The following is a 288,358-nucleotide window of genomic DNA, read 5'->3' on the forward strand; positions in this document are numbered from 1 at the left end:
CAAGTTCATGTTAACGAGCAAAAACAAGGAAAGCAACAAAAAGGTGGAATTTTTGTTGTTTTGATTTACAAAAAACTCGTTAGGTAGATACTGCACCAAGAATAGATGCTCCTTTGTATTCAGTCTAATCAAGCACGTTCACCCCTTTACACCCACGGTACTTAACTGCATGAAATTCTACTACTACCTAAGTCCACGTTCAATCCTCATTATTTAAAAACAAAAGAAAAGGAAGAAAGAGCTCGTAAAGGTAAACCGCACTTGATGCGGTCACTCCATCGATAAAGAATATCTACGTCATAAGGAGTGCCTTCATAGATTCGTTTTGGTAGTTAGAATAAGCCACTAAAAGCCAACAATCAGTCTACCAAGGGGCATCGGATTGTCCGCGGAGCTGGGTTGATGAGGTCAGATTAGTCAGTCGCTCTGTGTTAAACACCTAGTAATCAGCCTTATTTGGTTGAACTGGAAGTCGACCCCAATATTTTGAGAATAAAAAGAAAGCTAGATAGATGACATTTAAAAACACCTGAAAATTCAAGACCTTAAAATAACATCAAACTATAAAAGCGAAGAATTTTTCAATCACTCTAAGTACAGGGTGACAATTCTGTATCAGAAGTGCAGACAATGCATTGCCTTTGATGTCAAGTCTCGTTACACGTTACTTGACAAATTACAACTAGCGTAGAAAGGGAATGTAATTAATTTAGTTTCTTTCAAAACGTAGGTATCTGCTTTTGAAATATGTAATTTGACAAGTCTGTTGCAGTGGAGAGTTTGTTTATTTTCATTTTCGTGATCCGAATAAGAATAGTGCTTTATTCAGACTGATTAAAGTATTATCCGAGGTGGACAGACGACCTTATAAAGGTCGCGGGAAGACGCTGGATGATGATGATGATGAAAGTATTGAAGAATAATATTTTTATATCCATTTTGTGTAACTTAAGGACTGATTTGCTGCCCTTGAAACATGCGCACAGCAAACTTTTTGTTGGTCGATAGTTTGATCGCTCTAATAAATTAGTGTAAAGAAGTCTTGGTCCGTCGCCCTGGAATACGTAAGCCTTCAGAAGAAACGTAAATGGTTGGGTTTCGGTCTAAGCTAGTCAGAGTCTGACTTCCCTCCGTTGGAGTCTGTTTCACCTACTCTGTAGCACCAACAAAAAAGGTTCGAATAGAATGTAGAAGGCAATAAGCTTGCTTGTATTTACTACGAGTAAGTGACTTCACCTCCACAATAAGACGTGATTGCATCAACCATCCAAACAATGACTGAAGGTCAAACCAAACAAAGAAAATCTTTGAAAGTTTAACATCTGAAATTGTACGTATTGTGTAGTGAATAGTAATAGTCGTGCAGTATCATTATAAGTTTAGTTTACTGGCGTCTGGTCTTTTGAAGCCAATGTCCTGCGTACCAATGCACCGCTAAGCTAAAATATTTAAGATTATATTTTTTTCACGCATCAGTAGCGGTAGACAGTTTTTATACGGCATAAATAATGGATTCCATTTATTGCGTTATTGCTATGCAAAGGGCCTGGATTTTGGTGTCCAAGATATCATATGAAGTTCTTGCCGTATTTTTTTAGTGTTAGCGGGTGGCTGTTATGAGCCAAATGAGTTTGCTTGTGTTCGGAAGTTAGTTACGAGCCGCCATAAAGTTTAACGAGGACTACACCTGTAGTTTAAGGAACAATATTTAATATTCATAAATCAGACAATACCTTTAACCACACAATGAAGCCTAAAAAAAAGAGGCAATTTTTTTAAAAGAAAATCTTAGTTCCAACCAGTGTTTTCAGTCGATTTGATACAGGCTAAATACCTGATCTTTGTTATGTACTTATTACCATTCACATTCATACTGATTTATTAGCCCAAAAGAAACAATTAGATGACTAAAAGATTGCAGTGTTCGGGCAAAACCACGAAGGTAACAATTAGGTAGCAACTCTCTGTATGTATTTCGAGAGGATCGGCGAGGGGTAACAGCGATTCTGACGGTACTCTGAGGCACCACATTTCTGCAGCAACAAAACGCCATTCACAGATACAGTCAATCAACATTTGCGTTACATTACCTTGTCGCGTCAGATCGCATTAGCCGCTCACGTATGACACAAAGCTACCGTCAGTACTGTCAACCGGTCCTCCTAATGTGTGGAGGTTGTAAGTAAAAGCCACCGCAAGGGTCGCTTCACATGACTTGCTGGATTGTCTGGATGGGATGTAAGTGAAAAGCGTAGAGAGGAAGAGTTACTTAGGTTTCGGTTGTGTGTTTTCATCATCCTTCTGTCCTTATCCCATTTGGGATGCATCGTAGGCTGGCAGAAATCTGTTGTAAGCTAATTTAATTCAGCCTTACATTAGATGTTTCGTCTAAGCTGACAATATGACAATGTCTTAAGTGTCGACCTGACGATCAAAAGGTCTTAGATTCGATCTGCACCCATTAATAGTTAAGGTTACTACCTCGTTGGTCTACTAGTGCTATTGGACTATGGGAGTGAAAGAACAGAGAGCGCACCTATGTCTGTGCAAATGCTTGTGTACTATAATGTGCCTGCGCAGCTAGCTGATGTCTGTATAGACAACAGCTGCCGTGGCCGACAAACGGTCTGGACTATTGGCGTTCATTCACTCATAATATATAAACTTATTTAGCTTAGTCGGAGTGGTTTTAAAGTTATATATCAATGCGGTATAGAAAAATAAAACAGTGAATAAACTCGCTACCGCTTACAACTTGGACTTACTATAAAAGCTTGAACGTTCGAAGAGTGGGCGTCCATTTTCAGGCAACGCTCGAATCCCTGTGTTATTTAGAAATTCGCGCAATGATTGTCGATTTTATGTACCAATACCTTCAGCTTCGGGTAGCAACTGTGTATTTCTATAGGTAAAGTAGTGAATCATCATCATCTTCCTGCCCTGTTCCCAAGTCATTTGGGGTCGGCGCAACATGTCTTTTTCTTCCATTCCTCTCTGTCAGACGTCATACTTACATCCACTCCCTTCTGCTTCATGTCCTCTTTCAGGCATTCAATCCATCTTTTCCTCGGTCTACCTCTGCCTCTCCATCCTTCCACATTCATACTTAGCACACTCTCTCTCTCAGGTAAAGTAGTGAATACTATATTCCATTTAATTTTGCTTTTGACCAGTTATTCAATTTTAAATATTTGAGCATCTGATTTTAGTCGATTGAAACATTTTATCGAAATAGCTTGTGAATAGGGCTTTGTAAATACATGGAAATGGTGTTTCCATGGTTTTTCAAATAATATTAAATTATACGAGACCCAATATTGATATAGCGACAGTTTGCTAATTGAGAACACTTCAAGATTTTGATTAATTAAAATTATAAATTAAAAAAAACCCCCGACCCAAAAAAAGTACGCAATTAGTATGACAAAAGGTTAAAAACGCTAAACCCTATAAAAAGCAAAAAATAACTTTTAACACTACGTAAGTACCAACTAAAGCATGTCAGACTAAACTAAATTTTGTCGTGTCGGGGGACCGCTCTAATTTATTAGCCTAACGTTAGAAGTAATTAAGTATATACTACTTATAACTGTGTATATAATTTTGTTTTATACGAATGTTGTAATTAGGTAGGTATCATTTGATTTATGTAAGTGTTTTTGAAGGTAAAAAGCGGTCCCCCGACACGTCAAAATTTAGTTTAGTCTGACATGCTTTAGTTAGTACTTACGTAGTGTTAAAAGTTATTTTTTGCTTTTTATAGGGTTTAGCGTTTTTAACCTTTTGTCATACTAATTGCGTACTTTTTTTGGGTCCGGGGTTTTTTTAAATTTATAATTTAATTTTATTTCATGCTTTTTGAAGGAGCTCCTTAATTTTTTCTTCTTTCAGTTAATTTCTTTTATTTTAAGATGGGGTCGCTCTATGCGATCTCGGACAAAGGATGCTGATTAACAATCCTCATAACATACTGGCTCTGGGAGAATTGCACAGATTGAGGAAACATAAACCTTCGGTCATTCTAGATTTTCAGCGAAGATATAAATCGGTTTATCCGTTTCATTCCGGCATTCCAGGGTTTCATCCGCCACATCCCATTTCCAGTATCAGGTTCTCGTCAATTGAAGAGAACTAGTCAAGACAAATTCAACGAGCCCAAACTCGATGGGTTTACTAAAAGGCAGTTCAGGGTTACGTCTCCTACCTTCGTGCCCTAACAGCAGACCAGCTCGGTGGTTCCAGAAGACATTAGTGTTTCAAATTTCAGATCCCACACATGCTTGCAAGTAAACTGAGCGTGTAACATTCTTCTCACACCTAACAAACGAGCTGATGACCTTGAAGACCTGAACCGATTTCCACCTAACATAGCGATTCTACGATGCCACATACACACACACACACACACACACACACACACACACAGACACGTCAAACTTATAACACCCCGTCGTTTTTGCGTCGGGGGTTCAAAATAATTCGTCAAAATGTGCTGTCTGCTCCCAAACACAGCTTGAATGTATAAAAGATCCAAGGGAGTTCATAAAATATATGTTCTCTATTTATTGAAACACTTTTTTTTTAACGACGTCAAAAATCATCAAATGGGGGTCATTTGATGATTTTTCCCGCTGTTGGTTAGCAGGGGTGAGCGAGTGTCAGACTCTTACTGACTAAAAACCGTCGTGTACCGTCGTGGGCCTTTTATGTACCAGGGCCGCGGTATCTCTTTCGAACAACCCGCAGCCCGACTGAAAGACTTAACTTAAACATAAAACTATCAATCCAAAGATTCATTTTTTTATGTAGCGCAACGAATATATATTCAACATATACTTAGTAATAATTAGGTAATATCAGGTTACGAGGTTACTTTATTATTTCCGTCAGCAAAAATAGTGCTTGCTTCATAAAAACAATATTATGTAGTAAACAATTAAATAAAAATATTTGCTCTATCTACAACTACATGAATTACACTAGTTTACACGGTTTTTATACCCCAGATGAAAGTTGTTGAATTTTATCTATCTATCTATAGGTACTCTAGGAAAAATACTTAAAAAAATCTATCACGTCCACATTTGGAATTATACTTAATTTAAAAAACACGAGAAAACGGACCACAAACAACTAAAAATGATTAATTTTGGACTTCTTTTTGTAGGTTTCGGAATCGGTTTCTCTTAATATAGACCAGGAGTAGTCTCCCAACATATTTTCGTCCCAATAGCCTTGATGACGATCTTCAAAAGCCTTTAAATCCTGGTGAAAATGCTCTCCTTGTTCGTCGCTCATGCTTCCTAAGTTTTCCGGAAAAAATCCAAGTGGGAATGTAGAAAATGAATCATATGACATGTTAACACTCATCTTATGATAATTTTGTAATGAATCACTCGCTATCTCTTTATTGTTTTCATTTTTATTATTGCTTAAAAAGTCTCTAACAACAGTTTTGAATGAATTCCAAGCAACTTTTTCAGTCGTAGATAAAAGAGTATCAAACTTAAAATCACTTATGATTTTGCGTACTTGTGGGACGCCAAACACCCCCTCTTTAAGTGACATATGCATACACAATACCCGACTTAGTTTTCCTATTAAAACCCGAATTCTTAATAAAACAAAAGTAACAGTCATTTTCGTGATTAGTTGGTTCCCTGCACAACATTGGTGTACCAAATGATAGGTGTACGTTTTCGCCGGATGACCATCACAGTAAAGTGATTCTACAGCTCTCACAAAACACATAGTGAGCCCAGTTTTTTTCTTGATTGGCCACAGGAAATCCGAAATAATGAAGATATGCAATTTTCAACGATTCCGTCATATGTCTTTTCTTCTTTATAAATATAAATTGTCCACAAACATAACAAAAGCGATCACAACTATGATTACACTGTCTACGCGACATTTTTTTTTTAAGTTAAACAAAGAATATCTTTTAAACTAAACAAGTGATGCAACACCAAAGATCGAGAGTTAAGAATGATTCCTAAAAACAAATATTTAGGGGTAGAAAAAAAATGTGACGTGATAGAATTTTTATGTTGTTACTTTTAGAATGTACAAAGGTGGCGGAGAGTACTGGTATAGATTTTGCGAGGGGTATATGAAAAAAATAAAAATTTGTAAACTAGTGATTATTGTTCACAAAATATTAAATCAAATAAACAGATCTTTTCAAATTACTTTTGAAATCTGTATCCTTTAAACGTCCCAACATTATTATAACACTTATTAATAAAGCAATATATTTTTTTGGCAAAATTTTATAAAAAAATCTCATTAAAACCAATTTGGTCTCCGACCGTCGAGAAATTTGCACATTAATCATTTTTATACTAAAATGGCAAAACGTCCCTTAAGTATGTTGGGACCTCTACTTTTTCATAATTTTAGCTTTAAGTGTGGCTGCAAAGTATGCGATTTTGGGTGGCGATTGTAAACAACTATTAGTGTTGTCATTTTTACAATATTATTATTCCGTAAACCTCTTTAATCAATAATTTTTAAGAAGTTCATACAATTGTATAGCCGTATAAAAACATATAACGTCTTGATATCACAAAACTTTTGTTTGTAAAATACATAATGTCGAGTGAGTGTTACACTCAAAAGGTTTTATCTTATTGGCCGAATTTGTATACAGAACAAATTTTTGAAAGTTGCTTAGTGTGCAGCGTAACTTATTTGTTCACTATTCATTATAAGGATAGTCGACGACCTCACCAGAGTCACTGACCTCACCTCACCAGAGTTTAGGAATTTATTCATATTTTTAGAATAAAAAGTTTAGAAAACTGGCAAAGAAAATCCTATTAAGAGTATGAAATCCTGCATATTTTTCAATACTATTAAAATTGCAGTCAATTTGCATTTATTTATAAAACAGACCATCACTTCTATTTCAGTATCAATATACCTTGGCCGTTTTGAAAATCGTAATAGTAGGCACTTCGACTCTACAGTTTTGTATGTGACCAAAAACAGTCTAGGTACTAAAATAAGAATGACCACATTTAATGATCCAATTAATCACTTCAATTGTTCATAAAGGTAATCATTTAATTGAACCCAATTTCATTGGTTACGGAAGTAATCAAAAACCTATTAAAATAAGTGTCTTCCTCGTCCCCCATTTGCTTGTAAAATATAATTAGGTAAAATTTATAATGTGATATTAAATATTTTTAACAAAATTATGCTCGGAAGCACCGTTTTATTATGTTCGCGATCATGTTTTAATAAAATGAAAGATGAGGCAGTTTAAACGAGTATAATTACGAAATTATTTTTTGTGAGTGAAACTTGATTGCTTTGCGAAGAAAAATATCTTTAATTTTTGTGAAAAAACTAAATTAGACTTATTTCTTGAGATATCACATGGTAACTTGGTAACTTGTTGATACACCCGAAAAAAAAGTGGCCTTAGCTTTTCTCTGTAATTAATGCGCTCTATTCTACCCTTTTAAAATTGATCCATCATAACAATTGGATCTTTTAAAACCTTCAAGCAAACAATGAGCTTTCGCTCAAAATATAGGCTAAGCAACGCTTGTCTGTAGATTGGTGACCATCTAGGTATGTAATAAGGAGTTCATCCGTGTTTCGGAAGGCACTTTATATTTGTAGGAAGTCAGAAGCACACGTAGTTTAGAAAAGGCTGGGAAAATAATTACACGTTCAATCACAAATCCAAGTTACATCCAAACTAACAGACATACGGAGAAACTTCGATATTCCTTGTAACGAAACTATAAAAAAAGGACAATGGGCACAAATATATGGGACCTGGTATACCCCACCAATAGGAATGTCATATATACCATTGGATAGGTCTTTTTATGTAGAACAATATTTACTATGACAGCTTTGTTGAAATGTTTGTCCGTTCTGAGATATAGATCAAAAACTGTGCAAAAGTTAGAACTAAATAATCTATTGATAACTCAAGTTTTTAAAGGAAAATCTAAGTACTACCAAGTGTAAGTCTTGTAAGTGCTACCTGCTGTGCCCGTTAGGGTCCATAATTGTTACTATTAGGTATGTAGCATTTCAACCTTTTATAACGGACAAACAATAGAACAAAGCTGTCATTGTAAATATTGTTCCAATTAAAAAGACCTATCCAACGATATATATGACTTTGCTATTAGTGCGGTTTCTCATTACGCCCAAAATCCAGTTGATACAATAAAAGGTTGAAATGCTACATAATAGTAACAATTATGGACCCTAACGGGCACAGCAGGTAGCACTTACAAGACTTACACTTGGTAGTACTTAGATTTTCCTTTAAAAACTTGAGTTATCAATAGATTACTTAGTTCTAACTTTTGCACAGTTTTTGATCTATATCTCAGAACGGACAAACATTTCAGCAAAGCTGTCATAGTAAATGTTGTTCTACATAAAAAGGCCTATCCAATGATATATATGACATTGCTATTGGTGGGGTATACCAATCTGCCCATTGTCCTTTGGTTTGAAAACAGACCGCTCTGGATGTAGCAAGAATTTGAGAACTATTCCTATATTGCATTTTCGACCTTGTGCGTTTCCAGAACTTTGTAGAGTTTTCAATTGTTTTGTTGGTACCTAGTTGGTACATAAGGGAGTATATGGGGAGAGTACATAAGGGAGCATATGAGGACAGTACATAAGGGAGTATATGAGGACAGTACATAAGGAAGTATATGAGGACAGTACATAAGGGAGTATATGAGGACAGTACATAAGGGAGTATATGAGGACAGTACATAAGGGAGTATATGAGGACAGTACATAAGGGAGTATATGAGGACAGTACATAAGGGAGTATATGAGGACAGTACATAAGAGAGTATATGAGGACAGTACATAAGGGAGTATATGAGGACAGTACATAAGAGAGTATATGAGGACAGTACATAAGAGAGTATATGAGGACAGAATAAGGGAGTATATGAGGACAGTATATAAGGGTGTATATGAGGACAGTACATAAGGGAGTATATGAGGACAGTACATAAGGTAGTATATGAGGACAGTACATAAGGGAGTATATGAGGACAGTACATAAGGTAGTATATGAGGACAGTACATAAGGTAGTATATGAGGACAGTACATAAGGGAGTATATGAGGACAGTACGTAAGGGAGTATATGAGGACAGTACATAAGGTAGTATATGAGGACAGTGCATAAAAAGGATTACATAAGGGAGTACGTAAGGGCAGTACATAAGAGGAGTACAAAAGGGCAGTACATAAGAGAGAACATAAGAAAGTACATAAGGGAGTACATAAGGGAGTATATGAGATAAGGTCATAAGGGAGTATATAAGGACAGTACATAAGGGAGTATATGAGGACAGTACATAAGGGAGTATATGAGGACAGTACATAAGGGAGTATATGAGGACAGTACATAAGAGAGTATATGAGGACAGTACATAAGGGAGTATATGAGGACAGTACATAAGAGAGTATATGAGGACAGCATAAGGGAGTATATGAGGACAGTATATAAGGGTGTATATGAGGACAGTACATAAGGGAGTATATGGGTTAGTACATAAGGAAGTATATGAGGACAGTACATAAGGGAGTATATGAGGAAAGTACATAAGGAAGTACATAAGGGAGTACATAAGGGAGTATATGAGGACAGTACATAAGGGAGTATATGAGGACAGTACATAAGAGAGTATATGAGGACAGTACATAAGGGAGTATATGAGGACAGCATAAGGGAGTATATGAGGACAGTATATAAGGGTGTATATGAGGACAGTACATAAGGGAGTATATGGGTTAGTACATAAGGAAGTATATGAGGACAGTACATAAGGGAGTATATGAGGAAAGTACATAAGGGAGTATATGAGGACAGTACATAAGAGAGTATATGAGGACAGTACATAAGGGAGTATATGAGGACAGTACATAAGAGAGTATATGAGGACAGCATAAGGGAGTATATGAGGACAGTATATAAGGGTGTATATGAGGACAGTACATAAGGGAGTATATGGGTTAGTACATAAGGAAGTATATGAGGACAGTACATAAGGGTGTATATGAGGACAGTACATAAGGGAGTATATGGGTTAGTACATAAGGAAGTATATGAGGACAGTACATAAGAGAGTATATGAGGACAGTACATAAGGGAGTATATGAGGACAGTACATAAGAGAGTATATGAGGACAGCATAAGGGAGTATATGAGGACAGTATATAAGGGTGTATATGAGGACAGTACATAAGGGAGTATATGAGGACAGCATAAGGGAGTATATGAGGACAGTATATAAGGGTGTATATGAGGACAGTACATAAGGGAGTATATGGCTTAGTACATAAGGAAGTATATGAGGACAGTATATAAGGGTGTATATGAGGACAGTACATAAGGGAGTATATGGGTTAGTACATAAGGAAGTATATGAGGACAGTACATAAGGGAGTATATGAGGACAGCATAAGGGAGTATATGAGGACAGTATATAAGGGTGTATATGAGGACAGTACATAAGGGAGTATATGGGTTAGTACATAAGGAAGTATATGAGGACAGTACATAAGGGAGTATATGAGGAAAGTACATAAGGAAGTACATAAGGGAGTACATAAGGTAGTACATAAGAGATTACATAAGAGGAGTACATAAGGGAGTACATAAGGTAGTACATAAGAGTACATAAGGGCAGTACATAAGGAAGTACATAAGGTACTATATAAGACAGTATATAAGAGGAGTACATAAGGGAGTATATGAGGACAGTACATGAGGAAGTATATGGGTTAGTACATAAGGGAGTACATAAGGTAGTTATATAAGGGCAGTACATAAAGAAGTACATAAGGTACTATATAAGGCAGTACATAAGAGGAGGACATAAGGGAGTACATAAGAGGAGGACATAAGGGAGTACATAAGAGGAGGAGGAGGGAGTATATGTACTCCCTTATGTACTCCCTTATGTACTTTCTTATGTACTCTCTTATGTACTGCCCTTTTGTACTCCTCTTATGTACTGCCCTTACGTACTCCCTTATGTAATCATTTTTATGCACTGTCCTTATGTGTTCTCTTATGTACTCTTATGTACTCTTATGTACTCCTCTTATGTACTCTCTTATGTACTCTCTTATATACTCCCTTATGTACTGTCCTGATCCTCCTTATGTACTCCCTTATGTACTGCCCTTATATACTACCTTATGTACTCCCTTATCTACTCCTCTTATGTACTTCCTTATGTACTTTCCTCATATACTCCCTTATGTACTGTCCTCATTCTCTTTATGTACTCCTCTTATGTACATCTCTTATGTACTGCCCTTATGCACTACCTTATGTACTCTCTTATGTGCTCCTCTTATGTACTCATATCATCTCATATACTCCCTTATGTACTGTCCTCATATACTCCCTTATCTACTGTCCTCATATACTCCCTTATGTACTGTCCTTATATACTCCCTTATGTACTGTCCTTGTATACTCCCTTATGTACTCCTCTTATGTACTGCCCTTTTGTACTCTCTTATGTACTTCCTTATGTACTCCTCTTATGTACTGTCCTCATCCTCTTTATGTACTCTCTTATGTACTACCTTATGTACTCCCTAATGTACTTTCTTATGTACTCTCTTATGTACTGCCCTTTTGTACTCCTCTTATGTACTGCCCTTACGTACTCCCTTATGTAATCCTTTTTATGTACTGTCCTTATGTGTTCTCTTATGTACTCTCTTATATACTCCCTTATGTACTGTCCTGATCCTCCTTATGTACTCCCTTATGTACTCTTCTTATGTACTACCTTATGTACTCTCTTATGTATTCCTCTTATTTACTGCCCTTATGTACTCTCTTATGTACTGCCTTTATATACTCCCTTATGTACTCTCTTATATACTCCCTTTTGTACCCTCTTATGTACTCCCTTATGTACTCCTCTTATGTACTGCCCTTATGTACTCCCTTATGTACTCCTCTTATGTACTCCTCTTATGTACTTCCTTATGTACTCCCTCATGTACTGTCCTCATATACTTCCTTATGTACTGTCCTTATATACTCCCTTATGTACTCTCTTATATACTCCCTTATGTACTCTCTTATGTACTCTCTTATGTACTGCCCTTTTGTACCCTCTTATGTACTCCCTTATGTACTACCTTATGTACTCCCTTATATACTCCCTTATGTACTTCCTTATGTACTGCCCTTATATACTCCCTTATCTACTCCTCTTATGTACTGCCCTTATATACTCCCTTATGTACTGCCCGTACATAAGAGAGTACATAAGGGAGTATATAAGAGAGTACATAAGGGAGTATATAATAAGTACAGTAGATAAGGGAGTAAATGAGATAAGTACATAAGGGAGTATATGAGGACAGTACATAAGGGAGTATATGAGGACAGTACATAAGGGAGCATATGAGGACAGTACATAAGGGAGTATATGAGGACAGTACATAAGGAAGTACATAAGGTAGTACATAAGAGGAGTACATAAGGGAGTACATAAGGTTGTACATAAGAGTACATAAGGGAGTATATAAGGTAGTATATAAGGACAGTACATAAGGAAGTACATAAGGGCAGTACATAAGAGGAGTAGATAAGGGAGTACATAAGGTAGTATATAAGGGAGTATATAAGGGAGTACATAAGGTAGTACATAAGGGCAGTACATAAGAGGAGTACAAAAGGGCAGTACATAAGAGAGTACATAAGGGAGTACATAAGGTAGTTCATAAGAGGAGTACATAAGAGAGTACATAAGGGAGTACATAAAGAGGATGAGGACAGTACATAAGGGAGTACATAAGGTAGTACAAAAGGGCAGTACATAAGAGGAGTACATAAGGGAGTACATAAGAGGGTACAAAAGGGCAGTACATAAGAGAGTACATAAGAGAGTACATAAGGGAGTATATAAGGACAGTACATAAGGGGGCATATAGGGAGAGTACATAAGGAATTATATGAGGACAGTACATGAGGGAGTACATAAGGAAGTACATAAGAGGAGTACATAAGAGGAGTACATAAGGGAGAACATAAGGGCAGTACATAACAGGAGTACATAAGGGAGTACATAAGAGGGTACAAAAGGGCAGTACATAAGAGAGTACATAAGAGAGTACATAAGGGAGTATATAAGAGAGTACATAAGGGAGTATATAAGGACAGTACATAAGGGAGTATATAAGGACAGTACATAAGGGAGTATATAAGGACAGTAGATAAGGGAGTAAATGAGATAAGTACATAAGGGAGTATATGAGGACAGTACATAAGGGAGTATATAAGGACAGTACATAAGGGAGTATATGAGGACAGTACATAAGGGAGTATATGAGGACAGTACATAAGGGTGTATATTAGGACAGTACATAAGGGAGTATATGAGGACAGTACATAAGGGAGTATATGAGGACAGTACATAAGGGAGTATATAAGGACAGTACATAAGGGAGTATATAAGGACAGTACATAAGGGTGTATATTAGGACAGTACATAAGGGAGTATATGAGGACAGTACATAAGGGAGTACATAAGGGCAGTACATAAGAGGAGTACATAAGGGAGTACATAAGAGAGTACAAAAGGGCAGTACATAAGAGGAGTACATAAGGTAGTACATAAGGGGAGTACATAAGGAAGTATATGAGGACAGTACATAAGGGAGTACATAAGAGAGTACAAAAGGGCAGTACATAAGAGGAGTACATAAGGTAGTACATAAGGGGAGTACATAAGGAAGTATATGAGGACAGTACATAAGGGAGTATATGAGATAAGTACATAAGGGAGTATATGAGTTAGGGAGTATATGAGGACTGTACATAAGGGAGTATATGGGGTAAGTACATAAGGAAATCTCCGGAGTAAGTAGTACATATAGTACATAGTACGTGTCACGACATCATTATACTAAGCTGAAATAACGACAGTGCGACAGTGTCAGTCATTTCAACTTGACACATACCTAGGTATTTAAAAAAACATAAACCTCGTAAATAATACTGTCTTATTCAGAATCCAGCAGAAAACTTGAGTCTCCACATTTTAAATTCTACAGACATACTGCAAAGCTAGACTCACATTTGTTGAATATTCTGTCAAAGCAAGTCCACCGCGTTTTGAATATATAAAGTGTGTCAGACAGATGTGTCTGAGATCTGCTCAACAATTATGATACTTTGACTATTTTTGACATTATTTGTTTCGCGTTCACCATCCCTACTAATATTATAAATGCGAAAGTAACTCTGTCTGTCTGTTACGCTTTCACGTTAACCTTGAGAAAGAACATAGGATAGTTTTTATCCCGGACTTTTGAAGAGTTCTCTTGGAAACGCGATACAACCGAACTTGACGCGGGCGAATCCGCTGGCGGCAGCTAGTTTAGATTATATCGCTTACTGCTGCATATGTCAAACAAGCAATGTATTGTGTATTGTTAACGATCCCGAAGGGTCATACACCAGACGCCAATGAATTATTTTCAGTTTCATAAACAGTCTGTTTTCGTGGACTTTAAGTAGACTGAGTAATGAAAACATTATGTTTTTTGTAACACGTACTTTTCAATAGAATAGTGGCATTAAATGACACATTTATTCTTTACGCAAATACAAAAAGAGAAGTGGAGAAACATTTTTTTTTAAGTATCAAAATCAGTATTATTTTTATTAAGTATCAATCCAGATCAAATTCTACCCAGCAGTGTACAAAGAATAAATTCTAGATTCCATTACTAAGTCACAGAAAACCGAAAATCCACCACCTGTCACCAATTTAGTTTCAAAATTTGACATGTGGGCCACCGAGCATACTCGTATATTCTCACAACCCTGAATGATAGCTATTTGCAAATAAAACATCCGATCAGATAAGGTAATGCTAGTAGCACTGGGAGGAAAAGACAAGCGATGTGAAACTATAGAATCCAGTAATGATAGAACTGAACCAACAGCTGACTTCACTATATTTAGTTCTCCATTTTGCTTCTGAAAAATGACAATTTAGATTACGAAAAATATTATATATAATATATAATATTATATATAAATATAATTTATATTTGTTGCTGGGAAGTTTGTTCTTCACCACTTCTTCTTCCCAGCCATAACACTAGGAAGTGGTGAAAGGGGGGCGTTTTGGGGGTGCTGTCATTTTGTATTTTTTGACGTGAAAAAGTGCTAGAATCTAGCCTATTTTCAATAAACGATTTTGACTTTGACTTTGACTATAGTATAGAAATAAACACGAAAATGAGTGCATAGGCAATTTCTAAGATAAAATGTCCCGCTATCATTTCACGAAAAGTACAGCCAATACCAGAATTTGCCTATAGGTACACACCGCTAGTTACACTACATAGAAACTTCAACTTCGTACTACATACACACATAAATGTTTCTTCTGGTCTACTTGCAAGCTATAGCAACTCGCGCCGATGTGTAGGTGCTATTTTTTTGCGCCCATAATCTGTTCGCAGAGAGTTTTAGTGGTAATTCGCTATTAGGTGGGAACATAGACAAAAATAATAGTATATCCTGTAGTGTAGTACGCTCACTAAGCTAGTGTCGGCAGTCGGTCGTCGGATCAAATATTCATGCATTGCGGGTATGCATTGCGACAAGGACAGCGTTTAAAAATAATCCCGTGTAAAATGGACTGCAAATATTTTGTAGTAACTTGCAATTCTTTGGGGAGAAAAATATTCCGATTTTTAGGAATATTCAGGCAAAATTCTCTCTGTCTCCTTCGAGTGTAGAATACGATATTGAAAAGCTACCTATCTGACTACAGAAAAACATCTTGGCTGGCCCCACTGAAGTTTTATCCAAAAAAAAACGCATTTGTATCTGGTCATCTGTATAAGAGCTTCGATGCCACATAATGAACAAAAGAAATCAAACTTACAACACCCTCTTTTTGCGACAGGGGCCATTTATATTATAAAACCATCATATTTATAATATAAAAGGTTGTAGGCACCGCAAAGAAAAGTTATAGGTAACAAACAATAAAAACACAATTTTCAATTAATTCAGTTTGGAGTACAAGCTATGGTTCTGTAACCGAATATAATTTAATTAGTTCATACACGTTTTTAATTAAAGTTCCCGCCGCGCTAGTTGTAAACCGTTTGCGGAACGTAGCTCATTTATTTGTCTATAAATCATGCAGTTATATGGGCTTTGTAAGGCTACTGTAGTTTTCACGGTGTTTTTATAGATTTATAATGCCTAGGTATAAATTTTTGAATGCTTGTTGTTAAAGTTCATGCCCTATATTCTTGGACTAGCTTCCACCCGCGGCTCCTCACACAGTTCAGTGATTTAGATGCGAAAGCGTAACAGACAGACAGACAGACCGAGTTACTTTCGCATTAATAATATTAGCAGGGATTTTATTATTGACTAAATATAACAATTCTTACGTTAACGTACATATAATAATTTAAAAGAAAAGAAGAAGGCAGCCATAATCTGATCTAAATGGGAATTGGACACTTCAAGCACCCGTATCGTATAAAAAGTAGCCTGTAGCCTCGCTCGGTAAATAGGCTATATGACACTTAAAGATTCTTTTAAATCGTTCAAACCAATTCTTCAGCTTTATAATATCAGCATGCATAGATTATGACGATTCTCCGTTATTACTTTTTAGTTAAAAAACAGGTTCGAGCCAATGCAGTTTAATATTGGGTAGATTAAAAACTTTTACATTATTTATTTTTTTGCCAACACTAAGGACATTATACGAATACAACAATAAGAAAACATTCATTACTTTTTTTCTTACATCTTTTATAGAACATGCCAACTCTCTTACGCCTATATCCTCAATTATTCAATCCATAGACACAAATACCAAGGAGTCGATTCATTCCTCAGAAAATTCAGTTGTAATACAAAAGGCCTGCAGTCCATTGTACTTATTGTCAGGCCCTTTCTTGTACGAGTTATAGGGTCATCCCTTTGTTATAAAGGCATTATGAATTCTGGAACTTAGGCCTGTCTGTGGATAATTGTGAAGAAGGAAAAAAAAATTGGCACGAGGATTTATAAGATTTTTTTTGGGTGTGCTATTTTTGAATGTGAAGGATTTTCTTTTTTTAATTTTAAATGGCATTTACACAGTTTCACTGGCAACCCTGTATAGGCTTAAAAAAGTAAAATATAGGTAATTTTATAATTTGTCCTCATACAAGGGAAATGTGGTATTATGTGTTAATTTCTACCTACATATCGATTTATATCAGAATCTATTCAGATCAGAAAAAGTACAAAAATATAGGTAACCAAAATTCTTAAAAGTCGGACACACGGCAGGTATTTGTTACTAGCCCGGCTTTATTTTAAATAAAAAATAAAATACAAAGCTTCACAACCGCTTTAATCTTCGCAAATAATATCTTACACCATCGCGCCTTCTTCCTAAACTTTTTCTACCATCTCATTTTACAGGCGGGTGTCAACCATTTTAATTTTGTTCATTATATTTTATTTTCAATATCCTCTGTTGCTAACGAGGACAATTAATTAAAATCTTATTTATTGCTCCAAGCTGAGCGCTAGCTTTATGGCGAGAATTTGTTATTAATACTTTTTAATTTTATTTTTTAAAAGAAAACGGATCTTTGTGGTGAACCAAGGAGTTTATGAGACATAATTTTGTTGTTGCTTCGTGGTTTCTTTTGTAAACATTAATTACCGTTTCTTTATTAAAACGGTTTCTTATTCCTTATTCCTGTTTACTTGAACGGTTTTATTTTGTACAATTTATTATTGATAGCTGGCTGACGTTACGCGATCCCTCATATTATAGAGGTATGATCACCTGGGTCTAAAGTGGTATAATAGTTTTGTCAAAAGTTTATAAGCTATTAATATGGTTAAGGTTTTATAAGAAATGTAAGCTCGTCCTTTCATGACTTTAATTAACTAAAATGTGACCCTTAGATTGTCAAACCATATTTTTTGTTTGAATGTGAATATTTAATACAAGCTTACTTTGAGCTGTTATTTAGATCACAAACGAAAATCCTTACTTCGAAATTAAACTCCGAATCTTAGCTCAACACACTAACAAAGCTATCAATTGTGAGTGCTGACACAAATTATCATAAATAAGTAATTAGGACCCTTACAGTCTGCATTGAATGGTAGCAAATAATCAATATCATTCAATTCCATCAAACCTAATATCTATTTACTAGCTCCAAAGAAAAGAGGGCCGTTAAGCCTCTATTACACCGTAATGTAATCTTCTGTGGAAACGTTCGTAACATATAAAAATTCCTCGAATTGAATTCCTACAAATATGTAGTAGCTGGATATGCGTTGAGGTCTAAAGCTGAGTCTAAAATTTTAGTGTAATATCAGCCATTTTTCAGCAAACTGTAGGTACACTAAACAAACATACATGGTTACATAAACTTTATGTAAAAACGGTGATGATATGGATATGTTTAAGTATTAAGTGCCTAGATAGCTCACACATTTGGTCAGATAGATAGATTGAGCTTCAATCACTTTCCAACTGCATCGGTGTCAGTTTCTGGTCTATCCGATTGCAGCTAAGTACTACCATCTTACACAGAGCCACTGCCTATTTGATCTCCTCAACCCAGTTACTCGGGAAACCCGATATCCCTTGGTAGGACTGATTGTCCGACTGTCTACCTTCCCGTAACTACTACCTAATACTAAGATGTTCAAAATTACAGCCGGGACCCACCAATTAAATGCCGCTTGAAATACATCAATCAGTCTCTAACAGTCACTTTTTAGTTCCCAGAAAAAAATACACTTGTATGAACGGTGCAACAGCAGCCACGAAGCAAAATATACGCAAGCAAAGATCAGAGATAACGGACAACATAGGGCCATTTTTCTCGCAACCGCCCTAAGGAGAGACCGCCCATCTTTCTACTATATTTATTGGTCCAACCTTTCTTTCTGTGACTTGATTTAGGCCTTTCCCTTATCTTAATTGGTAAACTTCTCTAGGGATGTGATTCTTCAAAGATCTGATTCAAGCGCCTTTTTTTGAGAATCGGATAAGTAAATACTGGGTATTAAAAAAAAAAGGCTCGTCTGTCATTGTAGATCGTTTTAAAGGTTCTTTTTTCTTGAAAAATCATGTGTTATATGGAATGAAATTTATTTTATTTGCTGAAAATGGGGTGGTAAGAACATTTGGTCTCACGGTAAGATTAAAATCAAAATACTAAATTGCTTGAAAATAGTTCAATAAATGGTATTTAATATGAATGAGTTTTATTTGCATAGTATATTATTTAAAGTAGGTAGAATTTAATAAATTATTCAAAATAATAAGTAGGTACCATTTTAATTTCGAAGAAACTTTACCTGAGAATTCAAAGTTGAAAAGCAGTCACTGCTTGATATCTTTAGTTTTGAGAATTAAAATAGATTTAGACATGCTGCGCAAGTTTTTGAGATCGCTCAAATAAAGTAACAATTTAAACGTTAGAAGCACCTTCAAAAAGGATTAACTGGGAATAAATCAAGATCTAACCTGTTTTCTATAAAATAATATTATAATCTAGAAAATATTATTCTTTTTCCGCCCCAGAAAACAGAAATCAAAGTTCATTTCAAAATCCACGTGTATGTAGGTAAACTTAAAGGTGCGATTCCACCAAAAATATTCGTGAACAAAAAAATAATCTATACGCTTCAACGCGAGTCTTCCACGAGCGCCTATAAATGTTCGCGCGCAATTTATTACTGGGTGTAACCACAAATTAGCTTCACTAGCATTGTATAACTTTCTCAGGAATGACTTGTACAGTCAACTTCAGGTCAGTGGTAATAGTTTTATAGGAAAATCGTACTTATTACTATTGAGTAAAGGTGCATGACAGTTACCACTAATGTGCAGTTTACTGTACCTACGTGTCGAAAACTATTGTTAACAATTGCTTTTTTGAAAGAAGTGTCTATGGAGTTTCTGGCCAGATCTACTCTATGAGACCCACTCCTTAGAACCGTGGAACTAGGTCGAAATTTCGAAAGAGTTGTGTGCACCGTGCCACTCACTGATGGTATCTCGCCTTGTTATCCTAAAGTTCTAATCAAAATACAAACAAAAAGTAATCCCACAACATAAACAAAACAAAACAAAGCAGGAAGCTTCATATATTTACTGAAATGGGATTATTCGAACAAGCATAATCCTTGTATGGACAATGAACACATTCTCAATTCATATGTACGGGCGGACGTCCGATAGCTAAGGGTCGTATTACACTTATCTTTGGATACCTTCTTTGCTAACGTTATAATAAAGAGTAGGTAAAAATGTTTTTATTTCTTTGTACCCAAAAGGCTTCGAAACTACTGAACCGATTTGAAAATGTCTTTCATAGTTAGAAGGTTACACTCTTCTCGAATAACATAGGCTATATTGTATCTAGATATAGACGGGACGCGAAATATTGTGAACCAATGTGTATTATTATGTTTACTTTCCATCTTCATCAAAATGTACCAGAAAACAATAGGAACACAGAGTTTGGATCAATATTAAAGACATACATAAAAATTAATGAAAATGACGATTCCAATATCCAAAATTTTAAACAAATGCTCATGACGGTTAAAAAAAATTATGGTCCAAGATATTTGATAAGTGTAATACGACCCTAATCTGCGTTCACATTGGGCCGACTTAATCATTTGGCTGATCCCTAATTGTGTTTTTAATATTAAATGTCGCTTTATTAGGTTGGCCACGATTTTAATGAGGTTTATAGGCCTTCTATGTTTATCCAATTTGGCTGGTTAATAGTTATTGGACAATATCATAATCTGGTTTGCAAATGAAAAGTGTGTTGTATTAGGTATTTGAATTTGGAGTTTCATTGAACGCGTTTAATAATAGTTATTTTTTTTTTGTTTTTTTTTTTAATTTTTTTTTTAATAAATCTAAAAAATACGTCTGAACTATAAGATTACATTACAGTACTCAAGTGAATAAAGTTTAAAATTTAACTTTTTTTAAGCGACTTCCAAACAAAGGATGAGTTTCTCAATTCGAAGATTTATTTTTTCACCCTTTCATTATTCCTTTGTTTCGTCCATTTTTATTTGTCTATTCCGAAATATAAACACTAAACCCGTCACATTTAATTTTATCCACTAACACAGGACCAATATTGTCAAATAATTTCATATTTGAACAAAAATAAATTTCATTATTTGTGTTTATTAACTTAGCACGTGTTATAAAGTTCTGATTGATCACATAAATATAGTTAACGTTTGACTTTAACGGCCAAATTCAATTTATGCTACACAATTCTGAACTTTTTATTCGTTGGTTTAAAGTTTTAAATGCAATTAGTGAATGTTTGATATTATTTTTAATTTTGGGGTCGTTATTTATTTAATTATATTTTGAACTTTTTATTTTGATTTATTATGACGTAACAGGTCACAGGTAAAATTAAATCGCATTGTTATATCTGGTTGTTATACTTAACAAACAATAATGAATTAAACTCGAATAAAACAACAATTTGCAGTTGGTAAGTGTACTTATTTTTCCATTATAAAATACTTAAAATAAAAATTACATTAACATTATGAAAACTAAATAATATCACATATCGTCAACGACAAAACAAACCTAAACATTTTTTTAAAATGTTCAATACTACTTTTTGGTCGATTCGTTTAAAACCAATCACAGACTTAAAATAATCTCCTGTTGTAAGTATTAATTATTGCGACGAAGCAGAGTAAAATGATGAACAATAATAAGTACTATTCGGTAATACAGAAATAGGTTATAGCACAGAAATAGCACAGAAAACTTTATTTTGAAAGGAACTTCTAAAAACAAAAGAAGAATCGTATAAAAAAATGATTTTGTTTAAAATGATGACAGCATTTTCACACCAGCGGATTTTCTGAACGACATACTCGATATGCTCGATACACATGGTTTTACTACGCGCGACAAAAATCCGCTAGTATGAAATCGTTTTAAAGAAAATTCCAAAGACAATTTCACAGATAACTTCAATATTCACTGGTAATGAAAAACAATATTAAATTAGCTCCAATTTTAAAACAAAATATCTTATTTTATACTCGTATACCTTTTTTGTCCGACTGCTGCGAAACATAAAAGAAAGCCTACTCTTGAAAACAGTAAGTTCAGATTTGAACAGGGCAAGACAAAAACGTTGGCATAGTAAATACAATCAACTTCACTAACACTACTGTGGCTGAGACACGACATATACATAATATGTATTATGAAAAGCAATTTTTGAAAAATATATTACTTCAATTGCTTTACTGTATCAACAGTTTAATCAGCTATGTCGTCGTCTTGTCAAAGAAATACCTAAACTAACACTTTACAAGAAATAAATAAAAATCAAGTAAGTACATGTTCCAATAGTTACCGCATACAAATATTCTAAGGAAAATTGCAATTGGACTATTCACATCAACAATCTAGATTATTAACTCTTAAAAATAGACTACGATAACCAATTTAATGACGCTATCAATTTAGTAAATAATATCGCCAATACAGAAGCTTGAACATTAGTACTAGATGATGTACTATTGTTTATAAACACTACAGGCCACCAATGTGATATAGAAATTACATCATCACTCTTTGGTTTCTCAGTAGTAGCATGCTCCAACATATTATCAGGTAAATAGCTTCCACACGTAGGAAAATCTCTTGGTATCGGAGCCATATCTTTGTGTTCACCAACCTTGAATACTAAAGCCATTCCAATTTCAACGTGGAATTCTATATGACAATGGAAGAGCCAGTATCCAGGGTTATCCGCTTTGAACCTGATAACTGTATAACCACCATCGGGTACTGTAACCGTGTCCTTGATTGGAGCGTTCTTTAAATTCCTTTTAAGCAAACCAGCTTTGTCATACGCCTTGATTTCATCTATCGTGATATCCTTAGCCAGTCTTCGAAGTCCGACTACTCTGAAGCTATGTCCATGTAAATGGAAAGGATGGTTGGCATCAAAAGTGACTCCTTCATCAACGATGATAATTTCGACTACTGAGTTCAGTTTGACTGCTAAGACGTGGGAACATTCGCAGTAGCCTTCAGTACAAGCTTCGTCAATGCTTGAAGAGTTGCAGAAATTGTCCGTTGATGGTCTGGCGGTGAGGAGAGGACTTGAGGGCAGCTTCATACTTATGTGGTTCAACTGTGGTGTGTATAGACGATTTTCTTTCTTTGGGACTGTGGAAAGAAATAAGATGTTTATTTTAAAGTACTTAAATCATCATTGAGGAGATTCACCTATGTACATGTAATGCTATCGTTTCCCTTCGTTGACAAAACCTAGCAAAAGTGAATTTATATTCTCAGTTCTTGGAATCGAATTTGGTCTATTTAATTCGTCATTTGTACAAATACCGTTAATTAGCAACACCTTCACGTATAAAATGAAAGCTATTCATAGACGTGAATTAATGAATGGTTGGTTTAATTTAGCCTTTTAAATCACATAATTACATCAATCATTCTTTGTTTAAGATTACAAAAGTTAATTTTAATTGCGTATCTTTTCTCTTCTCTTTTTCATTGTCTTTATTTAGCCGTTCTCTTTTGATTATAAATACATATTTTTCTTACTGACTTCTTTTCCTCTGAATTTTAGTTATATCTTGACCTTTCATATAAATCAGTTTTTTGATTTTCGAGTAGGTATTTGACAAATTCATTTTCTAAAGTCCAGAAGAACGTTATTCAAACTCACCCTGGTAATATCCATAATAAGGTGACCTATGGAAGTGGGAGTTGTTCTTCGCATAGAAGTCGTAAGCCACGTAGAACTGGTAATCAGCCACTTCCTTTAGACTGTCGTCGTAGCCCTCCAGAGACCTCATCTCAGCAACGCTTATGGTTTCTTCATCTTCCTCACCTTTATTCAGGGCGTTTAGTTGCTGTGGAAGAAATTGATTGTTTAGTCGGGTAAAGTCGGTCTGAGAAGCTAGTCTTCTAAAAAGTCAGCATCGGGATGATAATTAAAATAATAAAATAGATCTCAGTGGCGTGCACTTGGAGAGGCCTATGTCCAGCAGTGGACTGCGATAGGCTGATGATGATGATGATGATGATGGGATAATAATTTACGCAGGTAAAATAATTGCTGACAAGGTTTGTGAAAACATTATTAACTAATGATGACTGTTCATTCGATTACCAAAAGTCGCTATCCAATTAACCAATAATGCACTAGGTAGTCATTTTACTTTGTGCTACAAACTGAATAAGTAATCAGCAAGGGAAAAAAAATAATTTAAAAATTTCTTTATAATTTACCTTTATCTATAGGTTCTTTTGGAAAGTCACAAACTAGTTGCAGAGTTCCAAAAATAAATGGCTCATCACTATCGAAAAACTTTTCATTCCTTACTCCATTAATTTTCAAGTAAACATCAGAAACCACCTACAAATACCCACATCAAACAAAAATCTTCCGCACTCGTAATACTCCAGCGACATTCACTAAGGAGCTTACCCAACTAGAACTGAACGAGGTTAATGCTTCGTTCACGACGTACTCCACTTTTATAGTACCATAGCAATGTAGCTTAGTCCATATCAGACGGTATTGATCATAATGTTAGGGTATTAGAACGATATTATAAGTTTTTAAGAGGATCCTTGCGATATAGCCTGTGGGAATTCTAATTAATTATATAAACTTGCTCATAATTATTGCAAAATTGCAATTGGCAAAAATCCTTGAAGACGAATTTGCAGGGTACCTACATCAAACCAACTCAAGAAAAAGCAAAATATTTGTAAAACGTCTCATTAATCTCCAGAATTTCCAAAGCATACCATTAATTTAAATTACTCGTAGCCCACACAATAATTCTGACTTAACCCAACCAAAAACATTTCTCAACGAAGAATCCAGGCCAAACGCATTACCGCAATCGATCTTCCAAAGAACTCAGATAGTAACTCCAGCATATTTTACTAGGAACCAGTACATTATTCTAATCGTTCCATGCAAAGCCTCCGAGATAGTATCTATCTGGCAGTATGCCAACTCCGTCGTTACGACGAAGGGATAATTTTACCGCATCTGCAGACTATTTGATTTTGTGACCTGCCTAATATCCTCATTGTACAGATAAGGGAATAATCTTATAGTTTTTTCTAGCATTAAGAGCTGGTGTGCCGAAATTGATTGTGGGTTGGGACGGGTAAGAATTTGTGTGAGGCATTTTTCTTGGGTGGGATTTTATCGGGTAAGTAAACATTGGCGAAAAGCTTGTTACAGAGAGTGATTTTGGTAGACTAATCTTGTAGCTTTGGCATATAAGTAATTTGAGAAATGGCATTTAACCTTCATATTATTCAAAAATGACGCACTAAAACTGAATTAAAATAACAATGGCGCCTAAAAATAAATCAACCGGAGATAATTCATTGCTCATAAAATTGAGTCTAAAATCCCGCGTAATACTATCCCTCACTTCTCGCCTTCTTGGAATTAGTATCAGTTGGTCTCTGAATTGAAAATCATCGCACCTAAAATACTTAAACCTTTTTTGCACAAATGCAGACCATTTTAAACAGAACGCTTTCTTTTTTTAACCGCCTCTTCAAAAATGGAATGTCACTGTCAAATCAAAATCCTAACACAGCGCCTTCTTTATTCAAACCTCATACATGTCATAAGACAAAGGAGATTATAACACGTCGTCACATTAACAGTCGCAGTGAAAATCAGTTTTAGCAAACCGTTGCGGTTGACAGCCGGTAGTCAGGCCGTGCAAACGGGAATTCCGGCCGGAATTTCAAAATATCAGGAATATGCACGCTTACTAATGAGCACACTGACATCTACGTTTAAACGGAGCTGCTATGAGACTGGGAATATGGTCTTTAGTTAGAAATGGTTGTGTTGGCTCTGATATTTCTTATTTTCATTACCCTTGTTAGAATGTGTCGTGCTTTTGGGTTTGTTTTTCGCAGTAAGTATGAAGGTGTGGAATAGAGATAACAGTAATGTTGCTCTAGTTAAAAATAAATTATATCTGGAGCATTTTTTCTGGCAAATAAAACGAGACTTATCAAAAATTGTGCATAAATAAATATAATTGACGCTACTGACTAACGTTAACCCTTTATTGAAATAACAACTTTATAACAAAAAGTCCTAAGAACCTACAGGCTAGCAAGTTTGACTCGTGCAAGCGTGGTCATTATTCTCTCTTCCCTATATGAGAAGTCACGCTGACTCATTATTAAGATAATGATGACAAAAGATAGGTTTCAATTATATTATGAAGAAGTGAACCAAAGATAAGTTACACCCTATAATTCAGTCAGCATTCCGCTGAAATATGATTCCCGAAGAGTCGATCCGTATACAATTTCAGAATGCGTTTTGCTAAACCTACCCGTTACGGAGCTATTTGGAGAATATCTTAGAATTGGAGAAGATGCAAGTCGGTCCGAATATTCGTCTTACAATCGATGTTAGAATTTCGTCTTACATTTCTGCGATTCTGTGGTATTAGATCGAGGGACGGGACTCTAAGATGGAATAATCCAGTTTCATAATTAACAGTTGACTGCTTTGGTAAACAGTAAAATGATTGCTGTAATTGAGGTGGTGGAAAACAAAATAACTATAAAGGGGGTTATCAGATTCGATACCCGGGTCGGGTTGAAAATGCTTTGTCGATTTTCATTACAAAGTCTAGCCGGAATAAACTTATAAATTATCTTTTATATATGATTTTCTTTCAAGGTCATTTTATATTTTTCCTTAACACTTAAATCTCTTCCACTTCGGGTTAAAATGACAAGTTACCACAATTAATTACAAAGTTTCATCTGTGTTCTATTTCTTTTAAAACTTTGAACAAAAGTCGACAAAAACTCTGACCTTGGAAAAGGTTAATGAATGAGATAATACGGGTTGGGTAAGAGCGCGTAATTTAGGGTTAACACTTCGAAATAATAATTATTTTAATGTTGTCTTTCGTGGTTGGAAATTATATTCGTTTTTATGTTTTTCACGAGTACATTAGAGTAAAAGTTAGAAATAAAAACTTTATATTTTTCGCAATAAATTTCACTACCTACCTATTTGAGTTTTCTGAACATAAAAATCTTAAACTTTAACAACAAGACGCTTGACTACCACTAATTGGGCTTTTTATTTTGCTCAATATTACTTAAAAAAAGTCGTGGTGGCCTAGTGGGTAAAGAACCAACCTCTCGAGTATGAGGGTGTGGGTTCAATTCCAGGTCAGGCAAGTACAAATGCAACTTTTCTAAGTTTGTATGTACTTTGCAAGTATATCTTAGACACCAATAGCTGATAAAAAGGCGAAGGAAAACATCTTGAGGAAACCTGGACTATAAAGTCTGAAATCACCAACCCGCATTGAGCAAGCGCATTGGCCTGTACCCAGCAGTGGGACGTTTAAAAAAACACTCTAACAATATTACTTAAAACATTGACATCCTAAAGTTTTACTACCAGCCTCTTCCCCTACATATTATAACCAAAAAAATGCCATAAAAGAAAAAAAAAACAAGAAAGCCAGTAGATACACTCCCCTATTCAATTCGCCATAAAAACTTGGATCCCCTAAACAAGTATCCGAACCACAAAACAGATGGCTATAAATATAGCTTTATTATGCGAATCTTTGATAACCGAGGAAGCTGTCATATCAAGATAAAGTAGACCCCACTATCCTTAACTTTTTACGATACTTTTGGGAGCAAACATCGATGTATAGAAAGTGTACCCTCAACACTTTTATAGGGTTAAAGCCAAAGGTTAAAGCACATATTCACCAAGTTCCAAGGTCGCTTATATCGGGTGTGTAGTTCACAATCACATTAAATGAAATGCGTTAATATACTGGTTAATATAAATATGTCGATTAACACAAAGAAAAAATAAAAATACGTAAAAATAAAAAAAAGAATTTTTCAAACAAAGTAAATAGAATAAAAATGTGCGAAAATTAGAACGCCAATATAAAAGTCAGTCATGACAAACAACTGAAATTCTCCCTTGAAAATTGACAGCTGTCAACCGATCAAAACATTCGATACTCCTAACTTCATCTCTGCTTTACACCATGATGTTGTAAATTATAAAAACGAAAAATGTCTCCTGCAGTTAAGTCACTGAATGGATTAGGTTATTTTTTTTCCAATTAGCCATAGAATATCATAAAGTATATGCGATAGGATTTAATGTGATTGTGAACGACACACCCTGTATAGCGTAAATGACCTTGGAAGTTGTTGAATATGCAATGATATGGCTCTTAAGGAATTTATTATTTAAATATTTGCATGGGAGGGTAGTTCAGGTGTTAAATGAAGGGTTGGGGTAATGTGTCCCTTTTTGGGAAGGTATTTACCTTTTTGTGAGGTAATATTACCTATGTGTTTTATTTCTCTGTTTTTGTTTAGGACTGAGGGCAAAAACTTGGCAGTTGAATTGTTTGAGTTTTGGTTTACGATACAAATATTGCCAATTAGATTATTGAATTTAAGACCTTTCTTTTAAGTAGCTGTTTTTATGCTTTATAGTCAATACTTAAATGCGTACCATAATGTTTACAGATGTTGGTTTAGGTACAGGTAATTTACGCTAAGATCAGTTATGGATGAAACCTAAATTACACAAAAGTCAACAATATTTCCCTCTTGCCTTACACAATGATTGATCCTGGATGCAAAGTTAAGACTTACAAATTACATCAGCAGTCTTTAGAATTATTTGAAATTCCATGTACAGTCAACTTCAGGTCAGTGGTAACAGTTTTATAGGAAAATCGTACTTATTACTATTGAGTAAAGGTGCACGACAGTTACCACTGATGTGCAGTCTACCGTACATAGCATTAAAATTTTATTTTTTTGTATTATTTTCAAATTATGTTAACGGTAACAAGGACCTCTGTTTTTTGTAAACCTGTATGATTAAACTATTAGATCATTGTATAAACTTACCAATCCCTCATTATGCAGCTCCTCCCATGTCGGGTCACCGGGTGGTTCCAGATCCATAGCACCTTCGTAGTGCAGGACACCGACCTGCTTCGCCTTTGTGAATCTGTGGTCAAACATCATTTCATTAGAATATAGTACAGGTAAAGGTAAAGTCGTGGTGGCCTAGTGGGTAAAGAACCAACCTCTCGAGTATGAAGGCGTGGGTTCGATTCCAGGTCAGGCAAGTACCAATGCAACTTTTCTAAGTTTGTATAAAGTCGTGGTGGCCTAGTGGGTAAAGAACCAACCTCTCGAGTATGAAGGCGTGGGTTCGATTCCAGGTCAGGCAAGTACCAATGCAACTTTTCTAAGTTTGTATGTACTTTCTAAGTATATCTTAGACACCAATGGCTGATATAAAGGTGAAGGAAAACATCTTGAGGAAACCTGGACTATAAAGTCTGTAATCACCAACCCGCATTGAGCAAGCGTGGTGATTAATGCTCAATCCTTCTCCATGTGAGAGGAGGCCTGTGCCCAGCAGTGGGACGATAAAAAGGCTGTAACAGTAATAGTACAGGTATGTGAAGAAGTGTCGGATTTCTTAGTTAAATCCATTTATCATTTTTGGAAAATATAATCTGCTGAGTATTTAAATTAATAATACAATAAGCGCAGTGCCTTTATGGGGAACGAGAAAAAAGCTATTCCACACACATTTTGTGGTAAAAACGTCTGACATTAGGTATCTGAAAGATCACCTTTATCACACAAATAATAAACAGATTCATTAACCTTAGATATTTCTAAAGCTAATTTACAATCGACACGAGAGTGTCCAAAGCTTGTAGCACTATTTCAGACGTTTGCTATAACCTACTACTAACATTATCCATCAACATTCCTAAAAAAGATACGTAGGTGTATTATACCTTCTTCTTGAAAGACAATACTTACTCAACAAAAACATAAAATAGCTACTCACACTTCGTCACAATCCATAAGGCCGCGATATCTTATCCAGTAGTTGTCTATCTCATTGTTGGCTTCCAATATGAAGTCGTAACGCTCTCCTGCGTACGTTACTAGCGATGTAGCTGTAACAAAAATGTAGGGATTAAATATAGAACTGTAGGTAGGCTTTTGTTTTTGGTTTCAGGAGAAATAGTTGTAAATGAGCGGTTTTCAAGAAAGTGGATAAAAGTTGATGAAGAATTTCTTCTTGATATTGCTGTAAATCTATATGTCGCAGGGATATGATAAAAACGGGGATATGATCAATTCCCTAAGAGATTTGATCAAATCACGGAGGATGTTAAAATAACAACACGATTTTATCTTTTCTCCAAACAAATCTAGTGAATTGAACAAATCCCTAAATTGGTTCAGTGAAATGACAAAAAAATTGTCAGTTCTTGTTTGGGTCGCGCTTGCAAACACTAGGCAAGCCGTAGGTGTCATAGATGTGCCTGTAAGAAAAATAATGTTTTATGTTATTCACGATGCCTCAAATCAGCTTCATGTTTTAATAAGTGATTATTACAAATAGGCATATCATACGCAACTAAAATATTTTTTAAAGAAATTTTTGTTGATTCTTTCAAAAATTAAAATATTGTTCTGAGTAATGGTGATTTTTTATATCAATATTTCCTTGTATTGCATACACCTGATTATCATAATTATGTAGGTATATCTTACCAAATAAACCTTTAAAATATCAAAGCAAAATTATTTTTGTCATTTCACTGAACCAATCTAGTGATTTGTTCAATTCACTAGATTTGTTTAGGGAAAAGATAAAATCGTGTTGTTATTTTAACATCCTCCGTGATTTGATCAAATCCCTTAGGGAATTGATCATATCCCCGTTTTTATCATATCCCTGCGACATATATATATATAAAAGAAAGTCGTGTTAGTTACTCCACTTATAACTCAAGAACGGCTGAACCGATTTAGCTGAAAACTGGCAGGGAGGTAGTTTAGAGCCAGGAGAAGGACATAGGATACTTACAAAAAATAAATAATACAATTTATTCTGGACATACAACACCATCTATTGTTCAAACCAAAAATCTGCCGGATGCCACTATTCCACGCGAACGAAGTCGCGGGCAAAAGCTAGTTAAAAATAAGTGACAAGAGACATAGCCAAAATATTGAATGCAAAAACCTACTCAAAAAGTATATATGCTAAAAATATTATATTTCTACTTCTAATCACAATATGGTATGTTTTTCTTTTTGTAGGTATTTTTTTCTATTTGGAATCAAGTTCATACAACAAAACATCAAGCCCGTTTTTACGCTCACTCTAAAATAATTTGAATGCAGGTCAGTCAGGAAACAAACTAACCCCAAACATTAATATCCCCTAAACTATAGCAGCAGCATTACCCTCTATCCGACCCCAAGACGTTTGTATAATCTAAAACCATTAACAATAAGACTAAAGCCAGCTCAAATCTCAACTAATTGAACTGGACAAGACAGCAAGAACTGGCAGAATGGCCGCCATTTTACACTGGACACTGTTATAGATGTCCCACGACGGACACGGACACGGAGGAAGATGAGCAGAGATGTCAAAATGTAGGTAGGTCAGGCACCTTCTTGTAGGTCAAATTCGTATAGTTATCGGCACGAATCTGGAGCTCTGACCTACATCTGCGCAGAAGTGATTTATTAGCAAAGAGCCAATCCCAAGTGACGGCTATGACGCGATGCACTGCGGGCCAATCACCGCTTTAGCCCGCCTCACTTCATACCACAAAAGGGACCCAATAAATTACTTCTGCGCAGGTGAAGGTCAGAGCTCAAGATTCGTGCCGATAACTATACTATAGACATGACCAAAACGATCGGTTACAAGGCGTTCGGGTACTTTTAGACATCTCTCAACGATCTAATGAGGCGTTCGTGTTATTTCAGACATCTGCCAACTATTTCTGCTATTACATAAATTGGTCGGTTCCAAAGATGGCGTATAAGGACGAAAACAGTAATGTTCCTCATCCCTCTCTCTCCCGCGTTTTGGCGCGCTACTTTCTTAGGAGATTTTCCGTTATGGCACCTCCGCTAGTCATTTTGTTCTCCACTCCGGTAACGGATTACAGGTGCTTGTATTTCTGGAATTAAGCTGGATTGGGTAGGATTGAGTAAGATTGCGCTACGTTCGAATTGAATGTTACGCTTATCTGGAATCTAATGTAACGGGGCTGTTGTGTAAGATGACCTAGGTTTTGTTGAGCTAGCCTCTACAAACATTAAAGTTAGCAATGTGCTTCACTGCTTAAGAAAATGAAAATTATGCGTAGAAGAGTTTTTGATGTTAATGAATATTTTAATGTTAAATAGAGCTTCGTAGATATAGATATATGTTTGAATCAAATCTCGCTTCTTCATATTTGAATATAATGCTTCACACGAGCTTAAATAACTATTATCAATCTTTATTTGCTAAGTTCAAATGTTATATGGAATGTCTCATTAAAACGTACCATGTTCAAATATCAGTATGGAATGTCTTTTGAATATTGTTTCTAAATCTCTTTAAAAAAAAGAAAACAAGGATAAAACTGGGTTTCCTTTCTGTAGTGAATACATAAGATTTCTCTTTTAAGGAATACACAAACGCCTACACACGAATCGAAAAAACTTCGCGGAAATCACAATTTTTCCGCTTTTCCTTTTTGCAAATAAGATTTCAGCACACAAGTGGCTGGTGAAGTGAATAAAAACCGCTCAGGATTTTGAATACGATACAAAATGTTACGAATATTTTCAAAAAAAGAAATGAAAGAAGAAGAAAAACAAAAGAAAGTTGGTGATTATTCAAATATTTATTATAGTTGACATGATGTGTCAATAATGAATGCCATTAGCTCATATTTTTGTATATCAAAATTCTGTTTTTTTATTTTTGGACAAGCTTTTTGTTAAACAAACAGAGAAAATCCATAAAGCTTCCTATTTAATTAAAAATTGTGGGTACATATAACAAAAAAGAACACCCATAAACACAATATAAACCCAATTTGGAAAAATCCATTTGTCAAAACAAATAATGGCGTGTGTTCGAGATTTTTAATTAAACCCTATCGATTGGCGAACTAATCAAAAAGCCAGCCAATTTGCGATTTCCCGCCAATTAAAGGGTTAAAAAACTTTGATGGGTCTGTCCTTTCATATTCGTTTGCCGTTTAATTTCGATTCGATATAAGTTCGAGTCATGCTCCACTGACTCTTCAAATATGGCGGAATTTCATAGAAGTTCAAGGAAAAGTTTGTCAGGAATTATTGTGAGCTACGTTTGAACTGCGTTCCTAACTTTCTGAAGTGAGGTTATTATTTTAAATGGTATTTCCTCTGGTGTTATCTTATTTCTTTACCTTGAGTTCGGCTTAAGCTTAGTTGGAACTGTTCGGAGTTTGAGCTTGGCGGTTTCTTTTCAATCTGTTCAATCGATTGAATTCTTAATACTTTGGCACTTTTTCTCACTTGGATATTTTATTGGTAGATTGATTTCTAATTTATATTCCACACATTCCAGTCTTCAAAACATTAGAAAGTTTTTTTTAAATAGACAAACTAATCTTCGTATACGAGTCTTCGTTTATGAAATGAAAAGCCTCGCCAAAAATCCGATTGCAAAAATTCAAATTCTCAAACCGACGAAATGAAACCGACAACATCCATCTTTTTAAAATGTTTTCACTAAAACCTTTGACATCTGCGTATATTTCATTTCCTCATGCATTCCCTCGGGTAAATTGAATTGCGGTAAACTCACAACCTAGGTAGGAGGTGAGCCACGGAGGAAGGAAAGAGATCGGAGAAGCAATAAGGCAGGTAGGTCAGGCGCCTGGTAGGCCAAATAACGTACGTCAGACGTAATCAGTTACTAGAACTAACAAGGCGTTTGGGTTCCTTGTCAAATCAAGACGAATCTGTCAACGATTATTCTTGATTAATTGATGATTTGGTTCTCATAAAAATGGGCGGATGCTAAAGAAAGCGTACAGGGACGCACACCCGCATTTTGGCGCGCTACTGATTTTGCTTTATGACATCTCCGCTAGTCATTTCGTTCTCCGTGGAGGTGAGCTTACAAACTTTGTATCGAGATGTTTACCTGAAGAAGCTAATGTTATGAATGTGGAGTAAATATATACGGCTAATCTTGTAATGGAGTAAGATGCCTTTGGTGCAGCAAATGGAGTAAGTAAAAGACTAGATACAGATGATATTTGGTAAGTAAATTCAGCTAAGCAGCGTAATACGAAGAATGTTGAAACACAGCGTGTGTTTACTGAGTTTTAGAAAATAGTTTATACCTAAAATATTGACGAAATAGCTTAGATGTTTTTATTTATTTACAACAAAAATATGTACAGAGTTATTTACACTAAAACTAACTTAAAAAAAACGTCAAAAAACTTCACAAAATAATAAGCAATAACTGAAATAATTCTCCACATTACAGTATTTTATACCCAAAAAAATATCTCTCATTTATCTAACATAGTTCAGATGTTCAACGAAACGCTTTTTAATTACCATTCGCTAAGTCTTCATCAAACATTAATTAATATTCTCTCGAACCAAATAAATTCACTCTCTCCATGTTAGCAACTGAATGGAAAACCGCCACACTAAAATTCCATTTACAGTAACAATGTAATTATTTCACTAGACTAGGCTAATACGTTACCACAAGCACTTATTGTTGTCGCAAATAAGAAGGATTCGAAATTAATTAATTCTTAATTCTCTTCTCACTTTATTTATGTTAAGAAAATAAATTCTGTACAAAGAATTCATTTAGGACGAATAGTGATGGATGAGCCATCACTATTCGTCCTAAATCAATTCTTCCTTTGCGGAGGCCGAAACTTTTTGCTACAAGTCCAAAATTAATTCGAAACATATTTACTAGGAAAATACTAGGAAATACTAGGAAAATAAATGATGGTAAATAGAATAACTCTGTAGTTGAAATCTACATAAATATAGCTCTTTCATATTTATCATTAAACCTGCGTTCATAACGCAAAGATTATGTTTGTGTTCGTATGTAATTTTTTATTTTCAGCTAGAACATTGGTTTCCCTTTTATAAAAGTCGTTAATACAGAAGATTAAAATTTACAGAAACCGAGTATATCATTTCGAATTTAACTTCAATCCTTACTTGAATTATGTCTGACTATCATTCTTTAAAAAAAATCTGTTACTGTAGCTTAAAATGTTATAATTTTGTTGATAACAATAAATAACTTGTCAAAACAACTTCCCCAATCATAAAACACAATAAAATATCCCACTTGTTTTCTTGTACACTAATTGCTTAATCCTTTTATATGCAGCCCCAATAAACAAATCCTTTTAGCCGAAAAATAGCCGAATCGTCATGTTCTCGATACTTAATTTCGGCGAAAGGTCCATCACTAGTATCCAGATAATCTTTTGAAGATAACACGTTCTTTGCACGAGTTTCTTTTAGCACTGATTTGATTGTTTTCTTTGTGATAGATAGAAGATGATATCTTTACTACGCAGTATGAAGAAGTTTGGTGTAGTATGAAAGTAGGAATTTGTTCCAAGACAATTGTGTCGTATAAAGTTGGTTGTTTCAAGATGTTGTTTTGTTTTTTCGTGTGAAGTAGCTTTTGTATTATTGGTTAATTGGTACACTACATATGTGTATATGACTAGTCATACAACAAGTATGTATTATGTCTCTTAATAAAATATTGTCCACAATTTTTTTGCCACAAAGATACTCCTTTTTATAAACGAAGCTACAACTGTTCATAAATCACACAAAACATAAATAAACAAAACAAAAAAAATCTTCGCAAAAGAAGCCAGCCACTTAATCACAACTTAATACAGAAAATATTTTCCCCGACTCGAAGTTTTTCAAGTCAATCGTTCCACGCTCACTAATGTCCAGATAACTTGAATTTTCCAATAAGCATTTCAAAATATCCTATCTGGTAGATTGGAAAAAGTTGGACTGTGAAACGGAACGGGGAAGTAACTACATATGTAGATGTTAGTCCGTCTGTCTGTAGAGAAATAGAGGGAATTCAAACTAAATGCGGTTGGAATTTATTCAATCTACTGAGTCTGTTTACTTCTGGCTTCGGGTGTGTGGTTTTTCCTACAAATAGATCGGTCACTCATTTATTGAGAGCTTTGTGAGTTCATTTTGTAATATTCTGTGGGTTTTATTAGGTGGTCGTTATATTGATCAAACGTCTACACTAGATGGTGAAAACTTCCATGAGTATAGGAAAGACAGAAAATAATGTTTTAGAAAACTATGAACACATCACATGAGAGGAAAGCACATGAGAGAGTAAAGGAGTTACAGATTTACAAACTACATTTGATGTCACAATGCCATGACCTACATGCAATGCCCTAATAGCCAGATCTTTTCCCCAATTGAATCATCTTGGTCTTACACACCTCTCGGGATAGTACACAAGAACCGAAATAAACCCAGTAAATGCACTCCACACATATTTGCATACAAACGTTAACCCAACATCCTCCATCAAACACCAATTACTCATAGAAACCAGTCAAAAAAACTGGACAAACATCGCAAAGGAAATTAAAATCCTATATTTGCTCACTACCCGACTACCCCGAACTAATATTAGAATTAAAATCAACATTAAATTCTAGTAGCAGCCGTTTAGTTGGACGGCTTTGCTCATCCCCTTTTGAAATTTACATATTCAAATGTGGAAGCTGGATCAAAGAGGCTGAGATGTTACATAGACGTCGAATACGTTAGCCGGCCCAACGAAATTGGCAGCTAGTGTAAAAATGTTTGATAGCCACGATACTAACGGCTTATTTGAGATATCGCTGCTTGGATTTTTTAAGATGGATTTTGTCTATATTGGCTTTTTACTCGTAAGTGTGTTTAAAGTTGAGTTTGAGTTATTTTGTCGGCTTTATGGTATCGAATTTCTTTCTGGTGTATAACTTATAATAACAACTCATTCTCTGCTGCTTTAGGTATAGGTAAGTATGTAATCTTAAGATTTAGTCTGGGTATTCCTCTGCATATTATATCTATTTATGTACATATTTACAAAAATATACAAGCATATTCAACAGTTACCTATCTAGTAGCCGTAGAACAAGCTCCACTTAGTTTATGACTATATGACTTTGTCTGAACGTGTGAGAAATAATTTTAAATGGAGCGGTTGCACAAAAATCCTTCAAGAGAGACGTACGCTATTCCCACAGTTGCCAGGCAAATCACATGTGTGTACAAACAAACACACATGACAAAATAGAGCGAAAATCCGAAAAAATATTCAGCCTTTTTCGTATATTTGACCTCTGATTACTTTCGTTAGCCTATTTGTTTACCCCCGGGATGATTCACCTTTTGACCTAGACCGTTTAACCCAAGGTGTCACGGGGATATAACTAAACGTAAAATTTACCGTAACGAGAGCCCAAGTGCAATAACAAGTGCACTCATGAAAGCTATTTAGGTTAATTTTAAGATATATAATTAAGAGGCTAATTATTTGAAAGCCAACGTCATTTTTGTGTCAATAAAGTGAGATCTTAACCCTAGAAGCCTAATCTACGCCTGCGAGACGTACACGCATTCGAATATCGTTTGTTTTTTTCTGACGGTTGAGGCTAGCGTGTGGTGCTCTTCTGTTACCTCCGTGGCCGACGGGAGCTAGAGGATGGTGCCCGTATCGTTGAGGTAAGTCCCGCCATTTTTGATTTATCGAAGTGTTGCACGCCTGCGAGACGTATGTTTAGGCTTTCTGTAACTTTTAACTGAGATTGAGTGATTTTACTATTGTTTGTTTTTCGTATATTTTATATCTTTTTTCGGTATTGTTTCAGGTATAAATATGTCACGGTGTAATATATTAGACGAAGACGATATTTTTGCAATTTTGAACGAGGAAGACAATCCTTGTCAGGAAGATTCAGATTCCGAAGTTGAGGATAACCAGATTATCGACAACGTTCAAAGCGAGGACGAAAATAATGAAGTGTCTGAGTACGTTTCATCTTTACAACAATCTGGAGCCTCTGAAGAAACCGACCCCACCATTGTTGCAGAAGCTGGTCCATCATCTGGCGCAGACCGTGTTTTACCACCTACCAACTCGGAGCGGATTTATCGTGTTCGTAATCGAACTCAGAATGGACATATTTGGTAAACTGTTAAAGCTCAAATCTGATTAATTGTAATGTTTGCTCTAAGAATAGATATTAGCGTAAAAACAATATTTGGTATTCAAAAAAAATATATATGTTTTAGCTGATTTTGAAGAAGTTATTTTTTTTGTTCCAATTTATGCATATTGTTTTTGTTGTTGTAATAAATAACTGTAATTATAGTTATAATTAATAACAGTGTTGTTTTATTTTTTGGTTTATATTCCAAATTAAAATGTCTGCTCAACAATAAAAATAATAATTAAATAATGTACCTAAAATCGGGGCTTTTATATGTGTACGCCTCTGAGACGTATGTTAAGGCTTTGTGTACGTTCGAAATAGATTAGGCTTCTAGGGTTAAGAAATAAAACAAAATACGGCCAAATAAAACAACCAAACCTAAATTCTACTGCCATTATAATCAAAAACCCTAGCTCTGATGCCTTCACTATTCTAAATTAAATTACCATAACTACTTCACTTGGTAAATGGGGCGCGCTATTAAAAGCCTAAACTCGCACTGAAATGGAATCAATCTAAATTCGTTGTTTGTAGTTCAATCTCAAAATAGAACCAGTCAAATGTTTGATTCGGCCTCCGCTTTTCACAAAATTAAAGCTAAGCATCCAAAACAATTGGCAATCTACACAATTCCATTATATGCACCACAAAAACTCCGGAGCCAGTCACACGAGAAATTCTGCAACAATTTATTTCTAACGAACAGTACAGCTCCACATATTTCCGAGCACAATAATAATAAAATAAAGAGCGCGTCATGTAATTCGCCGCATAACACCGACCATTCTAGTGGTGAACGCCATCTACAACAGTCGTTATTTTAAAAATCCTCTGCAACTACACGGAAATATAAAATTTTGGATGTTACGTAAACAAATTATAGTTTTTATATTGCTTGGAAATTCTACACTTGCTTTGTACGGGCTTGTATGGTTTGAAATATTACACACGTCTTGTTTCTCGCATGTGAGAAAATCAAGGCAAATGGAGTTACTGTTGCGTACATAGAAGATGAGCTGCCAAGTTACTACAATACTACAGCTTACGTAAAATTTCATAGATATAATCTCAAAGGAGAGTTTTGCAACAAAATAATAAAATAATAGAGTAGCTATTGGATTAAGAAAATAATATACGGTGTATACGGTTCATACACAAAGGACTTTACTAGAAGTTACAGCGAGATTTTCTTCAAGTAGTAGAAAACGTAGTATGTACAGGTAAAATAATAAAAGACTAATCAAATCTTTTAAATTAAAAATACACGAGCAAACCTCAGCAGACATGTTTTAATCTAAAAATCTGGATTAAAAAGTCTAATTCATTATTAAATTTTCAAGAGAAATAAAATACAAAGAAAAGTTTCAAGGGAAAGCTAAGCAAACGAGACGTCAGTAGTGAATAATCAATGAATGTTTGATCTGATTTTCCTCAAGTAGGTGTTAGAGTTATTTGATAAAGCAAAAGTGGACCGCTCTTAAATGAAAATAGGGTTGCGCTTCGCTAAATGCAAATGGCTAAAGTAATAGATATTGCAGCAGCTTGAATTTCGGATATTGGAGGGAAATATCTTTACGGTCAGACAACATTGAAAGCAATTTTGGGATTAATCTGAACTCCTATCTAATTGCAGACACTTTACACTTAATTGTTAATGAAACGTTTAAACGGAATGATATAATCTGAAACACGGAAGATGATTACGGCTACTTATTTAGTAATATTTTAGAAGATTAGCAGTATTTAGCCTTTTAAGCCTAATCACATAGAGTCGTTTATGAAAATAAAGTCTCACGACTTTTTCAAAAACTTTCAAAAAAATCTAAAATTCACCAACCCTTGCAAGTTTGTCTGGATAGTCAACGAATGAATATATTTTGCATTTAATAACGAGACGACAAGAGTTTCAATTTAACTTTTTTTACTATTTTTCCCTTTTCAGCTTTTGTTAACTAGATGCATGCATTTTTCCAGTTTCTGTGTTCCCGACAATTTGTTCTACGGCCCTTGACCGAACTTACATTTTCAGTTTGCAGTTTTCGATTCGCTGTTTTCCTATTAGCCGACTGGTTTGGTCCGTCGATTGTATTATTTTAAATTTTTGATTGTGCCCCGAACGGATTATTGGAAAATGTTTTGGCGTTCAGCAAATTTTCAATTATTGAAAGTTTTTATTTGGAATGGCAATTCTGAAGGATTAAGAGCAGAAAAATATTACGCAGAAATGAAAATACAAAATGCAGCTTTGGATACTAACAAACTCTAAATATGTACATACGATGAACAGGTAATGGTTTTTGGCAGTGTTACTTTTATGATCTTCAGTAACTAATTACCTTATCACTTACTTCTCAAATCGATAATGCTAATACTTCGCATAGTATTAACACTGGTTCACAATATAATAATCAGTATTTGACCAAGAATCTCTCAGCTTAAAGCTACACGTACAAGTTTCTAGAACGTATGTACGCAAACGATGCGATAACGTATCCGGCACTGCACTAATGCGCGCGCAAATTATTCTATCTCTTGGAGTTTTGCTAGTTATGGTTACATTACATGTGAAGGATGCAGTTGATTTAACTGAGTTGGAATTTAACTTTGGATTTGCTATTGAGTAATTTATGCGTATAATGGTGTCAGTAGAAGATATATTTTGCAGATATGTAAAGCTAATCTACTTAATGGTTTGCTTCCTATCAAATAAGTCTACTTAAAGTCGCATCTGAACTGCACACATACTTTCAAATGAAATGTCGAGCATTATATTTTACATAAAACCTCATACTTGGTAACTCGATCGTGACATCTAAACTAAAGTACCTATCAAATGTATAAGTTCCAAAGCTAAATTGATATATTCGTAAATCACTCTGCCAATAATCAATAAGCACTTAAAACACGATTTAAGCCAGCATTTCACAATCCCGTCAGCCTAAATCTACTCCGAATATATCTAAGCTAGACGTCAAGCACGAAACGTTGTTAAATCCGGTAAATTTGCACAAACGATTAAAAAGCAGTATTACTGGTACACTGGCTCGAACAAAGCCTAGGGCTATCGCCGCCACAATGATGAGTCATGATGAAGATGAATTCAGCAGGCCAGTTAAAATTATTGGGAGTTTTATTAAATTGCATGTTGTGGTGAATAAACGGGCTAATGACAGAAATGGTGTTGAAATATTTATGACAACGCTGTCATATTTTTTGTAGATTTTATTTCAGTTGCACTTCTTTTTTTTTTCAAACGCAAAATGATTACGTTCCTTATATCATTCTTCATTCCAACAAAATGCTCCGAGAGTCATCAATAGCAATGACACAATATTCTTATCATGTAATCGTAATTATAATGATATATGGCTTATGATAATGCCCCGAAAAACTCAGAATAATAAATACAAAAGATAAAGGACCCCAGACTCCCGATACGCGACGGCAAAATTTGTTGTCCCACAATTTAATTCTCATCAGTTCCAAACTTTTCTTGGATTTTCGAACGAAACTTTTGAAAGAATTTACATAGTGGCAACACCAAGAATGGAGATAGGCGGGTAATGAGGAAAAAATAGCGTAGACGACCCCGGGCCGAGCGACAAAAGAAACCTCAGATTTGAATGTAAATGAACACAAAAATGAAAAATATCAAAGCGAGAGTCCTGGAGGTTTTTTGTGCCTCCTAATGGACGTTTCAATTCATTATGTTTGATATGGCCTGTGATCGTGGGATTTCTTTAATGTTCTATGCTTTTATGTGTGAGCTGCAATGACTTTGTATTTTTTTCTAATTTCATATATTATTCTGTGGAAGATGTTTGTTTGAGGTTGTGTTTGATGTTTGAAGATTAAGGGCCTTCTCTATTCTTTCCTTTGTGTACTTAATTCCAATTATTTCACTATTTTTGTACCTTATACATACATGTATTGCTAAGAAAAATGGCAATAAATCACCAGAGATTCGTATGCGTTACTAAGGAAGCAAAATCATATTACAAGTTTGATAGTATTAACCCAATACACTGTCTCACTCAACACCTAATACAGCTCACAAAACGAACATCAATTCTCTCAATATTCCCGATCCAAGCCCATTCATTTCAGCTGCACCTATTACAATAACTGTTACAATGATCACTTACTTGTAATAGGCTGCAAGTCGTAACCATCTGAAGCAATCACCGTGATATTATGACCATCCACAGACAGCTCTATAGGGCAGTTCAGGAACTCAGCATTGATCACGCGGAAACGATACTTGTAGCCCTGGAAATAAGGTCCGTTTTAAATTGCAGGTCTGTAAGGCTGGGAGTGATTGCTTTGAAGGCATTGCTTGAGTATTCGAGTTAAGTGATAAAGATTTGGTTGATGAACTGGAAGGTTTAATTTGAAATTAATCTGTTGATAGAAGTCTCGGATAAAATAAAATGGTAAGAAAACTTTGGAGATTCATTTTTTTAGTTTTTGTGATAGAAACTGACACTGTAGCGGAATCAAAGAGGCATAATAATTGGGTTGATTTGACATAAGGTTTAGCAATTCCTTTGACTGACAATATAACACAAAATTATATTTTGAGTGATTTTAGAGTTTTCTGCAAAATGTGCAAAAATAGGTCTCCTTATTAATGGTATAAGATTCTACCTTAGTTTTTACACATCGTTAGCATAATACAGTCAAGAAATTATCATAATAAGTCTTACCTGTTCAACATTAAACCTAGCAGCTGGCATATAAACAGGCTTAGCTGTATCATTGAAGAGCTTGAACCTTCCAACTCCATTGATGAGCAGCGTCGGAGGTTTGTTGTCTCCAGTAGAGTGATGGTGATCAGTGAACATGCCGATAGCCAGGTCGTGGATCCAGTCGGTCACCAGCATAACGTGCTCAGATCTGCGAAGAAAAATGAGTTGTATTTGGTGGGTTATAAGGTTTGAAATTAAGTGTCTTGAAAATATTTTATGGTATGATTGAAATAAGATGAAAAATATATGTAGAGGTATAAACTATGTGTAAAATTAAGGATCAACATTTTTTATCACTCGTTTTACAAACAATTGTTTACTTTTACTTCTTGCGGATGCTTAAAAATCTTAAGCCTCCTTTGCACACCGATAAGGGAAGTCAGGATTTTATGAATACTTCCAAAAATATACATTACATAACAAAATACTCCAATATTAAAATTTAATTTTCTTATTACTCCAATTTGACGACTGAAGACCACTATTACGTTAATAGTCCTAATACCACTGGACATAATCCTCCTAACTCAGCAACGAAACCGGTAACCAACTAAATAGCCAAACAAGTAAAACCAACACCGACTTTTCCAGTACATTCACCAACTGTTTGTTTGTCCGCACCTTTCCGTACACTCTCAATATTGACACAAGCGGATCCAGGGGCCGGAGCTCCTAGCTAATACAATTTGCTCACTAAAAGATACACCCTTTACGACAAACTATTGATTGTGTTATAGAACCCTTTGAGATATTGCTGGATTTTAAATGGGTTAAAATGTAGTTAGATTACTGGTTTAGTGCCAAGGTACTGTTTAAATAAATTTATAATTTTATTAACTATTTTATTAATTTTATTACTACGTGACAAATTCTAACCAAATTATAGATTTTTATAGATGAGATTGAAGTGCAGGTTTGCAGGTTCCCATGCAACGTTACTATGGTTGCACGGTTCCAAAAAATTGGTCTCATGAAAAGGAACCGGTAAGAAACTCCAAGATATGACGCGTTATAAATTCGGCGTGTCATCACTTAGGTACTCACACGTAAGCCTATGTACACATAGCATAAGAAGTAAGAACGCTTCTTATTTTTAAATTAATCAGGACATCCAAACAAAATATTGCAATGGCCCTAATAATCCTACTAGTACATTTGTGGTCTTCTTACTCACCTGTCATAATCATACAGTCTTCCATGTGGATCCTGTGACTTGGGCTTCCTGACGATGAAGACGCCTGCAGCACCATCAGCTCGCTGCATGCCAGAGTGGGAGTGCCAGAAGTGAGTGCCTGCGTGGGTAGCGTTGAACTGGTACCTGGAGTAGAAGAAAAAGGACTAATAAATTTTCAAGATTGAAAAGAAACAGAGGAATAAGAAGAAGAATGGGTGTTATAACGGACACAAAATCAATGTGTGTGATAAGTTTGAGTAAATAAGAATGAAAAGAAACTAAAGGAAGAAGAAGAACAAAGATTTGACAACGGGTAAAAAAGAAAGGGTTGTGAGGAGTTTAACTAAAGTATATCTTTGTGGCATCATAATTTCCGAATTGATCAAACATTTTAATGTGGTTCTATCGATTTTAAACAGTCCCAGGAGGAAAATTCAAGGATAAGAACAAAAAGATGCTTCCCTTTTTGGGAAGTCGGTTAAAAATTATTCAAAAGCTTAGCCATTTGTTAAGACATATTGTCTTAACTAAACTATAAAAATCCTAGGAACAAACAAAAATCCTTACCTGAATGTAGTCTCAGGTAATATAGGGCACTGAGTCACGTATGGCGTTCCATCCATGTAAGGAGTTCCTCTCTGGTGCTGACCGTGCCAATGTACCGTAGTACCTTCCGTCATCAGGTCATTCTCCACGTCTACTATCACACGGTCATGTTGGCATACCTGGAATTTAATGGAAAGGTTTTTGAAGATCCTTTCTTGTATTGTAGAAAATAATTTGATAGATATTATGCCAGTTCCGTGCTAATTGTTAACTTCAAATAACTTTTAAAATTTTCCTTTTAGACATTTTTAAATATAACAAAAGCTAAATCACTGTAGAGCTACATATTTTAATTCGGTTTATAAACTTGACAAAATTGGTCCCATTTCGCTACCCACTAAAATATTTAGTAAAATCTCTCTGAGCCAATAAAGTAATAAACAAAACACTACCATAAAACCAGACGACAATTCCAAAGTGTTAACTAACAATAGCTTTGCCATACTTTTATTTAACGAGGGCCAATTAAAACGAGCTCACAATTTCACCTAAAATTAAAACTACCACACTAATTGTCACAGTATGGTTTGCAGTCTGAAATTGGTCCAACAATATTTTCATGAAACGGAATGACATTTTTTTACTCTAAAAGTTAAAAAATGTTGCAATATTTTATGCTCACCTCTACTGCGGGTCCTGGCATTTTTCTATTAACAACGTTCAAAGGTCTGTTCATTCCATCAGCTGGGATGCAGTCAGGGCGGGAACAATCCGTCACGTTGTACGGACAATCGTAACAAGCTTTACTCATCGTCTGATACCATTCAAGCACAAAGTGATAGTAGCAAATCATTGGTTCCTCTCCTTCCCTACATTCTCTATGACACGGGTGATCTCCATTCATCAGTTCTCCAGTAACTTCGTCGTATCTTACATGTGCCCTTATTTTTGCATCTTTCACATTTCTGCTAATGGATGGTTCTCCACGCTCTTGCAGCATTCTAATTGGATGTTTCGCTGGTACATTTGGAACTGTTTTCAGATTTGAATCCACGTTTAATTGGTTGGTGTTATTCGGTTTGGGAGCAACCAGCACTCTGGAAGCGCTTTGAGGTGCATCGTGCGTAAAATCTTCTGAAATTTTGACTTCCTGTCCGTTCTGGTTGGCTATTTCTACAAACTGGTCCGTGGTCTGTGGTCTGTAGTCGGGTTCTGTGTTTTGTGTGAAGTTGTAGTCTAATGTTGTTGTTTCATATGCCTGTGCTGTCTCAACTTGTGTATTAATCCCGTGGATATCTGTAAATAAAAAATGAACATATTTATAAAGATACAATGCAAAATAATCAGTTACTGTTGGTCAAAACCTGTTTTTACTAAACGATTCAAAGTTCAGTAACCTTTCACTGATGTAACAATAATTCCTATTATTTTACAAAATTGAATAAAAACCTTAATTTCCTAAAAACACACGAATATTTCCACTGTCTTTTATTTCTCCAGGCTGCCCAAAAAAAATGGTATCTCAATTTCAACGTTGCCAAAACGAAATCGGCTCCATTAACGCGATTCACATTTTACATGATCCCAAAAATCACTCGTCAAAGACGCAGATAAAATCCCCAACCGATCACCGATCATTATAGAAGCATTTGCATTGTAAATCTGGTACCACCCAATTGACTTAACCCGTCCGTAACTCCATTAAACATTTAGCAGGTCTTTAGAAAACGATTTTGTTTTTAACCCTACAAAAGAACGGATTATGTTAATTTAGTGCTTAGGGTTTGGGGGACATTTAATCATATAAAGTACTTTAGGTGATTCACTTTTTCTGGTATGTCGAATTCATCTATGTGCCGGAATTTTGAGGATTTTATTTGACATGTACCTTTATATGTTGTGACCGATTATTTCACCGATTTTTATGAGACTTTCAACATAGCATTTGTCACATTTAAAAGAAGGTTTCAGGTTTTATTTTTTTGTAAAAGGTTTTTGTAAGCAGACTAATAGTTAAGTTTCGACATAATTAATTAGGTCTTATTGTATGATATTGATAGATGATTCAAAGCATCATTGTATACAGGTCAATTTTATACATAAATTCTAATTCTAAACCAAAATTATGTTCATACAAAATCGATTTCAATAATTGAACAGACATTATTCGGTAGCGTTTTCGATTCAACACCAATTTTCCAGTATCGATATTATGAAATCCTTATTTATTGGTCTGTATTTTGTTGTAAACAAGCTTATTTATCGATAGTACAGACATTTAGGAAATGAAACGTATGAACGGAATATTTACAATATCTGTTTTAGATGCTTTATTTTATAACGACTTGTTAATATTTATATTTAAAGTATATGGGGTAGTAAAAATAATTATTATTTAGACCTACCTACACCACTAGGCAAAAATTAGAATACCTAAATGGAGCCAGAATTCTGAGCATGTATACCGTACACGCTCCTTCATTGGCCTTTCTTGTATTTTAAATTAGGTACCTAAGTCATTTCATGTGAGAGATATACCTACTAGGTATGTTTAGGTTTGACCCATATATTGAAAATAAAAAGTAAAGAAAAACATTGCAACTATTATAGAAGGTTATTTATAACTTCTAAACCCAATGTTTCGGAACGCATTCCTCAGTCGAGCATTCCCAAAAGATTCCAAAACTCGAAGTTATAAAACTTTTTCAGACGACTTAAACGGCCGGAAATTTTGTTTCGGGAAATTTTAATTAAATAATCCCGCTTTCGACTGTTGATTAAGTTTTAAAAGTTGTACAAACATCTTAGGTGAGTTTGTTGATCGGCACTCGTGGAGTCTCGACTTCAAATGCTCAACTTTTCTTAGTCGTATCTTCATACCGGAATTGAGCTATAATTGCTGAACACGAATCCGTTTGAGCAAAATAATGTTCTTTGAAGATTTCGTTTGAACTTGATTGTGAGTTTGTGTTAATTAAATTGTTTTTAAAACTTTAATGGTGATATTAAGACAAATAATAGGTAAATAATTATTAAATAATCAGCATTTGCAAAATTAAACTCGTATTAGTAAATCTTACTAGCAACCCTGACCAAAAAGGTGATGCAATCGTTCAAATGCAATTGATTGCAGCAATATTTTCTATAGGCGTTAAAAACTCGCTCGTTTTAACAAATAAGTTTTTATAATACTAATTTATATTTTATGCTTAATCTAAATAATATTCAAACGCATTATTTAATTTATTCAAAACAGATGCATCTATAATGTAAAAGAATAAAGTGGTTATACATATTTAAGTAAGTAAGTAGGCACTTAGATGAAATGGGGTTTGCAAAATATCTTAAACAATGAATTTAGTATCTCTGCTTCAATCTGAACGGTGATTTTATATTTGAATAATAATAATCATATTGTCTTTGTTTTGTTACTATGATTATTTTGTCAATTCGCTGATGATTTACTCTAGATATGAAGGCTGCTGATTTAAAATTTTCTCACTGACTGTTTCTCTGAGGCAGCAGTGGGGTAAAAATTGCTGAACTCGATGAGATCCAGCCTATTACTGCCATACATATCGTCCAAATCTGTTTAGCTGCATAAAATGTAGCAAACATATTCACTTTCCGACTACATATATCGTAATCTGTCTTTACAAATCGACTCCATCCAAAGGTGTCTGTAAGAGATGGCTTTAAGTTAAGCGATAAGACCGACTATTGTACTCACACATATTTGTTTGTTAATATGTCCTTAACCATGTTTGGTGTACAATTAAGAATATTCTATACATCCCTGTGGTATCACCCTCATCCCGCAATCGGATAGCCTATCGCCTTCCTCAATAAATAGGCTATTTCACATTGAAATATTTTTTTCTTATCGGCCTATTATTTCCTAAGGTCCAGGAGCGTCCGGGAGTGCATCCAAAGAAACAAACCCTTCCGCTTATAGTATAAATATTATCGCACAGCTTTCAATAGTCCGCCGACCTAACAATATAAAAGTTACCAAAGTCAACGGCTCATCTTCAAATCCAGTTTTTGCAATGACGTCATTCTTTTATAGTCACGTGTTTGGCAGTATGGTTTTTTGGCTCGGGGAATTTATTAAGTTATGTAAAAATTATAATATTTATGATGTTGTAGCTTTGTGGTCAGTAACAAACGGACCGACCTATTCATATAGGTTTAGCTTGGGTAAACTCGGTAATTCTATGGGTGGCTGTTAATCTATTTCATAGCTTTATAGGGTATTTGAAAGTAAGCTGAGCAATTCTAGGAATATAATAATAATAGCTGTGATGCTGATTTCTGAAAAGTGTGTATAACTAAACTGCAGCGGTGGTAAGTTCCCTGTATTGTTATGCATGTAACTTTGCTTTTTTAAACGAGCTAATCTTAAAAAGTAGTTAGTGTTAGATAGTCTATGGGTCGAGGAAGGCAAACTTTAAAAAAAATGACAAAAATGAGGACCAAACCGTGGGCGGAAGCCAGTATGTAAATTAATTAAGAAAAAAAAATAACTTCTTGTGATTTACCATTAACAGGTTTTCAGTTACTCACGTGAATCAAAACGTGATACCAATAAAATAGGATTGCCATAATTTTATTTAAAAACAGCGGCTCATTAAAATTATGGGCTTGTCAATACAAAAAATATAACACGTTTCCGATGTCTAATTCTTTAAAAAAGTTCAATTCTTGGAAAACGAATTGTGTTCTGTTAACCTGTTCAACAGTTTCGAAAAAAAACTTTGGTATTTTATTTATTAAGAGGAAAGACTGCTTCGGTTATTAAAAAAATAAAAAAAATATGTTTGTCATTTGTTTATTTATTAAACAAACAAATAAAATGCTTTCAAATGTTGTTCTCCATTTTGTAAGTGCCAAAACATACGTTCCTGAACATACGTTAGGAAAAGAACGTTGCGAAAAGATTACACAAAAATGTTTTTTCACTAAGAATTTTCTTTCAGCTGACTGCATACTTAACAGATGCCAAAATCAGACTCCTAAAGTTCATTGACCTATGCACATTTACAAACATCCAAAACAAAAGAATCTCAAATACGCTACAATATCCCAAATAATACGAGTGAATGAGGCTCAAATATCGTATATTCCAGTTACACATAATATTATAATGACCTTCAAAATTGCCACTTCGCTTGACCGTTTAAAACAAACAGGTATTGATGGTACTTGGTACTTCCCCTAAAGAATTCCTTTTTGAGTTCTCAACTTATTTACACATTTTATTCGATACTAAAGAAGATATCTGTGAATCATATCTCCATAATCAGACATTTTGTTTGCGAGAGAATAAATCAAATATTTATTTGGTACATACTTACATAGTAAGATTGTTTCAGTATTATTCTGCCAATTAAAAATGTAAAGCGTGCAAAAGAATTGATAATAAGCAATACTTAGAAACAGCAGTATAGATCGACTTGTCTTCTAATTAATTCCCATATTTCATACAATATACCTAATTCATAGGATATTTTTGCCCTAATCCACTCTGAAATAAAAGGCACGCTAGTTTCGTTAGTAGCCAAACAAACCACGATTTACTGCATTTAGTCGCCACTCAATCGCACGACAGTCGCGCGACTATCGTCCCCTACCAATCAAGGTTGTACCGACTCTCGAAGTAATCGCTCCATTCATCTCCGATCCGATAGTCAGATCAAACAGTTTTGATACTTGCGATCAAATGTGAAGGATTTTATGGGTTTTATTTCGTCATAATGATAGTAGTAGATTAATTTTGTGCAATCATTAAAGGTCGTATCTGTTGAGTATGTTTTTAAGTTTATATATTATTAGTTTTCGTCCGCGGCTTCGCCCGCGTAGAGTTCGGTTAAATTGCGTTTCCAAGAGAATTCTTCAAAAGTCCGGGATAAAAACTATCCTATATTCTTTCTCAAAGTCAACTCTATCTCTGTACCAAATTTTATTAAAATCAGTTCAGTGGTTTAGACGTGGAAGCGTAACAGACAGACAGAGTTATTAGTTACGCATTTATAATATTAGTAGGAATAATGATAATGGTAGATTAGTTTTGTGCAATCATCAAAGGTCGTATCTGATGAGTAAGTATGTTTTTTAGTTTTAAAATTATAAACAAGAAGTTTTCTTTGTTATAGTTCGGCCATTCAGAGAATGCGTTCCTGACACGTCGCGATTGAACTGACGACGTAACTTTGCAATGGCGTTGCAGTTACGATAAAAATATTTTTGCTGGTTGTTTACCGTTTTAACAATTGAGGAGCATTAAAACAACATTATTATATCAATAATCAATGAATGTTATTACGTCGTCAGTTCAATCGCGACGTGTCAGGAACGCATTCTCTGAATGGCCGAACTATAGTGAAGATGTTAATTGACGTCTATTGGTAAAGTAAATATTGGAATATAATAAAGGATGTTTGCTTATTTAATTTTCTGTGCATTCTGCAGTAATTCTTGCTTTTTTATTTTTTGCTTGTGTCTTTCGTGGCAATGTTTCCTCAAACTTCTGTTAAGTGGTTTATCGAAATCGCAAAACATATTACGCTTTTATGCAGGTATCATCAGGATACTAATATTTTATGTCTGTAATTACTTTTACGACCAATAATAAATAAATATATGACGTGCTTTGTAAATAATGCTTATGTAGTATAAATTACTTACAAGTATGTAGGGGAATTACAAATGATCCTTATAAATAATTTAATGAGAATTTGAAGTGCATAATTTTAATTATATTTACCAAGGACTTGCACGGCTTTACAGTTTGACACAAAGTAATAGAAAATCAGCAACAACTTAATAAAATACAGGATGCTTCGATAAGAAATTGATAATTTCGTTTGGCTATACTATAGTTCGGCCATTCAGAGAATGCGTTCCTGACACGTCGCGATTGAACTGACGACGTAACTTTGCAATGGCGTTGCAGTTACGATAAAAATATTTTTGCTGGTTGTTTACCGTTTTAACAATTGAGGAGCATTAAAACAACATTATTATATCAATAATCAATGAATGTAGTTACGTCGTCAGTTCAATCGCGACGTGTCAGGAACGCATTCTCTGAATGGCCGAACTATAGTACAAAATCAAAATCGTTTATTCAAACTTGGCTGCAAAATACTACTTTTTTAAATACAAAATTTACAAAATACAGACCCCAAAACATCCACCTTTCACTACTTCCTATATGTTTTATGACATATCACCTTGCGCCTATATATATGTAATTTACATTACCTGCCCTAATTGAAAGTATCAAGACTACATAACCGTCGTACATAGATTCCGCAATACATTGAGAGTCTCCCGCGGTGTCCGACCGAAACGACTCCTCGGGATCTCACGTGTTTTGGTATCGGTACAGCCTAGTGTGTTTAGTAGACTCTCATTAGGAAACTGATTAACTGAGTAGTAGTAGAGGTTTTTGTAAATGAGCTTTTCTAAAGGAAACACGACAAACACGTAAGGGCTTGTATGTGACAAAGAAAATTGATCAGGCTTTTAACTATATGGTCATAATTGTGGTGCTTTTATAATAATTCATAATATATTTGATTTTTGCATACTTATTAGCCTTTCAATTTAGTTAACTAAACAGGAATGTCGTTTTTACAGGGAATATTTAGTTGGGTTTGATGGCAGTTTGATCAGAAGAGTCGTCTGCAAATGGTCTCGACTACTTAATTGATCCAAAAATTAATTAAAATTAAAACCCAATTCCAAGGATTATGAGCACACTATAAGCGCTAATCTTGCTAACTTACTATCAACTTCTGGATCATAAAGCTTTGATTACAGTCACTAACTTAAACACTGACACCTATATGCGTAGTAGATACCTTTGCATAGATCAAATTCATGTGAATACATTGGCAATTAAGCTGCTAGCAATCTAGTCTTCCAGAATTGAATTTCACACTATTCTCGGGTGAGCTAAAGGAATTTGAGACTTAGTGTTAATAATAATAGAAGTTAATTTATATAACGTGTGTTACAAGCAGCAAGCATTTGTTTTTGATATAATGGAGGCTGCAGGATTGTTAAAAAGAGTTACGGCGGCACTGGTACATAGAGGACTTAAAAGGAACATGGTGGGTTTTAGTCAGTAAGAGTCTGCTACTCCCTCACGCTGCACCCACAGCGGGAAGGGCCATTTAATGATTTCTGATAAAACAAATTGTTGAACGAACCTACGTCATCATACTTTTATTGTTAAACGCTTGAAATACCTGGCTTCTCAATATTAAAAAAAAAAAAACAAGGTTAAAGGAATTCTTTTCAAACAACTAGCGGCCTGAAAAATACCAAAAAAATTACGATAATTTATTGTAACCAACAAATTCTTAAGCTGAGCCCACACTGACATTTTAAGCTAATTTTTCGCTGAGTACCCACGTATTTGAATGGAGAATTTCTCAATATAAGTGGGGTCGAACACTTAACCCCAGCTTTAAGGAGATTTTCATAATAATTTGAGAGGCCGATACTGTGTACATTTTTTTGTATTTTTTTTCCGTTAAGGAAAATTCGGGTGAATTGTCAAATTGGGTACCATTTTCCGTTTTGTTTCCATTTAATTTAATGGGTCAACAGTATTTTTGTTTGAGTACGTTTCCCAAATTTGTGGAGGCTTTTAGTCAAAATTATTTCAACTTATTGTTTTGGAAATAAATAGTCTATGCTATTAGAGCACGTGTAATTCCGAAATTGTACCATTTCTTTTTGATATTATTACGAAAATAGCCACGTTTAAACAAAATAAAACTACAGCACATGTATAAGTGGGAGGTATATTCTTGACTTGTTTAAGAAAAGTTAGGCCTTAGTGTACCTCATTACTAGCCAATATATGGATATCATAATGGCAAAGACTTACAATCAAAAGTTGTTTTAAGAATTTTTTATTATGATTAAATCTAGACGTCAAAAAAACTTCATAAAAATTACTGCACGGTTTAATCTTTAGACATTGCAATAAATAATATTTTCGTATAAATCATTAGCGAAAGCGAACGAAAGTAATGTTGAGTTTCTATAAATTATACTCTGATCTGCGACTGGATTATTTTTAAAATATGAGGATGTGTAAAAATAGTATCTATACAAATTTTATAGAGCTGAAGAGTTTTATTGTTTGTTTGCTTGAACCTTAGGAACTACTGGTACGATAAAAAAAATATTTAATTGTTACATGTCACATCGGACTAGCAAGCGCAGCGTAGAACGTCCACCAACAAGATGGACAGACGATCTTATAAAAGGTCGCCGGAAGACGCTGGATGCAGGTCGCTTCCAACCGGTATCTGAGGAGATCTAAGGGGGAGACCTATGTTCAGCAGTGGACGTCCTATGGCTGAGATGATGATGATGATGATGATGATGATGATGATGATGATGATGATGATGATGATATGTCCCATTTTTCGAAGAATCTAACCTACATTTTATCCGGGTTCGTGCAGAAGATCCCACGGGATGCGGGTGAAACCGCTGGCAGAAGCTAGTATTAAAATAAAATATTGAGCTTTTCAGTATTCTAGGAAAAGTGAAATAAGCAGCTTATGGATTTGTGCTTTTACTATTACAGTTGTTATTTTGAACGCAAATACCAGTCGAGTGGTTGTAAATCCCCCATATTTTATTTTTTGTAATTGTTCCACGAAACTTGACTTTGGAATATATGTCGGTTTTGAAACAAATTATGAATTATGTTTGTAGGTTATGCTCGGAGCACAAAACTAAGTATAAAAAACTTTTTCAAAACATGAAACTGATTTCAATAACATACCTATAACCTTCTTCTAAGATTGATAAATACTACGCTGAAGACTGCATCAAGATCGTTTCAGTACCTCCTTTATTGAAGTCGGTCAACCAAATATGAGAAGATACCTACCTAATGCACATTGCTGTATGAATTCATATAAAATGTAATAATAGATACCTTTTTGGGTCATCAATAATTACAGCCAATTAAATATGATAGATCCATGCGACCATTATTTGATTTCAATAATTCTGAACATAGTAATATTTAATTTAGGTTAACACGATACCTCATTAGGTGCGAGTTTCAATTAACATAATAATTATTCACAACACTTTCCATAAACGCCCGCTGGTAACATGGTTACATGACAGTTTTTAAATGGAGTGACTACAAATTATAATTTCGAAATTGAGTTTTTTTTTTCATAGGGTTATAATTTCATTATTACTATTCAAAACGTTTGCTTTCGGTGTGTATGCTTAACTAAGAAAATTATGGAACCGGGGTGATTTTATTCGGTGATTGTGTACAAGATTTTGTATATTATAAAAGAGGTATTAAAAAAAATCCTCATAGCTGATGACCGGGAATTTATATTATTTTAGTTAATGTAGACTTAAGTTTAATGACTGACAGTAGCCCATCAAGTCACTTTTTTTCAACGTATTTTATACTTTCATATTGGTCCTTCTATTTAAATCACTTAACTTTATAACCGAGGCTCAAAAGACCACAAAAATTTTAGACTTTGAACACAATAGCATTTTATTTAACAAATCAAGGTAAACTAAGATGAATCATATTGTTAAAAAAATAAAGCTATTTTTAGAATGACCCGAATGACCTCTTACTCATGAACTCTGTACATGTACTTTAGGAACAAGGCTGTGTTTAGATAATTATCACTACGTTGCATCAATTTGCGTGGTCACTTCACGTTATGTGAATTTCATGGCATTGTGTAATGTTGACTGTCATAGAACTGTTTTATCACGTATGCATTACTGCGACTATTAGAAAACATCGTTTTTAGGATTCCGTACCGAAAGGATAAAACGGGACCCTAAGACTAAGATTTACTCTCGTCCACCTGGCAGTCTGTTCGTCGTCTGGCACCAGACCGTTTGACGAGCCGTTATAGCTAGACAGTTGACATTTTATTATGTATTATTGTTGCAGCTATTTATAACAACAAATATTGACATAAAACTTTTCCATAAAAACGTGATTTTTCATGGAAAATGGTAAGGAACCTTTTTTTCGCGAGTCTTACTCACATTTTGCCGGTTTTTTATAACTAATTAGACCATTCCTAGAAGTTCTTTAACGAATAGAAAGTATACCTATGTAATTATGAATACGCTCACGCACGCTCATTCACTCATTCGAAAAGACTTAAGCCTAAGATTACTTATTTGTTTCTTATTGAAAAATCTTCAGAATAAAGATAACATTACTTACTTATAAGCGCAATAAAGAGAATCGTGGAGATGAACTGGCTAAAGCTCCGTTGATTCATCTTGGCGGATCTGAAACAAAGATACACATTCATTATTGGATGCTGCGTCTAAACCTTAGGGATTAGAGAGGGGGAAGAAAATGTGAGTTGGTAAAGTATCTATAGGTTCTTAGTTATGTATGAATATCTACATGAATATAATAAAGAGGAAATACTTTTTCGTAGGCTATTTACTATTAACATTTGCTTAAATTGTGTTTTCGTAGGCTATATTTTATCCCACTACGGGCAGTAGTTCCCATGGGACAAGGGTGAAGCCGCGGGAAATCGGCTAGTCGTAAATACAGAAGATTATTTTAAGTGTAAGATCTGCAATTACTTGTGACCGAATAGATCGATATAAACTTTTGAACGGGAGATTCAAGAAATAATAATAATCTTCTTTTTAAAAGTACATACTTACGTGGGAAAAACAAGGTTATTGCAAACTGTTTTTCTATGGTATTCAGTGAGCAGATTAGTTCTATGAATTATCGTTTCCAGGATTTCCAGATTAAACATTTTATATCAATCTTTAGAGCCATTTTCTATTTCATGTGTCACAAATTATTAATTTTATTTGAACAAAAATTATATCACAGATTTGGGAGACGTTTTGTGTAAGTAATTCTGAATATTAAGAACCAATATCAGATAAATGTCGGTCATAAGATAACTAATATTTTCCCAGACACGAACTTTAAGCTCCATTAAATAGAGCTGAAATAATAGTGAATAATTTGGAATTTCGTAGGCAGTAAACCAACCATTATTTTAATATTGAACTATATTAATTAGTCTGGGATAAAGTAAGATATAAAATCACCTAAAATAAGTCTCCATTAATTAATCATTTTTTTTATATAAATCACTGATATTAATATCCAGTGATTACATCAGCGTCCTGTAGAAGCTACTCTGCGCACCCGGACGAAATGAAGTCTTCCTCGATAAAATTGCTATCTTACACTGAAAGTTTCCGAATTCGCGTGTTCAACAGAACAAACAGAACAAAATATTAAGTAAGTTTAGATACGTTGGCAAGACTATAGTGCAACTCTTGCTTCGTATAGCAACAATCAAAAATATTAATAACAATTTCGAAATTTGGTCAAACCAGTTACAGGGGATTTACCAAAAAAATAACCAAAAACAGAGTTCAAAGACCCCATTAACATTTTGTCCTGTCCTGAGCCAAAGTTTACGGTATTTCACATTGCCGAACCAAAGAGGAAAAACGCTAAAATCGTAAGAATGATAAATGATAATTATTCAAGCAATTTGAAGATCTGGCTATTAGGTGTGGTCGTAAAAAAGGGTAATGAGTTTGAGATATTATGTTTATTGTAGTATAAATTACATTGGAAGCTTCTTATCGCTTTTACAGCTGTGCACAGGTTTCAAATACTTGGGTTTGTAATTTTTGGGACTAAAATCTATTTTTGAGGTAAATAAAATATATTGTGTATTATATCCACGATTATATCATAATATCAAACATTATTTTTTAGAAAAGGAACACCTATGTAATCAATATTATTAGTTACTAGCTGTTTCACATGGGAAAAATGGAAGCGGAGGACATATTGCGTGGACCCCAAATAAAATTGGGAACAGGGCAGGAGAAAGAAGAAGAAGACTAGCTGTTTCACACGCTACCTTGGGAAAATTCTAGTCTCTTATATCTTGTGTTACTGTGGACAGGCATAGCTTTCCAACAGTGAAATAAGTTTTCCAATCAGTTCAATAGTTTTTCATTACAAACACGAAAAAATAACAAATCTTTCCTTTTAAAAATATAAGTGTTGCCAAATAAAGAAAACCATGCCAAGTAGCAACCATGACCTAACACAACATTCCGTCCACTCAATTCTGTATCCCTATAGCAACAAAAAACACATAAAAACCATTAGTATTCCGTATGTCACAATACATTAACTAATAAAAAAAACCGTGTGTTTTCCTATTCTGTATCCGTTTTGTTAAAATAATCGAATCGTGATCTCGTTAACATAATATGAGTAATCCCACGTACATTGGTATAATAGCAAATTATTTATGTGACGTATTTCTTATTGTTATAAGATTGGCTTATGTGCGATGTATTTTGTTTGTCATAAAACGTATATTTTTCGTCATTAAGGTAGTAGGTATAACTTACCGTCGGAAGTAGGTATAACTAACCGTCGGAAGTAGGTATAACTTACCAACTCCTTTAGAAAATAATGTGGTCCTTTCATACGAATCAATTTTTGTATGAATCATATGATTTTTTTTTTTTGTCGAAAGGACCAAAATTGTATTAATATTATACACGCGAAAGTCTGTAGGTATGTTTAGTCCTATTTCACGCAAAAACTACTGAAATAATTTTGCTGAAATTAGGGAGTAATCAATTGCACATCACGGGTTTGCTACGTTAAAACGTCAGTGACTTGATATAATTTGAACCTATTGTGACCTTTACAAACAGGACCTCAAATATTCAATTTGAATTTAACCAAAACATGCATACCTTCACAAATTTAACACGTGATTCGTAAGGAAAACAAGTGAGAAAATGTGAAGCAAGATGATTGATTAAACTGTTTTTTTCCTTCCCATTATCAAGGCTTTTGTAATCTATATAGCACGTAGGTACCTATTTCGTCCTTATAATAGTAGATAGCTAGCTTATGCCAGTAGTTTCGGTGGGAACTACTTTCTACGCCCAGTTAAAACAGCTCACATAAATGGGTTATCTAACAACCAATTATACAAATCGGAGCTACATTACCCAAGATTGCTCGTTCAACCAAACCAACTTTTCAGCTTTATAATGATGAGCTATAGGAAATATAGTTCAGGTAGTTTCTGCAACCGAACTAAGCCATACCTACTTATATTTCAGTTCAGAGCGTGCCCCTTAATTTATTCAGGAGTTATACAAATCTTTCTATAATTTAATTTATATCACACATCATAAATCAACAAACCCAAAAACAGTACTCGTATTTACTAATCGCCTTGCATAAGTGCCAAAATTAATCTGTAACATTTTGACATAATCTTTGAAGGCAATGTTTAACTGCGCATTGCGACAACCTACCTATCTTTTGTTTTGCGAGTCAAGATTGAAACTTTAATATAATAAACAGGAATCATTTTCTGTTTGTTTGTCACCTAGCTCCAAATCCACTGAACTGATTTGGAAAATTCTTTCACTGTTAGAAAGCTACACTCTTCCTAAATAACATAGACTATATTTTATCCCAGTACGGACTATAGTTCCTACGGGACGCGGGTGAATCCGCGGCTATTATTTTCTATGGAGCTAAAGTCAACATTCAATCTCTAATCTCAAATCAACGATAGATTATAGAAACCGCAGTTAAACACACATCAAATAACAGCCGACCGCAATTAGGTAACGCATTATAAGTTTATGTCATTTGCTTATGGTTTACTTTGAACTGGTTTAGTTTGTTTCTAGTTAAGCAATTATAGATAGGTGTTAGATTTTGTTAATGTTCGTTAACAATCCACGAAATCGATATAGGTATTTAAGGTTCATGTAGTTCAATATTATTTTTTATTACTTAGTTATATTTTATGCATGGCATTGCAATTTAATACAATTGTGAATAGACTTATTGGGGTACACATTTTAGGTACCCACTTTCAGATTTGCGGCTATTTTAGTAACGGCCTTGTATTTTTCATTATTGACCAAAGTTTACAAAAAGACGTCATGCTATTTGATACTTTAATCTATTGGTCTTAATATTATGCAAATATCAGTCATAAGTCCCAAATTACAAATTAAATCACATCTGTAATAAGCAAAAAAACTCTTCCTAGAGCCAAGATTTATTTTTTGTTCTTACAAATTGCACCACATTATTAAATAAAATAGTCATTAAACAACCAATTCATCTTTAGCTTTGGTAAATAGATTTTATTTAGCAATTTTAAATATTAAGAAGGCCAAGCGATGTTAGTGACTCAATAACCTTCAATTATGAAATGGAAAAATATTTGATGAATCGCATTCATTTTTATGCCGCATATTGAAATATTTTATCAAATGTGTTTAAGTAAATAAATCATCATAAATATTTTTTTGGCCCTTTTTCCACATTCTAATTTAACTGGCTCCTAAAAAGTGGCCTTCTACAGTACAGTACTTCTAGTGTAGCTTTCCAACAGTGAAATAATTTTTAAAATCGATTCAGTATTTTCGCAGTCTCCTCGGTGTAAACAAACAAACAATTTTTTTTCCTATTATTACATTAGAGTGAAGTAAACATAGAGTATAGATGTAGTATGGTTTTTACATCAAATATACTACCTACTCCACTATCCGTATGTGTAAAAAATTATCTGCTTATTACATACTAGCTTCTGCCAGCGGTTTCACCCGCATCCCGTGGGAACTACTTCCCGTACGGAGATAAAAAGTAGCCTATAGCGTTCCTCGATAAATGGGCTATCTAACACTGAAAGAAATTTTCAAATCGAACCAGTAGTTCCTGAGATTAGCGCGTTCAAACAAACAAACAAACAAACTCTTCAGCTTTATAATATTAGTGTAGATACTATTTATGAATCTATCTACTCTACGACGGTCAAAAAACCTTCACCTAAATCACTCGCCACAATCCCATGAATGATGACTAATAAATGACAGTGACGAATTCTCATTACACATAATTTATAATCAAAAGTGCATAACGATGTATTATTTGACGCTTCGCCGCGTTGAATGACCTTTGTGCGTATTCTGTAGTGTGGTTTAAGCATTTGCCTAGCCTTTTCCTATCTATTTTGGGGTCAGATGCAGTTAAGCACCAATCTCTTACATGGAACTACTGCTTATCTGACTTCCTCAACTCAGTTACCTGGACAACAAAATACTTAAAAGATTGATTGGTTGTCACATTTTCCCTTCTTGCCATCATCTTCCGAGCCTTTTGGGGTCGGATTCCAGTTTGACCAGATGCAACTAAGAACCAGTGTTTAACATGGAGTACCTGCCTATCTAACCTTGTTAATGTGCCTGAGCAAGCTGGTCTGGTTTCTGACTTCCCACTGTCAAAGGTGCTCAAATGATAGCCGGGACCCACAACTGCACATTTCTTCCAAAACACAGGACTCAACATGATGTAAATGGTCACCCAACCAAGGACCAACCTAGTTACTTAGCCACGATCTCCTCTCAGTATGCTTTAAAAAACAATTAATTAAAATATCCGTGGTATGCGGAGGTCCAGTACGAATAGATAAACTATACACTTCCTGTGACTATCGTAAGTGGCAGCTAAGGGGTCATAAAAAAGGATGGACACATTCAAATGCTGGTCACACAAACAATATTGATCGAAGACTGTAAGAATGGTGAGATTCATCCGGATATAACGACCAATGTTTTTGGTCCTTTGATCCCTACTAATATTATAAATGCGAAAGTAACTCTGAATGTCTGTCTGTCTGTTACGCTTTGACGTCTAAACCGCTGAACTGATTTTAATAAAATTTGGTACAGAGATCGAGTTGACCTTGAGAAAGAACATAGGATAGTTTTTGTCCCGAACTTTTGAAGAATTCTCTTGGAAACGCGATATAACCGAACTCTACGCGAGCGAAGCCGCGGGCGGAAGCTAGTTATTTATATAAAAAACAAAGCAAATAGTTTAATCTCATGTGAATTAATTTTTAAGGTTTCGAAGGCCACTATTATTTCTTATGTGTAATAAGAACTGCCAAGACCTTTTGGTCACGAAAAATAATCAAATGATCCAACTATAATTGTGATCGTCCATGCCTATAACTACTACTATTATTGATACTAAAAGAAATATAAGTAATTGCTCAAACATTAAAACCGAAGATAATCTTCATCAATGTAAAATAAGTTATAAAATAAATTAATTTGAATATTAAAATTGATATCTTTCAATGTTCAATGCTATTTCTAGGACTCATGCATTTTCATTTCTTTATGATTTACCTACTCTAAATCGCGTTATTCAGAGAATTTATTGAATAAAATAAGTTTTAATAAATTATTGTAAAAACTCATCATTAACATTCGTTTTTGAACTTCAAAAATACTAAATAATACTTCGAATACTTCGACGCCTGATCGATGCTTTTTTATATTTTATGTTTTATGTTTATATATATTTTGTATATAGTATTTTATTTTTAGTTTTGTATAAAGATAAGTAGTATAAGTTAGTTGTATGTTGTATATGTATATTTATTATTAAGATATTGTAAAAAGTTATTTGTTTTTTGAACTAGAAAACATAATTTTGGTTTCTTCGAATTGTTTGTTCCAAATCATGAAAATATGAATGTTATAATATATTTCAAGAGTAATGTGTATATTTAGAAGGTTATTATGCATGAGCTTCGTACACATTAGGATAAATCCCTTTTTTCTAGAATAAACTGCAATAATCTTTATACATAATTAGATTGCCATCCCATCGGGCTATGAGAGTGAAGGAATAGTTAGTGAGTGCACCTGTGTCGGCGCAAATGCTTGTGCACTATAATAATGTCCTGCGCAGTTGGCTAATCTCTTACATGAGAACAGCCGCCGTAGCCGATAATCAGCTAGGAGGACATCAACATCATCACATAACTAGAATAAGAGCTATTATTATTATGGCTAAAAGCCTACCTATAAAACCTCATGTCAAACATATTCAACTAATCTTTGAGCCGGTTTTAGCCATTTAAACATTTGAATTCATTTTTTTATTCATTATTTTGAAAAAAGATAGATACAAAATTCCATCTGCACTCAAAACGTCATTGCTATAACATCGTCACTAGAATCCAGAATACAGTCACATCGGAATTACGTCAAACAAATGTATGTCGATGACGTTTCCAACGAGTTACTGTTTTGTCAATCGTCAAACAATGTATTATGCAGAAGGTGCATCCTGACTATTTATCTAATAATTGACAGATGCAAGGTTTAAGGTCTTTATTGCATATTGTAAGGTAAATAACTCATCATTTAGGCAAAATAGCAAATGGATAAGATATACCAATGTTGTGGTTTTGCATTAATCAATACCAAACTAAAAGCTAAGGCCAAATTACCTAATCTTTTAGGCATGTAGTACGATAGTCGACAATATAATTCTTATATTCATAACACGGTCTACTCAAAAGTAATTAGGAACCTACAAATGAATAAATAAGAAAGAAAATATATAATAAATTATTCTTATTCTTAAGAAAAAAAAATATATCTGGTCCTTATAGTCGGAAACAAAACACTACATTATTTGAACTAGACCTTTGAATAATCCCACAGTCATTTAAACTGGACCTTCGTACATACACTTGTTCAACAACACAACAACACTACTCTGATATACAATAGAAAGTGATTCATTTTGACATTGAACTGATGGGCAGAGATTACTCGTGTAACGGCGGCTCCCAATACCTTATCTATCTATTGTTTTGCTTACTGGAGATAGGAATTTAACATGAAACAAATGACATCAACACATCTCGAGGAACCTGGACTATAGTCTGAAATCACCAACCCTCATTGAGCAAGCGTGGTGATTAACGCTCATTCCTTCTCCGTGTGTGAGGAGGCCTGTGCCCAGCAGTGGGACGATACAAAGGCTGTTACAGTAACAGTACCTAATGTCAGAATTCTATCTTTAGTAATCGAAAAAACAGATAGATTGAATATGGGAAGCGGGTGTTAGTGTGTAAAGCCTACTGCGTGTCAATGAAGCACGTGAGATGTTTTGGAATCACGCTTCAATGAAGTTATTTTTAGATCAACGTTTTAAGGAAAGGATAATACGGTTATGATGCTGATGTAAATATGAGGTTGCATCCTTGTAGTATTATGTCACGTAGAAATTTAGTGGAAGTAGGTTTGTAAGTCGAAATAAGTTTGAACATTTTGGTCTTTTGGTACTAAAGTTATTTTATTCAGAGAAGTTTATTACCTAATATGCGATTTGCTTTGCCTTCATAATTAATTCGGTTAGTTATCGTTTTAATTATTTAATAACTAGTTTCCGCCCGCGGTTTCACCCGCGTCGTGAGATAACTGCTTCTCGTACCCGAATGGTGACAAAAATCCTATGTCCTTCTCCTGGCTCTAAACTACCTCCCTGCCAGTTTTCAGCTAAATCAGTTTAGCCGTTCTTGAGTTATAAGTGGTGTAACTAACACGACTTTCTTTTATATATATAGATTAGCAAAGATTACATTTTTTTTGGTTTGAAATAAACAGAAAAATTGCTAAGCTTATTAGGGTCGAAATAAATATGAAGACGGCTGACATAGCAGTTTTGACCCAATTCAAATCATGAAGAAAATCCCCTTCGAAAACAAATATAACCACGATAAGCAAAGATAAATTAATGCAGATCATCGTAACGACGGAAGAAACGCTAAACCAAGATAAGAAACAAATAAATCTCAAAGGAAATTAATGGGTTAATAAAAGCAGAAAACAAAGAAAATATATATCTATCTACCTATCTTTACGTTTCCGTGATAATAAAATTGAAAAGCAAATCATTATAATAGATCAGTTGTTTAATATCCCGTGTCTTCCGTTAAACCGGGATTTTGTTTAGCAGGTATATTTATTTCCAACTTATCTATATATCTTTAAACAAAACTAAAAATAAAATACTATATACAAAATATATATAAACATAAAATATAAAAGAATACTTCGACGCCTGATCGATGCTCTTTTATATTTTATGTTTATATATATTTTGTATATAGTATTTTATTTTTAGTTTTGTTTAAAGATAAGTAGTTTAAGTTTGTATATATGTATAGTGTGTACATTGTAGAAATAGATTATAAAAATAAACCACAACTCCCACTTATCTATAATAAGTTATTATTATTTATGATGCACATTAAAGCAAAACAGTAAAATTTTCTTTAATTGTTTGATTTCTATGTCTATCTGTGCAAGCCATTATTTAAATACATAATTTAGCATTAAGTATTTTTTGTCATTGTCGGGGCGGATTACGAAACCGACATAATTCCTATATGTATTAGTTATGTTACGACAGTGCATTAAAGGCATTCAGCTCGTACTGACGTATATTATTGACAAGCATACTCCCCGTAGCTATTCTCCCTGACATTCTGACATCTTCTTGAGTGGGTTACGTGAGGCTCGCACACTATCTTTGGTACGTATTTATAACTCATACCATCATCCTCAGAGCCTTTTTCCCAACTATGTTGGAGTCGGCTTCCAGTCTTATTGGATGTAGCTGAGTACCAGTGCTTTACAAGGAGCGACTGCCCTATCTGACCCCCGCAACCCAGTTAATCGGGTACGTATAACTCATGCCGATAACTCAAAATAGTACTCTTGTATTTTTAAAGAATATCATTCAAATCTCTCGACTCGTAATCCCTATATTATCTCTTTCAGTTATAATCTCTTCAAGTTCATTTAATAAAGTGAAATTATTTGCCCCCGAAGGACTTTGAAGCAGTTCATAAAAGTGATTTTTAATTACACATACCTACATCCAATTTTGTGTAAAAGGATCAGCAATTGTCATTCCATTTGTCACAACTCGAAAGCACTAGACTCGACTAAAGTATCGTATTGTCATTTTAATTTTAAATGGCCAATTCTATGGAAAATTATAGCCAACATCTTTCAGTGCATTGGTCACGTATGTTTCAGTCCTTAATGCCTTTACGTGCTTCATATAAAAGAATATTAAAGTATTGTCTAAGAGCCTTTTAGTTATTTCACAGCTATTGAAGATCTTGGAGTCGTTAATTTATATCTCTTTCAGGTGGTTAAGATTAACAATACAGTTTAATATAGCGTGTGTGTAAAAGCAAGCGTTTTATGATAGTTTTTCTTGAATAGTTCTAGGGTGTTTCTTGACATTGTTTACTTTTGTCTGTTCATTGTTTGAACACAGACAAATCATGGTTGTTATAGTAGTACCTATTTTTAATTTCAATAAAAGTTTAAAGGTGTCGCAATCCCTGTATTTGTATGTATCTATAGACTAAAATTTGAAAGGTCTGGTGATTTTAGTAGGAAAAATTCGATCAAGATCCAATCTTAAATAATGTCCACCTTTAAATCTATTTTTTTCCTTTTTTGGTATCAAATTCAAAGTCGAATGTTTTATTACAAATAGACTTCTTTGCAAGCTCTTATGAAACGTCATACTATTTGCACGGTTCCATCAGTTGGTTTCATGGAGAAGATTCTGCAACTCTTTGAAATATATCTTTTGCATAAATAGGTTTACTTTAAGAAAACACCCTATTCACTTTTATGGCTTATCATATCTCTTAACTTCAGTCACGGCAATCAACTTAACTTCGTCCTAAACGTTTGTATGCTTCAATTACCTCGGTGCATGAGCATACATAAAATTAGACACGTTTGAGAAATTACTCGGCGTTTTCCTTTTGTTTTACTTGTTTATTTAAATATAATAATTGTTGCTAAAATTAGCCTGTGTATGAAAGTTTTTGAAAACGTCTACGTCATTTGTTGACTGCAGTTTCGTAGGTTCTTTGTTACTTTGTAAATAGAATCTTTTGACTGCCTTTTTGACGGTAGCATCGTCATAAACTATTTACTAAATTAAAGAATGAGTTCCTTGAGATATCTTTACTAATATGTGAAAGTTGAAGAGGTTGTCAGTGTATTTTCTTAAGCGTGCAAATCTCAGGAACTGGTCATATGTTACCTACTGATAGATTTATTGAGGAACACTTTTTATCCATGTGCGCAGAGTAGGTCCCAAGGTAGGTCCCAGGATGCGAAAGAACTCGCGGGACGAAACTATTTATTTGAATAAATTTTTAATTACCCATAATAATGTGAATAGTCATTACCAAGAAGATGAGACCAAGAAAATAGGAAAAAAAACATAGGCATTTTTACGATATGCTAATTATTATCTCATAAGGAAGTTTTCATTATACCACTCAATGTCAGACATAGTAACAATGGCTTAGGTTTTCAGATGCTATCTAAGCTAGTAATGGCAGAATGTTAATTTTGTAAGAAAATATTATCTACACAAATTGTTTTAACTTAAGCCTTGGCAATGGCATAAAAGAGACCTCTATAATATTCAAAAGTATTTTTCGAAAATCCTTGTGGGACGCCGAATTTATTTTGACTATCAGTGGGCTTTCCTTTGAGAAGCAATGGAGGAAAAGATTCAAGGTTGAGACCTTGTCATAGACATTGGTAAAAGGAATGAGCGATCACGCGTAACGGTCATTGTTTTAAATTGTGAATGACTGTATCGAAGGCCTGTCTAAAATCTAAAATTACGTAAAGGTCGCATTAATGTTTTGTTTAAGTCTTATCAATCTTGTATCAAAGTCAAAGTCAAAGTCAAAATCATTTATTAAAGTAGGCTAATACGATTAGCACTTTTTAACGTCAAAATTTTACAAGAATGACAGCACCCCCAAAACGCCGCCCTTTCACCACTTCCACGCCAAGCGGTGAAGGACAAACTTCCCAGCAACACAGCTGTCTATTACAATTTAATTATAATTAATTTATTTTACAATTATACAATTCAATTTCATCAATTATTAATTTAAAACACCGAAAAATACAAAATAAAATAAAGCACTTTTGTTCCACTTCTTCACTCGTATCATTTACTTAAGTTTATAAGAAGTGATATTTAAGAACCTGTGCTTAAATAAAGCAAATAAAAAAATAAGCCCAAATAAGAAAATCAGTTGATTGAGGAAAATATTAGACACTATGATCGTAAGACCATTTTTACCACAAGAACTATTTTTACCATGAGATTTGATGTCAATTGTAATAAATGCAAACTCATCCTACCAATAAAAAACTACTTCATAAAATCGAAGGTCTATTTTATTCCACCACAGTAATTTCGTAAACAAATGCATTAGATATTTGTTTAACACTTTAACGAAGATGGCTCAACGCTTCAATGGAGCCGACTCGAGGTTAAGGTCACTTGGTTATTGGTACCATTTGGTGCCATATTAACGTGAGACAATCATTGCAAGGGTTTGGAAATCTTCCTTAGACTTCCTGCGATAGGGGAACTGCGAACTGTAATACCTATCTATACTAATATTATAAAGCTGAAGAGTTTGTTTGTTTGTTTGAACGCGCTAATCTCAAGAACTACTGGACCGATTTGAAAAATTCTTTCAGTGTTAGATAGCCCATTTATTGAGGAAGGTTATAGGCTACTTTTTATCCGGGTTCGTGCCGTGGTTCCTACGGGATGCTGGTGAAACCGCTGACAGAAGCTAGTTATTATTAAAAAGAGTGACCATGCAGTTTCTTGCCCGTTCTTCTCCATAGGAAGCTACTTGTGGAGTGGGCATGTAGTATCAAACTTATATATATTTTTGATGTTTATAAGTGCTTGTAAAGGCCTAAATGAAATAAAATGATTTGACTTTGACTTGGTTTAATACGGCATAAAATAGAGGGATTTGTTCAGTTTGTTACTATCTCGAATAAGAGGAATATTAACATAAACACAAACAAAGTAAGATATGAAGTTCTACTTGAACATTTCATTTGGTTTAGCAATAAATTACCATAACGATTGTTTAGATAAAATACACAATTAGGATAGAAGTTATTGTCAAAACAGCACTTTAAAACAATGTAAACAATTTGTTTTTCTTGCAAAACTGATTTGAAAGACAAAATGTCAGTTTTTTACTAGGATAGTTTTCATTTTTATTGTAATTATTTTAGTTATGTGTGTAAATAAAATTTTACACATATAAAAAACATACAATAAACTAAGAAAATTCCGTTAATGTTCAAGACCGTTGATTTCTTAAAACATTGAAAGCATTAGCGAGTAACAAGATGCATCTATCAATTGCTATGCAGCTCTCCTCACCCAAGACCGAACCTAACTGTGCCCAGTGGGCCGATCACACACGTGTGTAGAAAAAATAATATAAAAAATTACACAGCACTGCACACTGCACAGTCTGCTGACGACTAACTGTTATAATTAATCAAGTTGAAGGCTGATTGCCGGGGCTGCGGGATTGTTCGAAAGAGTTACCGCGGCCCTGGTACATAAAAGGCCTACGACGGAACATGACGGTTTTTAGTCAGAAGAGTCTGACTCCCTCACCGCTGCTAACCCACAGCGGGATTTTTTTACAGCTCATTGTGATTATTTTTTTGTCTAGAAAACACGATGACTGTTTCATTGGGTATTTTGAGAGGATATTGGATTTAATGATGACGCTAATAATTATTGGGAAGTATCTATTTGGTTTGGTTAATTAGTTTTTTTTTTGAAAACACTAATACAATGACGTAGTTTTAACATTGTAAATTCGATGCTATTTAGAATTGTGATTAAGACGTTTATTTGAAGTTCTATCTTATAGTGAAACTGCTTTAAATAAATCAGTTGATGTTAAACTCTCTGTAATAAGAAAATCATCCAGGAGTAAGACCCGCAGAACTGTTTCCCACGGCATTTTAAATTGGTTCACCATAAAAAAGAAACAGGAAAATCATAAAATCATTAAAATAATAGAATAACGAGGTGTGAGACCAAAGTTTACTTATAACGCCTTAATTACAATTAGAGGCCAATTATAAAGCAATCGAGATGATTTTTTGTAACCAAACTACCAAGATCGCGCAATTGATAAAATTAATCCCACCAAAAACATTAAATGTAAATAAAAAACTTTTTACAAAAAAATAAAACCGACTCCCAAAAACACTGAAAAGCAAAAAAAAACTATTCTTAGGTGCATCGGCCTAGAAGTCGGTGTCTAATGGATGTAACTAAGTTTATAACGCCACCGACTTCTAGGCCGATGCACCTAAGAATAGTTTTTTTTTGCTTTTCAGTGTTTTTGGGAGTCGGTTTTATTTTTTTGTAAAAAGTTTTTTATTTTTAGCTTTTCAGTGACAAGCATAGTTGTCACTATCCGCATGTCATATCCGCAGTGGAAAGTTCTCATCAATACGAACAATATAAGCCCAAGCACGAGGTAGTTTACATATTCAATTGTCGAGTTCCCTCGACCTTCGCTGGTCTCCATCATCAGGTCAGCTTCAAACCTTCACTGTTGCAAAGGTCTCGTCAATACGAACAAAATAAGCCCAAACACGAGGTAGTTTTTTACACATTCATTGTTCAAGTTCCCTCGACCTTCTCTGGTCTTCATCATCAGGTCAGCTCCAAGCCTTCACCATTGCATAGTGTTATCAGACATGCGCCTTAGTGTCAAGTTTTTACCCTACGTATGCCTACGATTTTCGAAAGTTGCCCTCGATTTCTCAGGGTTTCCATCATCAGATCCTGACCTGGTGACTATGGGACCACCTGGGAGGTAAACCCTATCAAACAAAAAAAAAATTTTGCAAATCGGTCGAAGCGTCTCTGAGTAATCGGTGAACATACATAAAAAATAAAAAAAAAAAAAAAAAGATCCCGACGAATTGAGAACCTCCTCCTTTTTGGGAAGTCGGTTAAAAAAGCCAATCCTCTACGCAATTCCTCCACCGTAAAAAGTTTTGAGATCGCATAGAAGCCAAGTCCTGTTCAACTTTATTTGTAATAATAAATCAATATTTTGTGACTCTATCAATAGTTTCGTTCACTTTACAATAATATTGACTTGGCCATGAGCACAATAAACTACAAATATAATACAGCATATCTTGGAGAGGTGAAAGTCAAACATGAAGTTTAATATCACAGAATTAAATACTTTTAATTTATTCAATTGTTACTAAATGAACTGCACATGTACTATGGCGCATGTTTAGTCCATGGTGATCTCAAATTCCAATCAGTCCATAATCAGTCCAATCGTAAAATCATGTCCATATAGAATTTATCAATCCAATGGTATTTACACATTATTACGAGGAGCGACTTTTAACTTGTGCTCATGGCCAAGACAATATTATTGTAATGTGAACAAAACTACTGATATAGTCACAAAATATTGATTTATTATTACAAATAAAGTTGAACAGGACTTGGCTTCTATGCGATCTCAAAACTTTTTACGGTGGAGGAATTGCGTAGAGGATTGGTTTTTTTTACATTTAATGTTTTGGTGGGATCTAATTTATTTTTTGTAGGTATCTTTCTTCTCTAAGTATGTAACAAATTAAATTAACTTACATGCAACTAACTAAATATATAACAAACTAAATATGTACACCTCTAAAGTAGCACGTAAACAACATTTTTTTTAAATAAAGTAAAAAATTTCGAAATTGACGAATTTTTGAATCGAATATCTTTAAGAATAAAAGAGATTTATTTCAGAGGTAGATGGCGCAATCACATGAAATTATTAGTTTTTTTTAAGTACTACTTATACTAAGCTATGTAACGAAACCATAGCGCGATTTAGACCAGGACAACGCCATCTATCGAGCGAGCATGGAGTATTTATCGCACTGCATTAATATGAAAGATTTTATCATTATTCATTTCATTTTAACCTAGCTTTTTTATTCATATGTATGTATATTTAATACATAATAACAATATACTACACTACGTAACAATAAAACAAATAGTAACATTTTGTACATAAATAAATAACAAAGTTATCAATGCAGTCAAAATTCATACACAATGTTCTTGAAAAACCGCAAATATAAATTTGTTTCCTATTTTTTTATTAAGTTTTAAGGTTTTTATAATTTTCCCTTTATATGTAGCTAATAACCTATCTTGGTGCCAAATTTGAAGGTTCTAAGTTTGCTAGAAGTACCTTAGACTTTTGATGATCGGTCAGTGAGTCAGTGACAAAATGGTGTAACTTTGATCGCTCATAACTCGTAAACTATTTATTCAAATGTCTTGTAATTTGGAGACTGAGCTTGTTCTAATACTTACTCTTGGTCATCGAAAACCTAAACTCCTAGCTTTGTTCACATGGAAGATACAGGAGACTGAAATAGCCGCGAAACGCTTCGAGAAAAGATGGTACGGCCGTGCCCGCTTTGCTCGAGTCTTGGCTGGGGCACTGCCGTGCCCTCAGATAATCATGCTACATCTGAGATTTATTTATTTAATTTGATAACACCAAAAAACTGTCAATGAAGTTACGCGTATTTTGACAAAAAATCATACTTAATGATAATTTAATTATAGTTATTTTATTACTGTGAAATAATAGTTAACAATACTTTGTGCTAAAACATAGGTACTCAAAATATTTTAAGACTACAAACTGGTCTTTCATTTCTCGGAAAAAAGGACTAACTTTTAGTACATAAGGACCAAATTTCCGCATTCATAAACTAGTCAGACAACAAAATTCATACGACGCGGCGGCGACGTCTACTAAGACTGGTTCAAAAAGTCGTTTTGTCTTCAATTAAGATGCTCTCACAGGGACTTTCCTTCGCTAAGGGGAATTCAAAATACAAGGAAAATTAACGTTTTGTACAAATGTCGTGTATTCTCGGCTTTTTTCGTCTTTTTTCCCCGTTTTTTTCTGGTTTGTAAGACGAATGTTAAGGTTGAGAGCGCACAATTAAATCAAGCACTTTGCGTGTTTTTTTCTCAGATCAAATAATAAGAACGTTTGGTTTCGTAAAAGAAAAGGGCCCTTTACAATAACTCTCAATTTACATATACATTACGTTTTATAAACCGCTTTTGTTTTTGTTACGTGTGTGAATATCTGATACTTTGTTATAGTAAATATTGTCATAGAAATGTTTAGTATAAGTTACGTAAAGTACTTATTTATTTGGTTTATTAAATAAGTATAATTGTGTTATTGGTATTAATGAATATTCCCAGTATATGAAGTCCTAGTAAGAACAAAAATTGCACTCTAAACTTTACCTACACGGAAGCTGTTGGTAAACCCTTTAACAAATCCCTACTAATATTATAAATGCGAAAGTAACTCTGTCTGTCTGTCTGTTACGCTTTCACGTCTAAACCACTGAACCGATTTTAATAAAATTTGTTACAGAGATAGAGTTGACCTTGAGAAAGCACATAAGATAGTTTTTATCCCGGATTTTTAAAGAATTCTGTTGAAAATGCGCTGTAACCGAACACTACGCGGGCGAAGCCGCTTGCAGAAGCTAGTAAATAATAATACATGAAATGAATTAGGTTCTTAAAAAAATAAGACGATATATGAATTGCTACATAAATTAACAATAAACAATTGTATTAACTTAGAAGCTAGAACCGTGAGATTTTTTCAGCTACCAAGTAATTGACGTTTAACGAGAATAACACTTAATTATTATCTCGACACTACCCGATAATCGATTGTAATAGAATCGATACTACACGCAATCGAGTGTTATCTGTTGATCACTGTTTTGTAATTACACTCGAATGCAAAGAATCCGGGTTAGTAACAAAGTGCTAACGTCATATTTCTTTTTATAAAAAAGTATCAGACAAAAAGGTTTGTATTGCGTTAAGTTTTTTTGCTTATTTCCAAGTATATAAGACTTAGGCACAATTCGTTAAAATAAATAGCGTTTTAGATAAATTACTAAAGAGGTAACTGAGTTCAACTACATTCCATTATGTATTACTAACACAATGGTAATCTTCATTACATTACAAAATACAACAGGTTTATTACATAAATCTTTATCTGGTATCATCAAAGAAAAACGTAATAAAAAAAAACGTGCTCAAAAAAATGCAGGACAGTGCTTAAGGTCAGTATGTTAGCCATAGTGTACCCGAATTATATTACGTCATTCATACCAAATTATTGAATTTGCGGTTGCTAATGCTAGCCTTATTACGAGAAGATTGTAATGATTAAAAATGTTAAAAGGTGAGGAGGTAAATACGAAATTAATCTATTCTATTTTATATCCTCCGAGCCTTTTCCCAATCATGTTGGGGTCGGCTTCCAGTCTAACCGGATTCAGCTGAGTACCAGTGCTTTACAAGAAGCGACTGCCTATCTGACCTCCTCAACCCAGTAACCCGGGCAACCCGATACCCCTTGGTTAGACTGGTGTCAGACTTTCTGGCTTCTGACTACCCGTAACGACTGCCAAGGATGTTCACTGACAGCCGGGACCTACAGTTTAACGTGCCATCCGAAACACAGTCAATGGTGTCTAAGATATACTTAGAAAGTACATACAAACTTAGAAAAGTTGCATTGGTACTTGCCTGACCTGGGATCGAACCCGTGCCCTCATACTTGAGGTTGGTCCTTTACCCACTAAGCCACCACGACTTCTATCCTATTCTATTTTAAAAGAATCTATTCTATTTTAAGAAATAAATATTAATAATTTAATTTTACTAGTTGCATTTCTTTGCACTGAAGTGTAATTAAATGTCTATAACAAACTTGTTAGAAAAGTACTTAACTAAAAAACTATCAGTAAAGTAAGTAGTTGTGTCATTTTAACGTTCCGTTTAAAAACGTGAGAATAATTAATCATAAAAACAAGAGATCAGATGAAAACCACACATTTATAATAAACACTTTGTAATAAATCCGTTCTTCGATCCGAATCTTTGTAATAAAGCCGTTGCTTCAACAACCTGTGCAGGCAGCATGATTTCGATCCATTTATAACCAGTGTTGTGTCGGCGAGAAGGTGTCTAAGCCGTAGCTTCTTCAAAAGTTAGATTAGTTTTTCTATATTTTGTTTTTGTTCCTACCATTGTTCTTGTATTATTTTTAATTTTTTTACTTTATGTTACTTTATTTTATTTTAGTCTGGTTATTTGACTGGTTGGCAATAAGTTACATATTTTATTTTTATAAAACCTGTGCATGCTCAGTTTGCTCATTTTTTTTACAATTGTTACACTATTGCTATAAGTGAAGACTTGTCATTGGCTCCCTGTTAACTAAACTTGTGTTATTTCTAGTTATTTTAGCTGTAAGTCTTCCATGTTACATAAATAAATAAATAAATAAATAAATAAATCATCATAGGTAGAAACGAGATGGTAAAACCTTATTACTCTAAGAAAACCACAAAAATAACCCCAGGTAATTCACTTTTTACAAGAAGATGACTAACTATTATAATACCTATAGTTTTCAATCACACGGAAACTACGCTAGGTACTTATTTGGATACCTATAGATAATACCTAAATATAGAATCTGTATTGCTATGATAGAACTGACGTTTGTTTGTTTGATTGAACGCGCTAATCTTGAAAACTACTGGACCGATCGTAAAAAATCTTTCAGTGTTAGTTATCGAGGAATTACAGGATATACTTTTTATTAGTGCGCAGAATAGTTACCACAGGGAGATTGATCATTTGGTTGTAAAAGCTAATCTCAGGAACCACTCAACCGATTTGATAAAATATAATTTCAGTGTTAGAAACTTCATCTACGGAGAAAGATTATAAGCTACTTTTTATTTAGTTGCGCGAAGAAGTTCCCACGAAACGTGACCAAAACCATAGATAGACACGAGTATCCAAATACAGGATACAATAATAATATCCTCGTCAGATAACGCCCGCATTTCCGAGACAAATAAATGCGTTTGAAACTATTCTAGTCAAATTACTACAAAGTCTTTGTTGTGATAGGATGGGCACGTCTAGCTTCATCATCATCCTCCGAGCCTTTTTCCCAACTATGTTGGGGTCGGCTTCCAGTCTAACCGGATTCAAAAGAGTACCAGTGCCTTAAAAGAAGCGACTAAGTACCTATCTGACCTCCTCAACCCAGTTTGCCCGGGCAACCCAATACCACTTGGTTAGACTGGTGTCAGACTTACTGGCTTCTGACTACCCGTAACGATTGCCAAGGATATTCAATGACAGCCGGGACCAACAGTTTAACGGGCTCGTCTAGCCTATTGAATATATTACTAGGACGAGCCGCCATCTTGACCTTGACAGCCCAATTACAAAAAAATAACCATATCCTGAACTTGGTCGTTAGATCAACCGAATCATGATTGGTAGAAAAAATCTACTGCCATACCATTAAGTTTTTACAATGGTAGAAAATTCCCAATAGATTTAATTTATAAGTATAAGTAAGTATAAACAACCATGGTTTTGTTATTTAATTCTATGCCGTAATACTTACTTAATATTAAATGACACACAGTAATTCACAGCAGATACCTAGTAGTAGTTTCACACTGTAGACAGTTAAACTGTCTATCTATAACACACCGTCTTAGTTAAGCAAAGGAACAGATTCAGTCGAATTTTAAGGACATAAATAAATTGAAATGATAATTATGGAATTTAATTCACACCCTAATCTAAAGATTTACAAACATGAGCACAAAACTTACCATTTTCAATTGATCCTGCGATCCGGAACAACTTTAATACCTACTACTAAAGCCAATTTGATGATGAATGATATCATTACAACATACCGATATAATTCTCACGTGAGTAACATTTTAATACTGCATACTAATCATCTAAAGCGGATCCTGGGAAAACACGACATATATACCAGATACACATACCATATAGGCTATAGGTACCAGGATATAAGGACACCAAGCATTGGTATCACGCCGATCGAATGTAGGTTGCTCTGGCATTTTAATTTGCAAACGGATCTCGGATTGAAGACGTTTTTGAAGGCTACTACAGTTTTATGATTGCCTGGTAACGCGGATTTTAGGACCAACTTTTATGGTCGGGTTTGACCTCTCGCAGGACAATGTTTTTTGTATTTTTTTATATCTCATAACCAAGTATAGTGAATTCGAAGTGATCCCATTATAATATTACATCGCTTGATATATCAATCTATCCTAGTCATATAGCATATATTTCCTCGTGCTTGAGCTTATGTCAAAATTCATCCCTATTCAGAAATCAAGGGTTAGATATTAAACCACCGTTAGTCATACAATTTAAGACATAATGCTTATTAGTAGAACTATAAACAATATTTTGACGCAAGCATTTTTTTGTCGCAAGACCTATCAGAGGCAGTGCATATAATGTTATGTTTTTGTTTTGCAACTAATTTATGCGAGCCAGGTGTTATATTAGAAATATCTTTTGGAACACAATATTATATTGTTGTTTTATTTATGAACGTTTTTAAGATTTCATATTTATGGCATCACAACAAACGGTTTTTTGTTGGACTCATTTGAAATCAGCCTAGATGGTCATATTTCTAAATTATTTCTTTTAAAATGTATTGTTTTCGAAGTTCTCTACGATATTTCTCTTTTACTAACTATGGAGGTTCTTTTAAAATACATACCCTAAATCAGAAATCATTAAGCCTAAAATTAAGTTTCTTTTATGTAAACATTTTAAAGGAAGAACAAGAATGAGCTTGACTTACGCACTTGAAAATTATCGTGATGTAACGCATTCCTGTAACAACTGATAAACTAATAATTGACTGATTAATAAATTGCAACACTTATGTAAATAAAATTCTTATTGTAATTGCTTTATTTCCAGTGGAATATTTTTTATGTATCACATCACACTAACATTAATTATTACAAAGGAAAAAGTTTGTGACTGCTTAAGTATTTTTGTCACTTCTTCACGCGCAAACGGCTGAACTTATTTCTATGAAATATAGGTAGATCAGAATATACACGACAATAGGTGTACTAGGCAATTTTTTATCCGGTTGCAGGATGTAGTTTTTTTTAAGTTTATCTACAACAACCGAATTTAAAACCGTTATTAGGCTCAAAAACATACGAAACAACCGAGTATACCCCACAAAATTCGCAAATCTCAATCAAGACTAATAAAAAGCAGACGATCTTTATACAGAGCGATGAATCAAAAGGAAGTTCGCACTCTGCGTAGGTTCCGTAATCACGTATTAAAATTTATTGAGGCGATGGCTTAAACTGAATATTATCATGTGCCTAGTCTTTTCCTAAGTTGGAGTCAGCTTCCATTCTAACTGGATGCAGCTGAGTACCACTGCTTTACAAGGAGCGACTGCTTTTCCCAACTATGTTAGGGTCGGTTTCTAGTCTAACTGAATGCAGCTGAGTGCCAGTGCTTTACAAGGAGCGACTGCCCTATCTGACCTCCTACCCAGTTACCCGGGCGATCCTTAGGTAAGACTGGTTGTCAGACTTACTGGCTTCTGCCTACCAAAGATGTTCAAATGACAGTCGAAACCTACAGTTTATCATGTCATCCGAAACACTATAATATGTACAAAATCAAAATCAAAATTCGTAAACTTGGCTACAAAACAACACTTTTCGAACGTCAGAAATTTACAAAAGACAGCCCCCAAAACGCCCACCCTTCCCCACTTCCTATGTGTTTTTGCTGGGAAGAAGAAGTGGCGCAACAAACTCCCTAGCAACACATGTCTGTCTGTAGGTTAGAAGAACCAGAATTTATACAAATTCAATTTATACATGTCAAACTTACTGGCTTCTGCCTACCAAAGATGTTCAAATGACAGTCGAAACCTACAGTTTATCATGTCATCCGAAACACTATATTTATACATACATAAACTAAACATTAAAGCGGCTAAGAATTAGTTGCAACCCGCTTAACCTGGTTCATATACGGTCAAGGTAATATGTATTGAGCAAGCTAGTTACCGCTTAGAATATTTGGACGGAAGGACCAGTATATCTGTGTAGATAGAATGTGTGTAATTTGTGTGTTTTTTGTACCAGTATAAAGTGTCAAATTATAATGGACTGTTTGTAAGATGGTTTAGTTAATTGTAAAAGTGAGAGTAAATTATATTGTTGTTGTTATCACGAATATCGCGTATTTGTTTGGTACCTATATTTTTTGCATTTTTTATGTTTATATTTTTTAAGTTTACAAAGTTGGGAAATATTTAGTTTTGACTAGTCATAAAATCGTCTTCAAAATATTTTTCAAATAATTCAATAATATTTCAATTTCAAAATATTTATCTTAGTTTGTAAGGATTTTTTTTAATCATATTTATTTTTTAAACAACGTAAGAATATTGAATAAAATAAATCGACAAAAGTAATTTCTACTTAAAAACTAGCTCACTTATTACATCCCTAATTAAAACTAAAAAAATAAAGAAATAAAACTTACAAAAAAATATCTCCAAAACAACTAAAGAAAAAATCACAAAAAAACAATCACTCACATTTGCAACAGCAAAATTAAAACAAAAATGACACTAATCAAATTCCAAATTCAAATAAATTGGAACGTTTATTTATTTTTTATTTTCGCAACCGCCACTAGAACACTTTGAATTTCAAACCGCGTTCGCGAACGCTACATATGGTTGGTAGTCGGTAAATGACCATTGAGTCGTTCCATATCACCTGTTGAGGCTAGGGTTGGCACTGGCAGGCTAATATATAAAGACTGCCCAACAAACATGTTTACGCACTACTTTTGAGAGGACGGTTTATGATGTGACGAATCCGTGACGTGAATCGTAATGACGTATGACCGCAACGATTCATTGCTAAGGGCATGCGGGTGGGAAATTATTGCTTTCCCGTTTTAATTGCGTTGGTACTGTAATTTGCGTTAAGTAAACATAACTACGTGAGAGTAAGGACCAAATTATTTTATGGTGTTTTATACTCTTAAGTCTGGTTTGTATCGATGTCTGATTGGTATCGGCTTCCAATGAACTGTTAATTGGAAGCAGTTGGGAAAAGGCTAGGGAGATGATGACGCAGACGAAGAAGGGGTGGAAGACGGCGAACACAACGTCCGTCCCCATCCGCCCCGGGGGGTGATCAGCGGGCGACAGGCGCGGGGGTACCACCGCCTGCATTACAAGGATCGCCCCTTGTGCTCCGGCCATCATAGGGACCCCTCCCCACTGGGGGAGGCATGAGGGGCCTGCCGTGAGGCGGGCGATCGCCGGTGGGGGACTGAATGCACTAGATTCCCAGACCCCCTCCACTCAGGCGAGGTCGGAGTGCCGCTGGGCCTTTTTAGTGGGTATACCGGGAACGTCGTTACCGGGGAGTCCCACATACCCCACTCCCGTCCCCCGACGGGAAGGGCATGCGTAATAGCAGTTTTTACCCAGCGACAACAAAAAAAAAAAAAAAAAAAAAAAAGGGAGATGATGATTGTTAATCAACTTCAAAGAAGGGAGGTTCTCAGTTCGGCCTGTATGTATGTATTTTGATAACATTATTCAGACTTAGGATATGGTTTTTGGTACCTACATTTTTGTAGTTGGTTTCATTTTTTTTGTAAAAAGTTTTTTAGGTTGATTATTTAGGAGTACGTAAGTGGGATTAAAATTAAAAATATTTTAGGTTCATTAACACTGAAATTAACAACCAATAAATATTTTTTTTAATTCTTTCAACCTATTCCTTAAATTTATGGGCTCTGTAGCATCCCCTGTTTTGAAAACTGGTTTAGGCTTTGCACTTATGTGAAGTGTAAGGTCAGGAACAATAGATACTAAAATCTATTTTTGTTCACGTAACAGGTCATCGCCATTTTGTTTTGGTCACCAAACGATTGTTTATGATAACGTAGGTGTAATTAAAAGTATATATCGTAGTTTATTAACATCTTTTTCTATTTAGTACTTCATTTTTTGAAAATATTGGACTTGCAGTGAACAGAAAGTAAAATTTGTGGAAGATTTTTCGTTCTCAAATTAAGTCCTTGGAATAATTAGATAAGTCGTGTATAAATTTGGATGCATTCAAATGAGTTTGGTGTCTAATTAAATTAAAGAGAAAGTACCTAAAATAAAAATTGACAAAGAAGTAAAAATGTTTATTTTCTGTAGGTCAGGGGAGCATAATATATTCAATACCTACATTTGCCGGAGTTGCAATTATCGAAAAAGTTACCGTAGTGGTACACAAAAGGCTAAACAAGGAACATGGTGGGTTTTAGTCAGTAAGTAATGACCTTACTACAAAAATGACCATATTTCAACGTCATAATCTATCACTTTTTTGACAAGTAGTGTTCAACAGACGTTTAAAAGTTTTTGTGGTACGACGGTAAAAGTCTCATACTCTTTCCCTTCCCGCACCCACAGAGGGATCATCCTATATACATATATAACTCCAAAATTTACACTAAGTAATAAAATTAACTATTTATTACTTGATATGGGTAATTAAATCTCGTCTTTACTCTGGTAACCCTAACCATAGTGCATCTCCGTTTAAGCCGCGCGTACACTCGCGACCTTGCGGCGTGAGAGGCGATTTTTGGCGTCAACTACAGCTTGCATCTAGCACGTGTGTACTTAGCCATCTGATACTGGTTTGAATAGTACCTACCAAGGGCATGTCTATGTTGGTCAGTGAAGATACTATTTTGTAGCTTTGTGAACGGAGGCTTCACTAATGAGGGCTCGCTTTATGTACAGTCAGCACCAAAAGTCGATGAACAGAATCAACATGACAAAACACCTGTTCACAATAAAATGCCATAAGTTATAGTCGCAACTGGGAAACAAAATAGACTGTACACCAGAAACTTACAAAAGTCGTTAAACACGAGTATTTCAAAAGTATCTGTGCACTAGTATTTCTAAAGTCGCTGTACACCATCAATCCAAATGTCGCTGAACATCATTGTATCAAAAGTCACTAAACAGCAGTAAATACAAAATTAGGTTAACAAAGTATATTTTTAATGTTGCCGTGTGTTAATCTACTTTTGACGCTTATGTTGTTCAGCTACTTTTGGGACAGTACTTGCATGACCTTAATAATGTATGTTAACACGTTAGTATCTATTTCAATAATTTTAATAATTATTTTGGAAATACACTCTTTTGCAAAAAAAGCCAGTGCCGATCGCACGTGGCACGTAACACGTGGGGACAATATTTAAACAGTAGAACGCTTTACACTAAAATACCGAAACTCTTAACATTGCCATCAATCATCAGTATAGCCCATTTAGAGCAGGTGAAAATTTTATCAAATACGCATAGTTTTTCAAAAATGTTTTATCTAACAAAAAGGTACATTAATCATTAATTAAAACTGCATTATCAGTTTTCTGAAAATCACTTCAAAAACTTTTCAAAACACCGATGAACTTTCTGCCAGCAATTAGTCCAAAACAAGGTTTAACCAATTTCTTAGCAATTGTACAAAATTCAAATTTAGAATACACTCTCACGCATGCTTGGCTAACCCTTTTGATGCTAGAAACATACTACAATCATTAGAACCCTTTAAAATACACGTAAAGTCCTTAAAACTAAGATTTCGCAACTAGGTGCCCGCTTTTTTTGCAAAAGAGTGTATTTCCAAAATAATTATTAAAATTATTGAAATAGATGCTAACGTGTTAACATACATTATTAAGGTCATGCAAGTACTGTCCCAAAAGTAGCTGAACAACATAAGCGTCAAAAGTACATTAACACACGGCAACATTAAAAATATACTTTGTTAACCTAATTTTGTATTTACTGCTGTTTAGTGACTTTTGATACAATGATGTTCAGCGACATTTGGATTGATGGTGTACAGCGACTTCAGAAATACTAGTGCACAGATACTTTTGAAATACTCGTGTTTAACGACTTTTGTAAGTTTCTGGTGTACAGTCTATTTTGTTTCCTAGTTGCGACTATAACTTATGGCATTTTATTGTGAACAGGTGTTTTGTCATGTTGATTCTGTTCATCGACTTTTGGTGCTGACTGTACAAAGAAAATCATTTAAAACATGTTAAGATTGGAACTATTAGAAAAAGGTATTTTCAATGGCAAAACTTGTATACTTGCACTGCTGGGAAAAAATCCCCATCTCTTGCAACCACACTTTCCAATCCTTTGAACTTTGAACAAGGCCACCAATCTCGAAGGTAAAAAAAATCAAAATAATTGAGTATATCTTGGACACCAACACCCGGCTGTCATTGAAAATCTTTACAGGAGCAGGCATGGAGGTCAGATAGACAGTCGCTGGTAAGACTATTAGCCGACCCCAACATAAGTCGTTGGGAAAAAGGCTCGGGAGATGATAAAAAGGTAAAGGAAACTGGACTATAAGGTCTGAAATCACCAACCCGTATTGAGCAAGCGTGGTGATTAATGCTCAATCCTTCTCCGTGTGAGACGAGGCCTGTGCCCAGCAGTGAGACCATAAAAAGGCTGTAACAGTAACAGATAATAACAAGGAATCCAAAAAAACGATTTATGGTTTGTTTCTTTTAGAAAGTTTTATAGTATGATTCTCGGATCAAACCAATTCTTCTTATTGTTGCCAAATAGGCTTTTGTAGACACGTTATGTCATTGCCTCACACAAGTAAATCTTCGAAACCAATAATTTAAACAAGACTCCAATAAACAACACTTTCTTTATAATAATGTTCATCTAATTTACATAATTCGTACATAAGTCGTGGTGGCCTAGTGGGCAAAGAACCAACCTCTCGAGTATGAGGGCGCGGGTTCGATTCCAGGTCAGGCAAGTACCAATGCAACTTTTCTAAGTTTGTATGTACTTTCTAAGTATGTCTTAGACACCAATGACTGTGTTTCGGATGGCACGTTAAACTTTAGGTCCCGGCTGTCATTGAACATCCTTGGCAGTCGTTACGGGTAGTCAGAAGCCAGTAAGTCTGACACCAGTCTAACCAAGGGGTATCGGGTTGCCCGGGTATCTGGGTTGAGGAGGTCAGATAGGCAGTCGCTTCTTGTAAAGCACTGGTACTCAGCTGAATCCGGTTAGACTGGAAGCTGACCCCAACATAGTTTGGGAAAAAGGCTCGGAGGATGATGATAATTTACATAATTAGGTAACGATGGATAAATTACTATTTGTTTTAAAATGCCAAACACGCCGAAATAGTAAAAAAGCATTTCAAACCTCGCCATTCATTTACTTAATTCATGAATTACTATGCAAGTTCGCATTGCAAAAACATTTTTATTTCGTGTAAGTTCCCGGGCATAGTGGGGCATGGCGGGTATAGTGCACGTGTTGCACTCTTTACTACGTCAATTTTCCTATCTCTAAATGCCTCTCACCAAATTGTTTGTATGTCAACCTAAGACAACTATGTGCCAAATCTTTATTATACAATGGCCATTATCAATATTCTATATGTTCATTGATTTATACGAGAGAGCACGTAAATGTCGGTCCTGCGCCTGATCTCTCTCCAATCATCGAGCTATGAGAGTGAAGGAATAGGGAGTGCACCTGTGTCTCCGCAAATGCTTGTGCACTATAATATGTCCTGCGCAGCTGGCTAATCTCCTTACATGAGAACAGCCGCCGTAGCCGATAATCGGCTAGGAGGACATCATCAATGTCAAAGTCCTATTCATACTATTTGAAGCAAATCAACATATATCTACATAGAATTATGGGAACACCTGTTAGTGGGTTATGCAATAAACATATGAGCATGTCCATGCCAAATTATTTGCAGGTAAAAGAGAAATTTACCTGAACAAACCCGAACTGTTTCAGAACTTTACCTGAACAAACCCGAACTGTTTCAGAACTTTACCTGAACAAACCCGAATTGTTTCAGAACTTTACCTGAACAAACCCGAACTGTTTCAGAACTTTACCTGAACAAACCCGAACTGTTTCAGAACTTTACCTGAACAAACCCGAACTGTTTCAGAACTAAGTAGGTTATGCAGTAACGGCATTAGCATTTTATTGAATTTTCACAGACCTGGCACCGAAATTAGAATTGAACTAGTTTATCTAAAGACGTATTAGATGTGATAGTCCAAATTCAGGAGCATAAACAAACTTCAGTGTAATCAATTTATGAAATAATGTTTTTCATCTTTCAAGACATTGTGTATACAATATCAACTTGGACAACGTGGATATCATTTTTAAAAAGCAATTTTTCCTTCTACTATTGTTGCTAAGGATAAATAAACTAACTTTACCCTAATAAATTACGACCAAATAGGTAATCTTAAAGTAAAAGGAAAAACATCTTCTTATAGCATTTATTTCTTTTATAGTTTTCTCACGTCATTGTATTCTTTTTCGTTTTAAATGATAATGTCATGTCTTGATCTTGATTTTTATAACGCACCACTCTAGTCTAACATGACTCCTAATAGTTGTCATATTAAAATTTATTCTATTGTATGGCCAAAGATGATTTTCTGCCGAATTCAGATCAGTTTTACAGCCATCAAGCTAAACGTCAAAATGTTGAATTTCTAAGGAACTGGTATTGGTAGTCATCTTCATGTATAATTCATCCACGTCCATTCCCAAACCCTACGTAGGTACTAATAAAAAGGTATTTTGTATAGACTGCAACCTGCATTGCAATTGATTAAGCAACGTTTATCTATAACTACATCTAAGGATCATACCACTATATTTAATTAACTACAAAGGGTAAGCAAAGACGTCAGCTTAATACAGTTTTACGGCCCACATTTCATGTAAAATTGTGAAATTCTTTAAGTACCTAGTTTACCTTTTAGCTTTACCTACGTCATATCTTTTATTTTCCAAGTACAATTTTCCTCTTATTTCTTATCGTAAGTATTTATTTGTATGAAGACTAGATAATTATTTTCCTTAAAAATTAGCCCTCTGAAGTTGGCAATTTGACACTCCTTGCGCGTGCACAGAAGCATTTGGTTCGTTTTCGTGAAATGAATAGCTATAGATGTTTTATTTCACAAAAGCGATTTTTCTTGTATTTGTCAATACACCTACTGGCACCCTATCTTTATATGCGTTATCTCACGAGCGCTCAGTAGTATTTTTACATTATTGCATGTTTTCTTCTACCATATCCTCTTCTATCTGCAATCATCTTACAAAGAACATTATTTCTAACCATATCCGCTTTCTCACAATTTATCCATTGTCCTTTTGGTCGTCTTCTTCCCTAAATCCACATTCATGCTCATCACCTTTTTCACAACATGACTCCCATTCCTCCACATCACAGGCCCAACCAATTACTTCAAATTATTTAACTAATATTGACAAACTCTTAGTATCTTCAAAGAAAGTAAAAGTAATAAAGAAATCTGAACACACTGTGAGTCTAGACATTGAGAAATAATCCGCAGTAACAATAGCTAGGCCTTGACTCTGAGACAGTAGTTAACAAGGAGTTAAATTAAACAGTAACCTATCACGACCCTACTAAGTTACTTCACATTTCATAACTATGGAGTAAGATTATCTTCTAAGATCACAAATGATAATAAATAGGAATGTCTTCGGCACCTATTGCTTCAAATGCATAGCCTTATTTTATTAAGCTATTGCATAGCTTCTATCGCAGGCCTTGAGCGCGGGGACCAAATCTAGAAATTCCGTAACGAAAAAACCTCACGCTCGGAGATGTGGCTTGAAGGCCGTGCATAGTCTAACGTCGCGTCGTGTCAGTTCGGCAGTCTTCGACACGGCGCTGTGTGTCGTGCGATTAGACGTATTGTACGACTTTACGGAACTCGCCCGAATCGAGACGAGCTGCTCCGAAATCGGACGAATACATAATCAGCTGTTTGTGAGAAAGTATATAGGTGTATAAGTATTTATCGAATCGAGACGAGATAATTATTTATATAGTATTTAAAGAAAAAGAAATACTGTATGAATAAAATAAAAAATAAAAAAAAATAAATAATTATAATTGCATAAGTTGATACAGAATGCTATGCAATAGCTTTACCGCGGCAGTCCCCGAGTGCCACACGTATTTTTTTTTTCAAACTGATTCAGTACTTTCGGCCTTGTACTAACAAACAAAAAAAAACCGGCCAAGTGCGAGTCGGACTCGCGCACGAAAGATTCCGTACCAAAGCAAAATCAGCAAAAAAATGGCGTTTACTGTATGGGGGCCCCCCAAAAGATTTAATTTATTCTAGTTTTTAGTATTTGTTGTTATAGCGGCAACAGAAATACATCATCTGTGAAAATTTCAACTCTCTAACTATCACGGTTCATGAGATACAGCCTGGTGACAGACGGACGGACAGAGGAACGAAAACAATAGGGTCCCGTTTTACCCTTTGGGTACGGAACCCTAAAAAAATATTCCTCTTCATTTTATTAGTCTGGATTATGTTCCTATCTTTCTTAAGTCCTAGAAACTATTCACAAAACAGTCATGATGCTGAAACACTAACATATCAGTTACGAAATCGCTACGTCTCGGCGCCGGATTTAATTAAAACAAGTTTAGCTGCAAGTACATACAGAGTTTACGAAACAGGTCACATTCTTGAAGTATTTATTACACGCTATATCTGGTACTTTACATGTAAATATTTAATGTATATTGTCGTTTTAAATTGGCTTATTTAAATCGCTCCAAAAAGTGTGCAAGTGTGTCCAAAAAAAAATATGCATGTACGGTAGACCGCACATCAGTGGTAATTGTCATGCACCTTAACTCAATAGTAATAAGTACGATTTTCCTATAAAACTGTTACCACTGACCTGAAGTTGACTGTACATTGTAAACACACAAGCACGGTTCACGCAAGATATAAAACCCTAGGTTTCTCGATACACCTCGAAGTCAAAAGTCAAAGTCAAATGTATTTTTTTTTTTCAAATACGCCTTTGCAGGCTCCTATGAAACATCACACTAGTTGCACGGTTCCAAAAAGTTGGTCTCATGGAGAAGAGCCGGCAAGAAACTCCATAACCCCGTAAGATTGGTCATTAAACTTCCTTTGGTAAAAGTGTTAAGGTTTTAGACTCGTTGGTTTGTGAGTACCCTTAACTATTACCAAGGGTGTTCAAAAAACAGGAAATTAACATGACTTCCGAAAACTTTGTGGTGTTTGTATGAGAACAATTTTCTCAGTGGGATCATATGTTGACGATGATGTCCTCCTAGCCGATTACCCTAGGCTGTTCTCATAACAGGAGATCAGCCAGCTGCGCAGGACATATTATAGTGCACCAGCATTTGCGCAGATAAAGGTGCACTCTCTATTCCTTCTCTCACATAGCCCTTTGATCATAGACTTATATGCTGTGACAAACCTACTATATATGCCTACAATGATACATATTTTCTAAAACCACAAAAAAACAACTAGTTGCCTAATTAGTTTAAAGTAAAGATGAGGGTGACATCGATTTATCCTTTTTAGGTAAACGTTATTCACTCCAATAGTATCTAGGTAATTATTAGGATTTTCAAAACAATACGCGTACCCATATGTATTACCAAGTGCGCAAATCTATTATAAAAATAAGCAGAAATCACTTTTATGATTACCTAAATATTTTTTCCCAATTAATCATAGTACGGTAGACTGCACATCAGTGGTAACTGTCATGCACCTTAACTCAATAGTAATAAGTATGATTTTCCTATAAAACTGTTACCACTGACCTGAAGTTGACTGTACTTACCTATAATTTAACAATATTTAAAATACATTGACGTGATCACAATGGTTTTTCTCATAACGTAATGATATCAAACTGTATGCATAAACCTACATTGCTTGACGCATAAATAAATAAAATTAGTTACTTTCCTTAAAATAAATACATTTTATCGTAATTTACTTCTATTTGTATTTATTTAGTGTAATTTAAATAAGTCAAATGCACTTTATTCTCGGTATAGATAACTATGCACATAATTGTAATTTCGCATATGTATTAATAGCTAATGGAAATTACTAATATTTATTCACACTACCTACGTTCCACAAAGTTATTGATTTTACAAAATCGTTATATTTCAGACTTGCCGTTTTCCGGTGGTTTTCCGAGGAAACTACTGCCCTTACCGGGATAATATAGCTTATGTTACTCGGGAACAGTATAGCATTCCAACAGTAAAAAAATGCAAATCGGATCAGTAGTTTCGGAGCCTTTAGCGTAGGTACTGTAACGTAGTTAGAAACTTTTTCATTTGTAAGGTATTATTCGTTAGATATTTTTGATACTGACCGGGCAATCATTTCAAATGTATTCGATTTGTTCCATAGAATAAGTTTTTTATATTGAAGTGTGTCACTTCACCTCTCGAGCCCAAGCAATAAACGTCGTGATATCGCTCAGTTTTTCATTTTGAGCAAGATAATAATTCCTGGTACTACAGTACCTACAATTGTAATGAAACAAAGAAACAAAAATATTGTATCCTCTTTATTATATTCGGATAGAAGTACCTATACCTAGATAAAATGATTATCAAATATAAATAAACTAAAACAAAACAGTATAATCTTCTCAGATAAATCACATATTAAAATTAATGGTATCCATACAAAGAGCGCTATGGTATTTCCTATGATTTCATAAGGATAAAATACGGTAAAAAACTTACTATGACTTCACCGCGTGTGATCGTCGAGATGTTTTGTAATAAAGAAATGATGAGCACTTATTAATGTGTGCGGCTAATGTACTGAGCTTCTTAACAAAGTAATCATGTTAATACCTACAATATAGTATTTTATATATGGATATATTACAATTTATTGTATTGTGCTTCGAGTAGAGAAACAATGTTCTTTACCTTAAAATTATTGGATACTAGCTTTTGACCTTTTTGACGGGATAACTACTCCCATTGCCCAGTTATAAACTTGTTTCCGTATCCCGGGTACAACTTATCTCCATGCCAAACACCAGAATCACATTTGTATTTAATTTAATTAGCTATGTATGTTCAATAGTTTGTATTGTTTTTTATATGTATTTACATTATATGTATTTAAATTAAGTTATATTTAACTTACTGCTAATGGACTGGGTATATCCCGTAATGATAGCTGATCGAAGCAATAACTTAGTAAGTAGGTAAGGTACATTCCACTAACTAATCCTAGTAATCAAACATTTAATTAATGAACATTGTTTTCAACAAATATTACGTCATAAAAATCTTCGACCAACAGACTCAATGAGTTTGTCCATTACAAGAGGAAAATAGTAAAAAGAAAAACAATGGAGTCATATGAATTTCGTAATTGGTAAAGTATTCTATCATTTCATTGTTCAGTAATATACCTTCCAATTAATACCAAAATGTGAGTAAGTCTGTGAAACCACGTCTTAAATATGAATGACATGTACCTTGATAACTTACTATGTACCTAAGTTAAAGTCATCCTAACTAAACAAAATAATCCAAACAAAATTGTTTTTTCCTTAAAAATGATGAAACATGAATAGTAGCATTATATGTATAATTCAGATGTCGATATTCAAGTGAAAAAGGTTTTACTAGTGACCAGTACAAATATTTTATCTATCAACTGAATTCATCTAGCTATTGGTCAAAATCGAACATTCATTCATAACTTTTTAATTTTATCGCGAACATAATAGAATAGGCGCAGGCTTTTGTTTCTAATAAGTAGCTAATGTGTTCTTCATATCCCTAAATGTATCTCACAGATTTAAACTGATTATGCCACGGAAATAAAAAAAAAGCCATCATCTAGTAGAAAAGTAATAAAAACAATAGTTATATTAACCTCTACCTCATTAATAGACATATAAAATAACAGACTTACCACTATATCTTTATTTCAGGAAATGACAAAACAGACTTAAGGCTTTGACCAGAGCATTGTCACATGTAGGCGCACGCGTGTACAATGTACTGTATCTCGCATTATTAGACTTTTAAATGTTTGCCGTTAGCTCTTTTAGTTAAGGGAAAGTATCTTCGAAAGATTTTGCAAAAAAATATAACAATAGTAGGTATTGCTGTTTGGTACCACTGACTAGCAAGCGCAGCGTAGGACGTCCACCAACAAGGTGGACAGACGACCTTATAAAAGTCGCCGGAATACGCTGGATGCAGGTCGCCTCCAACAGGTATCTGTGGAGATCTAAGGGGAGGCCTATGTTCAGCAGTGGACGTACTATGGCTGAGATGATGATTATGATGACCAACTTAAGTGGGAAATCTTTTAATGACCTCCTAAAAAACTCTACCTTAGTGTCAAGAAAAAAAAAACAAAGTAATATTTTTGGTTAAAAGGACCATTTTTTCGGATTGATCGAAATTGGATGAGTCAGACTTTAAATGAATAATCACATTTACAGTTCTTCTGAGGCCCTTTTCATTATATGACCGTGGTAACTCTTTTTAATAGTCCTACACGTGCAAAAATTTGCTAATATAATAGTCTAATAATAGACGTACCTACTATATCTTTATCCTTAAATAATTATAGACGGGAAATAACTTGATTTCGAATTATGTCAAATCAACAGGTAATAGCAACAATACAGCTATTATTTAAATATTTGTTACACAAAAGGTTAATCCAATTAAAATCACGTAGTTTCCAACGGGGTTGTGTCATTAAGGAAAGCCAAAAATAGTATCGAAATATGTAGTACAAGAACTTCCCTACGTACGTCAGAAAACTATGCTTTTAGGGAAAATAGATCATTTTAACTTGATTTGTTTGACAAAAACTATTAGTACGCTTCCGTAGTTAATTATTGCATTGCGTAAATGGAATTAATTGGTTTGAAGAAGACGTCATCTTTAGGTTATATTCAAGGCCATTTTTTTTTACGAATAATATAATTATATTATAAGTAAATGTTAGTATACCGCATTGTTTAGGCAGATTAAGAATAGCCACCTTTTGAATTCACAAGAAAACAAATAGTTTTATTTTCATGTAAAAAGGAATTAATCTGATATTAAGTATAAAGCTGAATTTGTTTGACTCAACTCGCTTATCCCAGTAAGATCTGGTCCGACTTTAAAAAGATCTTTCCGTATTAGACAGCCCATTTATCAAGGAAGGCTATAGATAGAGACTACACATACTAGAGGTAGTTCCCTCAGGAATCTATTATAACAGCCGGTGGAAGCCAATTTTTTTTGATATTCCACAATTCATATTTTAAGTCAAATGCCTAGAGAATAATTTCTAAAAACATAGAAAAGTCAATACGAAATAATATACTCCTTAACACTTAGCAAAAGAGCGTAACTCTAAAACACAAAAATCTATCACGCTCATTAGACGAGCTTGCTAACAATGCAGTTAAAGTCTTAACTAATTTGACACGTGATTTTACGGATAGAACAGGGATACAAAATGTGTTTTTTTTTTTGCAAAGAAAATTTGATTCGCATACATTTTTTTGGGTATTTTTTGTATGAAATAAGTTAGGAATTTTGATGTATGGAATGTAGGAATTTTAATGTGTGTCTCGTAGAACACTGGTACAGCTACATCCATTTAGAGAACACGTTAACTGCAAACTTTTAGTCGGCTAGTAGTTTAATTGAGCTCAGAAATCAGTATGAAGATGCAGTTATATTTTATAGCCTGTTTGTATTATTATTTTATGGCGAAAGATTTAAGCCAATTGGTGTTCAAAAATGTTCTCCAGATGATCAACATATGCAGTAAGTAAAAGGTGACACAAGAGGAAAGGAAAATTTTAGCTCATGATTAATGCTGAAAATAATCATGTAATACATATATGTAAGTATAAAGTTCGGTTAGTGGTTAGGTTCGGATTTTGTTAAACTAATACTGCTGAAGTTTGCGGTTAAGAGACATGATTTTAATTATGAATCATATCACCACTACTTACTACTATAGTTTTCTAAACCTGAAAGTAACATAGCAAAAGAAACTAGTCTCTTTATTAAATGCGGATTTCCATATCCGATCTGTCCTTTATTAGGCGATTAGGGATGACAAGATATAATATCATATGGACACATTAGTTATGTGCTTCTTTTTCTAAGTTATAAAATAAATGATAGACATGAGGAAACTCATGGTGGATAGAACGAAGTGGACCAAAATCGAAAAAAACACAATCTAACCACTATGTGAGACACATAGAGGTATAGCAGGAAAAGAAATCGAGAACAAATTAATGACCTCATCATCATCATCTCCTGAGCCTTTTCCCAACTATGTTGGGGTCGGCTTCTAGTCTAACCGGATGCAGTACTCAGCCAGTGTTTTACAAGGAGCAACTACCTATCTGACCTCCTCAACCCAGTTACCTGGGCAACCCAATACCCCTTGGTTAGACTGGTTCCAGAATTACTGGCTTCTGACTACCCGTAACGACTGCCAAGGATGTTCAATGATAGCCGCGACCTACAGAAAACACAGTTCGAAGCTCAGTCATCGGTGCCCAAAATGTACTAAGAAAAAACTGAACTTCAAGTTCACAAGACCCTGTCATTGACATCCAACTACCTACAATACAATAAACAAACGTGATACATAAAATATTTCTAACGATTCACCTCGGTGCGGCATTGTGTCCCAATCAGAATAGCAGGCAATTGGCTTATTGTCGACAGACGTAGCCGTGCAAATGTCTAGCTGACAGGAAGGTAGCTTTGTTAACTCAGGTGATAGTTCGAGTCGGAGAATTGATTTTGTGATGGTTTTAATCTGTGTAAAATAGTTATAGGTGAGACTTCGAATAAATAGGTTTAGTGTGAATTCTAATTAAGAGTGGCTAAGATCATTTTATCTCAAGACACTATCTCAGATAGTTATCTCAAGAAGTAATAGTCATTCATGATGAAAATTTCCTTTTACGTTCTTAAGATAATTTGAATCTTTGGTAATGTAGCTTTTGCCAGCACTTCTGGGACGCAAGTTGCGTACCACGGGAACTTCTTCACGCGCGCAGACAAAGGGTAACCTATTGACTGCTTTATTAAATGAGCTAACACTTCAGCACTGAAAGATTTTTTCAAATCGGAGCAGTAGTTCCTGAGATTAGTTCGTTCAATCAAAGAAACACACTCATCAGCCTCATAATATTCGTATTTTTAGTACCGATTATATAGACAATTATTACATTATCAGTTCTAACTATTTGACACAGGTCAAACAATGTGTCTAACAGTATCACAAATAAAAACCTTGTTAACAAAATGAATGTAGAGTAATTACATACAAATGCAAATAAGCATCATTACATTAACATATGTACCTAAACAAGTGAGTATGATAATGTTTTTTCTTCTCTAAACACATGTTAATGTCACGTGCTGAAGTTTTTACACCCGTCGAGACCGGACGTCCCATAGGTATATTGTTTTATTTCCATTGACACTTCGTATGAATTCAACAGACTGGGGAACGCCAGTCAGTTGTTTGTATGTTAATGTTAATATAAGAACTTTTATATGTACATCCCAGTTTATAGGTAAGTACTTCTACCTACATGTAGTAATTGACGTCAGTGCTTGACAACAACTGATTTATTCATATAAAAACTCATTACACAACAACTCCCCTTTTAAGAACATAACACACATACCGAGATGATATCAGAATTTTACTTGAGAAGTTCGATAGTTTTTTTGTTTCAAAATTTATTATAAAATACGTATTTTGGTGCAATTTTATCGACAAAAATAATGGAACACGCTCGCCCACCATCCGAGTTGAGTTTGGACGGCGGTCCTGCAAGCCGCGCAGAGGCGTGGAAACGGTGGCGACAACAACCCATGTAGTAATTGACGTCAGTGCTTGACAACAACTGATTTATTCATATAAAAACTCATTACACAACAACTCCCCTTTTAAGAACATAACACACATACACTTCCCCCCTTAAAATAACATAAATCTTTAAATAACATAAATCTTAAAATTCTCAGGGAACAAAAACCTAATACAATTAATTGAAAGAAAATTAAAATGAAACAAGACTCTAAAATAAAGATTCAATACTAGTAAATAGTTTAGCTTTTGCCCTAGTCAATGGACCAGGCGGGATTCCGCTCGAGGTTACTGAAGGACCTGCTGCATCTTTCTCATTAGGTTGAATACCTCTTTCCTGATCAGAGGAAGCAGGTGCCACATCGATTGCCACCGGGATTGGCTCACATTTTATCAAATGTCGTCGGTTGCGCCTTACTTTATTGCCACAGCTTGTCTCAACAAAATAAGAACGAGGAAATCCCGCTTGCCCTATAACTTTACATCTTGTTCTTTTATTTTTCCCATTTAAACAAATAGCTTCGTCTCCACATTTTAGTTCCGGAAGAACTTTAGTGTTTCTATCGAACCACCTTTTAGAAATAATTTGCTTCTGCAACATTGTTTCATGTTCCTCAACTACTTTTGGTTTTAACATATTAACACTAACTGGTAACTTACATCTTAACTGACGGCTCATTAGTAACTGTGATGGGGAACTAAGACCATCTCTTGGAGTATTCCTATAATTAAGTAAGGCCAGCTGAAAGTCACTGTTATCTCTTAAACATTTAATCAGCATTGACTTGACAGTCTGAACTGCGCGCTCACTTTTCCCATTTGATTGGGGATAGTTAGGAGATGATGTTATGTGAGTAAACCCCCACTCCCGTGCAAATCGTCTAAACTCGCGACTGCAGTACTGTGTGCCATTATCTGTGACAAGTAGTTCAGGAATGCCATGCCTCGCAAATATTTGCTTAATTTCTTTTATAATGCTTGCCGACGTTATATTCGGTAACTCACAAACTTCCACATAGCTAGAATAATAATCCACAATCAAAAGAAAATACTTTCTCTTCCATTCAAAAATATCAGATGCAACTTTATTCCACGGAATCGATGGAATCTCCACAGGTAATAATGGTTCCTTGGCAGGCGAATTTAAACATTCCTGGCATATAGAACAACGTTTAACAAATAACTCAATGTCACGAGAAATGTTTGGCCAAAATATTGCTTGGCGCGCTCGGCGCTTACAGCGGTCTATACCCTGGTGGCCCTCATGAACGACCCGTAACATTTCACCCCGTAACGAAGAAGGTATTAAAATTCTATCGTTTTTAAACACCACACCATCAACTTCATACAACTCATCTTTCATCGACCAAAAGGGCTTAACAACCTCCTCTACTTTACATTTGTGCTCCGGCCAACCCGAGTTAATGCACTTGATAAGCTCGCTTATTTCTCTATCATCGCGAGATGCCTTTTTTATTTCACATAGTTTATTGCATGAAATAGGAATGTTATTAACAATCATCGCTACCTGATACATTATATTTTTACTCATTATATTATCCTCATATAAATCAGGCAACGGTGCACGCGACAGTGTATCGGGAATAAACATGTACTTTCCCGGTTTATAGCTCACAATTAAATCATACCCTTGTATTCTTAACATCATTCTTTGTAAGCGTGCTGGAACGGACATCAACGGCTTTTTAAAAATACTCTCCAACGGCTTATGATCGGATTCAACAACAACACGTTTCTTCCCAAAAATATATTGATGGAACCTCTCACATGCAAACACAATGGCAAGGAGCTCCTTCTCAACCTGCGCGTACCGGCGCTGCGTGTCGGTGAGCGTGCGTGACGCGAACTCGACGGGGCGGGCCTGCATGAGCACTGCGCCCAGCGCGTGCGCGCTCGCGTCCACCGACACCAGCACCGGCGCGCTCACGTCGTACAGCGCCAGCACCGGCGCGCTGCTCACCGCTCGACACAAACTCTGAAATGCACTGCGCTCAGCGCACTCCCACAACCACTCCGTGTCTTTACGAAGGAGGTTAGTTAGTGGTAATGCCAATTCAGAATATTTTGGTATAAACTTAGACAAGTAATTGACGGCACCCAAAAACCGTTCTAAACTTTTTCTGTCCGTAGGCTCTGGCATTTCCGTTATAGCCTTTACTTTATTGGAATCCGGCCTCATGCCGTTCCGATCAAATATATGCCCTAAATATGTTACCTCCCGAACTCCTATCTTACACTTAGCTTTATTAAATTTTAAATTTATCTCACGAGCCCTATTTAATAAAGCATCAAGTCTTCTGTCGTGCTCCTCTTTATCTTTTCCCCAGACTATAATATCATCAATAAAACTGTCAACGCCCTCCAAATCTTCTAGAAGCTGGCGTATCTTACCATGAAACACTTCCGAAGCGCAATTTATTCCGAATGGTAAGCGTAAGAACTGGTACCTCCCGAATGGGCTGATAAACGTGCATAAGTCAGCACTCTCCTGATCAAGCTGCACCGCCCAGAAACCGGAGTTAGCGTCCAGCACGGAGAAGTGCGTGGCGCCGTGCAGGCGTGCCGCCAGCTCGGTCACGGTGGGCAGCTGAAAGTGTGCGCGCCGAACTGCGCGATTCAGCTCCCGCGGGTCTAGACAAACACGAATGGTATTATTTTTCTTAGCGACTATGACCAAAGGATGCACCCAGTCAGTTGGATGTGTGACCTTTCTGATCACCCCATATCTTTCCATTCGCTTGAGCTCTTCCGCCAACTGGTCCCGTAAACTCAGTGGTATTTTCCTCGCTGCTGAGATGATAGGCCGTACTGACTTATCTATCACAATGTGATATTTACCAGGTAAACATCCTATACCATCGAACAAGTCATCATATTGAGACAAATTTAATGAATGAATCCGCTTAATCAAATTCAATTGTATGCACGATATCCGTCCCAACACACTCTGACATTTCATATCGGCTATAGCAAATTTCAGTTCATATTGTTTACCTTTATAAACACAAGCTATATAGCACGTTCCCTTTACCGGTATTACATCGCCACTGTAAGATTGTAACTTTATAACTTTATTACATTTCAAAATGCTAACATCTAAACCTAATTCTAAAAATCTCTCAAATGACATAACATTTATGTCGGCACCAGTGTCAAGTTTGAACTTCTCGGTACCACTGCCACACGATAATATTTCAAACCACTCACCTAGTCGTTTGTTTCCCTCAATCATGGAAATAAAAAATGAATCACCATCATCCGACTCTGACTCACTTCGGTGTTTAATGTCGCATACGCGCGCTGTACCACCACCTTTATAAAACGCATTCGCTTTGCACACCTTCGCAAAGTGACCACGGTTTCCACACAAGAAACACGTGCATTGATTCGCTGGACAATTTCCAGCCTGACAGCGCGGTGACAGGCCCCCGCAGCGAGCACATAGATGCGGGCTGGGCGCTGCGCCCCTGCGCGCGCCTCGCCGGCCGCCACCGGCACTCCCGCGACCTCGTCGCCGCTGCGCGCCAACCACGTCCACCTGCGCCACTCCCGAACTCGTGCCAACAGCATCCATCTGCTGCTCGGATTCCCTGGATATTTCCTCGGCTTGGCATAGTTTTACAGCTTTGTCGAGATTCAGATCCTCACATCTCAACAGCCGATCTCTCACCCTTAAACTTCGAATGCCACACACAATTCTATCTTTGATCAATTCGTCCTCAAGCTCTTTGAAGTTGCAATTTTTCGAAAGGAGGCGTAACGCAGTAACATACAACATTTGAAACAAAAAAACTATCGAACTTCTCAAGTAAAATTCTGATATCATCTCGATCCTCCTCCTTATCGAACGTAAATGTTTGGTATATGTCAAAACCTTCCGGACCAATTAAATTTACCAGTAGACTCGCCTGAACCCCAGCAGTCTCTGTATAGGCACCCGAAGCTTTCAGGAACAGCGTGAGTTGTTGTCGCCACCGTTTCCACGCCTCTGCGCGGCTTGCAGGACCGCCGTCCAAACTCAACTCGGATGGTGGGCGAGCGTGTTCCATTATTTTTGTCGATAATATTGCACCAAAATACGTATTTTATAATAAATTTTGAAAAAATTTTCATCACCGCTGTCACCATGTAGTAATTGACGTCAGTGCTTGACAACAACTGATTTATTCATATAAAAACTCATTACACAACACTACATATAGAACTAGGTACGTAACTTAGTGAACATTTTATATATACTTAAAATGTTTTGGTCCTTTGATCCGCTGATTAATTCTATAAGGATTTTTCTCATATATTACTAGCTTCCGCTCGCGGCTTCGCCCGCGTGGTGTATTGGTAAAAAGTAGCCTATGTGTTAATCCAGGGTATCATCTATCTACATACAAAATTTCAATAAAATCGGTCTAGCCGTTTTTGCGTGAAAGAATAAGAAACATACATCCGTACATTAGTAGGATATCATTTCAGATCTATTTGTCTATAATAATAGTGGACTTTTTTCAGCTATGAAAAAAAAAAAATTTTTACCAGTTGTTTCCCTCGGTACCCTCGCACCTTTATTCATTTAGGTACAGTCGTACCCAATCATAACCAGCTTGTCCTTTAGTCCTGTTTGATTTTCACTTGACTTTCAAAATTAATTTCCTTAAACCTATATTATTAATTTTGGTTTTCCCTTTTACCTATTACTCGTCATACATCAACAGTTTAGTAAGATAATCATCCTTTAGTTATTGACACGAATGGGTAAACTTCATAGTAATTTTTCCTTGTAGGTATATTATATGATTGAATACACTCACGACTCACTGTTCTTACTTGATTAGTTTCTGAGAATAAGGATGTGAGATATAACGGTTAATATCATAAACTGTAGTTTGCTTTATCTTTTTTCCGTTCATTCAGATTGTTGTGACATATAGCTCTACGTAGACTCACTATAAATAACTTTTGTGGGTGCATCAAGGGTGATTTCATCCCAACCTAGGAGGAGCACTTTCCACAACCGGCGAAAGCTCGACCTCGATATAAACCAAAACAAAGTTACTATTTAAAATATTAGTAAGGATGTTCATATACACGTATAGCCATCGAGTATATTTTTATTCGAAGCAAAAAAACTCACGTTGCATTTGTACGGGGAATCACGCGAGAAGTTAAACGTATAATAAAACATTTAACATTCGATGAGATATTGTATTATGATGATTTGTTGTTGTATTATGTTATGAGTGTCTTAATTATTTTACAAGTCATATCTATTTCTGGAGATATACTTCTTGATATGTTTTACCAGTGATAAAAGAATTTTGATCCACCAATGACTATGTTTCGGATGGCACGTTAAACTGTAGGTCCCGGCTGTCATTGAACATCCTTGGCAGTCGTTATGGGTAGTCAGAAGCCAGTAAATTTGACACCAGTCTAACCAATCGGTATTGGGTTGCCCGGGTAACTGGGTTGAGGGGGTCAGATAGGGAAGTCGCTCCTTGTAAAGCACTGGTACTCAGCTACATCTGGTTAGACTGGAAGCCGACCCCAACATACATATATGTAGTTGGGAAAAAGGATCGGAGGATGAAAAGAGTTTTGATCATATTTCGAATCAGCTGTTCAAAGCGGTTTCAAGTTAGTCCCGAGCAAATTACTTTTCGCATTAATAAAGGTAGCGTATAGCTAGTTTTTTCTGATATATGATTCTGATGCAGTTTGCATGTGATAGAATAATAAATTACCTATTATAATGAGATGAACTTTTCAACAGTCCTTGATAACATCAACCTTTGCACTTTGATCCTATACATGTTCATACGAAGTAAGACTATAACTTAAGTTCTGCGAAAAAGCCCAAGTTCCGGAATGATAAACGCATCGTCATCTTAGATACATTAAGAGTCGTCACACACTGCAAACTTTAAGTCAGCCGATAGTTTGAGCGGGCTCTGAAAATTATTTAGTGCGTACTTTACAACAATCGGTTAATAGGTAACCGTCTGGTATTATTGACAAGAGAAATGGTATAATGATTACCCTCCTAATTATGCAACTAAACACCTGAAATAACGTGTCTCTGATCATCATCATCAGCCTTTTTATTGATCCATTATTCACAGGTACATATTTGGCACAGGTCTCCTCTCGCACAGAGAAGGACGCTCAATTCTTCGAAGCCTGTGTGTCTTCCAAATAAACTGTCAGCTTAAAATATCGAGTAAACTATCGGCCGACTAAAAGTTTGCATTGTGCATGAGTTCTTAGCTTAACACGCAGGAACTCAACTTATTTTTTTTGTAACTAACGCAAGAGCTTTTTGCTCATCTAAGCTATAAGTATTTATTTAATGAATTAAGTATTTTATTTTTTTGGAAGTTTATGTAGCCTTGTTGTTGCACCTTGGACCTTTGGTGAGTGGTAAATAAATTAAAAAAGCTAAAGTAACGAAAAATTTAAAATAATCTATTTTTAAATTCTATGTGTTATAGTTCGGCCATTCAGAGAATGCGTTCCTGACACGTCGCGATTGAACTGACGACGTAACTTTGCAATGGCGTTGCAGTTACGATAAAAATATTTTTGCTGGTTGTTTACCGTTTTAACAATTGAGGAGCATTAAAACAACATTATTATATCAATAATCAATGAATGTTATTACGTCGTCAGTTCAATCGCGACGTGTCAGGAACGCATTCTCTGAATGGCCGAACTATAGTCCTGTGTGATTAAACTATCTATATGTATAAGTCCATATCTTCTCCGTTCATTAGAAAATCCTTGGTTTTCAGTGTGCATGAGCTCATTTTCCCCGTACAACTAATCTACGGATACCTACGATACCCGGAATTAATCCGCGCACTCGGAGATAAAAAGTAGCCCATAGCCTTTCTCGATAAATGAACTATCTGACACTCTATTCAAATGAATCCAGTCAGTAGTTCCTGATATTAGCTCTTCAGCGTTATCTTGTTCGGTAAATATTTTGAGTCATCTTGTTGTCCGCAATTAATACTTTTCTTAACCTTTATTATGTGGTTGGGTAATTAGCAAGTTCCGTTTTCCCCAAACCCTTACTCATAATCCATTTGATCATCGGTATTTCTCAAACATCAATTATTGTGTTCCTCTTAATCACGACTGTTTCGTCCTTCCTCATCACGTACTCAGTTAGGTAAATGAGACGTAATAGTAAGTAGAACAGACTATCCTTTCACCTTCATAATGATTGAACAAAAGATGAACTATATTATATTTACCTACATACCTGATTGAATGTACGAATATAATAATTTCTTTCTGCCTTGTCCGCTATCACTTTACAATGATCCCCACACTGTCGTTCTCAATCCCTACTCCCTACTAATATTATAAATGCGAAAGTAACTCTGCCTATCTGTCTGTCTGTTACGCTTTCACGTCTAAACCACTGAAATGATTTTAATAAAAGGACAATGGGCACTTTGTATGGGATTTGGTACCCGCTCCAACAGTAACGTATGATATATCATTAGAAAGGTATTTACGTGAAGAATAATAAAAACTATGGGGCTTGCCTCAATTAGCTGTCTAATCCGAGTAATGATAAAAATTGAATCGACATAGCAACAAGTATGTCATCCATATATGCAAATTCATTAAGAGGCATATGTTGTCAGTGTAACAATTTTAAACTCAGTTAACAGACATCTTACATTGTTTGAGATACACTCTGTTATAATCTAAAGGTTGTAATAGTCTATGGAGTCATACTACGGAAACACAATCGTCATCTGATTTGACAAAAGTTCAAAACATTTCTATTCATCTTTTTTTAAGCAGAAATTCATAATTATCTCAGCAACTCTTGAGGAGCAAGATTGAGTAGTAGTATGTACTATATAAACATCGTCTCCTGACTTTTCAACTTTTTGATTGTAGATACTGAAAGACTTTCATCAAATACATAAGCTAGTTCTGCGTGAACTGCAAAGGTTTGCTAGGTCCTTTTTTTAAAGCAGTCGGCAGGCAAACATTCTAAGAAGGCCAAATTCCTGTTTTTTTGTTACTATACCATACCATGTTTATTCAATACAGTTGGATTTAAGAACTACATCTACGTTGATGATTTTTGAACATTACAGTCTATTAGTCGATGTCACGCGAAATGGACAAGGATTTGGGACTAGTCGTCATAGTAAACATTTTTTGCCTTGCCAAGACCTACGCAATGGTACTAGAATCAACACTGTTGGACAGGGTACCAAAACGCCCATCGTCCTTTGGTACAGAGATATGTTGTCCTTGAGAACGAACATAGGATAGTTTTTATCCCGGACTTTTGAAGAGTTCTCTTGGAAACGCGATAAGTATAACCGAACTCGACGCGGGCGGAAGCTAGTATTCTATATATCAGTTAATTTGCTTACGAAATATAGGAATTTGACATTACTTCTATGGGGCTAATGTTAAACTACTCTCTCGAGTACAAAAATCCACAAATAAATAGGGTATTGAAGCCCACAGTAAGCTTTGATGTAGATAGAATTTTATATGAAGATAGATCGATAGCTAGAGAAGGTAATAGGACAGTAATTTTAATCAGGGTTCACAAACTCTTTCTTTGAGCACATAAGCCAAACCGCGGTAAACTATGACTTACCTTTACTTTCCTTATTTGCCTTACTAACAGCCAGTTTCTTCATCAAAAGTAAAAGCCAAAGTAATATCATAAAGTAAAAGTAACGGTCAAATTCGTTTTTTCAAGGCTAAATTAACAGCAAAACTAATAGAGGAAACTAATTTGACCGTTACTTTTACTATATGACATTACTTTGGCTTTTACTTTTGATGAAGAAATTGGCTGTTACTGTTAGTAATATTGAAAGTACCTATCTAACTGTGTATGCCTATCTATCGGGTTTTCAGTACAAAACTACTAACCCTGTGTACACAAGTAATAAGAAGCCTGAAAAAGGACATGGGCTACTTTTTACCCGATTTTAGAGAATATTTTTACCGGGACGCGGATGTAAAGCACTGGTACTCAGCTACATCCGGTTAGACTGGAAACCGACCCCAACTTAGTTGGGAAAAAAGGCTCGGAGGATGATGATTTTGCCGGTACGTGGATGAAACTACGGGGAAAAGCTAGTTAAACATACACTACAAATGGGAGGATATTAATAAATTATTCACACACTCAAAGGCAAATATGGCTTCAATTAAGTAATTACTGATAACTATAATAATAGGATCCTATCAGGACATCAGATCTACACGCGATTAGCATAATCCGATAACATTACAAGCTAATTACAAACACTTAATGATATATTATTCCCACGCTGATTTGTGGACCGAATACCTATGTTGTGCATATACCTAGTATTTACTGTTTTGCCATTTAGATAACAGATAACTATTATCTAGGTGGTTAATTATCCTGTTTGGCTGCGGGATTGGTCGAAAGAGTTAGGTACCGCGGCCCTGGGCTCAAGAAGGAAAAAAGGTACCAAAATTTCCAATTCGTCCTCTTAAGTGATCATTAAATGTCTCTGAGTGCGTCCATTATTCCCAGATCTTCTAATGATTTTTACCTAAAAAAATAGCTAGTTCATTGTGAAAAAGATGTCAACCTTATTATCCTTAAAGACGTATCTTAAGTCTACATCAATTTTCAATTGAGCAACAAACAACCCGATCAAAACAAGCAAACACACGCAGACTTACTCTCAGCAAAATTGATATCTTTGGTAAAAATTTCTAGGCCCCTTTTTTACTCTGACATATCAAATACTAGCTGTTTTTCGGACACGTTTTCCCGTATTCGGTGAAAATAGTAATAGCCTTTCACCAGGGATAGTGTAGCTTCCTAACAGTGCAAGAATTTTTCGGTAAAATAGTTTCTGGGCCTGGATAAATAATCCAAAAAACAACCCTTTATAATATTAGTTAATATGGCTTACTAAACAAAAGTATGGCCTGTAAGACGCCTGGCCGTTTTTTAATAACACTTTTACAAATGGGCAATGAAGTTCAGTTACTATTCTTATTTTAATAGGTACTTTTGAAATGTCTTCGCTTTTATTCAGGTAGCGAATTCAACGAGTATTTTTTACTATAGAATTATGTTCCAAAAATGGTTTAGTAAATGAATATAAAACCAATATAATCGTTGAATGCCGAAAACATTTCACAAAACTCCACAACTTCGATAAATGGAAACAATTGAAAATGTAACTTTCGATCGCATACTTTTCAATGCATATGAAATTGAAAAAGTATTCGCTATGTTATGCAAGTTAAATTATAGGTAAAAATCGGACCAATATAGTCTTGAAAGCTAACTCGGAAAGTTCTAACTTTATAATTGAAAAAACCTTCAGAATTAAAAAAGAAGTCAAAAATTACTTTTATCTGTTGCTAACGCATTTTTGAAAGCTAACTTAGATAGGTAAAGAAAACTCCAATATTTTCCCTAAACATGTCACCTTTTCCTTAGCAATGAAAACATGACTATTTATATTTTTAGTACTTTAAAAGATTAAATGTATTATTGACATGAACCACGAGGCTTTCAAACTATATCTATAAATGTCTATAGTAAATGATAACTCTGTTATCAGATTCCTCGAGTGTTGTCATTAGAGAAATTATCATATTATCTGTAAAAACATGTTATTTATAAGTGTTTGTAAAGTACCGAAAAAGTTTATTATCGTTTTCCTTGTAAACTTATTCTAATTTAGAAAGCTACAATATTTTGATTATAATATTCAGTAAAGTAAGGTTTCATAAAAAATAATATGAAATGTTTTTTTTTTTTCTTTATAGCATTTTATCTATTCTGTGTAAGTCTGCGAAAGAAATTGACAGAGAAGTGATGATAAAAATTAATACCTTTAAATAAATGGTAACAAAGCAGGGCTTAGAAAACTTAACTCAAAGTTAATTCACCTTATCACGACGTCAACTAATTAGATACAAGTTACTACTTGTATCAGGCAAAAGACAAATTGGCGTAAAGACAAGATTTTCTAGTCTCATTTTGTTCACGAACAAACAATGTTTGGTGCTAGCCCTAGCCATACTATACTGGCTCACAAAGGTTGCTAATTCGCGGACATTTTAGAAATGTTCGCAGGCAATTTTTTAACAAAGTATTTAAGATACGAGTAGACCAGAAGAAATATTTTCTGTCCGTCGCAGTAGACCGGTGGAATCGCACGTTAATATCTAAAAGATACTAGCATCCGCCCGCGTTTCCGCATCCCGTGGGAACTGCTTTTGGCATTCGGATGAAAAGAAGCCTTCCTCCATAGTTATTATATGATCTAACTGCCTCGTTGGTCTAGCTGTCGCAAGTGCGGCTGCTGAGCACGAGGATCGATTCCCGAGTCTGGCCGAAATCGCTTTGTGGGTTTTAGAAGACTTTCACAAAGCAGCCCGGAGCCTGGAAGTTGGTGATTGATACACCCGTGCATCGGAGAGCACGTAAATGTCGGTCCTGCGCCTGATCTCTCTCCGGTCGTGTCCGATTACCGTCCCATCGGGCTATGAGAGTTAAGGAATAGTGAGTGCACCTGTGTCTGCGCAAATGCTCGTGCACTATAATATGTCCTGCGTAGTTGGCTAATCTCCTTACGTGAGAACAGCCGTCGTAGCCGATAATCGGCTAGGAGGACATCATCATCATATGATCTTACTGAAATATATTTTCAAATAGGACGTAGTTCTGTTTGACCGCCATTGACCTGGTGGTCAAACATCGAAAGAGACCTTAAGAAAGCCCAATTGCCAAAACTGACAACCCAGGATAGACCAACCTGGCGCCGTAGTGTGAGGAGACCCGACCCGAGATAACGGGAACATGGACGGAAGAAGAAGAGAAATAGGACGTAGTTATATGCAAGAAAAAACACTACAGCTTCGTAACTTTAAATTATGAACTCTACTTACTTAATATATAGGCAAATGGACAACGGATATGGGTAGCAAGTTAATCATTCAAATATAGGTACCCAGGAAGTAATCTTTCTCTTCCTTTAAGGCGTGGCTTTCAGTAGTTCTTGTCATACCCGTCTGTGTACCTAAACCAACTACTGAAACGCAATTTTGTGTCTGATGTTCTTATCGATCTAAGAATTACCGTATTTCATTCATTGTCATAGGTCTTTTTATTCATTATTTGTTGTCTCTATTTCGTTATAGGAGTGCATGATAATTAACATTCTCCTTAAAACAAAAGTAATAAATAACATGAAAATGCTTACAACATGTTACAATAAATAAATAAATAAATAAATGTTCCAAAAATAGGCAAAAGAAAAGGATATTCATAAATTTTCTTATCTTAAGAATAGTTAGATAATAAAAAATATTACCTTCAAATAAAAACTCCGAAAACAAGAAGTCGTCGTCGTGAAATCTTCTAACTTTTCTAGTCAGTAAATTTCAAAAACTCTAAACGTAACTCGAAGCTATCGAAAAACGCAGCTTCTTTTTGAAAATTTTCATTTTTCTCTTCACAAATGGATCCACTGTGACAATCTTCAGAATGTTCAACCGAATTATTAAAATAAAAAGTTCACTGAATAAAACCTTTTTAGAAAAAAAGTCACTGGCTGAAGTCGCGACCCGCGCCAATCGATGAAGCCATTAGATTGAACTTTCGCGGCAAAATTCAAAAATAGTACCGAACACGCGTCACTTAACAAAAATGGCGGCGACTACCGTACGGAAATAATTAAGTGGTAGCTATTTTGACCGTTCCTCTGCTGTACATTATTTATTTCTATTGGAAAATTAGTCTTTAATGGTGTGATTGGTGCGTAGCATATCGTAGAGCATCTGTGCCCACGCGGGATTCGTGAACGACTGAGGCCCATACGTCTGAGTCGACAAATATTCAGTTTAATAATTTAAGACCAGTGTATATAATATGGGATTCTGTACATTGCGTTCTCGTATGACACTTGAGTACATGTGTGACGCACTGAGAATTATACTGAGGGGATGAAACGTCCCTGAATTTTAATTTTCTCCACTGCGAAAATTATGTCCAGTATTAAAAACTCATTGGTAGTAGATAGAGGGTATTTCTTTATAAGCAAAGGCAAAAATCAATGATCAGTATTACAATTGAAGAGCCACAGACTCCACAGAGATTGGGCCCACGAAGTGAATTACAGTCCATTCCTTGTCACTAAAAGAAATCCTTAGTCCCGCGAGGAAAATTATAGACTCACCGTACATAAATTCACACCTTTATTAAGAGAAAAGAATGGCTTATTTAGAAAAACTGCGTAGGCCCAGGTTCCTTTTATTCTCGTTTTCTCCGTGTGCGGTTATACATATATCTTGTCCTGCGGGCCTCTTCTAGTGAAACTATATATCAGGGATGTCAAATTGGACTCCATGACAAATGTCCTTACTATCGTAGTCATAGTTCAATGACTGCGGATATTATATAATTTCGTTTCATGTGGTGCGGTTAGCCTATTGCTCTATTTTAGTCTATTGAGTAGAACTAAGCTGAGGAACTATCCTTAGGCATAGACTAAAACCTCATTCATAATTTCTAGATAAATGTGGAAGACGATGACCTATGATGCTAACTCAAGATGATTGACAATATTACAAGGTATGATTACACTGTAGAAATCAGTAAGACTTACCCTCTATAAGGCTTGCATCAATATCCGGCAGGGTAGGGACCTAATACAGATTTATTCCTTGATTGACCAAAAATTAACCAAAACTAGACCTTATTACAAAGAATGAAGATGAGTAGATACAGCTAAGAAACTTAAATAACCTTCGTAGTAGTCCAAAACAGTGAAAACCCGACAATATTAAAGATTTCCTCTATTTACATCATATTACATGAGAATATTATCAGAAAGATAATAAAGAATATCTTATCCGGAATTGAAACTCATACATACAGACTTTTTATTGCATAAGTCTGTAAATAAACTACGTAGTAAGATGTTGAGATAAAATTCGGTTTGTTTTATGTCAAGGGTAATGTTACACCTATTGAGATAACTGAACATAGTTCTTGCAAACCTTGATAGTGGTTCGCAGCTAAATTCTGATCACTACACAACTGCATTTGACCCATATCTGATACCTAGAAATGGATCCCGCGCACAACTCGCGCTATGTTCAAGATGACAAAAAGTTTGACTCTACGAGGTATCAGAGTCAGAGAGTGCATTAATTTTCTTTCATATTTCAGCAGAAACCAGTAGGACTTTGCTTGTAGCCTTTTCAAGAGAGAGTGAAACACAACACACTCGTGCTCTGCCTTTACAAATTTGAGACAGCTTTGAGATATTCTTATTCTCTCTTTCTCCTGCTTCAAATATCTGGTTGCCGAAAATAAACTAAACTGCTTAGCAACATATACCTAATCAGCTGTTGCAACTTTCCAAAGATTTTCTCCTCTGAACTTGACATTCCCTAATCTTTTAACTCCCCGACAGTGGCATGACTACTTATTTTTATATCCAATCTTATCGTGTTGTACTGCTATTAATTTCATTTCAGTCTTTTTGACAGACGGTACCTAAAGATAGGAAAGCCACACTGAGAGACAGATTTGGGTATTCACGCATTTTGTGCCTCGTCATTGAGTTCTTATTCCACACACAGCTCAAAGAGATGTCAACCATAATCAAAGGGGTACCCCTTGGTCCCCTTGGTACTCGAGCCTGCTGGGGCTGCGGGATTGTTCGAAAGAGTTACTGCGGCCCTGGTACTCAAAGTACTGCAAGAGGAACATTTGAGATAGTCAATAAAAGTCTGACAGTCTCTTTTGCTTTACCCACAGCAGGGAAAGGCCAAAAGGTGATTGTCAAAACAAAAGAAGCTCGCTTTTTGTTGCTTAGGTTCTAATCTACCAATGTTCCTACGACATAGTATGTAGGTAAGTACTCACATCTTTCGATACAAACAGTGCGAGATATGCATCTTATCAGATACGTATCACCCCCTGTATTTTGACAGGTTGAAGAATACCTCTAGATAGGGGGGTATTTATAATTGATGAGGCCTTGTTAATAACAATGAATGAAAAGCTAGAGAAAAAGATTGATTGATTGCAAGGGGATCATATCAGTAAAATGGGCGTCGGTTTCCTGACCATTAAAGAGGGGAAGAATTTAAAAAAATATACAAAAAAGCTGTATAATGATATTTGCAATTCCATTTTCTGCTCATATAATTAAAGAAGATTTTGTTACTGTTACTGTTACAGCCTTTTTATCGTCCCACTGCTGGGCACAGGCCTCGTCTCACACGGAGAAGGATTGAGCATTTATCACCACGCTTGCTCAATGCAGGTTGGTGATTTCAGACTTAATAGTTCAGGTTTCCTCAAGATGTTTTCAAGAAGATTTTAGAAGAAATTATAATCAGAGGTGGTTACAATTACTCTATACCATATTAACAAGAGCCTTGTTTCAATAATTTTATTGTACTTAGAACGAGCGACGCCTACGGGGTACGCCTTAGAATGTAGCGTCGGCAGAACAGATGTGTACTGTCAACAATACAGACGAAGATAAACCGACGATTAAACATTACAAAGAAGATTAACGTCAGGTACTGTTGGCAAAAAGGGGAGATAAATTTTGGGAATTCAAAGAGTAGATTATGAAGTGCACTTTGAGTTGGTTAATCTTTATAAATACGTGATGGGCCATAACGAAATCTTTCACAGTAACCACCTTTGTCCTATCCATCTGCTATATCTAATTCTATCCAAACGAAAATAATCAAGAAACCGTTAATTGAGACCTTTCTTGACTTACCGCGGCCCTGGTACACAAAAGGCCTAGGTACGACGGAACACGACGGTTTTTAGTCAGTAAGAGTCTAACCCACAGCGGGAGGGGTCATTTGATGATTTTTAGCGTCGTTAAAAAAAACAGCAACAAAAAAGACCACCTTTCTTCCGAGTCAGACCAGACTTACAATAATCTATCATAATACACTTTTCACGCACACACATACACTATAGAAGACACTACTCAAATCCCAGACGTTCCACTCACACAAGCACACATCATGACGTCACATTGAATGAACCCGGCCCGTGACGTCACCGTCTCAATGTCGTTAGCGGACATTCTGTAGAAGGGACGTTGAATGCTTGTCAGTCACAATCAGGATATTTTTAAATGGATTAACATGTGAATCAGTGTGGCATGCTTTTGTTCTGCGTTAGAAATGTAGTTTGTTTGTTCCAGGAAGGGAGTCTAGGACCCTTGGATGTTTCCTCTTTGTATCTAATGGATACACTCAGAGACATTACTTAAGCCTTTCTTTAGTGCAGAATTTCTTTGAAAATCTGTCGCTAAGGAGTGATTTAAGTAATCATTAAATGTCTTTGAGTGCGGGGGTAAAAGATCTAGGAATTTGTTGAGACTTCATTCGAGTCTAATCAGCCCAGTATTAATTAAGAGATCACTTATTTACATCTAGACTAATTTACAAAACTGAAGAGTTTATCGGTTTTTTTGAACGCACTACGCTCAGGAAACCTGTTCGAAAAAATCTTTCAGTGTTAGTTTCCTCATTAAATAATTGATAAAAGATACCTACGGGCTCCTTCTTATCCGGGTGCATAGAGTAGAACCCACAGGATGCTGATGAAACCATTGATAAAAGGATGTTACATAATTTCTGACCTTCGTACTTAAATAATCTTACGTAATGATTTCTTGCAAAAATTCACCATTTGTGAAACTGACTGTTACCCATATCGAAACATCGTTTTGAAGATTTCCCACTCAAATATCCTAACCGACTGATATAGAACTTCATACACAAATAGTTCACACGGTACTAAAGGCTTTAAAGAAGAAAAAAAATACTTTTTCCTTCATCTCTTTCATCCACTAGCATGCATAAACTTCACCCTTTACTAAGAGCATCATTTGTCGGCGTTTCAAAGGCCTACATATGCGATTGTACCAATGCGCTTTCGATACGCATGAACGAACTCACAGACATATCACATGTTACACAGTTTATAGTTTCCCAGAATTACGCCTTTCATGTACCTATAACATTAAACGGTAATACTGAAGCTTAGTTAAAGTTTTTGAGAAGGATATTAGAGTGAAGCCTGATTTCGCCAGTTTGAGTTATAAATAAGCTTAATTTTGCCAGTTTGGGTAAAATAATAGGAAGTTAAACCCCTCATTGAGGCAAGACTCCAAATTCTGGAATAAAACTAGGACGACCGACGTTATAAAATTTTCGTCAACTGGACTAGATAGCCTCAAAAGTTGTGTTGCAGATTGCTAAAAGAAACAAGAATACATAAAAAGATCCATCGTTTACCTAGACTTTTCTAATAATGTTTAAGCTGACCTCCCTCCAGATTTATCGGTAGCTGCTGAATACTCAACCATGTCCATCGGTAAGTTATCAAAATTTAGCGTACCTAGTTATTCTACCCCGTAACGACTGACCGATCTCCAAATGACAGATTCAAAATAATCTCTTCCAGCTAAACTGCTTTCAAGACCTCGTAAAGCACACAACATTACCACCACACTATCTTAGCCATTAAACCACTATCTCCCCTCCCCTCCCCCCTTTGTGGCCCTCCGTAGGGTGTTACCCCTTATCACGATAACCTCCCCAGTTTTTACTGAGCCATAATATGCAAACAGTATATGAGTATTCGCGATAGCACCATAAACGGATCTAATACCTTAAAAGTGAACACTGGATTTTTATGCCGAAACTTTTGGAGAATAGTTTGGAGCTATTTTTGCTGAAATTGCATGTCGTTAGTCTGGTAACCAGTTTTAGGTGGAAATTCATAAATTAGGTAGGTATATACCTAACATATATTTGTCTTCATGGCACTAAAATTACATGCATACTTATTAGATTCGGGTCTACCAACAGTGGGATGGTTTGTTTGGTTTTCTTTGGGGGAGGCCTACCTACATCCTACAGTGGATGGTAATGGAATAATAATGACGACGTATAGATATTGACGTTGCCTTGTATACATATACTTAAAAGATTTTTATAAATTTTACTTCTAGAAAGATAGGTAAGTCGATGCCTTCTTAGAACGATCTGAAATTGGCTATGGTCTAGATTTTCCAAGATGCAGATTGAAACCACAAATATCAAAATCCAAGAACTATAAATCAAACCGCGAAGAAAGTCCAAACCCTTAACTACCCAATTAATTTCTCTAAACCGCTCTCAGTTTTGGCAACAAATCACAATATTGATCTTGCCTGGTCCATTTCCTCTCAACATCAAAACAAGCTACGAAAATAATTCTCATTAAGAATCAGTTTACTAACTTAAAATTTTATTGTGGGAACTCAGGAAAGCTGTTAAAGACATTTCAATGTGCCATTTTATGGTTCGCGAGGCTGAAATGGCTATATCATAGGGATAATTTGAAGGGTGACGTCATTTTATAGCCTCGTTAATTATACGGCCTCTTTTTGACGGGGTGCGAAGAAATAATAAAGGAATTGGTGGTCCGAAGTGCTATTAATGGGTCCTGAAGTTTTATCGGAGTTTCAAATGTTCTGGTGTCATATTTTTGGGAATTTTATTTTTGATCTTGTTCGTGTATGAAAAAGTCGTCTTAAAGTACTTCATGTGACAGGTTTTCAAAGCGTGGCTATGTACCAGCTCATAGACTGACCAATCAAAATACCTACATATGATATGATGAGACTACTTGCATTGGTTATTCGAAAACTGTTTTTCTTCAAATTACCACTGGTATAGACGCTTTCATGTTCATACTTGTTGATGATAAATAAATTATTGTTTTCCTGAATTAAAATTGTTACCGTCTGCCTAACCTAATGAAAAAATCCAATATTAGAAAAGGGCACTCACCTCAAGTCCAAAACACTCAAAAAAACGTAATTTCACTAACAAATTAATTTAGCAAAGTCAAAGTCACTACAACATTAACATATGTAAACGGCAACACAGGTTATACTGAAACTAAACATCTAGATTATGTTTGAGTTTCTTAGATAAGATAGGATGAATCTTGTCATATACATCGATATGTCTTGATCATGACTTTGTACATAACACTTGAGGAAATACTTCAAGGGGCTTATTTTCTCTTAGATATATCAATAATCAATAACCTAGTACAATGATGACTCATTTTTTGGTCACTACGTCATATTTTAGCAACCAAAAGTCCTACGCAACCTAAATCTTTGAGTTTCTAAATTATTACCATGATCTTGTTACAGCCTGGTCAGCTGGTTAGTGACACTCCAATGGTCCACATGGGGAGCGGAACCTAGGCAGCAGAGGTGGTTACAGCAGAAAAGACTGTCCTGCTAATACTGTAACCACTCCCGCTGCCTACGTCAAGCTCCCCACGAGAACCATGATAGTGTCACTAACGACCTGACCATCATCATCATCATCAATGGCCTTTTAACATCTATAAAAGATGAATTAAGCTTCATCCGTGTCAAGTTGCTTCGTTTTGGTACTTGCGCTGATGGCTAACAAGGCTATCTAACTATAGGTACTCATCATCATCATCATCATCATCAGCCTATCGCAGTGCACTGCTGGACATAGGCCTCTCCAAGTGCACGCCACTGAGATCTATTTTCGGCTTCTCGCATCCAGCTCCTGCCAGCCGTCTTGCGCAAGTCATCACTCCACCGTGCCTGAGGTACTAACTATACTAAACCGTTGGTGTAGTGGTCGTCAGAATTCTAGTTTCGATTCCGGGCTAAAAGTTTATGGGAACAAACACATCGAAGAAAAAATCCAAAATTCTAGGGAGTCAAAACTGGAAGGATAGGTACCTATTTTCAAAAAGACTGGACAACTTTTCTTAATAAAGGTCAATAAACTCTTTGTAGGTTGAAGTTGTACGACTGTTCTGATTCATAAATGGAGAGGTCAGACAAACGTTCTAATCAAATACTACACTTAGGTAAATTAAAAAATAAATATAATATGAATAAGGAAAAGTGGCTATTATAGTTACCGGCACGGATATTGAGCTCTCGGCGGAAGAGTGGGGATCGCTTTGCGCACTGTAGGTACACATAAGGCAATAAACCAATAAATCGCTTCTGCGCAGGTGAAGGTCGGGGCTCAATATCCGTGCCGATAACTATACGTAAGTAATTTGATAAGTATGGCGAAGATGAATGAAAAAGTATTGTGAACGACTTTCGACTCTAATTTGTTAAAATTTAAATGGTCGCTATACCGACTTGCTTCTAACTCTGACCACTCATTGAAAGCATGATTTATATAAAGTAGCGAGTGTTCTAATTCTTGTCAATCAAGTTGTAATTTCATCTTCCAGGATTTGTCTCTACGGCCCAGTCAGGGGCTCGATTCTCCTAAGTTAATAATGTCACAATCGAATAGAAATCGGGCATTCTGCTACTAATATAAGACCAATCGTATTCCAACGACATTCGATTAGTTTGCGATTGGTCTGCTATTTTGGTGATTTTGGTCTATACGGTAGTTTGCTCTACAATCATATTGCAATAGTTAAACAAAATGATTCATTATTGAAAGACAGAAAAGGATAAAAACGTTTATTTCAAAGAAAAAATAGCGGAATGCCACATACGTTTCAATCGTAATCGAGTCGGGATTGGATCGCAGTCGAACGTGAATCGTATGTTGCTTAAGTAAAATTAGGAGAATCGGGCCCCAGTAGGTAGGTATTGTTCATACATAGTTTCATCATAATTTGTAATGTGTGTGTAACATAGGGTGCGCCTTCTCAGTTTTATTCAGTTTGAGTTACGTAGCATACCTAACATTTTTTTTAAATAATCTGTAGTTTGGCATAACAACACAAGGAAAATGTTGATGGAGAGTAATTTGTGCAGAATCATTCTAATTCATAGACCAACACAAATGGCGTCTCAGGACTTACATAAAACCTTGATTAATATCCTCGTTGCGTGCGAGTTTTGATTAGGTGTTCGCGGTTTGCGCAATCGTCCAATAAGTGACATATAATTTTTAAATACAGGCATACATTACCTATCATGCCTTCGCCACATGCAATGCTCCTCATTCTCATTAATTTTTATTACAATTAAAATCCAAGGCCTTTTCCATAATAGATCACGTATTTCAAATAAAGATAATGCTAACGATTTTACTGTTAATACCCACGTAACTAAGTACATAGAAAAGTAATAATTTAGGTAACTGCTACAGTTTACCAGCTGAGAACCTCTAAAACGTGTCTAGAACCTAGTATTATTTTTGTCATATGAATGCACCGTGCTAACCAGAGTACAAGTGCAACCTGCCTTGTTTTTAAATCCATATTATTCGAAACATTGCAACGGCTAATAATTAATTTTACAACTCTACGAAAGGATCTTTCCCTTAGGTAGATAAATCTACAATGTAATCAAATGTTTACGAAAATACATAATTATTAAAACACTTTCTAAAAATAAATAAATCAATATTGCCTTTATCAACTTGGCAACACTACACTCACCCGCTGCATCTGTCAAATGTGTCAAAGAAAAGTGACATGCGGTTCGTAGATTTCAGTATGAACTATTTTATTTTTCAAATTATTTGTGTTTAAACATTAAAATTTCATATGTAATGTCGTTATTCGATAACGCTGTTTTCAATTCCACCCTTTACGAGGCTCTGTATCTTCAAATAGGGGATACTTTGTCGTTCGCAAGGGATTTCTTTGATTCGTGCGTATCATCGTTGACGATTGAAAGTATTCCTAAATCTATCGTTAATTTCACTGAACTATCGTTCTACGACGAGCTAGCGGAGGTATTTTACTTCAACGAGTTCCAATTTCTGTTGTTAAAGACGTTTTTCCTGATTCTATTGTTTACATTGTTATTGATTTTTATTTCGTGGCGAGTGTACGGGAATCGTATCTCCGAAAGGTTCATGAAACCAGGTGAGTCATTTTTATCACTTGTTTTTGTCATCCGTCATATTCTTTATAGTTTACGTAATGCACAAAAGGTGTATAAACCTCCTGCAGCTTGTAAATACAGAAACTGCATTGTTTTTAAGGTGACCTACCTTCTTGCTAATAGTTTGTGTTATCTGTGCAAATGATTATTTAAGTGTTGATTATTAAAGTGAGAAAGCCTTTATCTTTTAGTCTATTAGTGCATTTTGTAAATACTAAACAAGAAACAGTAAGTTATCCTCTGCTTACATCATAGTGGAGACAAATTAGTAGGTTTGTGTCTATTGTTTTCCTTGTTATTTGTACTTAAAACATAGCTAATGTGGCTTTATGTTGTAAAAAATACTGGTCCCCGAATTTCCTCTGATATACTTGTCTGTATAATATTTAATACTAGCTTTTGCCCGCGGCTTCGCTCCCGTCAACTGACTTCTCTACTTTACCCAATTTTTTTTTCATAAGAACCTTCTCCTGACAATAACAAACACAACAAAAAAAGAATTAGCCAAATTGGTCCAGGCGTTGTTGAGTTATGCGCTTACCAACACATTTTGCGATTCATTTTTATATTATAGATTGGGATGTTTTATGCCCACCTACAGATTAACAAAATAAGTTTTACATCATATTTTTACAGTTAATATCTCTATAATAACATAGTAAATGGCATGTCTTAAACAACAAACATTTTATTATTGTATGTTCCGACAAATATCAATAGGTAACCTAGATCAAATTATTGAGTACTTACCATTGTTGCCTGAAAGTGTCGTAGAATGATGTCATTTACAGGCGAGTCATAAACAATTAACTACAGAATTACATTAAAACTACAGCCTATTACGTTATTGTATAAATGCAAAATGTGGAAATAACTGTTAAAATTACACCTGTACAGTCTCTAAAAAAACTTAAATAAAATAAAAAAATCTCTTTTTGTATAAGTTACTCATCACATTACTATTGTTTTTAACCGACTTCCGAAAAAGGAGGAGGTTCTTAATTCGGCCGGTATGTTTTTTTTTGTTTTTTCTATGTATGTACATCGATTACGCCGAGGTTTTTTGGGCCGATTTACGTGATTCTTTTTTTGATCGACGCGGAATAGCTGCCTGTTGGTCCCATAGTCGTCATGTCAGGATCTGATGATGGAAACCCTGAGAAATCGAGGGCAACCTTCGAAAGTTGTAGGCATATATAGGGTAAAAATTTGACACTCAGGTGTATGCCTAAAAGCACTATACAACAGTGAAGGTTTGGAGCTGACCTGATGATGGAGACCAGAGAGGGTCGAAGGAACTCGACAACTGAATATGTAAACTACCTCGTGTTTGGGCTTATATTATTTGTATTGACGAGACCTTTGAAACAGTGAAGGTTTGGAGCTGACCTGATAATGGAGACCAGAGAAGGTTGAGGGAACTCGACAACTTAATATGTAAAATACCTCGTATTTGGTCTTATATTCTGTGTATTGATGAGAACTTTCCACTTATATAGATAGTGACAACTATTCGTATCACTGAAAAGCTGTAAATAAAAAACTTTTTTACAAAAAAAATTAACCATCTTCCAAAAACACTAAAAAGCAAAAAATAATAATAATAATTTTAGGTGCATCGGCCTAGAAGTCAGTGCCAAAATTAACTTAGTTACATCCATTAGACACCGACTTTAGTTTTTTTTTTTTTTAGTGTTTTAAGAAGTTGGTGTTTAATTTTTAGAATATATAGTTAGAATTTATTAAGCTTCTAGTGAATAATGCCCCATGTCCCATAATTCTAAAAGCTATTTTTTTCTACAGCAACATCAGCCACAATAGAGCAACTGAAAGAAAGTGTGTCCAAACTAAAACTTCCTAAAGAGCACACTCCAAGAATCTAAACAAGATGGCCGATCGAATAAAGAAATTCTTTCAAAAAAAGAAGGTTGATGCCAAATTCAAAATGGCGGGGCCTGGCCATAAATTGAGCGAGTCTACATTAAGTAGTCAGAGTTCTAATGTGTCCAAGAAGGATGCACCTGTAAAGAGGTCGGGATTGTCGGAAGAAAGTAAGGTGGCTGCGGAAGCTGCTTTGCAGAGGTTGCAGTCGAAGAGGGAAAATCCATCTTTTAATACTTCTTTGGCTGCTATACAGGTAGGTTTGAGGTATAAATAGCAATATCATGTTTCATTTGCTCACTGCTGGACGAAATCTTGTAAAGCGGGCTTTGTCAAGTCAGTTTTAATATTTTTCTCCTGATGTTTCATTTTATAGAAGTTGTTTTAAAACAACATAAATGAAGCATTTTCATGGATGTATTAACATCAAGAAATTGGAAATCATGATGAATAAAATTGCATCACACATAATGCAAAAGAAAGTTTTAAACTGAGATAAAAGTGTATACCTACAGTTCTTAATACATTGATTGATTTATCTACTTCTAGATAATAGGTACCCATGATAACATAACCTTACAAATTCCTTGCATTAAAAAAATATTACATAATTTACTACATTTTCAGGCACAAGTAAAGAAGGAGTTAGAAAACGAGCGAGCCAACGAGGCGGCTGCAGCGTCGGCTTCGAAAGCACCACCATCAGAACAACCGAGACGGGAGACGGTTGAAGACTTGCCTAGGAACTATGCAGCCAGTGGGGTTTATTTCAAGTAAGCTTTGAGTTCTTTGAGCATAGTCATTAAATTCTTTATGTTGTAAAAGAAACAATATTCACAGTCATGATCACCATGAGCTAATACAATCTACTTCTGATATAATGCCAGGGCCGCCAGATATCCCTAATAAAACCTTTCCATAGGTTAAAGTAAGCTTGGAGTATCATCAAACATATTCATATTTACATTTTGAATAGGCTCTCCGATATAAATTACTGAGTGAGCAAAGAGGCAATGAACGAAGTTACTTTATGAAAAACAGGTTTAATTAGTGAGAAAATAATATGTGATGTGTTGCGGGCCAGGCCATAAAGTGTTACAATAATAATACAGTTTAACCATTTGACTTTTTAGTTCCTCAATGTGCTTTATGTAGGCATGTCATGCCCCACATTCACAAAATACGAAATGCCGATAAACAAGTGTCGATATCGTGTTTTCTATGTGAATATTAAGTCTTACACTAAACAATCTTATTTCAGATGTCCACTCATAAGCAACGATATACTCCCCCGGGACGAATGGAAGAAGAATATCAAAACGTTTCTGTATGAGCAGCTTGAAGAAGAGAGGGGGCTTACCGCCTGTCTTATCATACAGTCCTGTAACAACAATAGGGAAAAGGTATGAGTCACAAATTATTAAGGGTTAGTAGAACAGAGGTTGCAATTTCGCTAATAATTTATAACTTTCACGTTTCCGAACAGTAACAATTTGTTACTGTTTGGTAGGCCGAGGAGACCAGAAGAAACATTTATGTACTAGTTGAAACTCGCTTTTACAGTTTTGAAAAAAAAATAATTCGAGCCCATTATACATATCCTAGGGCCTTGCAATCAAGTATTTTTTTAATTTAATGAATATAAAATACATATTTATTAAAAAGCTCCACTAGAAAATATTATTTTCATAGCAGTGATTTGTTTTTTAAAGTTACCTATTAATTTTGTTTCCAGATTGACACGTGTGTAGAAACACTGTGCAAGTACTTAGAGAACATTATAACACATCCCGAGGATGAGAAGTTTCAGAAAATTAGGATGAGCAATAGGTAAATAATCCTTATTCATTTCATATATGCTAGTTTGTTTGTTACTACGCTGTCTTAATCAGATAAAACAGCTGAACCGAAAAAGATGAAATTTGAAATAAATGTTAGAAATGACAGGATGGTGAACTAGAGACAGAAATAAGCGACATTTTATAATTGACATGTTGCCTATTTCTGTCATTCCCCTGGATCCCCTATTGTGTGTCCCATGTCGTCTGGGCCGTGCCTGAAACCGCGGGCGAAAGCAACTAGTACTTACTCAATAATTATGAAACTAACAATATTACAAATGTACATTGTTATAGTTAACGGCACGGATAATGAGCTCTTGGCGGAAGAGTGGGGATCGCTTTGCGCACAGTACACTTAAGGCAATAAACCAATAAATCACTTCTGTGCAGGTGAAGGTCAGGGCTCAATATCCTTGCCGATGATATACTTCACGACAAAAAGTTTGACAGCTAACTATACAACATAATAAATAATTTTCAGAGCATTCACAGAGCGCGTACAACCTATAGAAGGATCAATGGAGTTGCTGATAGCGGCCGGCTTCGAACAACAGAGAGTGACCAACGCAGACGGAGTGGAGGAGGACTTCCTAGTATTCCAGAAGGAAAATGTGCCTACCGTTGAGAGTTTGGTGGTGTGTGTTATTTTTATATCTGATTTTATATTAGGAGGTTAAATGTAGACACGGATTGGTTGTAAGGTTAAGTTCTTGGTGTGGTCGGTTCGTGGATGAGTAGCCATATTGTTGTGACTGGTTCCTCATTCTTTGATCTGAGCACTAGTGTTTTATTTACATGGAACGACTATCTGATCTCATCAACCCAGTGACCATAAAACTCTAATCCTAAATGCGTTGTTAATAATAGTTGTCAGACTTTCTGGCTTCTGACTACCCGTAAAGATTACCAAAAGTGCTCGAAAGACATCCAGGACTAAACAACCTTCCGAAATATGAAAGAAGTCGTACATAAAGGGACCCACCGCACAAAGCGGTTTGACCAATATCATCGATCAATCCTTACAGCTATTTATTCATATTCAAGAATCAATAAATTTGCTAAGAATTTATATACTTTATTTGCATTCCGCAATGTACAGTAAATATTACAATATGGCTCAGAGCTATTTAGCCATGAGCTCCTAAATTATTCCCGTCTTACCACAAAAACTTTTAAACGCCTGTTGAACACTTGTCAAAAAAAAATGACAGATTATGACGTTGAAATAAGGTCCCGTTTTGCAGCCATTGTTATTTTAGACAAGTGTTCAACAGATGTTTAAGTTTTTGTAGTAAGGCCATTCATGTTTACAGGTAATTTAAACCCAATATTTGTTCACAGAATCTAATAGAAGCGCTTCGCACAGCAGAACCGATACAATTAGAATTGGATAGGAACCTGCAAGTGTTGCTGCCTTCACAAGCGGCTAATAAGGTCCAACTGCCGCCCTCGTTCTATGCGTTATCCCCCGAGGAGATTAAGAGGGAACAACAGTTAAGGTATGTTGTAATAATAATAATTCAGTTATTTGAGACCTAGTCCAGATACATTCACATAAGAGATATTTCAATTTCGGCCCGAATAATCGAGAAAAATCCAAGGACCCGAAAATAATTGTTTTTTTTTTTAAAACATCATCCTCCGAGCCTTTTTCCCAATCATGTTGGGTTCGGCTTCCAGTCTAACCGGATTCAGCTGAGTACCAGTGCTTTACAAGAAGCGACTGCCTATCTGACCTCCTCAACCCAGTTACCCGGGCAACCCGATACCCCTTGGTTAGACTGGTGTCAGACTTACTGGCTTCTGACTACCCGTAACGACTGCCAAGGATGTTCAATGACAGCCGGGACCTACAGTTTAACGTGCCATCCGAAACACAGATCGTATTTAAGCTATATCGGGTTCTTGTTATGTGTTACAATTTCAAATGTATGTTTTTGTGTTTTAACAGCCAAACAAATTCAAATTAAAGGACAATGAGCGTTTTGGTCTACCTCTCCTCTAGCATTAAGTGTTACATCAATATAAAGCTTGAGTTATGTAGAGTATTTTCTTGTATGGCGGCGATTGTCATTTGTTAGTATTTAGGGAGTTAGACCGTGCTTAGTGAAATAATAACTATGTCTAAAATCTGCTGTAGCTTCTAAAGTACTGACAATTTGTTAGAGGTATTTTAGTAAGAAATGTTCTATTTAAAAATGCCTTTCCAGTGAAATATAATTCATTACTAAAGAAGGAATCTAAGAACTTGAAACTAACTATCGATAATATAATCTAAAATAAGCTCTAACTTCTAAAGTACTAAGAATTGGTAAGTAGTATGTTAATACAAAATGTAACGCTTGAAAAGACCTTTCAAATGATGTATGACTCATTACTAGAGGGGGAGTAGACCAACATCCAAACATTTCGCCCATTGTCCTTTATTGGATCATTGAAAACTGTTTTAATTATTGTCCCCCATTTTTGCGTGTGGTGTACAAAGAGTGGGTCGGGGCTCCATACATAAAAAAAACAAAAGTCATTTATTCAAAAAGAATTTGAGACATCTCCTTTAAAACTCCACATTTACCAAACTATTCAAATTTTTATATTGTTTCCTTATTCACAGAACTGAAGCCATAGAAAGGAGTCAGATGCTTAGAACTAAGGCTATGAGAGAGAAGGATGAGATCAGAGAGATGCGCAAATACAAGTTCGCTATCATCAGGGTACGCTTCCCCGATGGGATTCTGTTGCAGGTAAACTATATAATTATAGACTATTATTAACTTTATGAAAAGCGTAGAAGAAATATTGGGCAAGCGCACGCACGGGATAGATGCAAAAATAAATAAAAAATACATTAAAAGGAGATAGTATGTTGGTCGTAAAATACATATCTATACTAATATTATAAAGAGGAAAACTTTGTTTGTTTGTTTGGTTGTAATGAATAGGCTCAAAAACTACTGGACAGTTTTTGAAAATTCTTTCACCATTCGAAAGCTACATTATCCACGAGTAACATAGGCTATATTTTATCCCGGTACGGGCAGTAGTTACCACGGGACGCGGGTGAAACCGCGGAAAAACGGCTAGTAATTCATAAATTAAGAAATGTAACTAGAGATTTTATGTAGAAAAGTAAATATTAAGATTTGATATTTTCTTATATGAATACATATAAGTCATTCATTTTTATTTAGTTACTTAAATATATTGTGTATTTTCATCAGCCTGTCGTTATTAATTTAGATTTAAGTTAAAATTTTAAATTATTTTCTACTTCCAATTTTCAGGGAACATTCTCAGTGTACGAACGTTACACGGAGATACACGAGTTCGTCCGAGAGAACCTCGAACACGACCTACCCTTCGTGCTCAACACTCCCACAGGTCATAAGCTAATACCCGACGAAGACGCAAATAAGACCCTTATTGACCTACGAATCGTACCAGCCACAATACTCACTTTCGCTTGGCACTCTTCTGTCGCCGAACAAATACACAACAGCCCGAATAAAGATGTCTTTTTGAAGCCAGAAGTCATGGTTTTGGTGCAAGAAGTGTAAGGTATATTGTTATTGATGATCCAAGGCTTTGGGACAAAATGGCCCCTTTGGTCGTCACAGATTGGGTAACTAACGGAGATCTCAAATGTATGAATCGAAACAAACTTTAAAAATGTGTAACTATGAAATTACTAACTTTTTAATCTTTATTAACTGCTGGGCCATTTTGTACTAGAGCCTTTTTGTTGTATGCAAAGAGTTTAAGTACCCCTAATAAAACGACTGTTGACTTATTGATGTTTAAAACTTGTAGTTCTACGGCAGACTATTTGGCTTAAAGTCAATGTTGAGAGTAATTAACAAATGAATTATCGGTGTTACAAAAGTAGTTTTTTTTGTCTTTATAAACATATTCGGTGCTCAAAAAGTAACTTTCTGGTCAATTTACAATCATCATTTCATTTAGGCAAATGTATACAATATCTTATTCTGCCATGGTATGTGCTTAGACATAGGTGCTCTCTTTCAGTCAGATACATAATTTATTTTGGCAATTTATTCAAATGGATGGACAAAGCTTATGGAAATCGAACTAAAATTACAAATACCACTAACCTATACAACCAATGTGGGCCGTCGGATTCTTGTCTAGCTAATACTTCATTTGTTAATTACTCCATGTCACAAGCCATAGAACTATGGAGTAGGTCCACTTCTGTATGAAGCATTATATCCTAGATTCGAGTTAGTGAGAGTATTGGTAATGTACATTGCATTTGCATCATTAGTTCTATATGATAACATGCTGACTTTTGAGAAAAAAATAATTTGAATGATTAAATTTTTTAAGCAACTACATACTGCAAAAATACAGAAATACAGTTTTAGTACATTATTCTTTAAAAGTCAGTATGTATATCAGATTATGTCGCACTATATCCAGACATATTCTTGAAAAAAGCCTGATTCGATGTGAAACTTGTGATAAGCGAACTGAAAGTTGCATATTTATGTATGTGTATGTAATTGAAAATTATTTAAATAAATGTATTGTAAATTATGGAATATGTTTAGATATTTTATTTAGGTGTTCACCTTTAGATTTAATTGTGCTAAAAGAAAAAATATCGACTTTTATTTTCTGCACTTAAGGTCTAAAATTGCATAATATAGATTATAAAATAATAAAAAAAGATTAAAATAAAAAAATGCACGAAAACGCCTAGAAGGCATGGTTTGTCAAAAACTCAGTCTGATATGAATGGCTTCCATAGTGCATTTAAATGTTATAAAACGTACATTCTAATATCTTTAAAATTTTATTAAGCATTTTCTCCTTATCCTTCCATTTTCTATGCACTTTATCTTTTTACACTATTAATCTCCAAATCTAAGTAGCAATAAAAAAATATATTTTGGTCACAAGCAAAGACGATTGTTCTTATTTGAAATTACCAGATATTAAAAACATCACCTATGTTGTTAAAAATATAGGTATAGGAAAGGACAGGGTATGTATGTATATTATGTGACCAAACCAAAAAAGTGACGCGAACAAGAGCTCTAAACATGGATAGCAAAATAACTAGCGGAGATGTCATAACGCAAAGTCTCCTAAGAAAGTAGCGCGACAAAATGCGGGTGTTCAGAGGACGAGGAGCGTTACTAGCCCCGCCAATCTATCAAGAGCAATGTGTGGGACCCTAAGGCCGGCAATACACGGACCGCTTGAAGAAGTCAGGGGCGACAGCTTCAAGCTGTCGACCACCCGTATCAGTTGCAACTGCTCGAGCGGTTCGTGTATGTGCGTCCATAGAACTATGCAGTCAACAGCTTGAAGCTGTAGCCCCTGATTGCTTTAAGCGGTCCTTGTATTGCCGGCCTAAGGGTCCGTTCACACAGATCGGCTCGGAGAGCATCGGCGCGCCTTTTTCTTTTCACTCAAACCGGAATCGGCTCCGATCGGCTGAAAGAGTATGCACTCGGAGCCAAACGTCTGCAAGACCGAGAAATAGTACGCTATCGGAGTCGGTAAGCTCCTCTTGTTTCACACCAAGCGCCTTTCGAGCATTCTTAATTACAAAAGCAGTGCACATGGAAAAATAAACCTTACTACAAATATTAAGTACCTACTCCATCTTTAACGTATTAAAAATTTGCTCTCCTCTCGGAGCCGGTCTGTTTGAACGGACCCTAAGGCAGTATCCTGCGACAGGGGCGCGTTGTGTTCAGCGCTGAGGTCGCTGTGGACACACGGCGCGGCGCGGTGCGGCGGCGCGAGGCTGCTCGCGCTACAAGCGACGCTCGCTTGTCTCACTGAGTTATATCACTTATGTTAGCACAACGACGTTACTGACGTGTTCTGTATCAATAAATTATGATAACTATGTTGATTTTGTGTTTTATTTCGACTTGACTTAAACTTTCGGATAAAATAAAGCCACAAGCATGAGGCGCCATTGAGTACAAAATAACTAGTGGAGGTGCCATAACAGAAAATCCTAAGTAGCGCGCCAAAATGGGAGTGTGCAAGTCTTCGCCTTTATACGCCTTCTTTGAACCTGACGAAAAAAATCGTTAGTTCACTAGTAACTGATCGTTTTGGTCATGCCCATCCTACGAATTTGACCTAGAAGAAGGCGCCTGACATACCTGCATTATGGCATCGTATTATTTCTTCGTGCCCATGACCCCTGGTACCGTGACCTTCTTTATGGCATCTCCTCTATCTTTCCTTATAATGTTGGTTTTGTGTTTTATTTTACTTCAAACAACTACAACCTCAAACCGGATAAAAATTAGACCATGTTAGCGCAGGATATCTTTTTCCCCCGAAGTGGTCGGTACGTATTTGCCAAACATTTTCGATATTTGGCCGATATTGTTCCGACAGATCAACTATCCTATTGCAGATATATTGCAACACACGGCTCAGCCGTAGATTGCTCTAACGACAGTGTTCATAAAACATTTTTATAATGGCCATGTAAATTTTTGCCAACCACGTGTAACACCATTTTTCACACAAATTAAGAACGAAGAAGAAAAACACACATTTGCAATTATTTATCCTATTTATTAGTCACCATATTCTATACAGATCTACCCTACCATTAATCACATATTCCATAGAAATTAAAATGAACCTTATTCTTATACGATTAAACTGCAATATCATTTGGCAATGGATCAGGAATCTTGTTCTCAATAGTAACAGATTTGGTACAATCTTCGGTCTTGTAAATGCCGACGAGACGGTTGGATACTTCAAACATGTTGTATCGAAGTGAGATTATAATGAACTGGGCGTTTTTGGTGCGTTCCTGTAAATAGAAAAGGTAGGTATATTTTAGTATGATATGAAACAGTAAAATGTTTGTTCTTAATAAAACTTAAGATTTTATGAAGGATGTTTTCACGTGTTTAGGAAGGCACGTTAAATTGGTGGGTCTCGTTCGGCTGTATTTAGAATATCTTTGGTCGTCGTTACGGGTAGTCAGAAACCAGAAAGTCTGATGACCAGTCTTACTAAAGTGTATGGGGTAATCAGTCGCTCCTTGTAAAACTGGATTTCAGCTGACTACAATTAGATGGGAGGCCGATCTTGACATAGTTGAGAAAAGTAAGTTGCATCCAGTTAGACTAGAAGCCAACCCCAACACAGTTTGAGAAAAAGGCTAAGCAGATGTTTCTTTTAATTAAAACTTAACCAATTTATAATTCATATTTCAGCTATTTTAACGGCAGGAAGATGACAATGATTAAGGTGAGTTTTACTACCTTAATATAATTAGCGACAATAGACACGTTTTTGAAGTCCAAAGCCGCGTCGATTTCATCCATAACGTATAGCGGTGTAGGTTTGTAGTAATGTAACGCGAATACGAGAGCTAAGGATGATAGTGTCTTCTCACCGCCAGAGAGGTTTGATATGTTCTTCCAAGATTTATTTGGGGGACGGACACTGGGGAAGAAATGGTATATTGAAATATATGGTTTGTGTTATTTTAAAAATAGCTTCTATGATGTCATGAAACATAACTTTTATGTCATAAAGCTTTTTTATACAAGGCATGGCATATGAAGGCAAATCATTGCAGTAGGAATAGGTACTGCATTGCGGGAATTGCGAATTAAATTGTTTAATAAGATCGAATTGCCAATTTCCTCCTTTTTTGAAGTCAGTTAAAAATATGAGCACAACGAGGTTATAACAACCAAAGAAAAGGGATAAATTTATAGCGAAGCTTTTTTGATCATTTGTGAAGTATAAAATTACCTGAAAACAATACCCTCTGTGAAAGGATCTAAGGAATCAACTAGTTCTAATTCGGCGTCACCTCCCAATGTGATCATTTGATACATTTCCTTTAATTTCGCCGTGATTGTGTTGAACCCTGTAACAATACATACAATTAATCAATGACTTACATATATACCGTCTCTGTCTTATTACATGGCATCTCTGATTGGTTTAATTTTCTAAGGCCCAAGTTCACTGCCAACTCAAGAACGTTTATCGTTAGTTTAAAACAACTGTTCGCTATGAATTTTCACATTCAATTTTCAAAGTGTTGTTTTAAGAAAAACAGTTGTTCAATGCTGAACTGCCTGAGATTTACAGACAAACAAACAATTTAAACTAGGAGTTTGAGGTCAAACAATCATTATATTGATACAGTTAACAATATCTTTGAAAGGGCATAAGAGGCCACTACAGGAAATTCAATGCAGCGTATAACATACTTATTAAATGATTAGCTTCCGCCCGCGGGACCCGCGTCCGGAGATAACTGCTTCCCCTAGCCGGATGGTAACAAAAAATCCCATGTCCTTCTGCCGGGTCTAAGCTACCTATCTAATTTTCAGCCTAATTGGTCCAGCCGTTCATACATGATGGCGTGACCAAGGGATATAAGGATTTATTTTTAGAGGTAGGTACATACGTATAATTATTTTGTTCATAATTAATTTGAAACATACCACGCAAGAAATCGGTAGTCCTCTTCTTTCTGAGTTCATCGTAAAGCGCTCGCATTTCATTTCGTCTCGTCGTTATCTCGTCTAATTCTGCCGCTCTGCGTAGATACAGTTCTTCTTTAGCTTTGTAATCCTGAAAGAAAAAAAAAAATTAGCCCCGCAGCAAATCGAAAAGTTTTGTTTATTTTGATGAAACGAAGCATTTCTTCGATTGTTAGCGGGAAATTCATGAATAAAATGGTTTTTTGAAGGCTTTACCGAAATTACCATTAGATAAAAAGCGTGATCTAATGATTAGCGTAACATTATGCTTCATAGTATTTTTTAATGTCTTGTTAAAGTAATGTTTAACTCTGAAAGTTCTTACATTTTAAAAGTAATCAGAAATACTATATTTTTCATTAAAAAACTCACTGGGTTATCAAATAACATTAAATACCACCACCACCAGTTGTTGTTTTAAAAATATGGAAACAAATATGGCCCCTGTTCGCAAACCAAAGTTAGTTTTTTCTTATTTTATAGAGGAGCGCTTATTTACTTTATTACCTGTATAGCCTGTAAATTAGGCTTCTTATCCCCGATCCTGTTCTTCTGCGCAGTCAGCCTATTTCTCAACTCTTCCACCTCAGCGTCTTCCAACTCCTCAGGAGTGTGGCGTTTCAGAGGAACTATCGGTTCAATGCCTGGTATACCTTCTATGCCTGGGTCTTCGAGCTTTAAGGATTTTAACTGTGGGGAAAAATGTTTTGGAAATTTTATTTATTCTTTTCATAGCTAAACATGTTGTGCTATAATTTGTATCCAATACCATTTTATACCAAGCTACAAAGATGTTCTTTTATAATTCACTGGTAGTTTCACCTGCGTCCCATGCTATTACTACATAATAGTAGCCTTATAGGTGCCGTAATAAAGAGGCGTATCTGATAAAGGAAATCAGACTAGTTCCTGAGATTAGCATGGCAAACGATCTCTTGAATTTTATAATATTGTAAGTATGTATAGTTATCGGCACGGATATTGAGCTCTGACCTTCACCTGCGCAGAAGCGATTTATTGGATTATTGCTTTATGTGTACAGTGCGCAAAGCGATCCCCACTCTTCCGCCGAGAGCTCAATATCCGTGCTGGTAACTATATTAGTCTAGATTTAATAGTTTTATTATATTATCAGCATATAAGGGTGCGTCCACATCTGGCGAATGTGCAGCTCGCGAGCTGCCCGCGAGCTGCCCGCGAGCTGCGCGCGTGCATTTTTGTTCGATGGCCGCTTCTGCGCCGCTCGCGCGCAGCTCGCGTTAACTAAAATTAAAATAATCACCATCACCAAGTCATCATGTTAAAATAATATTACCTCCTTTTCCCACATAGGGGTTTTACCCTGACAGTCATGAATGGTCTTTTCCATTTTGGTAACTAAATTGTTAGACTCTAAGCGCTCAGCCTTAACTTTGTTCTCTTTACTTTGTAGCTTCTGAATTTCTTGTTTTAGCTCCGAAAATTCATCTGTACCTTCGCTTATTTGCTCGTCTACCTGAAAAGCGAAACAAAAAATGTTTTTAGCGTTAAGTTAATATACTTCATAGCACGTTTTGAACTGGGTTTAATCCTTAGGGAATCCACGCAGAGGTCCCTCTGGACCTTCCCTGTGGTTCCACCTGCTTACATAGTCTAGGGATAAGAAGTCAGTCCCATCCTGTGTCCTTCCGCAGGGTCTTGGCTACCTCTCCACCAATTTTCAGCCTAATCGGTTCAGCCGTTCTTGTCATATTCATTCAATGTTAAAACACATAACTAAGCCGTAAGGTGTAATTTGTGTATTCAATACGTGGTTAAGGCAGTTTTTTATTTATTTCTTCCTTGAGTAATTTAATTAAATGTCTTATATACAGAATAGCACGACTTACTTCTTCTAAATCCTTCTGCAGCTGTGAGCTCTCCAAGGTGAGTTGTTTCTTCTGGTTGTTCAGCGTTTCCAAATTCTTTTCAGTCTCTTTTAAGTCTGCTTCCATTTGCTGGATTTTGTCTTTCGATTTCTTCGCATTTCTATTTCAAAGAGAAAGAGATTAAATGCCGACAAAACAGTGGGACTTTATATGAATGATATTCAAATGAGTGTTGTTCAGTGGAATGGTATTGAAAATAAATTAATGGTTGAAAAACACTCACAAAACACGTTTTTATAAATACATACTAATCGTGGTCAAAGTTGATTACAAGAATTTTCTAACAAATCCAAACACAGTTTTGATAGGACATTCCATCATGAAAAGTTCTAGTTCATATAATTCCAGCTCCATCATCAGATCCGATTGATGACACCACATTATTGTATTGTCATCAGAACTACATACAGCTGACATTTTTTTTGACGCTGCGATCCTTGGAAGATGGTTAAATTAGTTACCTTAAATTCAATTACAAAATTATTTACATACAGGTTGACCTAATAAAAGCTATCTGCTGATAATGAAGCCGGAAGATATGAACTGGAACTTTTTTTGGTCTTTACGTGCATTTATAAAAGCAAGTTTTTCTAGTGCTATTTCAATTATATTTTTTTTTCATAAACAATTATATAAGAGTATTCAACTTGCAATGTGAAAAAAATACGAACCTTTTGCTAGTATTAATAGCGACCTTAAGCTTAGTGATCTCAGAGTTAATTTTGTCTATTTTCTTGATAAGCTCATTGACAGTTTTCTGTAAATCTTTCACTTTTCCGCCTGCGACCGCCGATATTTGATTGTCGACCTCTTGAACTTGCTCTTCTACCTGTTAATAGTAATTATTAAATAAATAATTTTCTTTAAATTACTGGGTATGCTACTTAAATAATATTTGGAAAAGTTGGTATGAAATGTAAACCAAAAAGTGATTTATTAACGAGGTATCAGATATACGAATCAAAAATACGAGACTATATACAAGATTTCAAAATGGATCGTCATTTTTATATTAACCTGATTACAATATGAGCTTATTCTAATAAACAGTTGAGTTCAACAATGTATTTCTCTATGTATTTGTGCAATATTGATTTTGACCAATTATTTATTATGATTCACACTTAGAATTTATATCACACACACACACACACTTAGAACACACTTAGAAGTCGTGGTGGCCTAGTGGGTAAAGGACCAACCTCTCAAGTATGAGGGTGCGGGTTCGATCCCAGGTCAGGCAAGTACCAATGCAACTTTTCTAAGTTTGTATGTCTTTTCTAAGTATATCTTAGACACCATTGACTGTGTTTCGGATGGCACGTTAAGCTGTAGGTCCCGGCTGGCATTGTATATCCTTGGCAGTCGTTACGGGTAGTCAGAAGCCAGTAAGTCTGTCACCAGTCTAACCAAGGGGTATTGGGTTGCCCGGGTAACTGGGTTGAGGAGGTCAGATAGGCAGTCGCTTCTTGTAAAGCACTGGTACTCAGTTGAATCCGGTTAGACTGGAAGCCGACCCCAACATGATTGGGAAAAAGGTTCGGAGGATGATGACTTATAATTTATATGTTGTATCTAAGGCCTCCCCTACATTAGGCAGCAAAACGCGACGCTCACGCAGCGCGCTCGCGACGCACGCGCGGCGCCCGCGCTACTCACACGCCCGAGGATCGCGAGTAGGGGAGGCCTAAAATAAACAAGTAGAGATTGTACTTACTTCACCAGCATCTTCTTTAGCCTTGTTAAGTTTCTCAGTGGCAGCCCCGACAGTAGCTTCTAAGTTAGCTTTCTGTTGCGGGTCCACTCTACTAGACGCCACTTTAGCTTCTTGCTGCTTTATTTGATTCTGTTGAGTATTCATTATTTTAAGTTAAATGTACATAATAATAATGTACCAGGTGAATAATGGGATGAAATATCAACTACATACAAATACACAATATTCAATTATATTATTAAACTTTGCTTGTTTCTGCTCCCAGATAAAATTACCATATCAGAAATCCGAATCATATACTATGTCAAAAACTGTTCACGGTGATAGTTGGCATATGATTCGTATAAAAAATAAGGTTATTACTAGCTTCCGCCAGCGGTGTCATTCGCGTCCCGTGGGAACTGATTCGGGCACCCAGATAAAGCTAGCCTATAGCCTCTCTCGATAAATATTTCTTTATTCACCACCGAAATATTTTTCCAAATCTAACTTTTAGTTCCTGGGACTACAGTCTTCCTAATTATAATACGTATAAATATAGATAAACACGCCGTAGTAATAGTTACCTTCATAACGGGCACTTGTTCGATCAAACTCTTGAGTTCTATATTCAGTTTGTTGAGCGTAGTTTTCCCTTCGCGCACTGTACGCTGTAACGATGACAATGTCTCTTCTAGCTCCGATTGCTCGTTACGGATCTCTACTAACCTGGAAAGTTATTGTAATAATATTTAGTTAGGGGTAGTTGAAATTAGTTTTTTTAACGAATATTTGTTTTTTATAGCCTTCGGCGTGACTTCAAATGACCAAACAAAAAAATGTTGAAAAATAATCGAATTGAGATTTGTATCAGACATACCAACATTGCTTTAAAATATCATGCAAAAATACTGAACATAGTAATATCTCTTTCTAGAATACATCTAGTCGCGTCGCTTTTTGACATGTCCTTTGTGTCACTATAAGGTTAACCATTTGAGCAAAAACATCTTCAGACAAAAACAAAATTCGTAAGCTATGTTCGAGTGAAACCTCAAAACCTCTTTATTTACTACTAGCTTCCGCCCGCGGCTTCGCCCGCCTAGATTTCGGTTATATCGCGTTTCCAAGAGAATTCTTCAAAAGTCCGGGATAAAAATCCTATGTTCTTTCTCAAGGTCAACTCTATCTCTGTACCAAATTTCATTAAAATGAGTTCAGTGGTTTAGACGTGAAAGCGTAACAGACAGACATAGTTACTTTTGCATTGATAATATTAGTAAGGATTTCATTATTACACAATCCTTTAACAGTAGTACAGCATGTTTAAAATTAAATTCACTCACCTTCGTTCCAACCTCGCAAGTTTCTCCTCATTAGCTTGCATGACCCTTGGGTCTTGTTCACTGGTGTCCTGTTGTACTGAGCTGGACATACGGCCTCGCATAGTGGTCTTACCACCACCGGACATTGTACCTGAAAATATTAAAGTTGCCATTGAAATCTGTGAACACAAAATAAATAAGGTTCATGACGTTTTATCAGATCTTTGTTACGGAATCACGCTATGCATTGTAATTCTCATTTTCTCCCATTATCAATTCCTCTTTCAATAACAAAAGCTTCAAACCTTTACCTTTAAACCAAATTACATAAATTAATTTTGCAATAAAACCCAAGGCCTATCCCAAATTGCAACTACCTACCGAAATAACTTGACGAGTCTAAAAACAGCTGATTGCCACGCAGTAGATATTATACCCTTATCCCAATTTTGTTTGTGGACGGTTAAGCATGTCTTCAACTTCCATACTCTGCTATCTGCTATCACGTCACAAGTAACAGTCTTTCAAGCCATATATTCTTTCAGACCATCAACCGTGTCCAAGACATCTAAAGCGTTATTCTTACCGGCGATCTCAATGACATCTCCCTTGAGCGTGACGACCCTGTACCGCGTGTGTCCGTACGCGATGCGGGACGCTTGCTCCAGGTCGTTGGCGACCAGTGTGTCGCGTAACGCGTAGTAGAACGCCGGGAGAACTCGCTGGTCCTTCACGTTTACTAGGTCGAAGAGACGGGGGGCATTTTCTGGGCTGCAATTAAGATTAAATATGTGTGCCGAAAATCGATCTCAGTGGCGTGCACTTGGAGAGGCCTATGTCCAGCAGTGGACTGCGATAGGCTGATGATGATGATGATGATGTGTTTTCATCAAAAAAAAATGGTAGGAAATAGTATATGAGGCTTCGTGCAAAGAAATTAGAAACTGAAATACTTAGTATAAGATGCTCCTAAGGTAGATATCATAAAACGAAATTGAAACCTGCATTTATTTTGATGATGACAATCAGAACTTTGGGTAAAAGTACCTATTTATATAATATTGCTTACTGAGTACACTATTAACTTAATGAAATAGAGCAAAATAGAGCAAAAAATCGAGAATTCGGTAACATTATTAATTTAGTTCGAAATCGTTGAAATTACGCCATAATTACTTTGAAACTTAGCACTAATTTGAATTTAAAATTGAAAACAGATTGTTTTTAATCCATCTTAAAACACAGTTTATTCATCATCTAAAAGCTTATAAGTCGGTGTTTAATCCTGACACATATTGATATTAGATATTAAATCAATAAAAATACTCACAACTGCAGCCTCCTCTCATAAGTCTGTTTCAAATGCTCCTGCTTATCCAAAGCGATGAACGTAGCGCGTCCTATATCGTGTTGCTTCAAATGTTCCACACAAGCTTGGGCTGTTTCTACCGTATCGACTACTATGTTATCTAATGCACCGCAACATGTAGATATTGCGACGTCGTATTTATTGTCTATGCCGCCGAGATCGCCCTAGGAAGGAAAGAAATTGGTAAATATGGTACAAGGAATATTTGCGCAGTTTTGCGCAAACATAAATAAACTTTGCGCAGATTTGCGTAAGGCGCGAATAATATTTGTGCAGTTAATCGTAATTATTGTTTGTACAGCTTATAATAAATAACACATAGACATTGGTTTTTAAAATAACCCATAAAGTCTATTCGATTGGACAGAGTTGTGTCTGTTATACTATACTAACATATTTTAGTGTTCTTGAGATTACCCTAGAAGGTAATACTAAGATGCAAGTTTTATTTCAATTGATTTGAGATGTAAATGTCACAAAAAATATTACATGATATTGCCTAAAAGTCTAACCTAGTTATAAGTAAGTTATATACTTACCAATCGTCCAAATATACCAGGCATTCTGCCTTGTCTCTTTTCATTCATGAGCGCATTGAGCACTCTGTCACGCGAAGTGTTCGCGCTCATCGCTTGACGAGATTCTTCTAATTGTGCTCTGACAAAGAAGACAATTTTAATTACTATCATTGGTTAATTTGTTTATCAAACCATTCGAATTCGGTTCAATAAGAAACCAACCCCCAAGACGTTAAAAAAAAGGGTCGATGATGGTTCATAATGGAAAGACTACTATCAAATAAAAAATAAATGAATCCTTACGTGTATAAAATGATCCTATATTGACATCAATCAGGGAGAGATGTACTAGTGCATTTATTTATCTTACAACATTATTATTGGGGGTGAATAAATAGCTATAAATAGGTTTATGACTTACCTCAATGGTCTGACTTCACTTATAATCTGTCCCTCTTCTTTCTTCAATCTCTGCAGCTTAGTGTTAATTTCGTTCAGCCTACCTTCGTTCTCTGGTACAGTTCGCGACAACTCGTCTTGTAAACTGAAATCATATACATATTTAATAAAATATATACCTACACACCGAAAATATTTTTACTTTTGTACAACAGACATATAAAAATTAAATATTTTGAATGATTGAAAGTATGTTATATCATATTGAGTTTATAATTTCGCATTACACCAGTTTTACGTGTCTGTTGCTAGTATTTAAGGGGATTTTTATAATTTAGGAAAATTACAATCAGTTAGTTTAAATTGTTTTTTTTTCTCATTCATATAGAAATGACAACTTAATGCCTGTAGCACACCTCCGCTGCGAAACCCAAAGGGCGAAACCGCCATAGTTTCGCTGTGAGTTGTGAGTTGTTGGGCGGCGAAACAATACCGAAATTCCCTGCTCTAACGTACAAAACTGACTATGACGTTGTCTCTTTCTAACATGATTTCGCTCATTTGCTTAGGCGCCGTCTCTACATCTCCGCTATGGCGGACAACTGGCGGACAACGGGCGGAGATGTAGACGGCGCCTAAGCAAATGAGCGAAATCATGTTAGAAAGAGACAACGTCATAGTCAGTTTTGTACGTTAGAGCAGGGAATTTCGGTATTGTTTCGCCGCCCAACAACTCACAACTCACAGCGAAACTATGGCGGTTTCGCCCTTTGGGTTTCGCAGCGGAGGTGTGCTACAGGCATAACAAACTAAAAAGATCCCGACGAATTGAGATTTAGATATTTCAAGATTCCTCCTTTTTGGGAAGTCTGTTAAAAAATAAAAGACAGTATTATATCTAGATTTTTTATATACTCACGGTTTCTTCTCATCCAAAGCCGCAGAAGCTTTATCAAAAGCTTCTTTCATGTTCTTCAATTTCTCAATTTCCTTCTGTTCTGTACTCAAGTATATCTTGAGTTCAGACTCAGCTAGCTTGCACTTATTGTTGGCTTCGTCTACTATTTTCTTTAAACCTATTAGCTTGGATTGGAGACGGTCTTTTGTTTCTTGTAGACCTTGGGTTTTTGTTCTGTTAGGTGGAAGATAGTTTTGGTAAGAAACACAAAATAACTAAAATAACTTTGGCTTTAATGGGACATTATCATTATGTATACTTCTCAAACCATAAGTTTAATTATGAACTTTAATTGAGAGTATAAGATTAGAATTGCTGTATAAATATAAAAGGTGTTGAACTATAAGTAGTAGAATTTTTTAAGGCTGTTTGATTTCATTATACTCATACGTACTTACAAAAATTATATGTAAGCCCGAAAAGGCGCATTTAAAATGAATTTAGATCTCAACAAATAAAGAACCAGCATAAATATTTGTTGAAACATAATAAATTACTCTGGATTAAGAAAAACCTGTGATTTCTGATTTATAATTAGACATACCTGACACTAGCGACAGCCGTTTGTAATTCTTCTTCAGCTTTAGCTTTCTGCTCTGTGTGTCTGACAAGGAGGTTCTCGCAGTCCGCTATTTCTCTCTCGTTCTTTTCTGGTATCTGTTGGAGTTAAAGTTATTTTTGATTATTTATATTGATGTTCATCATTATCTGCCTAGACTTTTACTAAAATATGTTGGTAAGCTTCCAGTCTCAAAATGAGCTGAGTACCAGTGTTTTATATGGAGCCACTATCTGACCTTCTCAACGAAAGAAGTCCGGTAACTGACTTCCGAAATACGGAGGAACTGGTTATGACCGATCACGCCAAGGAAGTGGTGAAAGGTGGGCGTTTTTGTGGACTTTCTTATGTAATTTTAACGTTAGAAAAGTGCTGTTTTTTCAGCCTACATTGAATAAATGCTTTATGATTTTGATTGATTGACCCATACCTACAGCTGTAACTTAGCTGCAGTATAAAAATATCCTTAAAAAAAAAACTCACAAGTTCCAAATCAATAAGCTTTCCTTTCTCCTGTTCAACTAATTGGTCTAGATTCTTCTTTTTCTTATTACTCTGCGTTAAATCGGCTTGCGTCGTCACGGTCTTGCGTTTGCAAGCTTGCAGCTTTTCTGTTATCTCCTCTTTCTTCTTTTGTAGGACGTCGTATTTTCTAGAAGGAAAATAAATTGTTTGAATTGATCAAAATCGTAACTTGATAAGGGGGCATGAGTTAATATAGGCGATCAATTAGCCGGATTTAAATTGACTTTATTTCTTACTATTAACTTTAGTCACTAAAAAAACGTTTTCAATGGTTTAGTTAGATCAATCATTTATCCAGGATGGCTATAGCATACTTTTATTTGTGTGCATGGAGCAATTGCCAAGGTACGCGGGGGAAACGGCTGCCGGAAGCCAGTTGATATAGGTAACGAGTCAGTTACCTTTATAATATCAACGTTTTCAGTTTATTTGCTTTAACGTTCTGATCGCTGAAACTGCTGAACCGATTTACGTCTTTCTTTCAATGTTAGATAACGTATTTATTGAGAGAGGATATAGGCTTTTTATCCGATTGTGCAAAGTAGTTACTCTTACCTGGAAGTTGTTTAGTCCCTATGAAAAATATAAAAAAATACAACAAAATACTTACTGAGTACCAGCTTTAAGAACGCCAGTTTTTTCCTGTAGCTCATCTTGAATTTTTTTCAGTTTTGCATCTACGGCCGCCAAATTCTCTTTCAAATCTTGTAAGTCTTGCTCTTTCGTTTCTATTATTTTGTGTGTTTCATGGCTGAAAAGAAAATATTAGAAATCAGAGTCTGGAATAATAGAGTACCACTATATCTTGATTTAAAGACTGTGACCTTTGAGCTTGTTTCGGTATTTCTTTTCAAGGTAGGAAACCGGCCTTATCTAGGCCCAAAAATTGACGCGTAAAAGCGTTGATTTCAATTTATTTGCTAGAAAAATAACATTTTCAATAGAACGCTAAAAACATTTTGAGAGTATGTATTAAGCTACTGATCTGATTTGAAAAAAACAAAAAATGTTTTAGATAGTCCGCATTTATCAAGAACGTTCCTTCTATCCAGTAGTGTGGTATAGTTACCACGAGACACGGTAGATGATAACAGGTGAAACCACTAGCAGAATTTCAAAATATATAGTAACATACAAATAATATTACTTACATATACTTTTGCAGCAGCATATTCCTAGTCCGTAAAGTAGTGTTAGTCAAGTTCATGAGATCCACCGCCTCTCTCATTGGCTGTTCCAGTTTGATCTTCTCTTGTTCAACCAGACGAACTCTGTTGAGTTTCTCTTTGCGCATCTCTGTGTATTCTTCTACTTTTATTGCTAGTTTGTCTATGGGCTCCTGTGGAGAAAGAGTTTAGGATTTGAGTTTATGAATAATTTTGCTAAGTGCATAATAATATGTCTAATATATAAGATTTACTTGAATACTATCCAATATACGTAACTGTTCACATTATGTAATAAATAAATAAACCAAAATAATAAGAAAATTAGTAATTCGCTGAAGTTTAACTTTTGATGTCAAAAACTAGGACCAGGTGAGATAGGTTGCAAATAATACACTGTTATTCAGTAAGCTTGTTAAAAATAGAAATTTTCATATATGCAGAAAGACTAGTGACTTTACGAGCACAAGGATTGGAGCTAAGAATTTAAGGTTCATTTTAGAAAAACATAAATAAACAAACATTTACCTTATATCTGGATGTGCCAATAATATCTTCTAAATACTCCAACATGCCTCCTTCATGTTCATTCACTGCTTTTGGTTTCATCATTGCAATTTGTTCTACTTCACCCTAAAAAACAACAATACAAAATAGCATAGAAAAATACCCTTATTATTGTAATTAAATTTAGAGCTATTTTTTGATTGAATGTGATAATCAAAGGAAATACTGGTCTGATTTAGAAAATTATGTTAGTGATTCATAGGCCATGTACTGAGAAAGGCCATAGGCTACTTTTTATCTGGGTACATGAAGTAGTTTATATGGGAACTGTGAGCAAGATAGCCAGTTTAGGAATTCGATAATAAATAATCTTTAAGTAAGTTTTAACAAGAAATAAGTAGTTTTATATGTATTTCCGATCACAAATTAAATATCATTTATATTTTATAAATCATAAAAATTCATCAGCTACATAGTTTACCTGTAAAATCAAGAACCGATTGTGAGTCAAATCAATGCCATGGAAACTCAACATCTTAGCAACCTCTTTGAACTGCACCCTCTTTCCATTCAGGGTGTAATATGAGGAGCTGTCTCTGAAGGCTGTTCTAGAAACTACTATTTCACTGTCTGGTACTATTGTGTAATCTTCACCTTCCTAGAAAGAAGAAGAAGAAGAAAGAAGTTATTGTGTTGTTATTGTTATCTGCTGTAAGAGATTTCTAACAAAATAAGCAGTGTTTTTGTCCTTGTATGTTCTTTGTATACTTGAACTATTATACTGTTATCATCATTTTGGTCTGTTATCACAATTTCGATATAATGTATTTTGCCTGGGTGACTGGGTTGAGGTTGTCAGATAGGGCAGTCATTCCTTGTTAAACACTGGTACTCAGCTGTATCCAGTTAGACTGGAAGCCGACCTCAACATAGTTGGAAAAAGGCTCAGGAGATTGAATTTCAATCCAATTTGTAGCATTAAAATGTACACAAAGTAATTTAAATGCCTATAGAATTACAAAAACTTTAATTAATGTAGGATTGTCACAGGATAGGTAACATAGTCCATTTAACACAATTGTATTCTGAAAAAAATTTACAAAATAAAAAGCATACCCCATCAATTATCCGACAGAAGTGAACCGCAACAGATGCACTGGATATATTAGGGTACTTGCTGGAAGAGTGGATGAGTACGGAAATCTTCTTAGATCTGATCTTCGTAGCTCGGTACCCAAACACAAACAGCATAGAGTCTATGACGTTGCTCTTTCCACTGCCGTTCGGTCCAATGATTGCTGTGAAACTCTGTTAAGATATTTTTTATTAGTTAGCATTATAAAAAAATATATAAGTGAGGGAATAGGGGAAAAAAAGTCTAAAAAAATAAAGATTTGTAAAAAGAATTGCCCAGAAAAGTATATTTTTTCATGTTGTTGATTATACTTCATATTTAAACAATAGCAATAAGTACTTTGAAGTTATCTCAATTGCAGCTAAGTTTTCTACTTTATAAACTTACTAGCTTTTGCCCGCGACTTTGTTCGCGTGGAATAGTGACTTCCGGCAGATTTGTGTGTAATGACACCATTGCGCGATTAACGCCATCTATCTACGGAGCATAGGAACAGCTCGACATTTGACCAATAGATGGCACTGTATGTCCGTAATAAATTTTATTTTTTATTTTTATTTTTTGTAATAAAAACTATCCTATGTCCTTTCTCAAGTTTCAAACTATGTCTGTACCAAATTTCACACAAATCGGTTCAGTAGTTTAGGCGTGAAGAAAAGACAGACAGACAGACAGACAGACAGAGTTACTTTCGCATTTATAATATTAGTTTGTAAGTTTGGATTCTACAGCAGATATAAGCAATTTCAAGGCTATACTTATTCTATAGCAAATATGACCACTGTTAAAACTATATTATAGATAATTTTCATACTAAATGCTCTCCTTACCTTATGAAAAGGTCCCAAGGTCTGAACACCCGCGTAACTCTTGAAGTTTTCATTGACTATGTGTGTTATAATAAGCCTTGGGCCTGTAGTGTCAAAAGTAAGTGCGGGTTTCGGCGCAGGCGGTATATAGATGTCCCCAATACGTATACCACCTTCTTCGTCGTCCGATATATGGTCTATATCACCTTCTAATAAGTGATTTTCGTCTGAAGTCGAGGGCCCGCCATTTGGCTCCTCTTCGATATCCATCGCTTCCTCCTCTCCTCTACGCTTTTTGGTCTTCTGCATCTTATTGGAAAACACTACGTGTTTATCGTTATGAAATAAATCACTTTTTCCCTAAAATTCAGGGAAAACAAACAAAACAACGGTTTAGAACTAAAAGCGCGCTTGCTTACGGCGTTATTTGGTTTAATTTTGACACTATTGACAGTTGCTTATTTTTGTGTCAAATTCGAACAGAAATGTTGCCAGAACTGATATTGGGTGTAGTTTATCGTGAAATTAGGAAGTATACAGAGGGAAAACGTGAGTGTATGGGGGAGTAAATACAAGTTGAGAATAAGGGGGGAGGACATGAAGGAAGTAACGGGTGGAGTACAAATAAAGAGGAAATCTATATGTGACCTCGCAGACCTCGTAGATCCACCAATTTAACTGCCTCGTTGGTCTAGTTGTCGCAAGTGTGGCTGCTGAGCACGAGGTCTCGGGTTCGATTCCCGAGTCGGGCCGAAATCGCTTTGTGGGTTTTAGAAGACTTTCACAAAGCAGCCCGAAGCCTGGAGGTTGGTGATTGATTCACCCGTGCATCGGAGAGCACGTAAATGTCGGTCCTGCGCCTGATCTCTTTCCGGTCGTGTCGGATTGCCGTCCCATCGGGCTATGAGAGTGAAGGAATAGGGAGTGCACCTGTGTCTGCGCAAATGCTCGTGCACTATAATATGTCCTGCGCAGTTGGCTGATCTCCTTACATGAGAACAGCCGCCGTAGCCGATAATCGGCTAGGAGGACATCATCATCATCATCAGATCCACCAATAAGTTCGTGCTCTGAGTTAATAATGTCAAAATCGAATAGAAATCGAATCGCAATATGATCGCAATAGCAGTTTTAGGCAGTTGTCCCACCAACGACGAGAAAACGACTAACTATCGGCTATTTCCTCGCTCAAGAAACGTACAATAGATATACTTTCCAAGTGAACAAAAGAGATGCATATACAAATAGTTGATCGCTGACTGTTCACACTGCCGGCGAGCACTCGCTTCACTAGTTTGTCGCTGAGCGACAAAAGCTATGAAAGATAACACTCGCTCGGCGACAGTCGCCAAGCGATTAGAACTCACGCCGAGTGAGCAACCAGTGGTCATTTCTCTACAGTGCCATTCTAAAAGTACACGGTTTTTTTATTTACTATGAATATCGAAAAATCATTTGAATTATCGTTGTTATCTAGTTCAGACGACGATGATGATGAATTCTGCGAGTAATCGCCCGCCTCACTCGCACACTCGCTTATAGCCGAGCTACACAAATATCGGAACTACGCACTCGCTCCCCGCGTCTCGCTAACTCGTTTCTAGTTCTAGCTCCACTCGTTACTCGTTAATCGTTGCCGGTGAGACAAGTGCCTTAACCGTATCGGGCATTCTGCTACTAATAAAAGACCAAACTTATTCGATTGACATTTGATTGGTGTGCGATTGGTCTGCTATTTTGGTGATTTTGGTCTATACGGTAGTTTGCTGTACAACCATTTTGCAATCGAAATAAATCATTTGCAGACAAAATGATTCATTATTGAATGACAGAAAAGGATAAAAACGTTTATTTCAAAGAAAAAATAGCGGAATGCCACATACGCTTCAATCGTAATCGAGTCGGGATTGGATCTCAGTCGAATCGAGTCGAACGTGAATCGTATGTCGCTTAAGTAAAATTAGGAGAATCGGGCCCCTGTCCGCTCTCATAACACCACACGTCCACACATTCGATCCATGACGATCGAGGTCCCACGAGCGTGAGACCTCTGTCAGGAAATTATTCATTTCTACGGTAAAGCTATACGAAGGCACTCAGTTTTCAGGTTTGAAATGTGGCTCTTAGATGCGTCATTGGCCTCAATAAAGTCATATAATATCTACTATCGGCAGTTAGGAGCCACGAGTTGAGCAGTTTCTTTTCGTTTTTTTTTTCTTTTCAAACGTCTAACTTCTATTCTATTTTTATTTCTCGCAGTGTTTTCGAAATGTTTGCGACGATTCTGCAAGAGGCAAGAGAGCAAAACTTCACCTTATGAAAAAAAAGGTGACTTGTCAAACAATCCAATCTGTCACTTTCACTTCAGTTCTGTCACAACAAAAATGGCGAACCGCACGGTAAAAGATGCGAAGTCAATACGAGGCACAAATCCCCAATATTTGATAGAAAAGATTATCAGATCGCGTATATACGACTCCAAATACTGGAAGGAAGAATGTTTCGCTTTAACTGCAGAATTGCTAGTCGACAAAGCCATGGAATTACGATACGTCGGAGGCGTGCACGGCGGTTTCATTTATCCGACGCCGTTTTTGTGTTTAGTTTTAAAAATGTTACAGATCCAGCCTGAAAAGGATATTGTGGTTGAGTTCATAAAGAACGAGGAGTTCAAATATGTGCGTGCATTGGGAGCATTTTACATGAGGCTTACAGGATCTTCGGTAGATTGTTACAAGTATTTGGAACCTCTTTACAACGACAATAGGAAGTTGAGGCGGCAAAACCGGGAAGGTCAGTTCGAGATTGTGCACGTAGATGAGTTTATAGACGAACTTCTTCGTGAGGAACGTCTGTGCGACGTGATACTGCCAAGAATACAGAAGCGCCACTTCTTAGAAGAGAATAATGAATTGGAGCCCAAAGTTTCGGCCCTTGATGACGATTTGGACGAAGAAATGCCGTCTGATGAAGAAAATGTTGACACTGAAGTAAAAGAAAACAAAAGAGAAAAGGAGCGAAGAGGGGACAGAGATAGAAGGAGGGACAGGTTCGTATTTTTATTTCTAAGCAGTTTTGAATTGTGTATAGAGGTTTTAACCTAACAGTACGATGTAATAAAAGCCATCCATGGATTAACCATTTAATAAACTATCCTTTCCAACTGCTGCTATTCCTAGTTATTGTAAAAACATAAGTATGGCATGTAAAGCACTGTTCCCTGTTTAATATTTCTTGTGTATAATTTGATATAACCTAGATAGACTTGTGCCATAACACAAATTTTACTCTATCTTTCAGGTCAAGGGAAAGAGACAGACGTGAAAAGGACCGTAAAAGGGACAGATCTCGCAGCAGAGACCGTGACCGCAGAAGAGAAAGGGAACGTGAACGCGAAAGGGAAAAGGAGAGGGAGAAAGAAAGAGAAAAGGACAGGTCTAGGGAACAGAGGGAGAGAGAGAAGGATAGAAGGGACAGAGATAGACACGATGTTGATAGAAGAAGAGATAGAGGTAGATACTGATAAGAATAAATGTTTGAAGTACATGATGGTAGTTTTATTATGGTACAGATAAATCACATATTATCATTTAGTTAGTTGATAGGTAACTAAACTGTATTGTCAAGTTCATAATTTTCTACACACAGTTTTATGAGATTCTATAGAAATAGGATATTTGGTCAGTAGACCTCTGAGACTAAATAATTATGTTAGGTATGCGTGTAATATTTTATTCTCGACTAAGGAGGATTCTGAACAAAGCAAAATAAATGGATATACCAATGAATTGACATGTATATTTAAAAAAAAGTTATGATAACAATATCATAAAAATAATTCTCTGTAAAGTAAACATTTCATTTACAAGTACAATCATTTTGTATTATGTACATTTTAATTTCTATGTGGCTAAACTATTAGCGGACATAAGCTCATATAATGATAAATTCAATTACATTATGAGAATGAGATGAATCTATATGCAAAGTATAGCACCACCTCATTTTTGCACTTAAATTTGAATGATTATAATTTGCCATAAATAAAAGCACTACTTATATAACAGAAAAGCTGAATAAAAAGTTCGTTACATATTGATATGAGATTGTTAACAAAAAATATATGTAATTTGATGAAGGAATATAGGTAGACAACTTCTTATTGAATACATAATTATAGAAAAATCATCATGCCTTCCGACAGTCATATTTTAAACTGAAATCTAACAAGTTTGAAAATCTAATAGGAAGAACAATTCATACTATAAAATATGAGCATATTCATTTTTATTTCACTATCTACATAATGTACACAACATAGACAAGGAGGAGACTAATATTCTTTTAAATTTTTTGAGTCCAGTTTTCCTGAAAAATATCTATAACTTCATAGTTGGTAAGTCATGCATGATTTTTGCCATTCTCCTTGTCTATGCATAAAACCCCCAAGTTCATATTGTTTTTTCTTTTAACATCTATCTAACAATTTATAAACACTATATTAATGCTAAATGCATTTCAATAATTTCATTTGCAATCAATAAATTAGTCTAATTTGATTTCTCAATGTAGGTACCTATATTTTCATTAATTTATTTTATTTTTTACAATTCACTAGCACTAATTTCATAAATAATACGTTATATTATTGTTCATGTGACTACAATATGTACCTACAGTTCACGCCAACTAAGATTGCTATTCCGAAGATAGTCATTTCCATATTATAGGCTTCATTATAGTGAATTTATCAACATAACTACTTCAGAAATGAAAACATAATTGGCGTGAATTGCATAGATAATTTTAGTCTATTTTATAATTGAGGCTAAAGAGATAGGCTCAGCAGTTTTCTTAAACAGCAGAGTTACGGCTGAAATATAATAAGGATTATATGACTGCGTACTAAGTAATAGAGAGATAATTAAACTCATCTGTATACAGTTGGTAGCACATAAATAAAATATAGAGCAGGTATGATAAATTAAGATTTTGGATGTGTTGTAAGAAAAATAATTTAAACACTAGAAAAACAATTTAACATATTTAAAAAGAATGCAAAAAATATCACCTGTGGCACATTCGGGAGATACCTACTAATTCGAATATCAAAAGCACGTTTTTATTTTTCAATGCATAATCGAATGAGCATAACTTGAAAAAATGAACAGTGATTGAAACTCTTGATTTCCTACATTCAAAATACATAAAGCGTAGCGTTGAATTCGTTCGTCATATATTTGCTGCCTGATTTTGCAATTTGAAATACGAATACCTAATTATCCAATCATTAAATAATATCCTTCTATGCCTGTGCCCAGCAGTGGGTCGATAAAAAGGAATAGATAATTTCGCGGGTAATCTGAAAGTACCCAGTCCTAATCAATTGTTTGTTTTTCCTTCTATTTTTTGCTAATATAATTTTCCCTGACCATGTAGCCATTAAGAAGAAAAAGAAGTAAAAAAAAAAATCATAGGCACTCCTCAGAACTAGAGTTGCGATTCAAAGAGTTTTTAATCATGCCACTGAGTGAAGGCACACTGAATTTTAGCTAGAAGGTCGGCGCGTGCATTATGAAAATCCTTTGTTCTTCTTTCTTGATCCATTTGAGTAGACGGTCTACTGCTTTGATGGCTTGGTCTTTTTCCATTAGGGGGTCGAATGTTACATAGAGTTCAAAGCCGTTTGTTACCTGAAAATAAAATAGTTACAGGTACAATTTCAAGCGTGCTACAATATTAAATCATTATATATATAATCATTATTGGGGGTTCGAGAGCTATGAGCAAAGTTGTTGGTCTTGGTTTACCAACGTTAGTGTTTAACGGGGTTAACATTCCTTACAGCTGCACTGTGAAAAATCTTGGCCTACACCTTGACTCCACGCTGAATTGGCAATCACAGGTTGCAGCTGTTAGTCAGAAAGTGACCAGCACGCTGCGGTTCCTCTATCGCTTGAAAAATTTTCTCCCAGTTAACGTGAAGGCGACGCTTATGCAAACTTTAATCTTTCCCATAATCGACTATGGTGATGTTTGCTACTATGACCTGAATGCAGATCTGCTCAATAAACTTGACCGGCTTCTCAACAATTGCATTCGATTCGTTTTTAATCTCCGCAAGTACGATCATGTGTCAGCCTATCGAGCGCAACTTAAATGGCTACCGATAAGACAACGTCGTGTGATGAGGGCATTAACTACTCTTTTCTCTATTCTACACTCTCCCTGTACGCCTTCTTATTTAACTCCTCACTTCCAATATATATGTTCTCAACATAGCAAAAATCTCCGCTCCTCTAATAATCGTCTTCTTCACTGCCCTGCTCACCGGTCAGATATCATTCACTCTTCCTTCTTTGTTAAATCTATTCTTCTCTGGAATGAGCTACCTCTGGAAGTCAGGATGGTTAACAGTCGTTATACATTCAAAAAGAAATTACGCGACCACATCCATAGGAAATTGGCAGAATCGCTACCGTAGATTGTTTTTTTTTTTATCTATTTCTTTATCTCTCCTGGCAATTATATGTATGTATGTATATTATGTATTATTATCTATATATATATTGTATACTTTTAAACTAACTATCCAAACAAAAACCTTGCACCTACCACTGCTATTTCTCCACCACCTAAAGGTAGACTGGGAGAAAACGCCTAAGGCGTTAAGTCCGCCATTGTACGAAATGTGCATGAAGTATAAATAAATAAATAAATAAATATTGGGTTCCCAACTTCTAGCCTGTAAAGATATTTTTATGTTTGGAGTGAATACATAATGTTTTCATGAATAAATGTGGTTTTTTGAGATATATTCTTGGGATTATTACAACACAACAAGTACAAACGACAAGTATTTTTCGGCATAGTCTGTAGCTTCAAATTATACATTTATTACTTAGTATTCATTTGACGGCAACATAACAGTTTTACATAGAATTAAGATATTATGTATTAACTGCCTTACTTATAAATGTGAATTAAATATAAGTAATACTTAAGGGCTGTTTAAGAAAATTCTTACTTATAAATGTTGCTTAAGTATGTCTTAACTAACATTAATCACTACTTAAAACTTTAAGTAGTGATTAGTTAAAATGTTGCTTAGAAAGTGATTAGAGATTTTATAAGTAAGGCTGTTAAACATGACGGGGGATTATATAGCCATTACAATAAATAATCATACACAAAATACACTTACCCAAGCCAAAACGGTGTCACTAGAATTCGACCGAAATATCAGCTTAGCTGGCGTCGAAGTACAATGTATAGAACTGCAAAACCTTCTATAATTCCTCACATAGTCTATATCAGACAGCCTTTCCGCCTTTTTCACCATAATATCACCTCCTACTTTATGCCTCATTCTATAATCCTGTAGTTTATCTAAACTTATAGGATCTGACGTAAATAATTGGGCAGTAGATTTACACTTGTACATAAAATGTCTGATTTCAGGTATTCCTATGTGTTTTAGAGGGTTTGTTGTAGGTAATTCTTCGTTCCTGTTTAAAGCGTCGTTGATGGCTACGAGACAGTTTGAACGGCGAAGTTTTTCGGCGATTGTGTGTTTAGCTTGGGAGAGAGGGAAGAATGCGTCGCGTTGTACTGTTAGAAGGAGGAGGCAGGCTTGGCAGTCTTCTGAGATGTAGGATACGTGGCCGTGGAGGAAGCCGCTGCAAATAAAAATATGAACATTAAACTTATGTTTTAAATACTTTAGAATATATCGACAAAATAATGTAAGTATGTACTACTAAAACGCTCTCATCATCCTCCGAGCCTTTTCCCAAACTATGTTGGGGTCGGCTTCCAGTCTAACCAGATTCAGCTGGGTACCAGTGCTTTACAAGAAGCGACTGCCTATCTGACCTCCTCAACCCAGTTACCTGGGCAACCCGATACCCCTTGGTTAGACTGGTGTCAGACTTACTGGCTTCTGACTACCCGTAACGACTGCCAAGGATGTTCAATGACAGCCGGGACCTACAGTTTCACGTGCCATCCGAAACACAGTCATTGGTGTCTAAGATATACTTAGAAAGTACATACAAACTTAGAAAAGTTGCATTGGTACTTGTCTGACCTGGAATCGGACCCGCGCCCTCATACTCGAGAGGTTGGTTCTTTGCCCACTAGGCCACCACGACCTACTAAAACACTCTATAGGTAATTAATGTTGATATCACATCTCCTAATTTTTATGATCGGAAAATATTTTTAGGTTATATCATAATTATTTGTCTGAACGCTCTAATCGTAGGAAAAACTAGGCTGGTCTGATTTGAAATCTTTTTTTGTTCTTTTACTTTCGTTGTTACTTTATAGCCGGATGCGCGAAGTAGTTCCCTCGGGACGTGGGTGAAACCGCTGAGGGTGCGTTATATAATGCAGTGCAGTTATAAATCTATATACTTACGTTGAATCAAACTTCGGCAAACAAATCGGGGTCCAGCTCTCCGCCGTCTTAAAAGATTCAGAGCTCCGAACCAAATTAAACAACAAATGTATATCAGAGGGATGTAATGTGTACTTCTTCATTCGTACTAGGGTAATCAGTTGGTTGCCAGCCAGCATTATAGCGAAGACCAAATCTCTTATTTTGTTGCAAGTAGTTTGTATAGCGTTTGTTATGTTCTCTCTGGCTTTCTCGGGGAGCGGTAGACAGCGGACTGCGCCTGTGAATTAGAAAGTTAGAATATTAGGTATAGTAATTTGTATTTAGCATTAAAAACCTCTTTGAAAAATAAAAGAAAATCGACTTTTAAAACACTAAACATCTGAAAACAATACTGTAAGGTTCGCTGCATTCGATTTTAAAAGCTAAAAGTATTTTTGTTGTTCCTAGAAGTTGGTGGCGAAATAAACACAGGTCGTAGGTACGTCTTGACACAGACTTGAGTCATGTACCATCCTGTATTTAGATTTTTAGTGATTTGCCTTAAGTATTGTTTAAATTCTCTTAAGATATCGTCGATTTTCGTCATTCATAAACTTACCCAGTAAAAATGCGGGATCCTTTTCCATAAATATAAGTAAGTGATCTATAAGTCGCTCGGCCCCCGACAACAGTCTTCGCAGATCATAGTTCCTTCTTTGTTCAAATATTCTGTTCAGCTGTGTTAGAGTAAGTACTGACACTATTTGATTAAATGCATACCTGAAATTTAGGGATATATTTTTAGGCTCTTACTTAACGAATTATTTTACTGTTGGGAAGCTACATTATGCAGTAACACAGTGTATACTTTGTACAGGAAGAAGTTCCCTTGGTAGGGGGGAAAACGCGCGGGAGATAGACAGTAAGTAAATATCTCCATAGTAAACGCCACTCTAGAAGCCTAGCGAGATATGTATATTATTATAATGTTTTATTTTAGGCTTTGTCTGTGGCAGCAGTTCTGTCTCATAGAAGGATAATGAAAAGAAGATCCACTGCTTTCCAAACAATATTTTTTGACTGTTCTCTTCTATAATGTGTATTAATCTACACATTAAATGACAGTATAATTCATATTTAACCACAAGAACATATAAATAATAGATTCTTAATAGCTTAGCACATTACCGAACTTACGTTAACTGTAGAACAAGTTGTGTTTCACTCTCATTAGACTTTGATACCACAACTAATATCAAAGGTCCCTTCACTAAGAACACAGCCTTACAATCCTTTGTGGTGATAGATCTCAATATATCCTGGTTTTGTTCCTCTACTACGCTGACTAGCGCTTGGATGACCCCGCAGAGGCCTGCCAACTTGTCTTCGTTACCATATCTGAAAGAAATTATTACAAGTTTTATTGTACAGTAAATCTTTCTCAACTTAAAATATTGTGAATAAAAATAAAATGAGGTCTTAAGTTGGATTCATAGGTATAACAAGTTATTACTATTCCATATGATTTCTCAGCTGCAGCCCAGATGCTGGATATTTATGAGTTTACAACAACATAACAGGCTTGTAAGTATTGTCAAGGGCTTAAATAAACCAAGATCGACATACTTGGCCTATCCCAAAAATCTTGCTTGAACGGAAGATGATGATGATTATTACAATAACTACTACAATATTGAAAAAAATATCAAATTATATAAAAAAAATATCATACTTGCCTAGAATAAATAGGTTTACCAGCAGAACTGAGTATGAACACATGTTTTTCTTTGTTCACTAGTTCTGGTGATTGAAGATAATCATCTTTCTCATTGTCTGTCTCATCACCATTCTGTTCCACTAAGTTGGAGTGGCTCGTTGACGCTGATATTGATTCCTGGAAATAATATTAATTTTTTTCTTAGTGAGTACATTAGTACATTGGAATATCCATTCTATATAGTTGGCTTCATGATTCTTTATAAGATGTTTATGGTGTTTAATTCGGTCCACATTGCTGATAGCACCAATTACCATTTATGAATAATGATGAAAGCCTTCAGCAGCCTTCAGGTGGTTGCCGTGGTTGGTTAGTTATTATATGGTTGCTAACAGAAGAGAACAAATTGTAACCTTGTATTAGAGCTCTCTGGTTTCAGATGGTGATTACTGGTTCCTGCAATGACTAACTTAATACAAAAACCTTTATTCTTGATGTAGTATTAATGACCTAATACCACTGATATCATCTTGTTTCCATTAAAATAACATTGCACAGTAATTAGTAAGAAATCGGTTAAAAAACTTACATCTTTAGTTTGTAAGTCGTCACTAGACTTCGTCGCTTTCATCTGAGCAGAACTCTCACCAATAATTTCACTTTGAATCTCACTTATAGTACTGTTTTTGGTTGCCAATGATATATTTCTTTCTTGTAAACTCGAGCTCATCTCCGAAGCGAACTCCTCGAACGAATCTGTCGGATTTAGGATGCTGTCGTAGCATGCACCGGGTTCCAAATCATCAGGAGGATTATCCTGAATGACAGCCGCAGGAACGTCTTTAGATGTGGAAGCCATAACGAGTAATTTTCAAATAAATTATAAATTATTATAAGATATTTTACAACTGCAAAACGGCATCAATAATGTTATAGATGTTGCGTTCCATTTTAAAGTTGTTATAAAACAATTAGTCATACGATTTCTCTTTTACTCTCGTACGTATATTATCGGCTATCTCACTCTGATGCTGCGAAATTAGGTTTAGGTATGGAATGCGGGAATATGGGGTGTTTTGTCACGATGACATAACATTGACATTGCGTTGGCGTTGACATGTTTAACATTGATAGAAGCTTTAAATGTTGCCGTTTTATTACGAAAAAAATATATAAAAAGTGCACAACTTTTTTCAGCAATCCAAATGGATCAATGTACTCAAAGAATTTAGCAATGAACTTAGGAATGAGGAAGCAGAGCACAGCATTCTGATTGGCGCTACCAAGGTCTTTACAACTTATGTAACAAAGGTAATAGCGAGGTTGATGCCCTGGGTTCGCTGACTGTAGGTACTTTCTAAACGCTCTAAATAAATACACCGATTATGCATCGTCTAGAGAAGTGGTTTATATTGTTCACTCTAATAAAAAAATAAATGAAAACAAACATTTTGACGATCACACACGTAAATATCGTTTCTTAATATTACGTAGATTGTAGGTGCCTACTAATACCTACAATCTACGGTTGGTTGGTTGAAGAAGCTAATCTTTTCATGCGGTTCGCAAAATTGTTTTCACGCGGTTTAGGCTATTTATCGTTGAAGACATTTTATCAGGGACGTGTATAAAACCGTGATTGGAAACAAATGAATTAGAAGAGGTTTCAACAATTTCCTACGCCAAACAAAGCATAGGTATTCTATGTTCGTTACGGTGGACGGTAGTGACTATTTATCGTAGAAGACATTTTATCAGGGACGTGCATAATACCGTGATTGGAAGCAAATGAATTAGAACAGGTTTCAAAAAATTTCCTACGCCAAACAAAGCATATTCAACGTTCGTTACGGTGGACGGTAGGTAGTGACCTACTTATTGGACTCCTATTTTTAACAAAAGATAAAATAAAGCTTTAATTAACGTTGATAATTACAATGGCCATTAATAATTTAGTACGCACCGTAGTGCCCGCGCCTAGTAGAACTAATTTCGTCCTGAATAAATTATTTCTTAAGCGTTTGTACAAAGACTTACACATTTAAGTTTAATTACACACCTTTCAACCTACGTAGAACCTATTTTCTTTGGTATATTTGGGTCGGTCTAGGTGTTTTTTGTTGTTGCTGAAAAACACTTAGAGTTATGCGTTTGAGCATCATTAAGTTACAGGTCGAACCAAAATTTTTCGATAATACCTAATCTTTCCAAACAACAGACCCTTGAAACACTTAAACCTCCAAACCCCTTATCTCCAACAAAAGTATCTGAAAGTGGAAACGTGGCAAGGAATTCAAGTAGAATAATGTAACAAATTGTCGACGATTGGACACAGGGGTTCACGAGCGATGCCTCAAGGCCGACCATGCGGAAGGCACTGATAACTCCTCTCTTGGAGGTCCTATGCCAGCTAGTACCTACTCATAATATAAACGAGCTACCAGTAATGTCTTGTGAGAAAATATTGGATGAATTCTTGTAGGTTTAATCGGAGTTATTTGGTGGTGGGCATCAGTGTTAATAATGGTTTGATGACCATCGTGTAAGGACCTAGCTATCAGACTACAGTGAGGTACTTTTGACAAATGAAGACTACGCATGCCGTCAGCAGCAATAGTGTACACTCAGTGAAGAAGAGTTCGTCGTGAGCCCCTGTTAAGAGAGATTATCACACATTATTTTATTCATTATCTACAAAACGGCCAAAAAATATTTCTTTCATGTATATTCTAGTTTTCAAATAGTAGATATCAAAATTCAGTAATCATATAGGTAACGAAGCCACATTGATGACAATTGCAACTCAACAGAACCCCTGACATCCAATTCTCTTTACATCAAAACAAGTCAACAAATACCTGTACCTAATTCTATTCTCTTACTTTAATAGGGGTGTCTCGCTTTATATTGCGCCCTTACACTGCACCCTTGTTTAAATAAACGTCTTATTTGTCCCCCATCCCTAATAGGTACGTGAGATGCAAGTAAATTCGGGGCAGGAAAGTTTTTTTCTCGTAAAAACCCTCGAGTGTAGAAAGAACGATACACAATTTGTTTGGATGCATATATTTTTTGGGCTAGAGGGTTTTTTAAGTACGTGGAAGGATATTATTGTAACAATATAAAACACTAAAATTGTTAACTAGTACATAGATAGATGCTCCTACTTTTAGAAGTCATTTTCAGTCAATTGAAAATCTAGCAGACAAGCTTGATCTGATTTATGACATCTGAAAAATGAGAACTTTATAGTTCAGTCCGCGATTGAGAAAATGCCACATTCCTTGATCTACATCTCTGACCTCCCTTCTATGATCCTTGAGAACAACTCCCAGTATCTAATTTATTCGGCCTCCACAAGAATTATTGTCATTCATGAATATGAAATGCTTTGTTTAAACTGATCAAATTTTTTATTAAACCTCGAAGCTGTGACCTCAAAATGTTTCTCGAGAGTTTTTATCGAAGACTCCGGGGATTTGCTTTATCTTTATTTTTGAAAATTGTGAGGAGTTCCTTAGATCGTTCTTATGCGTCACCCCAAGTTATTGTACTTGTTTTGTACCAGAATCTTCTTATAAAGGTCAAGGTATCAAAGCCTCATTCAGGAGGAATGTTAATTTCTTCTAGATACCAATAATGGCAATAATTTGCTCAAGTAGTGAGTATTTTAGGTACATCCTAATTCCACTGGATTTTCCCTCAGTTTTTTTCCGAGCAGATTGTAATGATAGGCTTCTGCATACAATTGACAAGTTTCAGTTCATACCATGGAGAAAAAACGAACACACGTGAAACTGCATGACAGGTTTTTTGTCACATAGAATGCATCCCGATATTAACGTCTATTCAAGTAGTTGCCCATCAAGGCAATATAAAGGAATTTATTTTTAGAACAAAAGCCACTCCACATGTATCCTGTCCGAATTCATCCCATTAATATATTGAAACTCATTTCTATTGATTTAATTATAATAAATTGCGTTCTTTATAAAATATTTGATTACATTTTGTAGTACTTCAATGTGTTGCGGTGTAGCAATTATTTTCGTGTTGGTTAGATTATATGGGTAAAATGCCTATTTATACCAGTTATATTACAAAAGGTTCAATAGGTTTGTTTGATAACAGTTGTTTTCTGCGGATTCACTTGCACTACTTTTCAGGGTATTTTTAAAAGAGGTTGACTTACAATATCGATCTATGTTCAACTGGTTTCTTTTTTGCAGTGCAGGTGTCAAATCAGGCCAGAAAACCCACACACAGCCTGAATACTCCAATCCTTTTGTCACCCTACCCTCATACTTTGTACCCACGTAAAGTAGTATCATTTCTTTCCTCTAATATATACCTGCCATTAATAATAACAATGGTACATTACAAATGCGAATCACAAACTTATTTGTTACCAACTGTATGTATGACATAACTAAAGACATCACGTCCCTCAAATTTGTCTTCTGGCAACTTTTTAGACGGTGTTGCCACCAGTAAAAAAGTGGTGGCAATAAAACAAGCATTTGTAAGAGTTCACGACTTGTGAGAGTGAAGTTTGTGAATTCTGTGATCCACGTATAAAAGCCCCTACTATTTGTGTACGCTGTTGATAATATCATGATTTATGAGTGATTTTATTATGAAGAAATAGTCATTTCATAGGATTTTGATAAATGGTTATAATAATTTATATCAAAGTATAGACAAAAACTTCGATGTAGACCCAAGAATTATTAAGTTCACAAAGGAAAATGCCGCCAAAATGATTTCAAATCTCTATGCCTATAGCAAACTTAAAAAAAAATGTTTTACCGCGTACTAAAAAGATTGATTAACAATATCAACTTCGTAACAAAGATCAGCAACAAAATCGTAAACGCTCGTAGCCGGACATCGTAGCCGCTACGTCGCAGCACAATTTTATACCTCCCCTAAAATTTTAGCAAAATAAACCCATTACCGTCTTCAAGGTATGGTTCCCCATTAGATTTTATTAAAGTGGGATGAACGTGGGATTCTTTTAGTATATCGAAAAGGGGTGTAATCAAACGGTTAACGGACCTGAGTTCGATAGTGTAGTTTCAGACCTTAATGTCTTACTTTTAGGAGAGTGAACTGGAAGTTTTGAAGACGTGGTTTTATTGCTATGGAAGTCGTAGGATGACTATGGCATTTTTCTGTGTGGATTTTTGCAGAAGCAATTTATGGAGAAGGATTTATGTCGGGTGTAACTTTACACATTTACATACACATTCTATAAAGATAAATTCGGGCAATAATACAAATGGGAAAATTTTGCTGAGAATTTAAGTGTACCTTTGCCTACTTTTTTGGGTAAATAAAGGTTTCTTTTATACATGCAGAAGCTGGTAGTTTTCTTACTTATATGCATACAGAACTTACCTACACTATCTTTCCATAAAATATATCCCTCATTTCAAAGGGGATCCTTTGACAAACCCGTACCTATTATTTAGCAATTAATATCCCCTTTGCATCTTAGTAGGGGTTTGAGAGTGACAACTTATGAGTCAGTGAGTGAGTTTTGAAGAGTTCGGAGACGGAGTTAGAAGCTTGTCTTGTTGTGCGTGACGGCTTGTGATTAAGTGTCGGTCTAATAACTCCAAAGCTACAATGCTTTATGTTCTTTTGTTTGCGAAGTTTGAAGGGGATATTATTTTTTGTGTTGTAGCTGGAATTTCCATGTAAAATGTTGGAACTCTGCTGCACCCAGTTAGAATGGATGTCGACCCCAATATAGTTGGGAAAAGGCTAGTTAGATTATGAGATCTGAAAGTTACTGTGGTAGGCTTTCAAAGACTAATGGCTGTGCCGATTGGAGTAAAAAGGGCTATAAAGGTCGTAAATATGGAAGATAAATGTTTAAGATAGCGAATTATTGCTGCTGGCTGTTTCATTTATGTAATACCTTAGACGGCTGTCATAACCATTTCCTTGCAAAACAAAGCCTTAGGTAAATCTATTCACGAAAGAAGAAGAAAATATTCAGGACAATTTGCTGACATCGCCGTCGTATCAAGAACTAATATTAGTAGGGGAGCTAAATTGGAACCAAATAGGCCAATCTGTTGGATGTAGATGAACCGAAAATAGCTTACACCAGTCCCTTTTTACATTTACGGAAAGTTATTCGGAAGAAAAATGATTTTCTTACGAAATTGGTTAGTGTTGTTTGCTTAGCAGACAGCAAAAACAGCTATTGCAGTTTATTTGTCCTTCGTTAGTTTCTACTGATACCATACTTCACCAAAATACACTCAAGAAAAAAGGAAAGATTTGATTGCTTGATTGAATTGAGTAAGACTTACTTACCTACTAGACTATCGGGACAGTAACTGCTGAACTGATACTAAAACTTATTCCACAATTAGGAAGCTTCGTTTGTCATAAGAAATCTCCAGGGACGAGAGTGAAACCGCAAGAAACTGCTATCAAAAAATAAAACGAACTCAAGCAGACAAACGTCTAACAAATTATAAGAACCTGAACCAAAATAATAAAGGCATTATAAATTACCTCTTAAGGGTACAATAATAAGGGTTATTTCGGATCGCCTCCCTCGCATTTCGCCCAAAATATAAAGCATTGTAACAAATTGTCTGTGACAAAAATCTCGCATATAGGTACGCAAGCCGATGGATATTACCTCAGGATGAGCTACATAATTTTGTTAAAATATATTCGTGTCTGACTAGGAAAGACGGGAAAAACATATTACTTGATATTTGTAGCTGGATTTTGTTGGTTTCGTAATAACATTTTCTGTTGAGTTGCTTCGGAGTGGTGCAAGAGATATTTTTAATTGTCTGAGATTTTGAGAGAAATTCACTGCAGCATTTTTAAATATTTTTTGAATTTGTGCATCTGTGTGCTACACAGATTAAATTTCTACAACACTATAAATTGAATATTCTGCTTTAATTTTTATAATAAGCATTGTTGGTTTGTAAAAATCAAGACCAAAATAAAATAACAGCTATGTACGTAGACATTATTCAGTTTGTTGCCTATACATAGATTGTTCAGAATCAAAGTAGGTCTCCTATCTTGTCGCTTTATTTAGGGATCAAAGTCTAAATCAAAATCATTGATTCAAAGTAGGCTAATTAAATCAACATTTTTTCACGTTAAAATAACAAACGGACAGCACCCCAAAATCTTTCACCTTCCTAGCGGAAAGAAAAAGTGGTAAAGAACAAACTTCCCAGCAAGATATAAGATCATGCCTTTAGAATCACATTTATTTTGCTTACGTGTTCTTAAGATACCGTAATATACTCTAGTATATTTCCACCTTTTTCGAGCATTTCACAAGCACCTCGAGCATCGTATGAAGATGACAGTTTTACAACTCAGAACGCATTTCCTAGCAAATACTGCTAGGGAATATTAAAGAAATTTTATTACTAGTTTTATTTGAAACTAACTGTTTATGCGTTTTTGTACAGTTTTTGTTTAGAACTTCAACTTTCTAATTAAAATTAAACAGAGGTTGTTTATATACGAAACTAATAGTTTTATTTTAAAAATCAGGTCTGTCAGGAAAAAAGAGTCATTTAGTTTTATATCTTGTCTTTATTAATTTCAATGATTTTAATTACATTCCACAAAAGCTTTATAATTACACGTCAATATGGTTTGATCCCAATACAAAGTTGCGGGACACTTAAATTCTTTAGGTATCAAGTTACCTTCTAAATCTTTCAAGCAATAGAGGAACGATGTACAATCCCCTGGCTTTCCTATATACCCTTCTTCTGAACACGCTGTACTTGGTGCAACTGTTGACTCCGTAGAACTTTCAATAGTAGTAGACTCCGTGGTACTTGAAGCAACAGTAGTAGAAGATTCAGTATTACTTGAAGCAATAGTTGTTACAGATTCAGTCGTTGTAGTTGTAGTGTCATTAGATTGGATACCTAGTGCAGTGTTGATAGCAGTAAGTAAAGGATTGGCCCCATTACCGCAGACGTTATGGAAATCATCAGTCTCAATGCTCCAAATCATGATCTTAGTGATGCCCAAAGATTTGGCGAACTCGACTTTGGCGGTTATAGAATTGACATCGTCGTAGGAAACCCAGTTTGTGTCTTTGAAGGCATATGGGACTTTGGCGAGGGAGTCGAAGCTTTGCGTCCATTCTTCTGTTTGGAGGATGTTGCAGAACTGAAAGTAAAAAAAAGAAATTTGTGTAGCGATATATGGTTTCAAGCTAAATACTTACATCAAAATTATCTCAGAACTATATTTAATTGTAAACATGATTGAATAAAGCTTTCATTTTGTCGATAGGTAATTACTTAATTAAAGACGTAAATGCATTTTGCAGTTTGCACGAACTCAAGAAGAGCATTATCACAGAATAATCTTGATTGCTCAACAAAGGTAATACTCCTTGTGAAACGAAATACCAAAATTTAATTTATGCCATCTGCAGCTCCGAAGTCGTTGGGGAAACTTGGAAACTTGACTGTCAGTTGTTCTTAAAGGATAACTTAGATATGAGTTGAGTGTTGCCTAGCTTTCTTCTGTGTAGTTAAATGGTGGGACCGCATCATGTTTCAGTTGTGTGAGCTGCAAATGTACTTGGGTATTGTTTTGATGTTCATCCACATATGTGTGATGAGTTGGCTTACTTTGGTTCCAAGTTACAAGAGGAAAGTTTGTTTGCGGTTTAAGTTTTTGAGTGCTGGTTTTAAGGGATTGGTTTTTATTTTGAGTTCAGGGTTTTTAATCTGAAGTCACGTAATTTGTAACAAATCCACATAATATATGTAGTTTATAATGTTTTAGATTCGATCGATTTTATTTTTTATTTAAGAGGGCACAAAACAGTGCTTATCTACCAAGTTAGCATCTACTTATAAACGAGTACTTTGGTAGTTTTTCATACTAACCTCATTATAACCTACACAGCCGTCTTGGCCTATACCTGCTCCCGACGCCGGGGCTCTCACTCCCGTCTCGTGAGCATTCGTTAATGTAAACGTCCTGCCGTAAAATGGAATACCTACAGCTATTTTTTCTGGCGGGCAACCTGAAAACAAGAAATAATTAAAATAGGTTTAATCAGTACCAATTACTGCTACGCTGCCGTTTTACGGTAATTATATTTTTTATAGACCTACGTTTGTGCATGGTTGTTATCTACACTCAATATATGAAAGAGAGTTTTCATCACAGCCTAAAAATCGTCCACTACTAGAGAAAAACTGCTTCCCAACCTGTGAGGATTTGCCCACATTTGCCGCTCTGTTCTGCTACGTACAATTTAAATAACTTATAGGTAGTACGACACTCAAACTATTAACTAGAAATTGCACCTTGCACTTACTGATAGTTCCTACAGGGTTTTTTTACCTTCGCTAATCCAATAGTATAACGCTTGATCCACAGTAAACAGATCCTCTAGTACTGCGTCTTCATCGCCTTCTCCTTTATGAAGCGGAGCATTGGGACCAGTTACCGAGTCCCACGCACCGTACATGTCAAATGCCATTATATTTACTTACCTTCACTAATCCAGTAGTATAACGCTTGATCTACAGTATTCAGATCCTCAGCTACTGCATTCTTATCGCCTTCTCCTTTATGCAGAGGAGCGTTGTGACCGGTGACCGAGTCCCAAACACCGTGCATGTCATATGTCATTACGTTTATTATGTCCAAGTATCTGTTGAAGAGAAATTGAACTATATTCGATGTATATGTACCTAACCTTAATGCTTAGCGAAGAAAGCAAGAATTAATATAAATGGAATTCTAATTGATTAAGGTATGGTTGTTTTTACAACCATTGTTGACTGTCTTCACGAGTTTCATTCTTATACGATTATTTTGGGCAGTTCTAGTCCCTTAATTAACACATTGTTGCGTATTTACTCGTTTATTCAGTACTTAATTTAAGGTTCCGTAAGACATTCAGGCTCATGCGATTTTTTTTCTATGATTTCATCCTATCATATACCATTTGTTGGATCAATGATGTCATTATGAAACGACGCAAAACACACTTACTCCGAAATAGCCTTGACATTATAAGACTGTGAAGCCGAAGCTCTCACAGACGACACCGCAGCAGTTAACAAAAGTCCTTTCTTATCAAAAACTTCTCTGATTTCCTTCAACAATGTAGTAAAGTTCTCTATGTCTGCTTTCCCATGGACTGTATCTCTTCGGTTAGGGTATTCCCAGTCGATGTCCAGGCCATCGAAACCATGTGTTGTGATCATCTTTAGAGCACTGTCTATGAAGTTCTGTCTTAGCCTGGAGTTAGCTGCCATCTGTAAAATTGTCGTTGGTCAATGTTTTTTTTCTGTTTTCTATTATAATCATGTAAAGCAGTTATATATGGATGTTTTTCGCATGAAAGCGTTTGACCCATACTTGCGTTTGTACTGTAAAATACATGCAAATTGTCTTTGCATGTGTAAGTTTTGGAGCAATCAGTACCTAGTGGCCAAGTTGCCGAGTCATACAAAGATACTGTGCATGTACATTTACATACACACATAAAATATTCTCTCGGTTAATAATACATTTGTCGAAGCACATTGCACATGCAACAATAACTTACAAACAAAGAACAAAATAACCTGCAAGCAACATAAAAGATAGCAACCTTAAAGCAACCAACAATACTGAAAGTCTTCCAGCTAAAGAAATTAAAGTATAAAATATTAAAACTCTCGGTGATCAGAAAAAAGAACTTGATCAAACTTAAAGTCATTATTGGAAAAGTAAACTTACGACGGAGTACTTAGCGGACCCTTCGTTCCATCCGCCAACCGCCACAAGTGTTTTTAAACTGGGATTTTGCTGTTTCAGAGCGTTGAATTTTCCGAAGTTATCTTAAACATAGACAGACATACATAACACTATTATGACCTTGAGTTTCATAATGCTTTAAGTGAAAAACTCTCCTAAGACCGAATTTAATGGTTTTAGAAATTAAAATATGGTTCTTTAGGAAGATACAACAGAACTTCTATTGTGAGTGTAAAGAAATAAAGAACTCCTATTATAGGTATAAAAGTTACAAGACAGCGAGTTTTTTTTAAGAAGATTGGTTTAGTAATGACACATGATGGTGATGAAGTGATGTGCTGATGTAAATTAAGATTCACATATTCATGATGCTTTATATAGAACTGGCAAAGGCCTACATACCTTTATAAATTTAACACAACAAAAAATGGAGAAGAAAATCTTAAGGAATCAGGCCCTGTTTGTATAGAAAAACAGTAGGTACACCAAGTTATAAAAACTTACCTCTACCATAATCATTAGGCAGATCCAAGTAAGGATCCAAGGAGATAATGTTTCCTTCGGAGTCGATACCGACGAAAGCATAGACCAAATGTGTGCAGAGGTTAGGATTGATATCCGTGACGTCATACTTGCGGAGTCCAGTCCTGTAAGTCGCCCATGTGCTGTAGTAACATACTACTGCATCTGTGAAGTATAATATTCCTTGTTTTATTACGTAAAAACCGAATTGTCAACTTTCTCCTTTTGGGGAAGGCGGTTAAAGGAATAATAGCTCCTAAAATTTTGATGTGTAGAGAGACCGCCTACCCACAACGCGTTTGGACGTTAACACCAGATACACTTTGAGAAAATATTTTAGTGAGACGAATATTAATGTTTAACCGACTTCCCACGCAAACGCGATAAGGTTATTAATATCGTTGTTTCTATTTTTTATTAACAATCGACTTTTATCACTTTCTTTCTTTCTGCTCTTTACAAGGTACGAAACAAAAAATCTTTCTTCTACTCACTTTCGCTAGCCACAATATGGCTTAAAGCAAGCACGAACAACACACACACATTGACAGCCAACATTTCACTTATTGCCACCGCACTGTTTATTTCTCGTACTAAATACTTCCTTTATAAACTATTCCTTATCTAAAGAATATTTTTCTTTTACTAGCTGAACAATTGTTCATATGTCTGGTTGTATGTGCTCAAATAAAAAATAAAAATCTAAAATTTTAAAATCGATCTCAGTGGCGTGCACTTGGAGAGGCCTATGTCCAGCAGTGGACTTCGATAGGCTGATGATAATGATGATGTATGTGCTCATCTAAGGACCTATGTACTCGTCCGATAAAAAATCTTTCAGTGTAGGGAAGCCCATTTGTCGAATAAGACTACTTTTTGCTTGGGAGCGCGAAGTAGCTTTCTCTGGACGCGAGCGAAACCGTGAAAAACACATATATTTGATAGCAAAAAAAAACTATCGCAATTATTTTATAGTCATTAATTTTCTCATCTAATTCGTCATAACTATTTTAGACGCGTAGAAATTTTTGATAGCGTATGTTAAACCCTTCAGAAAACCGTCAGTGGCGTCTTTTATCCGTTAATTTATGATATAATTTAACTATTAATCTCGTTGCTAAGCTTAGCGATTAATTTACATTTAATAATATTTATTATGATTAATTTACATTTTATAATTACCCTTTATGACCGTTTGTCGTGAATATAATTAGGTACATTTCTTTCTTTCTATTTAAAGAACACTACAAACTTTTAGTCGGCCGATAGTTTGTTTGGGCTCATAAATCAGTATGAAGATGGATGTTAGCAAGCAGCGATTAGATATTTGTTCGGCTTCAGCCCGGCTGAAAACTTTGAATCGATTTAAGATTTTCCTTAAAAAATATTACACCCGTCGGGTCGACTGTTAACTCTACAAAGAAGGCTTAAGTCCGCAAAGAAGGCTTGGGAATCTAAACTATTCTTTATTGAAATATGAAAACAAAAGAAAGATGTACTTACGGTTATAATGCAATAGGTGTCGAAGCACTATTATCAGTAACGATGAATGAACGAATGATGATCCTTTATTCATAATCAAAGAAATGTATTAAGAAATATTGTTACACAATTTTATTCATTTCTTATCAACAATATATCATTTCCCTAAACAAAACATAGTGATTTATTGTGCGATTACAATGCTATGAAAAAATACATGACCAGTGAATTACTTGTAATTACAATCATCAATTAACTTATCTATAAACACTTGAGATATGATGATGTGGAATCATTATTTCTTCACAATAGAAATGAGTTGCCAATGAATCAATGATGATGATACTGAAATATTGTCAGATTTTTTTTTGCAAGGTTTGCACACTGCAAAAACAGCTATTGCAGTTTATTCGTCCTTCGTTATACCATACATCACCAATATACTTAATTCAAGAACAAAGGAATGATTTGATCGCTAGATGGAATTGAGTACCTACTGGACACTAATATTGGGATCCAAACTGCTGAACCGATTGGACAACTTATTCCACAATTAGGAAGCTCCGTTTGTCATAAGACATCTCCTGGGACGAGAGTGAAACCGCAAGAAACTGCTATCAAAAAATAAAACGAACTCAAGCAGACAAACGTCTAACAAATTATAAGAACCTGAACCAAAATAATAAAGGCAATATAAATGCATTATAAAGGCATTTTGACGACCTCTGTGGTGCAAAGGTCACCAAGCCGGACTGCGGAATCTGAGGTCCCGGGTTCGATTCCCGGTTCGATCGACATTTGTGTGATGAGCATGCTTGTTGGTCGTGGTCTGGGTGTTACAATATGTATTTATAAATATGTATATATGTAGCTATATGTACTTTATCAGTTGTGTTAGCACCCATAACACAAGTTAATTAATAACTTACCATGGGGCTAACCAACCGTGTGTGAAAAGGTGTCCCGACATTATGTGTCCCGACATTATAAATTACCTCTTAAGGGTACAATAATAAGGGTTATTTCGGATCGCCTCCCTCGCATTTCGCCCAAAATATAAAGCATTGTAACAAATTGTCTGTGACAAAAATCTCGCATATAGGTACGCAAGCCGATGGTTATTACCTTAGAATGAGCTACATAATTTTGCTAAAATATATTCGTGTCTGACTAGGAAAGGCGGGAAAACATATTACTTGATATTTGTAGCTGGATTTTGGTGGTTTCGTAATAACATTTTCTGTTGAGTTGTGCTTCGGAGTGGTGCAAGAAATATTTTTAATTGACTGAGATTTTGAGAGAAATTCACTGCAGCATTTTAAAATATTTTTTGAATTTGTACATCACATCACACAACATGTGCTGCACAGATTAAACTACAACACTATAAATTGAATATTCTGCCTTCATTTTTATAACATGCATTGTTAGTTTGTTAAAATCAAGACCAAAATAAAATAGCAGCTTTATATGTAGACATTATTCAGTTTGTTGCCAATACATATGTAAAAGGTCTCCTATCTTGTCCCTTTATTTTGGGATCAAAGTCTACGTCAAAATCATTTATTGAAAGTAGGCTAATTAGATCAGCACTTTTTCACGTCAAAATAACAAACGGACAGCACCCCAAAAACGTTCACCTTCTTAGCGGAAAGAAAAAGTGGTAAAGAACAAAGTTCCCAGCAAGATATAAGATCATGCCTTTAGAATCACATTTATTTTGCTTAAGTGTTCTTAAGATACCGTAATATACTCTAGTATATTTCCACCTTTTTCGAGCATTTCACAAGCACCTCGAGCATCGTATGAAGATGACAGTTTTACAACTCAGGACGCATTTCCTAGCAAATACTGCTAGGGAATATTAAAGAAAATTTATTACTAGTTTTATGTGAAACTAACCATTTGAGAGTTTTTTAACGGTTTTTATTTATAATGGCAACTTTTTGACACAATTATGAACATTAATTACGTTTATTCTTCACTCCGATTCATAATAATATACGAAACTTATAGTACTTTTGGAAAAATCATCTCTGTCAAGACAGAGAAAAAATTAGTTATTTAGTTTTATATTTTGTCTTTATTAAATTCAATGATTTTAATTACATTCAACAAAAGCTTGATAATTACACGCCAATATAGTTTGATCCCAATACAAAGTTGCTGGACACTTAAATTCTTTAGGTACCAAGTTACCACTAACGTCCTTCAAGCAATAGAGGAACGATGAGCAATCTCCTGGCTTTTGTATGTACCCTTCTACCGTACACGCACTACTTGGTGCAACTGTTGACTCCGTAGAACTTTCAATAGTAGTAGACTCCGTGGTACTTGAAGCAACAGTAGTTGTAGATTCAGTGGTACTTGAAGCAACAGTAGTAGAAGATTCAGTGGTACTTGAAGCAACAGTTGCATCTGACACAGTCGTTGTAGTTATATTGTCATCAGATTCGGTACCCAGTGCAGTGTTGATAGCAGTAAGTAAAGGATTCGCCCCATTGCCGCAAACGTTATGGAAATCATCAGTCTCAATGCTCCACATCATGATCTTAGTGATGCCCAAAGATTTGGCGAACTCGACTTTGGCCGTTATAGAATTGACGTTGTCGTAGGAAACCCAGTTAGTGTCTTTAAAGGCGTATGGGACTTTGGCGAGGGAGTCGAAGTTTTGCGTCCATTCTTCGGTTTGTAGGATGTTGCAGAACTGAAAGTCAAAAATAATTTTGAATTTTAGTATATGGATATAAGATTTCAAAATTATCTCGGAACTATATTTAATTGTAAACATGCTTATACATATAAAGCTTGCAATTTGTCGTTAGGTAATTATTTAATTACGTAAATGTAGTTTTGCAGTTTGCACGAACTCAAGAAGAGCATTATCACAGAATAATCTTGATTGCTCAACAAAGGTAATACTTCTTGTGAAACGAAATACCAAAATTTAATTTATGCCATCTGCAGCTCCGAAGTCGTTGGGGAAACTTGGAAACTTGACTGTCAGTTGTTCTTAAAGGATAACTTAGATATGAGTTGAGTGTTGCCTAGCTTTCTTCTGTGTAGTTAAATGGTGGGACCGCATCATGTTTCAGTTGTGTGAGCTGCAAATGTACTTGGGTATTGTTTTGATGTTCATCCACATATGTGTGATGAGTTGGCTTACTTTGGTTCGAAGTTACAAGAGGAAAGTTTGTTTGTGGTTTAAGTTTTTGAGTGCTGGTTTTAAGGGATTGGATTTTAGGTTTTGTTTTTATTTTGAGTTGAGGATTTTTAATCTGAAGTCACATAATTTAAAATAAATCTACATAGTTCAGAAGGTTTTAGATTCTGTCGATAGTATTTTCAATTCAATTAAGATTTTTGTACTTTGTTCGGTTTTTTACTATCTATTATTTATTTATTTACTTGTTGATCAAAAAGGTATATTTTAAGTACTACTAACCTCATTATATCCTACGAAGCCTTCTGTAGCAGTATATGGCCCAGCTATGCCTGCACCAGACGCTGGGGCTCTCACACCAGTCTCGTTAGCACTCGTCAATGTAAAGGTCCTGCCGTAAAATGGAACACCTACAGCTATTTTCTCTGGAGGACAACCTGGAGAAAGAAACAAAAGTAAGATAAATAAGAAATTTAGAACCAAGTAGTCGCCACTCAAGAAGTGAGTTTCTTAAATATCTTTCGAACTTTTTTATTGCTTTAAATAAATAAATGGGATATCTAGCACTGAAAGAGATTTTTTACTGGTCGATTAGTTCCTCAGCTTAACGCGTTAAAGCAATAAGACAAACGAACAAAACATTCAACTCTTCAGCTTTAGATGCCATAAAACTCATTTTTGGCTTTGCATATTTTTATAGGTATTTCATATTTTTAACAAGTATTTTTTACTTACCTTCGCTAATCCAATAATACAAAGCTTGGTCTACAGTATACAGATCCTCAGCTACTGCATCCTCATCGCCTTCTCCTTTATGAAGAGGAGCGTTGTGACCGGTGACTGAGTCCCACGCGCCGTACATATCGTAAGTCATTATGTTTACTATGTCCAGGTACCTGTTGAAGAATGAATGTAAAGTATTAGAATGGATGACTATTTTATTTCAATGTGCAGTGAAGAAATAAAAAAAATATTTTAGTCTAAACGAATCTTGTTGATTAAGGTTGTAGATGTAGAGGATACCATGCCATCATGCCTGATTGCATCCTAACGAGCTCCTATCTTTCCCAGAAAGATGCTTATGTTTTTCTAAGATGCGTAGATATGCATCATCTATTCAACATTTAATTCAGGTTTAGAAAGTTCTGATACAACATTTAGGATTATGAGAATATTTTGCTGGAATTTTATTAAGTATGTGTACCTACTTAAGCGCATAACTATTATTGATTCGTATACTTTTCTATGAAACTACTCCAAATATACTTACTCAGAAATAGCCTTAACATCATAAGACTGTGAAGCAGAAGCTCTCACAGACGAAACCGCAGCAGTTAACAAAAGCCCTTTCTTATCAAACACTTCTCTGATTTCCTTCAACAATGTAGTAAAGTTCTCTATGTCTGCTTCCCCATAGACTGTGTCTCTTCGGTTAGGGTATTCCCAGTCGATGTCCAGGCCATCGAAACCATGTGTTGTGATCATTTTTAGAGCACTGTCTATGAAGTTCTGTCTTAGCGTAGAATTATTTGCCATCTGTAATGGAAAGTATTGCTAGATTATTGTTGGTTAACTATTTAAAAGTTCGAAAAGGTTAGATTTTCATTCGTATGTTTTCTATATTAGCTAGATGCTACATTTCATGAAAACGGGAGCCATACTTGGGTGTGTAAATGTACCTACATGCATATTGTCTTTGAAATCAGAAACTCAACAGCGTTCAGTAGTGACCGAGTCAAACAAAGACAATGTGGTTGAACATTTACAGCCAGTTTCTACATCAAAAGTTAAAGCCAAGGTAAAAGTCAAAGTAATGTCTAAAGTAAAAGTAACGGTCAAATTCAATTTTTCTATTAGTTTTGCTGTCACTCTAGCCTTGAAAAAACGTATTTGACCGTTACTTTTACTTTAGACATTAGCATTAACTTTTGATGAAGAAACTGGCCGTTAGACACATAGGTACATACCTTTGTGTCTAACGGCCTTGCTTGCAATGCAATGTACTTGCCTTGATTAATAATAACAAAAGGAAGGTACACCATATTGCACGTGCAACAGATAATTTATTAACAAAGAACGAAAAAACTGCAAGTAAAATTAAAGACAAGAACCTAAAACAACCAACAAATACTGAAAGTCTTCCAGCTAAAGAAATTAAAGTATAAAATATTAAAACTCTCGGTGATCAGAAAAAAGAACTTGATCAAACTTAAAGTCATTATTGGAAAAGTAAACTTACGACGGAGTACTTAGCGGACCCTTCGTTCCATCCGCCAACGGCCACAAGTGTTTTTAAACTGGGATTTTGCTGTTTCAAGGCGTTGAATTTCCCGAAGTTATCTAAAACATATACATATAAAACATGATCAAAATATAGGTATTTTAGGAAATATAATTAACTATTGGGTACTTTCGAAAGATAAAAATGAATTTCTATTGCAAACTAAGGTAAAGGCAGAAACACACTTACGTGTCGTGTGATGCGCCAGAAGCATAAGTATCGGTTTAATACATTTAATATGGTGAGACATATATGTCATGTCGTATCGTGTCGCAGCACGTGTGTTTAAATGGATGAACCGGTGGGTTCTGGTGCATCACGTCACGACACGACACGTAAGTGTGTTTTTGCCTTTAGTCAAGAGATCACGTGAAATAAATTAGAATCCTTGTTCGAGACCTGGCAAAATCATTTTTTTAAAGTTGGACAACAAACGGAGAAGACCATCTTAAGGAATCAGAGCTCTAAGTACCTATAGCAGTACTGCATGTAATATAAAACTTACCTCTGCCATAATCATCAGGCAGGTCCAAGTAAGGGTCCAAGGAGATGATGTTTCCTTCAGAGTCGATCCCCACGAAAGCGTAGATCAAATGTGTGCAGAGGTTAGGATTGATATCCGTGACGTCATACTTGCCGAGTCCAGTTCTGTAAGTCGCCCACGTGCCGTAGTAACATATTACTGCATCTGTGAAGTAAATATTGTTTAATTATGTATGTAAGGAGTTTTTTTATGTCCTGTAGCGAGGTGACTTGGTTTCTGCCCAATCCAAGATATCCTGATAGTGATCTCGAATACGGTACTCATTTTCGCGTTACGTTCTTTGCTCTACCATGTTTAATGATTTACAAGTTCTTATATGCCAATTATAAAAAATACAAACATCAGAATTGAGAACTTTCTCCTTTTTAGGAAGGCTTTTAAAAGGAGTAATAGCTACTCAAAGTTTCATGGTAAGAGACTATGTACCCACAACGCGGACGGACGTTAACACCATAGAATCTTTGAGAACTTATTTAGTGAAATGAAAATAGGTACATATTTTGTATATTTTAACCGACTTCTCAAAAAGGAGGGGTCATCAACTTGGATAATTCTATTTTTTATTTTAACAGCAAACATATTAACAATCGTTATTTATTACTTTCTGCTCATTACAAGGCTTGAAACAAAAGAACTTTCGTCCACTTACTTTCACTAGCCACAATATGGCTTAAAGCAAGCACGAACAACACACACACATTGACAGCCAACATTTCACTTATTGCCACCGGACTGTTTATTTCTTGTATCTACCAAAGACTTCCTTTATAAACTATTCCTTATCTAAAGTATCTTTATCTTTGCTAATATTATAAAGCTGAATTGTCCGTTTGTCTGGTAGAATACACTCATCTAAAGACCTAGGTAGTCGATTGATAAAAAATCTGTGTTCCAGTGAGACTAGAGGCTAATTTTTACCCGGGTGGGCGACGTAGGTACCTCTAGATGCGGGCACATCCATGATAAATAAATAGTACCTATTAAACTTTGTTCATTTGATAGCAAAAACTATCGTAATTATTTTATAGTCATTATTTTTATCTTCTAATTCGTCATAACTATTTTAGACGCGTGGGGATTTTTGATAACGTATCTTAAACCCTTCAGAAAACCGTCAGTGGCGTCTTTTATCCGTTAATTTATGACATAATTTAACTATTAATCTCGTTGCTAAGCTTAGCGATTAATTTACATTTTATAATCACTCTTTGTGACTGTTTGTCGTGAATATAATGACATTTAGAGTGCCCACACTACAAACTTTTAGTTGGCCGATAGTTTGTTTGGATTCATAAATTTATGAGTATGGAGAGTTAGAAAGCATATTACAACGATCAGATATACAAGGTGTTGATTTGCATTTGTGCCATAGTTCAGGAGGAGGTCCTAAAATACGTAAATAATTGATTAGAATTAAGGTAGACGGGAAATAGCTAATATGCACTGGTTTTTTTTGTCATTGTTATGTCGTAGTATTTCAGAAGTAATCCAATTTTATGAATGAAAATTATGAATGATCGTTGCGTATGCTTTGTGTTTGCGTTTGTGTGAGGGCGCATAGCGTTAGCATAATTACGTCCTTTAATATGGCAGGGATGCAAATCAACAGCTTGTATAGTAGGCTTCAGCCCGACTGAAAACTTTGGATAGATTCAAGATTTTCCTTAAAAAAAATTACATTCATCTGGTCGACTGTTAAAGGGCTTATTACATTTGACTAAATTCAGTCGTCTAAATAGGTTTGTCTAGTTAGGTTTCTAAATGATTTAATGAAAACTACCTTCCTAAATGCGATTACATTTGACTGAATTTAGTGACTGAATCATTTAGACGACTGAATTTAGTCAAGTGTAATAAGCCCTTTTATTGAAATATGAAAACAAAAGAATGATGTGAGTACTTGTACTTATAATGCAATATGTGTCAAAGCACTTTTATCATTAACGAAGAATGAACTTGATCCTTTATTCATAATCAAAGAAATGTATTAAGAAATATTGTTGCACAATTTTATTCATTTCTTATCAGCAATAAATCATTTCCCTAAACAAAACACAGTGATTTATTGTGCGATTACAATGGTATGAAAGAATACATGACCAGTGAATTACTTGTAATTACAATCATCAATTAACTTATCTATAAACACTTGAGATATGATGATGTGGAATCATTACTTCTTCACAATAGAAATGAGTTGAAAGGAAATTAGGTCATTAATGTTTATGAAATTACTATATTATGAGCCAATGAATCGACAATGATGATGATACTGAAATATTGCCAGATTTTTATTTCTGCAAGGTCTTTAATGCAAGGATTAGGTACCACAGTAATCACAGGTCTTTTCAATACTGAAAACATTAACTTGCACTCCGATAACTTTTTCGAAAAATCCCACTGGTTTGGATTAGTTCGTTTCGTTTAATTTCTCCAAAGATTTATAATCTTCTACTTTCATAAAAATATATCTTATATACCTTATCAGCTTAAACTAATTATTGAGTTTCCGTAGCAACAAATTACGTGCAATTTTAACAATAAACTTAAGATCTAATTTAATGATTACGAAAGTAGCAATAAAATTGTTAAGTAGGTACAGTCAGCACCAAAAGTCGATGAACAGAATCAACATAACAAAACACCTGTTCACAATAAAATGCCATAAGTTATAGTCGCAACTAGGAAACAAAATAGACTGTACACCAGAAATTTACAAAAGTCGTTAAACACTAGTATTTCAAAAGTATCTGTGCACTAGTATTCCTAAAGTCGCTGTACACCATCAATCCCAATGTCGCTGAACATCATTGTATCAAAAGTCACTAAACAGCAGTAAATACAAAATTAGGTTAACAAAGTATATTTTTAATGTTGCCGTGTGTAATATACTTTTGACGCGTAGTAGTTAGGTACCTTACTACTTACCTATATGTGGTTGGACAGTCTACTTGCACAGTATATAGTTAATAGCATACTAATGGAAAAGTGTTTAAGAAGGAAAACAACAAAATCCTCTCAGTGAAAACTTTACTATCGTCACTCTCAATTTATAAACAGAAAAAGCTGTAAAAATTAAACGGAGCCTGCATACAGACGGCACATTTTCTTAAAACCTGATAAAAAATAGAAACAAATGCCAACTTAAAGTGCAATAAACAACAAAAGGCACGCCTCGTATTTCTCCTTGCAGCGAGAGAAAACAAAAAATACCAGTCCAAGAGAACTACATTTTTAAATTCTCATTAGTTCGCTTACTTGAAGGGAACAATTTCAGTACGCGCCCAAACCTGATTGTTTACAAGCATCCACCATGAAATTGATTACTGAAAATCCAAACTGGCTGGAAACACGCGAGAGAAAATTGAATTTTTAAAACCATACAGGGCTTTTATGCTAGAGTATGGTCTAGTTTTATTTCGAAAAACATTGCAGTAATAATTTAGCTAGGCCGACGGCTAGCTGCTCAAATAAAAGTCGAAAAAATGTCTCTACGGCCACATGCGCTTTTTCGGCCTATGTGGGTTGTCCATGTATTTTCTATCTACGAACACTGGGCCCAGCTAAATGGATTCCGTGTGGGTTTCAGAGGTCTTTGTCCCAATATTGACTTTCAAGTGTTCGGGAGTGTTTTTTTGCCAATTTCTACTTTATCTATTGCCTTTGTTGTGTTTGTGGTGTTGCATCGTAATTTTAGGGATTTGTTAGTACTATTTATTTGGGTTTTAAGAAGCTTTAAGAAATAGAAAAGTGTTTTGATTTATTGTTTTTAAACATTGCTAATTAAAATTATGGTAAAGTTGAACCTATCCCGTTTAATTTTGCAATTAAAAGCATAACTATCACATTTTTAAATCGAGCTCTACAATTTGTAGACTATATTTTAGATCCTTCCTTCGAAATTATCATATATCGAAATAAATAGTCAAGAACTAAATAAGTACTAGTAGGTAGGCATAATATTATCGCTATTGGTCCTAATCAGTATTATCAGATTACAGCCCAATTAATTCAAGTGTACATAATTAATTATTAATTAGATCTATCACTATTGTATCGCTAGCTAACAAGGTGACGATTATTATATTACGTCTGATTTTAATTAAAAGTTTGTCGTGCCAAATCTGTATGTATGAACTCAGAAAATGCTGCACGGATTTTCATGCAGTTTTCATCGGGGATAGATTGATTAATTTCCCGTGTCACAGGATGGTTCCCAGTTATGACCACTTCAATGAGACTTAAACACACAATTAACGAAGATAGTTTGGTCAGAGGCCTGCACACACAAGAGGTATACACCCACCTTCTCTATCTATCCATTTATATTGAATTCTACATACCCAGAAAAAAAATAGCAATACTTTTTTTACCTCTCGGACATCGATCACAGAACCTCAAGCCTAGCAAACTCACCACCGTACAGGACTATTATTCCAGTCAATATTACAATCCAATATTTTTACACGGCCAACATAACAATCGCAATCATCGCACATTGTGGCTCTGTGTAAGGCTACGTCCTGCGTCCTGCCGGGGCTGCGGGATTGTTCCAAAGAGTTACCGCGGTCCTGGTACTCAAAGGGCTTAAGGAACATGATGGGTTTTAGTCAGTAAGAGTCTGACACTCACTCACGCTGCTAACCCACAGCGAGAGGGATCATTCGTTTCGACGTGAACACGAATGCTAAGCGATATGAAGCGACTTGAAGGATGTAAGCCATATAGCGCTTCGTCACGTGGGCTACTTCAAAAGCAGTCGACTGTATTTTGTTTTCGCTACGTGTTCGCATCCAGATAGGACGTAGTTCACGTAGGACATACAGTAAAATATCAGTAATCATGCAGTGATCTGGAACGCGACAGTTAGACGTTCATGCTCGCTACACTTCAATCGATGCTAACAAACTGTTCTACTATGTTTTGTCGATTGAATGTTGATATTTTATAATAAAGTTGCGACGTAAAACTTAGAGGGGTTATAAAGAGTAACTATGCTAAAAATATTGTAAAAAAAATATTGTATAAAAAAATCACAATACTTACGACTGTATGATGACCGCCAGAGGTTTCACCCGCTTGCCATATGAACTATGTACTTAACGCATCTGGACAAAAAGTAGTCCTTCCTCGATCGATTAGTTTTCTATTACCAACTCAAATCATTTTTTCAAATCGGACCAGGAGTTCCTGAGGTTTCCGCGTCTAAGCAAACTCTTCAGCTTTTTATTCATATAGATACACCTTAGGCGCTACTATTTCCATGCTGAAATTCAGAAAATCTTACTTCTTTAAAAAGTACCTACCTTTGTAACAGTTCCACGAAGGATTTAATTCACAAGAATACAAAAGGATTTTTTATAGTGAGTTCTTCGGGTTCCTCTTTTAACAAGGCAAAGAAAAGTCTTTTACCAACGTAACGAAATTGGTCCGAACTGTACGTGCTCAAAGCATAGGGTTGGATTGATTGGTGCATTTTACAGGAAAGCCTAAAATTCCCTTTAGGTTCGTCACGAAAATGACAAGTTTCTAGTTGCGGTTTTGCGTTCTCGAAAAAAATGTTTGAAGTTCTAATTGGTTGTGGATTGGATGGACAGATTTTTTGGATTTCATTCAATTGCGTTAAAGCATTAGACTCAATATTTCACAAAATAAAATAACAGTTTCGTCGCTTTGTTTCGACTTCGTCGGCCGTCTTGCATCCTAATAAGAAGTATGGATATCTTCATGTCCAGCAATCAATCTTTGAAGCCTGAAAATGTAACAAATAAACCTACAAGTATATAATTGATAAGGATTTGTATACAAGCGCATTTTAGTAAATAGCGGACTCTCACCTTCTTTTGTTTAAACTTAGAGTAATTTGACTCCCTGTTTGAAAATAACCAGGCGAATGTTTGTTACCAATTAGTATACAAAATTCATACATAATCTGTAATTCTAAGAACAGTTTCTATTCTATTTAATTCTTGCAAAACCTAACTAGAAATACCATAAACATTTTGATGGTATCGTAAAACCATGGTACTCCACAACGCCATTGAATATTGAATTTGTTTTGCGAAAGCCCTAACGAACAGTTTTGATATTTATTTGCCGCGTAAATTTTTATATTTCGTTTTGGTTTTTGATATCGTTTTTAGTTGGATTTAGAACATAATTTCTGGTGGCGTGACGTGCAAAAAATATTGATGTGTTGATATGAAAATGTTAATCCTGCACCGTAGTATTATTTTGAAGTTTAGTTTTATTCATGTTAGTTTTTTTTTTTTAATATTTATTCACTGTTACTAGTTGTTGCCAACGGTTTCATCTGCGTCCCGAACGATTTAATTCTCTCATCCGGATAATAGTAGTCTTATTTTCATTCTTAGGCTTTTGGTTTCAATAGCAAATCACGGTCTAATTTCGTATTGAACCGTTGAAAAATTATTATTAACTCGGTCAAACCTTACAGACGTTTGTTATTACCTCGCTGTCTTCTCGACTCAAGAAAACGAATAAGTTACAAGAATTCATCAGTCATTTGCAATAACATTAAACAACATCCAAATGGCCTTCTTTAAAAAAATAAACACACAAAACATTTGAATACCAAAAAAAATGTGACAGAAACAAAACCGTCCTGAAATATTATTCGTATACGTGCTTCAATATCTGAGACAATCACAAAACTCGACACACAGGTGCTTATCAAAGTAATATGTTACAAAGGGAAACATTTTGCTGACTTGAGAAACATTTATTAATCCATTACTGAAAACAGAGGGCGTTATATTTTACAATCGTCAGAAGCTTGGTGTAAGGCTGGCTATTCTCTGTACGATATTTTTAACCCGACTGCGATTGACAAAGGAGGGTTATGTGTTTATCAGGTATGTGGGTAAGTAGCTTTGTGTCGCTATTCGGACAAGAACGAGCCGATTTTGATAAATGACGAAAATACCTTAGAAAGCCTAGCAAGAGAAAAAATATTTCCAATTACGGACGTCAATGTGAAAAAGAAATGTGTCATTTAACACCTTTGTTTGCCATTTAATTGTTCATACATTTTGAAATTAATATAGCTACAAGACTTCAGAGCGGCAACTTTATTTGCAGAAAGCTCTAAACGATTATACTTCGGCCGTTCAGAGAATGCGTTCCTGACACCTATCAGTTAGTCACGACTAGTGATGGGCACAACATAACACTAAGTTCGTTACCGTTCCTCCAAAATGAACCGCCGCATTATTTTAAGATTATTTTCGTTTTAAATTGGCGGAATCATATAAAATTTATATTTTAGTTATTTAAGTGGAAACCAAAAGAAAGGTAATATTCATATAATAAAATTGTTTTAATTATTCTCTGTTACAAAGTTACAAACTGTATTTCTATGCAATAAAGTAAGTACATTGAATTGAATGTGCGTACAGAATATTAATCAGACTCCGATTCGCTTGAGGAGGTGGTGTCTCATCATCATCTTCGCCTACATGTATAATTATATTATTATCAATAACAGAATCAATCCTGATATCTCGGTCAAAATGTTCCAAAATCAGGTTTTTAGTCTTCCCAACAACCTTTGCCCAGTCATCTCTTGTAACTTCCCCGCAGGCTTCTTTTAATAGGGTCATCATCTTTTTCGTCCTGAATGGCAGGGAAGTATTGTGGCGGGCGGCGTAACCTTTTATTTGAGCCCAGATTAGCCCGATCGCGTTATATTGGCAATGATACGGTAGAATTCTTAGAACGCGATGACCGTACTCCAGAGCCAGTTCATCGATTTGGCGGCCCATAACGCCATTGGGGTTACCATTTTCAACCTAAATATAAAAATGCTATTTTCTTTCGCGCGTTCGGTTTGGTCATAGTTTTATTTTTATATTTCATAAAAGTTATTTATAGTCCTTTATTTTAAAAAGAAAAACAAAATGTATTATTAAGTAAGTAAGTATAACTGTATAAGAACAGATTACGATACTTGCCTGTTATTTTTAGCACAGCACTACAAAATATAAAGCGCTGACATAACCTTGTAATAGCGCAGTATACATTTAGAAAAATATTGTTTACCAAGTTATTTGACACTCAGTTTGGCACAAAATTATAACATTCATTGATTATTGATATAATAATGTTGTTTTAATGCTCATCAATTGAAAAAACGGTAAACAACCAGCAAAAATATTTTTATCGTAACTGCAACGCCATTACAAAGTTACGTCGTCAGTTCAATCACGACGTGTCAGGAACGCATTCTCTGAACGGCCGAACTATAACAGAATAACACTGAGATAATAAAGAAATACAATATCTATAAATCAACACAAACTCAAAACTGCATACAGATAAAAAGAGTAATTAAGTAATAAGAATGCAAGCGCAACCTAATTAACAGTGTATCTATTATTAAATAAACATTTGTCTTCCTCGATTGTGCAGCAAATAGACATATTATAATCGCATAAGCTATAGCGAGCCTTTTTCTATTTGCCAAACAAGAGCCATGTTTGTTTCGGGACGTGAGCGTTTGAAAACACTTTATATGCTTTGTCGTAAAGATTTATACGGATATTATGAGTCATTTTATAAAGTTTGTAAATATTTGGCGTTTATTTTAAGTCGACAGTTTATTCAAAAGGTTCAGTGTCAGTCATCTTTTTCCGCTCGGTTGCCGCGTATATGAGCGACAGAAAACAATTGACAACTATAACTGGTCCAACGATGTTGCTTGGAAGGGCGCAACACATTTTTTTCACTCGCCAAATGTAGAGCTAATACGCGTGAAAGTGCTAGTAAACTGGGTGGCCATAAGTTTGATAAGTTTCTATGATAATTTGCTGTTTTTAAATGATTGAAGTGGGACTTCTACTTCTGCAAGCTTGTACTTTCAGAATACTTCTTACAAAAGTATTGAAACAATGAGGACCTATGGGTATATTTAAACTGTTGTTATGTATGCTTTTGCTATTGAATATAATTGTTTATGTGTAATACAAATAAAGCTCAATATGAGTTCTATGTATTCTGTGTTTCTGTTTTAATGAAGAATAGGTTTTTAACTTAATTATTTCATGTTTACTAATAGGTTAGGTAGACAACATAGATCTTACAAAATTTCACGGAATTGACGGCATACAATTTTGTTCTAAAAATATAGCCTTTGCTAGACTCCAGACTATGTGGATTTGTGGCACCCATTTTCTTCCTTTTGGTTAGAGATTTAAAGGCAAGTTCGAGGCAAAAATTGACGTTATATAACAATATATGTAGTGGTAAAATATAAGATGGAGGGCCAAGAATCCAAATGCGATGAAGAGGTTAGAGCGAAGTTTCAAGTAAATAATCGGTTACATAGGAAGGTATAGAAAGAGGTACATGAGTAGGTAAGCACATAAATAAGTGGGAACCACACATATATGGGAGCACATAATGTAGTATATAAGGAAGGACATAATGAGATATGTATATAAGAAAGGCTTGTGTTTAAACACCACCCAAAAAAGTACCTATTTTACAACCAAAAAAATTCTAAACGGTTACCAAAATGGATAAATGGTCACCAAATAACGTTTCCAAAAATATTATTAGATAAAACCATTTTTTCATATTATTGACTACTAAAAAAATATATGGACGCCTTTAAAATACACTTTAGACCAAATATTATATATTGTCACTACTTAGATGTTACCAATTATGTAATACCATGACTCCTAATTTGGTCATTTTTGTTAGACTAAAAAAGCTAACGATCGCTAGAATATTTCCCAAATACCAATTAATATACTAGGGTTCCCAAATGTACGTCGCTTATTTATTGTTATATGAATTTGTGTGTAACTCAGTGCGTTTAAAATGTAAGCACGCAACATGCAGCAAGCATGGCTTCTGTCACGGCTCCGGCGCTGCAGGGCTCCGGCGGTCCCATGCGAGCTTATCGTCGCAGATGGTTTTCACGCTCACCACCGCAGCTTCGGCTTGCTGGCCGGCTCCGCCGGCCAGCCTCAGCCGCAGTGGCGAGCCTTAAAACTACCTGCGCCTCAGCTCGCAGGCCGCCTCGCCCCTCCGCGCCTACGCGGTTTCGAATTGCACTCTAGGGGTAGGGCAGACAAGACTACGTGGAGTCGGTTTTGCAGCGATTCGTTTTCGTCACTAACTTTGATTTTTGGTGGTAATATTAATCTTTTAGTTGGGTAGAATTTGGTGACCATTAATCCATTTTGGGAACCAAAAATAATATGAGTGCGAGATTTGCGATTTTTCTGATTTTATTTTATTTTTTTTGGATCATAATATTATACACTTTAGTGCCCTTTTAATAAAGTCAATTTATTTTTTTTGGAGTTGTTTATTTTATTTGGTGCTTCAGCTTAGAGTCTTAAAAATATTTTTGGTGACCGCCTAAATTATACCCTATAAGAAAGTTTTCACCGAAGACAATAGGATACAAACAAGTCTGGTTACACCTAGCTTTTGACGGCTAGAATCAGGTGTACAATGTCAGGTCACACATCGGGCTGTAGTCATAAGATATAGGTACATAAATGATAATACGCGCATATAACGAAGTAAATTCAACTTCACAACAATGAATGCAGTGAAAAGAATTTGCATACCAACGCTTGGCAATCATCAGCATTGGAAAAATTCCATTGATTCCTTTAACTATGGAAATTGGGCTTTTCACTTCAACATTCCGAATTGAATGAGGATAAAAAGAGTTTAACAAGGTTTCTGAATGGGTTTAATTTTTTTCGGAAATTGGGGTTATGATTTAAGCGTTGTGAAAAATTAACGGTCTTATGGACCATAAGACCGTTAATTTTTAAACTGTTCATTTATGAACAAAGTAGTCTCGTAAAATGTGAGTCGAAATCTCGTAAGTTCTTATGTGCTTTAGATTCTTATAGCCAGCTTCACCGGATACTGATAAAGTCTCTTATAAAATTATCTGACAGATGAACAATAACTTTAGGTTTCACAGTTCTTTCTTCAATATCTGGCAGAAAATATAAGCAGCCTTTATGTGGCAGATAGATTTAACTATTGGATAACTAAGAGAGACTTTATCGGTAAACAGTGAAACCGGGTCTTAAATTCACTACGGGTAGGATAAAAGAATGATGTCACCTGCCCATCTTACATCTACTACACATATACCATTATAATTGAAAAAAAAAAGAAACAAATTGCAAAAAGATTCTTTATTTAAAATCTAATCAAAAATGTGCTGCCAGCATAGCAGCGAAAGTAATAGAGTATATAACAAAGAGGATTCTATCTACAAACTCAGCTAAATCCTTCTTGTCACCTAGCATTCTTTGGCTTTCAGACTCCATTTCTTCTATGTCCCTGGTTATAGGAATTGGTTGAGGGTCTTCATCTTCTTGAAGAGAGTAGCCGCCATTTCTGTCTGATGATGTCTGGAATTAAATAGAAATATTTAATAGGTGATTTTTACTTGGAATATAAATCCGAAGCTAAAATTCGATGGAAATTTTGAAACTGATCCTGTTTACCTTCAATTATTGGTTCTAAGTATAAATGTCTTAATTGAATTCGGAAGAAATTGTATAAGAACTTGACTGGAAAATGCTTAGTGTTAACTTTCTGTCAAAAAGATCTTACATGTAATTGAAATAAATTAAATTATATACTTACTAAATAACCAGGCATACAAAATATAGTTCGTAAAATGTTAACGTTCATAACTTTCTGCACTGTTTCAGTTGTTCGAATGCTTTCCATTTCTGGGGTCATCAGACACACTTGTATTAGTATGGCCAGCAATACTCCTGCTAAAACCGTAGTGTAGAGTACCACTAGAAAAGAGAAATATAATAAAAGTAATTGGTAATGAAATAGAAGAGAAAGTATTTTGTAGGGGAATTGTAGCTGTATATTGCCAAATTACTTTACCACTCTCAAACTATCAACTTCGAATAACACTGCTCATGCAAGGCATCAAATGGTTGATTTTAGAGCGGAATTTTAATAATTTGACTAGAGGTGTAGCTAGTAATGTCATTATTGTCTTAATAGACCGACAGAAGAATCGTTTACTTTCATACCATTATACCTCTACATATACCTGTTCGGAATTCAATAGTCAGACATATACTTACAAATAGAAGGCGTGGTATGAGAAGGTATCAAATAGTCGATGTAACAGAGTCCCATACAAATAACAATGGTGCACGAAGTAAGGAACCAAATTCTGTTCATGGTCAGAGGCTCGCTCCAGAAAGACATCAGCACAAACCACATTAGTACTGAAAAGATGGTAATACGGACAACACTCATCTTGTGAAGCTAAGTTTATTATGAAGTATCGTACATGTATTTTTTTGGCACGATTATGTAGGCTGTATTTATAAATACCTGATTAATATGTTTTTAACATAATATACAATAATGCAAAACGCTAACAGATCGGTAGCATAAAAATATTATGATCAAAACTGTAAAGAGTTGCTCAAGGGGCTATATTAGGACCATTGCGTTTTTCAAATTAGTTAATTATTTTCAAGTTATTCAAAACACAACTTACCAACCAAAGGCGTATAAAAGACAATATTATAAGCCTCTGCTCTCCTCTTGACTTGAACGTTGATGATCATACGGTCACTCTGATGCGTCTCATTATCGTCAGTGATATAAACTTTGTTCCATATTGTAGGCCCTATCACTATTTGCTTAGTAGTCATTTCCCATTCATTATTTATTACTTCATCTATGTCTGAAAACTAAAAATATACACAAGTAAAACTTACTTTCCAGACTTGTTACTCGATGTATAAAATCTTAATAATTATAAAGATTAGACGTTTCAATTTACGCGCTTCAGTTACGCTACACACATTTGAATGCGCGGTAAGGTAAGAGTCATATGCTCAAATGTTAGACTGAAGTATCGTTCTCATGGAGGCGTAATCAACTATGCTTCAATTGGACACTCTGGCTGTACAAAGCTTTAAGTTCCTTTGTAAATCAATGAGGAATTTAAACCAAGATTAATAGTGATATAAAGAGTGGTGTGGATACTTACAATATGCATTTTAGCGTCTTTAGGGTCTATGGGATCAATAAAAATTTTTTCATGAGCCTCCCAAGGCTGAATTACTATGGAGCACATGTATTCGTCGTGGGGCCATCTATAATATAGATAATGCAAATTAAAATTAAAAAAAACTTCGTCACGAACAATATTTAAAAAGAAATTGCTGACATCTTTGATCAACCGAATGTTGGTCTAGCTTTTATTGGCCAGAAATTCTCCAGTTGCTCATAAAAAGAAAATACGTGCTATTTTGCCAGACTGAAGTAATTATGTTTGGCTAAATTATAAAACTGTTTAAAACCAATCTTCTACAGTATGTATTACTATTCAAAACACTTTTTTTTTCATGGTTGTACTTCTAGAAAACAGCTAGTCTATATTGAATGGCAAACTTACTTGCTCAAGCCCGGTGGGGAATCAACACACCATGTGTAAACCTTAGTCTGAAAATGGAAAGTCGCCTCGCCATTGTACGACATTGATATTAGATCCGAGTTTCTTGCGTCGAATATGCCTTCGTTGTCTGAACTGGAAGAATGCAGGTTTTTATTTTAACTCTTATTTTATTTATTTATTTAGTATTAAGGCACATCAACATCATAAACACAAACATTTATAACACACACGAAACAGAGACATATAGCTAGCATATTTTGTGATGTTAGTGTGCTCCGCAAATGAAGGTAAGCTTTGGAGCCGAACTAACAAGTTAAAGCAATGGATGAAAGATTATTTACAGACTATGTAGTTGTTAAACCACGGCATTGAGAGACGCTGTGCGGAAACCAATTTAATGCCACTAACTACAGAAGGTACACAGTTTGTTTACATACATACAATCAGTGGATGAAGGAGTGTTAGATGTTTGGATAGAGCGGGCAACGTAGGAGCGAGAGAAGAAGAGGATAATGAGTATAGTTGAGTTCGGAAATAAGTTATCAGCTCCCATCAAGTTTACAAAAAACTTTAATAATAAGAGTTTCTGAAAATTTAGAGTTTTTAATTCAAAGTTGTCAAGAAGAAGCTCTTGATCTGAGAGAAGAAGAATCCTATTTTTAAAAACTTGTTCCTGTCCGCAATTTTTTTAATTTAAAACATTCTTTGATGGCTGTATAGTAGGTACTTTTCTTAGGTTAATCTATAAATGCCAACCAAGGTTAAAGTAACTTTAACCCTACATTTGATCCTAAGAACCTGAGAAGCCGATAAGACGCTAACGTTACCAATTCGAAGTCCCAACAAGACGGGTAGGTTAAAGAATTATTTATTCATAGTATATTCATGAGGCGGTGATAGCTTTGAGCTACGGGCTATATCAGGCATACCGATGTCTTAATCAAATATAAGAACTTCAAACGGGTGGAGTAGAGAATTAACTTGTGTTGTTTATGTGATGATGATGTGATATGTAAGATGGCGTTTAGTTTTTTCTACCTCCCATAAGTATACTTAGTATCAATTCATTTATATAATTCCTGTTTTACTGACTGGTAATTGGGGACCGATAGTAATAGTATATCTTAGACAGCAATGACTGTGTTTCGGATGGCACGTTAAACTGTAGGTCCCGGCTGTCATTGAACATCCTTGACAGTCGTTGCGGGTAGTCAGAAGCCAGTAAGTCTGACACCAGTCTAACCAAGGGGTATCGGGTTGCCCGGGTAATTGGGTTGAGGAGGTCAGATAGGCAGTCGCTTCTTGTAAAGCACTGGTACTCAGCTGAATCCGGTTAGACTGGAAGCCGACCCCAACATGATTGGGAAAAGGCTCGGAGGATGATGAATTGGTGACCGATACTTGACAAACCACTTTCCCAAAGAAACTTTTCTTTTTTTACTAATTGGTGTAATAATATCTACTTATTAGCGAATCAGTTATCTGAAACTCAACTTAGGCTCACGTCTTCTCCGGATGATAATAATAAAAAAGTTTCTTTGGGAATGCTGTTTGTAATCATGAGTAAACAGTTTTTCTATATCAACCCTTTTCGTAGTTTACGTACAAGAGCATAAATAAACACCTTCAAAATAGTGTAATCTTTGTGTTATATTGTAGGAATAGTGGATCAAAGTCGGTAATTTGTAAATAATATTGAGTTTTACACGTGGCAGCAACTCCACGTTTTAGAAGGGTTTAGGAGTAAAGCTTAACTGGATAAACACCGTGATTAAGACGGATCGCACGTTACCAGAGTAATTAGGGGTATATACACGTGCTTGAAATATCGCATGGTCACGTCCTATAGTTGGTGACCGATTTATTGAAGGGCAAAAATAGAACACATTGATAGCAATAGTGCAACGTATACGTCATACAAAATTTCGGTCATAAAATCCTACAAAAAATTGGTCCAAATTATCTGTCCTACAAAGTCTAAGCAATAGAAAAGTTCCATGTGCATGGTAGCATTCAGGAAAGAAGAGTACAGAAGTTTAACTGTAGCTTCGCAGGGATTCTGTCAAACATCATGCATTATTCCCGACTATTCTAGAGAGTTGAAAAAATATATATATCAGGTTCTTACTTAAAAACGTGGAACTTCGGTCTCCAGATTTGTCCCTGTCTGAATTTAAGGCTGAGTGTATTATTGAATTTTCCTGGAAACCACGCCATGCTCTCGTCTGTCCAACTCTGGAAATATTTACAAAGGATTTAATTATTATTATTAACAGTAATTAAAATGATTTTATTCTATACCAATGGCGTCCAGACCGATTGTCGGCCACGGCCGCTGTTCTCTTTAAAAAGATCAGTCAGTTGCGCAGGAAATATAAAACAGTGGACCATCTTTGTATGTTAGGTAAGTTTTCGTGGTAAAAGGCCTGACCAATTTAAAGTGAATAATTAGGGTCTTGATCATGATTCAAGCCAAGATTTTATCCAGGTGCATTAATGCTGGTACATAAAATATGAAGAACTTACAATAACAACGGACATTGCAGTAACCAGTTTCGATTTGAAGGCATCATATTTCACATTAGTAACTTTGATGCCTAACCTCACATCCATTTGTGGTTTTGGCGGTATCCATGGCAACCGGTATAACAAGCGGGATCTCTTTAACTCATCAGATATTGAAAGGGGTGGTTCAATCTCTTTTGAGTCTGGTGACGCTGGAAAAACAGTAGAACATAGAAAATATTTGAGGTCTTATGAAAACATCTTTTGTATATAGCTCATTCTTTAGTTAGACAAACACATTATGAAGGTTAAAGTTTGTAAATGCGTGTGTATATTTGTTACTTCATCACTTGCAAACGGCTGAATGGATTTTGATGAAATTTGGCAAAAATATAGATTATACATCAGATCAACAGATAAGTTGTTTATTATAACTGCTTTGCAAATCTTTTGTATACCTATAATACATCTTTATATTTATCTAATTCAAATAGAGGTAGAAGATTATCAAAATTTTAATTCAGAATTGAAATTATATCGTTCTCCAAGCAGATATGAAAATTTTTCGCTGACTTCCAACTATTACAATACTGTACATGCACCATAAAATAAAGTACCTAATACAATGACATCGTAACACTTACGTTCGGTCCCATTCCCACTAGGTATTGGACAGTCATACAGGAATTTAGCTTCGACTCCCGTCCACGCTGCGAAGCTAAAATATTTAATTTCAAGAGGATCCACATCTATGTAGCTGAGCAGGGGTAGTGCTGATCCTTCCTTGCCAAATTCAATAATACCATCTGTAATTCAATATTGGAAAATGTTAAGGTTAAACTCGGAAACAGCTGACAATCGCAAGTGTTAGAATGGATCTTCATGTTCTGATAAAGTCTCTGATGGCTATATATGGCAGAAATTATAAACAGCCTTTATTTAGCATTAACTATCGGATAGCAATGTAACTGACACTTTATCGGTTACCAATGAAACTAGGCCATAGTGTTCGAGAATGTTTTTTCATTTTGGAGTTTTTTTGCAGTCTTGTGTATGTTTTCATACTGAAGTAATAAATTATTAATTGGTTTCCAGTAGCTGAAGCGAATTAAAAAAAAATATAAAGTGTTCTGAACTTTAAGCTGTTATACACGGCAAAGTAGTTGCAAAACATACATCGAACGAAGAATTTTAGTAAAGTGGTGCTGTATTGTATCAAAAAGCTACTTTAAAAATCAATTAAAACAATTTATCGAACAATAGAGAACTGCAATATCGAATAAGCATTATTTTATGCGTTACAAATTGTCTGTTTCCAATCAATTCAAAATGCATATATATTTCAAAATCCACCTGAACTCGTAAAATAATCCGACGATCCCGTAACTTCCAATCTATTTTATAAAAAATCATGTTCAGCACTAAAATTTTATGCTCTTATTTGTTTTCATATTTTGTAGTAAAACTAAAACGCATAAAACATTTTTATATGCTGCATAGAAATGTGTCATTTCTGCATTTTTTATGGGATGCTAGACCATTGATCAATAGCATCGATTTTGGTCGGTTGAATCACTTCATCTAAATCGTCATTAACAAAATGGTTTTGGCGACGAGTTTATAAAGGATTGATAAAAGTTTAGAAGAGTAGTTCACGAAGAAAATATGTTTATAGATCACGACACTTTTGGTCAAAAAAATATGTATATACGCGGTCAAATTGAGAAGTCGGTTTAAAATAAGAAGTAATAAGGTGTGCTAAATCTATACTTCATATATACCATTTTGTAGTCGGATAAACTTTCAAAAAACTTTTTTGCGCACTACAATCCCTTTTTTCACTTATCTTGCATCCAGAACGACCACTAAAACGATTAAGAGCTTCTAGAATGTTCTGAACACACTGTTAATATGAAACGAACATTACAATCTGATGTATTCGCATCACGTGCACAAGTAGTTCATGCTCGATGCACCAGGTGGCGCTGTTAAGCTATTATCATGAAACAGAACATACATGCTACAGCGAGAAATAAACATCACAACTAATGGTACAAAAATAGAAAATGTCAAAGAATTCACATTATTAGGAGTAACTATAGATACAAACTTAAACTGGAAGACGCACGTAAAAAACATTCGATCAAAATTATCTAGATTCGCCTACGCTCTCCGGGAAATCAAAAAGATCACCGACTTTCATACAGCTTTAACCACTTATTATGCCTACGCATACGCATGGCTTAGCTACGGAATAATATTGTGGGGTAATAGCACAGACACACCTTCCCTTTTCACTCTTCAAAAGAAACTAATCCGTATCCTAACTAACATAGACCAAATGGACAGTTGCCAACCCTATTTCAAAAAACACCAAATACTTACCTTACCATGTATATACATTTTAGAAATATGTAAATTTGTGAGAAACAACCTTACTTTCTTTACCAAACGTGGAGACAAGCATACAAACAGATCTCTAAGACATAGAAACAGATTAATGTTACCTACTTCAAACATGACCCTACATTCAAATAGTCCATATGTCATGTCAATAAAAATATATAATAAGATTCCAGAAACCCTAAAAAAAGTAACTAGTAATATATTATTTATTAAAAAGTTAAAACAAATACTCATAAATAAAGCATACTATAATATTAACGAGTACATGAATGATAAAAACTTAAAATAAATAAATAAACAATATATTTGGATATATATGTATATATAAAATAATAATAATTTCAAAACCCCTAATATAAAACTATACAAGTACTATAATATAATAAACACATCTATTCTCTTTAGGTATAATAAAAACAATAAATAATATATAAAATAAGCATCACTCTAACTAAATTACTTAAATAAGTACAACCAGAATGAAATAAGCAATAAAAATTTTAACTCATACATTCCGTCTAATATAAAAATAAAATAGTACAATAATAACATTTATAAAACTAGCTTCCTCCTCTCTTCTACGTTGCCGTGCCCGACGGGGTCCATAATGTAACAAAACAACATAATTATGTAACACCATCACGAAACTTATGGAGTGCAATAAAGTATTGAAGTATTGAAGTGAAGAAGGAAATGAGAACTAGTGCAATTTCGGCCTTGAACCACAAATAGTACTTAGTAATAGTCCCTAATATTTTTTTACCGACTTCGAAAAACGCGGTTTTCAGGTTCACCTGCATGTATGTATACTTGTGCACGATTATCTCACGTTTGGCAGAACCGATTTTGATGCGGTTTGAAATAGAGTATTTGACTGACAGACTTACTAGGGCATCTTAGGTGTATTGATTGTAGTCAGTTTTAAAAAGCCCGTTGTAGTTAATGTAATTCTACTGACATCAAAACCAATTACAGCCGCAATAGTATTCACACTGCACTAGACACCTAAATAGTTGCCAATTTAATTTTATGCTATATTAAGTTCTGAATGCAGCACCGGCTGCATTTTATGGTCACTAAACTTAGTTTTAGTATTCAAAGATTTTGTAGCTTATTGTGATAATGAAACAAGTTCAGCAGTTTCAGAGGTTAGGTTACCAAAATGAGAGTAATGCCAACTCGTAGTTCTTTACTCACGTTACGATGATTTCAGATATGATTATATGAATGGTAATACAAATATAGATGGCAAAACAGTATCTAACATTCCTCCTTACACCTCACAGCAACTCGTTTCGTTTTAAGACGATTGAATAACACAAATAACATCTTTATTAAATCCAAAAATGAAAGGTATTGCACACGAAAAACCGTGGTCCTCCTAAAACTGTCAGATGTATCGCAATTCGAAGAAATTATTAAAAACTGTAACGCAAACATCAGAATCTTACCTTGCGTAATCTTAATATAGAATCCCCTGACTTCGAAACTGGATAATATTCTTGGTGTTTTGACAGAACTGCGGGCGTTCCTCTTCAAGTTGCGCCGTAGTTCCGTGAATTGGTTGCCTCCGCCGCCGACCACTGACAAACAATTTGATTAGAAGACATTTAGTTACACCGTGGAGAACAAAATGAATAGCGGAGATGCTATATGAGATGCAAAATCTCCTAAAAAAGTAGCGCGCTCAAATGCGGGGGACGACGTTACTCGTGCTCACACGCATGCTACGGAATCCGCCCATTATTTTCAAAATAAAATGCACCAATTAATAAATACCAATCTTTGACAGATTGGTTTTGCGAGGATCCCGAACACCTCGTTAGTTCTAGTAACCGATCACGTCTTCCGTGTGACCTACCTTCCTTATGGCATCTCCGCTATCTTTCCGTCCCCCGTAAGTTACACTAATATTGTTGTGAATAACGGTGATTGTCGCTTGTTTCAGACTGATTCTGAAGTGGTTAGACTTGCTTATAATGTTGTTGTGGAAATAGATGGTTAAAAAATGAATTTCCAAAAAGTTAACCAGCTTATGAAAGAGCTGTAGTCTTAGAAACAGAAGAATTAATAATTCAAAAAGATCAAAGAATCCACAAAGGTGTTATCACAGATTACTTTAATAGTTAAGTACGTGTTATCTTCAAGACTGCTGAGGTAATAAACATATTTTGGCGGAAACCAAAACTGCACAACTGGTTAAAAGGTACATAACACACCATTGATACATAAGTACGTCATTATTACAAACTATTCAAATTCTATTACCAACTTACCAATCTCATAAACAGGATCCTTATAACCAGGTTTATAAATCGGCGACAGTAAGATATGTCCATTGCTCCCTGCTTGTATGCCGATATGCATTTCGAAAGCCGTGTCAGCATCTTTGGCGACCGCCTTCAAGTTGTCACTGTCTACACTGTAGAACGTTTTGTAACTGTACCCATCGCGGCATATGTGTTCTTTGCATTGCTGGGCCACTGAGGAAGAAAGGGAGAAAGAAATAAGTAGTAGCCTTTTTAATATTGATGTTGATAGATTATGTTGGTATACATGTTAAACTAAGGGCAATATATTTGCCTTTAGAATAATCATCATTGTCAAGCCTTATCCAATTATACTGAGATCGGCTTCAGTTTGAAACAGATCGGGGGATAGTACCACTATTTGACATGGAGCTACTGCCTATCTGATCAACTTACTCTTATCTCTATCTCTATCTTATTACTCAGGCATATCAATAGGTAAGTCTGTTTGGCGGACTTTCCGGCTTGACTATCCGTAACGACTGCCAAATATGTTCAAATGATAGCCATATCCTCTCAACTTAACGAGCCTTCCGAAACAAGGATATGATATTAATTTTTTGGATAGTATATTCTATCCAAAGATGTCTTTTTAACCAGTATAATAATATATCTTCATTTAAAAAACTCACTTTTTGGCGTCAAAACGAATGTGTCGTTGTCGGCCATCACATGTTTTAAAAACAAACAAAATACAACACACAAACTTGTCCTTAACATTTTTACTTTGAAAATAGAACTTCTTTTTTTAAACCAACAGATTTTTGAATTTAGAACATCAGTCTGATGTTTGCGATATGGCGGCAAACCCACTACTGTTATAATTGTTGTAAAATGCATTTTATCTTCTATCGTTTCCTGCGTCCGAGATAAATTTAAAAAATAGTCTATGTTTGTGTTCGCAATATAGAATGCTTGGACCAGGATATAATTATCCACAGAAAAATATGAGCTTTTTATTGAAATTAAATTACAATGTTTTTTTATTTCAAGATGAGTTCCTATATCGATACTTTTATATTTCTTTACTAGCTTCCGCCAGCGGCTTCGCCCGCGTGTTGTGTTGATAAAAAGTAGCCTATGTATTAATCCAGGGTATCACCTATCTACATACCAAATTTCAATCAAATCGGTCCAGCCGTTTTTGCGTGATTGTATAACAAACATACATCCATACATTCTCACAAACTTTCACATTTATAATACAAGTAGGATGTCTTGATTTTAAGAAGGTACTCAGGTTTCTAAATCCGTAAATTAATTAAAAATAACGTCTAGTGTTATCGTAGTTAGTAAGTTGATACTATAAGCTCAGGCTCACCATTTTATATTTTGTAGTGCACGAATTACAATGACCAGGTATCAGGCCAATATCAGACTGACTACCGAGTTAGGTTGGATATACCATTACCTTGCAAAATAATCTAAACCACCGAGCCGACAGTCTGGTCTGTAGTATATTGACTCCGCTTACCATTGATCGAATATCAGCAAATAGCAATGTAAGGCCGGTATCAAACGAGGCAGATCATGGAGGAAGCGACATGCTCTTATCAGCCGGACGCCTGATATAACTGCAATATTATAACTGACGACTAAAATACCGGTCGATGTTATAGTTTGAATACAGATTATCCTTTAATTTGTTAACGCAGTTATTTCTAATGAGGATAAGAAACTTGTGGCTAGGTAACTATACAGTCGCACGGGTCTATCAAATCAATCATAAGGTAACGCCTGGCGCGGTCGGCCCGTGAGTGACCATCTGTGCTATGACGAGTTTTCCTACGTTTCAGGAGCCACGTTAAAATGGTGGGTCCAGCAGTCATTTACACATCTTTCTCAGTCTTTCAGGATAGTCAGAAGTCAAAAAATATTTAACTAATGAACTACAAAACATCCAATGTAGTTAACATAGAATGTGGGTATTTTGTACAGATTTGGTTAAACAGATCAAAAGTTCAAATAAGGCGTTAAGTCCGCCATTGTACGAAATGTGCATGAAGTATAAATAAATAAATAAATAAATAAATAAATAAATAAAATACATAAAAGGTATGACGAAAGGCACTCCTAAAGCCCTTACCACAAAAATTACCCACAAACCTAGCAAAAACGTTATAAAGAACAAAATTTACCTTCAGACTATTACAAAGCCCCGATTGATCTCCCTCCACAAGTATAAAGGCGACTACAGACTGCAATTTGGAATTCAATCAGCTTTTTCTTTCAGTCGCCGTCTCTTGAAACTGTGTAAATTTATACCCATTTTATTAATGCTATTCCATTATTTTACCGTTAATATTCTGTTCGTGTAAGGCAGTGAAGACTGAGAGGCGCGCAGCGGTAAAATTTTTTATGAGACAATAGAAAAGCAGCTCTAAAAATATCGAAATAAAGTGCATAGATATAACAATATGCTTGAGTCTGAAATAAATGCTTGCACATCTGAGAGCATACGAGAGAGAGCCTGCGTTACTCCCTAGGTGTATACAAAAATCAAAATCAAAATCTTTTCATTTCACATAGGCCTTTGCAGGCACCTATGAAACGTCACATTAGTTGCACGGTTCCAAAAAGTTGGTCTCATGGAGAAGAGCCGGCAAGAAACTCCATAGACACTCTTTTTAAAAAGTAATATAGTCACAGTACAAACAGTCTATTACATAACAATAGTAAGCTCACAGAATTATACAATGCAAGAAAGTTAAACTGTAAATCTATACAATGCAAAGGGAGAAGAAAAGTGTGGCTTCCCTGGCAATTAAGCGATAATTGCCAGGGAAGCCACACATGGAGAGATGAGTTATCGCCATATAATATCTTTATCGTCAACAAAGTCTTGAATTTTATAATAAGCTTTTTTAATTAGGGTGGATTTTAAAGTGTTCTTAAATATATCCGTGAGATCGGTTATACACTTAGGCAGCTTGTTGTAAAAACGGACCCAATTCCCTAAAAACGATTTATTTGATTTCGTTAATCTGAATCTCAGAACTGTATAGCTATGTTACTCGGGCATAGTCTAGCTTTTCAATATTGAAATAATTTTACAAATCGGTTTAGTTTCATCTTCCTCATGTTTCTTCTTTATTATAGTACAACAGGTGATAAAGTGTAGTATCATCCTCCGAGCCTTTTCCCAAACTATGTTGGGGTCGGCTTCCAGTCTAACCGGATTCAGCTGAGTACCAGTGCTTTACAAGAAGCGACTGCCTATCTGACCTCCTCAACCCAGTTACCCGGGCAACCCGATACCCCTTGGTTAGACTGGTGTCAGACTTACTGGCTTCTGACTACCCGTAACGACTGCCAAGGATGTTCTATGACAGCCGGGACCTACAGTTTAACGTGCCATCCGAAACACAGTCATTGGTGTCTAAGATATACTTAGAAAGTACATACAAACTTAGAAAAGTTGCATTGGTACTTGCCTGACCTGGAATCGAACCCGCGCCCTCATACTCGAGAGGTTGGTTCTTTGCCCACTAGGCCACCACGACTTATCTATTATTATTATTATTTATATTTATTAAAGTGTAGTATGTGTATACCAATAGAATATAGATAATTTAAAACATGATTTTCGAGTGCCATATAAAAATCCTTTCCGCTGCGCTCATCTCTGTCTACGTAGGGTCTAAAACGAATTCTTACGAACGTTTTTCTATCAAGTTCTAAATTTGAATTTTCTCTTTTCATGCTCCAAAATATAATGCTAGTTTTGTATTGGAAACGTGGCTCATGAAAAAGTGCGGTTGCTAAAATAAAAGTTTTTTTTTGATTTTGGAAACTGTTTTTTTTAGGGTCTGGGGAATATCGCGTAATAAATAAAAAAAGTAGGTCCTAATCCGTGATGATTTCTACCAGTCAACTACAAGTACAAATTTTCTCACTCTAAAAACTAACATTAATGACCCATTTACCTAAATCTATAGCATCACGACTTCATTTCGAACACTCCTCACAATTAAGTCGTCGTCAGTCCAACTGGCGAACAAATCCGTCGTTAAGTGAGTGCAGCAATTAACGTCAATCGTAAAGCTGTGGTAAGCCCTCACCACGGAGGAAGGAAAGGTGAACGGAGATGCTATAAGGTAGGTAGGTCTGACGCCTTCTTATTGGTCAAGTTACGTGAAGCTACTTGTCTAAAAAATTACAGATTATGACGATGAAATAGGGTCCGTTTTGAAGCCATACTTTTTTAAGACAAGTGTTCAACTGATGTTTAAATTTTTGTAGTAAGGCTGTCAGTTACTACTAAACTAATGAGGCGTTTAAGTTCCTTGACAGATCTGTCAAAGATTGGTTTTGATTGGCGATTTTGTTTTATAAAAATGGGCGGGTTCTAAAGAATGCGTATAAGAGCTGAGTTAGTAAAGTTCCTCATCTCCCGAACACCCGCATTTTGGCACGTCTTCCTTATGAGATTTTTCGTTATGACATCTCCGCTAGTCATTTTGTTCTCCATGGCTCTCACCGTCTTCAACCAGTACTTATAGTGTGACGACTTCAGATTAAGCCCTACAGGGAATTTTAGGTCGAGTTGACTATGAAATTGAGGACTGAAACTTTATTTGTTGAAAGTTTCTAATGTTATTTAGTCTATTTGAATTGAATGTAAATTGAGTTTTAGTTTTTGAGTCACTTAAGTTTTAAACTTTTGAAGTCAATTTAATTTGACACAAAGATAAGTACTTTTTAAATGCTATATAATAGATCTCGTATTTTTGGCTACTTTTTTAAGTTTGTATGTACTGTCTAAGTATATCTTAGACACCAATGACTGTATTTCGGATGGCAAGTTAAACTGTAGGTCCCGGCTATCATTGAACATCCTTGGCAGTCGTTACGGGTAGTCAGAAGCCAGTAAGTCTGACACCAGTCTAACCAAGGGGTATCGGGTTACCCGGGTAACTGGGTTGAGGAGGTCAGATAGGCAGTCGCTTCTTGTAAAGCCTGGTACTCAGCTGAATCCGGTTAGACTGGAAGCCGACCCCAACATAGTTGGGAAAAGGCTCGGAGGATGGATGTATTTTTGGCCACTAAGCAGAATAAAACTCAAAGTTTCCTCTAATATGAGTATATGGCAACCAAGAAACAAAAAAAAGTTCGCAACCTCTTTTCAACCTCCAGACAAAAACGGCATTAAAAAGCGTTCCAAAATCAAATCCACGAATGCGGTACATGTCCCATCGTGTAAGCCTAACCGTGACATGTTCAAACAACTCGTTAATGAGGGTACGACAGTCATTGGCTTAAAATCTTTGTAGGATTTCGACTGTGAATTAGGCTGCAGCTAATTGTAAAGTGGGCATCCATCTTGTGTCGGCCGTAACTGATAGTGATTGCTTTGAGTGTCGTTGTAGACAAATAGGCGAACAGAAATAGGCGCAGTTAAATATTGTGTAGATAAGTTAAAAAAGGTAACGTTTATTAGAAACACTGGCCTTGTTCAAATGTTACCTTTTAACACATTAAAAAACATATTAGTTGTAATTTTTTATCTTATTCCAAGACAGAGCAGTTCATATTTAGTCTGTTTTTATATATTTTTATGTCTATTGTTAAAGATTCGTTTTGAATATTAAAAGTGTCAGAAGAATAGTTTAGTATTAGTGAAAATGTTGCGATGAATGACTCAATAATTAAGCGTTTTTCACCCTAAAAATCTCTCAAATTAACCAAAAAAATCCTCCTCCTTATTCCCCAAACCGGCTCAATTGCATTCCCCGCTTAATCCAACTTACACGTTGTCATAAATTATGTCATTTAACACCGCAACACACCACATCGCCGACATACGATGTTTACAAGCAATTAAATATCAATTTTGTAAACATTAATCATTCTACGAATTGTTATAAATGTGGCAAGCGTTCGGAAGCTGTAAACAGGTCGTGACATAAGAGCGTGGAGATCGGGCAACTTCGGCAATGTTCGGAGGTGATCGGGTATTGGTGTCGATGGCTTGGTTTTATGAGTCGTCGTGTTATAGTGAAGTTGTATGTATTTTTGTATGTACATATTATGTCTAAGCAGATATTTTTGTACGTATGTATGTGAATTATTGGATTTTAATAATATTCAAGCCCGGCTATGACTTAAGGTTCAAAGTGATTTTCTTCGCTTTTAAAAATATACCTAAAAATGGATAAAAAATTCTTCAACGTCGTGTTTGTAAAATATTTTTGTTGTGTCCATCATCATATCCGTGCGACCGTCCATGTTTCTGGTGACCCAACCATATTTTAACCTCAGCAAGAGCAGCTTAACTTCCCGCTTTAATGTGCTATCGTATCTCATCCTAAACAGAAGTTTGTGAGACATTCTAATCACCAATGTGTCACAATGTCTATCCCTTAAGGAGTACTTGTTTTAAGCATTCAAGTTGATTGATGGCACATCATAATGTAACGCTTTACGTAACACAATTAACGCTCCTATTAATAAGCACATCGGATTTTATAATACTAGGTGTTTTTTCACGGTTTTACTCTCGTCTTTTTCAAGCAAAGGGATAAAAAAAAAAACAATTTTTTAAAGATTATTAGAAGAGGAAGCAGGAGGTGGCCGAGGAACCAGTGTTTTCAATAGAGTGTCTGCCTGTCTGAATTCCACAACGGAGTTTTCTGGGCAACCCGATAACTTCTGGCATATTTTCTGTCTTCTGACTACCCGTAACGACTGCCAGAGATGACATAAATTGATACAAGATACAATGCGTCAAGCATTGCTTAACTTTTTGATCGAATTATTTATGAGGCTGCTACTTAGCCATAAGAATTTAAAGACTTGGAAATACATACAAGCTCCGACGAAAATAACCCATCATTGTTACATATATGTTTAGGGAAATCGCGAGTCTACATTATACCCACTATCTAAGGAATAATTCTAGTCCTAATACTAAATTTATTAAGGGAGGACCCAGCAATTCTACTTTATTACCACCATATATCTCTATTAGGTTTAATCGTTTATCCTATTTCAAGCCAAATGTTTGTTACGATTTGTAACTACTATTTTATTACGATTAAGGGGTTCCCTACTATTCCGTAGCAAGTATGAACAAGTATACTATAAATTCTAATTTTTAAGAATATTCTACATATTTTTATTGACGGAATACATATATAAAACATGTAACGAAAAAGGAACTCTATTGTAAAGTAATGTAAGTTCGATATTCCATAATCATCATTCGTCTTTCAATGCACAATTTTTATTTCTAACTTTATGTCTCTCAAAGCTACATTACCCAGAAAGTACCTCTTTAACCAATAAGACGTGATTAAAAATCGAACCTTTATTACTATCCGCCATATTCCTAATTAAGGCCGCCTTTGCTTCTTACAGTTTTTAATTAAAAACTGTATTGAGCTAAACTGTTCGTACTCGCAGCGGTCGCAGGCAATTTTGGGCTTTCCACTTTGTGCGAAACGGATCAAACAAATTAAACGCTCCCCTTTTGTTCTTTAATTTATTTGACCTGTACCGATAAATAGCGTTTTTTTGTTTGTTTTTATTTATCGACGGCTTATTGCGAATGTTTCCAGAAATGATTTATTTGAGTTTTGGGACTTTTTTCATATTGGTTGCAAGGGTATGTTCGGAGTGGTTGCGTTAATACAAATAAGAATGTTTTCAATTATGTTCGGTTCCTATTTGTGGTTTCGGACCGTTTTTGATACGATTGGATTGCTCTTCATTGTGGCAATATCCAGTTGATTGTATTTGTGCATATTAGTTTTAGGTTTGTAATATACTTCAGTAGATGGAAAATTACAACTCTGGATATCGAATTTTAAATGGTTGCTAGTGGCAGGCATAACGAACGTCGGTGTCGATCTTGAGAGTTTCGTCTCGTCGATAGGCTATATCCAGCTTCTGAAAGTAAATCACGGAGAATAATTATGGAAGAGGCCCAACTTGAGGGTTCTTTTAGATAAAACAAACAAAGTTCTAGTGCTAGAATAGGAGTATTATTTTCGTATCAAATATTTTAATGTGGCAAAAATGTCATTCATTTGTATTATTAGTTTGAACTGACTCATATAGTGGAACAATAAGATAATTTCCTATACTAAAATCTTTGCAGAATCTTCTCGGCTTAATAAATCAATATTTCAATCCAATAACGACGTAGCATTTCAATACAATTAATCCAATTTATACCTCCATAACATTGACAAAGCACTTACTAATTTAAATAAAGACATATTGCATCTGTATTGTGGCAAAGCAAAGCATTCCAGGAGCGCGATTCTGCTATTTTACTCAAGTGACATACGATTCACATCCGACTGAGATCCAATCACGACTCAATTATGATTGAATTACATTTGTGGCATTCCGCATTTTTTTCTTCTAAATAAATATTTTTATCTGTTTCTGTATTTCAATAATTAAACATATTGTCTACAAACGATTTGCGATTGCAATATGATTGTAGAGCAGACTACCCTATAGACCAAAACGCAGACGAATGTCATTGGAATACGATTGGTCTTATAATAGTGGCAGAACGCTCGCTAAGGTTAAAACTGCTATTGCGATTCAATTTTTATTCAATTTTGACATTATTAACTTAGCAGAATCGGGCCTGCGTTTGAACTTCATTTCATACAATTGTACGTACAAACATACAAATGCATTGTTATTGCTTATACCTTGTAATTAAATTCTATGTGTAATTAGATGTTATTGCGTCTTTGTATTGTAAGTTGTGGGGCTCGTAGAACAGCGGTTCCTATAAGTAAGGAAGTATTATTTTTATTGTCATTTTTTTTTAATTCAGATTCTGATAAAATTAAGGGGCTATTCATGTTTTTGGTGTGTTTGGTGAAACTGTTTTTAATTATTAAATGTATATGAGTACGCGCTTCTCAAAGAGATGGCTGCGGGAATGTTCGTAAGAGTCACCGCGGCCCTGGTACATAAAAGGCCTACCACGGAACACGATGGATTTTTAGGGTAAAAATACGACACACCCTCACCGCTGCTAACCCACAGCGGGAGTAATGTAATGATTTTTGCTATCATTAAAAAAATGTGTATGAGTGCTTTCAGACTAGCAGGATTCCCCGTGGCAATGCAAATTACCCTTTCAAACCATGCGACAGATTTTTTGCCACATTGAGCCGCGGTTAAATAAGCCGAGCCTATGCGTGACAAAAGAGTAAGAGTAAGAGGACTTAAGATCATGAAATAGGTTATAAGATTTCGTGAAATTAAACCTTACTTGCTGATGAGGAATATTTTGAAGCATTGTTAATTTAATCACATATAGTTTGATTTATCAATAGGCATTTATTGTAGAACTTTAATCTTTCGCTTAGTCAAATACGCAAAGACTGACTTTTGTTGCCGTCAGTTTAGTGGCCTTCCCTTACTAAGATGGAGAAATAGAGACGCGCCTAGACGATTATCGACTTCGTATCTTGACAGATCCCTTAATGGGATCGGAGGGCGCACCACTCAATTATCCAGGAGAGCTTATTGCCAATATTCCTACAGAGCTAGGTGCTCCTTCATATAGAGGCTTTGGGGGACAGAGGGTAACTTTTTTTTTATCGATTGGGTGGTATCGATTAATATGCAAAAATAGATAGCATATATGAAAAATAGATAATATATTTTATTATAATAAAGTAGTTACGTATCTTTTTAAGGAAAAATACATTCCTAAAAACATTAAACTTTACCAGGAATTTTCAAAATTGAATATGTTTTTTTTTGTGTTTGTACACGTACAAGGAAATGCAATGTTCCTCATTTTGTTTTCCCTTTCCAAGAAAATGTTCTGTTAATTATATGAAGTATGTAAAAATTATAGAGAGTTTTATTCAAAGAGACAGAGATGTTATAGTTATCGTATCTTTAGGAAATAATGGGTCCCAGGGAACACAAACTCAGGGAGGAAATTCCACTTCTCAGTATACAAGTATTTGACGACAACTGTACTAACTAAACTATTCTGTAAAGTCCAATAATACAATCCAGGACATTCCCAACAACTCAAAACCTTTGGCCAATACATTGCTTCGTATGCCAGTTTCAACCTCAATCAAGTTTATCGTAATGTTACCTTTGCGAACCGTAATGGATATGCTCCCGAACACAATGGCTTCTATCTCTATTTAACTTATACGAGTTCCTCTAGACTGTAGACTAAACAGTCGGCCGACAGTTGGCCGATGGTTGGTTTCCTTTAATGAATGTTGTGAATTTGAACAAACAGATTGAAAACAACACTTTTACATGACAAACTCAATCAAAGTTTTAGTCGGTCTGATATCGGCGGAAAACCTGGTGGTTGTTATGTGCATACTTTGTGCGCACGATGAACTATAGGGTAGGTCCCGGCTGTCATTTGAACATCTTTGGCAGTCGTTACGGTTAGTCTGAAGCCAGTAACGGCCAGTTTCTTCATCAAAAGTTAAAGTTAAAGTTATGGCTAAAATAATGTCTAAAGTAAAAGTAACGGTTAAATTAAATTTTTCTATTAGTTTTGCTGTCACTTTAGCCTTGAAAAAACGAATTTGACCGTTACTTTTACTTTAGACATTACTTTAACTTTAACTTTTGATGAAGAAACTGGCCGAGTCTGACAACTTATCTTACCTATGGGGTATTAGGGTATTGGGTAACTAGGTCTCGCCTTGTAAAACACTGGTACTCAGCTGCATCTGGTTTGACTGGAAGTCGACCTCAACATAGTTGGGAAAAGACTAGGCAGATGATGATGTTATTTGGCGTACCACCATTCATCTTTATAGTGATTTATGAGCCACCAACCATCAGCCGACCAAAAGTTTGCAGTCTGCGGATACTCTTAGAGATGAATAGGCCTTTGTAGAATGTTCGATATCCATTGCTTGCTTTGTTCTGTTACTTGGTATGGCTTTTGTGTTTAAAGAGAGATGTTTTAATAACATTATCTGGTTGTAGTGTCATTGAGAGATAATGTTGAAAGATGTCAGTGTATCGTGCATAGAAAAGAGTAGGGAATACTCTATTGAGTTTTAAATATTTATTGCATTTTTTCCAACACTTATAAGTAATTATTCTCTTCGTCTAGTATGGATTTTGAGGCCCAGCTAAGTTACTTGCTGGACTGCCACCGTGGGATCTGGAGGCGAGGGTCTTCTTGCGCCTGTACGACTGGCGCGAGGAGGCTCAGCGCCGGGGAGAAACCCCGTTGCCGCGGCAAGTTGTCGCGCAGCGGGCGGAGCTCCGGCGCGATCTCATGGTGGCCTGGAGGGAGCGACTGTCGCAACCCAGTGCAGGGCACGCCACCATCGTGGCGGTAAGTCCCCTCTTTGAGGAGTGGCTCGGGAGGAGTCACGGCGCCCTCACGTACCGCATGACGCAGGTTCTCACCGGACACGGTTGTTTCGGGAGGTACCTGCACCGCATCGGTCGTGAGGAGGCGCCCGGGTGTCACCATTGTGCGGACAGCCCCGAGGACACGGTGGATCACACAGTCCAGGTGTGCCCCGCATGGGAAGGGCACCGCCGGGTCCTCGTCGAGGCTTTGGGCGGCGGCGACCTCTCGCGTCCGGCCCTGGTTCAGGCCATGGTCCGGGGCGAGAGGGAATGGGATGCCGTCGCCTCCTTCTGCGAAGCGGTCATGCTCGAGAAGGAGGAGGCGGAACGCCAGAGAGTTCGCACCTCTCATCCCGGCCGCCGCGCTGGACCAGGTAGACACCATGGGCGCCGGGTGTCGCGAGATGACTTCCGGCCACCGTAGGCGTGGGTCTGTGGGCGGTGAGTTCGGGTGGCTCATCGTCCCTCTGTCTACTTAGACGACAGACCCGTGTCGATGGCGCGCGTTGTTCCACGCGCTCCTCAAAGAGATGTCAGCAACCCCAGCGGGGCCCAGCAGGGCCAAGGCCTGCCGGGGCTGCGGGTTGTTCGAAAGAGATACCGCGGCCCTGGTACATAAAAGGCCTATGACGGAACACGACGGTTTTTAGAGGGGTCATTTGATGATTTTTGACGTCGGAAAAAAAAAAGGCCCAGCTAAGTTATATTTTATATTTAGTTTTGTTCTTCAAGTTACTTTTTGGAAGAACTTGTAGCTAAGTATAAATATCTGGGTTAAGCTCGTCTTTGTATATAAACTTTCTGAAATATGTACGCAAAAGTATATGTAGGTATGGAATAAATAAAATAAAAATAAATAACTGAAATGCACACGGATATACCCGTGTCGATCATAAAGTTAAGCAACGCTTGGCGCGGTAAGTCTTTGGATGGATAACCGATTTCGGCACCAGAGTACACAGCAAGGTTAAAAAAGGTCGATTTAATTATTTCGTGTACCAAAAAATATACATATTTTACAGTACATACGCAACCAGCCGCCAAATACTCATTCCCTTTCGACACGCCATCATAATGAAATTTAACGAATCGAGTTTCGGTTTTCACGTAACATTTTTCAGTGACATCCGACACTGTTTCACGGGTTACAATTATATTCGATAAACTCCTCTCACAGACAAGACCATGGAGAACCATACTAGGAGCGGAGATGTCATAACGGAAAATCTTCTAAGACAGTTGCGTCGCCTAAATACGGGTGTTTACGGGACCAGGTACGTTACCGTCTCAGCCCTTAAATATGCCTTTTTTGGAACCCGGCCATTAAAAAAAAAAACAAATACCAAATCACCAACCAGTCAAGACCAATATTTGACAATGTCTCAAGAAACCGGAGCGTCTCGTTAATAATTCACTGGTTCACACCTACATACTAGTTAGCTTAGAAGAAGGTTCCCGACCTACCTGCCTTATGGCATCTCCGCTCATTTTTCCTTCCTCCGTGGGCAAGACCAACAACGAATATATTATTTGTCCAATTAGAATGGTGCTCTGTGATTGGTCAACGGAGATTTCAGTCTCAGGCCAATCATGAAGATAGATTATTGTGGATTATATTTTTGAATTAAATATTGTAAGCTTTCACAAAATTACTGAAACAATTGAGATGAAACTTATATTGAGGTAGGTGTGATCCCAAAAATTGTAAAAATACAAAAAAAAAATACTTCAGGTTTTTTCTGCATACTAGTAGATATATTCTAGCAACCATGAGTGGAACGTAATAACTAACAACAATATAAATTAAGCAAAATTATATTGAAATTGACTAAAGTGTAAACTTATGTTTTGTCATTAAGCTAAGATATATAAGAGATAGGTATTAATTTTCCATTTTAGTCTGTAGTCTGTAAGTGTCTGATGTGATAGACTTTAATCAAACTTGAGACTTGAGTAACAGACGCTCAAATCCGAGCTTATATTATATTATAAATGTGGAAGTTTGCTCTTTGTAAAAGGGTTACACTTTATTGAGAAGTGGGTGTAGTAATTATTTAAACAAATAAATGTTAAACAGATGAACTATTGCTTAAAAGTGTATCAAGATTTTTTTCATATTTAGGTAAGTTCCAACTCAAATGGAATACAATGAGGTACTTCAGAAGAATAAAAAAAAACTATTTACGACATCCACCATGAATAAAAAAACTTTGCCAAAACCAAGTCATATCCACATTATGCTCGCCCCATCTTCGGCCCATTACACACATTCGTGTAATCCTGACGTGACACCCAATGCATTGTAATGCGACATTATTCGCTCCAGTAGTTTTATCTCGGTCGGACAGTGTGAACGAGGCTTTAGGGACTCCCTGTGGCCTAAATGTAGGATCGTGTGTACAGGGAAGGTAAAAAGTATGGTTTTGTATTTCCAGATTTGTAGAGCAAGTTTGATTTGGTTCAATGATTTTTAGGTGAGAGGGAAAAGGGAAAAAACTGACTGAACTTTTTTTCTTTAAGGGTTAGGCCTTGAGGCGTTTTCTTAATGGAATTTTGAAGATCCTTAAGTGGAGTACTAAAGAACTTGATGAGGACTATTTTATTCTAGAAAAATATGAAGAAATCTTGTAAATAATACCTACAATTAATTTGAATTAAGAGATGACTGATACCATGCGTTGATACCATATATGTTAATTTTTAAAACATAACTAAAGATTGCTTGGGACTCCTTACGTCCTTTAACTCTGTTCTGAAGTGTCCCTATCTTCGAAAGTCTTATATTTATTACCCTATATAAAATAACCTCAAAATTAACAGACAACAGCAAACGCAGCACACCACGAAATACAAAACTTTATCAATTAAGAGACAATAATGTGGGAATCAGCAAGAAATCTCAAATGAAACCAATAAAGGCGAAGAGATTGACAAATGGGGGTTACACTGTCTTCCTTCTATTATTCCGCTAACAATGTAATGGTCGGTCACTTCCTAATTATTGTCGTATCGGCGTTTCTTTTGTATTGAATCCCTTTTACTGAAACGGCTTTTTTGGTCTTACATTTTCTTTACTGAGAATTTTATTTGAATATTTTTGGTGAACGATGACAATAAAAGTATGATTTCGGAGTAATGTTTTAAGAAATTACATACAAAGTCGTACTACTTACTATTAGAACTGAAAGATAGCCTATAAAATTTACGTACGCGTATAAGCTAACTTCTTATTCAGGAAATGCAAAGCTATGTTTGGGAAGTCCTTTCATTCACACAAAAAATACACTATCACTTACCTACAAGATACCCTGTACCTTCAAGTCCTTACAAAGGAACCTTTACAGAATTACCATGGACCAATAAAACTATTTTATACAGCACTTAAGAAATAAAGGATTGAGACTCCAGGCTTTCAAAAGCAAAGGACCCAAAATTCAGGCTTCAATAGCAAATTCAATTGCCATTGAATAATGAGCTTTAAAAAAACGATAAAAAACTCCTAAAATCACTTGGGACTTTTACATCGAAAGAGATATTTATTTTGAAGGAGATCCAAGAGTCTATATTCGGGGAAATTAAGTTCGGGTTCACTCGGAGATTGTCGGGTAAATTCGTGGTTATGGAGTGGAAAATGTTGTTATGATTGTGCTTACAGTAAATATAGATGTTGATGTACTGTAATGTTTTGGAAATTGAGAATTTGGGGTTATGATTGATGTGATAGATGATATTGAAACTCGTTATCTGAAACTGCTTGGTTTTTTAGTCGTATTTGAAGGGTGGGGCAAGGTTGAAGGGGTAACCTCTTAGTAAATAGTTGATTTCTCAGTTCAATTAAGTGGTGAATATCAACAATCTAAATACGAAATACCTAAGTTCGAATTCTTCATATTATTTTACAATTATGCAAATAAAAATGCATGCAAACGCAAAGACATATTGGTCTTTAGCAGACATTTCAATTTCACCCCATACGGGAATAGGTGCAATATCTCACGTAACATTCAATTTCTTAGAGGTGAGAAGTCTAATTTATTACGTACGGTACGCGGAACCATTTCTAGTAACGATACAAATAAAACTTCTAGTGTGGCTGCCCGATTTTATATTTTTGGTCATGAATATGGTTCAGATCAGAACATTGGCATAAATAATTATTTTAAGCATGGCAATAAGGTAACAGCGTTTTGGACTCTTAGTCTAGGTCCAAAGGGACTTTTTGATCCCATAAACATCTTTGGCAGTCGTCACGGGTAGTCAGAATCCAGTAAGTCTGAGGACCAGTCTCACCAAGATGTATTGGGTTGTCCGGGTAACGAGGTTGAGGAGGTCAGATTGAGAGGCTCCGGAACTCAGCTGCACGTGGCAAGCCTGGAAGCCAACCCCAATACAGTTGAGAAAAGGCTAGGCAGATGATAATGATATTAGATCTCATAAACTAATGTTATCTACTTTTAGGGAAGAAAGTGGACAAGCGTACTGACAGGGAGGTATTCAGAAATGACCGTGTAAAATTGCTGATACATCATTCTTGATATTGACAACGTAAAGGTGGTGTTTAACTACGGCTTATACTGCGACTTGGTTTGCCAATAGTGTTTATATAAACTTTAGGTCTTCAAAATAATCATCTTATATGAAATAGTACCGGACTTGATGATATTTGACTTTTATTATGACTTTTCTGTCAAATACTTGAAAGAGAAGAAATAGACCAACATAGCAGACATTGTTATTATATTACAAATTCACGCAGTAATGGAACGGCCCCTTTATTGAACAAAAAGTGTCGCGTCACTTTTCGTAATGAATTTTTGGGCCCGTCTCTTTGAAGTGGCAAGTTGTGTCGTTATTTTGTTATATTTAGTTATTCATCGGGTCTGAAGGAAAAAGCCACTAAAGTTGACGTCTCAGTACTTTAATATTTGGTAGATACGTTGAAAATAGCAGGCTTAAAAAGTATCTAAAATAGAAGACTTCATTTAAAAGAGGATTTCGTAAGATTTGCTTACATAAGTCCTAAAGTTGTAGGAGTAGGAAAATTATATGGGGTATCGTTTTTTTGACTTAGGGCCATAATCATCATTTTTACTTCCTTGTTACTATCAATTCATCTTGTTAACCAATTTCCTAAAAAGGAGGAGGTTCTCAATTCGGCAGGTATTTTTTACAAAAATAAGTACCATGTACGATATCGGGGTGCTGAAACATTGTTGAAAAAAAATCCCGCATCAGAAAAATAGACTATCCCAATTTGCTCTACAGGTGTCTTTAAGCTGAAAGCAACCAAGGGATCTCAGCGATACGAAACCTCATCTACCTTTACATTGATAACATGATACGCCAAAATCCTGATTTCCCTCCGGACAACGTTTTCTGGAACCAAAAACTCGCCATTTGTTATATCACTGCTCATTTATTATGAGCAAAGCTAAGGAGTGGAATTTGTTTTCGGAATTTGTATTTCAAAAATATCTTTTAAGCTGGAAATAGTAACGCGAAAATGTACGAAGAGTTTCCTTTATGCAATTTTGTTAAAATGTTTGTTTACAGGGAGCTGTCTACGGGGAGGAGTTCATATTTTAATTTGCAGAATATATTTTTTTATTTATTTATTTTATTTAACAATTTATGTACACACACACAGAATACAGAGAAGAAGAAAAATAGAAAAGATAGTACAAAGGCACAGCTTATTTCATTAGAAATCTCTTCCAGCTGGCCCGTTTTTTGTTTATTATTTTAATACCTTACATCATATTATGAGAAAGAATTACCTACAATCACATCATTAACATTTTATGTTGTTTAAGAACAGTCAATCATAACTAAATACATATTTAAATGTAAATGGTATTGAAAATTCATCGCGGTTCTTAATAGCTTGAGCTTTTTTTAAAAAAAATTACGAATTGGAAACTATTTTTTTGCACCCTAAATGCTCCAAAACTTCTGAACTGATTTTCAAAATTCTTTCACTGTTAGAAAATTTCATTATCCGTGGGCAACTTGGGTTATACTTTATCCAACTGCGGTAAGAAAGAATGAGAGAAAATGCGGGAAACAGCAAGTACCTAGTCATTCAATTTAGACTATTGGTACTTTTAACACCGTAAACTTAGTAATACGCACTATCGTAACTTTAGTACAGTTTACTACGTTCAGTACCTAGGTAATTAAACTAAACATTGCATTGTAACTTTACTACTGTCTCGGAGATTATTATCAACGTAACAAGAGTACTAATTTTGCAAATTGAGTTGTTCAAACTTGGTAGCCGTACTATGTGATCTCGATTCTTTTTTATCTCAGTTGACTTCTCACTCACTGATTTAGTTAATTTTTGATTACCAGGTATTGTCTAAAGCCCGAATGTGTAAACTACATAATAAAGTAAGTATGTCATGGCGGTTGATGTAAAAACCTACAGTTCCTCAAAATGTTTGATTCCATAATAAAATGATCGTTTTTGTCAGCCAAAGTAGCCTTTATTTATAGTCTGTGAAAACTTACACCTTAATCTTACCACCAGAGAAGCAAGGACTGTCCTGTCAACTTTTTTATCCACGTAGATCAACGAAGTATGGTCCCGTCTGTTAACATTAATTTATTAAGTAAATACCTAGTAGTGCGAAAGGAGCCTCTTATTCTAGACGTAATTCTTTATTTAGTATAACCACACTATAAGTCGCTATCACTTATCTCAAACACTCTTCTATTCTTTCATGTAACTTGTATCAATACATGTCTACTTATCTTCCTTGTAAATTATTGGAATTCCCTACAACCCGCGACAATTTTTTTGAACCACATCACCAACATCTTACACCCCTAGTAATCTCAGGTGTAAGTATCTCAAAGACAGCAATACATTAAGTGAAGTGACTTTAGCATTGTCTGCCTCGCTACAACAGTTTCCAAGTGACCTGGTTGCATTGGGCTGGAGTTGTGTTTTGTCTGATATACGGTACACGGAGTAAAACTGACCCTAGTTTCAGAAGAGGAGTGACTGACAAAGACTATACAAATAATGCGATATGACAAACGTTGTTTATCTTTTAATTACGGTGATTAATCAATGGATGCGATATGGATCCAGGGTGCCGAAGTAGTTCTATATGAGCGTATGCTGAACACTAGCTTCCATCAACGTTTTCATCCACGTCCCTTGGAAACTAACTGCGCAAACAGTCTGCAATAAATGGGCTTTCTAAAACTAACAGATTTTTTCAAATCGCTCAAGTAGTTTATGAGATAAGCGCGTCAAACTACTCATTTTATAATAGGTTTTGTTATAGATTCGGAGAGGGTCGATAAAAGGCGTAAATACTTAAAAGGCTAAGTTGTTAATTGGGGTACAAACCGTTTCTGTACGAAGGACATAGTCTGCTAAAAATGGGCTCAAAAGTTATATAAAAAAGTCTCCTAACTTTAAAAAATATTCAAGCCACAAAATATAAATCATATTATCAAGAACTTTTATTAAAATAAACACGCAATCTTAATTTGAATAACAAATTCTGACACTGAAAGTCGAAATTCATAGACAGCCAGGTATTGAAACTAATTTCGAATTTACCCGGGTTGACATAAAAAAACACGGTCCAAAACTCCCAAAGTCGATAACAGGCATTCTATAAACTTCGGAATAATCCTAATCCAGCAGATAAGCTCCCGGTTTATCTGAAAATTTTGAATTTGAAACACGAGTTCTCTTCTAAGGTCAGGAACAGGCGAATCTCTTTTTGCAACCGATTTTTTGTCCAATATCGGACTATCCGATTGAAGCCGATCATCGAGGTATCCTTACCGCATGTTATTTATTTATTGTTATCACAAAATCCACAGCTCTCAACATTTGCTTAACATAGGTACTTAAAATCAACCTTACAGCCAATTACGGATTTACAATTTTATAACTTTACATATAATTGCTACAGAACAGATTGCTTTATATGCTAGTATCATCTTTGCATAGCGTTGCGAGTTTTATAGTTGTAGGTATAAATGTTAAAGGAGTGTACATGAGAAGTATTGAATGAATTTGTGTGTGCGTGCGTGTGTGTGTGTGTATGTGTACAGTGACTACCTATATATGCCTTCTGTTAATTTGTTTCTATTTGTAATCATTAGTCAGTTCGTCAAGTACAGAGGATACAAGTAGCTTCCTGAACATACCTTTTGTGTAGTAAAATACATCAAGATGAGAGAATTTTTTGTTGTAATTTCTTAAAATCCTACCAATGACCAAGTTCTGCGCGTAGTTTGTACTATTTTGTGGTACACTGAAAAACTGTGTGTGCCTAGTCCGTCGAGACGGAGTGCTCAGTCTAAGAACTAAGTTACTTAGAGCAACGCAATCTATGTTCCCATTACAAACGTTATATAGAAATACCATGTCCAAAATCGATCGCCTGTCCTGCAATGAAAGTATGTTATGATGTTTGCATGACAGAAGGTAATCTTTTTGTCTGAAACCCGTGCGATAGTTAAGATATTTAATGAACTTAGATTGTATGGATTCTATCTGCTGTATGTATACTAGGTAGTGTGGATTCCATATGCTGCTACAGTATTCTAATATACTGCGTATATACGCAAAGTATAGGATTTTGATACAATCTGTATCGGTAAACACTTTACATATTCGCATAATGAATCCAAGAATTTTGTATGCTTTACCAACGATATAGGACACATGTTCCGAAAACAGAAGTTTTGAGTCAAGGACGACACCAAGATCCCTGATAACATTACAGCGTACAATACTGCCACCACTAATATTATAAGTGTATTGAATCGTATTTCGCTTCCTAGTAAATGTTACAGTCTGGCATTTGTTAACATTTACATTTATTCTATTGGTATTACAATAGTCTGTTAGTCTATTTAAATCTTCTTGTAGCTTGTCACAATCATCTTTATTTTGAATAGTCATAAAAATCTTGGTGTCGTCAGCATACATCAGAAACCTTGCGTTAAGCACACGTGCGCCTATATCGTATAGGTACGCTGAATAAAGCAATGGAGCTAAAATTGAGCCCTGGGGCACACCAGATGGCACTTTTACGCAGTCAGACCTTACTCCACCCAATGTAACAATTTGAGATCGATTTTTAAGGTATGACTCAAACCACCTGAGCAAGTTACCATGAATTCCAAGCTCTTGTAGCTTACGCAGAAGGATGATGTGATCCACGCGGTCAAAAGCTTTCTCAAAATCCGTGTAGATCACGTCAACCTGTCCACCACCATCCATATCTCGAGCAACATTTTCAATAAATACAGCTAAATTAGTGTTAGTAGACCGACCTTTGATAAACCCGTGTTGTTCTTGTGGAATTAATTTTGATAACGTTGGATAAATATAGTTATGAACAATTTTTTCCATAATTTTTCCTAAAACATTTAATATTGAAATGGGACGATAGTTTTCTATATGTGTTTTGCAACCTTTTTTATATACGGGCACAATATGGGCCGTTTTCCATACAGATGGACAGTATCCCTCACTGAAACACCTGTTGAAAATATATGTGATTGGTAAGAATAGGGATTGAGCGCATTTAACGAAGAAAAGAGGTGGTATGCAGTCACTTCCTGAACCCTTTAAGGTATCCAAGTTCTGCAACAGTTTCAGAATAATCGCGCTGTCAATAGTTAGATTATGTAATGTGTCACCAGATGTTTCATTATCAGGCGAGAAGGGGGTATAGGTCCCACGCTTACAGCTGAAATTTTTGTAAAAATAATCATTAAAAGCAGTTACATATTTCGGTCTCACTAGTTAATAGGTTCGTATCATATGTCATGTATTTCGGATAACTATTTTTATTCTTTTTCCTAGCTTTAACATATGCCCAGAATAGGCATGATGACAGTAATTAAAAATCATTAAAATATTATACTTATTAAATTAAAGTTGAAGCTTGGAATATAAAACGCGCATTGTTTTCTTTTATAATAATGTCATTAATATTTATTTTTATAAAATAAAACTAAAATATGGCAATCCGCCATGATATCTTGAACACCAATCAGAGCACGTGACGTCACCTTTTGGTCGACGCATTAAAAACTCGCACAAACGTCACATTTCGTATTGTAAACTTCCTCTGCGAATCTCTGTGTTTTCATTAATTAATTGTTTATAACGAGTACTATTTGAATGTAAATGTTATTAAAATCGAATATAAAATAACACGAATCATGAAGCAAGGATTGATTAGGCAAACAACGCTAATTTGCCTAGAATCGATATGTGCTAGGAGAGTTTTTGGCATCAAATAAAGATATCTTTAGGATGCAAAAAAGATGTATTATGTCTATGTGTAAACTAAAAGTAACAGACAGTTGTGCACCTTTTTAGGGTTCCGTACCCAAAAGGTACAACGGGACCCTATTGTTTTCGCTCCTCTGTCCGTCCGTCCATCCGTCCGTCCATCCGTCCGTCCGTCCGTCCGTCCATGTTGGATTTTTCACAGATGATATATTTCTGTTGCCGTTATAACAACAAATACTGAAAATTTGAATAAAATAAATAATTTGGGTGGCTCCCATACAACAAACGTGATTTTTTTTATGGTACGGAACCCTTCGTGGGTAAGTCCGAGTCGCACTTGGCCGGTTTTTTACCATTTAGACCTCGTACAAAACCTATATTATACTAGAATCTAGAAAACTATGTAAAAACTTACATCAAAATGATCTTCACAAAAATAATGGTGTGGGTAAAAAATACTGGGCAATATTGGTTTTGAATCTCGCCTTGCAAGTTTAAGCCACTTTTTTCGTATTTTTTAATGTGAGAAACCAGAGAAACGTACACAAAAAACTTAAAATGAATTGTTATGGATGTGTTCTTACACTGGGGGACCCCACACCACTTATACACTTTCGAATTCCTATTTAATAATACAAAAAAACTTAATTATTGAACGAGCGTTGTTTACTTGCATCTTGTCAACCCAAGGCGTGACGTCACAAGTGACGGCATGACACTGACAAGCGTTTTCGCGCCGGATTCAAAGTGGACAGAGAAAAATGCAATTATTTGACAAAAAAACTTCGCATTTTTTTTAAATTAATGATTTTCCGTATAAAATAGACGTATACCTACATCATACAAAGGAATTTAAAAATTTGTCATCATGCCTATTGTTTGGGTGAGTTTTTTATGTTCTCCTGTGATCTATTTATCCCACCCAAAACAAAAATGTGAAAGACTGCCAAGTTCGATAATATGGGAATGCTTCGCCTATAAAAGAAGTGAGATCTGAATAAGTACCAAGTTCCATACACATACCTCAGTTAAAAATAGTTACTTTTTTAATGATGTTACTTGGCAAGTTTTCATACACCTTGTTATAAACCTACTAAGCGCAATGAATCAAGTATTTAATTTTCTATTAAAACTTGCCAAGTAATCATCATTAAAAAGTAACTATTTTTAACTGAGGTATGTGTATGGAACTTGGTACTTATTCAGATCTCACTTCTTTTATAGGCGAAGCATTCCCATATTATCGAACTTGGCAGTCTTTCACATTTTTGTTTTGGGTGGGATTTCATTTATTTTTGTAAGGTTGTTTATTTTATTTTTTTCTTATGATGAAGTTAGTTAAAGAAATGTCTCATTTATACTATTTTTTAGATTTTTTAATATGCACTATGTTTCTTACAAAGAAATGAACTAGATTAACTAAATGGACTAGATTTACCAACTGACTGACATGACATGTTATCATATATTATGTTCGTGGATCAAAGTTACACATTCGTTATTTTCGAAAGTAATTCACACTTGGCCGTTTTCAGATTTTTACTTTACTTTGACTAAATACAAACCTTTGTACCATTCGAAGATATATTATATAAATATAGATAAATTTAGTTCGTTTTAGTTCCTTAGGGGAATAAATTTACACCGGGTATAAAACACCTTCATTATTTTGAAACCGACTCACACTTGGCCATTTTCAGATTTTTCCCTTTAACTTGACATAAAGACCTACCTCCATGCCAAATTTCAAGTCAATACGACCATTGGAAGTGGTCTAGGTTTTTGATGAGTGAGTCAGTGAATAAGTGAATAAGTGTATAGTAAAAATAGCGATTTTCTGACGTCAATATCTCAAGACCTACAATAGGTAGGGGGCCCATTCCGTAACTATTGCTGTAATACTTTCTTCTAGCTAGAGGTATAATAGGTGTGGATTGCATCGACTTACTATAATCATAACTGGAGATTTTGACAATCAATAATCAGCCGTAGCGGCTTCATCAGCGAACGCCGAGCTCACGATCTACCAAAGTATAAAGATATGCTTTGCCATAAGTAGGATTTCAGAGGGCCCCACGTTTTTATTTTAGTCTAATATGACCGGGACCACCTACGTAGGTTTATAGGTAAGTAACTGTTTTTTATTTTTTATTTTTCAGTGCACATAAGATATAAAACCGTTTAACTTAAAAGTTTTTTTACCGATTTTTTATTATCTAGTTTTTAGTATTTAATGAAAATGCCTACCGAATATTCTTCATTCTATACATGGGTCAGCAGCGGTGAGGGAGTGCCAGACTCTTACTGACTAAAAACCGTTCTTTTTCGTCGTAGGCCTTTTATGTACCACGACCACGGTAACTCTTTAGGACAATCCCGCAGCCCAGGCAGGCCTTGGCCCTGTTGGGCCCCGTTGGGGTTGCTGACAGTATTCTACTTGAGTAGCCCTTTCATTTGATACCCATATTGAGGGGGTTGTGGAAAAATATGTAATCCGCCATTTTGTACCGGCGGCCATCTTGGATTTACAATGTTATTGATATTACTATATTGTATTGTCATCGGAATTAAAGGTGTGTACCAAATTTCAGATCAATCTGACAACAGGAAGGCACTGAAATTTCAATTTCTAAATTTGACCCAAAAAAGAATGAATAAATAATAAAACAAACGGGGTGAGCTAAATAAAACCGTTTAAAAATAACGATTTTCTGACGTCAATATCTCAAGACCTACAATAGGTATATTAATGAAATTTTGTATTTTAGATAAGTGAGGGGGTCTCAACAGATACTAGAAATTTGATATGCGTAAATAAAATAGATTTTGAGTTACAGGGGGGTCGAATTTGGCCCGAAATGGTTCGTGTAATATAACCCACGGCCGGTGTGTCGCTTTTTTGCTCGAACTTGGCGGACACACTGCCGTGTGTCTAGATAAAACTTTTATGACACTCCTTTTGCATCTTTTTTTGTCGATCTCTTAAAAGCGCAAAAGTCGCGTAATCATGGGGATTCGAGTATTTCTTCCATAAGCGGTGAGCCTTAGACTTTTCCTTAATTACATTTATCAATGCCCGACTGTACCAGACAGGGTAACTGTAAGCACCGCCGACTGTACTTTTTGGAACATATTTATCAATAACTGAGTTAATCACAGAGTAGAACATTTCTATCACGCGGTCAAGTCCAGAGCCACTATCACAAACCAATCCCCAATCATACTCAAGCAACTCGCTATTAATACGTTCATAATTACCTCTGCCAAAAAAATGCTTTTGAAATGACTTCAATTTCAAAGGAGGAATTAAAATATCTACAGCTTGAACTACAATTGCAGGGTGAAACGTGTCTTCGGGTACTAAAGGACAGCTTGATCTCATAGTGGTGTTAGAAAAATTTGCAAATATTAAGTCAAGTGTATGATTATGAGAATTAGTTAAAAAGTTATATTGATTCAAACCGCAACACCGCGTTGTGTTAATAAGGTGAGATGCGGAGTTCTGTATCTCAACAGCACCCCTCTTCAGCAGCACTGGGTGTCCACTTGTCCATTCAACACCCGGCAAGTTAAAATCGCCCGATATAAGTAAATAATCATTTGGGTTCTGGTCGATAACCTCAGTGATTATCTGCGATAGCAATTCAATACGTACCGGGAGCGCGCGGTCAGGCGGCAGGTAAACAGTTGCGACGTGCAAATTGCGACTCACGCCAAGCACTCGAGCTGGAACAGTTATCCAGATGCATTCGAGATCAGGACGGTCCCACTCGGTGCGCGCGCGCGCTTGTAGCCGCGAAGCACAGGCAATCATAACCCCACCGCCCAACGAGCCGCGATCACGTCTAATAAATAAATCATAAACGTCATTACATAGCTCTGAGTCCGAGATGCCATCATGTAGCCATGTCTCAGTAAACATTAAAATGTCGCTTTCTGATGATAAAATGTTCTCATAAAAAATATTGGTTTTAGTGCGTAAGCCCCGCACATTTTGATAAAAGAATTGTAAATAGTTAATATTACGCTTGGCCATCGCTAATGAATAGGTGTTTACCATGATGATTCATTAGATAACATAGCGACACCCGTGCCGCGCGCCAGTCACCTGTACAACTCAGTATCTTGTGATGTATACCTATACTAATAAGACATATCCTAAACATATTAGGTGAATTTTTGAAGAGCTTAATACAATCTACGATTGTTTCCTTCTTTTAATAAACGGAGACATCCATTAGAGAGATAAATAAAAGAGTGCTTTAACCAATTTTTATAGGACCAACTTATTATCGGTCGTCTGTAATAACTCTTAAAGTTGAAGCGCTGTAGGCCGATGCCCTTGGATTTGAAGGACTTAAATGAATGATTGATGAATTCTCTTCGTAATGATTGATGCCATTAAAAGTGTCTGTAGCTACTTCTTTAATTACGTCATAAGTTAGGTCTGATCTTTATTCCTTGAAAGTATTTCTTACAATTTTATTTTATGTGAAATATCTGGCCTAAAATTGAACTAAAGCCTATTTGTGAATGTTTATTTTTGGGTAGAGGCTTCCCACTAGATGGACGGACGACCTGACCAAGGTTGCTGGGAAGCAGTGGATGCAGGTTACTGAAGATCGAGCAAAGTGGCGTTGTCTAGCCGTGAGTTCAAACGTCTTTCGGCTGTAACGCCGAATATTTAAAAATCTATTCGAAAACTACCTCTTTTGAAATCTAACACAATATCGCGACGTCATCCAAAATCTCTTAAAGGACAAAAGTATAAGCGTTCACAAACCCCCTATTTTGATAGCAGCAACATGTTTTAGCCGACACGTTGAGTCTTATTTGTGAAACAGCACAGGTAACGTGGGCAGACGTGCGTAGGAACCGCCGGGGAGTTTTGTTACTGACTAAAAACTGATCTGGATAAAACAGTGCTCAAGTTGTAGATTTGAGGAAAAAGTAGACATGAAAGTTTTAGGTTTTTGTTCGAGACATGGTAGCTTTAAACGTGAGATATATAGTTTTTGTCTGTCTATCTATGATTTGAGGAATAAAATGTTTAAAGACCTTGTTCGATATATTGATTTTCAGAATGTTGTCATTTTAAATGTAGCCCAACTTGATAGGTCAAAAATTATGTCTTAAATCTTTTTGATAAAGGATTAGACTTGAGCCGTTTATAAGAGTGTTACATATAAATTATAATCAATAGTATCTATGTGTAGATTAATAACTTTACTTGTTAGGGTAGTTTGATTTACATTCTTTATGATTTATCTTAGTCTTTCTTTCATAAAATAATACGACTACACAAACATCAAACAACTTTCTATGAAACTTAAACTTAGGTCACAGTTTATACGACTTTCAAAATTACTTGAAGAACTTTGATTAGTAAAAACTTATGATGTATGAGCTAACGAGTTCTTAGTAATTTGTTTTGTTTTATTGATTTAAACACTTAACGGGTGTTCTTAGAATAAATTGACTCAAAAGTTATGATGAAGTTTCAGTGTATTTAATTAAGTAGATGAAGTTATGTCTGACTATACACATTACTATATACTTACATTCAGCCTATTTGAGTTCTGTACGCATTTGTTAGCTAAAATGTTCGTTAATTTATTTGAACACAGTTTCATTGTCATTTATTAAAACTAACAGTTCTAGAGGTATCAAGAGATTACGAAAAGAAGACATCAATTTTTCATCGTAACTTTTTGGTCCTTAAATCTGAGGCCTGGTTTTGTTTCCACCGCATCATTTGCTCGTTACTTAATACAAGATTATAAAACTGCCTGCACTTAATTCCTTATCAAAGTTTTCATACCTAATGACTAATCTTTCAAAATAAGCAAAGAATCTCTAGAACCAATCCTTCAGAAAAACAAGGCTAACGAGTGACATGAAAATATAAGCAGAACATTGTTGTACAAGAAATCAGCGGCAACGATCCTAGCTACAAAATAAACAGAAGTCACGAAGGCGCAGAATAAAAATAACCACACTGTGACACTGGTACATATGATTGTCGCGAGAATAGCGAAAGGTATGGGAGCAGGTGAAGAAATATTTTTTGTGGATATTGAAAATAATTTTTAGGTCAGCAATTGATAGGACAGTTCTGAAAGATTAAACAACGATGAAATGATACTGGTAAAATGATGCTTAATAGGAGTATGGAAGACGATATGCTGCGTGAATCCCAAACAAAATTGGAATCGAAGGAGGTTGATTGTGGTGGGAAAAGACAGAGGCTTAATTACTTTAAAAAAATGGTATGCTAAAATATTAAAAGATATAGTAAGTAAATAGATAATATGTGGTTTTGAAATTATTAAGGTTTAGGTATGGAAACTTTCCAATATCGCTTTAAGTCTGATATGTCTCGAATCATACCTATGTCATAATATAAGGTAAGACTTTAAAGGTAGGTAACCTAGGACATTAAAAACCCTACTCCACGCGACCCCCTATTCTATAATCCAAGAGTTGGAGAGCGAACACCTCTAGAAATATTTTCTGCGGCGAATATTGGAAAATGTTTGCCTGCCTTACCGATTGATTTGATTTGTGCCCGCCCGCCAAAGGTTGGCAACGGTTGTAGTCGGAATCAACACCTTGAATTCGGCCTCTAACAAATGTGCATAAATATGACGCGGTGGTGCGATGTTTTACATGTTGTAGGGAAATGTTGAAGTGTTATATGTTGGAATATGAAATAAATCTATAGGTATATATGTAAAAGAATAACTCTACTTATAGAGTAACTAATGATTTTCTTTCCGCTAGAAAGACTGAACTGATTTGGCCGAAAAATGGTGTGGAAGTAGCTTAGACTGGGGAACAGCTTAGAAGCGGTAACTACTAAACTATTGTAAATTATAACAATTTAATAAAAAAATACAGTATTAAAGAATTATATTTTTTTTTTAGTTTAAATTCCATTTATCACATTGTATTAAAATGTCTCTAACAATACTATAATTTTAAACAGAATATTACTCACCAAGCAATCAACATATCCAAATCCCAATACTATCACTTCATCCCCCACAAAATACAAATACAAATAAGAAACAAAACTTGCATGTCGTATAAAAGGACCAAAGTTTTTGGACCTTCGAGTTGACCCTTAAACTTAGTGGTACGTTAGTTTGGCAATAAATCGTTCAGTACATTGACAATCGGGATCCAACCGTCGCCGTCGACCACTAGGAATTATTTAGATCGTGTCTGACGTGAAGTTTCGGGGTTAGATTTCGTATTGGAAATATATATGGCAATATTGTGGTTTTGGAGTTTAAAGTAATAGAAAATTAATATGGAATAGTTATCTGATCTAAATACATAATTTAATTAGGATTTCGGTCATATTTAATGAACTTTTAAAAAGTACATACTTTGTCAGTTTATTTCATAAATATTGCCTTATTTTTATCGTTGAGGGAAATACCTCCTTCCAACGTGTGTACAAAAAAGTAGTATATAATATAAGGAAGATATGCAGTTAATACTTACGTACCTATTAATGTTTTTGTCCACACTTAATACGCCTAACAGCCAGTTTCTTCATCAAAAGTTAAAGCCAAAGTAAAAGTCAAAGTAATGTCTAAAGTAAAAGTAACGGTCAAATTAAATTTTTCTATTAGTTTTGCAGTCACTTTAGCCTTGAAAAAACGAATTTGACCGTTACTTTTACTTTAGACATTACTTTAACTTTAACTTTTGATGAAGAAACTGGCCGTTAGTAAAATTCCGTAACTTAACAAAATTCAAAATGACACCTCACCACTTAACAATCCATGTTCAAACACCCCTAACAACGAAAAGAATTGCATTGCAACTGCAAAAGAAAAGAAAATGTATGCAAAACTAGTTTCAATTTTATCAAGACAGCATCCATTTCCTTGAAGTATTTCCACCGTTTACGTCTTAAAACGGGGGCAAAAGATAAAATGAATTAACGGTACTGTGATGCAAATAAGATCTCTTAGTTTGCGGAGTGCCAACACGGCTGAGCGAAGCTTAATTCGATAGGAGACCCTATTCTAATTTGTGTTAACCAGATTTCTGGGCCGGCCAAAAGACGTGATGCATGGTTTATTTGAATTTAGAATGACGTCATCACGGTAGTAAGTAGTTTATAGAACTATAGAAAAGACACAATTGCCCGTCTCGCGTGGATACAAGGGGTTAAGGTGGATTTAGAATAGAATGGAGTGTGGTAAAGTTACATATACATTGATCGATTCTATATAATTACCATCCTGATCTCTTTCTGGTCGTGTCGGATTGCCGTCCCATTGGGTTATGAGAGTGAAGGAATAGGGAGTGCACCTCTGTCTGAGCGAATGCTCGTGCACTATAATAGGTCCTGCGCAGCTGGCTGATCTCCTTAAATGAGAACAGCCGCCGTAGCTGATAATCGGCCATGGACGCCATTATCATTACCATATACATTTTCGATGTCAAGTTTATTTTTTATGTGAAACTAACTTCCGCCAGCAATTTCAACGGTGTACCATTGGAACTACTTCGCAAATCTGGTTTACATAGCATATGGCCTTCCTCGCCAAATGACCTATCTAAGATGGAAATCATTAAACGGTTTTATTTAGCTTACCCCGTTTGTTTTATTTATTATTTATTCATTCTTGGGTCAAATTTAGTAATTCAAATTTCACCCTCTTCCTGTCAACCGATTAATCTGAAATTTTGTATACACCTTTAAATCCGATGACAATACAATATAGTAATATCAATAACATTGTAAATCCAATATGGCCGCCGGCACAAAATGGCGGATAACGTATATTTTATCAATCCCATCAATATGGGTATCAAATGAAAGGGCTCAACAAGCAGAATACAATATACTATAAAAAATTGAAATCCAAGATGGCGGCCGCTACAAAATGGCGGATAACGTAGGTTTTATCAATCCCATCAATATGGGTATCAAATGAAAGTTCTCAACCAGTAGAATACAATGTACTATATAAAATTAAAATCCAAGATGGCGGCCTCTACAAAATGGCGGATAACTTAGGTTTTATAAATCCCATCAACATGGGTATCAAATGAAAGGACTCAACAAGTAGAATACAATTTACTATAAAAAATGAAATCCAAGATGGCGGCCGCTACAAAATGGCGGATAACGTAGGTTTTATCAATCCCATCAATATGGGTATCAAATGAAAGTTCTCAACCAGTAGAATACAATGTACTATATAAAATTAAAATCCAAGATGGCGGCCTCTACAAAATGGCGGATAACTTAAGTTTTATAAATCCCATCAACATGGGTATCAAATGAAAGGTCTCAACAAGTAGAATACAATTTACTATGCAAAATTGAAATCTAAGATGGCGGATAACGTAGGTTTTATCAATCCCATCAATATGGGTATCAAATGAAAGGGCTCAACAAACAGAATACAATATACTATAAAAAATTAAATCCAAGATGGCGGCCGCTATAAAATGGCGGATAACGTAGGTTTTATCAATCCCATCAACATGGGTATCAAATGAAAGGTCTCAACAAGTAGAATACAATTTACTATGCAAAATTGAAATCTAAGATGGCCGCCGCTACCAAATGGCTGATAACAATTTTTTATCAATCCCACCAATACGGGTATCAAATGAAAGGGCTTCACAAGTAGAAAACTGTCAGTAACTCCAGCGGGGCCCAACAGGGCCAAGGCCTGCCTGGGCTGCGAGATTGTTCGAAAGAGTTACCGCGGCCCTGGTACATAAAAGGCCTACGACGGAACAAAACGGTTTCTAGTCAAGAGTCTGACACTCCCTCACCGCTGCTGACCCACAGCAGGAGAGGTCATGTGATGATTTCTGGGGTTGTTAAAAAAAAAAGTATCTGGAAGGGCTATGTATTGAGGAATTAGATTGTAATAAATTGTCAGGTAAGAGACCGTGTAATAATGATACACTAAATGAATTAGATAGAATGAGGAATATTCGGTACGCATTTTCATTAAATACTAAAAACTAGAAAATAAAAAATCGGTAAAAAAACTTTTAAGTTAAACGGTTTTATCTTATGTGCACTGAAAACTAGAAAATAAAAAAATAGTTACTTACCTGTCAACCTACGTAGGTGGTCCCGGTCATATTAAACTAAAATAAAAACGTGGGGCCCCTGTGAAATCCTACCTATGGCAAAGCATATCTTTATACTTTGGTAGATCATGAGCTCGGCGTTCGCTGGTGAAGCCGCTACGGCTGATTATTGATTGTCAAAATCTCCAGTTACGATTAGAGTAAGTCGATGCAATCCACACCTATTATACCTCTAGAAGAAAGTACTACAGCAATAGTTAATGGGCCCCACGTTTTTATTTTAGTTTAATATGACCGGGACCACCTACGTAGGTTGACAGGTAAGTAACTATTTTTTTATTTTCTAGTTTTCAGTGCACATAAGATAAAACCGTTTAACTTAAAAGTTTTTTTACCGATTTTTTATTTTTCATATGAGTTCAGTATTTCCTGATATTAGCGCGGTCGAACAAAGAAACTTTTTTCAACAAGCTTTAAAACATAAGTAATAGAGGTAACAAGTTGAATAGATATTTCAGGAAATTCTATAAAGCTTTCCTTACTGTCCTAAGTACTTCATAAATCTTTTCTCTCGAACCAACCATATGAGATATTACCATTGAAATTGATGATCGGATCAGGTCATTGCTATAAGTCAGCTCCGGATTTGAGCTGTCCACGTCCCTAATGCGACGAAATTTACTATCTCATGGAATTATGGGGAAAAGGATATCTGAACGAGTTGTTTTTAGGTACCATTTTCAGTTTTCATGGATATCATTTTCATAGGTATTATAATAGTGCTGGTTCTTGCCATAATTATGAGTTATGTTTAATCATTGGACACTGAAAATTTAGAAAGTTGTTACTGCGGCAGCAGAAATATGTAAATTATCTGTGAATATTTTAGCTTGCGAGTTATCATGGTTCATGAGACCTGCCTGGTGTCAGACGGACGGACGGACAGATGGACAGCGTCTTAGGGTCCCATTTTAACATTATTTGGATACGTGACCCAAAAAAATAGATTTTCCATTCCAGTTCAGCAGATTCAAATTCATAATTAAGATATGTCATTTATTCTCTGTGCTACATCTCTTTATTTACTCGTTGGTAAATAAATTCACAACAAATAGTTTCACTACACAAGCCTAAAAAACACGTCCTAAACGTCAGTTAGTTCCAAAACCGTAATCCATACAGCAATTTGCCATCTGTAACAATTTCTCACGAGCTTTTCAGACCGTCTTTTCACATCTACACATTTCACAATAGAATGACGACACAGCATTTTTATTTCCCTGTAAATATCTCTGGGGTGCTTAATATTCGTCTTATAAGGCATGAGTCGGAACGTGGTATGTTACGTATATAAGGACCAATGATGTTTGGTAGATGGAAAAGGTCGAGAAAGTTGGTCTTTTTTTTAGTTTGTGTTAATATGCGATGGGAGGTTTTTAGATGTAATTTTGTTGTATGAATATGTGTTTGGTAAATTTGAAGTAAAAAAAACGCAATTACTTTTGTCAAGTGAAGATTCAATGCATATGATTAGTGTTATTGGTCAAGATGAGGCGATGAACAATATGCATAGTACTAACAATATTGTTGTCATAGTTATTTATCTATTTTTAATTATTATTTTTTAATGATGAGTTTAATGGGTGCAGAATAGTTGTCATTATTTTATGAATACCCAAGTTATCCTCATTTTAAAACATCTCTATAATATTCAATGCACAGATCATTTTGTTTTCTTTAGTAGCATTAACTTTACCAAATGGAAAGCGTTGAGTAAAACTGTAAGGCCGTAAAAAAGGACCAGTAGTTTTTCTCATTCTATCATAAAACGTTGGGTCAGGAGTAATGATATTACTGTACATTTGTGTACATTTTTAGGAGTGGGAGTAGTGTGGGCTGTTATATTTATGTACCAGTATTATATGATGATCATGATATTAAAAAAAAAAAACTATTTGTCTTGTTAGATATATTTTCAAATATTAGAGAAATAAATCTATGTATATGTAATGTCTTTTTAAATAAGTAATGTCGACGAAAATATATAAGTTTACGTAACAAAACCTACGCGAAAGGTTTTCCATATTATGTAGGTCCCTAAATATAGGTACAGCGAGACATACTTATTTCTTCATATATACAATTTCTAACGAATACTCGTATATATCGTTAATTCTGTAGATGTCTTGTAAATTCCCAGGAGATAGTAATGGCGTCGATATAGGTACATTTGTAAACGGAAAAGAGTACATTTTCTAATATTTATATATAAAAAAAAAAAACTGTAACTCGTTGGTCTCGTAATTGATATTGGAACACCTTCATTTCTTTTTATTTCACTGATTAGTTAGTCCATGATGGCAATATAAGCCTCGAGAATTTATTACTTATACAGTATAAATACAAGTCAACTTCAATCGACTTTACAATTTTGAGCAACTGTGATGAACTATTGATACCTACTTAACCTAGCTCAAACAATAAATTAAAGAATTTCACAGAGAACTGTGCTTAAACGTCGATCTCATCATCATCATCATCCTCCGAGCATATTTCCCAACTATGTTGGGGTCGGCTTCCAGTCTAACCGGATGTAGCTGAGTACCAGTGCTTTACAAGAAGCGACTGCCCTATCTGACCCCCTCAACCCAGTTACCCGGGCAACCCAATACCCCTTGGTTAGACTAGTGTCAGACTTACTGGCTTCTGACTACCAGTAATGACTGCCAAGGATGTTCAATGACTTAAACGTCTACCTCAATGCCACGTAGGTATATTATAAGATAGAAGATATGTGACCTTCATAAATTCGCTGGCCACTTCCAGAGAACCTTACACATATGCATAAGTATGGTACGGAGAATATAAGGCGAAATGCGGTTAATCAAAATACTAATGTCGTGTTATATGCCTTATTATTTGCCACTAGCACAAAATGACGGTTATAATGAACATATTATATTTAATAATCTTCAATATTATACAGTTTTATTACTATGAGGGCTTTTGTTGACTATCAAAAGCATTTCGTTTCAATTCATGTTTATTCTCCGAACTCATATTGTATTGTTAAGTAGGTATTTAACAAAGATAATTATGAAATAAGCATATTTATAAATTTAAGAATTAATAAATGAAATTTTAAAGTACTTACCTATAATCCACAAAAGCAGAAAATGTTCATTGTTTAATACCTAAAATTGACTTTAATAAAGTTTAGTATGTTTTTGCCGCTCGACTGTAGTCCAATATAGGTATGTCATCATATATTTTTCACACGGAGAATCTAGTTAGGTATATTAAACACAAGCATTAAAAATAAAAAATAAAACGGTCGAATCGAGAATCTCCGCTTTTTGGCAAGTCAGTTACAAAACATATATTTTTGATGTTTCGCTGACTGCATAGTAAAGATTGCCCCAACTTTCTGCTCTGCTACATCCGACCACTACACCAACAGCACACAAAACCAGCATAATTAATAATCCTGAACTCCAATCAAATATGTCATGAAAGCCAATCTCTTCAGCTACTCACACCAATTGGCAATAACTCCACAAATCAAACAGAAACCTACTCTAACCTATTCGCGATTAAACGTTGATAACTCAATTTCAATATTGATAAGCCGTGAGCACACAGTGGAAGGTGTATCGGTAAGTCTTCGCACACACTGGCGACTAAACTGTTGGGCGACTGTTGTAGAAGCATTTCTGTTTTAGAAATGCGTGGATCATTTCTCGACGTTGGAGCAATGGTCACCATGCCGGACTGCCGAACTGATGATCCGGGGTTCGATTCCTGGTACGGTCAATATTTATCATCATCATCATCATCATCATCATCTCAGCCATAGGACGTCCACTGCTGAGCATAGGCCTCCCCCTTAGATCTCCACAGATACCTGTTGGAGGCGACCTGCATCCAGTGTCTTCCGGCGACCTTTATCTATACTAATATTATAAAGAGGAAAACTTTGTTCGTTTGTTTGTTTGGTTGTAATGGATAACTCAAAAACTACTGGACCGATTTTAAATATTCTTTCACCACTAGAAAGCTATATTATCTGCGAGTAACACAGGTTATATTTTATCCCGGTGCGGGCAGTAGCTTCCATGGGACGCGGGTGAAACCGCGGAAAAACGGCTAGTAAGGTATATTTATGTGATGAGCATATTTGTTGGCTGTGGTCTGGGTGTTACAATATGTATGTTCTCATGAATGTATGTATATGTAAGTTTAAGTAGTTTATCAGTTGTGTTAGCATCCATAACACAAGTAAATCAATCCATGGGGTTAACCGACTGTTATTAAAAGTGTCTCGATATTAAAAAAAAAAAAACAGGTTCATAGTCCGTCTCGTATCCCAAACTACCTATCGGCCGACTAAAAGTTTGTAGTGTGCTCGTGTTCTAATGAATCAACATTCGTATTTGTAATTTAACGTGTCTTATTTGAGTTGTGCAAATTGTATTTGTTGAATAGTGATTGTGTTCTGTCTGTCTTCGTTGTGTCTATAGCCTTAGTTTGCAGTCGAAGAAGTTGCTTTTATTTGGTCGGTGTACAACGGGTTTGCCTTGAGGATCTCATGAATTTTGTCATGAAAAGATATGCAGTTAGTTACATTTATGAAAGTCCTCTGATATTGTTTATTTATTTATTTTTTTTATTTATTTTATTTATTTATTCCTTTAATTCAGGCAACTAGGGCCCATAGAAAATATAATACACAAATAACATTAAAATAATTATAAACTAATACATACAAAAATAAAAAACAATCATCAATTCTATTTGTTTACACGAATAGGCGGTGTCGTGTTGCACTGCGTGGTGTCGCGTAGCCTCCCGCGGAATCGCCGGAAAACGACACCTTTCGGCCAAAACTGTTCCTGGAACATGTCGAGATGTTGAGTCGGCACACGTACCACAAACGACTTGAAATTAGTATTGTGTCTCGGCTCCAACTTCTCGACTCTTAAGGTCCAGTTCGTCTTGACTCGTATATACTCCACGATCTCCTCGACCTTCGTGGAGTGATGTAAACGCGAAACATACAGCTGCGTCGTCGGTATTGCGGGGCGCAGCAGCATGTTCGGACCAGTCAACGCAGTTCCGCATTGATTTCGGCTAGATGGCTTCTTCTTCCTTCTCTCCACCTTGACGAAACCATCTGCATCAGCTTTCCCTTTACATGGTACAGATTGTACCGTGCCTCGGGTTCCTTCGGGCTGATGCAAATAAGATCTCTTAGTTTGCGGAGTGCCAACACGGCTGAGCGAAGCTTAATTCGATAGGAGACCCTATTCTAATTTGTGTTAACCAGATTTCTGGGTCGGCCAAAAGACGTGATGCATGGTTTATTTGAATTTAGAATGATGTCATCACGGTAGTAGTTAGTTTTGGATTTAGAATAGAATGGAGTGTGGTAAAGTTACATATAAACACATTGATGGATTCTATATAATTACCATCCTGATCTCTTTACGGTCGTATTAAGAGAGTGAAGGAAAAGGGAGTGCACCTGTATCTGCGCGAATGCTTGTGCACTATAATAGGTCCTGCACAGCTGGCTGATCTCCTTAAATGAGAACAGCCGCCGTAGCTGATAATCGGCCATGGACGCCATTATCATTACCATATACATTTTCGATGTCAAGTTTATTTTTTATGTGAAACTAACTTCCGCCAGCAATTTCAACGGTGTACCATTGGAACTACTTCGCAAATCTGGTTTACATAGCATATGGCCTTCCTCGCCAAATGACCTATCTAAGATGGAAATCATTTTTCATATGAGTTCAGTATTTCCTGATATTAGCGCGGTCGAACAAATAAACTTTTTTCAACAAGCTTTAAAACATAAGTAATAGAGGTAACAAGTTGAATAGATATTTCAGAAAATTCTATAAAGCTTTCCTTACTGTCCTAAGTACTTCATAAATCTTTTCTCTCGAACCAACCATATGAAATATTACCATTGAAATTGATGATTGGATCAGGTCATTGCTATAAGTCAGCTCCGGATTTGAGCTGTCCACGTCCCTAATGCGACGAAATTTACTATCTCATGGAATTATGGGGAAAAGGATATCTGAACGAGTTGTTTTTGAGGTACCATTTTCAGTTTTCATGGATATCATTTTCATAGGTAGTATAATAGTGCTGGTTTTTGCCATAATTATGAGTTATGTTTAATCATTGGACACTGAAAATTTAGAAAGTTGTTACTGCGGCAGCAGAAATATGTAAATTATCTGTGAATATTTTAGCTTGCGAGTTATCATGGTTCATGAGACCTGCCTGGTGTCAGACGGACGGACGGACAGATGGACAGCGTCTTAGGGTCCCATTTTAACATTATTTGGATACGTGACCCAAAAAAATAGATTTTCCGTTCCAGTTCAGCAGATTCAAATTCATAATTAAGATATGTCATTTATTCTCTGTGCTACATCTCTTTATTTACTCGTTGGTAAATAAATTCACAACAAATAGTTTCACTACACAAGCCTAAAAAACACGTCCTAAACGTCAGTTAGTTCCAAAACCGTAATCCATACAGCAATTTGCCATCTGTAACAATTTCTCACGAGCTTTTCAGACCGTCTTTTCACATCTACACATTTCACAATAGAATGACGACACAGCATTTTTATTTCCCCGTAAATATCTCTGGGGTGCTTAATATTCGTCTTATAAGGCATGAGTCGGAACGTGGTATGTTACGTATATAAGGACCAATGATGTTTGGTAGATGGAAAAGGCCGAGAAAGTTGGTATTTTTTTAGATTTTATGTTAATGTGGTTGAATGATATGAGTGAATAGAGGTAATTTTATGGAGTTAGGGTGTTCGAATTTTATAAATAAGAGTAGAAATTGTGAAAGTTTTAAATAGTTTTAGTGGTGAGGTTACGTGAATAATGTTGTTAAGTAAATAATATATACAATAAGCCCCGCAGGGCATCTGAGGCGGATGACGGGGAGTAGCGACCCCACGGGGCTATATATCCGAGTGCTCCAGGGAGAGTATACTGTCCCCCATCTCCGGCCTGCCGGAGTGAAGCATGACGGGGGATAGGTCTCCCGCCTCTTGGCTTGCCTTCATCGGCCGGTCAGAGTGGAGTCGCTAGAGCAGGGTTAGCAGCCCACTCGGAGGGTAGGTGCCTTGTGGTAAGTGGCGAGTGGGCCGGTGATGCTGGACCCACAGGGAGCGCGTGATCTGCGTTTAAAGTCCGCCGAGGTATCCTCACCCTTCAGCCCCTCATGTACCTGTTGCCCCCTTGTTGCGATTTAGCGACTGATTCCCGGGGGCCCAGTAAGTGAGGTGGCGAGTCTCCACCTGCCATTTTTACATGTATTTAATACATTGTCATCGGTAGGTGCCATAGTTCCCGTAGTTTACCCATTCCTAGTCCATTAGCATCCCATCACAATAGCCCAAGTAGTTTTTCATCCACAGTTAGCAATAGTTTAGCACAGGACCGGGGATTGTCCTTGGGTACATTTCTATAGTGTATACAGGGGTAATCGAAGGTTTTGTGTCGCCATTTCATTAAAGTTGTCTCAAAAGGGCTTCAGCGTGTTGGCTTCGACCCCACGTTCGCCTTCCAAAAACCCGGGACTCTGTAGTCCCGTGGTCGGTTAGAGATATACAATAATAAATAGAACTTAAAGAAGAGGGAACAAGAATTTGGAGACAAGATAAAGTATACGTAGTACCAATAGTCGTCTCCACCACAGGTGTCATACCCAATCACCTCCACCACAGCCTCAAACTAATAGACCTTAAAGACTCCACACCTACATTTTACTACAAAAAGCCGTAATCCTCAACACATGTCGCATAGTACGAAAGTTCATGCAATTGGACGAACATGGCATAACACCTCAACACACACATACACACTACACGCTACATTTACTTGGCACCCGCCCGTAAAAATGTAGTCAAAACTAGCCAAAAGGCTAAGAAGCAGAAATGTTTACCCCAAAATACAATAATGATCAGTATCAGTGATGATAAGGTAACGAACCAACTTAGAATATTTATATAGATCATACTATGGATAAAAAATATATATTTTTATGTGTGAATGGTTCTCATTAATTATGAAGACTACAAAGTAATGTATAGACCATCTCTACAATATTCAATGCACAGGTCATTTTGTTTTCTTTAAAAGCATTAACTTAAGCAAATGGATAGCGTTGAGAAAAACTGTAAGGCCGTAAAAAAGGGCCAGTAGTTTTTCTCATTCTATCATAAAACGCTGGGTCAGGAGTAATGATATTACTGTACATTTTCAAGAGTGGGAGCTGTAATATTTATGTACCTATATTAATGTTGCTTATAGCATTGTTAAAAAAATACATTATTTGTACCTATTGTTAGATATCTTTTCACATATTAGAGAAACAAATCATTTATGAATCTATATTTATCTTTTTAAATAAGTAATGTCGACGAAAATATATAAGTTTACCTAACAAATCCTACGCAAAAAATATCTAGAGTGAGACTATATTACGTACCTAAATATAAAGCGAGACATACATACTTCTTATTAGATACTCGTATTTACTTAAAGAATACTCGTATATATCGTTAGTTCTGTAGATGTCTTGTAAATTCCCAGGAGATAGTAATGACGTCGATATATGTAAGTACCATATACTTTTGTAAACGGAAAAGAGTATATTTTCTAATATTTTATTCTGAAAAAAAAATGTCGTAACTCGTTGGTCTTGTAATTGATATTGGTATGACTTGAATTTCATATATTTTTGTTTCATTTTATAGAATAGCTGGTTTGCGGGAATCCACGATGGTTTTGCAAGCATTGATTTTTCATTGTTACAAGTCAACTTTGGTTGACTTTATAATTTGTGAAACTGTGATGAACTTTCATACTATATAGAATGTTTAAAGGAAACAAACTAGAATTTTATAGTAAATAGATGACAAAGATCTCTTATTAGTGAAAAAATAAGTGACCTTCACAAATAAAAATTTCTAGCCACTTCCAGAGAACTTTACACATATGCATAAGTTTTGTACGCAGAATATAAGGCGAAATGCGGTTAATCAAAATACTAATGTCGTGTTATATGCCTTATTATTTGCCACTAGCACAAAATGACGGTTATAATGAACATATTATATTTAATAATCTTCAATATTATACAGTTTTATTACTATGCGCGCTTTTGTTGACTATCAAAAAGCATCTCGTTTCGGTTCATGTTTATTCTCCAAACTCATTATTGTTCTGTATCGTATATTGTATTGTTAAGTAGGTATTTAACAAAGATAATTATGAAATAAGCATCCCACCAAAAACATTAAATGTAAAAAAAAGCCAATCCTCTACGCAATCCCTCCACCGTAAAAAGTTTTGAGATCGCATAGAAGCCAAGTCCTGTTCAACTTTATTTGTAATAATAAATCAATATTTTGTGACTACATCTATAGTTTCGTTCACTTTACAATAATATTGACTTGGCCATGAGCACAATAAACTACAAATATAATACAGCATATCTTGGAGAGATGAAAATCAAACATGAAGTTTAATATCACAGAATTAAATACTTTTAGTTTATTCAATTGTTACTAAATGACCGACAGTCAGTATCATCCAACATCAATGAACTGCACATGTACTATGGCGCATGTTTAGTATATAGTTATTAGTATATAGATATGGGTGAACTTGCCTGAAATAAATGACATTTTATTTATTTATAACTAACCAACCAATAACCACTAAAAAACCAGCCAACTATAGAACCACTAAGTCACAAACAAAAAAGGATTACTACAAACAGCTTAAGTCTTTGGTAGTAAGTTCTTTGTGGAGCGAAAAGGTGGCATATTTTAAATATAATATTAATAATAAAATTAAAAATCCAACTCTATTGTGGAAGAATTTAAAATCTACAGTTACAACGGCTAAAGAGAGACAAGACCTTCCGTCTCATTTCAATAACCCGGATAGTATTAATCGTCATTTTTTGAATGTTCCTGGAGATCCGGTGGCTAGCAATCTAAAACTTGCGTTTTATAGGGCTAATAGGTATAGCGAAGCAACTTTCACCCTGTGTCCGGTTTCAGAGCTGGAAATCTCACATATAATACGGAAATTAAAATCGAACGCTCAAGGTCATGATAATATAACTTTAACGATGTTGAATTTAACCCTTCCAGAAACCTTATCAGCGATAACTAACATCTTAAATTCTTCTATCTCATCTTCCACCTTCCCTGATGCATGGAAAATTGCCCTCGTTAAGCCCCTACCCAAGAATACAAACCCAGCTGACGTTAAAGATTTACGGCCCATCAGTATATTGCCCTGTCTGTCTAAAGTCCTGGAAAAAGTAGTTTGTCGGAAACTAACAAATTTTTTGGAAGCCAATCACATTTTACCTGATTTACAGTCCGGTTTTCGTAAACAGCGCGGTACAGCTACAGCTTTATTAGATGTAACAGACAATATTCTAGCCGCTCAAGATAAAGGAATGTGTACAGTATTGGTTCTATTGGACTTCTCCCGGGCATTTGATTCAATAAACATTTCGCTACTTCTCTCAAAATTAAAATTCTATGGGTTCGATGACGCTGCCACAAAATGGTTCGAAAGCTACCTCACTAACAGAAGGCAGCAAGTACGGCTTAGCCAAAGCGATGGAACCATCTTGACGTCTGCCCTTACTTCGGTCGATAGAGGGGTGCCTCAGGGATCAATATTGGGCCCTGTTCTTTTCATTCTATACTGTGCCGATATTGTAAATTGCCTCCGAAAATGTAAATATCATATATATGCCGATGATGTTCAGTTATACTTGTCTTTTGAACCAGATGACTATAAAACATCCATAACTGACCTTAATGAAGACCTTCACAGAATAGCCGTCTGGTCAAAAGAAAATTGTTTGGCTCTTAATCCGGCCAAAACAAAATATATGGTGTTTGGCACTAAGCAGCAATTGAAAAGACTTCCGCCAACACTCAATCTTCAACTAATGGGTGAACCCATTGAGCGAGTAGACGAGGCGCGTAATCTGGGTTTAAATATGGACAATAATTTAAGATTCGAAAAACACGTGGCTTCTTCGGTACAGAACTGTTTCTATCGTCTGAAAATACTGTACAAAATCAGACCTTTTCTATCAGAGACAATTCGTGAACAACTCGTTGAATCACTTGTTCTGTCTAAATTAAACTACGTCGACACAGTCTACGGGCCACGTCTATTAGCTCGCACCGACCGACTCATACAGAGAGTGCAAAATGCCTGTGCGCGTTTCTGTTACTCGATTCCCCGACGAGGTCACGTCACGCCATTCCTCAACAAAAACGCCATGCTAAAAATGAAGTCAAGACGTAAGCTGCATTTAGCATGTCTTCTCTTTGGAGTCATTAAATACCAACAGCCAGCTTACTTATATGGCAAGCTGAATTGGATTAATGACAGCCGCACATGCGCTAGAAGACAATGCTCGAAACAACTTTGCATCCAGCCACATAGAACCACGGCGTTTAGAGGGAGTTTCCGATATGCAGCAGCGAAAGTGTGGAACAATATTCCACCACCTATTAGAGTTATGAACACAGTCTATAGTTTTAAGAGACGTTTACGGCAGTACATGGTAGATGCGCAACGGAAGCTCGATATGACGAAGGCAAATATTTCTATTATCTAAATTTTAAATTATATCAATAAGAAACGGATATAAATCTTATTTATATCGCCCACTTAGCATACTACTGTAGTTTTATGACAATGCGTGAGGCTAATGTGTATGTAATGTGTGTAGTGTATTCTCACAGCTTAAATTGAGTATTCCTGGTCTCTCTTGGGTCACCGGCCATGATGCGTTATGGGTGCGCCATGTCTGGAGGCCTGAAAGTAACAAATACCCGTCATAATATTGCAAATTGCAGCACATGTGCTTTATGCGTATAGCAGCGGTACTTACCTTGTGGGTATGGCCTTCTGGCAATAGGTGCACCCTACGGCGTGTACATGGTGCACGGTGATCATTTTTGTACAGGGAAGTGAACTTTGCACTTGCAAACGTCTTATGTACCTTCGCCTGAATGATATGATTACTTAATATGCATTTTTTTTTCTTCTCAAGAACATAGGGTAGGTAACTGAAATGTAAAATTAATATATAATAAAACATATTGTATGCACGTATACGGGAAAAAAAAATACTGTAAAATATACTCACTCAATGTGGACTGCTGGCAACTAACAGCTATGTAAAAATTGTATTTTACGAGTTTGCACAACTTATAATTGCTTATTTTGCACTAATATACATGACGTATGTATGACGGCAATGATCGGTGGCACAATGAAAACAGATGTTGCAACCAGTTACGGCTCTGTGAATGTGTTTAACACCACATTTCATCTGTGTGAAAAAAGTCGTCGCTGAGTGATGCTTAGTCAGGATTGCGATTAGTCACGGTATGAATTTATTTACGTTTTACCTCCACTTTCTATTTTATTTTTGTGACTAATCCTTCTGATTATGATTATGGTTCCTTTTTTTATTTATTTTTTTAGTTATTTTTAGTAGTTTAGTAGTTTTATTATTTTTTGTCTTTAGAGCATAAATGATTTCATACCGATCGACACCCGCAACTCCTCATAGGTCCAGTTGAAAACCAGCGTCAGACACTAGCTGTCTGGCATAATGCTGAACTGGACCTATTTGGCACAACCTTTTATTACTTTTTTTTTTTTTATTATTATTCTATTTTTTTATTTCTTTGTGTATGTATGGCTTGTGTCAATAAATATCTTTTCTTTCTTTCTTTCTTTCTTTCTTTCTATTTTTTATTTATTATTTAGTCCATGGTGATCTCAAATTCCAATCAGTCCAATCGTAAAATCATGTCCATATAGAATTTATCAATTCAATGGTATTTACACATTATTTCAAGGAGCGGCTTTTAACTTGTGCTCATGGCCAAGACAATATTATTGTAATGTGAACAAAACTATTGATATAGTCACAAAATATTGATTTATTATTACAAATAAAGTTGAACAGGACTTGGCTTCTATGCGATCTCAAAACTTTTTACGGTGGAGGGATTGCGTAGAGGATTGGCTTTTTTTTACATTTAATGTTTTTGGTGGGATCTAATTTATTTTTTGTAGGTCTCTTTCTTCTCTAAGTATTTAACAAATTAAATTAACTTACATGCAACTAACTAAATATGTACGTACACCTAAAGTAGCACGTAAACAACACTTTTTAAAAATAAACTAAAAAATTTCGAAATTGTCGAATTTTTGAATCGAATATCTTTTACAATAAAAGAGATTTATTTCAGAGGTAGATGGCGCTATCACATGAAATTATTTGTTTTTTTTTTTAAGCACTACTTATACTATGCTATGTAACGAAACCATAGCGCGATTTAGACCAGGACAACGCCATCTATCGAGCGAGCATGCAGTATTTATCGCACTGCACTAATATGAAAAATTTTATCATTCTTCATTACATTTAAACCTAGCTTTTTCATTCATATGTATGTATATTTAATACATAATAACAATATACCACACTAGTAACAATAAAACAAATATATTTTGTACATAAATAAATAACAAAGTTATCAATGCAGTCAAAATTCATACACAATGTTCTTGAAAACCCGCAAATATAAATTTGTTTCCTATTTTTTTATTAAGTTTTAAGGTTTTTATAATTTTCCCTTTATATGTAGCTGATAACCTGTCTTGGTGCCAAATTTGAAGGTTCTCAGTTTGCTAGAAGTACCTTAGACTTTTGATGATCGGTCAGTGAGTGAGTCAGTGACAAAATGGTGTAACTTTGATCGCTCATAACTCGTAAACTATTTATTCAAATGTCTTGTAATTTTGAGACTGAGCTTGTTCTAATACTTACTCTTGGTCATCGAAAACCTAAACTCCTAGCTTTGTTCACATGGAAGATACAGGGGGCTGAAATAGCCGCGAAACGCTTCGAGAAAAGATGGTACGGCCGTGCCCGCTTTGCTCGAGTCTTGGCTGGGGCACTGCCGTGCCCTCAGATATTTATAAATTTAAGAATTAATAAATGAAATTTTAAAGTACTTACCTATAATCCACAAAAGCAGAAAATGTTCATTGTTTAATACCTAAAATTGACTTTAATAAAGTTTAGTATGTTTTTGCCGCTCGACTGTAGTCCAATATAGGTATGTCATCATATATTTTTCACACGGAGAATCTAGTTAGGTATATTAAACACAAGCATTAAAAATAAAAATAAAAACGGTCGAATCGAGAATCTCCGCTTTTTGGCAAGTCGGTTACAAAACATATATCATTGATGTTTCGCTGACTGCATAGTAAAGATTGCCCCAACTTTCTGCTCTGCTACATCCGACCACTACACCAACAGCACACAAAACCAGCATAATTAATAATCCTGAACTCCAATCAAATATGTCATGAAAGCCAATCTCTTCAGCTACTCACACCAATTGGCAATAACTCCACAAATCAAACAGAAACCTACTCTAACCTATTCGCGATTAAACGTTGATAACTCAATTTCAATATTGATAAGCCGTGAGCACACAGTGGAAGGTGTATCGGTAAGTCTTCGCACATACTGGCGACTAAACTGTCGGGCGACTGTTGTAGAAGCATTTCTGTTTTAGAAATGCGTGGATCATTTCTCGACGTTGGAGCAATGGTCACCATGCCGGACTGCCGAACTGATGGTCCGGGGTTCGATTTCTGGTACGGTCAATATTTATCATCATCATCATCATCATCATCTCAGCCATAGGACGTCCACTGCTGAGCATAGGCCTCCCCCTTAGATCTCCACAGATACCTGTTGGAGGCGACCTGTGTCCAGTGTCTTCCGGCGACCTTTATCTATACTAATATTATAAAGAGGAAAACTTTGTTCGTTTGTTTGTTTGGTTGTAATGGATAACTCAAAAACTACTGGACCGATTTTAAATATTCTTTCATCACTAGAAAGCTATATTATCTGCGAGTAACACAGGTTATATTTTATCCCGGTGCGGGCAGTAGCTTCCATGGGACGCGGGTGAAACCGCGGAAAAACGGCTAGTAAGGTATATTTATGTGATGAGCATATTTGTTGGCTGTGGTCTGGGTGTTACAATATGTATGTTCTCATGAATGTATGTATATGTAAGTTTAAGTAGTTTATCAGTTGTGTTAGCATCCATAACACAAGTAAATCAATCCATGGGGTTAACCGACTGTTATTAAAAGTGTCTCGATATTAAAAAAAAAAAAACAGGTTCATAGTCCGTCTCGTATCCCAAACTACCTATCGGCCGACTAAAAGTTTGTAGTGTGCTCGTGTTCTAATGAATCAACATTCGTATTTGTAATTTAACGTGTCTTATTTGAGTTGTGCAAATTGTATTTGTTGAATAGTGATTGTGTTTATTTATTTATTTATTTTATTTAAAATACTTCTTGCACACATAGTACAATGGCGGACTTAACGCCTTAGGCGTTCTCTACCAGTCTACCTTTGGGTGGCGGAGAGAAAGCGTTGGTAGGTGCAAACAAATCTGAAAAACTAGTGTGAAACATATACCTACATATATTACAATACACAAATAAATTAATAATAATATATATGTATATATATAACTATATAAATATGTACACTACAAACAATACTAATAACATATTAAGAAAGTTAATTTGAAACTGACTATTTATGTTTCTGCCAATTTCCCAAGATAGTGGTCACGAACTTTGAGTTTGAAGGTGTGACGGGTATTTACCATCCTGATCTCCAGAGGTAACTCATTCCAGAGAAGAATAGATTTTACAAAGAAGGAAGAGTGTATGATATCAGAACGATGTGTAGGACATTGTAGAAGGCGATTGTTGAAAGAGCGTAAATTTTTGTCATGATGTGAGCCAAGATATTTGAAATGAGAAGTTAAATAAGAAGGTGAAGTAGGAGTCTGAAGAATAGAGAAAAGAGTAGTCAATGCCCTCACCTCACGACGCTGCCTAATAGGTAGCCATCTGAGCTGCGTTCGATACACTGACACATGATCGTACTTGCGAAGATTAAAAATGAATCGAATGCAATTATTGAGAAGCCGGTCAAGTTTGTTGAGCAGATCTGCATTCAGGTCATAGTAGCACACATCACCATAGTCGATTATGGGGAAGATTAAGGTTCGCATAAGCATCGCTTTCACACTGGGCGGAAGCAAATTTTTCAGACGGTAGAGGAACCGTAGTATGTTAGTGACTTTTTGGCTGACAGCTGCGACTTGTGGTTGCCAATTCAATGTGGTGTCCATTTGTAAGCCAAGGTTCTTGACGTTGCCACTATAAGGTACTGTCATGCCATTGAATACTACTGGCGGCAAGCTGGAAGTATCCACCCTGATAATATTCCTCGAGCCACCAATAATGATGGCTTGGCATTTCCCAGGGTTGACTGCCACTCCAAACCTGTCCGCCCAATTTTTCACAACCGCCAAGTCTGCGTTAACCTTATCGAGCGTGTCAACCAAATCATCAACTGTCGTATGTCGATATAACTGCAAGTCATCGGCATAGAGGTGATACGAACACTGAAGCTCAGGAGTAAGTAAATTTATGAATACTGCAAACAAAAGGGGTGAGAGTATGCCGCCTTGAGGAACGCCAGCATCCAAATTACACCAGGTTGACGAGACTTCATCTACCCGAACCGACTGCTGGCGCTCCCGAAGATAAGAAGAAAACCAGTCCAATGCATCGGAAGAGACCATGATATATGACAGGATAGATAAAAGGATATCGTGACTGACGGTATTAAACGCATTTGAGAAATCGACTAAAACCAACACTGTCAGCTTAGCGTCTTCCATGGCGTGTCGAATATCGCCAGTCACTTTGAGAAGGGCAGAGGAAGTGCTGTGGCCTGGCCTAAATCCAGATTGAAATGGGCTCATAAGTTGGTTTTCGTAGACAAAACGAGCGAATTGTTTATGGGCACAAGCCTCTAGCACTTTGGATAAGAATGGCAGGATCGAGATTGGACGGAAATGATTGGGGAGAGTTGGATTAGAAATTTTAGGAAGAGGACAGACGTACGCTTTCCTCCAAAGTGAAGGAAAAACCCCAGAGAATAGGGAAAAGTTGATAATGTGGGTGATAGCAGGAAGAATTGGGACTAGAATAGAAATAATCATTTGGCGACTGATATTGTCACAGCCCACCGCTTTCGATTTAATGGATAGGATAATTTTCTTGACCTCTTCCTCATCAACCGGTGAAAAATTAAAAGTTTTGATGTCAGGACGCGATAGACCAGCAATATAGTTAAGAGTTGCTTGCTTGATTACATTATCCAAATTGGAAGAAGTGCAGAAATGACTATTTAAAGTGTCTAAACTAATCGAGTTAGGTAGGTCTAAATGTCGCGATTTGCCAATACCGAGTGTTCCGAGGAACTTCCAGATATCAGCAGAAGAAGAAGTAGATATTGTTTAGTATATGGCGGCGTTTGGCGTTACGTATCATAAGATTACACCGATTCCTTGCAGTTTTAAATTGAGCCCAATTTTCGTCCGTACGGCCCTTCTTAAACTTCCTGAACGCACGATCCCTCCTACGCATTGCGATCTTAATAAGCTCGGTCATCCACGGTGCTGGTGGACGTTTTACTCTAACTCTCTTAACGGGTGCATGGAGATCATACAAAGCGTTCACCCGGTTGTTAAAAATTTCAAGCTTATCATTAACTGAGTCAGCTTCTATCAATGGAGTCCAGTCAATTTCAGCAGCATCATTGAGAAGCTGATCTACGTTCATACGTGCAAAGCAACGCCTATGCAGAACCTTAGGCTTGGACTTAGGAGGTTTAAGGATGTAGGAGAGAAAAATTAGGTCGTGATGAGAAAAACCAGGAGCAATAAATTGACCATGAGAGGAAACAAGGGAAAGGTCGGAAGTAAGGATTAAATCCAGCCAGGAATCATCACCTACTGTAGATCGGTGAGTTGCCTGCAAGGGCAAAATGTGTAAACTAGATGATTCCACAAGATGAAGGAGTTTACGGGATCGAGGAGAATTAGGAGCAAGGAGATTTGTATTGAAATCGCCCATGATGATATAATGTGCATACTCGGAACCTATCGATTCTAAAACCGATTCAAAATCAGTGAAGTAGTCGACAGAAGGGGGGCAATAAACAACACCAACGACGGCTTTAGCTCCTTTAACAGAAACCTCCAGAAAGAGGTATTCCGCACTAGCCTGATGACTAGGAGAGGCAGCCAGGGCTTTGTAAGAAAAGTCAGATCGAAGGTATATTGCCACGCCACCCCCTCTTCTACCAAGCCGATCATTCCGAATGAGAACATAACCAGGAAGGGGGTATGAGGTGGACAAGAGATTTGGTTTGAGCCAACTCTCGGAAATCAGAATGGCATGCACATTCATATTAGAAAAAGTCTCAAAGAGCTCACTGTAGTGACTAGCAACACTTTGAGCATTTATATGACACACGTTAAACAGCTTGTCCGATTGATTAAACTGTGTTCTCAGAGTATCCCCAAGCGTATCGGTTAAAGAACAAAAACTATCATCACCATCCAAGGATTCATTGGCAGAATGAAAACTGTCGTTATCCGAATACATAAGTAATAAATAAAATATATATATAAAATTAATTTACAACAAAATATAATATATAAAAAAAAAAATACTCTAACAAATACCTTACAGTACTTTCTTAACTTCACCCGCCAGCTAACACCCATAGAACATGATAAGAAAAATTAACGTTATGCTTGAACTATACTACTATAAAATTATGATTATACTAGCTGTTGCCCGCAACTTCGTCTGCGTGGGCAATATAGAATAGTCAAAATACTACTTATCCCGTAGGTGCATTCTTTCACGTGACAGTATAATTAGGATTAGCACTTAGCAGTCGCATAGATTCATTGATCAAGGTTGTGTTGTGGATGTGACCATTTATCTAAACAAAAGAAGTAAAGTTTGTGACGTTGTGAATATCTCTGGATCTAGTCAGCCAATTTGGAAAATTATTACGTATGGTGCGTAAGTAATTTTCACAGGAAACAGTTATGATCTATGTCTATATGCTTTGATCTCAGTGGCGTGCACTTAGAGAGGCCTATGTCCAGCAGTGGACTGCGATAGGCTGATGATGATGATGATGATGATATGCTTTGAGTCTGACAAAGCTGTCATTTGTACATTTTCTGCAGCTGCTGCGACTAATCAGAAGCCAGAAAGTCTGTCAGTCTTACCATGGATATCGGCTTGTGTAGTTGACTGGATTGAAGATAGGTAGATAGGTAGTCGCTCCAAGCAAAATATTGGTACTCAAACAGATTCGGTGACTGGAAGCCAACACCAACATAGTTGGGGAATAGCCGGATGGATGATAAAATGAGTCATCATCATCAGCAGGCGCATAGGGTAGGATAGTTTCACTACTGGGGAGAAACACTTGTATGACGGGGATTTTCTGTGCACTTACTCACTATGGTAAGGCTGACCCCACATTAGGCGTGCGCGATCCTCGGGCGTGTGAGTAGCGCGGGCGTCGCGAGCACGCTGCATGAACGTCGCGTTTTGCTGCCCTGCGGCATGTGTGAAGAGTGCAAGCGACGCGGCGCTCGAGTTGCGTTCTTACCCCTTCGCCTGCTATCCCCGCCACCCGCTAAACGCCTTAGCAGTTAAACGTCAAGGAGAGCGGCGCGTGCGCGCCGCGACCTCGCTGTAGGTAAATGCCGCAGGGCAGCAAAACGCGACGTTCATGCAGCGTGCTCGCGACGCCCGCGCTACTCACACGCCCGAGGATCGCGCACGCCTAATGTGGGGGAGGCCTAAGCCGGGACTCCACCGAAATGTTTGCATTAGTTCACGAATAGGCAAAATGTACGTATCTGTGAGAGTCCACTTCATGTGTTCGTACTTGAAACCTGCAGTTTTGCCAAGATTTTCAAAATGTACGCTCTCAATTTGTCATTTCTTGGTGGAGCCAGCAAATCAAAAGAAACAGAAGTGTTGTATACTGGGCGTCACTACCGCACTCCAGGAAAATTTCGCTCTTGCGTTTATATACCATATTTTGTGTCACACGTAAACAGGACGACAGTAAGTAAAAAAAGTCCACCGAAAAACTTTCAAAGATCTGATGAACGAACAAATCAGACCTGACTTGGTCAACTGGGGCCAATCAGAGCTCTATGAAGCGATCATATGCTTTGGCTCCTACTGTTATTGTGGTTTCTGAAAATTTATTCACCTCATTCAACGATGAATGTAATTCTGATGGTACTATTAAGAACACTTGCTTAGCGCAGAAGCTGACGTTGGCAGGTCGACTCTTTTGACTTCTCGAATAGGATACCATTGGTTTTTGTGCAATGCACACCTGCAATGCATGCTGGATTAGGATAGGATACAGGTGGATAGGATTTGCAACAGAAAACAATTCTGTCTTTGTGATTGAATGACATCAAACGTAGTTTTATATAAAAGGTGTTTTTTTAGACTTGGCTCGGGTCTTACTGAGACTGTTCGTAATCGTGACCAGTGTATTTGCGATCAGAAGTTGAAAGTAAGCATGTCTCTGGTATGCGACGCGCAATTTGTACGTTTTCAGACGCATAAAGCATTTTACTTGTGTATGGTATTAAATCGAGAAAGCTCCCATTTCTTATCTGCACTTTGTATCTGGGCTTGTTCTTAAAGCTACAGAATCCTACATTACCTACCTACCTCACGCTTAGCAGCACTTGCGAGAGACAGATCCTCCTTTCTTCTAGGATTAAGTTTACATACTTTGCATCAGAAAAAATAATGAAGGTCTACTTAATACTATTCACTCAAAGTAATTTGTTTTAAGGCCACCACATTAGTGGAAGAGAAGCTAAACTATGTTTATGAAAAAATCCTGATATAAACTCCATCTGTAACTTTAAATGATAATTAATTGTTATACTAAAGTCATCATTTTTGACATAATATTCAAAAAATAATTTAGATGGCACCGTTTTAAATTTGGCTGAGAACTATTATTTTCCTTTCATCAAGGTAATAATATTATAATTGGATTTTGATGTGGCACGGCAAACTGACAAACACTATTGAAATGTCTATCGAAAAATTACACTACGTGTTAAAATATGGTGAATTACGGAAAATACACAACTCCATCTGTTGAAATAATAATCCTCTATAAAGAATGTATGGTAATTTATTGTCATTTACCACCTCGCTCCTTTGACAAATTTTATGTATTTTATTTAACACAGATTACCACAGATGGAGCTACTTTAACCTTGGCTAAACACAATTTTCATTTTTATTTTCTTCCGAAGTTACTTATGAAGGTGTGATTTTCTGTGTAAAGGTTAATAATAGGCCGATCAACTAATATAAGTACAACATTCAAATGTACAGTTTTGACAAACAGATTGCGTGTCGTAATATTTTACATCTTGAATTCACAAAATTAATCATATCTTTTGATAGAGTGAATCGATTTCGATGAAACAAAAACTAAGTAATACCCCAAGTCACGTAGAATTTTTGTATATAAGCATTGTCTGCATTGAATTCGTAGATTTTACGTGAATCCCGAACGAACAAACAGATAAACAGATAAACAGACAAACAGACAAACAGACAAACAGACAAAAATGACAAAAATGATGGAAATGGGTTCTGTTAGTTATCCTTTAACATGCTGGCTATTTTTTTTGTCAATTTCTTCAATGTACAAAAATTACTTTTCTACAGATTTATTATATGTATAGATAACAAAAAAACACAAAAAACTAATGATAACGAACATACAAAAAAATAATAAAAATCAACATGATGCAGTCTGTCTCAGACACAATTTCTGAACGAAATAAAAACCTTAATCTGTGCATGTTTGATTTTGACATTACGTGCGTGCAATACAGATTACAGTGACAAGTGACAATGACATTACAATTTACATCAACACAAGATTTAATTCTGTGATCGATACATGCAATGAAAGAATTAAAAAAAAAAGCTACATTTTAATTACCTAGTGAGGGTACAGAATTAAGAAATACAAAAAGGACGAGAACAAACATGACCATGCAAAACTACTTTACTAAGAAAATCTAACCTAACAACTAGTAAGTACCTTCACTAATTTTATATAAAAAAAAGAGAATGAGATAAAATCGATATCCAAGAACTATTCATTACATACGGTGTTATTTGCATTCCAGAAGGTCTCAAGCAGTTGACGAGGGCGAAGACTTAGTGGGGTACTTGTCCAGGAGCGGCTTTAACTCGTCCATCGAAGTAATCTTGTGGCGAGTTCCGTCTGAGGCCTTAACAACAATCACGCCGTCCTGCGTCCAACATGACCGCATTCCGAAGTGCTGCCGTGCCTGAGTGAAGACGGACTGCCTATAAAAAAAAGTATTATAGTCTTCGTCAGAAATTCCTTTACTGAGATTTTGGACCCCTTCAAGCCAGTCTTCGCTTTCCAAATCAAAGATTTTACCTCCAGATTAGAGAATCTCACAAGAATGGGCCTCGGGTGATCTTTACCAGGACTGCCAAGCCTGTGAGCAACTTTAATGTTCGCTGCTGTGATGTTTCTCAGAGCCAATTTACTGCTAAGAAGATGGATTATTTTGGAAGAGCAGTCTTCCTTCTCAGCTTCAGGAAGTCCTTGAAAAATTAACGCCTTCCTACGGTGTCTCATCTCCAGCGTGTCAATGTGTGAAACACACTCAGCAATTTGCTTACGCAGCAAACCCAACACACTGTAGATCAGTTCCCTGAAGGCTCGGAACTCCTCTGCAACCTTGGCCACCGTGTCCTTCACCGGTCCCGCTGCTTGAATTTGGGCTCCGAGTTGATCCATTTTCTTGGTGAAATGTTCCTCAAGGCTCTTCTGAATGGACAAGATCTCCGATAACTGTGACATAGTGGTTGTGCTTTCTGTGACTAAGTAGATGTGATGAAGGTGATGTGGCAGGTGATATTTTTACACAACTATTACATATATGTTATGTAAGTAAGTAATAAATTAAATTTATTTTAAAAAACTGTTAAAATACTATTAAATATATTTTAAAACACTCAGAGCATCTGAGACACGTATTTACTTTTCGTTCACCTACCCAACATGTCTGTCTTCGTCATGTGTTCTGTCTGTCTTCGTTGTGTCTATAGCCTTAGTTTGCAGTCGAAGAAGTTGCTTTTATTTGGTCGGTGTACAACGGGTTTGCCTTGAGGATCTCATGAATTTTGTCATGAAAAGATATGCAGTTAGTTACATTTATGAAAGTCCTCTGATATTGTTTAGCTTATTATCACTTAATTATCCTAAGAAGAAGTCAAACGAACTTGAATAGGACCCATATATTTTCTCTCTCCTAAGCGTTAATCTGTATGAAAAAAATGAAGAAAGAGGTGAGCATGAACGAGGATGGACATAGAGGAACACGGTGACCAATAAAGCGATAGCGATTAAGAAGATATGGTTGAATATTGTGTAATATGTGAGATGACATCAGATAGGAAACTATGCTGATACGGGTAGAAGACATGCTGCACCGAACCCAAATAATATATTGGGATAAGAGACTAGCCGTCTTACCACAAAAACTTTTAAACGGCTGTTGAACACTTGTCTAAAAAATAGACAGATTATGACGTTGAAATAAGGTCCGTTTTGCAGCCACATTTTTTTAGACACGTGTTCAACAGATGTTTATTTTTTGTAGTAAGGCTGTAGATGTCTAGACATCACTAAGGATATTTGATACACTAAAAGTACTCTCAATCAATTTTAAACTGAGCGCTAACTTCTTCAGAACGACTCCCTACCTGTGCTTACAAACTATAAGAAAACTATTCTCAATTACGCGATCCAGCCTTATCACTTACACAAAGACCAAGTTCAGGACATATTAATTATGAATTCCCGCTAAAACACTCGACTGCTTTTAAAGGGGATGACACACTAATATTCAAGAAATGGTACCTTTTATATTCATGTCTAGGAGTCAAAGGTACAAACAAAATATGCTTTTGAATAAACCAAACTTAGAAAAGATTTGATATCTATTAATGAGTTCTACATATTTTAATTAACAGTTCACTATCAAAATCTGAATTCTGTTTGGTCGTCATGGTTAGTAAAATCTTCGTACTATGTTACCTATCGTCCTAAGAAACATTTTTTTTTATGAGCATGTATAAACTGAAACTCCCTACAATGGTTTCTACAAATGAGCAACAAACAAATGTACAACATGCCTTAAAATTCTTCTAGATCCAACTTCATGATCACTCCTACTAATATTCTCGTATGAAATTCTCCAATTTCATTAATATTAATAGTTCTGGTACTCGCGAAAGGTGGAAGTTCATGCCACAAAATGTTCTAGTTGAGTATGAAGCTCACGTGTACTAGGTAAATTAATTAAAGTCTGAAAGCGCTATACTCCATATCTTCAAGTCTACTGATGAATTCAATAAAAAGCTTGGAATAACTGCCTTTAGGGTGTAGCGAGCGATTGCGATTTGGATTGCTTGTGATTGCAATCTTAGATTTTAATATTATATAATGATTAGCTATTTTTGATCATAGTGTGGTAAACCCGGTAAACCTGTGGCGCGCCGTTAAAAAAAACTTAAATGTCAGAAACGTGCCCTGCCCGCGTATCGGGTCTGGCAGTTCTATTAAAGAGTGGATCTGATTTTCCATACCCAGATCTTTAAAAATATTGAAATTATCTCAGATTTAAACGGTCTTGCAAAACTGCTGAAATAATAGGTATTCTATCGATGTAAATAGAGAAGACTTTCTGCAATTGTAAAAATATATTATCGCTTTACATTCCAATCATTAGTTTGTTCGCTCGTTGCACAAGATTGCAATTTATTTATTTACAGTTGACGTACCACTGGGATTGTTCAAGAACAGTTCAAGATTGTTATAGATGTACCTACTAGTTGTGTTTAGAAATAAAGAATACCATCTTTGTGTGCGATATCTTTGTGGCGATATGTTTAAAGAACGCATTTATGATTTTAGACGGTTTTTCGGGACATTTTAATTTTTACATGTAATCAATTGACATGACCATTATTAATGCTTTTTGGTTGCACCCTCGAGGAAATACCGAAGTAACCAAGTTACCTTATTGACAGAATATCTGATTCTCATAACTTCTATCCGTGGATTGCCCGCGTTCCGAGAAAACTACCCCTCTCATATGGATAAAAGAAGCCTACTGTGTTGTTCTGATATTATAAGATGTATAACTGCCACCTTTCATCAAAGTTCTGTAGAAGTTTTTGCGTAAAAGAGGACCAAACATTTTTACACCTGTACATATGAACTTAAAAACTTTCTCGTTTATATTATTAGTAGGATTATCTATCAGTAAATTAGTAATTGATATTTTGATCTCAATTGCAACCAGTTGCAAAATCACCACCAACTCAAAATTACAAAATGACGCTGCAAAGTTTGAAAACTGCGAAACTTGTACGTGATGCAAGCTACCGAACGTTTTATCTTGGCTCTCAATTATTAATAGAGCACACATTCATATGCATGTGTGTGTGCATGAATAATCATTGAGTATCGTTATAGTGGGGATGATAAATGTTATTTGTGTTGTGTTTGGGGAATACAATCTTTTGGATTAAACATAAGACTATCGCAATATACCTACTTATGAGATTCGTAATCGCGATCTACATATGCATATCATCATCATCATCTCAGCCATAGGACGTCCACTGCTGAACATAGGCCTCCCCCTTAGATCTCCACAGATACCTGTTGGAGGCGACCTGCATCCAGCATCACCGATATAGCCCACCGGATTAGCAAGTTGAAGTGGCAATGGGCTGTCCATATGAATATCAAGATATTAAGCATTTTGTGCTGTTGAAGCAGGCCTGAAAAACCAAATGTGCGCTTCCTTCGTTGGCATTTAATCAGGGTGTAGTTCATTTTATTGAAACTATAAAATAATTTAAACTTTAATGACCCTCCGTAATTCTTAGCCCAAGAGTTTAAATTAAACATAGAGTACCTTTATGTTTAGCATGTGCATTGTTGCATACATTAGCAAAACCGCGGAGTCCTTCTAAAACATATGACCATTAAGAATGAATGGCTTTATCTACAAAAAGAGCTTCTAAAGCGTAAATCTAAAGCAAACAGCTTGAGGATCACCGGACCATGTGACTCTGTAAATGACATACAAATCTAGCCTTCCTGGGTATCCGTAATTCAAAGTTACTCTGGTTTCCCATGGAGAACAAAATGACTAGCGGAGATGTCATAACGCAAAATCCCTTAAGAAAGTAGCGCTTCGAAATGAGGGTGTGCCCCACGAGGAACGTTTCTTTTTCCGCCCTTTTCCGCCTTCTTTGGACTCAACCATTCTTTTTAATATCTTAAGTCTTTGGCAGATGTCTCAAAGTAACTAAACGCCTCGTTAATTTAGGTACTCGTAACTGATCGTTTTGACCTTACCCAATGTACATATTTGACCTGCAAGAAGGCTTCTGACCTACCTGTCTTATGGCATCTCCGCTATATTTCCTTACTCCGCTATATTTACCAAAGGAAAGTTGGTCCCCGTCCGTGGCAAAAGTCAAAACAGTGAACTTTCAAGTGGAGTTCCTCTCTGAAATATGTCAATAGCCTAGTGTGTACTTGTTTTCTGTTTGAGAAACACCTTTCAATTGTTTCTTGATGTGTTTCTGTTTTGAATTTTGGGGTACATGAGACTGACTTTTGAACTCGTGTTACTCGCTGGTAGTAGTAGATTATTTTAGTACTTACTGCTAAATTATATCCATCCAGGTAACTAACTATTTCACATAGTTCAACTTAACCAATGACTACCAGCCAAAGAGCATGGTTGTTCCCCGCGGTTTCACTCACCTTCTCAGGAATTTACCCAGACACAAACAAATCAGAATCAAGAAAGGTAAAGAGAACTAGTCTTAATAAGAAGTATCGGTTTTCCCAGATCAGATAGGCAATCGCTCCATGTAATACACTGGTAGACTGATACTCATCTACCTATATACTGGTTGAGACTTGAAGCCGACTACCATAGTTGGTTAAAGCCTACGCAAATGTGAGATGACGTCAGATAATTTGAAATGCACAATTTATTCAGACACGGTCACTCAAACTTTACAAGTAATCCAACCACACTGTAATCCTCACCCACACCGTATTAGTACAGTAATCGAATATTTAAACAACTTAGAAAGGTAGTGAATAAATGAGGAGCTCTGATACATACTGTATGGTACCACGAAGTTGGGTCTACTGATTACGTTGTTATCTCGGCCATTTTAGTGTTGTTTTTTAATATGGTATACTGCTCTGTTACTGTTACAGCCTTTTATCGTCCCACTGCTGGGCACAGGCCTCCTCTCACACGGAGAAGGATTGAGCATTAATCACCACGCTTGCTCAATGCGGGTTGGTGATTTCAGACTATAGTCCAGGTTTCCTCAAGATGTTTTCCTTCACCTTTTTATCAGCCATTGGTGTCTAAGATAAACTTAGAAAGTACATACAAACTTAGAAAAGTTGCATTGGTACTTGCCTGACCTGGATTCGAACCCACGCCCACATACTCGAGAGGTTGGTTCTTTACCCACTGGGCCACGAATCTACTAAAATCTATACCTACTAATAAAAAAACTGATGAGTTCTTTTGTTTGAAATAACTGGTTAGATTTGTTGGCCAGTGTTTGATAACCCTTTTAAGAAGAGAAGCTATAGATTTTTTTTCAGGTGCGTGAAGCAATTTCTACGGGACGCATTGCACTTTTCTTGTTTTATATACTATCAGCTTTAATTCACCCTTGACACTCGAAGATGGAAGCCGACCCCAACATAGTTTGGGGAAAGGTCAGGCGGATGATGATTCTAGAAAATTCTTTATCTGTTTTCTGTCCATATTGTTCTCATGAAATAGTCCTTTTAATTAGACCGAATCTAAATCAAACCATGAGAACTTATTCTCAGAACAAAACCCAGTAAATTCACAACAAAACACACTAGACTATCGCTTTAAAAGTTTAAAAAGTTACTTTTTAGTCACAAAAAAGCGTAACAAAAACTTTTACATTAAAACAAAATACGATGCATGTAAAAACTGCAAAGTGCAGCTGGCCGTATCATCTAATTAAGTAGAGGTGCTCACATTTCTACCGTCATTTGTAAAAAGACGTAAGTTACAAAAGACATAGGTGGAGATACGTCCTTTTTACTTTTGCAAGTGCTCGCTAAAGTCAATGTGCAGCAAAAGTCTTGTATCAAGTTATGATTGCCGCGAGCTCAGTAGTCGATGTTGCTTATTTTGGGGCTACGAAATGAGCGTTTTGAAGGATAGTTTTTTATACTACTTATATTATGCGCTCTAGAAGAGTTTATTTACATATTATGAAATGCTAGCTACCGCCAGCGTTCGAAAGAAAATACTTAGTGCAGCCAGATTTAAAGAAGCATATAATTCTTTCTCAATAAATGGTAAAAAAAAACTATGTGAACGGTTTCACTCATGTCCTCAAGAAATTAGTTCCTGCACCCGTATATAGTAGCCGGATAAAAAGTTTCACTGATGCCACATTACTGCCAAGTTTCATCAATACATTCAGACATTTGCGGGTGAAGAAGTTACAAACATACACATATACAAACTATTAATGAGTGTGATGTGATGTTGTTAGGTCATGTGATGAGTGTGATAAGAATACTTTTACAAATCTTATAAGTCCTACGTAGTAGTGGCCACATATTTATACATTAGAATGTCTACTGCGAACATCGCAGCTCGCTGTTTGTTACGCTTTGTATAAGTAATGGCTTGTTAGCTGCCGCTGAACGATGGAGACGATTCCGGTGGAACGCAATGGAGTTTGTCCATTGTGTGCTAGTGAGAGGTAAGTTGACGATTTGTGCATTGAATTACATGTTTATTTTTTTGGAAATTAAAAGGGGCAGTTTATTTTAGTACAGAAGAAAAGATCGTATGACGGTTTCGATTTAGTAATGAGTGTGAAGTGTGATGTAATGTGATAAGTACATATTTTAGCAAATTCCGTTTTAAAAAATCCAAAAACCAAACCTACACAGTTATGGCCATATATTTTCTATGTTAAAGCAACTGTCAGTCGAACATCACAGTAGTCATTTTACCACAGCAAAGCAAAGCATAATTATACAGCCTTATAGCTGATGTTAAATACGTGCTATCCTCCATTGGATTAGTATGTCATCTTTTCTGCCTGTAAGTGCTATGAAAATTTCCCAAAATAGGACCATTTAACTCTGTCGACAACTATGATAAATCAAAACAGCCATATCACAGAATTCACACAGCACTTGCCAATCATAATTCCGGAATTCCAGTAAGATACTTCCGAACCCCATACTGGAATTCCGTTGATAATGATGCAATTTACAAGCTTTCAGCGAACGTTAACCGCTGGCTCGCAACAAGTAATGATACAATAATATTCTTGCTGACGTTTACTACGTTTGGGTTTCGAATTCAGTCTGATGTCTGCTGTTTGTATGAAACGTTGCGTTTGCTGGTTGAATTTTTGGGTTTTATAGTGGAAGGGTAAAGGATTTGGGGGTTTAAATGTCTTTGAAAGGTGTAAGTTTGTCTCTGTTTCTTATTTAGTAGTTTTATTATTTTTCTCTCTAGAGCATTAATCATTTCATACCGATCGACACCCGCAACTCCTCATAGGTCCAGTTGAAAACCAGTGTCAGACACTAGCTGTCTCACATAATGCTGAAGTGGATCTATTTGGCGCAACCTTTTGTTACTTTTTCTTTTTTATTTCCATGTGTATGTATGGCTTGTGTCAATAAATAAATGTCCCTTTCTTTCTTTTTTATTTTAACTCTCCCCATAGCGGACCTGCTGGCAGAGATTTCTCAAGAAGAAATAAGTAGTGCCTTTGTACTTGATTTTATTTCTTGTCTCATCAACTGTGTACAAAACAGTTACCAATCTTGATTACTGTTTTCATTATCAATGTTTGACTTGAACTTATTTAATTCTCGATTCAATGGAATGCCGCCATAATCAGGCTTGAGTATAAAACACCACGCATGTCCAGGCCAAGCCAAGTTGGTTTCACAATTAAATGTACCTTCTATAAATAAAAACCACTAAATAATTGAAAACCCACGTGAACTTCAAAAAAGATCAAACTAAAAAATCCCGAACAGCGAGCTTGACAACATAAAAAGGACAAAAGGAGTCCACAAAATACGGAGTCATGAGGAGAATCGTCTGTGCCAATCTAAGATGTATGAGGTACCCACTTAAATATTCTATTTCCGACGCTTCGCGAGATATGTAGTTTCCCCTGAATTATTACTAGACGGATTTCTCTTTGTGTTACTGAGGTAATAGTGCTACTTTCTTTCGTACTTTGATAGATGTCGCTACTGTCCTGGGGACGTGCGCTGGTGATGAATCGAGGAGCGAGTGGAAAGTTTTAAAAAGGTAAGTGGAAAGTTCTGTCGGTAGAAATCAATTGGGTGTAAGTGAAAAATATTTCGAGATGAAAATGTTGTTGGTTATTTATTTACGAGTGGCTTTGCGGTTTGGGATTATTTTCTTTCGTTTTTTGTGTTTCAGGAACTTTGTGCTAAGTTTTAGTTAACTTTGAGGAGGCTACTGTAAGTGTTCATGAAATTTAATTTTTCTCTAGCTAGCAGCTAGCATAAATTGAAGGGTGAGTTTGTGAACTCTTTTCTACAGAATTGCAGGTTTTTATTGCTTATTTTTGAACATTCATCTTTTAGTTTCAATTAATAAAGTATATGAGATATAATGTGTAATCACCATTATTTCAAACATAGAACATCCACTCCTGAACGTAAGCCGCTCATCTCCAAAAAGATCCAACAGACGTTCGTGGCCGTCCTTCAACATCTAAACCTAAACCTATCTTTACAGTTACAGCCTTTTTATCGTCCCACTGCTGGGCACAGACCTCCCCTCACACGGAGAAGGATTGAGCATTAATCACCACGCTTGCTCAATGCGGGTTGGTGATTTCAGACTATACACCGTGACTTTTTAGTCGTCTTACAACGGCAGCCCACTTCATGTATCCAATGACTAGTAAACGTTCATAAAAAAAAAAAATATTTATGAGATTTCAATAATTGAAAAATAATTCATTATTATGATGCATGACGTAGATTATAAGAACACCCTGTTGTGAGCGCTGCCCGACTCTTGTATCAATTGAGCGCGGCGCGTTGGGAAGGTACCTACTTTCTACCGTTTGATACGTAAACATTTTTTTTGTCAGTATTTTTCTTTGCACGTATTATCTTAATTAAGTAAGGCTATAAAATTAATAATCGTGTCTAGTGGTATTTTATGTCGGATAGATTGAGTGGACCACCTTTGTAAGACGACTAAAAAGTCACGGTGTATAGTCCAGGTTTCCTCAAGATGTTTTCCTTCACCTTATTATCAGCCATTGATCTCCAAGATATAAAAACTACATACAAACTATACATAGACTTAAAAAGTACATACAAACTGAGAAAAGTTGCATTGGTACTTGCCTGACCTGGAATCGAACCCACACTCTCATACTCGAGGTATTGGTTCTTTACCCACTAGGCCACCACGACTTACCCTGTCTATTTATCTTAACCTATCTTTACCTACATGAATTGTTATAGCCTCCAATTCTACCCTCATTACAATTTTATTTGTAAGCCGATTAAAGGTGATTTAGTGTTAGTTGAAATATACATTTTCTTGTCCTTTTCCTCAGGTGACGGGTTTAGTAGGAAATTAATTATTCTCTCCTATTTATTTGGGAATTACACTTGATTATTTTTCCGACCCAAATATCGACCAATAGAATTGCACCATTCGACGTCACGTGGTACAACCTACATGGTATTATACTGAAAATTTTTTGAATATTTTCTCTGGTCGTTGCTACGTCAAACTGACAGGTTGTGGCCGACATTTGGGACGGAAAAATAATCTCCCGAATACCACACGAGCTTCATAATTATCTGGCATTTCCCTCAAGGTTCCCTGCAAACAAATAAAGTCGTCAAGTTTTTCAGGAAAAATCACTCGCGCTTCGCGCTCGTTATTTTTTAACCTGAAAAACTTGCATCCTTCATTTGTTTGCAACGAACCTATCGGAAAATACCCGATAATTTTGAAGCTCTTGTGGTATTATAAGTGAATATTTTATAAGTGGAAGCGTCACGTGTTCGTGACCGGTGGCTCTTGGCATAATATTGTTGGAGATGTAATAAGATTGCGATCATTGGACCAGTGCTTTCATTGGACTACCAAAGTATTTCCAAAACTGTGCGAGCTAGCAATGCCTAAACGTGTCTAAACGCGTCTTTCGGCTCAGCTGAACCCTCTAATTATGACTATGCATTTTATATTAATTTTTTTCTTAACGAGTACCTTCTTGGCATAAAGGTCCATTGATGCCAAGAAGGTCCATTGACACTAGAGAATACCACCATTGGACCGGTCCAATCTTTTACTATCAACTCTCATGTACTCCTCTTATATACGCTTCTTATATTATCCTCTTATGTACTCCTCTTGTACACTCCTCTTTTTTATTGCTTTTTATATACTCCGCTCATGTACTCATCTTATGTACTCCTCTTATATACTCCTCTTATGTGCACCTCTCTGTCCCTGGGAAGATATTTGCCAGAGTTCTTCTCAACCGGCTTTTACCAGTCTCCGAAGCCATATTGCCAGAAACTCAGTTTGGGTTTCGACCTAACAGGGGCACCGGCGAAGCCATCTTTTCCATCAGGCAACTCCAGGAAAAAAGCCGAGAACAAGGCCAACCTTTGTGTATGTGCTTCGTGGACTTAGAAAAAGCTTTTGACTGCGTGCCGAGGGAAGCCCTCTGGACTTTACTGGCAAAATTAGGTTGTCCTGAGAAGTTTGTGAGAATGATTCGCCTTCTGCACGACGAGATGACCTGCTGTGTTACCTATAATGGTGACCAGTCAGAGTTCTTTCCTGTCACCTGTGGGGTCAAACAAGATTGTGTGCTTGCGCCAACACTGTTTGCTCTCTACTTTTCTGTCGTTGTCAGTGAAGCGCTCAAACAAACTTCTGCTGGAATCAAAATACGTTTCAGGACTGATGGGGGACTTTTCAACCTGGCCAGATTAAAAGCATATACTAAAGTATCTCATGCTCTTATAACGGAGATCATGTACGCTGATGATCTGTGTTTTGTTACCAACTCTGCACAAGAGCTCCAGAACTTGATGACTAACCTTCAGGGAGTCTGTTGTCGTTTCGGTCTAAAAATCAGTGTTAAGAAAACTGAGGTAATGGCAAGCGACTCTCAAGGAGCTATAGAACCTGTCAAGGTAAACATTGGCGATACTGAGCTGAAGCAAGTGAATACCTTCAAATATCTGGGCAGCACAATTACATCCAAGTGTGACCTTGATACCGAAATAAACCATCGCATTGGCGCTGCATCAGCTGCTTTCGGTAAATTACGAGCCAAGGTCTTACACACACATGATTTGAAGCTTTCGACAAAAATCTCCGTTTACAAGGCCATAGTCCTCCCAAATCTTTTATACTCGGCTGAAACATGGGTCTTCTATCGGAAACATATACGGGCGCTGGACCGATTTCATGTAAAGTGCATAAGAGACATTCTGAAAATCAAATGGTCGGATCGGATTAGAAATACCGAAGTGCTACGACGCGCGAATGTCTGCGGCATAGAAGGGTACCTGATGCGGCGACAGCTCAGATGGTGCGGTCATGTTTTACGCATGGATAATGATAGGGTGGCCAAGCGCATCTTCTTTTCTGAACTCCAGAACGGCAGACGGAAACAAGGTGGCCAGTTCTTACGCTTCAAGGATGTTCAGAAAAGACACATGAAAAGGTGCAACATTGATCCTCAGAACTGGGAGACAAAAGCCATTTGCCGCCCTGAATGGAGAGGCCTACTTAAAAATGCGATCAAAGATTTCGAAGAGCAAAGGAAATCCGCACTGGATGCGAAGCGTGATGCTCTTAAGGCTAAAACACCAGTAGCCATTCATTATAACTACGTGGACGGTATCCTAACGTGCAGCCAATGCTCGCGCACGTTTACACATAAAATAGGGTACTGCAGCCATCAAAGGGCGCATAGAAGAGCTGATCATCCTAGTTCTTCTCTCAATGATAACTGAAAGCAGTCACCATAGCCGAAATCGGCAGGGAAGTATATATATACTCCTCTTATGTACTCCTCTTATGTACTCCTCCTATATACTTCTCTTATGTACTTCTCCTTTGTACTCCTCTTACGTACTCCTCTTATGTTTCAAGAGTATATAATAAAGATGTTACACCAAACCACCAATTAGAGACTGGCTGAGCAAAACAAATACTGAAAGGTGAAATACAACTGAAAGTCGACAATTACAATTCAATCGTGGAACGAACCGAGATTGTTACGCCCCTCTCAATATGCATGAGGTAATACAGAATAGGGCTGACTTCGAAGACAAGGAAAAGTATTATTTTAGTTAGAAAATGAAATCCCTACTAATATTATAAATGCGAAAGTAACTCTGTCTGTCTGTTACCCTTTCACGTTTAAACCACAGAACTGATTTTAATAAAATTTGGTACAGAGATAGAGTTGACCTTGAGAAAAAACATAGGATAGTTTTTATCCCGGACTTTTGAAGAATTCTTTTGGAAGCTCTATACAATAACCGAACCTGACGCGGGCGGAAGCTAGATCGATATAAATATTGGTACTTTAGCTTTCCTCACAAGGCATTGAATCTATTGATGAAAACTGCATTAAAATAAATTTTGAATTATTCGCAAATAGATGAGCGGTGGGGGACTTTGTTTTATACTGCGAAGGGATTTTTATTCAACTGAAAAAGTTGGGTAGAATATTTTATTACACAATAATGCTGTTTACTAACCTTTCTGATAATCTCGTCAAAACCCGAGTTCAATTGCCAGCCACAGTGGGTGTTCTTTCTTAGGAGATCAGACAGCTACGCAGGACATATAATTATGCACGAGCATTTTTGTACACAGAGGTGCACTATCTCATCATCATCATCATCTCAGCCATAGGACGTCCACTGCTGAACATAGGCCTCCCCCTTAGATCTCCACAGATACTTGTTGGAGGTGACCTGCATCCAGCGTCTTCCGGCGACCTTTATAAAGTCGTCTGTCTATCTTGTTGGTGGACGTCCTACGCTGCGCTTGCTAGTCCGTGGTCTCCACTCCAGCACTTTTCGACCCCATCGGCCATCCGCTCTGCGAGCAATATGGCCAACCAGTGCACTATCTATTCCTTCACAATCATAGCCCGACGGGGCGGTAATCCGATACGACCAAAAATCATCCCATCTTCACATATTACAAAAGCTTACATCGTTTTAGAACATCGGTAGACAAGCCCAATAAAATGGTTCCCGTCAATACAAGTAAATTGGAAAAAGAAACAAAGGAATAGCGTGTGTAAGTGCATTGCCAAGAAAAATATACCCCGTTTAGAACAAAGGTTTTAGAGTGAAAATTGAACGGTTTAGCAGGTTTTGTGGCTTATCCAACTGCGGGTAAGAGGGTTATGTTTTATGTTGCGTGTTTGTAACTATCATTGAATGAGAATATACATATTTTTGTGATGTCAGAGGTCTATTGAGAGGTAGAATTTAACAGCCTTACTACAAAAACTTAAACATCTATTGAACACTTGTTTAAAAATAGTATGGCTGCAAACGGGCCTTATTTCAACGTCATAATTTGTATTTTTTAGACAGGTGTTCAACAGATGTTTAAGTAGTAAGTCTGTAATCGTTTAGGAGGTTATATAGGCAATCGCTTCTGCATCGTAATCGCTTCTGCATCTGGTTAGACTGGAAGCCGGCCTTACATAGATGGGAAAAAGCCAGCTAAATTCTGATGAATTAAAGTATTGTCGATATCAATCAGTAAACTATATTTAACCAAAAATTCAATGAAAATTAAAAGCTATTTCGTGTTTTTATGTTCCAAAATATCATGCAATATTTCAGAGAACTTGATTTTTCATTTATTTTTAGGAATAAAAGCTATTTACCGAAAGTTTTTTGTGCCGTATTCCCAGTTTTTACGAATTACTGATTATTGCTAAAATAGCCTTGCAAAAATCTGGGTATTTACTTGTTTATTCGGCCTTTTTAATGGCGGCTTTTGAGTTTTCATATTACATGTAAAAGCAGCCACGATGAAGTGTTATGATTATTAATTTAATAAAAAAATAATAATAATAATCTCTAAGTGCTCCAGGGAGAGTATACTGTCCCCCATCTCCGGCCTGCCGGAGTGAAGCATGACGGGGGATAGGTCTCCCGCCTCTTGGCTTGCCTTCATCGGCCGGTTAGAGTGGAGTCGCTAGAGTAGGGTTAGCAGCCCGCTCGGAGGGTAGGTGCCTCGTGGTAAGTGGCGAGTGGGCCGGTGATGCTGGACCCACAGGGAGCGCGTGGTCTGCATTTAAAGTCCACCGAGGTATCCTCACCCTTCAGCCCCTCATGTACCTGTTGCCCCCTTGTTGCGATTTAGCGACTGATTCCCACACTGGGCCCCCCCCAGTAAGTGAGGTGGCGAGTCCACCTGCCATTTTTACGTGTATTTATTACATTGTTATCGGCAGGTGCCATAGTTCCCGTAGTTTCCCCATTCCTAGTCCATTAGCATCCCATCAGAAAAACCCAAGTAGTTTTCATCCACAGTTAGCAATAGTTTAGCACAGAACCGGGGATTGTCCTTGGGTACATTTCTATAGTGTATACAGGGATAATCGCCGGTTCTGTGTCACCATTTCATTAAAGTTGTCTCAAAAGGGCTTCAGCGTGTTGGCTTCGGCCCCACGTTCGCCTCCCAAAAATCCGGGACTCTGTAGTCCCGAGGTCTGGAAGAGACATACATTTATAATAATCTCTAATATCCTGTAGGTATTTACCTAAAAATTCCAAATAATTTATTCACAACAATTTATATCAACTATGAACTACTGGATCATGTGAGTTTTAGAAAAAACTTTAATTTTGTTAAATATATTTTTGAATCATTTGAAATTTTATAAAAAAGTATTTCTTTTGATTGTTTCAACCCTACCAATATGACGTCGCATTGAGTTAGAAGCAAGAAGATCTAGCCAAGATCAATTAGTCAGTTGCAAACGCATTTAAAACAAATGATTTATTTATTTTTGACCTTGAAAACATGTAGTTGCTATAACTGTTACTATATTGCGATTATTAAAATGACAAAGGAATCGAAATGAAATTGCTCAAAATTATTTTCTTTTTTATTGACATATGTTTTTCAAGGCTACAATGAAAGATTATATCATCTACACATATGTATTCCACATACTACTTATTTATTTAATTTTAACAAACAAATCCTCTCCATTATTTCCCTAGGGTTTTCAGAAGAGATGTCATCAACCCTATGTCAAAATACATTACTCGTTTAGTGACAATACGTTCATCCCTATTTATGAAACCCTTTAATATACCAAATACATTCCAAACAAAATTGTTTTCTATTATAATTAATTCTTCGAATCATCTTTTAAACACCATTATTTATTTATTTATTATTTATTTATCAAAAGGTGGGGCTTCCTATTAAGAGTTAGCTGTTTTACCCGCGTTTTGAGGAAATTATTCCCGTAACCGGACAAAATATAGTCTGTGTTACTTGGGAATAGTGTAGCTTTCTGTCAGTGAAAGGAGGCGACAATCGGTTCAGTAGTTTCGGAGCCTTTACGGTATAAACGGTCAAAGAAAAAAACTGTTTAATCTATAGTATATTAAATAATAGATGTTATATTTTAAAGGCCTTTCACAGTTGTTTTTGACGCTACCATGGTCTACGCAGGAATGTGGGGGTATTTACAGCCCATAGCGACGGCACAAAGGGTTGTTCCCGATACCCTCAAGTTACAGTTCAGCAGTTTCCCCAACACTCACACAAACAAACGTAACATATCAATCGAATGATTGATGATGTGTGCGTCCCGGTACAGTCGTAAACACCGTTGAGTTGGACGTCTCAATGATGCGTCTCCGAGTAAATCACGGAGATTGATCGGCTCTTAAGGGTGACTGATAGACTGAGGCATCAGTGTATGGTGTTGCTTGACAACTAGCATATATATTTGGTGTGACATAGAATTGGGAACGGATTTTTTGGAATACATTTGCTGTTGAACATTTGTCGATCAAGTCAAGAGTAAGGGTAGTCGAGTCGAGTGCAATGGAATGAAAAAAATATGGTATGGTTTCTAGTTACTTACCGCGTGCACAAATTCTGAGCTTGATGTCTCGCATTCCATGCCTGGAAAAGGCCCAGTTATATAGAACTTAATATTTTCACGCGAACTTCTCATTCACAAGCATCAAAAATAATACCTGCATCACTGTTTAACTTGTAGGAAAAAGCAGCTTTATCATTTATCCTATTTTTGCGAGATAAGTAATATAAGAGCTTCATACCCTTTCATATTCGAAGGAATGTCGACATTGCCCATGCATTTGCTTTTTATCTATGTTCGTCAATCTAAAGCGGTTGAAATACTATATGCGTATATATTGAAATAAGAGCAGGTACATAGTACAATTATACAACTTAAACTTGACTACTATCTGACGGCTTCCTAGGTCGAAATAATCCTGAAACCTGTGAGGAATTCTAACCATTTAGAGTTTGAGTTGTTCTACGGGTAGTTTAAGACAAACTTTGAGTATTCAGGAATTGTGTACACACGCAGGTAAATAGTTTTACAGTTATTTTTGCAGACTAGTAAGTAGAGTTTGGATGTTTTGCGATGCAAACTATTGCAACGTTGAAATGAATTGTTATATAATGTTATTCTATCCATACTAATATAATAAATGCGAAATTAAAACTCTTTCTGTCTGTTCGGCTTTCACGTCAACTCTATTGAACCGATTTAAATGTTCAGCACACAGATAGTCTAGAACCTGTCAAAGGATATAGTCTACATTTTATCCTAGAAATAGTTCGCTACGGACGCGAGTGAAACCACAGGAGCGGCTAAAGGAGTTATGAGTATAAGGAAAAATACTTGAATGTTCTGAATCGTGAAAACCAGGTGGAGTAAACCATTAAGATTATTTGCATTATGAATCGAAAAGATCGAATATTGTATAAGCAAAGAATAAGTAGAAATATCCAATTATTACGTGAATTCCAAGTGTAACGAGGAAAATTCGAATCATTTTCGACGAAATCATTATATATTCAGTTCGAAATCCATTGATAACAATATGAAATCAGATATTGTGTATGTGTATGCCTCCTCATAATTTTGAAAAAGGTATGAAGTTCTAATGGTGTTTGAAATAACATATTCCCTCTATACCTATGTGGACCTCTTTCTTAATAATTGGATTCAATTTAACTTGTTTTGACTCCACATTTCAAACTCAACCTGAGTAAGCACAGGTGAAGTCGCGGACTAGGTGCTAGTGATATTTTTATTATAATGAATGAAAAGATCAAAGTTAAATATGAATAATTATAATTTGTTATTTATTTCCGGGGAATAAATAAAATGCGATGTCAAAGAAATTTGAAACTGCGTGGGCTAGTATAATTTCTTATAAAGCCTACGCAATTTTCACAAGCCCAATACACCCAAAACCGGAAAAAAATTGGCTCCCTTGCGGGAATCGAACCCACGCCACCCAGTGCAGCACCCGATTCAATCGACACTAAACCATACCTTCCTTCGAGTCAAGACATTAGTGTCCTTTTAAATATATTGTTTCCATTCTTCTTGTTGACAAAGAAACATTTCCCAGCGAAAATTTTCACAAAAACACATCTGTTAGCAAAACGTCAAACTCTTCGGAACTATAAAACCGACGTAATGAAATATAAAAACAGAAGAGACAGACTACTTGCAATATTGTCCTTATTTATTTAGAGGCAAGCATGTGTTGTCTTACCAACTTATGTTTTACTTGCTACTGAATAAAAAATACAACCTTAGCTGTAAGACATAAGGTTGAAATTCCCTTGGTGATGGTCCAAGTTAAGTGTAAATTAGAGTTGTCAAGGTATGACTTGGTAGGAAATAGGTAGTACGGAACCACGCACGGTCCCAAGGAAATTGCGATGTTTTATTCTATTTGTTGAACAGTTGTCGGTCGATAGAAAATATAGTGAAGGATTTCTGAGTAGATGTAATATCAGAACGGCTTAGGGCTGTCCGCACTGTGAAATGTGAGCGGGTTTGTGGGGAAATTGTTTTTGAAGAGTATTGGAGGGAGTTTAATGTGCATTGGCTTTTCTTATTGGTATTTCTGAACCTATATGACCTTCAAGCCTTCGAGAAAAGCGCGTGTTTCTTTTTCAAAGGCTGTCAATGCAGTTGTCTTGTATATGTCACCGTAAGATTACAAACATCGTTAGATTACAATATATCTCGGGCGATTGTAAACTGTCGAATTATTGTGAACCGTAACATCTGATTGCAATTTAACGCATTATTTTTCGCTATATTATAATCTATCGATGAGAAATTGTCAAATTGTCAACTGTCCGAAAGCTCTCCCTGATTGGTCAGTCTTTTTGTAAGATCGACCAATCACGACCAGCCGTTCTGTTCCCATGGAGTTCCCTTTTATTTTTTTTAAATATTTGTTTGTGTTTGAAGACAAACTACCTAATTGTTTTGTTTTTTTTTTTTTATAAAAGTTTCTTATAATTTTCCAATTTCAATTTGTGTTTGAAGAATAAATATTTCGTTACAATTTGTTCCCTCCATATGTCAGGAATATATTACGTTCTACCAATCAGCGCGCAAAATGCATTCCGTTCTACGCCAGTTGACAATTTGACCGCTTTACATTGATAGATTATAATATAGCGAAAAATAATACGTTAAATTGCAATCAGATGTTACGGTTCACAATAATTGGACAGTTTACAATCTCTCGAGATAGATTGTAATCTACCGATGTTTGTAATCTTACGGTGACATATACAACGTTATTTTTTGTTTGTGCGAAACCTGAATATAGTTTGTTCAGAATCAGTAACTGAATCGATTCCAATAGTTTTTACACCATGTTATATTTTTTCCCAAAATTATCTAAAAAACTTTGAATGTTGGACACCATAAATAGGTATTTATTCTCGCACAACAAAGGTCACGGTGAGTTCATAGCGGGCGCGAGCGCAGTGCTATCGCGTTGCGCGGCATGTCTGCGTTTTGTGGTGATTATGTATTTTTACGGACAGTCCCGTAACTTAACAAGCTTATAACTTTGTGATTTTTCATGTTACGGTTTTGAAATTTCGTACATAGATTCTTTACATAAAAATACTAGATAGGTGTATCAGGTTTCGCATAAACAAAAAATAACGTTGTATATGACCTATCACATTAAATTAAATGTACCTCAAAGTCAAAGGTTCTTATTTCACACGGATCTGCTAGGTGCATGGTTGGGAATAGCATATTAATTATTTACGTATTAATATGCTACTTTTAACCGACTTCCCAAAAAGGAGGAGGTTCTCAATTCGGCTAGTATGTTTTTTTTTTTCTATGTATGTACATCGATTACTCCGAGGTTTATAGATCGATTTACGTGATTCTTTTTTCGTTCGACGCGGAATAGCTGCCAGATGGTCCCATAGTCATCAGGTCAGGATCTGATGATGGAAACCCTGAGAAATCGACGGCAACCTTTGAAAGTTGTAGGCATACATAGGGTAAAAACTTGACACTCAGGTGTATGTCTGAAAGCACTATTCAACAGTGAAGGTTTGGAGCTGACCTGATGATGGAGACCAGAGAGGGTCGAGGGAACTCGACAACTGAATATGTAAACTACCTCGTGTTTGGGCTTATGTTAATTGTATTGACGAGACCTTTGCAACAGTGAAGTTTTGGAGCTGACCTGATGATGGAAACCAGTGAAGGTCGAGGGAACTCGACAAATCAATATGTAAAATAACTCGTATTTCGGCTTATATTCTTTGTATTGATGAGAACTTTCCACTTATTTGGATTGTGACAACTATTAGTATCACTGAAAAGCTGTAAATAAAAAACTTTTTTACAAAAAAATTAAACCGACTTCTAAAAACACTAAAAAGCAAAAAAAAAACACTAATTTTAGGTGCATTAGTAAAATACTGTACTGCACATTGACTAAAAGTAAGCCTAAATAACTGAAAGAAAAAAAATTTACTACCCTTTGTATGAGACATAATTCTAACAGCTGTTAAAGAATAACGCCCAATAAATTATTTCAGAAACAGCCGACAAGAATGTTATGCTGACAAATCCCTCATTTGTCAATTGTGCGGTAGCCCTACTTACACTACGGTGACAAAATGTGAAGAAATATGTTAAGAAGGTTTACATGATATATTTATGTGCACACACAATCTTTACATGTGTATGTTGTATGCGAATTTTTGTAAAATACTAAAGTTGTTTCTGTGCCTGAAAAAAGGCTTTTAAATATTTTTAATATATCTGACACCAGTCTTACCAAGGGGTATTTAGTTGCCCGGGTAACTGGGTTGAGGTCAGATAGGCAGTAAAAGATTCCTTGTAAAAGACTCGTATTCAGCTGCATCCAGTAAGACTGGGAGCCGACCCTAACATAGTTGGAAAAAGGCTAGGCAAATGAAGTGAGACAAAATGAGGAGTTAATTAAAGTGAGTTTTCTGAGCGTCCTTTTTATTCGACCGAGGGGAGATTTCTGATGTCCCTACAAGTTACTTACTTACTTTATTAGGGGGGAATACTATGTGCATATAGATTACGTCTGAAATGGCGGTAGTAATATACTTAGTGGGTTCAATGTCTTCAGTGGTTTCCCTTGATTTACTGGGTTTTACCCCGAAATTGAAGGAGGAAATTAGGAGGTACCCGTTCTTTTTATAAAAAAAAAATGGTCTATTTATTGACTTACTGTCTACTTTTTTAATGATTGTGGACCTTTTTAGACTGCTACTATGATATTTATATTTTTTGGATCTTTGATTAGCAGTACGAGTACATACTAAAATTCATTTAGACGGGAAAGTAACTCCAATGTGGCTAAGTAAAACCCTTCACAATAAAACCTTGAGTTGCCCATGATTTCTTTCTTTTGTTAACTTAAAATAACTTTTAAGTGGCGTACAGTAGCCTGTAGCCTGTGTATACTTATCTTATTAACTATTTACATAGCTGTGAGCCTTCCCTATTCTAATAACAAAATACTTACCACTAACACACTTACGCCAAAAATTCAAATCTGGCATAAAGCAAAATATTCCCACCGCTACCCATTACCCATTTGCAGGCCGCAACAACCAGCCATAATTCAAATCTAAATTACTTGACAATTAAGTTGGCCGAGCCAAAACCACTTGGCACCGCCGTAACCTTACAAAAGTAGCGTTCAGATGCAAATGTTACGAGAACGATGTCACAGCCCATAATGGTGTAAATAACTATGGAATGCATCTTCTCTTATTGTCTGGCTGTGACGGTAAAATTTTGGCAAGAATTTATGGGAAATGTGGTATGTTGGTGAGAGAATTTTTGTTTTGACATTGATTGGGAAGCAAGGCAGAAGAGGGGACTGTGTCTCAGTCAAAACATGGACAATAAGGATGAAGAGTTTTATAATCGAACACAAATTCAAACTTTGAAACAGCTAAAACTCAGAAGGAATTAAATCAATGACCATGCATAAGTATTATTTATGGATACCAGGGAGGTAAACTGCATATAATACATAAGAAATAAAGAGTACAAAGTAAAAAAAAACACAATCTATTGTCTACATAGAAGATGAAAAGCAATACACCTACTCTAAATAAATTGTTGCCTAATCCATCAAAAGTTGGGATGCACAGCAAATATTTCTTTATGAGTTTACCTGACTAAAGCCAGAGCGAAGATATTGCACTGAAAATATCCAAATAAACGGAATTACTTTAAATTCATCCAAATAATTTTATCCGTCCTTCTGAAAATTGCTTCTAGGGAGAAATATTCCTGAAAGCCTCAAATTAACGCCATAGTCTGAACAATAATTATTCCGTTTAGGGTCCCAATTCTTGGAATTATATTTTGTTTATTCACTAATTAAGCTGGAATGTTCGGAAGAATGTCTTCACCTTCAACAGTTACTATTTTAATTGGATCGTTTTATGAAGAGGTACTAATTTGTTTTGTTTGGGTCACGTTTTCAGAATACTTGGTAGGAATTATAATCACGACCTTGAGTACTAAGATGAGTGTTTTTGAGTTGTATAATGACTAAAAATGGTCGCATTACTCTTGTAAACAGCTTTCATTTGATACCTCAAAATATCGCAAAATAATCTTCGAGTGACCCTAAGCATGAGGAATCGATTTCACCTTTTCAGCCACCCAATTTTTGAGTAAATATTACTGTAGAAAACACAGAGAACTTGGTTCATAAAAACTTATAAGTCTTGTTATACAAAATAGTCACCCATCGACACATATCTGGAGAAAGCACAGCTTAACATTCTTCTTCAATCGATCCAACACCCAGTTCCCAAATCCCAAATATAGCATCTACTAAAATATAAAGCCCTTCGTCCAGTATCGTAAAAACAGAAGATATAAATTCATCCGATGGGATATTCGCATAAAATGTATTATCGAGAACGAAACCGGACCTCTGATTTCATTTCATGATATTAAGTAGAACAGTTTTATGACCTATAAAAACATCTTTTGAATGCGTAGCTCTGGACATGTAATATGGAGTCATGTATGAAGTTGTGAATCAAATATGTAGAGGTACGTAGGTATATTTCCATTGCGAAATTCTCTGTAGTAGCCGTACCGATATATGACAGTCGATACGTGTAAAATATACTACGCTGTATGGTACTCAGCTGCATTAGGTTGGACTGAAAGTCGATCCCGATAGTTGGGAAAGGCTCGGCAGATGATGATATGGAGGTAAGAGGAGGGGATCTTATACTAAATAGGTCACCTTTTGCCTGATTCCTTGAAGAAAATAATATGATAATTTATGTACGTACATACAATTCTATCGTAATACCTACTCCTTTGAACTAAGTAAAAACTGTTTTACTATGTGTATCTAGAACTTTAGTGAGATAATTATCTAAGTTGTAGTTTATGATATTGATTCTATTCATGTTAATGTGTTTTAACACCCATAACATCAAATGAACTTTAGGATTCGTCGAAATCAATTTATTTAGTTTAAGAGAAACGTTTACAGAGTTCTCGTAATCAAATATTTTTGGCGCAAACTTTTAGAACAATTTAAGTCAAACGGTGCAGTCTAGATATTCCACCATTCTTGGTACGGACGTACGATAAATTTATTTCCAAACTTTTAGTTTAGTGTATTCGTTGCAGGTCAATACATTTGAGCGAGACTAAAGTAGTCCGTAGTTCTGAACTGATGTGATTTAGCTATCTCTTGGAGTTTTGTTCTCCTTTCTTCTTGGCGGGTGATTTTTTGAAATATTTTTAGGATATGAGCTTTGGGTGATCGGTTTATGTAAGTGTGTTTGGTAAAGTGTTAATTATGGATGTGTGAAATATGTTTACTTTTAAGCAGGAAGATGTGTTATTTTTTTCAAAATCACGAAAATAAAGTCAAGATTCTATCTCATAGTTGAAATTAACGGAATGTCACATTCATTTGACAAAATAAAAGTGGTACATTCTTTTACAATAAATTTTCGTAATTCAGTTAATAGGGGCAGAAGGATGACGATGATGATGTTGAAACTTTGATGTATCCGTGTAATAATTATGGATTACACTATACACATTTATACACTCGTCTACATGATATCTACATGAGGCATTGCATAATAATTCTTGGTATGCCTCCGTCGCCATTACCTAATTCTCACACAAATTGTTTGTATATTGACTATTTGTGTTTGTGTAATGGTCGGCGGCATAGACCACAGATAAAATATAATTTTGCGAAGCGCGAGTGTCACTTCCAGTCGCATTCGTTCGGAATGCTGCGTAACTAGGTAGTTATTTTTCTCTATTTATATTTAGTTTGTTTTTATAGTAGTATTTTATATCCATAAATATATATAACACTTTTTATATTTTATATATTTAGTTTAGCTTAAATGCACCGATTGACGTCACATGTTAGTGCTGGCCATCGCTGAAAACCAGCGCAGCGACTCTGTCTCGCATAGGGTCGCTGCATAATGCTGAGCGAGGGCCATTTCGCGTGCTTGTGACGCATATTCTTATTATTCTTGTGTTTTCTTTTTATTGATGTTTTTATTTTATTTTTGTGTTTTTTTTTTTTTTATGATTATGTATGCTACTGTTTGTGTTCGATATGCGTCATGAACGCGAATAAATGCTTTGATTTGATTTGATTTGATTTGATTATGAAATATACATAGGCACCATTAATCACCTAATGAAACGTTACCAATTTAATAAAACTCCCTAAATTAATGAAGAACATTTCATTTCCACAGTCAGTGCAGCTGAAGTTTCTGGTTAGAGTAACTGAACGATTTCTTTTGTAGCCAACTTGTGCATTCCAGTTGGGTGCAGTAAAGGCTGTATTGTAAGACAAATTGTGAGTCCGGTACTATACGTAGTGCGGCTGTCGAGGTATGGTTGGGGTATTCGGGACTTCAACCATCATTTGTTTATTTATTTTGTAAGAATATTCTCCTCATTAATGATCTGGTTTACTGCACTGCAACTCTTTAAGCCCTATCTTCAGAATTAAGAATTTCAGACCGTGCAGTAAGTACATGTATGTTTTTGCTTCCATTCCCTTCTGTTAGCAGTAACACTAACATTGACTCTCTTCTTATTGATGTCACTTTCGGGCAATTAATCTAGCTTTTTCTTGGTCTACCTCTCCGTCTCGTATCATGAGCTTTATACCTTCTCACCACATGACCACCATCATCAACCTTTTTACTACTATGCAAGTCTCTTATCACAGCAAAAAGGTTTGAGCATTATTCTTATGTCCATACTCTGACACAGTATCGATTGTATGAACATCAACGAGAGTGCGAAGTTCCTCATCTCGGACACTGCAATTTATGTGAGATCTTTTGTAAAGGTTTCGTGTTCATACTCGAAGCTGCAGCGGTTATGATCCCTGTTATTTCTTTCTTTTTAATGCTCATTGTATCATCATTATCATCAGGAGGGTAATTTTCCCCTTGATGAAGGTAATGAGGATTGTATGGTAGTAGAATATTGACTCTATTACCTAGCTAGCGACAAAAAAAGGTCAAATTTATTTGTATATTGAGAGACACACTGCAGACTATCTTCGGCTGATAGCTGGCTTTATGGTTGCCTGACAGTTTATTTCGAATGTAATCGTGAAACCAAGCAATTTTTTACTAGAGATAGAATTTTTACATTAGCCCCATACAAAAACGTCTTATTCTTATCTCTAGTAAGCAAAACAGCAGATGGATAGAATATTGGGAAAGGCCGTTAGTCGAAAGCAATCGGATACCTGATCGTTGTAATAATGTATGCACAAGTTTTCAACCCAGTACTGACTTATGGGCACGATTTAACTAGCGGCGACCAAAAGCAGTGCGTACAAAACAATATCTATGTATCACATTCCACGGTTACGGGTAAAACTAGGGTACTTATAAATATACTTTCTCGAGTATTTAAATTGATACAAAAAAAAACCGAAGAAGTAGATATAGGTACCTTTTTTGCTGAACATACTAAGTATGTATTTGAATTGCAATACTTACGCCAAATCAATTCGAAACCATGTCATAGTTTTAGTTGAATACCACTTTATGAAAATTAACTAAAGTGGGTGCATCGCTATGGGAATCAATTATAACAATATTTATTGGTTGATGATAAATGGAATATTTCACGTGAGTGGGATGAAATATCCATTGAGTGATATTAAAAACGATTTGTTTGGTACTTCGAGTGGCATTTTCTTTATTATTATGTAATTCCTCTTTTATATCCGATCCGTCAAAATAGCAATATAGAACGAAATGAAATAAATTTTATTACAGTTTAATTATACAGGAATGAATTTTAAGCAGTGCACAAAAAAAAAACTGGTGGTCCAGAATCATTAACAGAACATATCTGCATCATCAGTAAAAAAAAATTTTTCATTCTTTTGTCCACCCTAAAATCAGCAAAATATGGACACCAACTATTCTTACGCGCTTGGAGCAGCGCTCGCGTCAGTAAACCGGTTTCGCGTTACCGCCGTGCCTACTATGACGATTGTGACCGTAGAATCGGTTACAAAATAAACATCTTTCGATAGCAATAACTTTTCTTTTTGTACTAAAACACTACAAAATAAAAATATACGTATCTATAAAACTTATTTAAATATAAGTTGACAAAGTTTGCGCACTGGATAAAATTCATTCCTGTATATAGAATTGATTAAAATTAAATATTGTTTCGAAGTTTAATGTACCTACCTACGTCTAAGGCCTGGTCGTTCGTACGTTATGGTAAAGTTAAAGTTAAAATGTTACCGTTGTCAATTTTGACCACGGTTAATTTGTCATGAAATTTTAACATTCAACAAGGTTTTTTGAATTTAAAACCTGTTAATTTTACTGTAACTAGAATTTAACCCTAACCTTGACGTAACCGAGCTTCGAACAACCGGGCCTAAATTGGTTTACCCGTGTTTTAAATGAAATGTTTTGCGTTGAGGGTTTATTTAGCAGTTAACATTAAAATAGATAAGTACCCAGTAAATAATATTTCCGAAATTAAAACCACTTCTTTAAATTGTAAAAAAACTAAACGAAAATACAAGTGAATCTTAGCTAAAAGCGTTAAGGAAGTTTTCCCGCTGCTTCCACGGATAAACACGATGACAGTAAGTCTTGTATGTTATTGTAAGCATTAAGCTTCGCTAAATCCTCTTAAATTAAATTGTAAGCTAGATAAATCTGATGCCATTGAAATATTCAAATCTTCTTTATAATGTTAAGAGACTTTAAATGTAGATCGTTAAGTAAGAATGTAGGATTTACTTTACGTACCAAAGTGGTTGACTGTTTATTTGAAAGATGATTAGTCTCAATCGGTGTAGGAGCTCAGATTGATATTAATAAGGAAAAAGAAAATGCGAAGATTACTGTAGATAATAATGACAGTTAATAGAATGATGATAATAAAGATGGGTCCATAAGCGCTTGTAAAGGCCTAAATGAAATAAAATGAGTTGACATTGGGACAGTGTTTGATGGATAGGATGATCAAACAGATTAACTATCGTTATATAAAAGCAGGTAATCTTTTTGTCTTGTTCAATAGACGTAGGTACGAGTAGATAAGTTGCATTTCTGTTATGTTTGATTAATATCTATTTAGAACATTTACCTACTTCATCAACAGTCTTCTGTTTACACTGATTAAAGTATAAAAGATCAGCAGCGACAAAATTGTAACACAAAATACACTATCCTCACAAAAAAGGGAACAAAGTCGATTAAAACTAAGCATATCATCATCATCATCATCATCATCTCAGCCATAGGACGTCCACTGCTGAACATAGGCCTCCCCCTTTGATCTCCACAGATACCTGTTGGAAGCGACCTGCATCCAGCGTCTTCCGGCGACCTTTATAAGGTCGTCTGTCCACCTCGTTGGTGGACGTCCTACGCTGCGCTTGCTAGTCCGCATAAACTAAGCATATATTCAACAAAAACTCTACAGCGTTGAACCCTAACTTTTTAGTCTTAGCAAAGTCCCGTCCAACGAACTACAATTAAAATGCTTAATTAATGGCGTGATCTCCTGAATATGTAAAACTAGAAGCTAACGCGGACCTTATCTTTTAGAAGTTCAAAAAACATTTTTCATTAACGAAATTGTTCAAGCTCGAAATTTAACGTGAAAGGACGTTAAAGTTACAATTAAGGACTTGTTTCGACGCAATTCTGGGACAATGACGACTGGCTGACAATTCGCGAAGTTTGTTCGGTATGAACTGAGGCAGTGTTAAGAGTACATTTAAGGCTCAAGCTAGAGAGAGGGCCCTTCTAAATACTCGAGTGAGTGTTTACTGATCCTCTCGAACAAATATGTTGTGTACCGATGTATTATATTATTGTGTTGGTATCTTGCGAGGGTTTAGGACTTACGCATTGTTTGAAGATGGAAGCTTTCATCTATGTGTAGAAGTGTGTTGTTTTGTTTTAGTGTACAATACAATCTTGTCGGATTTCCTCGAAAAAGTTTAATGGTAGTTTTCATGCATTTTGCTCATTCATTAGATTTTTTTTTATTTTATTTGAATGGAATAACAAACAGCAGTATATTTAGCAATATTCTGACTGTCATTTGAACATCTCTGATAGACGTTACGTAGTCAGAAGGCATGCAGTTTGAGAACCAGTCTACCAAAGGGTAGGTAAGGGGTTGCCCGGGTAACTGTGTTGAGGAGGTCAGTCAGATGGGCAGTCGCTTCTTGTAAAACATTGATTACAACATTGATACAATATAGTTTGGAAAAGGCTAATCAGATGATTTCGTTCATTTGGGCCAGTATTTTTGGTACTTAATTTTGGGATTCCTAGGTCCTAGGCTTTAGTGATAAACTGAGGCTTTCACTAATGTGTTAATTCCCAAATTTTTGACAATCATTATGTTAATGATCAACTCTTAATTGATTGACGTCACACAAATGATTGCAGTATCAGTAATTACATTGAAATCATTACGCGACTGACCTAATTTGGTTTTTATGTGCTCTTCATAAAATGAATTGTAATACTGTTAATGATTTTGGTTTTCATACTTGTAGTGGTGAGGTATGGAATATTCTAGTTTTTTAATGTGGATTAAACGATGATCTATGGGCATGTATAACAAAAATCTTTGATATCTCTTTTTCCGTAAAATAAGGTGTAGAAGCAATGCATTTGGCCAAATATGGTAGTTTAAAATGTTTGCTATATATGACATTTCATAGATCCTTTGGAATCGTTGCTCCATTTGTCACCCGACCACAAAATTAGAATTACGTACTGAAAATGTGTAACACGGTACAATTTAGGTACACTTATTAAAATAAATATGAGTATGAAAACAAAAACCCTCAATTCGCAAATGAATCCACATGCGAAAGCTGGTAAAACGGCTTATAATACGGCTGTCAGTAAAAACAATGTCGAGTCGAAAGTAAATCGCGATATAACATTGTTACGAGAGCTCTCATTAAAATAACAAGCAAGCCAAACCAAAGTTAACATCACATTCACAAAATAAATAAACTGAAACAAAATTTTAATCATCCAAATGAATTATATTTAAACAATGGGCCAAACAAACATTTCGCGAAGTTCCTTAATGAAGAAAGCCTGGGTAGGAAGTTGATGGCGAAACTTCAGGTAGAATTAATATGAGTATTCTGCTTAAAACCACCTTTTCTTTGATATACTGGGAGCTAAACTCGTGTATTTATTTGGGACGAGATACGGTTGGAATATAAATAAAATAAAAACTTCTTGGAGACATATCAGTCGGTAGCAATGTTTGTTTGGGTCCGTAATACAGTGTTGGTTGTAATTTATCATGGTTGTCGTCAGTGTAGTGACGTGTCAGCATTACGTAGGTTTGTTGACGGTGTCGATGCTCGCCTGTGTAATAAAGTGAGACAACGTTTGACGTATTTTTTGACGGCTGATAAATGTTGTCCCGATGCTAACAAAACGTCAGGCTGTTTTTCCCTGACTGTGTTACTTGTTACGTAATAATTTGGGGGTTAACAGTACATGACAAATATCGTTCTGGAAAAGAGATATATCACGTCCTTTTATTTAATTTAGTATTTCGTTTTTGAGTGAAAAATGGCTCAGAGTCCGCACATGATGACAATTACGATTAAGCTACGTTAATCGCGGATATTTTATTCGTCAAATAAATCATTTCCTAAATACTAAATTCAGGGCTTTTGAGAGCGGTTCCTGACGATTAAGGTAGGTACCTGCTGACTTTATACCTAAGTAATAAAACGTCTGGCTTAGTAAAATAACCTTTAAAACATTGGACTGAAGTTGAACATTTAAATAAATAAACAAAAGAGTAAACAACGAGGCGTGTTTTAGTAAAATGTCTTCAAGACTTTCAGTCTGGCTAGATACTGCATTAAAAAATAATATTTGTTCAAAGGACCATGAGTCAAATTGGGCTCATTGTCCAACAGAGTTATAGCATATGCCGTTGTGAAGGTTTTTGTTTGTACTAAAATTGTTACTGCGGGCACTACCTTCAATTCCATGGCAAAAAAAAGATATGCACCTAATATGCCATTATTCAATAATATGGTATCTAGGGTGAGGCAGGCACTCACAATTTAATCCACCGGCAGGATATTTAGACGACATTATTATTGATATTGATTGAAATGTTAACAAAAATAATTTTAACTGTTAGCAGCTGTTTTATTTTTTATGTATACATTAAACCTGGAATTAAAACTAGTTAAAGGTGTTCAATAACAAAACCTACACTGCCATAACAGCACTACTTTTTGCAGAATATTAGTTTATTTATGGTCGGAGAAAAATATTTATAGCAAAATAACCCCATGGATTCTTCGCAAAAATGAGTTTAAATCTTTATATTTAGTGCTTTACAAGTATATTCAAAGTGGTCTCATCTCTGTTGGTGGGTGAGCCCAGGCTTCATACATTTTTGCCCATGGTCCTTTAGTTGGCTATTACTAGAATTGGATGCTTAACATAGTTTCTTTTAATTTTACCCACCAGCCTGTACACATTATGGAATGCAATAAAGTTATTGAGTATTGAGTATTGGATGACTCCTGCTATTTGTTTGATTGATTTCTCTTAGTAATATTTTACTTCTGGAGTCGATAGGGTTGCCTGACAAAACATGGTTAGTTTAGTAATTCACCTCCCAAAAGAGCCATTGAAAGACGTCAACAAATTTCTAAGGGCACCATTTAACTCCTAATTCCTACTGCAAATAGAAAGTCATTTTCTAATTACCTGTAAAGGTCCGAAACATACTTCCCAAACCGACCAACTGACCGCACAATGTAAAGCATTCACGTAAATTGACCCGGTAATTACCAGTTTCGCAAACAGGATGAAACCAGTTCAATCCGGTTTCTGTAAGCGCTGGTATAGTCGACACACCGCTTTTTGTTGGTGTTCCGTGCTTAATTTTAGAGAACATTTTGGTCATCGAAGTTAATTAGTGGGGAACCTGTTTCGAAGGGAGAAGGGTTTTTTATGGTGTTTTCTAAGACTTAGAAGGTAGAGTTGCCGATACTGCGCGTCATGATAGTGGCCACACAAGATTGTGGAAGTTGGCACAAGGAGGTGTTTGGTGAAATACTGAAATGTATGTAGGTAGTATTTCATCGTCAACCTGTCAAAAACTTTTTCGAGATTGACAAATGTAGTGCCTACATTTGAAGTTATAATAGTTGTTTACAAACTAATAATGGTTTAAAAACCAAATGCCAAAAAATCACGTCTAAAATTAAGATTCTGAAGCAGAAAAAATCACACGATATAAGCAAATCGATACATTTTATTATAACTTAAATACCTCTAACATAATCCACGACCCTAGACGGGTGAAACCACGAACAAACACTTAGTGTTAAAAAGCCTCTTAAAGTAACTATAGGAAACTTTCATTAATATCAAGTTAAATATAAACACACTCAGCTTTTCCTAGTATCCATTAAGTATTTGCTGATAGAGCAAAAACTACTAAAATAAACGGTCATGAATTTTCTATACACTATCAAAGCCTTTGTGTGGGTGTACCTGTACTATCGAGCACAATATACTTTCAACAAAGACCAAGAAATAAATACTCATCTAAAATGTAGGGGATGGCATTTTTTATCGTTGAAAAGAGTCACCTTTGACGCCAACAGTCGATAGTTTCCAATAATATGTCAGTACCGTGTTTACGCGTTCGGTACAAAAGCGATTTTGTGCTTGACTGTACCGGCCGCGGCTTGTCACTTTTGCACGCCATTGTACGGCACTTGTCAGTCATTGTTCGCGGATCGACTTATATTGAAAGTGTTTTTCTTTTAGCAAGAGATTTTTAGCACACATTAAGAATTCCTATCATGATTTATTTTCGGTTATTTTAGTAACTAAAACATTTGACACACTTCAAAATAATATGAATAAAATGTATTTAAAATATGGCCATGAACAAAATATTTTCATTAATACTGATGCCGTTTCAAAAAGACCAACAAAATAAAATAATTTCGCACATTGAAAAATTATATTTCAATTTAATACCAAGAACCGGTTTTAACCGGTTAAAACACGTATTAACTGGTAAAAGCTAGTAAGTATTTACAATATTATTGATGTGAGCGCTTGTTTTCGGCGGGAAGACTTATGTATTGCATTATTGCTGACGCTACCCCGTCGAGCACTATCCTGTATTAACTATAGGCGTGGATACAGGGTGCTTGAAAAGGTAATTTATTTTTTGTATTATTTCTCGTAACTGGAAGACTAAGGTTAAGTTTGTACTTTTTATTATTAAACGGTTTTATTTAGCTTACCCCGTTTGTTTTATTTATTATTTATTCATTCTTGGGTCAAATTTAGTAATTCAAATTTCACCCTCTTCCTGTCAACCGATTAATCTGAAATTTTGTATACACCTTTAATTCCGATGACAATACAATATAGTAATATCAATAACATTGTAAATCCAATATGGCCGCCGGCACAAAATGGCGGATAACGTAGATTTTATCAATCCCATCAATATGGGTATCAAATGAAAGGGCTCAACAAGCAGAATACAATATACTATAAAAAATTGAAATCCAAGATGGCGGCCGCTACAAAATGGCGGATAACGTAGGTTTTATCAATCCCATCAATATGGGTATCAAATGAAAGTTCTCAACCAGTAGAATACAATGTACTATATAAAATTAAAATCCAAGATGGCGGCCTCTACAAAATGGCGGATAACTTAGGTTTTATAAATCCCATCAACATGGGTATCAAATGAAAGGACTCAACAAGTAGAATACAATTTACTATAAAAAATGAAATCCAAGATGGCGGCCGCTACAAAATGGCGGATAACGTAGGTTTTATCAATCCCATCAATATGGGTATCAAATGAAAGTTCTCAACCAGTAGAATACAATGTACTATATAAAATTAAAATCCAAGATGGCGGCCTCTACAAAATGGCGGATAACTTAAGTTTTATAAATCCCATCAACATGGGTATCAAATGAAAGGTCTCAACAAGTAGAATACAATTTACTATGCAAAATTGAAATCTAAGATGGCGGATAACGTAGGTTTTATCAATCCCATCAATATGGGTATCAAATGAAAGGGCTCAACAAACAGAATACAATATACTATAAAAAATTAAATCCAAGATGGCGGCCGCTATAAAATGGCGGATAACGTAGGTTTTATCAATCCCATCAACATGGGTATCAAATGAAAGGTCTCTGATGGGTTATGGGCAGAAAACAAACGATATTTTAGGATGACCAGGGATTTAATACAATTAAAGTAAATACAGTATTATCATGATGCCGGCAGAACACAGAAGGGCAGAAACAATTCCATAGAGTGACGTTTTTACAGAAATGTCAAACTCGAATGACATAATAGTTTGCGTTTACAAATAAACTTCAACACTGGCCCTTAAACCAATACTATAATGTCTAATAACAATGAAACACTAAAGATTCTAAACTAAAGATTCACTAAATAGAACACTAAAGAAAACATTCATTATATGCATACAGAAAACAAAGTTACAACTTCTTGCAAACCATATCTTTAACAATATCTCATGACAAAACAATGTAACAGTACATAAAACAAACTTAAAACAATTTCAACTTCACAGTAAATTCAACTCTGTTACAAACTTAACATGTAATCCACTAGACAAAGGTTTTGTCAGTATGTCTGCTAACATTTCTTTTGTACACAAATATTTAACATCAATAGAACCCTTAGAAACATGTTCCCTAATAAAGTGGTGTCTAATATCAATGTGTTTAGTTCTAGCATGAAACATTGAATTACTACACAATTTCTGTGCTGACTGATTGTCATTAAAGATTGTGACTTTAAAAGGTTTTTGGAACAATCCTTCTAAAAAGTTACATATAAATAGAGCCTCTTTACAGCTGTCAGAGAGACACATGTATTCAGCTTCTGTACTCGATAGAGCTACAGTGCGTTGTTTCCTACTCTCCCACGACACTGTAGAATTTCCTAATTTGAACACATATCCTGTGTAGGAGCGTCTATCTTCGCCACGTGCCCAATCAGCATCAGCATAAGCAGTGATAGTTAAGTCACCTTTAACAAAAGATAATCGCAGGTCCTTTGTACCTTTTAGGTAACGAAGAATTCTTTTAGCCGATTTCCAGTGAACTTCCGTAAAACAGTTGTTATATTGACTCAAATAACTTACGGCGTGTGATATGTCAGGTCTTGTACCAACTGCAATATACATCAGGGATCCTATTAAACCTCGATAGTCGTATTTACTGTTATCAGTAAGTTTCTCAGACTTCGTTAACTTAACTCCTGTTTCCATGGGAGTGGATGAAGGTTTACAATCTTCCATCTTATATTTCTCAAGAACTCTTTCTATATAATTTATTTGATCAAGAGTTATATTGGATTGAGTTTTAGTCAGTCTCATTCCCAAAATATGACTGGCTGGTCCCAAGTCTGTAATTTCAAATTCCTTTTTAAGCTTTTCTTTAAATACAGTTCGCTCTCGCGATTTTGGAGTAGAGAAAAGTAAAATATCATCAACATAAAGAGCTATTATTATAAATTCACTCTGTATTCGTTTATAATAAACACATGGCTCTGAAGCAGATTTCATAAACTTACAAGTTTCACATAGGACTTTATTGATCTTTTCGTTCCAAGACTTAGATGCTTGTTTTAGACCGTAAATTGCCTTATTAAGTCTGAATATTTTATTCTCTTTTCCACTGGAAACAAAACCCTCAGGCTGTTCCATGTAAACAACTTCCTTGAGATCACCATTCAGAAAAGCTGTCTTCACATCGAGATGATCAATGTCCATATTGTATTGAGCTGCAATGGCTAGCAATATGCGCAGACTTGAGTACCTCACAACAGGTGAGAATGTCTCCTCATAGTCAATACCATGTTGCTGTGTGTACCCTTTTGCTACTAATCTTGCTTTGTATCTTAAGAGCTCACCATTAAGTCCATATTTCTTCTTGAATACCCATTTACATTTTATGGGCCGCCGTCCTTCTATACGGTCAGTAAGAGTCCAGCAATTATTGGAAATAAAAGATTTATAGTCATTTTCCATTGCTTCTCTCCAATTCTCAGCTTCCGGACCAGATAGGGCTTCTTTCACAGTCAGCGGCTCGCTTGCGACTCCGTTCATACCAGCGATATGAAGAGCAGACAGCATGGAATCATCATCTTCGTCTGTCTGTGTACTAGAAGATGTGCTTTCTTCTTCCTCATCTGGAACGTAAGATTCATCCGCAGCAGCATTTGATGTAAAGCTCTCATCATCACTCTCAGAATCATTTATTGTAATCGTACTAATTCTCTGTCCATCCTGGTTAGTATCTGTGTCATCAGAATTACTATCCAAACATTCATCAGTATTCAATGATTCTGTTAGTGGCGATAGTTCAATGATGGATTCATTCTGCAATTTATCATCATTTGACACATTCATAAACTTGTTTTCAAAGAATGTTACATCTCTTGCTTTTATACACGCTGTTGGATTATCAGGGTTTATCAATCTGTAACCCTTGCTCTCTTCACAGTAGCCCACAAATATTAATTTCTCTGCCTTTGGATCCAACTTTGTACGATTATGTTTTTGAGAATATGCAATACAGCCAAATATACGTAAATTTGAGAGTGATACCTTTTTATTAGTCCACTTCTCCTCTGGTATACATCCCTTGACTGCTATGGTTGGTGAACGATTTTTCAGATAGACTGCCGTGTTTACAGCTTCAGCCCAATATCTCTTTCCAAGGCCAGCATCTTGTAACATGCAGCGAGCTTTCTCGAGTATGCTCCTGTTCGCCCGCTCTGCAATGCCATTCTGCTGTGGGGAGAAGGGTATGGTTGTTTGATGACGGATACCATTTGCCTTCAAATAATTCTGAAAAATCTAATTAATATATTCACCTCCATTGTTACTACGTATTGCTTTTAGGTTTTTATCTGTTTGGTTTTCTACCAAACATTTCCATTCTTTGAATTTACCAAAGACCTCATCTTTTCTTCTCAAAAAATAAACAAAAGTTTTCCTACTATAGTCATCTATAAATGTTAAAATATATCTAGATCCACTAAAAGATGAACAAGGCATTGGTCCACATAAGTCTGTGTGAACTAATTCTAATATATCAGTGGCTCTGTTGAAACTTTTCTTAGGGAAAGGTAACCTAGTTTGTTTTCCCATCACACATGCAACACATTTCTCGAAATTACTATCATTAGAATAAGTAATATCAGTAGCCATACCTTTATTCAAAAGCTGCATGCTTCTATGGTTAAGGTGCCCCAGACGACGATGCCAGACTTCCTGTGAAGCCGTGCTACATTGCTGTGTAACTAAAGCCTTTTCAGTAGTATTAGTAACATCACTACTTGAAGTAACACCTGACTCTGTTTCAGTAGACTTTTCTACTAAGCTGCATCGTATGGGAGTGGATTCAACAACATCTAGCTGATATACACCATCACAAAGTGTAGCAGAGGCCACAACTACCTCACCATCATATATTTGACAAGTGCTAGTACTAAACACCACTTTAAAACCTTTTCTAACCATTTCACTAACTGATAACAAGTTTGCTGTTAAGTTTGGTACAAAATAAACATTAGAAATTGTCTTTACATTACCATTTCTCATTTGTACATGAACTGTCCCTTGTCCAGCAGTTAATAACTTGTCACCATTGGCTACTTTCACTTCCAATGTTTTATCATTCACAAAATCACTCAAGACTGATCTGTCATGACACATATGGCCTGTTGCACCACTATCGATGTACCATGATGTACTATTGATGTTTGCTGAAAGTGCGGTAAGTAATGCCTTCGAATTATCTGTATTTGTTTTAGGATTCTTCTTGTTTACATTCTTCGGGCAATCCTTGATAAAATGTCCCGTCTTTCTGCACTTGAAACAAACAGGAGGCCGTTTGCGTGCAACTACAGCTAGAGCACTCTCAGTCCTCTCAGTCTTGTCATCTCTTCGGATGTTTTCCTGCAACAGTTTCCCTTTGACTATCTCGCTTGACAATTTTACATTTGAATTTTCCATTGCCATAATCAGTGGGTCATAGTCCGCAGTAAGTCCGCTCAACGTGATGACTGCTACGAAGTCGTCTTCCAGAGGCGACCCTATCTCGCTCAGCTGTTGTGCCATTTCCGTGATTCTGTTTAAATATGCTTCCATGTTCTCACTATCAGACAGTTTGGTCGCGAACAGCGTTCGTAGTAGACCAAGTCTCCGGCATAAACCCTTATCCTCGTATGCTTTCTGCAAATTTGTCCACGCTTCGTGTGCAGTCTTCGCGTTTCTAATGTGTGGTATCGCTGTTGGCTGTACATTCAATGCAATTTTAGCCAGCGCTTTATGTGATTTCTTGTTATCTTTGCCATCGTCCGATTCAACGCAGTCCCATAACTCTTCGTGTACCAAAATCATTCGCATCATGAATTTCCACGAGCTATAGTTCTCGATGCCTTTAAGTTTCTCAATAGAAACAAAATTTGAGGATCCAGAACCCGACGAGGCAGCCATGTTTTTTTCTTTAGTGGACATTTAGAAAATATCCATGAACCGGTCTCAGAAATCTCGCGAAGTACGTGAAAATATATTGATATAATTTATCAACAATATCCCTGGGCCCATAACCTGATGGGTTATGGGCAGAAAACAAACGATATTTTAGGATGACCAGGGATTTAATACAATTAAAGTAAATACAGTATTATCATGATGCCGGCAGAACACAGAAGGGCAGAAACAATTCCATAGAGTGACGTTTTTACAGAAATGTCAAACTCGAATGACATAATAGTTTGCGTTTACAAATAAACTTCAACAGTCTCAACAAGTAGAATACAATTTACTATGCAAAATTGAAATCTAAGATGGCCGCCGCTACCAAATGGCTGATAACAATTTTTTATCAATCCCACCAATACGGGTATCAAATGAAAGGGCTTCACAAGTAGAAAACTGTCAGTAACTCCAGCGGGGCCCAACAGGGCCAAGGCCTGCCTGGGCTGCGAGATTGTTCGAAAGAGTTACCGCGGCCCTGGTACATAAAAGGCCTACGACGGAACAAAACGGTTTCTAGTCAAGAGTCTGACACTCCCTCACCGCTGCTGACCCAAAGCAGGAGAGGTCATGTGATGATTTTTGGGGTTGTTAAAAAAAAAAGTATCTGGAAGGGCTATGTATTGAGGAATTAGATTGTAATAAATTGTCAGGTAAGAGACCGTGTAATAATGATACACTAAATGAATTAGATAGAATGAGGAATATTCGGTACGCATTTTCATTAAATACTAAAAACTAGAAAATAAAAAATCGGTAAAAAAACTTTTAAGTTAAACGGTTTTATCTTATGTGCACTGAAAACTACAAAATAAAAAAATAGTTACTTACCTGTCAACCTACGTAGGTGGTCCCGGTCATATTAAACTAAAATAAAAACGTGGGGCCCCTGTGAAATCCTACCTATGGCAAAGCATATCTTTATACTTTGGTAGATCATGAGCTCGGCGTTCGCTGGTGAAGCCGCTACGGCTGATTATTGATTGTCAAAATCTCCAGTTACGATTATAGTAAGTCGATGCAATCCACACCTATTATACCTCTAGAAGAAAGTACTACAGCAATAGTTAATGGGCCCCACGTTTTTATTTTAGTTTAATATGACCGGGACCACCTACGTAGGTTGACAGGTAAGTAACTATTTTTTTATTTTGTAGTTTTCAGTGCACATAAGATAAAACCGTTTAACTTAAAAGTTTTTTTACCGATTTTTTATATTAAAACATCACATCACAGAAGTCTAGCAAAAATCCAACAATGAAATAATTTTAAATAGGAGTTCCTGATTTTATCGCGTTTAAACAAAGCAACATTCAGACTATTCAACTTTATAATATTAAGTCCAGATCAGCTGAAATTATAGTATTCAATAACGCCTTTACTAACAACCAAATATCATCAACATCATCATCATCAACATCATCATCTCAGCCATAGGACGTCCACTGCTGAACATAGGCCTCCCCCTTAGATACCTGTTGGTACCTTTGGTACCTACCAAATATAATCAGAACAAATTCACGACAAAATTACAACCACCGCTGCATTAAGCGATAAATAAGTAATTTTGCTTCTAAAAATGCAGATAAACCACAAAATACCTTTTATTTAAATTTTGGGGGTTACTGACACAACCATGTTATTCTTTGTGAAGAAAACAGAATCGTAAATATGTGTGGAATTGAATTGTTACGAGTAGTGTAACCAGCTATTGTGTGTGTTAAGGATTTTCAATGTTTTTCTGTGTTTTGTGATCTGTAAAGTAGTTTTTTAGACTTGTTTTTGTATTAGGTGGTTTGGAGGTGACAAAAATGTAATATAGTATCATAATGTTTTTTTACAAAGAATATATTTGTAGGTACTATGACTAGTGTATACACAAATAATCAAGTACCTATCTGCTTTGCAGCTTGCAATATAATTTTTTTATGGCTACAGAAAAAAACATAAAGAAATTTTGGATTTCACACGTTTAGGAAACCTTTGAAAAACATCGTTCATTCACCATCCTTCAATAAACCGACAGTCGAGACAAACGACCGTCTTTAAGTAGGCTCTTCCATTTTAATCAAAAAAAACCTCTGTATTATCAAAATATTAGGTGTTATCTTGTCAGGTATTAATCCAAGTGATCAATCATTCAACAATATAATTTTTCGAAAATTTCCTTTTGAAGCATCCTGTATAAGAAATTATAACAAATGGCCTACACCCTGTGATGTATGGTGAGATGATGTGGCATCAATCTATTGAATGTTCTGTTTGGACACGAAACTATTAGTTTTGAAAGGATATGAGTTATATTTCGGCAGATTTGATGAAGTAGTCAAGTTTTGTTGAAAAGGGGGACGAGTGTTCACGATTTATGTACTTAACGTTACTAAATTTGGGTCAGTATTTATTACAAAGTATCCTCTGATATAGTGTAAGACAAACATTATCAAATTGCCTACTTAAGCAATTCCTCGGAGAAAGGTCCGTGACAGCCATGCGAAGCTGTTGTGATTAAAATCCCAGTATGGGAAAGTATGAAAACGTTTTCGAGGCACATATTATGTTTAATGTGTAGCGTTTTGAGTAACATAAGTTAACTTTAAGACCTATTGTTGCATACTAATAAATACTTTGACTTTGATGGCTTGCTATTGTCGCTCCTTTCCGAATTGTACGTATATACCTTTAGAAATACATATGTTTTCTGTCATATTTTGTTGATTAATAAAAAATACAGTAGTATTAAAATAAATCCTGTTACATACAGCCTTTTTATCGTCCCACTGCTGGGCTGCGGCCTCCTCTCCCACGGAGAAGGATTGAGCATTAATCACCACGCTTGCTCAATGCGGGTTGGTGAAATTAATGCTAGATTTATATTATTTACAATTTAAGAGCACTCATATAAAACAGAAACTGCTTGTATTGTGTATGATACAATTTAAAATGCCTGAACTAAAGAATACTCACCTATTTTATTTAAATTAATGCGAACATTTATGACTTGCAACACAAATGTGACCGAACTTTTGTTTTTGTTGATATAAATCAAGTGAATTTGCAACGTTTCTAACTAATACGACGATAGGCGATGTGATGTGGAAATCCGTTGGTCTTGTGAGCTGCATTCGGTATGTAAATTTTATTGTACCAGATGAAAATGTACAGAGGTTGGCTTAATAACTTTTGTGTGTCTGGATTATAGTATTTTGTAAGATTACGTAGAAGATGGCGTATTTAGTCTGATTATACTTAAAAGGTAAAACTATTCCTTATCATTTTAGGTTTCTTAATACCATTTTAGGTTTGCCAATGCCAAGGTGGCTTAAAAAGAATTAATCTCGAATTAGTTATTTATAAAAAATCGGTAAAAAAACTTTTAAGTTAAACGGTTTTATCTTATGTGCACTGAAAACTACAAAATAAAAAAATAGTTACTTACCTGTCAACCTACGTAGGTGGTCCCGGTCATATTAAACTAAAATAAAAACGTGGGGCCCATTAACTATTGCTGTAGTACTTTCTTCTAGAGGTATAATAGGTGTGGATTGCATCGACTTACTATAATCGTAACTGGAGATTTTGACAATCAATAATCAGCCGTAGCGGCTTCACCAGCGAACGCCGAGCTCATGATCTACCAAAGTATAAAGATATGCTTTGCCATAGGTAGGATTTCACAGGGGCCCCACGTTTTTATTTTAGTTTAATATGACCGGGACCACCTACGTAGGTTGACAGGTAAGTAACTATTTTTTTATTTTGTAGTTTTCAGTGCACATAAGATAAAACCGTTTAACTTAAAAGTTTTTTTACCGATTTTTTATTTTCTAGTTTTTAGTATTTAATGAAAATGCGTACCGAATATTCCTCATTCTATCTAATTCATTTAGTGTATCATTATTACACGGTCTCTTACCTGACAATTTATTACAATCTAATTCCTCAATACATAGCCCTTCCAGATACTTTTTTTTTTAACAACCCCAAAAATCATCACATGACCTCTCCTGCTTTGGGTCAGCAGCGGTGAGGGAGTGTCAGACTCTTGACTAGAAACCGTTTTGTTCCGTCGTAGGCCTTTTATGTACCAGGGCCGCGGTAACTCTTTCGAACAATCTCGCAGCCCAGGCAGGCCTTGGCCCTGTTGGGCCCCGCTGGAGTTACTGACAGTTTTCTACTTGTGAAGCCCTTTCATTTGATACCCGTATTGGTGGGATTGATAAAAAATTGTTATCAGCCATTTGGTAGCGGCGGCCATCTTAGATTTCAATTTTGCATAGTAAATTGTATTCTACTTGTTGAGACTGTTGAAGTTTATTTGTAAACGCAAACTATTATGTCATTCGAGTTTGACATTTCTGTAAAAACGTCACTCTATGGAATTGTTTCTGCCCTTCTGTGTTCTGCCGGCATCATGATAATACTGTATTTACTTTAATTGTATTAAATCCCTGGTCATCCTAAAATATCGTTTGTTTTCTGCCCATAACCCATCAGGTTATGGGCCCAGGGATATTGTTGATAAATTATATCAATATATTTTCACGTACTTCGCGAGATTTCTGAGACCGGTTCATGGATATTTTCTAAATGTCCACTAAAGAAAAAAACATGGCTGCCTCGTCGGGTTCTGGATCCTCAAATTTTGTTTCTATTGAGAAACTTAAAGGCATCGAGAACTATAGCTCGTGGAAATTCATGATGCGAATGATTTTGGTACACGAAGAGTTATGGGACTGCGTTGAATCGGACGATGGCAAAGATAACAAGAAATCACATAAAGCGCTGGCTAAAATTGCATTGAATGTACAGCCAACAGCGATACCACACATTAGAAACGCGAAGACTGCACACGAAGCGTGGACAAATTTGCAGAAAGCATACGAGGATAAGGGTTTATGCCGGAGACTTGGTCTACTACGAACGCTGTTCGCGACCAAACTGTCTGATAGTGAGAACATGGAAGCATATTTAAACAGAATCACGGAAATGGCACAACAGCTGAGCGAGATAGGGTCGCCTCTGGAAGACGACTTCGTAGCAGTCATCACGTTGAGCGGACTTACTGCGGACTATGACCCACTGATTATGGCAATGGAAAATTCAAATGTAAAATTGTCAAGCGAGATAGTCAAAGGGAAACTGTTGCAGGAAAACATCCGAAGAGATGACAAGACTGAGAGGACTGAGAGTGCTCTAGCTGTAGTTGCACGCAAACGGCCTCCTGTTTGTTTCAAGTGCAGAAAGACGGGACATTTTATCAAGGATTGCCCGAAGAATGTAAACAAGAAGAATCCTAAAACAAATACAGATAATTCGAAGGCATTACTTACCGCACTTTCAGCAAACATCAATAGTACATCATGGTACATCGATAGTGGTGCAACAGGCCATATGTGTCATGACAGATCAGTCTTGAGTGATTTTGTGAATGATAAAACATTGGAAGTGAAAGTAGCCAATGGTGACAAGTTATTAACTGCTGGACAAGGGACAGTTCATGTACAAATGAGAAAT

At 35.9% G+C, this 288,358-nt stretch overlaps 9 protein-coding genes, 1 long non-coding RNA gene and 1 pseudogene across 18 annotated transcripts; 2 read left to right on the plus strand and 9 right to left on the minus strand.

Moving 5' to 3' along the window:
- Positions 1-21,574: 21,574 nt before the first annotated feature.
- Positions 21,575-113,359, minus strand: LOC124642266 (laccase-4-like). Of its 3 annotated transcripts, none has more exons than XM_047180618.1 (11): positions 113,345-113,359; positions 56,021-56,088; positions 45,443-46,056; positions 44,782-44,939; positions 44,215-44,358; positions 42,999-43,188; positions 42,438-42,561; positions 30,030-30,141; positions 29,066-29,168; positions 23,814-24,000; positions 21,575-23,293 (listed from the first exon to the last, which is right to left on the minus strand). In XM_047180618.1, the coding sequence occupies exons 2-11, from the start codon at positions 56,076-56,078 to the stop codon at positions 22,551-22,553; spliced, it is 2,433 nt and encodes an 810-aa protein (XP_047036574.1). In that variant the 5' UTR covers positions 56,079-56,088; positions 113,345-113,359; the 3' UTR covers positions 21,575-22,550. The 3 variants fall into 3 exon arrangements, with proteins under 3 accessions (XP_047036574.1, XP_047036572.1, XP_047036573.1); XM_047180616.1 differs by lacking the exon at positions 113,345-113,359 and adding an exon at positions 106,831-106,959; XM_047180617.1 differs by lacking the exon at positions 113,345-113,359 and adding an exon at positions 79,121-79,353.
- A 2,620-nt stretch (positions 113,360-115,979) lies between these two features.
- Positions 115,980-124,700, plus strand: LOC124642331 (UBX domain-containing protein 6). Of its 2 annotated transcripts, none has more exons than XM_047180717.1 (9): positions 115,980-116,405; positions 118,228-118,561; positions 118,933-119,078; positions 119,567-119,708; positions 120,041-120,135; positions 120,628-120,781; positions 121,488-121,645; positions 122,758-122,887; positions 123,428-124,700. In XM_047180717.1, the coding sequence occupies exons 2-9, from the start codon at positions 118,313-118,315 to the stop codon at positions 123,698-123,700; spliced, it is 1,347 nt and encodes a 448-aa protein (XP_047036673.1). In that variant the 5' UTR covers positions 115,980-116,405; positions 118,228-118,312; the 3' UTR covers positions 123,701-124,700. The 2 variants fall into 2 exon arrangements, with proteins under 2 accessions (XP_047036673.1, XP_047036674.1); XM_047180718.1 differs by lacking the exon at positions 115,980-116,405 and adding an exon at positions 116,676-116,696.
- Positions 124,701-126,695: 1,995 nt separating this feature from the next.
- On the minus strand, positions 126,696-141,988 carry LOC124642418 (structural maintenance of chromosomes protein 4). The gene is made up of 24 exons (XM_047180826.1): positions 141,557-141,988; positions 140,708-140,899; positions 140,073-140,249; positions 139,613-139,717; positions 139,070-139,257; positions 138,529-138,669; positions 137,877-138,045; positions 137,379-137,491; positions 136,796-137,008; positions 135,899-136,021; positions 135,499-135,616; positions 134,921-135,123; positions 134,177-134,361; positions 133,612-133,741; positions 132,853-132,994; positions 132,287-132,415; positions 131,241-131,398; positions 130,531-130,669; positions 129,978-130,157; positions 129,170-129,352; positions 128,624-128,753; positions 127,920-128,037; positions 127,421-127,604; positions 126,696-126,963 (listed from the first exon to the last, which is right to left on the minus strand). The coding sequence occupies exons 1-24, from the start codon at positions 141,842-141,844 to the stop codon at positions 126,802-126,804; spliced, it is 3,870 nt and encodes a 1,289-aa protein (XP_047036782.1). The 5' UTR covers positions 141,845-141,988; the 3' UTR covers positions 126,696-126,801.
- Positions 141,989-143,826: 1,838 nt separating this feature from the next.
- Positions 143,827-145,081, plus strand: LOC124642285 (pre-mRNA-splicing factor 38-like). Its single transcript, XM_047180645.1, has 2 exons — positions 143,827-144,584; positions 144,836-145,081. Exons 1-2 carry the CDS (start codon positions 143,920-143,922, stop codon positions 145,056-145,058), a joined length of 888 nt encoding a protein of 295 aa, XP_047036601.1. The 5' UTR covers positions 143,827-143,919; the 3' UTR covers positions 145,059-145,081.
- Positions 145,082-145,311: 230 nt separating this feature from the next.
- LOC124642284 (vacuolar fusion protein MON1 homolog A) lies at positions 145,312-156,124 on the minus strand. 4 transcript variants are annotated; one of them, XM_047180640.1, is made up of 8 exons: positions 155,828-156,124; positions 152,225-152,475; positions 151,655-151,812; positions 151,116-151,316; positions 150,538-150,698; positions 149,958-150,216; positions 148,740-149,214; positions 145,312-147,228 (listed from the first exon to the last, which is right to left on the minus strand). In XM_047180640.1, exons 1-8 carry the CDS (start codon positions 155,964-155,966, stop codon positions 147,088-147,090), a joined length of 1,785 nt encoding a protein of 594 aa, XP_047036596.1. In that variant the 5' UTR covers positions 155,967-156,124; the 3' UTR covers positions 145,312-147,087. The 4 variants fall into 4 exon arrangements, with proteins under 4 accessions (XP_047036596.1, XP_047036597.1, XP_047036599.1 ...); XM_047180641.1 differs by having other exon boundaries at positions 152,225-152,391; positions 155,828-156,123; XM_047180643.1 differs by having other exon boundaries at positions 152,225-155,921.
- A 3,084-nt stretch (positions 156,125-159,208) lies between these two features.
- LOC124642468 (probable chitinase 2) lies at positions 159,209-164,533 on the minus strand. Its single transcript, XM_047180902.1, has 7 exons — positions 164,446-164,533; positions 162,925-163,107; positions 162,403-162,503; positions 161,671-161,936; positions 161,166-161,326; positions 160,551-160,690; positions 159,209-159,819 (listed from the first exon to the last, which is right to left on the minus strand). The coding sequence occupies exons 1-7, from the start codon at positions 164,516-164,518 to the stop codon at positions 159,247-159,249; spliced, it is 1,497 nt and encodes a 498-aa protein (XP_047036858.1). The 5' UTR covers positions 164,519-164,533; the 3' UTR covers positions 159,209-159,246.
- A 1,954-nt stretch (positions 164,534-166,487) lies between these two features.
- Positions 166,488-171,183, minus strand: LOC124642403 (probable chitinase 2). Its single transcript, XM_047180808.1, has 7 exons — positions 171,062-171,183; positions 170,374-170,556; positions 169,827-169,927; positions 168,858-169,123; positions 168,323-168,483; positions 167,870-168,024; positions 166,488-167,131 (listed from the first exon to the last, which is right to left on the minus strand). The coding sequence occupies exons 1-7, from the start codon at positions 171,123-171,125 to the stop codon at positions 166,526-166,528; spliced, it is 1,536 nt and encodes a 511-aa protein (XP_047036764.1). The 5' UTR covers positions 171,126-171,183; the 3' UTR covers positions 166,488-166,525.
- Positions 171,184-181,592: 10,409 nt separating this feature from the next.
- LOC124642463 (neuronal acetylcholine receptor subunit alpha-4) lies at positions 181,593-192,459 on the minus strand. 3 transcript variants are annotated; one of them, XM_047180893.1, is made up of 12 exons: positions 192,401-192,459; positions 191,047-191,253; positions 190,222-190,353; positions 187,009-187,170; positions 186,386-186,576; positions 185,988-186,094; positions 183,860-183,991; positions 183,452-183,557; positions 182,954-183,149; positions 182,529-182,675; positions 182,065-182,225; positions 181,593-181,826 (listed from the first exon to the last, which is right to left on the minus strand). In XM_047180893.1, the coding sequence occupies exons 2-12, from the start codon at positions 191,135-191,137 to the stop codon at positions 181,623-181,625; spliced, it is 1,629 nt and encodes a 542-aa protein (XP_047036849.1). In that variant the 5' UTR covers positions 191,138-191,253; positions 192,401-192,459; the 3' UTR covers positions 181,593-181,622. The 3 variants fall into 3 exon arrangements, with proteins under 3 accessions (XP_047036849.1, XP_047036847.1, XP_047036848.1); XM_047180891.1 differs by lacking the exon at positions 192,401-192,459 and adding an exon at positions 191,712-191,887; XM_047180892.1 differs by lacking the exons at positions 182,529-182,675; positions 192,401-192,459 and adding an exon at positions 191,712-191,887.
- A 19,419-nt stretch (positions 192,460-211,878) lies between these two features.
- On the minus strand, positions 211,879-216,843 carry LOC124642343. The gene is made up of 3 exons (XM_047180732.1): positions 215,631-216,843; positions 213,569-213,609; positions 211,879-212,277 (listed from the first exon to the last, which is right to left on the minus strand). The coding sequence occupies exons 1-3, from the start codon at positions 216,750-216,752 to the stop codon at positions 212,166-212,168; spliced, it is 1,275 nt and encodes a 424-aa protein (XP_047036688.1). The 5' UTR covers positions 216,753-216,843; the 3' UTR covers positions 211,879-212,165.
- Positions 216,844-234,453: 17,610 nt separating this feature from the next.
- On the minus strand, positions 234,454-234,982 carry LOC124642392. The gene is made up of 2 exons (XR_006985760.1): positions 234,759-234,982; positions 234,454-234,682 (listed from the first exon to the last, which is right to left on the minus strand). It is a non-coding gene; the product is annotated as an uncharacterized LOC124642392 (long non-coding RNA).
- A 9,866-nt stretch (positions 234,983-244,848) lies between these two features.
- Positions 244,849-245,972, minus strand: LOC124642301 (annotated as a pseudogene).
- Positions 245,973-288,358: the final 42,386 nt, after the last annotated feature.

The sequence above is a fragment of the Helicoverpa zea genome, chromosome 24 (assembly GCF_022581195.2).
Source record: "Helicoverpa zea isolate HzStark_Cry1AcR chromosome 24, ilHelZeax1.1, whole genome shotgun sequence".
Taxonomy (NCBI): domain Eukaryota; kingdom Metazoa; phylum Arthropoda; class Insecta; order Lepidoptera; family Noctuidae; genus Helicoverpa; species Helicoverpa zea.

Excerpts from the sequence above, each read along its gene's own strand:
- LOC124642266 (XM_047180618.1), bottom strand. The coding sequence starts at position 56,078 with ATGAATCAACGGAGCTTTAGCCAGTTCATCTCCACGATTCTCTTTATT. Across the intron at positions 46,057-56,020 it reads TCTCTTTATTGCGCTTATAA|ATATCCACGGGATTAATACA; the intron begins GTAAGTAATGTT and ends TTTTATTTACAG. Across the intron at positions 29,169-30,029 it reads CTTATGGATTGTGACGAAGT|ATTCACAAAGGCGAAGCAGG; the intron begins GTGAGTAGCTAT and ends GTTTGACCACAG.
- LOC124642331 (XM_047180717.1), top strand. The coding sequence starts at position 118,313 with ATGGCCGATCGAATAAAGAAATTCTTTCAAAAAAAGAAGGTTGATGCC. Across the intron at positions 118,562-118,932 it reads CTTCTTTGGCTGCTATACAG|GCACAAGTAAAGAAGGAGTT; the intron begins GTAGGTTTGAGG and ends CTACATTTTCAG. Across the intron at positions 119,079-119,566 it reads GCCAGTGGGGTTTATTTCAA|ATGTCCACTCATAAGCAACG; the intron begins GTAAGCTTTGAG and ends ATCTTATTTCAG.
- LOC124642418 (XM_047180826.1), bottom strand. The coding sequence starts at position 141,844 with ATGCAGAAGACCAAAAAGCGTAGAGGAGAGGAGGAAGCGATGGATATC. Across the intron at positions 140,900-141,556 it reads CCTTGGGACCTTTTCATAAG|AGTTTCACAGCAATCATTGG; the intron begins GTAAGGAGAGCA and ends ATATCTTAACAG. Across the intron at positions 128,754-129,169 it reads CTAATTTACAGGCTATACAG|GATTACAAAGCTAAAGAAGA; the intron begins GTAATAAAGTAA and ends TTTTTCTTTCAG.
- LOC124642285 (XM_047180645.1), top strand. The coding sequence starts at position 143,920 with ATGGCGAACCGCACGGTAAAAGATGCGAAGTCAATACGAGGCACAAAT. Across the intron at positions 144,585-144,835 it reads AGAGATAGAAGGAGGGACAG|GTCAAGGGAAAGAGACAGAC; the intron begins GTTCGTATTTTT and ends TCTATCTTTCAG.
- LOC124642284 (XM_047180640.1), bottom strand. The coding sequence starts at position 155,966 with ATGATACTACTTTACGTGGGTACAAAGTATGAGGGTAGGGTGACAAAA. Across the intron at positions 151,813-152,224 it reads ACGACTTACAAACTAAAGAT|GAATCAATATCAGCGTCAAC; the intron begins GTAAGTTTTTTA and ends TATTATTTCCAG. Across the intron at positions 149,215-149,957 it reads TTGCCGAAGTTTGATTCAAC|CGGCTTCCTCCACGGCCACG; the intron begins GTAAGTATATAG and ends TTTTATTTGCAG.
- LOC124642468 (XM_047180902.1), bottom strand. The coding sequence starts at position 164,518 with ATGAATAAAGGATCATCATTCGTTCATTCATCGTTACTGATAATAGTG. Across the intron at positions 162,504-162,924 it reads GCCTAATGATTATGGTAGAG|ATAACTTCGGAAAATTCAAC; the intron begins GTAAGTTTTTAT and ends TCTATGTTTAAG. Across the intron at positions 161,937-162,402 it reads GGTCCGCTAAGTACTCCGTC|ATGGCAGCTAACTCCAGGCT; the intron begins GTAAGTTTACTT and ends ACAATTTTACAG.
- LOC124642403 (XM_047180808.1), bottom strand. The coding sequence starts at position 171,125 with ATGTTGGCTGTCAATGTGTGTGTGTTGTTCGTGCTTGCTTTAAGCCAT. Across the intron at positions 169,928-170,373 it reads GCCTGATGATTATGGCAGAG|ATAACTTCGGGAAATTCAAC; the intron begins GTAAGTTTTATA and ends TATATGTTTTAG. Across the intron at positions 169,124-169,826 it reads GGTCCGCTAAGTACTCCGTC|ATGGCAAATAATTCTACGCT; the intron begins GTAAGTTTACTT and ends TTTCCATTACAG.
- LOC124642463 (XM_047180891.1), bottom strand. The coding sequence starts at position 191,799 with ATGTTAAGGACAAGTTTGTGTGTTGTATTTTGTTTGTTTTTAAAACAT. Across the intron at positions 186,577-187,008 it reads TAGTGGGAATGGGACCGAAC|CGTCACCAGACTCAAAAGAG; the intron begins GTAAGTGTTACG and ends CTGTTTTTCCAG. Across the intron at positions 181,827-182,064 it reads TTTGTATGCCTGGTTATTTA|ACATCATCAGACAGAAATGG; the intron begins GTAAGTATATAA and ends ATTTAATTCCAG.
- LOC124642343 (XM_047180732.1), bottom strand. The coding sequence starts at position 216,752 with ATGGTAAACACCTATTCATTAGCGATGGCCAAGCGTAATATTAACTAT. Across the intron at positions 213,610-215,630 it reads AGGAGTGTCATAAAAGTTTT|ATAAATAGATCACAGGAGAA; the intron begins ATCTAGACACAC and ends GTTTTGGGTGGG. Across the intron at positions 212,278-213,568 it reads ATAAAAAACTCACCCAAACA|ATTCTGGGCATATGTTAAAG; the intron begins ATAGGCATGATG and ends GTCATCATGCCT.